The sequence below is a fragment of the Schistocerca gregaria genome, chromosome 2 (assembly GCF_023897955.1).
Source record: "Schistocerca gregaria isolate iqSchGreg1 chromosome 2, iqSchGreg1.2, whole genome shotgun sequence".
Taxonomy (NCBI): Eukaryota; Metazoa; Arthropoda; class Insecta; order Orthoptera; family Acrididae; genus Schistocerca; species Schistocerca gregaria.
In genome coordinates this window covers 753,659,896-753,948,253 of record NC_064921.1, presented here as the reverse complement: position 1 = coordinate 753,948,253, position 288,358 = coordinate 753,659,896, and the positions used below count along the sequence as shown (strand labels likewise).

Genomic DNA, 288,358 nt, shown 5'->3' with positions numbered 1-288,358 from the left:
CAAGAGAATTCTGTTATTTCTTGACATACACTCCTGGAAATGGAAAAGAGAACACATTGACACCGGTGTGTCAGACCCACCATACTTGCTCCGGACACTGCGAGAGGGCTGTACAAGCAATGATCACATGCACGGCACAGTGGACACACCAGGAACCGCGGTGTTGGCCGTCGAATGGCGCTAGCTGCACAGCATTTGTGCACCGCCGCCGTCAGTGTCAGCCAGTTTGCCGTGGCATACGGAGCTCCATCGCAGTCTTTAACACTGGTAGCATGCCGCGACAGCGTGGACGTGAACCGTATGTGCAGTTGACGGACTTTGAGAGAGGGCATATAGTGGGCATGCGGGACGCCGGGTGGACATACCACCGAATTGCTCAACACGTGGGGCGTGAGGTCTCCACAGTACATCGATGTTGTCGCCAGTGGTCGGCGGAAGGTGCACGTGCCCGTCGACCTGGGACCGGACCGCAGCGACACACGGATGCACGCCAAGACTGTAGGATCCTAGGCAGTGCTGTAGGGGACCGCACCGCCACTTCCCAGCAAATTAGGGACACTGTTGCTCCTGGGGTATCGGCGAGGACCATTCGCAACCGTCTCCATGAAGCTGGGCTACGGTCCCGCACACCGTTAGGCCGTCTTCCGCCCACGCCCCAACATCGTGCAGCCCGCCCCCAGTGGTGTCGCGACAGGCGTGAATGGAGGGACGAATGGAGACATGTCGTCTTCAGCGATGAGAGTCGCTTCTGCCTCGGTGTCAATGATGGTCGTATGCGTGTTTGGCGCCGTGCAGGTGTGCGCCACAATCAGGACTGCATACGACCGAGGCACACAGGGCCAGCACCCGGCATCATGGTGTGGGGAGCGATCTCCTACGCTGGCCGTACACCTCTGGTGATCGTCGAGGGGACACTGAATAGTGCACGGTACATCCAAACCGTCATCGAACCCATCGTTCTACCATTCCTAGACCGGCAAGGGAACTTGCTGTTCCAACAGGACAGTGCACGTCCGCATGTATCCCGTGTCACCCAACGTGCTCTAGAAGGTGTAAGTCAACTACCCTGGCCAGCAAGATCTCTGGATCTGTCCCCCATTGAGCATGTTTGGGACTGGATGAAGCGTCGTGTCACGCGGTCTGCACGTCCAGCACGAACGCTGGTCCAACTGAGGCGCCAGGTGGAAATGGCATGGCAAGCCGTTCCACAGGACTACATCCAGCATCTCTACGATCGTCTCCATGGGAGAATAGCAGCCTGCATTGCTGCGAAAGGTGGATATACACTGTACTAGTGCCGACATTGTGCATGCTCTGTTGCCTGTGTCTATGTGCCTGTGGTTCTGTCAGTGTGATCATGTGATGTATCTGACCCCAGGAATGTCTCAATAAAGTTTCCCCTTCCTGGGACAATGAATTCACGGTGTTCTTATTTCAGTTTCCAGGAGTGTATGTCGATAACAAGTTTTCTGCTGTGTTTACCACAATTCCTATTCTCTATGGCACTGAGAATGCATTTTGAACCTGAAATTATCAAAATCATTTCATCTTTCTAGGTTAAAGGGTTCTTCATGGCGTCCATGAATGCTTCTGCTTTTGTCTTATAAGAAGAAGCTGGTGAAGTAAGTTTATAAGTTCAAATTAATCCGTTCTTGGACATAAGGTAGCACACCTGACATACCTTCTGATGCAATTCCTGAAGCATCAATGTGTATCTGGCGAGCTTCGTCCCATTTTCCACGAGGATATGTGCTGATTATCACATTAAAGTTGCTGCCAATGTAGGCCCCTGTATGCTACACATTTTCAATAAAGCACTAGAGTGGAGGACATGCAGAGGCAAAAAGGCCTTCATACATGGAAGCCTTCTTGCTGTGATAATATTTTCATACATATGTTTCAAGTCTGAGAGCTGCTAAAGAAATCTAGAGGCCTTTCATATATACACTGCAACACCATCAATGACTATGTTCAGTGGCACCAGGGTATGACATGTGTATACTGAGGGGTTGTAGTGTTAGTGATTCATTTGTCACAGTCATTTGCAATCAGATGGTGCTGAGGAGGCTTATCTTCGCACCTTCCGATTTCACTCTGCAAGCACTAACTATGCCAAGTATGGAGATAAACAGTGTTCGCAGCATTCATTCCAGGGTACTACCATGCTTTGCCGATGGGTATGTACTCTTGTTGAACAGCTTCAGCCATTTGAAAAGGATCTCTCTGAGGGCCTAAGGGGAGCTCGGTGGATGTACCAATGGATTGCTGTACATGTTGCATACAGTATATCATAGGTGTATCGCTGCTATCAGCAGTAGTTTGTGGAATATTTCCACAGCTGTAGACTATGTTCTGTATGTCCACATAGTACAGATGCACATCAAGTTTGTCGAATTGTGCGATCAGTGGTCGCCAACTGAACATCATCCACGGGAGAAATTCAGGAACGTTTTGCATCTGCTGTGTAACTGAGAACCATTGGGAACAGCCTGCTTGCAGCAGGACTAACTGTATGTGTGCCAATGGCCAGGCTACCACAACATCACAACATTGCCAAGTCTAGCTACCCTGATGTCATGAAAGAGTCTACTGGAGTGTGGAATGGCACTTTGTTGTCTTTGGTGATTAGAGTTGGTTCTGTATGTATGCAAGTGACAGATGTACACATGTATGACACAGACCTGGTGAGCGGCCTATTTCAAAGTGCATTCACCCGTCACATGCAGGCCACTCCTCTGGCTTCATGGAGTGGTGGGCCATCAGTTACAACTTGTGGTCACATTTAGTGTTCCTATAGGGTAAGGCAACCAGTGCCTGCTACATTTCATAGGTTGTTCTGCTCGTGCTGTCGCCATTTCTTTGAGAGACGGATGATTTACTTCTTCAGCAGAAGGATGTACTTCTACTTATGACTGCTGCAATTCAACATGCTCTTTGTGGTGTACAAGTGCCTGGCCAGGATCATCAGATATCTTGCCAAACGAACATCTATGGATATTGTGAAGCTGAAACTTATATGTTCACCAGAGCCTGCAAGAGTCATTATCGAATTGCAACAAAAGGCGCAAGATGCTTGGGGCAGCCTATTACAAGATGCCATTCGGCACCTTTATCATCGCTTGTATGCGATAATACTCGCCTGTATTGCTGTTAGAGGGGCCTACACTGATGCCACAGTTCAGGCACCCTTTATTGTGACATGTGTTTTTATTTGTTCTAAATTTGTCTTCATATATTCCTACAGTGATGAAATACTTGTTAATGAAATGATATTTTCCATGAGGGTGTTGCATTTTTTCCAAAATTGTTTATATGCTGGCGAGCCATTGGTGCCTAAAATGAAGAGACATTTCCAGTGCTTCTACTAAGAGTGCAGTGGTATGGGTTGATCTCATTGTCCTAAAACAAGTCCAGGTACAGCTGTATTGTACAGTATCTAATTAATGTCATATATATGGTCAATAAAACATTGGGGTTTGTACCCTATCAAACTCTGGTAAAAGATCTGATGGTGTTCGTTATTGGCAGACAAGTACTAATAACTGACTTGTTGTGAGGAATCTAACTAGGTCTGGAACCAAACTACACTCTCAAGAATTTGTGTTATGTATAAAAGGAGATAAGAATTGCTGCCTGGAGTAATGATTTGGATAGAGCTATAGGTCCTATAAACTGTTGCTGATATTTTACATAAATCGTGCTCTTTGCGAGGAAAATACTAATGCCATAATCCCACTGATAGGAAGACCAGTTTGCTTCAACTTTTATACAGGATGGAGACGTTGACATTATAATCTGACGTCGTATCTAAGAGTAATGATGTTAAGAACTTCTTTTCTCGGAAAGCTGAGAGACTGTCACTGCACAAAACTATTGTATTGTACTACGTTCTGTGGCGATACCTGTAAGACACCGCTAGCCCACGCCTCTCGCGGTGTGCGTTTAACCCCATTTAAATGACGAGCCAAGCGCGCGCCCAGCGGCTGTACGATTAATTAAATAATCGGCGTGCTAATCACAGTTGAAATCTCTGGTCCAGAGGGACGTGAAGAGGCTGTGGTCCAGAGAGAGAGTAGAGTCAGTCGAGTCTTGTTCAGTCGTAAGAGTCAGTCGAGCTAGAAAGTGTCTTGTGAAACGATCATTCTGTGGATAATATTAGTGTGATGATTTCTTTTATATGTGTTGTGTTGTCTTCTTCGATGAGTAAAAAAAAAAAAATATAGGTAAAATAAATTTTTGTGATGTCCATCAATAAGTTCATTCCAGTAAAAATAGAACCACTTCCCTTCACCTTTATTCACCCTTTTTTCTTTCTTTCCTTTCAACAAGACAAAAAAAACAAAAAATTACCACCCTCCCTTTTTTTTTTTAATTCCGGACATCACAGTTCCTCTACCTTTAATAAAGCCAAATTTGGATCAAGGTTCTTATTCATTAGTTTTGTAGGTCCTCAGTCTGCCATAGGCCTACAATTAGCATCGCAGGACGCCTACACAACATCCAAGGCGGAAGCCGCCACAAATACGCGAGCGCCAGCCAGGGACAGCAGAATGAGGTGTATTTGGCTCCCTGATCCACCACAAGCCATGTACTGGAATTAAATAGAGGCATTCTTTACGGCCAATAGTGTTTCCACTGTCAACACCCAATTCATCTCAGCAAAGTTTGGGACCCAGCAATCAGCCATCTAAAATCAAAGTGTCGGCTGAGTGAGACTTCAGTGTGCAATGCGGGGAGTATTTAGGGACCAGAGTTTGCCCCCAGCATCTGGCGGCGCCATCCTACCCCCCCTCCCCTCCCTCACCGCCACCACTCCACCTTTGCACAACTGGCAGTAGAGAAAGGAGTGGAGGGGGTTGGGGTGGCAACAAGATTATAAATGAGGTGTAGTGTAGCAATTATGCTCATTCTGCAGGTCTCAGGTGGGACCTAATGGCTAGGTATGCTGCCAAAATATCGTTTTATGAAAACGACTACATATGTCTGGAGACCTGACAAAAGTACAAACAATGGTGATGTTGTTATTCAATTTCTTTTTTCAGTGTTTCTCTATTCGAAATTTCCAACCTGGCATTCTATTGTAATCCATTAAGAGCTATCTTGAGATGAGAAGGTGCTTCTATCTGGTTCTGGTCCATATTTTATTTCTTGAATAAAATTGAGGCAGCTGTACTGTAGATGTATATGTGCTCCATATTCTCTTTATCAGAAGTGGTTAACTGTGTTATAAAATTTAATATTCCAGACACTGGCTTTAAAATCATTTCTGTGTTCTTGTCTTCCTTTCCAAGAAGTTGACCAGATGTGTCTGAATGTTGGGGAACAACAATGTGAGTACACAGTGCATAAGGAATCTTTGTAATAGGCTAAGCAGGCAAATTAATATTACCAAAGAGAAGATGGGAGTCAGCATAGGCTTCATAGGTTTTTGGTCTGTTAGGGTGTATGATTGTCTTGAATCTGTGCTGTGTTCTGTGAGAGAGGAAATTATTCTCCCAATCCAATTTACTTGTACTGCGGTTCCCTGCAACTATAGCATACAGTCTGCAGTTTACATACTCTTCAACTTTCTTCAATAAGATGTTGGGCATAGGTAAAGTTTTTTAACCTCCTTCTGTTTCAGCTACATGAGACAAATTTTATCTCTCGATGTGTGATCTCATTTGCAATGAACCCAAGTGGTTTAGCTTGTTCAAAGTGATGCCACATGGTTACCACCATTTGTATTAGAATTGACCTCTTGTGGCAGGGCTGGGTTGGCGGGACTCGTTTTGCGATTTATTCAATGTCCATCTACCTCAATATAATGTCCATTTACCACCCATTGCTCTGCATTCAGCAGCGCCGAAGAAAACTACCATCCATACTTACGATTACAAAGTCTGCGTAACTCGAGTAACAAGATACATCTGTAAATCTCTATTAATAACCGGCAAAGTGTGTGCTTCCTCCCTTTATTGAAGATGTTTGCTTGTAGATACTGATGTGTGATTATGGTCCCACATTTACGTTGGTAGTACATCTACTACTAGTCCGTGCAGCTTTTATCACATGTAAGACAGCCAGAAATGTGCTGAGTCCAAGCCCGAAATATTATGAGATCCACATAGGCAACACACTGTTACAAAATGAGTTTATATGCGGTCCTTTTCAGTAGATTCTTCGAAAGAAGATGCTCGCCAACATGTTCTGTACATGCATACGGAACATGCCACGCAGAATATTCACAAAGTCCGATAGTTTCACATGCGGTTTATTCTGCAACCAACATTCCGAAACCTCTCAAAACTTCACTGAAATGTCCGTAATTGCATCTGCTAGCACGTCGATATAAACCGAGGGCGATTTAACTGTCATTTCTTCATCTCACAGATAATTTTTTCGGACACATTTAACATGACCTTCTCGTCCGACAGTGGGTCCACGACTGCCTGAATGCCGCCACTCACAGGGCATATAACTCATTCAATTACGCGGGAAAGACTTTTCTCTCATTGGTTGATCAAAATGATCGTCCAGTCAGATTAACCTTTCATGATCAATTTCGCGCGCAAACCGCTTTACTCCAATCAGCATTTGCAGATGCATCTACGTCTTTTCATACTGCAAAATTTCACAAAATGTTCCACAAAACGAAAATCAATGGAAAACTGTGCTTGAAATAAACTTAAGAACTAAGTATCCTCTTACTATCTTTCTGGTTGCTTTATTGCAAAAGCAAACGCTCCTAGACATACGTCATCCACCATTCATCGTTTTGAGGACATCCTGGTTACATAACACTTGCTAGTTACGGATGGTGTAATAAATTATAAAATTGATATTTGACGTATGTCCACACATACACACTCACATTCACTCACATCTACTCCCACCCTAACACAAAATATAAATATCAACTTTAAAACTATTATTTTCCTTACGAAAGCAAAATTATTAAAAGTTGAGAATTAAGATTCTTTAAAAATAGCTTGTGTGTACTGAGAGTGCTGTTAGTATTTTCAAATGACACAGAAACTTAAACTGTCGTGATTCCTATCTGAATTTACTAAGTGTCGATTATGTACTTTTTAATAGATTTTTTTATATTTTCAAAACTATTAAAGTTATCCCCATTAAAATTTTACGCTCTCTTGTAAATTATAAAAATTCCTATACCAGATTTGAAAACAAACAGATCATATTTATCATAGTTATTTAGGTTCTTAGGCGAGATGAATAAGTGATTTTAGAACACGTCACAGTGAGAATTCTCATGATCCGCTGTAGCAACAGGTGTGGCTATGATGCATACGGCAGGCCTCATGCCGGCCACCACCTAACGCTACTATACTGAAAGCTTCCAAAACAGCTTGCCATAACTTAACAAACTTACTGCAAAAATCTGCAGTTGCGTAATAGCTGCGACGCTACACTCTGTCTCACGTGCGTCGGCCATCATAATTTAATATATTATTAATGTTATTATTATTTTGATTGGGCCTTAATAAAAATTATATTTCATTCAATTTTGATTTACGATTAAATGCTTTTATGAAGTTCTCCTTTTCAACAATATTAATCTTAAATTATTTGTTACGTTAATGAATGTTAGACTCGCTGAATCTTAAAACATGAGCATATAAGTTGAACAATGGAATAAACTTTTCATATTAATCTCCTTGGCTAGTCAGTTCACTTTAAAGCAAAAAATCTTTAGTTGTTAATTAAAATTACAGCCCACACACACGCGAGATGTTTTTTTCTTACCTCCGTTAACCATTGTATTGTAGTCGGAATCCTGGCACTCGCTCTCGGCTATGGTACTGAAAATAAGAATCTTAAAGCTACATATTTTCTGCAACTTCGTGCGGCTGTGGAGAAAAATGAATATTATTGTAATAGCGGGCGAGTTTTTCGCTTACACTTTTTTTTTTAATCAGTTAATATCGCCACACAATGGCGCCGTTGGCTGTACCGGCCGCTGTGACTGTTGAACTGTAAATTACTTCAATGCAGGTTAATTCAAGGAAGGCGCACATGAAATCGGGATCACCTCTTACAAATTAATAGTGAACAATGATATTAAGTCAATATATTATCTGCTTAATTAGTACAAATATGCTTACATTTGCCAGCATTCGCAAGATGTCTGTCTACAAGCAATCAAGACAAGAGAAGAAGTGAAGATGACTAAAAAATTAACAAAAGAGCGTATCTTGTCGTCTCTTTAGATCATTTTGTTATATTTCTTTGCTCTCGAAACTTACACAGAGAAATTATTATAATACGGAGAAAAATGTATATTCGCCTGAGCGACTAGTGTCCACTTTTTTATTCAAATTTTAAATGTCTCTTGTTTATAAATACTGTTTCTTAAGTTTTTTCTTATTATTTCAATGGGGATGCTATATCTGACTGGCACTGATTACTTAAACAACTAAGCTGTAGACAATGGAAGCACTATTTGGCAAATGGAATGTATGGCTTAATTGTACATCGCATGCCATATATTGTAACACAATCCGGCAAAACCTATGATGAAAATGAGACAGCAAATGTTTGTCAAGGGACGTTGTTAAGTGTACACAAATGACTTACTCATTTGAACATCCAACGTATATGTGTTGCAGGTATTTTAGACTGAATAGCTTCCTTCAGATCTAGCTCTGACAGATCAGTATATACATTCCTTATAGCTTCCTGGCAGTGATTTATGTGATTTGGTATGTATGCTACCATCTGTTTGTGACCTAGAGGGTCGTCTTCTACAAATTTACTTTCAGCTACCCTTGTAGACAAATGAATTCAGATCCTATTCTTTCCAATGATATTGAGAATTGTGATTTTATTTTTATATTCACCGGCCAACCGGTAACAGCTGCAACTCTATAGTCAAGTACGTACACAAAGAGGGGTGTGGGGTGTCTGGGGAGTCTGGAACTCCCGCCCTGCACCCATATCACCTACATGAAATTACACATGACCTAGTAGTGAAACTGACAAATACAAGAGACGATCAATAAATTTACGTTTTAGTGCGTTGCTGCAGCATATATACAACTTAGTGCCATTCTGATACGAGTATATAAGCAATAAGCACCGACATGTGGGCAAGGAATTAATGTGGCATTCATGTCTTTCTGACATACTTGTGGTAGATGGGGAAACCTGAACTATGGCTAAGTTATTACCAAATGCGTCCAAATAGGACAAACATGCTATTATTCTTTTCTTGGCTGCCATATAAATACAAACATTGGTTGGAGAATGAATAACGTGTATAGTTGCTGCTTCGTGATAACACACATCCTCATACCACAAATGTCGCAATACAGAAGTTATGCCAACTGCACCACTCGCCCTCTAGTCATTATCTCTCCCCAAGCGATTAACATGTCGCCCCCTTTAAAAAACGGGGGGGGGGGGGGGAGGTCGATGGGTCGGCAATTCCCGTCGAACAAGGATGTGCAGCAGGCATTGCATACTTCTTCTTGCAGCAGGACACAGTGTTATACCAAATGGATGTCTTCAGTCTGGTGAGTCGGTTGGGTGATTGCCTCAGTGCTTACAGCGATTTTGATTGAGTGGAATATCCATTCTGGATGGTATGGCATGAAAATGGAAACGTTTTGATCGCCACTTATAGTTTGATTTTCAATTCTAAGATGAGAAAGTGATGTGCACTGTTTATAGTGAACAAGACTATCGTTAGATGTAGACACTAGATATATTGTAATCCATCAGTAATTCCCTATTCCTATTTTAGTCAAGACCAACTATTGTACTAAAGCCAACAATGTAAATTGTATGAGGAAAACAGCATATGCACTATCGATAGTCAACAAGGCCAGTGATAGATTTAAACTCTCGATATATCGGTAGTACTATTGACTATCAAGTGGCCCTATTTTCGTCAAGACCAACGATTGTACATTATTGGCTTTACTGGAGTTCAATTGTTTTGTTAACCAGATCACTTCGTACTTGCAGTTGAATTTACTGTAACCACTGCCCTTTATTGTTCTGTGCTTTGTGCTCTTCTGGTAGTTTCTAATCATGGATAAGTTTGCAACAATAAAGAAGAGGAAACCCGATTTTGATTCGTCCACTAGCATTATGGTAAGTTTGTAAATTTGTAGGCACTACTGTAATAGCCTAATTATGTGTCAATAGCAGGTTGATAGCATGTGAATCAGTATTTGGAGACAGGCAGAACTTTGGGTTTGCAATATCTGTGTAGACTGTAAGTGCTGCCATTTATTGATCTGCACTTTGTACTGTTCTGATAGTTTGTAATTTTGGATAAGTTTGTAACAAGACTATAGTAGCCTAAATACCTATCTATAGCAGTTTGATGTTAGCATATGAAGCTTTATTCTGACAGAGGTAGAACTTTGGGGTTCCAATATTTCAGTATTTCACAATGCAGCTGAGTGGTAAACATGATTACAAGTAACATTAAATTAGAATCAGTGCAAAAATACACTTCTATTTCCTTTGTACCCCAAAAATCGTGTTGATCAACAAAAATATCGCCAAAGCGCTGAAGGTTGTACTCCTTTTAAAAAATTGCTCTATCTATCTATTAGTCTATCATCATTAGTCCAATTGCAAAATATCGCCCAATCTGGTCACCCAGGCAGTACTCAATTATGAAAACCTATTCTGATACAGAACGATGGGAAAGGGTTTGTGGAGAGTGGAAGGAGTATATGTGATGATAGCACATTCTCTATCTCGCTCGTTTCTAAAAGATTTTTTCAGGAATCTGCTGGAATTCGTCTGAGCTGACTGTTGCCCCTTATCCCACTTGCTTTCGGCCAAAATCTATTTACGCTTTTGTAACACTTCAATAACTGAAGGCACGAATTCCCTGCACAATTAAATCTTAACATACGCTTGCATTAACATAATATCAGATGACGAAACATGTATGATTGAAGAAAAAATCATGCAATATCAAAATACCATATTTTATTGCGGCACATTTTATTTTGTTTGGAAACTGTGTACATCAACCAGTTTCTCCAGATTCTCCACCAAGTGGGGTAGATCTGCACGTTGATGTGCTGAGATAGGAAACCCTGGATTCAGGTGGCGAGATGTTTTGAGTCCATCCGCTCGCAACCTTGAAAATGGTTTTCTGTCGTTTCCAATTTTCAGTGTAGGCAATGATGAAATTCGACCCTTACTGTAGGTCACCGCTAATTCTTTCCAAATTCCTTTCTTTACTGACAGATTCAGCTCCCTTGAGGATGCAGCGTCTCTATTTGAATGAAAAGAGCTGCATCGAAGGCAAAACGAACATCACTTTGGAGACTTCAGATACAAAAAGCCATATTTACATTGGAAGGCAGCTAGCGATCGTCATTTTGTACTGTGTATCTGTGCATTAATATTGTTCACTTGCAAGACAGTGACATATCATGTCTCCAGGTTTTACAAGAATGATGTTCAACTGTGAGACGTCTTATTCCTAACATCCTTGGAACAGTGAGGCCGACCATCAAAACATTAATTTATTTGTCAATGAACATCATGTAAACAACAAATATGTTGTATTCTGTAGATAAGTTCGTTGGCATCAAAGGCAGTAAACCATATTATCATGGATAAATACAATCTCATTTATGAGGTCGCAAACATCAAAAGTCTAGTTGAAATTAATGAGTGAATCAATCTTTATATCCAAAAACTGTAGCTCATAGTGCTTATGTAATTCGTATTGTTTTATAAATAAATTTTGTTGCTATAGTTTCAAGTTGATCTTAAAACAAAAATTTAAAAAAAAGTTTTGATTGTTTTAGAAAACTGAATAATTTTAATGAAATGAAAGATGTGATACCTGAGCTTCTCCTGGCGTAAACTATGTTCAAAGTACTTACGGGCATTCAGCCAAGTTGAATTTTCGACAACTGCCGATATTTCGGCGGATGCACACTCCGCCATTTTCAAGGCTTAACTGCAACGACCAGACGAAGTGCAGAAAACACGAGAGCTCGGTTCTGCGAGTCTAACAGAAAAGATAACACACACCTAAACAAAAGCCACCAAAGATGAACGAAGTCAGAGCTATCGATAGTAAAAAACTATGGACTGGTAGTTGAGGAAACGTTAACTCTGTCCCTATGTTTTTTAACAAGTGAAAGAGCAGGATTCCAGGCCGAGTTTAAACAAAAGCCTCCATCCCTATTCACAAGGTTGCTAGCCAATTTAATTTCAACAGACTCCTTAATCACACTATCCCAATAGCCGGACGTGCATGCTAATTTCTCGGTATTATTATACCACATGGGGTGACCAGTGTCCAAACAATGTTCGGCAATAGCAGATTTGCTAGGCTGCTGTAGTCGCGTGTGCCGTTTATGTTCAATACACCGGTCCTCCACGGTCCTGATGGTCTGACCAATGTATGCCATGCCACAGCTACAAGGAATGCGATAAACACCTGCCTTACGTAAACCAAGATCATCCTTAACAGACCCCAAAAGCGCTTTAATCTTAGATGGAGGTCAGAAAACATAGCATTTTTTGTTTTGCATGTTGGTATTGCAGTTGCAGTGGTTTTATTTATCGATTGTCTTTTTGATTTGTTGTTCACTGTTGCTATCTGATTTTACATATTGTCATTTTGTCATTTGGAGATAGTGAGCGGAGCTGTGGACACTAGAAAGTGGAGATATCGAAACATTTCCGTCATATTCTTCTGTTTGAGTTCACTTGACAAGTGACAGCAGAAGAGGCTGTCAGAAACATTTCGCCGTATATGGGGATAATGCCATTGGACAGAACATAGCAAGAAAATTTAATTCTTCTTCCAAGATGGATCGTTTTGACATTAGTGATTTTCCACATTCAGGAAGACCAGCGTAGTTTGATGAGGAATGGTTAAACAAATTAATCTACAATGCAACGTGTCAGTAGACCTGACAACTGGCAGATGTGATGAACTGTGATCATTCTACCATCATGCGACATTTGTATACAATGAGGAATGTTCAAAAATCGGATGGATGGGTACTGCATGCTCTAAACCAGAATCACAACAGTCATCAGGTGGCCATATGTGCGTCTCTGCTTGTTCGACATAAAATTGGCTTGCGAGCAACACAGACCATTCCTGTTCTCTATCGCTGCTGGTGAGGCGAAACAGTGTCTTTATGCCAACATAAGAGAAAGAAAGGAATGGTTGAGTACAAAGCAGGCACTCCCCATACAAATATCTAAGAGGTTACACAAAAGGTAATGTTATGCATGTGGAACACGATGCTGTGGTGTGCTACGAATTGCTTCTCCGAGGTGTAACCATCACTGCTGACACTCATTGTCAACAACTGAGATGTCTTGTAGACTCAGTACAAGAACAATGACCAGGAACACTGTGTGAAGTGATGCTATTCCACGATAACGTGTGCTTGTATTCTTCTAGAATGACAAAATCACTATTCAGTAATTGGGTTGGGAAGCCGTTCTGCACCCACCTTATTCACCTGATCTTGAGCCCTCAGGTTTTCACCTTCACTGCTCTCTACCGGACAACCGTCAAGGAGCATCCTTTCCAGATGAAAATGCGTTATGAACAAGCCTCAATGAATGCTTCACCTCAGTCAACGTGTTTTCTACAGGAACAGAGGCTAAAAGTTACCCAGTGTTGGAAGAATGTTGTAAATAGTGAAAGAGAGTATATAACAGATGACTAAAGTCTCTGTTATTGCGTTTATTAAGCTTGTGGAAAAAGGCTATGTACTTACATGCAAACCTAAAACTTGAATAAAATTTGAGTCTGAATTGAGGAACAAGGGATGCTTTGGTGTGCTGATGAAATTATGACTTGGCTTCAGGCAAATCGTAAATTTAAATATAAGATTGCTGCAGGAGGAGTATAGATTTTGCCAAAAGAGATTTAAACCTGTTTAACTTTGTAATTTATTCATCCCAGCATCAAGATCTTTCTGCTTTGCCACAATGAACTTTATATTAGAAGACAGCTGCATTTCGCTAGCAAAGAGGTAATACATAACATTCGAATTTTAAGTCGTTTGTCAGTAGAGTACTTGGGTATTTCTTACATATATACAGGGTGTTTATTTTAACTGAAGACACTTAAATATCTCAAAAGCTACAGATCGGATTTAAAAAAAGTTATGATTCAATTTGTCTGCCTTGGAAAGGTACATGCAACAATAGCACACTCGACCATCCTCCCCCTCCCCCCCCCCCCAGACTCTCCCCATGATTGGATGTCGGAGGAGCAGATTTCAAAATCTTCAATGTTCACCCCCATTTTTTATTGCAGGTTGTGATTCTATTGCAAAGTCTACATTAGCTTGTCTGAAGCATTTTCTTCATTTCTCCACAGATGGCGTTGTAATTGGAGGAACAGAAATGGGTACACAACGGCACATGGGACCCCACCTCCAAGCTGCAAGTGGAGGACAGGCCAGTATTTGATAGCTTCTAATTGGAAACCCTATTTGCAACATTCTATTACTCTGACTTACCAAGCAGGAAACTACTCGATGCGCCACCATGGACATGTAGTGAACTACGACGTAACATAAAAGGCAGTGTACTGTGACCAGAGCTCACGTACTGTGCAGACATAGAACAGATAGTGGCCCTAAACATTACAATACTTGCACAGTGTTTATTGCCTGCACATCTACCTATTGTTTGGAGAGCAGACGTGAAAGTGGACAATGAACGCTGCAACCACAGAAGGTAAAGTTGAAATGATCCTGATTTAGGGAAAATATAGAAGAAGTGCTGAGGCTGCTGTTGTCTTGTATGCCAAGCGTTTTCCAGAGAACGCTCGCTCTGCTTCCTTCTTTTACCAGGTTGTGAACGCCTTTATGTCTGATGCAGCGTACAGTCCGGCAAAAGGAAGCGAAGCAAAAATGTTACAGCAGAAACTAATGAAATAGCTGTACTAGTGGCAGTGCACTACAACCCACGGATAAGTGTCTGGCAATTGCACTTAAATTCCAGTAAGTCCATTGGTAATATTGTCACAATACTGCATCGTCATAAATATTATCCATTCAAAATGTCACTGCATCGAGAACTTCATGGCGCCAATTTCCGTATTCATATAGCGTTTTGTGAATGGGCACGTCAACAAATGCGAATCCCCTCGTTCTTTGCTGATGTACTACGAGAGTTGGAAGTTACATAGTGGCAACTATTTATTCACAACCGTTACAAAAGAGTTACATGTTTGCACCTGTTACTGTCCTTCAAAGTAGTCACCAGCGTTGTGCAGAACCCGTTGCCAGCGATGTGGAAGACGTAGTACACCGTTAACAGAGCCTGTTCTGTTGATGGTGCGAATGGAGGGGTCTACTGCCTGTCGAATCTCTGGAACAGTTCTGAAGCGAATTCTACGAAGTGGTTCCTTCATCTTCGGAAACAAATCAAAGTCACAGGGATTTAAGTCGTGTTACTGTTCGTTTTTGGAGCGTCACCTGTGACCGGCTTTGTGAAAGAAGCAGCGACGCTTTCTACACAACCCATCCATCATTTTGCACGACAATGCGAGAGCTGTGGCTGCTCTGTTTGGTCGATGGGACTAGGAAGTACTGTACCATCCACCATACTCCCCAGACTTAAGTCCTTGTGACTTTGATTTGATTCCAAAGATGAATGAACTACTCTGTGGCATTAGCTTCAGAACTGTTCCAGAGATTCGACAGGCAGTACACCGCTCCATTCACACCATCAGCAGAACAGGCTCTGCTAATGGTATACTACGCCATCCACATCGATGGCAACGAGTTCCACATAACGCTGGTGACTACTTTGAAGGACAGTAACAGGTGCAAACATGTAACTCTTTTGTATCGGTTGTCAATAAATAGTTGCCACTATTTAAGTTCCAACCCTTGTATTTTCTGATGAGTCTACGTTCAAAAACCATGATAGCGTTAACTGGCATAACATGTATTACTGGAGTGTGGGCATTCCCACTGTTTACGGCAAGTTGACCATCAATGTCTTTGATAGATTAACGTATGGTGTTGCATCACGGGGAACAAATTCATTGGTCTGCATTTTATCGATGGCACGTTGAAAAACAGAACTATCGAACGCTTTGAACAGAAACTACTGGTACTACTGCAGGATGTTGTCTGGACATTAGGTAACGTATGTGGCTTGACCACGATGGTTGCCCAGCGCATTATGCAGTTGAAGCACAGAAGGTATTAAACAGTGTTTACACTTATCAGTGGATCGGTAAAGGTGGCGCTATTAATTGGCCCGCTAGGTCGCCGGATTTGACGTCGCCGGATTTCGTTTTAAGGAAATTTTTAAAAGATAAGGTGTACCAGCAAGTGTCAACAGGCCGTGAAGACATTATCGACCCTATCCCAAACACCTGTGCTGACGTGTGTACGTGTGTACATGTGTATGTTCATTTGAAGAGTGGATCACTAAGTGTATAGAAATTGGCGATACTACGTTTGAACACTTGGAAAAGTAGAGTAGTATTCGCTTTGAACCATGGCCACAGTGGCGCATCGAGTAGTCCCCTGTTCGATAAATTGGAGGAATACAATGTTACGGGATTTCCAATTAGAAGTTATCAAATAAGGGCCTGTACTGCTCTCCCAACATGGAGATGGGGCCCATGTGCCACTGGATATTCAAGGGCCATTGAGTAGCATGTCATAATTTACGATTGTGTACCCATTACTATTCCTATTACGGTGAAATGAAGAAAATGCTTTAGACATCATGTATGTAGATTTTGCCATAGAATCGTAATCTGCAGTAAAAAAGGATTTTAAGTTGGCCCCCGCCACCCACGCACAGAGTGGGGTGGGGGGTCGAGTGTGGTATCATTAGATATACCTCTCTGAGATAAACAAATCGTAATCATAAAGTTTTTTCATCCAATGAGTAGTTTTTGAGATATTTCAAGGTCTTCAATTAAATGGAACACCCTATATATATATACAGAATTTATGTCATAATTTCCTTACGACAAGCACTACTTGGTTAACTTTATGGACTGAATGTTATTTGTATGGAGACTTCATGAAAGTAAATTATGTTCAAAAATTAATAAATAACTGTGCGTTTTCAGCATAAAATGTGAAACATGAGCCATTTTAAGGTACTCATTAAGTCTTTAAGAAATTGGACCCCGCCCCCCCCTTTTGACAAAATCCTGGCTACATTGTTTTCACAGTCTCTTGGAGTCATTAAAGCATCAGTTTCAGACTACCAGCGTGTGTAGCTATGACCCTTATCGCAGCAGTTCAACATTTACTATGGTTAGGTGTACCATATTGTTCACAACTTCACAACACATTGAAATTTCATAACTTTAAAGTTGCTTGGTGCCTAACAACCTGGCAAACAACCACAAGGGCGAGCGAATGATGACACGCTTGGATCACTTAACGTGTTACTCTACAGAAGGCACGACTTTCTGAAAGGAATCGTCACTGGTGATGAGTCATGGGCCTACAACTACATGCCTGAAACCAAGCAGATTGCTATGGAGTGAAAACACGCTGGTTCCCCAGTACAAAAAAAAAGAAAAATATTAAAGTGCCCATTTCGTCAGGAAAGTGCTTATGACAGTGTTCTGGGATATGTATGGAGTGTTATTGGTAGACTTTGCTGAACGTGGGACCAGTGTGAATGTTGCAGCCTAAATTAAAAATCTGGTTACATTACGTCATTCCCTTCATGACAAGCGCCACAACATTAATGCTGATAGTGTCAAACTTCAACATAACTATGGTGGGCCCCATGGTACTGCTCCTGTTGGTGAGAAAATGGCGAAAATTCCTGTAGGAGGTCCTCTAGGATCAGTCATTCAGTACAGACCTTACACTGTCAGACTTTCATGTCAGAAGTATATATATATATGAGAGTTCTGGTGCAAAGGGCATATTGGGTTAAGAATTCCAGGATGTAAATCAATATTATAGTTTCACCTTATCCCCTGACCAAAAATTTATCTATACACAAAAAGCGGAATTTTCATTAAATTTTTTAAAATCTAATTGACATTTTCTTTACAAATAAGAGCCACCAAACCTCATCTACACACACAACCGAAATTGTAACTTAATTTAAAATTTTAAAAAATTTAAAAAAATGTTAGAAATGTGTTAAAATTTTCTTTACAAATAAGTGCCACTAAACCTTATTATTTATATTTAAATAAAAAATTAGAATTGTAATAAATTTTGCTCTTCATAAATAAGCGCTGTCACATCTTGTCTATCTATCATCCATAGTAATTTAAATTAAAAATCTCAAAGGTACATTTAAACTGTAAGTGTTTTAAATTTTGAAAAACTATTTTTTTCTCTATAAATAAAAGCAAGTATATATTTTCCATTAGTAAAGGAAAATATGGAGTAAATTATCCAGATTTAGAAAATAATTGTAAAGCAAATGGCTATTCAAATGTGACTAGACAAGACCTGTTAAAGTTTATTGATTATTTTAATAACAAAGAAGTGAAGGAAACAATGCAATATTTCAAAACTTGGAAAATAATGGCAAAGGAAAATAATAATTAAGTTAGAACCATTTAGAAAATTATTGTAAACAACATGGTTGTTCAAATGTATTTAGACAAGATCTGATGGAATTTATTACTTACTTCAATAAGAAAGAATAGAAGAAAGAAATGCTGAAGAGAGAAGTCAAATATAAAAATATAAAAGAACTTCAGTCAATTCGTAAACAAAACATTTAAAGAATTATTCTAAACTTGATAAAGAAGGATAACTCAATCTTATTTAAATCCTATTGTTAATATTCATAACATTGATAAAGATAACGAATTGAATAAAGAAGCTTTAAAGGATCTTCATAAAATCGGTAAAACGAAAAAATTAAAAATATTATAAACTTTATGAAAAGTCAGTTAATCGCTCTTATCGAAAGTCTGAAGGTAAAATTAACAATTACTATATTGATTTGAGTAAAAAATCTATAAATGATCTTCGTAAAATCTGTAAAATGAAAAATATTAAAAAATTATTCTAACCTTAATAAACAAAAATCAGTAAAGCTTATCAGCAGATCTGAGTAAAATGTTAATAGTAATGACAATCAGAATTATTTTCAAAAGATTCCAGTAGGTAGATATAAAGTATTTAAACAAAAATTTAGCAAAAAATTTTACTAGGTTTCAATTTTCTAGATTGAGATGAGTTTTTAATCACTCAAACGATTTTATGGGAAAGCTTCAGTTTTTAAATCAAGAACAATTACTTAATGATAAGATTTTGAACTGCAAGAATTTTTTAATCATATTGAAGAATATTTTAATGCAATGAAAGCAATTAAAGCTAACATTAAATATTATTGTAATTTTAAAAGGCAAATGGGAGATAAGTATATAATTTTAAAACGACTAATCAAATTTTATGAATAACAACCTATTTAGGAAATTATTATCAAGGAACTGAAATGGAAGAAATGTAAAGGAAAAAATCTAATTGATCTTTATTTTATATAGATAGTTTAGAATTAAGTGTTAATAGACACAATCCAATTTATATTCCTTTTATATCGATTTGCCAAAAGTAATTAAAGATAAAAAAGCTAGGAGTGTAAATACTGCCATTAAAAATGTTTCTTTATTCAATAAACTCAGCTTTATATCTAACAGATCGTAATAAAGATAGATTTAGTAAATATAAATATTTTATGTTAGACTTAGATGTAATTTTTAAAAAAGAGAAAATCGATGTTCCTGTTCAGTTAAGAGATATTACAAAATTTGCAAAGAAATCAAATATTTCAATAAATGTTTATGCACATGAAAGAAATGAAAAAGAAATAATTATTGTATATCCTCTTTACTATATAAAAAATAAACAAGAAAAACATGTTATCTTCTTTTCATTCAAGAAGAAAATAATTCTCATTATTTTTAGATAAAAATCTATCTAGATTAATTAGTTCACAAACAAGTGAACACAATGGAATAATTTATCTTTGTAATAGATGTTTAAGATATTTTCATGTACAAGAAAAATTAAACCTTTACTAAATCACTGCAAAGAACATAAGGAAGTAAAATAGGTATGCTTTTTAAATGCTAAAAAATTGAATTTGAAAAGTGTTGTCATTCATTAAGTGAACCTTTTGTAATTTATGCAGATTTCAAACGTTTATTAAAAGATGTTAAAACTTGATAACCACATCTTGACAAAATCTTATATTAATAAATATCAAATAATTCACTAAATTCATTTAGTTATTATAAATAATTTTATGGAGTTTATAAAAATCCTGTTACATACACTGGCAAAGATGTAACAAAATAAATTCGTTGAAATATTAAAAGAAGAATATAGAGAAATTCTTAATTGTATGGATGAAATATTCCAATTATAATGAACAAAAAAGAAAAATATATTTTTATATTCAAAAACTTGTTTTATTTGTGAAAAGACATTTACTAAAGGAGAAAAGAAAGTGAGAGATCATTGTAATTTAACAAGAAAATATCGAGGAGACTGTAATCTTAACTCTCAAAATCCAAAATTTATTCCCGAAATTAAAAAGTAGGAGACTGCAATGTGCTGGACATGTAGCTAGAAAAGAAAACATCTCAATCATCAAGAAAGCATTTAAAGGAACTCTCCAGTAAACAAGAACATTGGGCTGACCTCATACAAGGTGGAAAGATGACATAGAGAAGGACATCGCAGGATTAGGAATTTTCGCAGGGTGGAGAGAGACTACAAGAGATAGAAGGCAGTTGAAGCAGATAGTTGATGCAGCGTGTGGTATACAGGGATTCAGATCGCTGAGAAGAGAGAGAGAGAGATTCCAGTTTATATTCATAATATAACAAATTATGATGTTGATTTGCTTATCAAAGAATTGGCAACAGCTAATAAGGAATTTGATGCTATCCCAAATAGTATACAAAGATATATTTCTTTTACAAAATATATTAAACATAGCTTAATATTAAGATTTTTAGATACATTTACATTTATGGCATCAAGTAATGATACATTATCTTCTAATCTTAAGAAAGAAGAAAACAGTAAAATATTTTAAAGATGAACAATTTGATTTACTGATTTCAAAAGGAGTTTATCCTCATGAATATATGAGCTGTGAGACAAATTGCCTAAAAATGAATGTTTTTATTCGAGCCTTAATAAAGATAAAATTTATAATGTAGATTATAATAATGCAGAAACAGTTCGTAAAAAATTCAATATTCAAAATTTAGTTGAGTATACAAGACTTCATAATTAATCTGATGTTATAATTTCAGCTGTTATTTTGGTAAATTTTAGAGATAAATGCATTAAAACTCATAGACTCCATTAATCTTGGTATTTTACAGCTCCATGATTATCATCTTATGATTCTGCATTAAAAGTGACAAAAATTGAAATAGATTTATTAAACGTCTATATCATGGTTCCCTTTCTTGAGAAAGGCACTCGAGGTGGACTTACTCAAAGCATTACAAGACATTCGAAATCAATTAATAAAAACATGAAAAATTTGAGACAAAAAGCAATCAGAATTTATTGCATATTTCGACGCAAATAATTTATATTCTTTGATTTAACCATTAAAATATTTAAGCTGGTTTCAACGAAAATGTTTTAATTACGAAAAATGCTTATAATGTCACATCATAATATAAATATGGTTTATAAAATTAAAGATAAACGAATTTGTTGCAGGTGATTAGTTGAAAGATAATACTTACAGAATTACGCAAGTAAACAGGAGAGTATCCAGGAAAATGAAATAAAATTTGTGGAAAAATTATGTTAGAGCACTTTAGTTTAAATCGAAATTCTAAACTATTAAATTGACGACAAAGAGGTGAGAATATTGTAAAGGAGTTAATAAATCTGTATAAAAAAAACGAAACTTTTTATGGTTGTGGTTATGGTTATGGTTATAAAAGGTGTTTAGATAACAAAATAAAACCATATAGAATTTTAATTTAATTACATCATTTAAATATGAATGGTATATAGTGGAATAAAATTGTTTTAAGTTCAGATGATGATGAATGTGTTATGTTACAAGATGGCATTAATACAGTACCATATGGTCATTATAAACTTAAGTAAAATAGTAGTTGTTGACAATGATTGCTTATGGGAAATAAATAGTTCCACAGAAGATTAAATAATTTAAAAGTTATACAGTTTTTAATAATGTTTCATGATACGGTAATTTTAGAAACCAAGTTTCCACAAAGACATTTAGCTTTTTGATAATCACTTTCTCTTTGTTTTTGCGAATTTAGAGCTATTTCCTCTTCTTTAATTGATCATAGTCACAGTTATGAATGTGCTTAGAAGAATGTGTAATTTTTATTTACATTTTTCACAAATAAATATTTAATATGCCAGTTATTAACTAGTTCTTTTATAAGTTCATATGTATTTTCCCTAATTTTTATTTGTTTATTTTATACAATAAATACAATACGTTTTTGAATGCATATTCCTATTTATATAGTCTATTTCTTAATTAATTTCTTTTTCTTGATTGCAAAATGGACAAATCACTTATTTTTGCCTTTCATTTATAATGAAGAAATTAACTGAAATTATAAAAATTATAATCTATTTAATTTTATTATATATAAATGGAGTTGCTTGTAGATCTAAAAACAGCATACTTATGTATAACAATAACAAACAAGTTAAAACAATTATAGATGAAAAAGTAATCCTTGGTTTGAAGCTAAAAAGTTCGTAATATTCTTGAAAAAAAAAAAGCTAGAGCTTCACTTACTAAAACTATATACAGACATTTGAAAAATTAAAGGGCAATATTTCACAGCCTTTGCAAAGTCTACATCCAGTTAATTAATTCATTAATGAACATGGCTTATATTTTATAATACACTACTGGCCATTAAAATTGCTACACCACGAAGATGATGTGCTACAGACGCGAAATTTAACTGACAGGAAGAAGATGCTGTGATATGTAAATGATCAGCTTTTCATAGCATTCACATAAGGTTGGCGTCTGTGGCGACACCGGCAAGTGCTGACATAAGGAAAGTTTCCAACCGATTTCTCATACACAAACAGCAGTTCACCGCCGTTGCCTCGTGAAATGTTGTGCTGCCACGTGTAAGGAGGAGAAATGCGTAGAATCACGTTTCCGACTTTGATAAAGGTCAGACTGTAGCCTATCGAGATTGCGGTAAATCGTATCGCGACATTGCTGCTCGCGTTGGTCGAGATCCAATGACTGTTAGCAGAAAATGGAATAGGTGGATTCAGAAGGGTAATACGGAACGCCGAGCTGGATCCCAACGGCCTCGTATCACTAGCGGTCGAAATGACAGGCATCTTATCAACATGGCTGTAACGGATCATGGAGCCACGTCTCGATCCCTGAGTCAACTGATGGGGACGTTTGCAAGACAACAACCATCTGCACGAACAGTTCGACGACGTTTGCAGCAGCTAAGACTATCAGCTTGGAAACCATGACTGTGGTTACCCTTGACGCTGCATCACAGACAGGAGAGCCTGTGATGGTGTTCTCAACGACGAGCCTGTGTGCACGAATGGCAAAACGTCATTTTTTCGGATGAATCCAGGTTCTGTTTACAGCATCATGATGGTCGCATCCGTGTTTGTCGACGTCGCGAGGAACGTACATTGGAAGTGTGTAATCGTCATCGCCATACTGGCGTATCACCCGGCGTAATGGTATGGGGCAAGGTCCATAAAAAATTAAGGTTGAGCAATAAGCATTCTGTCCTGCCATTGGCTGAGGCTGTGACGTCACGAAGGAACCGCCGCTGCCTCAGCAACAGCGCTACAAGACGCAGTGCGCGCATTTAAGCGATATATTTGTGGAATGTTTCAGTTTTTACAGAAATAGTAAAATGTAAATTGTTGTTCTGCTATTTAAATAAAGTTACTGCTATATTCTGTAACTTGTCCAGCTTTTAAACAGACACTCCTGAGTGCTGACTTTAATTAAATGAAGCGACTATAGATCAAAATATACAAATGTAAGTGCAAAGTACAGTCTGCTTTGCAATTCTCTAGAAAGTAAACTTTGGAAATGAGCAATCAATTTTCGAACTTTGGCTCTGGGAAAAGTGTTAACTTGTAGACAAGCTCTACGTAAGGCTCAATTATATTCTGTTTACATCTTGTCTACAAAAACTTGATAATACACTCCTGGAAATGGAAAAAAGAACACATTGACACCGGTGTGTCAGACCCACCATACTTGCTCCGGACACTGCGAGAGGGCTGTACAAGCAATGATCACATGCACGGCACAGCGGACACACCAGGAACCGCGGTGTTGGCCGTCGAATGGCGCTAGCTGCACAGCATTTGTGCACCGCCGCCGTCAGTGTCAGCCAGTTTGCCGTGGCATACGGAGCTTTGAGCGAGGGCGTATAGTGGGCATGCGGGACGCCGGGTGGACATACCGCTGAATTGCTCAACACGTGGGGCGTGAGGTCTCCACAGTACATCGATGTTGTCGCCAGTGGTCGGCGGAAGGTGCACGTGCCCGTCGACCTGGGACCGGACCACAGCGACGCACGGATGCACGCCAAGACCGTAGGATCCTACGCAGTGCCGTAGGGGACCGCACCGCCACTTCCCAGCAAATTAGGGACACTGTTGCTCCTGGGCTACGGTCCCGCACACCGTTAGGCCGTCTTCCGCTCACGCCCCAACATCGTGCAGCCTGCCTACAGTGGTGCCGCGTCAGGCGTGAATGGAGGGACGAATGGAGACATGTCGTCTTCAGCGATGAGAGTCGCTTCTGCCTTGGTGCCAATGATGGTCGTATGCGTGTTTGGCGCCGTGCAGGTGAGCGCCACAATCAGGACTGCATACGACCGAGGCACACAGGGCCAACACCCGCCATCATGGTGTGGGGAGCGATCTCCTACACTGGCCGTACACCTCTGGTGATCGTCGAGGGGACACTGAATAGTGCACGGTACATCCAAACCGTCATCGAACCCATCGTTCTACCATTCCTAGACCGGCAGGGGAACTTGCTGTTCCAACAGGACAGTGCACGTCCGCATGTAACCCGTACCACCCAACGTGCTCTAGAAGGTGTAAGTCAACTACCCTGGCCAGCAAGATCTCCGGATCTGTCCCCCATTGAGCATGTTTGGGACTGGATGAAGCGTCGTCTCACGCGGTCTGCACGTCCAGCACGAACGCTGGTCCAACTGAGGCGCCAGGTGGAAATGGCATGGCAAGCCGTTCCACAGGACTACATCCAGCATCTCTAGGATCGTCTCCATGGGAGAATAGCAGCCTGCATTGCTGCGAAAGGTGGATATACACTGTACTAGTGCCGACATTGTGCATGCTCTGTTGCCTGTGTCTATGTGCCGGTGGTTCTGTCAGTGTGATCATGTGATGTATCTGACCCCAGGAATGTGTCAATAAAGTTTACCCTTCCTGGGACAATGAATTCACGGTGTTCTTATTTCAATTTCGAGGAGTGTAGATGGACACTGTCGTTTTTAGTCAAGAAATTATGCAATTGCCTAATTTGTAGGATGCATTTGAATTACCTAACAGAACTGTCACACACACTCACACACACACACACACAAACATTCTTAATTTTCTCACACCTCAAACCTTTGGCTTTTTTTAAAATCAAGGTTTCTGTATAATGTTGGCCCTAGTTGTTAGAATTCACTTATATAAAAGGGCATTGAATCAAAAAAAGTGCTGCAAAATACGATTTACAGGAAACAGTGGTAAATTAACTTACCGAGTCCGCCATTCAGCAAAGCTGGTATGTAGTGTGGAAAACAATAAGGCAATCCTTGACACTGTCTGTGTAGAGTCTTGCTAGTTGTGAAACAAACACAGTCAGAGGACCTTCACTTCTATCACTAAGTTTATATATTATTTAACTTTCACAAATATTGTTTATTTACATTCTAAAGCGATGATTAATACCACTTCCTTACTTTCTGATGCTGAGAAGCATCTGCTTAGTTTCATGAGACACAAGTTCCTTTTTATTAAATTCTTCTTTGTGCAGTGAGTCGTTTTATTGAGGACAGCTGATCTCTAAGATCTTTATTAAGTGCTCGCAATTTCATGCACATGTTCCTTAGATGAGCATTTCTCCTCTGTAGTGACGCTACAGAATTCTGTTAAGTGACTTTATGTGGTTCACTACAAAGAACTTCATCTGTAAATGTACACTTGTCAACATTCCTCTTCAGTGGTGACAGCTTCTTTAAAGTCTCTAGGTTTCTTCTACGAATTTTACGTTTGTTAAAACGTTCTTTCCTTTCTTGTGTTGCAATCGGTGTGTTATAACTGGAGCGACTACCTCCAGGCAAATTGCAAAACATATACGCATCACTCTTAAGGATTAGGTTCCGTGGTAAATTTAACAGTTCTGAATGTAAGTCCTGGATATAGTCTGTTTCTTTGAAATGGCGAGAGCATATTTTTGCGTTTCCTACGTTCACAGGATCTTTCCGAAAGCATTTTGAAAGCCAAACCTTTTGCAGACTTTCATCATGTGGCAAACAATGCAATGCTATTTCAGTCCCTTTTGTATTGCAATTTTGAGAATTACAGCCAACAACAGCACAACCTGGCATTGCTTCCACACACTCAAATACTCCGGAAAAACACTCACTGCACAAAGATAACCAAACGGAAACGACAACACGCACGAAACACAACACGCACGAGCCACCACAATACAAAGCTCAAACGTACACTTCGCGTGCGCCAAAAGCTGTTCCTCTGTGACATCAATGCGCTGAACATTAGAAATGGGTTTGCTTGTACGTAGTAGTTACTGCTTCGATGTGGTAAGGGGTGCCATTGGTTACACGTCTCGGTCACCTCTTGTTCGCATTGGGGGTACTTTGAATAGTGGACGTTAAATTTCAGATGTGTTACGACCTGTGGATCTACCCTTCATTCGATTCCTGCGAAACCCTACATTTCAGCAGGATAATGCACGACAACATGTTGCAGGTCCTTTTCTGGGTACAGAAAAAGTTAGACTGCTGAATGTTCTCCAGATCTGTCACCAACTGAAAACGTCTGGTCAATAGTGGACGAGTAACTGGCTCGTCACAATATGCCAGTCACTACTCTTGATGAACTGTGGTATCATGTTGAAGCTGCATGGGCAGGTGTATCTGTACATGAAATCCAAGCTGTGTTTGACTCTATTTCCAGGCGTATCAAGACCGTTATTACGGCCAGAGGTGGTTGTTCTGGGTACTCATTTCCCAGGATCTACACACCCAAATTACGTGAAAATGTAATCACATGTCAGTTCTAGTATGATATAACTGTCGAATGAATACCTGTTTATCATCTGAATTTCTTCTTGGTGTAGAAATTTTAATGGCCAGTAGGGTATTAATTATATTACTTTGAAAGATGCAGTAAATTTTCAAGATATGGTGTTTGAAGAAGTTTTATCACCAATTCGAAAACATGCTGAATATAAAATAAAGATTAATATAAAACAACTGTATGAAGAACAAATACATCATTTAATAGATCTGAAAAATTAAGAACAATTTTATAAAAATATCACGTGAAATACATTTTTGAACTGTAGGAATTTTATGTGGAAGAAATGAGGAAATAAATGGTTCATTACTACATATTGTGGTAAGTGATCGAAATTTAAGACCAACATCTGTTATTTTAACATTACATGATGTAATTATGAATATTATGGTGTTCAGATACAATTTAAAAATGCACAAAATCATATACATATTATCAGAAAAAGACATCTAAATCATGAAAAGTATTTAAAAATTAATTATGAATCAAGTTCAGCAAATCTATATGACTGAATGAAAGGACCTTCTTAATTATTTGCCACCGACCATATTTCAATACTTTGGATAATTATTCACATGAACAATTGTATAGTTATACAACCAATCTAGCAACTATTTAAGCAATCTGTGTCTAGCAATCGTTTCTTAGAATATAAAACTAAATTTCTTATTACTTTTTCTCTGATTAAATATTAAATAAAATCCATAACAATTTTTATACATACCAAGGAAACAAAATTTATCAAAACTAACTGATTTCAATACCTAAAGTTTTAAATAATTCCTAGATTAAATTGTTTTTGTTAACTATAATATGATTCTAATAATGAATAGTATATTCACTGCGAAACAAGCTTAAATTTTCAATAAGTAATGCCATTTACATACAAAATGTTTTTATTAAGATTTAAAATAACTACATTAGTTTTGTTTACACAACTATTGTGTGTATTATGAAATCCTAAATATTCGTATCATTAGTTCTTGCTCACAAACGTTTCCATTTATGAGTTCATCATTTAATTCTTTCAATGCGATTCGATTAGAAGGAATAACATTTTCAATTTCAAAAGTTTCTGTTGACCATTTGACAGTGTATCCTTTTTCAAAAAAATTCTTTTAATTTACTTGATCACTAATTTTATATTTAGCATTAGTATCTAACAAATTTGTTACATAAACAGTTTTCATTAAGATTTCTTCCTTTCTTTTGTTGACCACATTCGGCTTCATTTTTATAGTTGAATATTTTGTGTTATTATATTCCACAAACAAATTTCCAAAATAAGTCTCCCCATTTATAATTTCTATGAAGAGAAGGTTTTTCCTCATTTTTTATTTTAATATTCTATTAAAATATTCAATAAATGAGGCTTTTGTTGTCTGAATTTTGAATAATGATAAAAGTAGATTATTTTATTAAATCTTGAAATTTATAATTATTAAATTCTTTACCATTATCTGTTTGTAAATTTTATGTTGGTCCATTTTTAAATATATTTGAGAAAGAATCAATATATTTTGACCATTTTTATATTTAAATGGAATAGCACAAACAAATTTTGAAAAAATATCCATAGCAGTTAATAAATATCTAAATCTTTTATTTATTTTTGAAATTCCTTTCTGATTACCTAAATCATTTTGCGATAAATCATCTATTGCAACAGGAATTATATTTTTTCTTTGAAAATTTTTTCTCGAAGTTTTATATGATGATTAATAATTTCGTCACAAATATTAAGGCCTATGCCTACAAATTTTTTTAACGAATTTCCATTTTCAATTTTTTCATACTGCACAAAGCCCTTCAATCCTCTGTTTTTCAGTCTTCATTTTTAATTTGTGTGGATTATGTGTCTCAGTAAAGTTTTTACACCTCAAACAGTAAATGTGATTTTGATTCACCTTTAGTATGTAATAGAAATTTATTAATTAATTTACCTTTTCGTCTTCATTTGATTCTGATGGCAATTCACCAAATAAAACTTATATTACATCTACTGGCACAGTTTAAAAAGAATTTTTTTATCTAACACTCAGACAACTTTATTTAAGCACAATTTTTAATGATATAATGTTAGTAGTTACTCTATAAAATTGTCAAAAGCCTTAGTGTAATACCTAAACTTAAAATTTCATTTTTCATTTTTATTTTCGCCAATAACAAAAACATTATTAAGAATAAAATAGTACTCGAAATTGTGAATTTTTATTCACCACCAGTAACAAACGGTAATTCAATAATTTGTTAAGCATATATATTTTTTGTATTTTAATATTGTAAGCTGTTTAAATAATCGTTTGATATTAAATAATCTGATATTATTTTGTATTTCTTCTTTTGTTTCACATTTACTTAGTTCTTGTTTAACACTATAATTATTGAGCTGTATTACAATACTCCTGTATTCAAGTTTTGTCACTAGAGTTGATAACTCATTTTGTAAATATTGCATGTTTACTATATATTTTACATGTTGGAGCATTTACATTCACTGTTCTTATAGTTTTAAAACCAATATAGCCTCTAATTACTTTAAAAATGGCATTAATTTTTAACTGTTTTTGGGTTGAATGATGATTACATATTTATGATTAAAAATCATCAAATTTGAAAAGAGCGATGAAGAACCACTCTCACTCTTTACTTGTTGTTTGTACTGATGAAAATCTTTTATTTTTTCTAAATGGTTATTGAGTTTAGCATGTAACATTATTCCAAAAATTTGTGTTAATTAAATTAAAAATATCATTTAACTTATTATTCGTACATAACAGTTTTAAAACAAATAGACATAAATGTCAACATAATTTTTCATCAATATTCTGGACTCTTTCAGTAAAGAACACAAATCATATTTCCACAGTAATTTACTGGTTGTTTTGGTGTATTACCTCCATGTGTGTCAAAAACAAATTAAAAATTTTTCGATTTATAATTGCAAATCCAGTGAGTAACTACATGACAAAAGTGTCTAAATTTACTGCTCCACATTCTAAATTGTTTGATGCATTAGGTAATGCATCAATCATAAAATCGCCACAAAAATATTTAATTTTTATTGGTTTAACAAATTTTTTTGTTTCAAAGTTAGGTACAAAATTATTAAATTCTGTGATTATTTCTTTGAAATTCTTTTGCCCATCCACGTCGTTTGTTTTCTATTGTTAGATTACTTATTTTTCTTGTTCTTCTAACTCTTTATCAGCTTTTCTCTTATATAACTGCGTTAGCAATTGCTGTAGATCCACTAGCTAGTGAACCAAAAGCGGTTATGTATAGTAAGGCTGCCAATAGTAATGGTAAAAATGTATAGTAATGGTAAAAATTCAAGTTGTGTTAGTCCTTTATCTTCTTTTCTTGTCAGATAATCAGTAACCTTTTTTACAGCATGGAAAGCTCAAGCGACAAGACAATTTTTACTAGTTTTTTCTCTAACTTATCAGTTAAAAGTCGTTCAATACTATCTAATTGTTCATTACAGATTTTAAGTTAACTGAATTTGGTTTCGTTTTGCCACTAGGTAGCAAATATTATGAATTCTATTATTTTCATTTATAGAGATTAAAAATTAAGAAAGAATTTTTTATAAACCCCAGTTTGCAATAGCTGATACTCATTTCCGTTTTCTATACATTATTCCTCTAACTGCAGTTGCAGCCAATGTTTCTCGTAATGGAGCACTGCTTGCATGCATCCGCATTATGTATTTTTCTAAGTCCTTATTATTCCTGTATACAATACTGTGTTTTATACATTCTTAATCTCATTTATTTAATCCTGGATCACCACTTGCTAGTGTTTCTTCAAGCTTAGTAAATGGGCTGCAGTAATTATATCCTTGTAGGTGCATCTATGGCATTTGCAAATTATTTAAAGCGTAATTTACTAGATACTTCTAATGTTTTCACTTTTCCAAAGTGTAAGTCGAAATTGCTCGAAACTCCAGTCAAATATGTAATTACTTTGGGATTATTAATCATAATGTTACTAAATTTGCTTGTTAACATCTGTGTCATTCCAACATTTCCATTATGATAATTTTTATTTCCAGCTAATTCTTCTCCATAGATTACTGCTAATCTATCAGTTAATTGACATACATCATTTATCCAAATATATTCTTTCCATTTTTCATAATATTTTGTTACTAAACATTCACCAACTTTCTCTAATCGATCATGAAGATTTCTTTCTAAAAATCTAGGAAAAATACTACAACAATTAATTAAAAGAAAATATTATATACATTTCCTTTACTTGGTTTTACTTTATTTGGATTATTTTCATTTTATACACCATTGGAGTTGAATAAAATTGTAGATTAATTTCATAAATCAACAGAATCAAATTCTGTGCCTAAATCATCTATTGTAATTTGATTTATAGTTAAAAGATACATTAATACATCTATTCCTTCATATTCTTTTTTATCAAATTTAAAGTTCCTTCACTTATATTTTTTAACAACTTTGTCTTTCATTTTTTTTCTTTGTTTTCTATAATTGTGTTTCAAATTATTTATATCTGATTCACTAAATGTATAATATCTCTATGATATTATTTAGTTGATGGAATACGATTAAAGTCTTCAATATTATGGTGGTTATGAGGTACCATTCATCTATCAACTACTCTGTTTTCTTCGATTGCTTCCAAAACATTATCACCAAATGTTTTGATTCCTTGGTAAACTTGTTCAATTGCATCAATAATTGATTGATCTTCTAAATCCTAGTTTTCATCTTTGGTCCATGGCTGTTCTTTCAATTTTCTAAACTTTTCCTTTAATTGTCCTTTTCTCTTCTATTTGGCCTGTTTTTAACAACTTCAGGGTCATATTTTGTAATTATTTATTAAGGATGAAAATATAACAATCATTATTATTTTACATTCAATGTTTTCTTTCAACATTTATGTTCAATATATATGTTCAACGTTTACTTTCAATATATAAATTTAACATTTAGTATGTTCTTAATCTTTCCCCTATATTTACCACTATTAATTTTTCTTGTCATGTGTATCATAATAATGCCAACTTCATCTTTATTCTAATATTTACTACATCTTTCATTAAAATCATCACACATCAAATTTCTGCCAACACATTCATGCTAAATATGAGTAAAATTTGTATCAACTTGTCTGAAAATATTTACAAAATTAAAATTATCTCTAACTAACATTTTGGTATTTTTTAATTTGTTTGAGTTAAATATAAACAATCTATTGCTATATATCTACCGGTAGTAAAAATATTCCCCAACTATATTTTGATTTTCAAGAACAAAGTCATCGAAATCTGTAAGTGAATTATCTTCACATTCATCTAACAATACAATTTGATTTTTGTTTTCAATAAAAGCAGCAAATTTTTTCATTTATTTTATCTTCATTTTTTGACATATTTTTTTAATTTCTTGGTGTTTTGGTTGATCTAAACTTTTAGAACAATCATACAAATGATTAACTTTTTTCCATTATAAAAATCCTGGAGCTTGATTGATTATTAATATTGTGTTTCCAGAAACAGTTGGTCCTATGATTGCATGTTGAATAGAATTTGGTAAATGTTAACCATGTTATTTTTTAATTTCCTTTCCTGAATTCTTATTTTTGGTTCCAAATCTATTATTTGTTTAAATAACTTTTATTAATATTAATGAGTAGGTTATTCCAACTGAGTGATAATTCATCTGTTCTGAAAAAAGTTTAACTGTACCTATAGGAGACAGTTATACTAATGTCTCATTAATTTTTTTTCAACTTTATTAACTCCAAATATCACATCATCATATAATAGATTCTTTACTGACAGAATAACAATAGAAGTTCCTGTTGGTCAGTATATTGTGTGAAATCTTATCGGACTTAACTGCTGAGGTCATTAGTCCCTAAGATTATATATTACTTAACTTAAATTGTCCTAAGGACAAACACACACACACACCCATGCCCGAGGGAGGACTCGAACCTCCGCCGGGTCTAGCTGCACAGTCCATGACTGCAGCACCCTAAACTGCTTGGTGAATCCCACGTGGCTAGTCAGTACAGTTTGAAAAATTTAGAAATAATTATTAAATTGTAAAAACCTAATATAAGCATTAAAGAAGGCAAAATTTAAATAGTTTTGTTATTGAAAGTGATTTTAAATTATTTATACACAAAAAGATAGGATTGCCCAGGTATTAGGATTTAATAATGAAATTATTGTAGCTAATGAAATTATTGTAGCTAATAAAAAAATGTAGCTAACAATGTTCCCAAAATTATTTAGTTTGAATTAATACATTTTAATCTAGTTGATGGAATGTTTGTTAAACATAATGGTAATTTTCACAGAGAAATTTGGGGGACCAATTTTTTATGAAAGAAATCATCCTATAAATATTCCGATTTTTAATACTATTCAGATTGAGAAATAAGTATAGTTGCTGAAAATGATGATGTGGTTGACTTCGATGGTGCCTGTGTATTAGTAAAAATGAATTAATAAATTTTCCCTTAATAAATCATGAACAATATCGAGAGGTATCAATTTTACCCATTTCCTGTTAATGAGAAACCAAAACATAATTTAAAATTCTTCGTAAACAGACAGAAATTAATATTAATATTTTTGATTATTGGATTTATCCTAATTGTTCACAATTTCATATGATCTTTGATGTTATTCACAGGCATGGAACATATTTTTCAGTATGTGATGCTAAATCGAGTATTAAACTAATTGATAATTAAGTATTAAAATCGTTTGAAGTCATTACAATGGAAAAACGAAACAATACTTTAACTAGAATAGAACTTCCTCTAATTTTTTGCCGAACTCTTATTTGATTAACTTCATCTCTATTAAATGAATTGAATATAGAAGGACATATTCTTAACAATGGAAAAATATAAAAATTTTTTCTATATAAATAAAATCAAAACAAAATGTACAATATTTATAGCATTGTAAATCTAATAACTGAACTTAACAGTTATAGTAAGGATTCTTGAAAAACATTATTCATTCAATTATCGGTACAGAAAAATATAACTCTTACAATGTTTCAAAACCTGAAATTTTTGCAATTAAATGGTGTGAAAAGTTTTATTACTTTTGGATGACATGTTTAAAATTACTCTTCCAGATCATTATACTAAAATGTTTTCAGTGGATGAAAAATTAGAGAAAATTATGGGATTGAATTTTATACATCAAGGTAAAAAAAAATAAAGAGCGTTTGATTCATATTAATGAATTTGAATGAACATAGATTTTTTTTAAATAATTTTTGTGAATTAAATTTTAATTGAATAATTTACTTTTTAATTAAACGAAAATTCAGTCTTTTGGGTACACATACACTTTTGTTGGAGAGATATAGCAGAACTAGAATCTTGGTTCATATGCTGGAATTTTTAGCCTAATATGCTCTTTGCATGAGATCTTTCATTTATATACTATGCATCTGTTCGGTTCTATGAAGAAGTTCCTTAGTGGTCAATGGTTTGCGATAGATGCAGAAGTGAAACCAGCAATTCACAGCTATACTACAAAAAATGTACTTCTAATAACAGGGCATATTGACACTGCCACCATGATGTGAGAAATGTGTTGAGGACGTTGGTGACTATATACGTAGGTAGGGAAAAGATATAAATTCGTTTGCAATTTTTTAGTTTTGTTATCTATGAATCTTCTCGATAAATAATTATTGTGCATTATTTTGCCGTCTTCCGTCGAATATTATCTGGATTTATCGTAAATTAACTTTACTGTCGATTGTACTTAGAGACCATAACCTGCAAAATGTCAGAGGATCAGTAAAACCTGTACCAAGTTTGATGTTGTTGAAATACATATCTCGCTTTTCGCTATAAATTGCTTTGGTCTCAAAAGGCTACTGGTAATACTTGAACCAGACTCACAAATTAAAAATTGGTAAGATTACTATAAAGTTATTTGTTTACTATTCCATAAAATAATACACATGACAAATTATTTGTTTACTGGCTATAAAATATTGCACCAGGTGCAGCACAGCCCCACTGCATTTGTTGTTCTCAGGCAGGGGTGAGTTGCTATTTTTAAGCAGCTGGAAATTGCTGTTACTACTGTCAAGCCTTTCTTTTGGCAAGAAATACAAGACTCATCCACCTGATTGTGAGCAATGTGTCAGGAGTAGGTCTGGGCGTCATATACGGGGGCGACAGAGATCAAGGAGCACTCAGGATGCTGCATTCATCTGAGTAACAAACAATTTCGAGGTGCTGTTTTCCATCGAAGCTGAACCAGTGGGACTAGCTTTATATACTGGGAAACCTACTGTGTCATATACGTTAACACACCTTTACTCTTGCTCGATGTCCAATGTTGATGCATATTGAAACAAAGGTTATGTATGGAAATTTATATATATGGTAACTTACATATCGGTGTTGTATATGTTGTAGTATAAGTTGTGAGATGATGAGAACCAGTACCAGTCAAAGCTGGGAGCAGTCAGAGACAGGGCCCATTTAAGGGTACCACAGGCATGGAGGGATCTGAATTCGGGGGCCCTATCTTGAGCCTTGTAAATATTTGTTCTTAATAAAGTCTAGTTCCCTGTTGAAATAAAAAAATATTCTTTAACTTTAGAATGTTAACAGGTTTTATTCTCACTAGTCCCACTGTTGAGACATCTTCATTGGTTTTTTTCTTAAACTAGGCAGCTTTGATAAATGATGCAGCAGTCATTCTGCCAGTGAACCAATGAAAATAGGAATTTCCACTTCTGTTCCAATCAGTCGCTGACCTGTGTATATATACCAGAAACGTTTGATGTCACTAGCCAGAGTGCTTCGCCCTGCCTGCTGAACAAAGTTTGCCATGTAGGCCAAGAAGCGGTTTGGGATTTCCACTGACAGTTCGTGGAAGGGTTTGTTCAAGTAAAGGACTGTAGTGTTTCCGCTATCTTGATGGTGCAGCTCAGTTAGCTGTGAAGTACAAAAGCAGTCTGTGGTCTGTGTCTAGTGCTTTCAGAGCCTGTCACTTGTTTTATGGTAGATTGGATCATAAATATTCGTTAGGTGGCAAAAAAAAGAACAGGTAGATATGACATCCTAAAAGAGCAGTTGCGGCAAAAGGGGCCATTAAACAAATTTTTAAACCGAGTTGAGAGTGTTTCACTAAATGTACAGTGTGATGCGAAAGAGTGTAGTGTTATTAAAGCTTCATCAGTTGATAATGATGAAGAATAATACATTTTGTGCAAGCAGGAACTAGTGGCTGATGAAACTACTCCAACAGCAGAAATAGCTAATAACAGTGTTGCTGTGGAAGAAGCTGGAGTAGGCCAATATCTCCAAGACGAAATAAAATAATCTGAAGAAGATAACAACTTTCTAATTGTCAATGATCTTAGCAGTCTGGAAACCTGGATGGATATTATAAATGACAATTGTGGGACAGGAACAACTGAGGAAGGTCTGCAAGACATCAATGAAAAAAATGTCACATTTCCTATGGTCAGTGAGACAAGAAGTTGTTTTACCATTTTTCATTGCTTTCTGTCATCCTTCAAACGATAATAAAGTTAAGCAAAAGTGGATTGTATATTCTTGAAAAAAGATGCTGTATATTGATTTTATTGTAAGTTGATCAATTCGAGTGCTGGTGCTACCACAAGAAATGGTTTAAGATCCTGGTGAACTTGTCAAAAGTTCTCACTAATGATGAACAGTCTCACAATCATATTACTGAAATATGCAAGAGGAAAGAGGTATTGGAGAGAATTAAAAACTCATAATTAACTGACCAGGAAACTCAAGATCAAATTGATTGGGAAGAGCAGAGATGGAGATCGGTTTTGGTAAGGCTATTTTCCATAAGTTGTTTCCTCTCTAAGGAAATTTTCCATCAAGAGGCGACCATGAAATTTTGGGAAATCCAGTCAAAGCAAACTTTTTATGGCAAGTAGAATTAATGGCCAAGTTCAATCCTGCATTAAACAATCATTTTCACCATGTAGCTAAACCTGGGAGGTTGGTTACTTACTTAAATCAGGACATACAAAATAAAATCATTGTCATACTTTCTGATGAGATTATATCTATCATGATGGATATCATGCACAAAAATATAGCTGTGAAGTGCTGGGAAGCACTCAAGATTTACATAAACCTGAATGAAGCTGCTTTGTGATACAAGATGGGAGGCTGGGATTGAAAGTGTTCAGGCTGCAAGGTCTGAGCTTAATAACATAAGGCACACATTAACAGAGTTAAAGAACACATACATAATTGATGCAATGTGTTTCTGAAATACCTAGTCTTTTGAAACACATCTCATATTTTCTTTGTGTGCTGTAATTTGGTGTAATGTCCTTCGCCATACCAACAGAGTCAATAAATCAGTGAACACTGAAATGTGATGAACAAGGTGTGATATCACTAAGCTATGTAATTTATGTAACTTATGCACAACTTGTGAACATTTATTCCACTAATAAATAAGTAAATCAATTGAACAAGAAGGTATTCAATTAGACACTGCAGTAAAATTAATAAAACCAACACTTAGTGTTATTGAAAAATATAGAACCAACAGTTTTGAAAAGGCTAAGGAAAAAGCAAGGGACTTGGTTGTATTTTTAGGAAATGTTGCTGAGTTAACAGAATCCAGATCTGTAACAATTAAAAGGCATTTTTTTATGAGAGTGAGGATGAACCCATTCCTGCTTAAAGGCAAACTTCTTCCATGTCGTGGCCGACACCGCTATTATGTCTTTGAAGGAGAGATTTCAGCAGCTCAGTAACTGCTGTGATGTGTCCAATGGTATTTTTGACATTAAGATGTTGGCAACAAAGAAATAGGATCTCAAAAGAGGCTCTAGAAATCTTGCAGAAGCTTTGAGAGCCCTAAAATGCATCCAGGAGACATAAATTCGCTGGATCGTACAAATGATTTGGAGCTGTTTAGAAGTCCTTCAATGCATCTTCGAAAACTACTTGTAAGAGGTTTTCCCACATATAACATTGTGAAATTTCATACATTGTTATTGGCTGAAGTCCAGCAACTGTGCACTAACTTAATTACAGGATATATGTACAGCCACCTTGGCTGCAAAATTGTTGTCAAATTGACCATGGTTTCGACAGCTTTAAGGTGGTCTTCATCAGAATAAAAATCACATATAATGACATGGCTAAACAATACAATATACTTAATAGGTTTACCTCCTTAAACTGTACAAACAGTGTGCTTACATGTAACTACACCATAGGTGAAAAACATCTGAGCAAAAATGCTCTTGTCAGACTGAAATTATCACAGGAATAAAAATTAAACTGTGAAAATATAACATGTTTGTCAGTTGGAATAAAATGTTCCAATGAAATACAATGGCAGTCACGAGGTCACTTACAGCCAAGCAACTGCATCAAACTGCATCAAACTGCCATCACACTAGACGGGTAACAGGCCAAGGCAGCCAACAGATTCACACCATCTAGCAATAAGTGATCGAATTACAGACAAGAGCAACGAGGCACTGCATAGACAATTTATCATTACAGGTAACAACAGGAATCATGGCACAAATGATACAACATACTGTAACAGTCTTTTTTTATAAATGAAGTATAGTTCAAAATGTACATGGAAAATATAAAACTGTAAAGGAAAACGATATTTAAGAGTCTACATTGAGGAGAGTATTGCAGTTCAGCCCATTTTTAATTAGTGGCTCTATACCTTGAGAAACGTTTTTATTGTGTAATTGAAACTGTTTATTCAGAATGAGACTGTCCTTCAGAGATAAGTGTTTAGAAATATCTATCTCTTCTAAGATGTTAAGCCAAAAGCCTTTTGTTCTCCGAGTGCAAGATCTGGACGTATTATACATCCTTAGGATTATGTCTTATGATTAACAAATGGTCAGCGAAAGTTGAATCGTGAACATTGGTGCCTTTTTTTCGCTATCTTGCACTCGGAGAAAAAAGGCTCGTACATTTCTTTGTAGAATGGTGCCCTGACGGTTTAATATGAGGCATATAGACAGTTGACATTGAACCATAATCTGTCAAGTTGCATATCAGATCTTGAGCAATTTTGGTCTATAGCATACTGAATCCGAAACTATAAGTTAAGTAGTGGATTTCAGTTGGGGAATCCATGTAGGGAAACTTGAACAGGACTGCCAAGTACTATTTTTGATATCAATTTGAAGTTTAAGGTTGTTGAGTAAGCTTCGAGAGTCGAAATAGACTCGTAAAGTCTAGTAGTTATGTATTGTGTTAAATAAGTAGCCAGTAGTAGGGAAACAATTTGAGAGAGAATTATTTTGTGGCCAGTGTACAGTCGGAAAGTTTGCTACAGTGCACGGAAATTGCAGATTCAAGACCTGAACTTATAGTAGAAACGTTTTTGGACAATTATCGGCAATGGATTGATTCACTATACATTCTAGATAGTGACCCATTTCTATTGTGTTGGAATTGATATCAAGAAATATTCTGAGTGGTTAGTCCATTACTATGCGAGTGATTGCAGATTCTTTCGTGAAATCTGCATGCATTGAGGTAATAGAGCTGCTGCAGGATCTGTGTTAATTTATAATCGTGTGTGTGCAGCAAGCTCACTTTAGTGTAAGAAACGGATATCGATGGTTGTTAAATGGAAAGTAGTGAACCAGAATCATACAGCTCATTTAGCCTGAAGGACACGAAGATTGGTAAACACATCACAGGAACCATTCCAGTAAAGTTAAAACAAAAAGGGTCCATGCTGCTACTCCCTTGTGTTCATGTGATGAGCGACCTTTTATTTATTTATTTTTTTGCAGTTGGGAATTACAGTGGGTTCACAATACATGAGCAGCTGAAGAGGCAAAATTTTTGATTCATTTAAATTAACGATCGAAATGGTGGTGACTCTTAGGATTTTTGTTTCTTTTTTTTGTGGATACTTTACCGATATGTGTGGGTCTAATTTTGCATGCACTCGATCACTGTTGTTGAAGAAAAAAGGTTGCAATAAAACCAAGTTGAAAAAAAAATAAAAATTGAATCCTGCAGTTAATGATCACTGATCTCCAAAAACCCCAGTGACAGACCACGCCCACAATCTATGATAAAAACGAAAGAAGGCAAAATAACTACAAAACAATATAATGATATCAAAGACTTAAAATCAGTGAATGGTAATAAAGTTTGTAATCTAGAATTATGGAATGTGTGTTTTACAGTGGTAATATTCGTTAAATAACCCTTGAATTGTCACCTGTGGAGAGTGAAATGAGGCAGCCAGACGACAGTAGATTTCTTCAATTAGTTTCTTTGTTCCTGCCTTTGGCTGTAGTATATCAGAAACAGCTTCGTGGAGGCGTCCAGTTGCCTCTCGTGCGAAAAAACGGGCGTCTGGCGTTTCCGACAGTCTAAAGAGGATGGCCGAGCACAGCATCACTCAAATGTCGCTGTCAAAAACGTCTGTAGCTGCGACCATCATGACAGCGCGGCCATGAACTTCCTCCAGCGAGTGGGCGGCTCCCTCGTGCTTCAGGGCAGGGTGCCCTGTCTCGTGGTTGAACACCTTTGTTCTGCATTCCGGGAGATTCACTCTGGGTGTAACAGGCTCATGGTGTAGGTTGTGATAATGAGATGAGAATGATTTGGTACACGAATATCTGAGTACTTATACACGCCATGGCAAGTGAGGAAATACTTCCATCCTTACATTAGCGTATTGCAGATCTGTTTTAAAACGCCAGTCGGCCATGTTTTACTTTGCAACCCATAACACTCTCGCCCGCCTGCGGCTAGCTCTGTTGCAACTCACGCTCTGGCGTATTTTTTGACCGAATACGGTCAATGCGCTATATTGTCCTCTTTTTTTATCAAGACCCAATTCCTCGGGTCGGCCAAACTAGTTTATCCTTTATGCTAGAGTTCCCAGTTCCCAGCCCTTCTGGACATGTTTCATCTCTTAAAAATTATTCTAACAATTGATTCCCTTAACCCTATCGCTTAACCTTACACATTTCCGCAGCGTCCTTTGCCCTGTATTTTACCTCACACACCATGGAACTTCTTTCATTACTAGGCTTCTTGCACAATCATATCTAACTCTCATTCTTAATAATACCCCTTGTATGTTCAGGATCCTTCTGCTGTTTTTATGCTCAGGGTATCCAATCCACTGGAATCTGAATGACGGCTGGGCCAGAGCTGTTCGTGCATCGTCTTCTACATACCAAAAAGAAGGACTTTGCTCAGTAGAACAAGTGCCGCTGTGGTGGCTGATATGACACTAATCAATGTTGTCTCTTTCTGGTACTGTTTTTCACAGTGTGAATTTATGTGCTGCAAAAAGGTTTCCACAGAGACTCGTCCGTCCTGCTGGCTCAGAAGCATGTTTATAGAATGCATTAATTCTGGCCCTAGAGTTTCATTTAAACTGGTTAGATATGCGGAAGTAGCACTTTCATCGGCTCCTTAGGCCAATACGATCAAGGCTGCGAAATATTCAAGCGAGGTATCCCTGAAATCGTGGCAGGCAGACAGAAAGTACACCCCATTATTCGCACGCTGTTCCATTTAATAACAAACCACTCCCATTTAATTGTAACCTCTTTGCTGATGTAATCTCCCCCTGCTCGAAACGACTAACCACTACCATCTTATCAACCAATACACATCGATCTGTTGATAGTAGGATTCTGGCTCGATCACTTCTTTATTGCGTTCTCTTACCCCCTTTTGTCCCATTAGCAATTTCACTGCGCAAGAATCCTGGCCCTCTCCTATTATCACATCCGGATAGACCGTGATTTCTCCTCAGTGACACTTTTGTAACTTTGCTTCATATCTACACGTATTTTCCTGTCTTTGTAATTATTAGCAGTCACTACGTTTTTACTCTCACAAATTTCATCAATATCCCCCTCTTGACAGGATACGTATTAACGATGTAGCACTCGTAACGCCATCCCTGCTTCTGGTGTAGAAACGGAAATGTACACTATTGTTCATTCATTTCTCACCGATACTATGGCTACCCTGAGATAAAAAAGTAATTTTTGTTGTTGGGTTCTAAAACAAATCTCAACTCCGCCGGTAGTTCCTTCTGTACTTTTCTTACAAGGGAAATCCCCATCACATCCCTCTCAGATTTAGTGGTAAAATATCTCTGTGGGTAGCCTGTTAAAAACTGAACATAGATGAAACATGAAAAGAGGAAGAAGGTGTACTGAACTGTGAAAAAAGAAGCAAAATAGAAACAGTGAACAGTCGAAGTTCACATATGCAACATTGAGCTAATGCGACTGTCAAGAATTAGTGTCGGTGCTGTGTGGTTATGGTGTTGGACTCCGAAGCAGGAAATCCGTGTTCTCCCCCCCCCCCCCCCCCCCCTCTTTTTTTCACAAAATTATGAACCTTCCGTCTGGTCATTGATGCGTCTGTTCTCATTTGTAGTCATTCTATACAGTGGTTATACGACATGAGTACTGTGGTAAGATTATATTACTGTCACAAGAAATGTGATGAATATTGAGAGCTGTTGAGATGCCACATAGATCTCTCACAGAAATGAAAACAACAAAGAAACGGCCATCAACTATTTAACAACAAAGGAGTTCAAGAGTCAAAATTTCCAAAACGGAACATAAGAGCTGTTACTTGTGGTACTGGTGTAGAACAAATAGGAGCTATGTACGTGTGGAGGTTCTTTTTTACTCCTCGCTGTTGCAAATAGAGGTTAAACCACGACACAAACACAAATTTGAATACAGCGAACAGAAGCGCCAGTGGCCGGATGGATAATTCATGATTTTGTGGAAAAAAAGGGGGAACGAGAGAGATTTGAACACAGATCCCTATTACACAGTCCAATACCGTGACCACATAACCACAACGCCGGCGCTATGAAATTGCCCTCGATGTTGTACATATTGAGCTTGTGCCGTTCACTCTTTCGATTTTGCTTCTTTTGTCACACTTCAGTACATATTCTTCCTGTTTTCATGCGTCATTGGTGTTCAGTTTTTGACGGGCTATCCACTGGGTCACTTTACCACTAACTCTGAGGGAGGTGCGATGTGGAGTTTCCCTTGTTACAGCCTCCAAACACTGCGCAGGCGACAAGTTTACACCTAGCTGACCTCTTACAGCCTGTTGCATAACAGGTTCCTCGTTACGGTTTCGTTCACAACCTCTTCTTTACCTTCCGATAGCTTTCGCCTCAATCACTCTTTACGGTCCGCATCTGCTATCTCTGCAATAACTTCTGGAGAGCAACCGTCCAATATGCACAATTATCATCCTCGGCGGCAACTGAATCTTGACATTTACTGGCAACATAGTCTCTACCACTTGGTATGGCCCCTGATATTTTGCACATTTCTTTGTCTTTCCCTTCGGCATATACGAAGCTGGTCACCCACTGACCAATCTTGCACTGTGACACACTTGCCATTCAGCCCACTGCATCTTTCTGTTTGTCCAGTGCTCGTCTATTTGCCCTCCATACTCTATCCCAAATTTCTCTAATCACACTGACACATTCCTTAACAGGCTCTCCAGTCTTGCCTTTCTTCGCTTCCAACATGTTGAATGGTGATGGCGTTTTATGACCATATACTACTGCATATAGCGATTATCCTGTATTCGTACGCTGCTTTGAGTAGTAGGCATAGACAAAGTACTTCAGATAGATATGGTGATGTGAGTCAGTGTAGTGTCCAAGCATCTTCCATATTGTTCTGTGCACTCTTTCAGTACTTCCATTGACTTATTGATGGACAGGACTCGCCCTTAACCTCTTCACATTCAGTAACTCATTTGAACCGATCTGACATGAAGTTCGTCCGCTGGTCTGTTATTACTGTTTCAGGTACTCCAAACTTCAGTATCCAATTATTCACAAGCACTTGTCCCAATGTTGCTGCTCGCCTGTTAATTTGGCACTGCAACCATTCCTGCGTATTATGAAATATGATCTATGACTGTGAGTACATACTTATACCTTGCACGTGTTTTACTGAAGCATCAAACCCCATAAAGTCGAATCGTGCTAATGCTTCAGGTAGCCTCTGAATGGTACTCATGTTCGATGCACATCTGCTCTCGGTGCACACTGTATGCAATTCTAGTTATACTGGTTTATGTGTTGCAAGGTAAACAAGCACAAAGTTCGCATATGAGGTACAACCTATCCGCATACTGTGACGGGAAATGTTACAAGACAGCCAGAAGTGAATACATGGTGTTTTTTGATTGTTGATCACATTGTGAGACCATTTTTTCTCTCGGAAGAAACATTTACTTCTGACAATTACCATAGTATGCTGGAGCTGTTTATGTTACCACCACTGGCTGACTGGCAAGACATAATAGTTTTCTAACAAGACGGTGACCCGCTTAATTTGGCTCAGACTGTACGAGATGTTCTAGGCCAGGTGTTTCCAGATCGCTGGATTAGCAGGAGTGGTCCAATTCGCTGGCCTCCCAGGTCGCTTGATATTACACTGATGTACTTCTTTCTATGTGGGTATATCAAGGACAGAGTCTGCCAAACGCCTGGCAACAACATATGTGATTTAAAGAACTGAATCGTTGCCACCATTGCCACTCTTGACGCGAATTTGCTGCGTAGAGTGTGGGTAGAGCTTGGATATAGACTGGATGTCATAGTGCCACCAAAGGTGCACATGTTGATCTGACTGAATGGCATGAAAACTTTGTGAGATAATGTGTCATGTAAGTCAAACAAAGTGTCAATATCTTAATTAGTTTGGGTGCTATAACACATAACAGTGGTACCACAGCTTTTGAGACACCCTGTATTATACAAGGTGTCGCAGAAATGTTTTCACAAACTTGGCAGGGTTGTAGAGTGTGTCTTGAGGAACAAATGCGGTACAAGAATTGGTGTCTGGAAGCGTTGTCCAACGACACTACAGAGCGTCGAATTTATAGCCGCCGGCGCCTGCCAGTAGGCCACCCCTTCGGCAGCAAACGTGACTGTACGCTGACGGACCGTTGGCGGAATGTCTCGCATTGTTGTTTGTTATTCAGTAATGGTGACTGGTGGCCACAATTGCTAGTGGAGAAGATTGAGCTAGCTGCTGCGTAGAAAAGCCTTGTCCCCTATTAATACGATACTCTATTGTCTTTGTGAATTACTGTTCTGGACAAAGGTTTCCATCTGCAGTTTATTTTTCTCCTGTATGTCGAACAACATTGGAGATTTTAGATGGTTCCAGGAGAAAAATAACCTGCAGCAGGCAACCCATGTCCAAAACTGTCATCCAGAAAGGTAACAGAGCATCGCATTCATATGACAAAGGCTTTCTAACCCAGCAGTAGTTCCATCTTCTCCATTGGCGATCGTAACAATCATTCGCGATCACTGAATAACAGACAGCACTGAGCGACGTTCCGACTATTGTCCGTCACCGTACAAAGACACGTCTCTGCCGAGAGGGTGGCCTACTGAGAGGCGCTTATACCTATAACTTGGACGCTCTGTAGCGCCGTTGGATGAAGTTTCCAGACACGGGTTTCTATATTCAATTTGTTCCTCAAGACATCCTCTAAAGCCACTGGTATTTTGTTGGTGTATTTCTGTAGATATTAAAATTATAATGTTTATGTCTGTTCAGATATTCATTGGATTATCGAGCAAAAGTTTCGATCAAGTACTTTTAGAGACTTTTGGTAAGAAAGTTTTCCCTTTCTGTGTTAAGTATGTATTGTACACACTCTAAGACAAAAAAGGACACAAAACATGGATACTATCGGAATGGGATGGAAATCGGTAGATATGATGTACCGGGTGATCAAAAAATTAGTATAAATTTGAAAACTTAATAACCAAAATTGACACACATGCTTGAAATAACATAAGGATTTATTAGAAAAAAAAAACCTCATGAAAGATCATTTGCGCGCGTTGTTTGGTGATGATCGTGCGCTCAGCCGTCCCTTTATCATGCTTGGCCTCCCAGGTCCCTAGACCTCAGTCCGTTCGATTATTGGCTTTGGGGTTACCTGAAGCCGCAAGAGTATCGTGATTGACCGACTTTCTCTAGGGATGCTGAAAGACAACATCCTACGCCAATGCCTCATCATAACTCCGGACGTGCTTTACAGTGCTGTTTGACTACAGCTATTGTTGGGGAATGATGCTGGACATATTGAGCGTTTTCTGTAAAGAACATCATATTTGCTTTGTCTTAGTTTGTTATGCTAATTATTGCTATTCTGATCAGATGAAGCGCCATCTGTCAGACATTTTTTCAACGTTTGTACTTTTTTGGTTCTAGTAAAATCCCATGTCATTCCAAGCACGTGTGACAATTTGTACCTCTCTATCTACAGTAGTCCGTGATTTATTCAGTTTTCAAATTTATACTGACTTTTGGATCACCCGGTACACGTACAGACAAACAAAAGAGGACATCTAACAATTCTATCATTTAGTGCCAAGCCGAATAACTGCTTGCATAAGGGCCAGAGGTGGACCTACAAGTTAGTGACACGCTCAATTTATGAGGGTCTTTCTCTTGAATAAATCATAATTTATCTTGAATAAATCATAATTTATTCAAGAGAAAGAGCTTCACAAATTGAGCAAGTCAATAACTTGTAGGTCCACCTCTGGTCCTTATGCAAGCAGTTGTTCGGCTTGGCACTGATTGATAGAGTTGTTAGATGTCCTCCTGAGGGATATCGTGCTAAATTCTGTGCAATTGGCGCGTCAGATCGTCAAAACACCGAGCCGGTTGGAGGGCCCTGCCCATAATGCTCCAAAAATTCTCATTTCGGGAGCGACGCGGTGACCTTGCTGCCTATGGTAGGGTTTAGGACGCATGAAGACAAGCAGTGTAAAATCTCAGCGTTCGTGGGAGGGCATTACCTTGCTGAAACTTAAGCCCAGGATGGCTTGCCATGAAGGAAAACAAATCGGGACGTAGACTGTACTGCTATGCAGTAAAGGTGCCGCATATGACAACCAAATGGCTCCTGCTATGAAATGAAATGGCACCATAGGCGATCATCCTGATTGCCAGGCTGTACGGCGGGGAAAGTCAGTATGGCATCCCACCACTGTACAGGGCGGCTCCAGATACGTCTTCGCTGATAATCGGGGCTCAGTTCAAAGCGGGACTCACCCCCGAAGACCATCTATTGCACTTAATGAGATTCCAGGCCGAAAACGTATCTGGAGATACCCCGGATAGCGATGGGATACCAACCTGACTGTAGCAAGCCATGCAGCCGACCATGTAGGAGTGATGGTCTGACTTGCTGTTTCTTTCCATAACAGGATCCTTGTGGTTTTCATCCGTTGCACCCTTACAGTGCTATATGACTGCTCGTTGGCAGTATGCTGGTTCTTTACATATTTTTAATTTATATTGAACCTGTGTGACCATCTCCTCGCGTTACCTTAGAGAATTTTTCTCGACTTTGCGTCCTGGCTGCTAACATACCAGGCCCATAAGAAATGGTATCTATATTTTCACCCTTATTTGATTAATTTGGTATATAAATTAATTATTTTGGAAACGCGCGCAACAGAAACTGATGCGAGTTTCTCTAAGATAAAACGTTCTGGGGTGGTTGTTCTTAAAGCCGTCACTATAGCAGCTGGTAGCCTATCTAAATTCACATTGCAGATTTATTTCTGTCTTTCATTAACTTTAGGAAACCGAACTGAATAAGATACATCCTACCCATTTAATGTTTCAGGTGTCTGGAGGAATAGTTCTTAATTGAAATGCTGACTCTCATTTAATAGATTTATTTTCTATTTTGATGAAAACTTTGGAAGCTGACACATTACAATTTTTCTTTACTTACAAAGCTTATGTCTAAATCAGCGTTACCTCTCATGGGTAGGACAATGACAAAACGAAAACACTACACGAATAATTTCATATATGACACATAATTTCATAATAACACAAAAAATATATGACACATAATTTCATAATAACACAAAAAATATATGACACATAATTTCATAATAACACAAAAAATACATAAGTGGGCCACACCGTCTTTATCGGGATAATCGTCATTCATTCTTTAAGACTCAGTTATCGTCATGCATGAATTACACCACTAGAAATTTAAGGTAGGTCACTGCTGAAGGTAGATAACCTCTATCAAAGAAAAGATTCTGGGCAAAAATGATGTACAATTGGAGCCAAAATGAAGTGCGAACTGAAGTCACAAAGAAAGTACCAAAAATAATTAAATTTCGCTACAGAAATTTCTCGATCTACCATCCGATACGCAATCTGCACTCATTGAGCTAAAAGTGAAGCTTATAACTCGGGAAATAGCTACATGAACCGATGGTTCCTGTTGCATGCTCACTACCACAAAGCAAAATTTCACAAACACATTTCAGAGAAAACTATTGCAAATAAATTAAAACCGTAACGTGTACCGATGAAGGTATGTTGAATGAGTGCTATGAGCATAACCTGTCGTGAATTTTTAGCTATATTACCTCATTGCTATCTCACCAAATCTGCGAGCTGCTGTGCTCCCGCGTCCGGTCCCTCTCACGGCTGGGCTCACAGTGCTCTCCACGCGCCAAAATCCGACCAACGTTACTATTCAAACGCTATGGTGGGGAGACTCACCTCATCCCCGCACCAACTTTGTAACCTACCCTCGTGCCTGCTTTCATCTTTGCTTGCTGCTCTGGCCTACCTGCCGTTATTCTTGGCAATGACTGCTATTCCCTTAAAGTGTTCCCTTTGGTCCATGCTCCCGCTACATTTGACTTCCATTCATACCCATGCACACTCACACAGGATGGAACAAAGAGTAGACATATAAACGGCGTGTGACCTCTTTGTGAAATGATGAAAAGAAATAAACAAATGCGTCAAATATTCCTTTTACCTAGCGAAGTATTGGAGCTGCTAGCAATCAAAGAAAAACTTATATCTCGAGGTAGAAAACATAATTACTTCCTACTGTAACCTGAGACAAAACGAAAGTAACGCCTCATCAGCACATCAGTACGTCGACGATATCCCGCTCCCGGTTTGTAGCCCTTCACGGAAAGCCATTTCGGGCTTACATTTGAACAAGATAATGCCCGCCCACACATGGCGAGAGTTTCTATTGCTTGTCTTCGTGCTCTTCAAACCATACCTTGGCTAGAAAGGTCGTCAGAACTCTCCCTCGTTAAGAACGTTTGGAGCGTTACTGGGAGAGCACTCAAAACAGCTCGGGATTTTGACGATTTAACGCGTCAGTTGGACAGTATTTGGCACTGTATCACTCAGGAGGACATCCGACAACTCAGTTAATCAATGCTAAGCCGAGTAGCAGCTTCCAAAAGGGCCAGAGGTGGACCGACGCGTTATTGTGTTCTTCAATTCTTTCTCTTAAAGTAGCTATTCAATTTTCGTGAAATAGTAATCATTTGTTTGTACATGTAAGTTAACCTACCGATTTGCGTCCCATTCGGATAATTCAATGGTGGTGCCTCTTTTTTGTTTTAGAGAGCAGAGACGGCACTCCAAGAGGTACATAAAAACATGCACATATTGGAATGCAACGTTGTCTCAAAATTTCAAAACAATCGGCGATGATCTTTCGGAGATTTAAGACTTTGAACAAACAAAGATTCTTATTTCTGTTTATATAGATACGTTGTAAGTAAACAGTTGCCACTATCGAAGTTCCAACCCTCGTATAACGTCAGGCTATTTCATACCTAAGTTGTAGTTAATATTTTGCTTCCTGTGTTCTGTCGCTGATTATAATTCGAAAGAGTGCATTGAAGTCAATGCCAGGGGCTATATGACACTTATTTTACACGGAGGCGCCAAAGAAAATGATATAGCCATGCGTATTCAAATACAGAGATAGGTAAACAGGCAGAATACGGCGCTGCGGTCGACAACGCGTATATAATAAAACAAGGATCTGGCGCAGTCGCGAGATCAGTCACTGCTGGCAGGTTATCAACATTTAAGTGTGTTTGAACGTGGTGTTATAGTCGACGCACGTGCGACGGGACACAGCATCTCCGAGGTAGAGATGAAATGGAGATTTTGCCGTATGACCATTTCACTAGTGTACCGCGAATATCAGTAATCCGGTAAAACATCAAATCTCCAACATCGTTGCGGCCGAAAAAAGATCTTGCAAGAACAGGACCAACGGCGACTGGTGAGAATCGTTGAACTGAGGGAAAGGCCACCCTTCAGAAAATTGCTGAAGATTTCAATGTTGGACCATCAAAAAGTGTCAGCGTGCGAACCATACAACGGAACATCTTTCAGAGCCGAAGGCCCACTTGTGTACCCTTAACGACTGCTCATACAAAGCTTTACGCCTCGCCAGGGCCCATTGAAACGTCCCCTTAGAAAAATTAAGAATGACAGTGCTGGAAAAAGTCTTACGTTGTTTGATACAGAGACAGCTGAGTAAAACTGAACGTACTCATACAGCTTTATTTTAACTTACTGTGATCATCACTAAACTGACACACAATATTTTTAGCGCAACACAATCTGACTCTCAATAATCCCCAAAAAAGAAAGGCCCTGACTAACAATAACCAATACCTTTCAGGAATCACTTACCTCACAAAAATCTTCGTTACTCGAACTAATGCAATACAGCGAGCGCCAATACTGAAAGCTAAATAAAAGATTCTAACTACTGAAGGCACTAACTACTGATAGGCATAGTTAGCAAATGAAAGATTTTGACAGAGAACAAACTATGTATTTACCTTAATAGCCTTCAAAAGTAATATATATATATATATATATATATATATATATATATATATATATATATATATATATATATATATGTTGTTGCATCCAATTAAACAAATTTCGTTTTTCTGACGGACACACGTCCAGATCGTCCTCTCAAAACTCTGGCATCTCTCTCCCCACATCCACCACATGTGGCGGCTCACCTCCAACTGCCCAACGCTACGCCCTGTTCACGTCCAACTGCCCAACACAACAGTAGTGAATATTCCGACAATGAGTCCAACCAGCGACAGACTCCACACAGCGCAGTCAGCGATTTTCATACGGAGCACTACATGGCATTACCAACATAAAAACCTAAACAGCCTACTTACACCATCAACACCGACATTGGATTGTTGATGACTAGGAAATATGTTGCCTGGTCGGACGAGGATCGTTTCAGATTATATCGAGCGGATGTATGGTTATGGAGACAACCTCATGAATCCATGGACCCTGCATGTCAGCAGGGGACTGTTCAAGCTGGTGGAGGCTCTGTAGTGGAATGGGACGTGTGCAGTTGTAGTGATATGGGACCCCTGGTACGTCTAGATACGACTCTGATAGGTGACACGTATATAAGCACCCTGTCTGATCACCTGCATTCATTCATGTCCATTCTGCATTGCGAAGAATAATGTTCAAATGTGTGTGAAACGTTATGGGACTTAACTGCTAAGGTCATCAGTCCCTAAGCTTAAACACTACTTAACCTAAATTACCCTAAGGACAAACACACACACCCATGCCCGAGGGAGGACACGAACCTCCTCCGGGACCAGCCGCACAGTCCATGGTTGCAGCGCCCTAGACCTCTCGGCTAATCCCGCGCGGCGTGCATTCCTACGAGCTTGGGCAATTCCAACAGGACAATGCGACACCCCACACGTCCCAGAATTGCTACAAAGTGGTTCCAGGAACACTTTTCTGAGTTTAAACACTTCCTCTGGTCACCAGAATCCCCAGACATGAACATTATTGAGCATCCAGAATGAGATTTTCACTATGGAGCGGAGTGTGCGCTGATATGAAACTTCCTGGCACAGTAACTCTGTGTGTCGGACCGAGACTCGAACTCTGGACCTTTGCCTTTCGCGGGCAAGTGCTCTACTAACTAAGCTTTCCAAGCACGACTCACGTCCCGTCCTCACAGCTTTACTTCTGCCAGTACCTCGCCTCCTACCTTCCAAACTTAACAGACGCTCTCCAGCTAAGCCATGTCTCCGCAATATACTTTCTTTCAGGAGTGCTAGTTCTGCAAGGTTCGCAGGAGAGCTTCTGTAAAGTTTGGAAGGTAGGAGGCGAGGTACTGGCAGAAGTAAATCTGTGAGGACGGGGCATAAGTCTTGCTTGGGTAGCTCAGTTAGTAGAGCACTTGCCCGCGAAAGGCACAAGTCCCTACTTCGAGTCTCGGTCCGGCACACAGTTTTAATCTGCCAGGAAGTTTCATTATTGAGCATATCTGGGATGCCTTGCAACGTGCTGTTCAGAAGAGGTCTGCACCCCCTCGTACTCCTACTAATTTATGGAAAGCCCTGCAGGATTCATGGTGTCAATTCCCTCCAGCAGTTCTTCAGTCATTAGTCGAGTCCTTGCCACGTCGTGTTGCGGCACTTCAGGGTGCTCGTGGGGGCCCTTCACGATATTAGGCAGATGTACCAGTTTCTTTAGCTCCTCAGTGTTTTTAAGGCTCCAGAGAAGGCTACAATTTCGACGCAGAGTGAGCGCCTAGACGTAGGGGGAATATAGTAAACGGGCGTGTTTACGCGACGAGAACCAGTTCCATGGGTTTTTCGAGGCTAGCGGATGTGGCCGGGACGCGGCTGCGGCGGGAGGCGGGTTTTCGCAAGCGGCGGGTCCGCTAACGGTGCGCCGGCCGCCGGTGCCGGCCGCTGTCTCCGGCCGCCACGCACAGCCGCGAGTCAGCCGCCCGCGCCAGCGCCCGCCATGGTCCAGCGCGCCTTCTGCACGCCGCCGCCGCCGCTGCCGCTGCTGGCAGCTGTTGTAGTGGTGGTGGTGGTGGTGCTCCAACACGGCAGAGCTGCCACAGCGCTGTTCCCCACGTTTGCCGTCGACTCCAACACCCCTGACGCCAACGCCGCCCCCGATATCACGATAGTCGACGACGTGTTCGCCGACCCCGGCGACGACGTCTTCGCGACCGCCGTCGACCGATCTTCCACCACGCCAGACTCTAACACCACCGGCAATGTCGAGGCTGCTGTTCCATCTGCAATTGTCGCCGCCTCCAACAGGACGGACAGGGGTGAGTCGTGCTTCAGTCATTGCCATGATTATTCCACACAGTACAAGAGGAAGATTTTTTTGTTTTTCTTTTTCAAAGTCCAAGCGGGCGCGATATTAAAAGCACAGTGAAAATACGGCGAAGTTTTGCACATATCTGTTTCGGAGTGTCTCTAGTATGCCAGTCTATTCCGCCAAATCGCACTTTTCAGTTCTGAAGGTACGGTCCACACCTAACAATGTCTCCAATAGGACGAACAGGGGTGAGTCGTGCTTCATCTATTGGCATGATTATTCCACACAGTACAAGAGGAAGATTTTTGTTTTTCTTTTTCAAAGTCCAAGCGGTCGCTAAATTAAAACCACAGTGACAATACGGCGAAGTTCTGCACGTATATGTTTCGGAGTGTCTCTAGTATGACCGCCAAATCGCACTTTTCAGTTCTGAAGGCACAGTCCGCACCTAAGAATACCTACAACAATAGTGACTCCCTCAAGTGCGAAGTGCCTGTTGAGGGGCTGCTCCTCATTTCGTTTACCCTAGATAACGTAATTGTCGTGCGTTTCCTTCTCTGTGACAATTCGCGGCCGCACACTGCAGGTCCAACAAATACACTCCATCTACATTTATACTCCGCAAGCCACTTAATGGTGTGTGGCAGAGGGCACTTTACGTGCCACTGTCATTACCTCCCTTTCCTGTTCCAATCGCGTATGGTTCGCGGGAAGAACGACTGCCGGAAAGCCTACGTGCGCGCTCGAATCTCTCTAATTTCACATTCGTGATCTCCTCGGGAGCTGTAAGTAGGCGGAAGCAATATATTCGACGCCTCACCCAGAAACGCACCCTCTCGAAACCTGGACAGCAAGCTACACCGCGATGCAGAGTGCCTCACTTGCAGAGTCTGCCACTTGAGTTTGTTAAACATCACGCTTACCAACTAACCCTGTGACGAAACGCCCCGCTCTTCTTTGGATCTTCTCTATCTCCTCTGTCAACCCGACCTGGTACGGACACCACACTGATGAGCAATACTCAAGTATAGGTCGAACGAGTGTTTTGTAAGTCACCTCCTTTGTCGATGGACTCTCCCAATGAATCCCATCCTGACACGCGCCTTACCAACAATTAATATTATATGATCATTCCACTTCAAATAGTCCCGCACGCATACTCCCAGATATTTTACAGAAGTAACTGCTACCAGTGTTTGTTTCGCTATCATATAATCGTACAATAAAGGATCCTTCTTTCTATGTATTCACAATACATTACATTTGTCTATGTTAAGGGTCAGTTGCCACTTCCTGCACCAAGTGCCTATCCACTGCAGACTTTCCTGCATTGCGCTGCAATTTTCTAATGCTGCAACTTCTCTGTATACTACAGCATCATCCGCGAAAAGCCGCATGGAACTTCCGACACTATCTACTAGGTCATTTATATGTATTATGAAAATCAATCACCCCATAGCACTCCCCTGTGGCACGCCAGAGGTTACTTTAACGTCTGTAGATGTTTCTCCATTGAGAACAACATGCTGTTTGCTAAAAAGTCGTCAATCCAGCCACACAGCTGGTCTGATATTCCGTAGGCTCTTACTTTGTTCATCAGGCGACACAGCTGCAGCTGTTTCGGTAGGAGGTGTTCGATCACTCACTTCGCTTCTTCTGTCATTTCTTCCCTCTCATGAATCGCTGGCAATGAGGGCAGCATTTTGGCACGGACAACGAGCTGCAGTCCAGCGTAGGGAATTGGCAGATATCTCAGGCGACTGCCTTCTATGTCGAGGGTGTTGGAAAGTTGCTACCACGCTACGACTTATCTCTAAGTTGGAGCAGCGACTATATAGAGAAGTATGTGGAAGGTGTAGCTAAATTGTTACAAATAAAATCATTTTTACGTAATTCCAATATTGTGTTGGTATCAGGATGAGCAACTCAATATATCTGAAATTTATGAATTAAGGTTTCTGACAGATTTGCAAATAATATTTTTATGAGTGACTAGTTTCGAACTTTTCGTTCATTATCAAATCATTACCTATTCTAGAAGATACAATGTCACTAACAAAACATGAAACACAACATGAGAAACATTTTGTGTGCAGAGATTACAGCAATGCAATAAAGGTTTTGTGATATACGTGCATTTGTAATGTTTCACTGCGCATGATACATTTGTTTTTAGATCAGACCACTGTATCTGAATAACTAAAGACGCGTATCGAATTTTGAATCCATCAACAGAAACGCAATATAGTCAAGTAACATTATTGTTATACTGAGCTGATGTAAACCAAATGTATTCTGTACAGTGAAGCACTGCAAATGCAGTTACGTCACAAAAAAATTTATTGCACTAATGTAAACTGTGCGAGCATATGTTTGAAAATGTTATATGTGATGTTTTGTTTATAACATTGCAACTTCTATTCATAGGCCACGCGGGATTAGCCGAGCGGTCTTGAGCGCTGCAGTCACGGACTGTGCGGCTGGTCCCGGCGGAGGTTCGAGTCCTCCCTCGGGCATGGGTGTGTGTGTGTTTGTCCTTAGGATAATTTAGGTTAAGTAGTATGTAAGCTTAGGGACTGATGACTTTAGCAGTTAAGTCCCATAAGATTTCACACACACTTGGACATTTTTTTAATGATGGTTTGAGAATGAACGGAAGTTAGAAACCAGTCATTAATAAAAATATTATTTGCAACTCTGACGGAAGCCTTAATTTGTAAATTACAATAGATTTTTAATTTTCGCTGTGGTTTCCATTCCGCGCTAGATCGGAGGTTGAAAACAAAAAAATAAAGTCCTCGCAGTAGTAATACCTTGTGCTTAGGGCGACCAACATTTCATCATAGTTTTAACGGAGATGACCAACATCTGACCATGGTTTTAAGACAGTTTTAAGGGAGATTTAGCAGCAACAAATTTCAACTGCGAAACTACATCGGATTTTCGTCGAATGTGTGACAGTGGAGATATCAATATAAAATAAGCGATACTTGCCTACTTTTACTCTATCAGGTTACACGGTACCATATTTTGGGGTAACACTCAAATCGGGAGAAAGTTTTTAGGGTGAAAAAGCGTGTATAAAGATTCATTGCGGTGTAAGTTCAAGACCAGCATACCAACACCTATTGAAAGAATTGGCTATACTAAATGCTGCTTCTTGGCGTATTTATTCCTCCCAAGTAAACTGTCCCTTACTCACGGCTCCTCTATACGCGTTGTCTCTAAGCATCCTTTTGAAAAAAATCCGTGTTTTTTCCATAGAAGCACGAACAGAAAAGATCAGTCGGACAGGGAACCTGAACTATCAACAGTACTCCTTCAGAAATCTTCTACCTTCGTCTCTCATCGGCACGGGGTTGGCATGGTCATTAAGGGATTTTGCAGGTTTAGTTTAAGGGGTCCTTCCTGACGCCACCCCGGTAATCATCTGGGACGGAATGTGTGTACCCCAACCACAGAGTGCCCCAACTGTCTGCTCCTAGTGTTATTCATCTCAAAATGAGCGAAACATGTTACTGAGGCAGAACTTGGGTACCAGTCCAGTATTCACCTATCGGGTTGTGGGTAACCTCCTAAAAACCACATCCACAATTTTTTCCCTATCCGCGTGGGCCCGCTATTGACAATACTAAGCGGGATTAATGTTTGTCATAGTGATCACTGACCATGTATACAGGAGAAACAGGCAGTCAATGATGGAGCTGACAGGACAAAAAAATGCTGTGTTATGGGACATACTGACAAGGGGAGGTCACGACGTTTGGAACGCGGATTTACTTCAAACTTCGTACACTCGTAGTACTCCGTTAGGACAACAAAATGTGAAAGCAGTAGCGCGTACTTCTCAAGCGTTATCGAGAAAATCGCAAGATAATTTCGGTCGTCAAATATATACCTGTCTGTGCGTGGCCGTTTTTACCAGGAAGCTGTGGCAGCCGAGTGGGTATCGTTAAAGCCCCGCAATCGCTGGATCGAGTACCGTTCGTCAGTTTTTTTATGTTTAACACAGTCGTCTTCTTTGATGTAATGGGAAAAATACGTGTAATCGGATGAACTTTTATTAAATTTACAGTGTTATTTGGCAGTCTACAAATTTTTATTATCGCAAATAATATGATATTCATAACTATCGACTAGTAAACGACCAAACTCATAAAGTGATACTGAAAATGTATGCTTGTCCGTGATTTGAGAAATCCCTTATACCTGGAAGGAGCCCGAAACTACTTATAACCTCCAAGTTTTGACCGGTACAGACGGCTTTCGAAAGGTGTACAATTAATCGTCGCTATCGACATTACGAGTACAATGGCAGGATGGCATTTTTCGTAAAAAAACATAGAAAACAAAGTTAAACGGCACCAGCTACATTAAAGAAGTGCTGTTTCCGCATACGCAAGGTCTTCTGAGGTTTTCCGTGGGAAAACAAACCTCGTTAACATTTTCAAAAACCTCTCTTTCAGCCGATAATTTGGAAGCAAACCATGCATAACGCAGCATTTCCTCAAATATCGGCGCTGATAATTGATCATGCACTATCGAGTGTATTTTAATAGTGTCTTCAAGAGAAGCAATTTCTCGTTCTTTTTCGATTAAATACTAACAATTTTGAAGACACAGACAAGCAAACATTTTCAGTATCACTTTATGCGTTTGGTCGGTTACTAGTCGATAGTTATGAATATTATATTATTTGTGATAAGAAAAAATTGTAGACTGTCAACTAACATTGTAAATTTAATAAATGTTCATCCGATTACACATATTTTTCCCATTATGTCAATTGTAATATAAATAGTAAAGAAAATGAGCGTGTTAGAAATAAAAAAAAGACTGACGAACGGGACTCGATCCAGCGATTACGGGGCTTGAACGATAATCACTGGGCCGCCGCCGCTTAATGGCAAAACCGGCCACGCACAGGTATATATTTGACGATCGAAATTATTTTGCGATTTTCTCAGTAACGCTTGAGAAGTACGCGCGACTGCTTACACATTTAGTTGTCCTAACGGAGTACTACAAGTGTACGAAGTTTGAAGTAAATCGGCGTTCCAAACGTCGTGGCCTCTCCTTGTGAGACATACCGAGACATACGGATGAGTTGGTTACTATATGTGGTACCCATGCTCGCTGCAAGTATTTAAATGTGCTACGATTTCGGTGGTATGGATGACAAGATTGTCGATTGTTATGTTGATCAGCTTTTCTGTTGGTTCCACTAGCGTAGGTGTCGGGCCTGGCGCTCAAGAGGGTAAAGCGCATCCCTGAAAACCGAGAGACAGCGGGGAAAATTCAGTTTGCCTTTAATCTAGCCTTCACCTATCAGTGATGTGAGGAGTCGCCAGGATACATGCTTAACTTTAAATACTTAAAACGTCAACTCGTTTTTAAAGTAATCAGACGTTTGAAGATGTTTTGCACATGGGAATTAGTTTCTTTAAAGAATCAGGGGTTTAGTGTTTAATACTACGCTGGATACATCCTGTTATAGGCCTACGCACAATATAAATGAGTAAGATATTCTACAGGCGTCGAAGCCAGGACCATCGCGCTAAGCAACTAACAACACAAACCTCTAAATCACGGAGACAGTCAGTGTGGTGGTAGCTCAAAAGGCGTACACCGTGGTAACAGGCACAAGAAATGTCTCATTATAGATAGCAAAGAATTAGGATTTATCACAATAACTCACAACTTTTTCTATATATAACATCCATCTACTTTTGTGTTATCCGACAAGACCAACTGAAATCTTATGGGTAGCGCTGGCGTATGTCAACGCCATACAAAGACAGACCGATAGAGAGAGATACGGAATAATACTGAACACACTAGTTTTATTCCAAGTGGAGCACTGTCAGGCTTTTAAAAGTTTCGTTCGGCAACGTCCCTCCCACCAGAGGTGAGCAAAACTATCATTGTCAGCTGGCAGGTATGACAAATAACGTTAATTTTCCGATATCAGTTATTTTTGCGATATCTTCAGTTACCTGTGCAGCTGTTGGAAGGCAGCCAAAACACCGATAGTACACTATCTTTAGTTGATCTAACTTTCTGCTCCATGATTCATACGTTCATTCACCACACATTATAACAAATTTCAAGATTCATACCTCGCATACATGCTGCGTTTACCACCTTCCACACTCGGACAGCATAACAAACGAAAATAATTATATCAAACAACTGAAAATAGCCATTGAACCTAATGTATCCTAAATAGATGTTTTTGAACTGTATCTAGCGTCCAACGAAAGAAGAACTATTTCTAGTTTTCGCCGTACTCACGATGTTTCAAAAATGCGTGGTTTTATGTATGATTTCTTAAAATAAAACGATGGAAAACGGTATGTTGGTATGCATAACTGTTAGCATTCTTGTGAGTAACGTCAGAGGTTGACCAGGGACAGTAAAGTTGTGTACAGAAAATCCGCAATAACAGGAAATTATAGTAAAATACGTCAAGACCTGAGGCGGATCAACCTTTGGTGCAGGGACTGGCGTTATTGGAATTTATTCATGGTGTTCCCTATGTGAATCTACATTTCTTCTAAGTTAAGCACTAACATATTCATTTAGGAAGTTTATTCCTTAGAAAAATGCAAAATCTAGAACATACTCTTAGCAACTAGGTTTTTGCCTTTAAACTTCATCATTTTTTTAATTTTCACCTTTAACTCTGAAAGCCTAGGAAAAAAAAAATTCTGAAAGATGTTTGTCATGAGTTAATTTTGACGTACTATGCCAATAGAGATGTATTGTGACTCACTATTCCGTTCGGTAACATTGACAGCGATCTGAACAGGGTAACAATATACCGAAATCGGTAATAACATTGTGTGCCGGTGCAATCAAGATTGACAGAAAACATTTTTATTTGTTAACCTCGGAGTCCAGGTTCGAGTGTTATAAAGTGTGAAATTTTTGTAGATTCAGTACCTCCTTGTGTTTCTAATAGCATTTCACAAGTTCTTGCATAGTAGATCCACGTATGGTATCAATGGTACCCGTATTGTACTTTGTTTCTTCTTACTTGGGGCAGATATCCGAGTTTCCGTCCCCTAGGCAACGAGTCTCTGCCTCGGTGAGTTGCACACCACTGACTTAACACTTTTTTTTGCTATCGTCTTCATCGCCTGTAATGTCACACTTCTCTTCCGAACGCCAGTAGACTGAATGATGTCAATAACAAGCAACGCGCCTTTCAGCAATGACTTTCTATACTAGTTCCCATGCTTACAGTCACACGTAGAACAAAAATCACGCGCTACTTGAAACTGAAAGGTACGTCTTCGAACGTCCGTGTTATTTCCTACGCTTTCACCTAAACAACTTACTTCAATTTGTTAAAGATATATGTAATCTGTTTTTCAGAGAAATAATGACCAGGGGCACATGAAACAAGAAGATCAACTGTTCTACAACATCATTAATAACAGAGATAGAGGCATAAACTTAGTTCTTTTTAGTAGAGCAAGGCGTATTTTTGTACCGGAGTAGTAGATCTGTATGACACAAATTCAGTTACATAACTCTTTCGTAAGTGTGGCAAAATATTACAGGATAAAAACACATTGAGTACGAGGGATTTTCGTGCTATTGTTACCTCTTCATGGAGACTACCCATACAAGGAAAGCGATACATGATGATTACACCTATCTCGATGGAAAAATGGAAAGCGTTCGGTTTTACAACTCCCTTTAGGACTTACGTGCTCTCTTCCGCGATATATTGGATTCACCCAAGCTTTAAATTAGTAGCAGACAAAGTACTGATTATCAAATGATCATTGTAAATGTCACAACAGTGGTAGCCGATACCTACAGGTGTCTTGAGGATCAATGTCCACTGATGCTGAGCTTACAGCTACATATACATATATACACTCTAAGAAAAAAAAGACACACCACGAAGGAATTATTCAAATGGGAAAAGTGATGCGATGTACATGTGCATACAAAGAAATGATTTCAAATTCAGAAAAAATTGATGATTTATTCAAGAGAAAGAGCTTCACAAAGTGGGCAGGTCAATAACGCTTGGTCCACCTATGGCCCTCATGCAGGCAGTTATTCGGCTTGACATTGACTGACTGAGTTGTTGGATGTCCTCCTTATGGATATCGTATCAAATTATGTCCAATTGGAGCATTATATCGTCAGAATCCCGAGCTGCTTGTAGAGCCGTGCCCATGTTGTTGTTGTGGCCTTCAGTCCTGAGACTGGTTTGATGCAGCTCTCCATGCTACTCTATCCTGTGCCAGCTTCTTCATCTCCCAGAACCCACTGCAACCCACATCCTTCTGAATCTGCTTAGTGTAGTCATCTCTTGGTCTCCCTCTACGATTTTTACCCTCTACGCTGCCCTACAATACTAAATTGGTGATCCCTTGATGCCTCAGAACATGTCCTACCAACCGATACCTTCTTCTGGTCAAGTTGTGCCACAAACTTCTCTTCTCCCCAATCCTATTCAATACTTCCTCATTAGTTATGTGATCTACCCATCTAATCTTCAGCATTCTTCTGTAGCACCACATGTCGAAAGCTTCTATTCTCTTCTTGTCCAAACTATTTATCGTCCATGTTTCACTTCCATACATGGCTACACTCCATACAAATACTTTCAGAAATTAGTTCCTGATACTTAAGTCTATACTCGATGTAAACTAATTTCTCTTCTTCAAAAACGCTTTCCTTGCCATTGCCAGTCTACATTTTATATCCTCTCTACTTCGTCCATCATCAGTTATTTTGCTCCCCAAATAGGAAAACTCCTTTACTACTTTAAGTGTCTCATTTCCTAATCTAATTCCCTCAGCATCACCTGACGTAATTCGACTACATTCCATTATCCTCGTTTTGCTTTTGTTGATGTTCATCTTATATCCTCCTTTCAAGACACTATCCATTGCATTCAACTACTCTTCCAAGTCCTTTGCTGTCTCTGACAGAATTACGATGTCATCGGCGAACCTCAAAGTTTTTATTTCTTCTCCATGGATTTTAATACCTACTCCAAATTTTTCTTTTGTTTCCTTTACTGCTTGCTCAATATACAGATTGAATAACATCGGGGAGAGACTACAACCCTGTCTCACTCCCTTCCCAACCACTGCTTCCCTTTCATGTCCCTCGACTCTTATAACTGCCATCTGGTTTCTGTACAAATTGTAAATAGCCTTTCGCTCCTTATATTTTACCCCTGCCACATTCAGAATTTGAAAGAGAGTATTCCAGTCAACATTGTCAAAAGCTTTCTCTAAGTCTACAAATGCTAGAAACGTAGGTTTGCCCTTCCTTAATCTAGCTTCTAAGATAAGTCGTAGGGTCTGTATTGCCTCACGCGTTCCAGCATTTCTACGGAATCCAAACTGATCTTCCCCGAGGTCGGCTTCTACTAGTTTTTCCAATCGTCTGTAAAGAATTCGCGTTAGTATTTTACAGCTGTGACTTATTAAACTGATAATTTGATAAATTTCACATCTGTCAACACCTGCTTTCTTTGGGATTGGAATTCTTGTTGAAGTCTGAGAGTATGACATCTGTCTCATACATCTTGCTCACCAGATGGAAGAGTTTTGTCAGGACTGGCTCTCCCAAGGCCGTCAGTAGTTCCAGTGGAATGTTGTCTACTCCGGGGGTCTTGTTTCGACTCAGGTCTTTCAGTGCTCTGTCAAACTCTTCACGCAGTATCATATCTTCCATTTCATCTTCATCTACATCCTCTTCCATTTCCATAATATTGTCCTCAAGTACATCACCCTTGTATAGACCCTCTATATACTCCTTCCACCTTTCTGCTTTCCCTCTTTTGCTTAGAATTGGGTTTCCATCTGAGCTCTTGATGTTCATACAAGTGGTTCTCTTTTCTCCAAAGGTCTCTTTAATTTTCCTGTAGGCAGTATCCATCTTACCCCTAGTGAGATAAGCCTCTACATCCTTACATTTGTCCTCTAGCCATCCCTGCTTAGCCATTTTGCACTTCCTGCCGATCTCATTTTTGAGACGTCTGTATTCGTTTTTGCCTGCTTCATTTACTGCATTTTTATATTTTCTCCTTTCATCAATTAAATTCAATATTTCTTCTGTTACCCAAGGATTTCTGCTAGCCCTCGTCTTTTTACCTACATGATCCTCTGCTGCCTTCACTACTTCATCCCTCAAAGCTACCCATTCTTCTTCTACCGTATTTCTTTCCCCCATTCCCGTCAATTGCTCCCTTATGGTCTCCCTGAAACTCTGTACAACCTCTGGTTCTTTTAGTTTATCCATGTCCCATCTCCTTAAATTCCCGCCTTTTTGCAGTTTCTTCAGTTTTAATCTACAGGTCATAACCAATAGATTGTAGTCAGAGTCCACATCTGCCCCTGGAAATGTCTTACAATTTAAAACCTGGTTCCTAAATCTCTGTCTTACCATTAAAGAATCTATCTGATACCTTTTAGTATCTCCAGGCTTCTTCCATGTATACAGCCTTCTTTTATGATTCTTGAACCAAGTGTTACCTATGATTAAGTTGTGCTCTGTGCAAAATTCTACCAGGCGGGTTCCTCTTTCATTTCTTTGCCCCAGTCCATATTCACCTACTACGTTTCCTTCTCTCCCTTTTCCTACTACCGAATTCCAGTCACCCATGACTATTAAATTTTCATCTCCCTTCACTATCTGAATAATTTCTTTTATCTGAGCATACATTTCTTCAATTTCTTCCTCATCTGCAGAGCTAGTTGGCATATAAACTTGCACTACTGTAGTAGGTGTGGGCTTCGTATCTAACTTGGCCACAATAATGCGTTCACTATACTGTTTGTAGTAGCTTACCCGCATTCCTAATTTCCTATTCATCATTAAACCTACTCCTGCATTACCCCTATTTGATTTTGTGTTTATAACCCTGTAGTCACCTGACCAGAAGTCTTGTTCCTCCTGCCACCGAACTTCACTAATTCCCACTATATCTAACTTTAACCTATCCATTTCCCTTTTTAGATTTTCTAACCTACCTGCCCGATTAAGGGATCTGACATTCCACGCTCCGATCCGTAGAACGCCAGTTTTCTTTCTCCTGATAACGACATCCTCTTGAGTAGTCCCCGCCCGGAGATCCGAATGGGGGACTATTTTACCTCCGGAATATTTTACCCAAGAGGACGCCATCATCATTTAATCATACAGTAAAGCTGCATGCCCTCGGGAAAAATTACGGCCGTAGTTTCCCCTTGCTTTCAGCCGTTCGCAGTACCAGCACAGCAAGGCCGTTTTGGTTAGTGTTACAAGGCCAGATCAGTCAATCATCCAGACTGTTGCCCCTGCAACTACTGAAAAGGCTGCTGCCCCTCTTCAGGAACCACACGTTTGTCTAGCCTCTCAACAGATACCCCTCCGTTGTGGTTGCACCTACGGTACGGCTATCTGTATCGCTGAGGCACGCAAGCCTCCCCACCAACGGCAAGGTCCATGGTTCATGGGTGCCCATAAGGATCCAAATATTCTCAATTGGGGAGAGATCTGGCGACCTTGCTGGCCAACGTAGGGTTTGGCAATCACGAAGACAAGCAGCAGAATTCTCGCCGTATAGGGGCTGGCATTATCCTGTTGAAATGGATGGCTTCCCATGAAGGGTAACGAAACAGGGCGTAAAATATCATTCTGTGAAAAGCACCACGGGCGATCACTTTTGGTTCTCAAGCCATACGGCGGGCGACAGTCAGATTGGTATCCCATTGGTGTCGAAGGCGTCCCCAGACACGTTTTGCCGGCCTGACTGGAGTATAACTGAGAAATGTCTTGAGCGATGATTACCAGCAAAGACGTGTCTAGAGACGCCCCGGACAGCGGTTTAATAGCCATCTGACTGTCGCCCGACATATGGTCCGACAACCAGCAGTACGTCGACGACATTCTACGCCCCGTTTTTTTGCCCTTCATGGGAAGCCATCCTAGGCTTACATTTAGGCAAGATAATGCTCGCGCGCACGGGGCGAGGGTTTCTACGGCTTGCCTTCGTACTTGCCACAACCTACCTTGGCCAGCAAGATCACCGGATCCCTCCTCAGCCGACAACGTTTCCAGCATTACGGGCAGAGCCCTCCAACCAGCTCGGGATTTTCACGATGTAACCCGCCAATCGGAAAGAATTTGGTACGATATCCCTCGCATCGATACGCGTGGTGAACCAACGAGTTATTGACTTGCTCAATTTGTGAAGCTCTTGAATAAATCATCCAATTTTTATGAAATTGTAATCATTTATTTGCTATATATATATATATATATATATATATATATATATATATATATATATATATATATATATATATATATATATATATATATATATATATCACATCTACCGATTTCAGCCCCATTCAGATAATTCCTTCGCGGTGAGTCTTTTCTGTGTTAGAATGAACTTCGCAAGTTACTGTTCGGTGCTTCCGCTCCACCATTAGACATTTTTTGTCGTGTTCCATGCACGTGTCCTAATATCGCTTATCTTACCCTCGGGGTCTCTGCGCCGTTTATATGAAGGGAGCAGCAGAATTATCACGTAATATTCGCCACGTACAGGTTGTCTAAATTTATCCAACAAGGTTTCATGAGACTAACGCCGCCTTCCTTCCAAAGATTCCTTTTGAAGTACCTTACTACTCGTTTTACGTTTTCATCCCATTTTCTACCGCTTCTTCGCATTACTCCTAAATGTTTCAGCGATGTCGTGCTTCAGGGTGTCCATCCCAAATTTTGTAATAGGATACTGTCAGATTTTTCTCTTTGTTATGGACAGTACCTTGCATTTATTTACATTTAAAAACAGCTGCTATTCGTTATACGAGGGAACTTCGAACAGGAAGTCACATTTTATTGTGGCAATCCAAGTAACTTTTGTTGACTACTGCGCTACACTTCGCCGGCCGCTGTGGTCTAGCGGTTCTAGGCGCTTCAGTCCGGAACTGCGCTGCTGCTATGGTCGCAGGTTCGAATCCTGCCTCGGGCATGGGTATGTGTGATGTCTTTAGGTTAGTTAGGTTTAAGTGGTTCTAAGTCTAGGTGACTGATGACCTGAGATGTTAAGTCCCATAGTGCACTACACTTCAAACCGACGCAGTAACACTATTTATCAACATAGTCAGCAAGTTTTTGTAAACAAAGATCGTAAAATTCTAGTAACTGTTCAGTTTCGGGACTCCTTGGTCATGAAGCATTCGAGAACGGCTGTGTCACCGTCCTCATCGTTGGAAGATCAACCCCCGCCCCACCTTCCTCAAGTATTCTTTCTGGTTGCCGTAAACATACAGATTGTACGGTGCAAGGTCTGGACGTCCTGAAAAGCATCACCGACGTCTAGACGACTTTGGTCACATTGTTCGCACCATTTGACTATGGTTGGACGCCACACTGCATTTGGCATATATACCACCTGACTTTCACGATGAATCTGTGTGCATTTTAGACGTTTCGTCCACAAGAAGAGTTCTTCCCCACATACTTCCACTTTAAAGTACGTTTCCAGCTATCGAGTCATTTCGCTAGGACACTGATCTACCTATTAACAGCACCGCAGCAGAACTGTGTCAGCAGGAAATCCAGAACACGTATTCTCTTCTGACAAAACGACACTCTTGTTGTGCAATGGTCTTACTGCGGGATGACAGGTGCTTTTCCTTTCCGAAGTCCCTGTGTAATTGAAGCAAAGTTGTTGATATCTGGCTAAATACAAAGATCGAATGAAAATTAAAAAGACGGTGTTGGAAAAGTCCCTGGATGGTTTTAGAACGTCATTCAAGTGTGAATGTAGACTTTCCTGGCGTAAATATTTACACTAATGGAGAGGCTACGGGCGGCTGTGTACGGTCCGGCCGGTGGAAGGGGAGGCGTTGGGTCTGCAGTGGTGACGGTAGCGGGTACTCCGCATCTCTGTGTGGGCGTTCCGGCCGCGTCTTGGGAGTTGAACCGTGCCGATCTGTCTCTCGTCCTACTCCCGCTAACTCCGTGTTCCATTCCGCACGTAATTGGTATCCTTCGTCTCTGTCGACAAGATTGTTGTGAATCCGTCTCCTTGATGACACTGGCCCAATAGCCGGTTGCTTGCAAAGCACCTTGATGTTCTGTAAATCATTGTCGGCTACCTTGTTGCTATCTCCCGCTGTCGCTGATTTCTCTGTCTGTCCTAAGTCGCACACGCCTGATGTGCTCCTCGCAGCGTTTCGAAAAACAGCGCTGCGTTTGCCAGTCACATGCGCAGGCGATGCTGTGTGTTCTCGGTACGCTTCCGTAGAGCCAAGCCACTCTTTCGTGTTCGGCGGTAGTTCGAAGACGGTATTTATGTTGGATTTTCCGATTAGCCTCGCAGTTTTGACTGAGAACTGTCCCGGAAACGGGAAGAAACAGAGTTTCTGTCTTCTTCTTCCTCGTCTCGTCTCATGCACCGACATGTTTGGGTTCTGTTGATGGAAGCAACAGCTGCAAACAGGACTTCGGCTATATCCTTCGTGGTATGTGGAAGCGGACACTCGATATTGAGACTCTACAGACGATTATGCAGAGTCGTTTTCTTTCCAAGGAGCTCCAATGCTCCACTAATATTCCTCCATCTAAGACATCTACATAACCTACGGTAACATGTGTAAATTCCTTGGTCTATGGTGACGGTACACATGCGAGAGTCTCCTGTCTGGAATCTTTGGCTCCCATTCTTCTATGAAAAGTACTCTGGATCGTCCCTTCAGAAGTTCTCGTTGATCCAGTACTAGTGACTTTCCTTCTGTTGGTCTTCTCTGATACCGATTTGAAATGTACGAAAATGTTACAATATTTACTTAGTTTTATTTATTCATTGATTTATTTATCCTGATAAGATTAGGGCCCTCAGGTCCTCCGTTACGTCTAAGCCGGTCTACATCTTGTACAATAGGTTCACATAATGCCACAGATGATACAAAAATTCTTACACGTAATGCGAGGTATAACACCTAGAACTCACTATAACGTAAACTGTGGAAACTATAAATCTCTAGTGAAAACAATGCAGGGTTTATGTTGAGAATGAAATATAAGAGCTACGACACCTCAACCCGCGAACAGATTTCTTGTCTTACTGCAGGTACAGTGCAGCGATTCGTTTGCCGGCACTAGGAGGGGGAGGGTGGTATCGCCCCAGCCGCCTTTTACTCCACGCCAAAATCTCCGGTACTCAGTTTGATAGAATGTTACTGTGAATGGATCTGGTGCAATCCTGGAAGGAATGGAACGAAGGGAAGTCCCCACACCTAACTGGGACTGAACCTGGGATGTTCAAAGCTGAAGTCTAGTGTTCTACCCGCTAGATAACCACTGCCAGAGTTGGTAGTAATTCATGGAAAGCTGAGGAACAAAGATGGTTTATAACCAGATAAACAGATTGCTGGAAGGAATCATTTTATTCCGGTATTAAAGACAGTCACTTAGTGGCGTTTGCCTCTGCACGCTGGAGCTCAGGCTGCTTATGTGCCGGTTGTATGATGTTTTATATCACTCAAAGAGGTAGCCGGCTGATCACCTAAATGTCTGCCGGAGGCAAAGTATTCCTCACCACGACGCAGTTCTGAAGACTTTTACACATAGAATATTAGCATAACATCAGTGCACCGTCAGTTGCGACAGTAAGCCCCTGACGATGGGGGAAGTTATCTAAGACTTATGGTATCGTTTAAAAACAAACACTGGAACTGTTTTTTTACGCACCAAATATGATCCCTTGCGGCTGCATCTTTCTGGGTAGGTACTCATTATTTCATTATCAGAATTTTTCACAAAAATTATTTATAAGACAAAGACGTAATCATAATATAAGTTATTATCAAAAGCCTCTAGAAATCCTTGGATAACACACAAGACATTAATTTAATCGCCAAAAGGACAAATTACAAACAAGGCAGCAAATGAGGCAGAGGAACGGAATACGAACGTCTAAAAATTGTGACTGGGAGTAACTGCAAATGGACGAAGCAGGAGTAACGAGAGGATAAATGCAAAGCTGTTGAATCATGTATGACGACGAGAAACATAGATGCCGCCTATAGGAAAATTTAAAAAACCTTGGAGAAAAGGGTAACAGATGTGTGACTACTAAAAACTTAGATTACAATTCAGTACTAATTAAAGAAGGGCAAGCTGAAAGGTGAAAAGAATATATAGAAGGCCCGTATGAGGAAAACGAATTTGAAGGCAATATTATAGAAATGAAACAGGAAGCAGAGGAAGATGATAAGAGAGACGTAAGTCGAAACAAAGCCCCTGCAGTAGACCATATTCCGTCAAAATTGTTAAGACCCTTGTGAGAACCAACCACGGCAAAACATAAGATCTACTCAATAAACAACCAGAAAAGTTTTATAAAAATTCGAAACTTCAAAGATGGCTTCGAGCACTATGGGACTTAATATCTGAGGTCATCAGTCCCCTAGAACTTAGAACTACTTAAACCTAACTAAGCTACACCACACCGCACACATCCATGCCCGAGGCAGGATTCGAACCTGCGACCGTAGCGGTCGCGCGGTTCCAGACTGAAGCATCTAGAACCGCTCGGCCACACCGGCCGGCTACGAAACTTCAACAAAGTTTGTGCTTCTTTGTTATTTGGTGGTGTTGTAGGTCATCAGATGGGGCTGGCACGCCTGCCGCGAGAACGGGATTCTGGGAACCGTTGAAACCTGATGGCGGCAACCTTGCAGGTTTGCACCAACGTGGGCGACGGACTGTCATTAGATTTCTTTTAGCTGAAGGGTTGAAACCAATCCACAGAATCACCGTCAGACGGCAGTGCAATATGGTGAAAGTTGTTTAAGTCAAACAAGAGTGTACGAGGGGCAGGTAAGCCCAAATGATGTGTAACAAGTGTAGAAGATTCTCCACGCCCAGGACGCTCAGTTTGTGCGGTCATGGAGAACATCATGGCGAGAGTTGATCAGTTGACACAGGAAAACTGGCGTGTTACGTTGAGTGACATTGCAACAACTATGAACATTAGTGTCTGATCAGCACACCATATTGTTCATGAGGTAGTGGTGTTCAAGAATGTATTTGCAAGGTTGGTTCCAAAACATTAGACATCAGAAATGAGAGAAAGGCTGATTGAAATGTGCCGGGACGCCTGAAATTGGTCTGCTCGCACCAACCCACTTATTCCCTTGATCTGGCGCCTTCGGATTATCACATTCTTAACCCCTTGAAAGAAGTTCTTAGTGGCTCAGGATTCGACGATGATTCGTAAGTCCCGGCGGCACTGCATAACTGGTTACGCGCACACGTTAGTAATGATACACAGCAGTGCGGATAAGTTTACTGATGAAGTGGTGTCCGATATGCGCCTCGTTTGTGGTGTTATTGAACGCAGTGGCTTTGCGGCAGAACGACACTATCTGATCTGTTCCTGTAGCGACGGCGACCACATCACAGTAGCTTTGCTTTTGAGGTCTGTTGCATTACCTTTTCTTTTGTAGTGAACACATAGTGTGTTGTGGGGCGATCACTCTGTTGTAGAAATAATCCAAAGGCCAAGATCGCTTAAATACTATTTACTTGATGACCGCTTTCAACACACTAAAGGTGCCACCATCGGATCTGATTGTAGCTTAACATTTATAAACCATTTGGATATAACGATACATGAGGCAGACCAGCTGATATAAAATCATCGTCACAGACATAAAAAATAAAAACAACTGCTCTCACGGCCATTGTAGTCCATCAAATATATAAAACCGAAGTCACAAGATAAAACTATTTGGTACATGACCGCTGCTCGACTAACAATGGCCGGCAGCTATGGCGGAGCGGTTCTAGGCGCTTCAGTCTGAAACCACGCTGCTGTTATGATCGTAGGTTCGAATCCTGCCTCGGGCATGGATGTGTGTGATGTCCTTAGGTTAGTTAGGTTTAAGTAGTTCTAGGTCTAGGGGACTGATGACCTCAGATGTTAAGTCCCATCGTGCTTAGAACCATTTAAACCCTTTTTTTGACTAACAACGGTCGGGATCACGCTGCCCTAATCCGCACCGGTTTACCTGCTGCCATTCTAGAATTCAAACTGAATGAATCATCATTATTCCGTTACGAGCCGCCGCCGGCGACCGTGAGATACTTATTCTCAAATACTCAGAAAAAGCGTGTATGCATTTGTGTGTTAGTAAAAGCACCTCTCCATGGATGTCACAAAAAGCTGATATCATGGCACAAAGATAATATTACAAACAGCAAATTTCCCTTGCTTTTTAAATGATGTAACTAGAAAGTGGAAACTCAGAGGAAACTCAGGAATTAGAATGAAAGAACATGCATAAATACAATCTGTTTTCTGATGATCAGGCTACTATTCAACAAACTGAGGATGACTCCAGAGATTTCTACAGCTCTGCTCCGGGCAAAACATGAACTGCTCTACACAAAGGACCAAGACAATGATTTCTATAGGCAAATATGGAGTCCGAAACGAATAAAAAATGGTTCAAATGGCTCTGAGCACTATGGGACTTAACATCTGCGGTATTCAGTCCCCTAGACTTAGAAGTACTTAAACCTAACTAACCTAAGCACAACACACACATCCATGTCCGAGACAGGGACCGAGGGAGGTGGCGCAGTGGTTAGCACACTGGACTCGCATTCGGGAGGACGACGGTTCAATCCCGTCTCCGGCCATCCTGATTTAGGTTTTCCGTGATTTCCCTAAATCGCTTCAGGCAAATGTCAGGATGGTTCCTTTGAAAGGGCACGGCCGATTTCTTTCCCAATCCTTCCCTAACCCGAGCTTGCGCTCCGTCTCTAATGACCTCGTTGTCGACGGGACGTTAAACACTAACCACCACCACCACCACCGAGACAGGGTTCGAACCTGCGACCGTAGCAGCAGCGCAGTTCCGGACTGAAACGCCTAGAACCGCTCGGACACAACGGCCGGCCCCGAAAGGACTAGCACTAAACAAATGACCTATTGAGCAAGTGTCTCAGTTTCAGTAACTTGGCTATAATATAACTTGTGGCACTGAGCTTGATATCGATCACAAACCGAACGAGTACCAGGGTATATGCGGAATAATCCAGAAACTATTATCTAAGAAAATGATAAAAGAAATAGGAACGGAATTTTATAAAGTGATCGCTGTGCCTGTTTTTGTTTACAGGTCAGGTGTTGTTTAAAGCACTAGAAGATAGAACCATCGAAAGTAAAGAAAACTGCTTGTCACGCCTGAATTGAATGCGAGAAGCAAGAATATTAAAAATTTAATAATGCAGACCGAATGGTGTAGATACGTAGTCAGACCATGGATACGTTGGTGACAGTTTCCTCTGTAACCGGAAAAACGGAATCAGCTAGCCCTTGAAAGAAGCAAAGGAACAGGCTTTCTGCAAGTAACAACATTTACGTCGAATAGCAACACGAAGAAAGTCAGTAGCCGACTTTAAGGGTCATGGTTAGTGGTAAGTTTCGAGAGTGTAATCTTTTTGGATTGGCTTACATCCCTAGAATTATTTGTCTCTGTTGGTGTTTGAACATCTAATAGTAGACTGTCCACAGACCACAGACCGCAAGGAGAAACACTGTAATGACTTGTAACTAGGTGGGCGGAAGCCGGCGCACGTGGCTAGGGCCAAGTTAGTGGGAGGCCGGCATCTGGGAGGCTACAGCAATACCCCCCCTCCCCCCCTACCCACACACACATACACACACACACACACACGCGCGCGAGCGCGCGCGCGCCCGCACACACACACACACATGCACACACCTGAGCCTGCAGACAGGAGACGGTCGCGTTGCCCTAGTAACGACGTAACGGGCCACCGGACGCAAAAACGGCAGGATGCAAGACGTAGCGGTATGCGCAGAAATCCGCGGAAAACGTGAAAGTTCACACGCAGCTCACGGATGTCTCCTCCACATGCTGCGCCAGCAAAGTAATGCGCAGACATAACACTGCGAGTATACGAAGGTAGAAATAGAATTTTGATTATCACCTCAAAAAAAGTAAAGTTACGTCATTAATTTTTACTTGTTTTCAGGTACATGTCTAGAGCGATAATTTCGTCTTAATGGCTCTCCCTTGTACGATTTTTCCACTTTGCTGTGAGAATCAATAGACAACGTGTTACGAATACTTGGAGTCGAAAGTGCTCAGAAGGTATAGGGCGCTAAACCGACTACTGTATTTTGGAATGAAGAATCAATGTACGGAAACGAATATTTGAGGTGGTAAGAAGTCCTGAATGACTAATGCGTATGCGGCACGTGCCTGTAAATTGCTACTCCCTCTGAACGGCGTCTGTTACCTGGCGATGACTCGAGTTGAACCACCACACTTTCGGAAACTGTACCTTTTATTTTCGGAACGAATCTTTCACTATGTAGCAGAATTTGAAATGTTCTAGAAGGTTAAAACATTGTACCGGACTGGGGCTCGAACCAGGCCTTGTCTTTCGCGGGGAACGCTCTTACCATATTAGCTATCCTGTCACGATTCACCAGCAGCTGACGGCTTCACATCAAAACACTTCTCGTTATTACCGCATGAGTAAATCCCCGATAATGTTACTTCTACTACAGGAATGAAAAGTTGACCGCGATCGAGATCTAACGGAAATTAATCAGACAACATTTTGTCACCAGAAAGAATATTTATGGACTAGGAACAGTCGTTACGATAGCGGGGACCGACCCTGTGTTATTCAAGCTGTAAAGTAAAACTAGTTGCGCAAATGAAAAACAGATGCCGTCCTAATGAGGCAAAGTGATTCCAATAAATATACTGTTAATCAAGAAAACTAACTGCTGTATGATTTTACTTGAAACTGAAATCTGTTTTGGAAATTGGGCTCGAAACAAGAGCAGAATCTAGCGAGTATTTGTAATGCAGCTATTCATGAGCAATATAGATAAAAGTTTAAAGTGTCTTGGCAACAAACTCCCTCCCACTAACATACACTGTCTGTTTCGAAGCAAGAAAGAGATTGTTCATCGCACAGCACCACTTAATAAAGGAGGAGCGCAGGTAATTTAGACCTGAAATTGCTTTAACACAATTTCGGAGACCTAAAGACACGACAAGTGCGAAAATTATCGCACAATTAGCGCAACAACTCGTGTACCCAGGTTCATGACAAGAACAGTATACAGAAGAATGGAAAAGAAAATGGAGGTGCTGTCAGATGAAGATCAGTTTGGCTTTAGGAAAGTAAAGGCACCAGAGAAGCATTTCTGACGTTGTGGTTGATAAGGGAAGCAAGAAAAATTAAGACACTTTCATAGAATTTTGTCGACCTACAAAAAACTTTCCACAGTGTCGAATGGTGCAAGATGTTAGAAATTCTGAGGAAAATAGAGGTAAGCTATAGGGAAAGACGGATAATTTGTAATATATACAAGAACAAAGAGGAAACTATAAGAGTGTCTGAAGTGCTCGGTATAAAAAGGATGTAATACAGGGATCTGGCCTCTCGCCGCCACTGTTCAATCTATACAAAGAAGAGGCAATGACTATAATAAAAGAAAGGTTCAAGAGTGGAATCAAAATTCAAGATGAAAGGATATCAATGATAAGATCCGCTTATGACATTGCTATCCTCAGTGAAAGTGAAGGAGAATTACGGGATTTGCTTAATGGAACGAGCAGTGTAATGAGTACAGAATATGCACTGGGAATACATCGAAGAAAGACGAAAGTAATGAGAAGTAGCAGAAACGAGAACAATGAGAACCTTAACATCAGGATTGGCGATCAAGAAGTACATGAAGGTAAGGAATTCTGCTACATAGGCAGCAAAATAATCCGTGCCGGATGGAGAAAGGGGGACACAGAAAGCAGAGTGGTACTGGCAAAAAGGGTATTCCTGCCCAAGAGAATTCTACTAGTATCAAACATAGGTCTTAATTTGAGGAATAAATATCTGAGAATGTTCCTTTGTAGCTCAGCATTTATTGCTAGTGAAACAAGGAAGGTGGGAAAGCCGGAACACGAGAGAATCGAAACGTTTGAGATGTGTTGCTACAGAAGACTGTTCAATATTAGGTGGTCTGATGAGGTAGGGAGTAAGGAGGTTCTCCAGAGGATCGTCGAGAAAAGGTATATACGGCAAACACTAACAAGAAGAAGGAATAGGATAATAGACGTCTGTTAGTACATCACGGAATAACTTCCACAGTACTAGAGAGCCGAGCGGTCTAAAGGCGGTGCAGTCATGGACGGTGGGCCTGGTCCCGGCGGAGGTTCGAGTCCTCCCTTGGGCATGGGTGTGTGTGTTTGTCCTTAGGATAATTTAGATTAAGTAGTGTGTAAGCTTAGGGACTGATGACCTTAGCAGTTAGGTTCAAAAAATGGTTCAAATGGCTCTGAGAACTATGGGACTCAACTGCTGTGGTCATTAGTCCCCTAGAACTTAGAACTACTTAAACCTAACTAACCTAAGGACATCACACACATCCGTGCCCGAGGCAGGATTCGAACCTGCGACCGTAGCGGTCACGCCGTTCCAGACTGAAGCGCCTAGAACCGCTCGGCCACACCGGGCGCAGGCAGCCATGGTTCCGGAATTTGTATCATCCATCCTATTCACACGTTTACGCGGAGTGGTATCTTCAGCTCTCATAACAGTCATCTGTGGGATAGTACGCAGAAGCCCCATGGTATGGAGACAGAAAATCATCAGCATCGGTGCAGCCGGAATGTGTGGGCCGGGATAACTGGCGACCGTACTTTGGGACCAGTCGCCTTCCATGTCGCCTAGCATGCCGGAACTATCGGCGTTTCTTGCGGGTCACTTTGCCTCCCCTGTTGGAAGAAGCGCCATTGATGATTCGGTTTATGTGGCTGCTGCATGATGGTGCTCCAGCCCACTTCGCTATTAACGTCCGGACGCGTCTCAGTCGTACCTTCCCTGGTCGATGGATCGGACGACGGGGTCTAGTTGCATGGTCTACTCGTTCACCGATCTCAACCCGTGCGATTTCTCGCTATGGTGCCACCTCAAAAGCATCGTTTGTGCAGAGCCCTTTCCGGATATGGAGACGCAGGAGCAGCGTATTCATGCTGCCTTTGACACTGCTCGGATGCAGCCTGGCCGATGTGAACGTGAGACAGTACATGCTACGGCGCTTACATGCTTGCGTTGAGGAACATGGAAATCATGTTCAACACATAATTTTGGCTGCCTGGCACAGTGCATATTAGACCGCAGTCTCTGTAACAGTGTATGATTGAATAAATGGCCTCTGGCATGGAAACCATGCATTTCCGGACATAAGTTCATTAGACCTTTTCTGTTCCGTATCTTCTCCTCGATCAATCCGTATAGTTTGTACACGGTGGAAAAAAATCACCCTGTATAGAACATAAGTGAAACATAGGGACCCTTAATCCGTTATGGTTTGAATAAGCTGTTGCTAGTTATATTAACATATTTATATTTATTGCACTTCATAAACACTTGACAGCCGCGGTGGTCTAGCGGTTCTAGGCGCTCAGTCCGGAACCGCGGGAGTGCTACGGTCGCAGGTTCGAATCCTGCCTCGGGCATGGATGTGAGTGATGTCCTTAGGTTAGTTAGGTTTAAGTAGTTCTAAGTAGTAGGGGACTGATGACCTAAGATGTTTAGTCCCACAGTGCTCAGAGCCATTTGAACCATAAACACTTTCACTGTGAGAACTACTGAACAACTGGCTCAACATTTGAACATTTGGTAGGGGGGCGGGGTATGGGGGGGGGGGGGGGGAGTACGTCCAGAAATTGTTCCACCAACTGAGCGAGTTCAGGACAACCTCTTCAACGAACAAGGATACACACATAAACTAAATTATATGAATGCAAGCTCTATTACAAATCTGCAAGGTAAATAATAACTGTGTAGGCCTTTAAATTGTAATGACCTGTAATTGCTTCTCCAAATCACAACCGTTTTCCATCACTTTTAGTACTGAGCAAAAATGTTAATAAGAATGAAAATTAAATAGTCATTTTGCCTTTGTCTTAGATCTCATTCTTTTGAAATCCTTAACTCTTCACTTTCCTGATTACGTGGAGCATTTTATAAGAAAGTCTAATTAACACTTCAGAAAATTATTACTCCACAAAGTTAATAAACAGTTTTGCAATAGTAATGATTTTGTTGTTCAATAGAAACAGAGACACTCGGAATATTTCATCACTAGGAAGTGGAAACTGTCTAGGTAAATTACTGAGGATAAATCATTCTCAACACATAGTTGAAGTTAAAGCACTATTATTTGAACATCAAGTAACTTGTTGATCCATGCACATAAATACTACACTAAACTTTATTTGGCAAGGTGGTGGTTGCGGTGATCTTCTGTGGCAAAAGTATTAAGTCATCATACATTATTTTGGCTCTTGATGTAGAATTGGTAGGCAAATTATCTTCTTCACATCGGAATTTTGCGATTCAGAGCCAGTCAATAAAGGGAATGATCTCATTCCAAATATACTCCCGTACCAGAGGCGTAATTAATCCAATCTTACGGCTATTCTTGCCTCATTTAGGACACAAGATGTTAACTTGATGGATTCTACGTATGGATATATGTACCACAAAGCCCTCTTGCAGTATTTCGAGCCAGACCACTTTTTACAATTCCGCATACACTTTTTCGTAACTGAGGTACTTCCCTCCAGGTTTTGCATCTGTATAGACTTACGTAGCGTATGCATGAACCAGTTTTGCACACACCATTTCAGCATATTATCATTATAAAAGAACATGTCGGAAAGAACAGACACCACACACATACTTGTACAGATACGCCTCGGCGGGCATTCGACTATTTCAGTGCGGATGCGTAACATCGTTCGTCCCCTTGTAGTGAGGCTGCGAGTAAAAGGGGAAAATACAGGGGGCGATAAAATCAGAGGAGGGGAGCAGCTAGGAATGAGAGGCATATCTGATGGCCACGGCGGTCAACGTGACCATTCTAGAGAAACGCAGAATCCATGTTCGAGTCCGGTCCGGTCAGGAATTTTCAAGTGGAGTTGTTGAATCACTTCAACACCCAAAGGAGCCAAGTCATACAAATTTCCTTTCATTTATGAATATTAAGGGTGCGTAAGAGAATAGATGGTGTCTGTTTTTTCGGACATGTCCGAATCTGCGCGTTACTAATACATAAGGCGTCACAACAAATAACAGGAAGACGAAGTTCAACATTAGTACCGGAAACGACAAGAGCAATGTGCTAAAACGTGTATGTGATAGCACAAGTAGTAGATAGAAAATTTAACTTGGAGAAGCAAAAACGGAACTACGAGTAGTTCTTCAGTAAGAAATTAGTTACTGTCGAAACATTATATACATGGTGCTTCACAGTTCGTATTACAGATTCCTAGGTGCTACAGTGGAGACTTCATAGATAAAGTATTGATAAGAAACCAATATCCGTTTGGATGTAAAATAACTTTGAGGATCAGATGACTTCCTAATCCCCACTTTAACGTATGCACACAGTGAAGACAATGAGCTCTGACCTCTGCGCCGTTCAGGAGGTAAAAGCACAGGCGCTGTTTGCAGTGCTCGTCGTCGTGTTCTCTTCTATGTCAGGAAATTGCTCTTCAAAGTCGAGAGTGCGGAGCGTAGTGGGCCGTCACAGCCAACCCTCCTATCTGTAGTTGCGAATCTATCAGTTTCTCGCAGACGTCGTGGTAGGGGACGAAAGTGGTATGTGGTGCAATTACAGTGGGGACTGACGACAGCGGCGGCCGGGGTGGTCGAGCGGTTCTAGGGGCTACCGTCTGGAACCGCGCGATCGCTACGGTCGCATGTTCGAATCCTGCCTCGGGCATGGATATGTGTGACGTCCTTAGGTTAGTTAGGTTTAAATAGTTCTAAGTTTTAAGGGACTGATGACCTCACTCAGATGTTAAGTCCCATATTGCTTAGAGCCATTTGAACCATTTTTGACGACGGCGCGCACTGTTCACTTCATGTGCATACTATTACATCGAAACGATATATTCCCAGACATGGGATCTTTATCAAAATTATTTTATTGACCTAAGTCCCCTCTACAGTTTCTAGTATCGTGTGATAGGAATTGTGAACAACCCTGTATATTACAGGTAAGATTCTCGAGCTCCATATTTTTAATATTGACACTATGAGTAAGAAGCATACATATACCCAAAATAGAAAAGAACGAATCCAACAATTGTGTAATGACACAGAAGGATCTTAAAGGCCAATTCAAGGAAAAGTAGAATATAAAACCAATCATGAAATCAAGAGTGATCTTAAAGAAAATGAAAATGAAGCATATAATACAGTAATTGCCCCAACGCTGTTATAAGGCAGACTAACACTGAGCCTCACCAAGAGAGACAGAGGAAAACTGATGGTGTTTGAGAGAAAGATCACGAGATAGATTTTTGAGCCTGCGGAGGAAGAAACACGGTAGAGGGAACCGAAAAATGAAGAAATATACGCTATGGTAATCAGCCCGATATTGCACAAAAAGCAAAGGTTAAGCGACTGCAATGGACAGGACATTTTGCTAGGACGATAGATGATGCTATTTAAAAAGTAATGTTTATAGGAAGCCACAGGGACAACACCCCGAGAAAGACCAAGAAAAGAAGACTATGGGACATCCTGCAGCTACTAGGAGTCTCAGCAAACTGGAGACTGCTGGAGGCAGTTTATAAAGTCGGCAGATGATATGCAGGATTCCTCCCTGATCGCTGGTTAAAGTAAAAAAGATAGGTATAAAAGTTACAGCCACAGAAATTTATCCCTCCACCGTGTATGTATGCACATGTACGTGAATACAGGTGATGAGAATTCGTTATAGGAAAGGGAATTAATACACTGTCCAGTCACATTAATGTGACCTCCGCCTATGTTCGATGTCATTGTGCAATAACCATTCACATATGGCAGGTGGCAAGACTATCAGTGGAGGGTATACAAACCGTGTTGGAGGGGGGGGGGGGGGGGATGCAGAAAACAGCGCAGTCCTTGTCGTAATGCGGAAATGGAACAGTTTATCGGACGCCCAAAAGGACGTGATCATTAGCTTTCGGACCAACAGTGGATACCTTTCCAAAAGGACTAAGTCTGAGAATTGTCTGCGTGCCGCCGTGGTTCAAGTACACTTTACATGGCAAAATGTTGCTATCCACAACCGCTGCCTAGCCAACTTTCCTGCACTATGGGCAGTAGATGACAGGGGTGAACAACGGCTGCGGAGATGTGTATGGCCGAATAGACGTGCAACTGTTGAGCAACGGAGCACCCAGATGAATCAAGGGGTTACCAGCAGCGTCTTCCCAACGACAGTTTAGCGAATGTTGTTGCATAGGGGCCTCCACATCAGGCGCCTGGTTTATACACCCATGCTGACTGCCGTTAATCAGTGACGAGGAGTGACATTTTCACCCCAATACCGCAACTGGACGTTCACTGCATGGCGACATGTGGCCTTTTCAGATGAATCACGTTTTATGTCCGATCGGGCAGAAATGTCTGAAAGTAGCCACCCTGCAACAATCGTTGGAATAATCCAGGAGGGAGGAGGAAACATTATTGTCTGGAGAGCGTCTCCGTGGCATTCTCTGGGCGATCTAATTAGTCTAGAAGACACAATGGATCAAAACAAGTATGCATCTGTCCTTGGGGACAGTGTTCACCTCTACATGCAGTTTGTCTTTTCACGGCATAATGGTATCTACTAGCAGGATAATGCAACTTGTCACACTGCTCGCAGTGTACGTAACGTGGTCTGGAGAGCATCGGGATGAGTTTACCGGTATCCCCTGACCACCAAAGTCCTCAGATTAAAGCCATTCGAGAATCTGTATGACACCCTCGATAGAGCTGTCTGCGCCATGGATACTCGACCAGTAAACCAAATGCGGGCGACCACAGCACTAGAGTCGGTATGGTTCCTAGTCTCTGTCGGCACATTTCAGAACCTCAGTGACTCTCTTCCTAAATGTCTCGCAGTGGCCCACGCTGCAAAAGGTGGTTATTCAGGCTTTTGACACCTGTTAATATTAAGAAGACTAGACAGTGTTGTTCTGCAGCAGTGTTCCAACCGAGTTCAGGAAGCAAATGACATAAACAACCACACAGTCTGTCTGATGTCAAACATGTAAGCGAGAGTATGTAATATAATAACCAATCTAAATTTTGAAGTTCGTTGTTGAAAAGTGTGGCAGCTAAAGAAGAGTGGGAGGAGCATGAGCAACAACAGTGGCCCGACAGTAAATATCATTAGTTGGTTTTACGTGGGTGTGTCTGACCTTTATCAAAGTCGGAAACGTGATGGTACGAATTTCTCCTCCCTACACGAGGCATCACAACAACGTTTGACCAGGCAACGCCGGTCAACTGGTGTTTGTGCATGAGAAATCGGTTGGAAACTTTCCTGATGTCAGCACGTTGTAGGTGTCGCCCCCGGCGCCAACCTTATGTGAATGCTCGCTAGCCTCGGCCTGCCGTAACTCGTGTCACCTGGCAGTGGGCGCCCCTGACCTCGACACTGGTCCGCCGCAGTGGGCTGCAGCAGGGCGGCAACAGCGACCGCCGTTCGCGGCTGGCAGCGCGTGCTCCGTGCAGTCCGAGCGACACAGTGAGAACACCCGAGACAGAAACATGCCAGCCCTTCTTTATCTACCAAGGATGACTCTCTAAAAAATGAAAATCTTATCAGGTGATCAGCCGAGTGGTGGCGTCGTCTTGTCGCAACATTTTGATGAATTTTGTACACATCATCTTCGCCTGAAGATGATGCTTAATGGAAACTTTGAGGTAAGACGACACCATCACTTGGCTGATCAACCGAGAAGATTTTATTATAAGTGGTGTTATTTTGTCAGGGAATAAGCCATCTCCCAGTCGCACATATCGAGTTAAGTAAAGTAATTAAAACAGTATGTGGAATAGTCATGAGGGCTTAATTATCACTTAGAAAATATAAACCAACGTAATCGATTTTTTCTGTATTTTCATGTACATTTATGGACCCTAGGTACACAACGTTTCTAGAATTTGTAGACTTAGAGAAAGCTTTTGACAGTGTTAACTGGAATACTCTCTTCCAAATTCTAAAGGTGGCAGGGTAAAATACAGGGAGCGAAATGTTGTTTACAATTTATACAGAAAGCAGATGGCAGTTATAAGAGTCGAAGGACATGAAAGGGAAGCAGTGGTTGGGAAGGGACTGAGACACGGTTGTACCCTATCCCCGATGTTATTGAGCAAGAAGTGAAGGAAACAAAAGAAAAATTCAGAGTGGGTATTAAAATCCATGGAGAAGAAATAAAAACTTTAAGGTTCGCCGATGACATTGTAATTCTGTCAGAGACAGCAAAGGACTAGCAAGAGCAGTTGAAAGGAATGGACAATGTCTTGAAAGGAGGATATAAGATGAACATCGACAAAAGCAAAACGAGGATAATGGAATGTTGTCGAATTAAGTCGGGTGATGCTGAGGGAATTAGATTAGGGTAGTAAAGGAGTTTTGCTATTTGGGGAGCAAAATAACTGATGATGGACGAAGTAGAGAGGATATAAAATGTAGACTGGCAATGGCAAAGAAAGCGTTTCTGAAGAAGAGAAATTTGTTAACATTGAGTATAGATTTAAGTGTCAGGAAGTTGTTTCTGAAAGTATTTGTATGGAGCGTAGCCATGTATGGAAGTGAAACATGGACGATAAATAGTTTAGACAAGAAAAGAATAGAAGCTTTTGAAATGTGATGTGGTGCTACAGAAGAATGCCGAAGATTAGATGGGTAGATCACATAACTAATGAGGAGGTATTGAATAGAATTGGGGAGAAGAGAAGTTTGTGGCACAACTTGACTAGAAGAAGGGATTGGTTGGTAGGACATGTTCTGAGGCATCAAGGGATCACCAATTTAGTATTGAAGGGCAGCATGGAGGTAAAAATTATAGAGGGAGACCAAGAGATGAATACACTAAGCATATTCAGAAGGAAGTATACTGCAGTACGTACTGGGAGATGAAGCAGTTTGCACAGGATAGAGCAGCACGGAGAGCTGCATCAAACAAGTCTCAGGACTGAAGACCCCAACAACAACAGATACACACCGAAATCATCACGCCACGGTATCGTAACACACCGCTGCAGGAGCCACTGCAATGTGATGTGTACTATTTACAAAATTGAAAATCCGGTGGTAATTCATTTCCTGCATTTTGAAGGACACAGCGCTCCTATGAGTTGTTTAAAGTGTACAACAAAAATGCACCATCATATAACCTAGTGGTTAGGTGACGCAGCTGCTTCCAGTATGGTCAAATACGTATGAATCATGAAAAAGGAAGAATCAGACCGTTTCTTGGCGAAGACACAGGAATCAAAGGAAGAAGACCTCATGGTCGGTGACCAGCTTATCGCAATAGAGATGATAGTGGAAAAAATGAAAATCAGATGTGGCTCAGTTTTCAACCTCTTGTACGACCTTTGAATATCACAGAAGTCCCCAACGGCTAGGTCCGCGACTGATCACACCCATTCGAAACGACCGCTTAATCCAAACAAAAGCGGAGATGTCGAAGCTGTGTCAGGGCAGCCCAGGTGACTGACCTCTGTGGCCTCCTAATCACTACGGAAGAGCGTTGGATGTGTCACTATTACTCAGTGATTGATGATGAGGTGCGTACTCCGAGGAACGTAGTGCAACGATGCGGGAGACCCGCACCGCCGACTAGGCAAGGTCCTAGCGGAGGTGGGTTGCCATTGTCTTCCTCCGACCGTAATGGGGATGAATGATGATGAAGGCGACACAACAACGTCCAGTCATCTCGAGGCAGGGGAAATCCCTGACCCCGCCCAGAATCGAACGCAGGACCCCGTGCGCCGGAAGCGAGAACGCTACCGCAAGACCACGAGCTGCGGACACTCAGTGATTAAGAACCAACGAAAGCAGTGAAAGAGTGCGAAGACCTAACCATCACTGGGTAAGGTGACGCTGAGTGTGTCTTAGGGCTGCCAAGGAGTGACGCTAGCAGATGATGCTCATAAGAGGCGACCGTCACAGGAGCACAATACTGACGTCTTATGGTAAGATGTGAGGGTACAGCTGAGCTTTCGGCACACCCTTGTGGATGTCAGGATGATCCGCGTTGGCTAGACTGGCCGATAGATCTCTCACCATGGAATCATGTGGTTTAACAACAGGTGTTGTGTAATGGATAACTAATAAGACAGGGGAGGCCGTAATAACCGTGAGACAAGGAAGTTGCACTTCACTAAAAGTAACAAACAGGGGTCATCTATCTATGAAACGAAACAACGGTCCACATTACCCCCTGTTTATAATAAAGTTCCCTGCTAACATACCGGGTGTTAAGGGTTGGGGGACGGGGGGGGGGGGGGGTCCGACTCGTCCACCTGTCAGTGGGTGGCTTAAACCACTGCCCCAGGCCTCTCTGCTGACCCTGACTTACCATGATCCCAGCTGAACTACAGAAATTATCACATGCAAAACAGCCACAAGGACAGAAATGGAATTAACATAAAATATATTTCTTAATCGTAGCAGTCAGTGAAGTTATTTATTCCAGCGTTAAAATGTATTATTATTTGACACAGATAAAACTAAGATCGTAATTCATTTAAGTAGGTTATAAATGACACATGAGACGTGCCAGCCCGGCAATGGATTGATGCGTACTGAAAGTTACATGGTACTGTCAAGACGAAGTGTTGTGGCTGTTAAAAGAGGTGTTTTCGCTCCACAATAATGTCCTGGCTGATTCTACAAAGTTCACAGTCACACATGTTGTTTCGTTAAAGCATCAAATTTCACCTGATCCTCCATATTTTCCCGTGATGCCATTTAGTTACGTCTAGCTTTGTTCTGGGATGAAGAAACTACTGTGTAGTAGGCATCTCCAGAATAACAACTACGTGGTTTTGAAGATGGAACGTTCTCTGAATAGCCAAAATCCAGACTTCTACAACCAAGGTCTCCGCCAAGCCATCGATTGTTGTGAAAAGGTGTCGCGTTGAAGGGCGGATATGTAGAGGACTAATACTGTCACCAGGTTTCATGCTCGCATCTTGATCATTTCAGAGTGATGATTAAAACTTTATGATAACTGCTCTTACATGCAGATGTAGAGGTACTAATATCAGGAGACACTGATGCTGTCTGTTGGCCTGGGGTCTATTCAGTCCACAAGAAAACTATATTGAGTAGCGGAACCAAGGAGGAGAAATGCGTACCATCACGTTTCCGACTTTGGTAAAGGTCTGATTGTAGCCTATCGCGATTGTGGTTTATCGTATCGCGACATAGCTGCTCGCGTTGGTCGAGATCGAATGACTGTTAGCAGAACATGGAATCGGTGGGTTCAGGAGGGTAATACGGAATGCCGTGCTGGATCCCAACTACCTCGTATCACTAGCAGTCGAGATGACAGGCATCTTATCCGCGTGGCTGTAATGCATCGTGCAGCCACGTCTCGATCCCTGAGTCAACAGATGGGGTCGTTTGCAAGACAACAACCATCTGCATGAACAGTTCGACGACGTTTGCAGCAGCAAGGACTATCACCTCGGAGACAATGGCTGCAGTTACCCCTGACGCTGCATCACAGACAGGACCTCCTGCGATGGAGTACTCAACGACGAACCAGGCTGCACGAATGGCAAAACGTCATTTTTTTTCGGATGAATCCAGGTTCTGTTTGCAGCATCATGATGGTCGCTTCCGTGTTTGGCGACATCGCGGTGAACGCACATTAGAACCGTGTATTCGTCATCGCCATACTGGCGTATCGCCCTGCGTGGTGGTATGGGATGTCATTGGTTACACGTCTCGGTCACCTCTTGTTCGCATTGACGGCACTTTGAACAGTGGACGTTACATTTCAGATGTGTTACGACCCGTGGCTCTCCCTTTAATTCGATCCTTGCGAAACCCTACATTGACTTCCATGCAGTGGGCCCGGGTTCGATTCCCGGCCAGGTTGGAGATTTTTCTCCGTTGGTGGACTGGTCGTTGTGTTGTCCTCATCATCGGCCGCGAGTCGCCCAATGTGGCTCCAACTAAAATAAGACTTGCACTTGGCAGCCGAATCCGAATGGGACCTCCCTGCCAACAATGCCATACGATCATTTCATTCCATTACCCCTACGTGTTGCGGCATTGACCTCTACATGTCACGAGACACGGACTCGCCAGTACAATAGGAGGCGGGAAATGTTGTGTTGTCGGTAGAGAAGCAGTAACGGAACGGGGCGGTCAGGAGAGCTCAGTAAATTCGAACGTGGACTAGTCGTTGGATGTAACCTGAGTAACACATCAATCAAGAACAGTTCAACTCTTATGTAAGTCTGCAGGCTTTCGTGGCCGTTGTCACTGAAGTTAAAATCTTCTGGGTTATTAGGCCGCGTCATATTTCTTCTAAAATGAATGACGTTTCGACCCCTCTGCTGGGATCTTTCTCAGGATCTTCCGGTGTCCACTACTGCTAGAACACTGCCAGAGACGAGTGTCGCATCCTCTTATACAGAGGAGTTTCTCGCGTTCGTGCTGAAGTGATAGTATTGGTTAAATTCATATGGCTACCATTGGTGGGCCATAGTCACAGGCTAATATTCCCGCTCTGATGCAGAAGAAGGAGCGTTGTTGGCTAATCTCCTGTGGATACCGAATGAATAAGTACGCCGAATTAGTTCCAGACCGCAGAATCGAACATTATTACGTTCTCTGGTTTCTACTCTTAAGAAAATTTGAGCTACGTATCCCCCACAGAAATTCAGACACCACACTGAAAGCCGACCACTGTGGTCGAGCGGTTCCAGGTGCTTCAGTCCGGAACCGCTCTGCTGCTACGGTCGCAGGTTCAAATCCTGCCCTGGGCATGGATGTGTGTGAAGTCCTTAGGTTAGTTAGGTTTAAGTAGTTTTAAGTTCTAGGGGACTGATGACCTCAGCAGTTAAGTCCCATAGTGCTTCGAGCCATGTGAACACCTCATTGAAATCATCCCTGGCAAAGTTCACTCATTCATAAAGGCGAAACCTAGACATACCTCATGTTAATGTCCGCTTATTGGTTTCCACAGCCGGCCGGGGTGACCGAGCGGTTCTAGGCGCTACAGTCTGGAACCGCGTGACCGCTACGCTCGCAGGTTCAAATCCTGCTTCGGGCATGGTTGTGTGTGATGTCCTTAGGTTAGTGAGGTTTAAGTTGTTTTAAGTTCTAGGGGACTGATGACCTCAGCAGTTAAGTCCCATAGTGCTCAGAGGCATTTGAACCATTTTTGGTTTCCACATATTTTTGATCAGATAGTGCACACATTTTCAGCATCAGTTCAGAACGTCGCAAGCAATTTACTGTTATGCCACCGTGGAGGTTACCTAAATATTCAAAAACATTTTAATGTCTTTGATATATTTGGTTCCACAAAGTCAGTCAAAATTATGTAGTCGCGACTGATGGCACGATTTAAATTGCTGTATAAACGTCAGCACGTATTAGCTACAGTTTTAATATATACGAGAGCGTGCTGAAAAGTAATGCCTCCCAATTTTTTATGTGAACACTCTTACAGCTTTTTAAATAAAACGAACGTTATTAACATTCTACTTATTTATTATCCATGTATATATATTCATTTCTCAACATAGTCACCCTGGCGACGAACACATTTTTCCCAAAGGGAGACCGGTTTGTTGATACTGTCACTGTAGAAAGTTTGTCTCTGTTGACGGAGTCAGAACCTCACTTCTGTTTGCACCGCTTCATTGCTATCAAAGTGAAGTCCTCGAAGGCGTTCTTTAAGTTTTGGAAGCAGATGAAAATTGGATGGGGCCGTCTCGGGACTGTATGGAGGATGATCGATGACAGTGAATCCGCTGGTCGGATTGTTGTAGATGTCGCAGCGCTCGTGTGTGTTCCGGCATTATCATGCTAAAGGGGAGGGTGCTACATGTGTGAACGAACTCTTCGAATTCGAAACTCAATTACAGCATGCTGTTTCTCACGCACCGAAATAGTTACATAACACATTGCCATGTTATACGCTACAGTTCGAAACTCTCAGGCGGCAGAGAGGTGCAAACAAGGAGGTACGAAGAACAAATGTCTAGAATTTCATTAACGTATTTTTTATTTAAAAAGCTTTCATAAAAAATCGAAGGCAATACCTTTCAGCATTCGCACGTAATCGCTGTGGATGCATAAAAGCAATGTGAATATCATATCTAACCTGAGCAGACACGTCTGCAGCAGACGCATTTGCAGTACAATCCATTATGTAGCAGCAATTACTACAGTAAACCTATAAAAAGTTTATTAATCGTGTTATTATAGAAGACCTACGACTACAGTGATACCTGTGTCTAAACTTGCAGGGTATCCCAGCAGGAATTGCCAACAGTTAGAGGTACTACAGGAACGCTTTGCTGAAGCAAAAAATTTAGATATGGAGATATGTCCTGTTCCGGATGCCTCTTTGTCCTTTTATTCTAGCCCAATCTACCTCATCGCTTCCAACCTCTTTGCTCTCTTTCTGCAATTGAAGTAGCCCATTGACTTCGCAATAGTCCATGGTATGTTGTGAGTGAAACCGTGCGAGGGATTCAGAGTGTATCAAAGAGCAGCATCGGCTAATTGTGTTTGTACAGCCGCCGGCTAAAAGACGCACATCTACACTAATGAAGGATAAGTAGGCATGGTGCATGTTTACGGCTTCAGCAATGATAGTGCTGCTACTGCTGTCGCAGAATACCGTCGGCGCTTTCCGATTCGGCGAATTCCTGATCGTAGAATGTTTACCAGCGATTTCGGCACATTACGTGGAAAAGGTGTTCTTCCAATTTAGAACTGCAATGTGCCTCCAGCACGATGGAGACCCTCCACATCTTACCAGATGTGTGAGGGAACATCTAAACCTCACTTACACTAATCGCTGGATTGGTCCTAGTACAGTCAACTTGACAACAACATCGCTAGACCTTACACCATTAGACTTCTGTTTATGGGGTCCGATGAAGTCTGAGGTGTACAAACGAAAGGTGAATACGGAAGATGAATGTTTGGTAGCATCATCTACATCTACATCTACACTCTGCAAATCACATTTAAGTGCCTGGCAGAGGGTTCATCGAACCACCTTCACAATTCTCTATTTTTCCAGTCTCGCATAGCACGCGGAAAGAATGAACACCTATATCTTTCCGTACGAGTTCTGATTTCCCTTATTTTATCTTGGTGATCGTTCCTCCCTATGTAGGTCGGTGTCAACAAAATATTTTCCCAATCGGAGGAGAAAGTTGGTGATTGGAATTTAGTGAGAAGTTTCCGTCGCAAGGAAAAACGCCTTTCTTTTTATGATGTCCAGCCCAAATCCTGTATTATTTCTCTGACACTCTCTTCCATATTTCGCGATAATACAAAACTTGCTGCCTTTCTTTGAACTTTTTCGGTGTATTCCGTCAGTCCTATCTGGTAAGGATCGCATACCGCGCAAGAGTATTCTAAAAGAGGACGGGCAAATCTAGTGTAGGCAGTCTCCTTAGTAGGTCTGTTACATTTTCTAAAAGTCCTGCCAATAAAACGCAGTCTTTGGTTAGCCTTCCCTACAACATTATCTGTGTTCCTTCCAATTTAAATTTCTTCGTAACTGTAATACCTAGGTGTTTAGTTGAATGTAGGGCTTTTAGGTTAGACTGATTTACCGTGTAACCGAAGTTTAACGAATTCCTTTTAGCACTCATGTGGATGACCTCACACTTTTCGTTATTTAGGGTCAACTGCCAGTTTTTACACCATTCAAATATCTTTTCTAAATCGTTTTGGAGTTTGTTTTGATCTTCTGATGACTTTATTAGTCGACAAACGACAGCGTCATCTGCAAACAACGGATGACGGCTGCTCAGATTGTCTCTCAAATCGTTTATATATATAAGGAATATCAAAGGGCCTATAACACTACGTTGGGGAACGCCAGAAATCACTTCTGTTTTACTCGATGAGTTTCCGTCAGTTACTACGAACTGTGACCTCTCTGGCAGGAAATCACAAATCCAGTCACATAACTGAGACGATATTCCATAAGCACGCAATTTCACAACGAGCCGCTTATGTGGTACGGTGTTAAAAGCCTTCCGGAAATCCAGAAATAACGGAATCGATCTGTTGCTGCCTTAATTAGGGAACGACGAGAGACACAAGCAACGCACCATTCCTCCCAAGCGTGCAAAAATACAGGGAAGTTGATGGTGGGATATTCGAACATTTACTGTGAACTGTACAACAGCGGTAATGTGACATGTATGATATTGCTTGGATGTAAATGTATTAATAACACGTATTGGTCGATTAATTCTTTGAAAAACGCACGTTGTAATGTTTGCTAACTGTTGTACGTGTACAAATCTGACAATGTATGGAATAATACAGAAAATACACTGTGCAGCCCCTTTAATGTCACCACCAGCCAAAAGCCTGAATAGCCACCTTTTGCAACGCTAACCGTTGTGAAAGTGCGGAAAGAGTGTCAGTGAGTTTCTGGAAGGTACCGACGGGGATGTGGAGCCATGCTGATTCCAGTACCGTGGTCAGATACGCTAGGTTTTTCCGTTGGGGATCCAAGGTGCTTACAGCCCGAAAAAGGTGCTCCCACAGATGCTCGACTGGGTTTTAATACAAGGAATCTGATGACCAGGGGACAGTGCTAGACTCAGCCTGGTGCTCTTCAAATCAGGCACTGCGAGCTGTGTGACACGTTGCGTTGTCCTGCTGGTAGATGCCACCGTGCTGAGGAGAAACAAACTTCTTCTCGATGGACACGCTCACCACGGATTAATGCATAGTTATGTTGATCCATTGTGCGTTCCAGAATAACGAGACCATCCAGGAAATGACACGAAAACATTCCCCAGACCGTAACACATGCAGGGTGTTTGCTTTTAGACGTTTCAGGACATACACGACAGCGGCTATCTGGCCAACGGAGAATGAAACCTGATTCATTTAAAAAGGCCAGCTGTCTCTACTCAGTGGAGGTCCAGTTGCGGAAATGGTGTGCAAATTCCGGGTCAATTCTAGTTTCCGATACCACCCGTCGGCTTTGACCAATGATTGTTGTCGATGAACGTTAAATGATTTCTCTGGATTTCCTCATTACGCGCGAATATTAAAAATTCGATGTAGATTGTTTTGCTTTTGTCTTGTAATTTGTTTTCGGCATATTTTGTTAATGAAAGTAGTCGTGATTTATAAGTAGTCGTGATTTATAACGTCTTGATTTCTCATGCTGTTCGTTATGGAGGAATCAGTTGTTTTTACTGCGAAAGTACTGCTTCAGAAAATGAGTGACCGTAAATCAACTATAAAATTTTTGCAATCATTAGGCGTCATTGCTGAATTTTGCAAGTGCAGTGTATGTGGAAATTATATGATTTTGGGCTCATCACGATCTTCCGACGAATACATGTGGAGGTGCAGAAAAAATAACATATGGTGATCCATACGCAGGGGGACGTGGTCCGAAAGATCGAGGCTGAGTGAAGTAATTGTCTTGCAGATCTGTTATGCACGAAGCAGGGGTTTCGTGTGGCACTGTAGTTATTGGTTCTCGTTTTGTAGAGAAGTCTGCGGGGAATTTATAATGTATAGAGGGTCATTGGGGGAGGGGGGGGGGCAGGGGTTATAGTTCAAGTAGCAAGTAGATGAGTCACATTTTGGAAAGACAAAGTACGAAAGGGGGCACGAGGTTGTTGGGCTTTCGGTTTTGGAGTAGTAGTTTCTGGAGGAGATTGTGCTGATGTTCTATTTAGGGCTGTAATCGGACAAAGGAAGTCTTGACATCTTTATTAGAAGAATATGTGGAAGAAGGTTCTGTAGTCATGTCGGATGGGTTTGCTTCGTACAAGGGGTTGGGTGAAAGGGGTTGTCATCATTTGGTCGTGAATCACAATATTCAGTTTAAAGACTAGGGGGCATGTACTAATACTATCGAGGGGTTTTGGGGGGCTGTAAAATCTGTTGTCGGGAGGGTAAAGAGAAGTATTTCAGTGTTGCAAGGCCATTTAGATGAATACTGTTGGAGGAAGAGTATTCCTAAAGGTTATTGTTTATTTCTTGCCTTTATGGAAGTAGTCAGCAAAATGTACAAGCCTCGTTATGTTAGTTAGGTATTGGTGGGTCTGATACTTTTTTCTTGTTTTACGTTGCGTTTTTTTTTATGTTACTGTATCGTGCGAGTGCTACTTTTCTGATTTCTCTGGAGGGAGGTTTTTCTGTCATTTTAATATTTTCTGGTTACAATGGTGGGCGGAGGGGTATTTCTGTGTATCTGCCGGAGGGTTTACGTGATTGACTCTTGGTTTCATTTTTTTTATTGTTTTAAAATTTTGCGTCTGATTGAGGGCGGGTGGTAGGGAAGGACTAATTTGGGTGGTACCTCATTTGTGCCTGGCAGTTTGTGTTTCTTATTATTTTCTTTCATTAGTTATTCTGGATTTTGCTTCTTTCGTTTCAGTTTGACCTTCTAACATTATTATTTCTTGTTATGTCCTTACTTCGTTCTCGTCAGCCTCGATCTTTGACTCCTTTGGAAGTTCATGTGCAGTAAGTTTCTTTTTATGTAGCCACTTTTATGTTTTCCTTTACGATGTTTTTGCTATGCTGTTCTTAATTTTACTTTCATTCCTAATGTATTAGTTTTAGTGAGTGTTATTTTGGAGTTACTGTACTTGGTGTGACTTCCGTGTAGTATAGTTATCGGTTCCAGGGTTTGGTCATTTTTGCGTTTATTTCTTTGCGTGTGCAGTAATGTGTGTAAAGATTTTAATTTTTGAAAGTCTAGTCGTATTCTGTAGTACACTAAGAAGATCATTTTTAAGCACGTTTCTGATATGTTATAAGATTTTTGCGCAATAAACAGTAATATTGGAATCGGTAACTAGAAATGACCTCCTACATAGGCTGCTTCTAGTTACCGATTCCAACTATTCGACGACTCATTATTTAGATCGTTATTGCAGTACGTGTGGAAAATATAATATAAAATATGCACTCGTAATTGCTCTCGTATTCTTATTTATTTCAGTCATGTTCAACTCGTTTAAATGAAATTCGCAAATAAATAATAGTTGCGTCAAATGTATTATTTTGTGGCATGCTACATTCGTTTGTATACGAGTATGATCCGTTCCATTCATAGATTGTCCATTGCAGCATCTTTGCCTCACGTATGACGTCATTGGTCAAAGCCGACGGGTGGTATCGGACACAAGAATTTATCCCTTCGAGCTCATGTCGCCGATGAATTTTAGTCAGATTTTGTTCAGGAACCAGGCGCCTGCAACTGAGCGGTCGTTGAGGAGACACTGTTGGTAGTCCGTTGGTTTACCGGGGCGGTCAGTTGACCAACAGTTGCGCATGTATTTGCTGTACACGTCACCGCAACCGTACATCACCACTGTTACTATAGTTTCCTCGACGCAGATTTTGGACAGCACCATTTTGCCGTGTTCGGTGTACTGTAACAACGGCTGAACTCCAGCAGTCTACAAACGTAGCCGTTTCGGAAATGCTTCCACACTTGGCCTGAAAGAGAATGAACAAGCTGTTTTGAACGTCAGATAAATCGCTCCGTTCCCGCATTACGCATTCCGTATGCTACCACCTGCCGCCTGTAAGTAATCTACTGGCCATTAAAATTGCTACACCAAGAAGAAATGCAAATGAAAAATGGCTATTCATTGGACAAATATATTGTACTACAACAGACATGTGATTACATTTTCACGCAATTTGGGTGCCTAGATCCTGAGAAATCAGTACCCAGAACAACCACCTCTGGCAGTAATAACGGCTTTGATACGCCTGGGCATTGAGTCAAAGCTCGGATAGCGTGTACAGGTACAGCTGCCCATGCGGCTTCAACACGATACCACAGACCACCAACAGTAGTGACTGGCGAACTGTGACGAGCCAGTTGCTCGGCCACCGTTGACCAGATGTTTTCAGTTGGTGAGGGATCTTGAGAATATGCTGGCCAGGGCAGCAGTCGAACATTTTCTGTATCCAGAAAGGCCCGTACGGGACCGGCAACATGCGGTCGTGCATTATCCTGCTGAAATGTAGGGTTTCGCAGGGATAGAATGAAGGGTAGAACCACGGGTCGCAACACATCTGAAATGAAACGTCCACTGTTCAAAGTGCCGTGAATGTGAACAAGAGGTAACCGAGTCGTGTAACCAATTGCACCCCATACCATCTCGCCGGGTGATACGCCAGTATGACGATGACGAATACACACTTCCAATGTGCGTTCAGCGTGATGTCGTCAACACGGATGCGACAATCATGATGCTGTAAACAGAACCTGGATTCATTCGAAAAAATAACCTTTTGCCATTCGTGCACCCAGGTTCGTCGTTGAGTACACCATCGCAGGCGCTCCTGTCTGTGATGCAGCGTCAAGAGTAGCCGTAGCCATGGTCTCCGAGCTGATAGTCCATGCTACTGCAAACGTCGTCGAACTGTTCGTGCAGATGTTCGTTGTCTTGTAAACGTACCCATCTGTTGACTCAGGAATCGGGACGTGGCTGCACGATCTGTTACAGCCATACGGATAAGATGCCTGTCATCTCGACTGCTAGTGATACGAGGCCGTTGAGATCTAGCACGGCGTTCCGTATTACCCTTTGAACCTACCTATTCCATATTCTGCTAACAGTCATTGGATCTCGACCAACGCGAGCAGCAATGTCGCGATACGATAAACCGCAATCGCGATAGGCTACAATCCGACCTTTATCAAAGTCGGAGACGTGATGGTACGCATTTCTCCTCCTTACACGAGGCATCACAACATCATTTCACCAACTGCTGTTAGTGTATGAGAAATCGGTTGGAAACTTTCCTCATGTCAACACATTGTAGGTGTCGCCACCGGCGCCAGCCTTTTGTGAATGCTCTGAGAAGCTAATCATTTGCATATCACAGCATCTTCTTCCTATCGGTTAAATTTCACGTCTGTAGCACGTCATTTTCGTGGTGTAGCAATTTTAATAGCCAGTTGTGTAGTTACAGCACGCTAATCTCGAACATTTGCGGTGATCACAGTAATGTGATCTGACTGTGTATTTTTATTTGGTTCTTAAACTGTAATACTATGACATGTCCGACATTGTAAATGTGTTCCACGGAAGAATGTAATTGCTGCTGCTGCTACTGCTAAAATGTGTCATTTCCTAGAAGTTCGCGCGCAGTGCTGGAATTTCCGCGGCTGCTCTGGTAGCTGCCTGGAGCCAATATGTGGCGCAGGTGGAACGTCTGCTCCGGCAGAAGCTGGCTAACGGGAGAGCCTAGCTCAGGCGCGTTCCTCTCCTCTGCCGATACTCTGAACTCAGCTTGCGACACGTTGCGTCCTCTCTGCCGCCATCGTGAAGAAGCCGTTAGTATGCTGAAATATCCCGGTCGTTTGCATGAAAATGTGAGCACGACGGAACCCGTTATTCCTTCCACTCCTTTTCGTTGCATTCCGCGTGCTAACGTTCAGTGCAGCTTAGATGATCAAATTGTGGTCTACTTTCCGAAGGTATACAAGGAAGGGCTTCCTTTACATCCTATAGTGAGCAATATCGGCACCTTGACATATCGTGCAGCCGAGCACCTTGCTTCTCTGTTAAGCTAGCAAATTGGGCGGTGTGAACATCATATCAGGAACTCAGCTGATTTCTTACGTCGTTTGGAGGGAATGCGGTTGAATGACTCTGATATTTTAGTAAGTTTTGATGTGGTCTCTCTTTCTTCACTCGTGTTCCTCCGTCTGATTCGTTGCGATTAACTGAGGTTAGGTGTGGTGTTGAACTAACTAATCTCTTTCGACATTGACATCCTCTTATTTTTTGTTCAATGACCAGTATTACGAGCAGACAGATGGAGTTGCGATGGGTAGCCCGTTGTCTCCTGTGAACGCAAATTTGTTTATGGAAGACTTCAAGGAACGTGCATAGGAGTCGGCGCCTTTGAAACCCTCCTGTTTCTTCACATATAATGATGATATTTTTGTTGTTTGCCCCATGGCAGTGAGAATTTGAATGCCTTTTTAGAACATCTGAACTCGATCCACACGAACATTTGTTTTATGATGGGGGTGGAAGAAGATGGTTGCCTTCCCTTTCATGGCTTTTTGGTTATGAGGAATGTTGATAGACCATTGGGAAACGCAGTTTACGGAAACGTACTCACACTGACTTGTATTTACAGGCTGATAGTTGTCACCTTCCGGATCAGCTTGAAGGGGTACTTCGTACTTTGGTACACAGGCACATGTCATTTCCGACACTGAGAATTTGCCAGCTGAGCTGGCCCATCTTGAAGCTCGTTTCGTCAGAATGATTATAGTGAAGCACACATTGAGCGTGCGTTGCGCTATCGACCAACTGTGCATCGGGTGATTGATGATAATACTGAGTCGACACCTACTACGTCCACTACTGCCCTTTCGCCTTACGCAGGAAGCACTTTCAACAAGATTGGTCGTATTTTACATTAATAACGATATGAAATGTGTTTTTCGACCTCAATCTAAAATTAAAGGACTTTTGGGTTCTGTTAAGGATGATCTTGGTTTGCGTAATGCATGCGTATGTCATATTCCTTGTCGCTTGGCGTACATTGGTTAGACTATCAGGACCGTGGAGGACCGACGTACTGAGCATAAACGGCACACACGATTACTGCAGCCAAGTAAATCTGCTATTGCCGATCATTTTTGGATACTGGTCACCCTATGTTGTATAACAATATCGAGATATTGGCATGCACGACCAGCTATTTGGGCAGTATTATTAAAGATGAGATTAGATTAGCGAGCAACCTTGTAAACAGGGATTGAGGTTTTTGTTTAAACTCTGCTTCGAATCCTGCTCTCTACCTTATCAAAAAACAGAGGGACAGAGGCAATGTTATCTCATCTGCTAGTTCGTAGTCTTTCACTATCGATACCTCTGCCTTTGGTCATCTTTGGTGACACTAGTGTTCAGTGTGTATGTGTGTTATCTTTCCTGAATTACTCTAAGAACCGAGGTTATAAATTTGTTTGTACATCGCCTCTCCTTCGCAGTTTGTGCATGAAAATGGCGGGGTGTACTCCCGCCGAAGTATCGGCGGTCGCTGTAAATGTTACCTGGCTGAATTCCCTTAAGTTGTTTGAAAAAATGTAAACCAGTGTTCAAGTCTTACTCTACAATGTTTTGAAGAAAAAAAAAAAGTGTGAAAAAATTTGCCCCGATACTTTGACTAACGAACAAAAACAATAACGCAGAGACGCCTGCTGTGACGTGATTGAAATGCAAAACGCGGACTACTTTTTTTTTGGAAAAAATCATCGCGGGTGCTGAGTCTTGGTGTTACTGATACGAACGTAGGCTTAATACAAAACGAGAAAGTGTAAACTGGGTCTCTGATGGTTCGCCGACCGAAGAAAGTGCGAATGTGACGTGCGAATGGAACAAAATCCCAAAACAGGACTTTTCTGACAGTTTCAAATTATTATATGAACGTACTGCTCCTTATACTCAAGTAGGATGTGTCTGTGCGCAAGACCTGAAGCATTAAAAACACCATTTAACTTTTCTCGATTTTCTGTTAACCCAGTCTCGAAACTTTTTGCAGTGACAGGGTAGACTTCTCCGGCGGGGAGCGAGTATACGAGATGCATGCAAGCTCTCGACAGCGCACGACAAAGACCTTTAGTAGGTACCTCTTCAATTACATGTTGATTTCTGACTTCTCATGGGCCCTACATGGAGCCGAGCTTTGGTGAAGTGTGGCGGACAAGCCGACTAGTTAAACGTCACAAATTCGTTGCAGGGCCCGTATTTCTCGTGGGCCACGATCACACTTTGAACGTCTTGCCACGGTATTCAAGATAACAACTAGAAAGCCATCTGCAGGTGAGTTTTACACCGGAAGTTGGTTGTGAACGTCGTCTGGTTTACGAAACTCTGATGCAGTGGTGCATGTGTATAGGTTTCGGCAGTATGACGCTCTGTGTGGTGTTTAGAGACCTATGTTGAATATTGCTCCATATGAGGTGCACAAGCACACTCTCTGACAAATGAAATTCAGTGGTCCAAATAGTACAGTTAATTGCTGATAGACACTGATCAGCCAGAACATTAAGAGCACCGAGACAGTATCGATATAAACCCGTCTAGCCGACAGCAGCTTCACCTGCCGAGGAATGACTGCTAGTCAGACACACACATAGGGCATTTAGTGTCAGTAGTCATGCTGTTCATGTGTAGAATGGGCATGGCACGCAATCTGAGTGCAGATTGTGACACCCTCGAGACTCGACACAAGCATTTCGGAAACTGCACGACTTGCCAAATGGCTCTAAGGTCCATGGGACTCAACATCTGAGGTCATCAGTCCCCTAGACTTAGAACTACTTAAACCTAACTAACCTAAGGACATGACACACATCTATGCCCGAGGCAGGATTCGAACCTGCGACCGTAGCAGCAGTGCGATTCCTATCTGAAGCGCCTAGAAGCGCTCGGCCACAACGGTCGGTGCACGACTTGTCGGGTAGTTGAGAAGTGCTGTGGTGAGTGTCTTCAACATGTGACGAAACCAAGATGAAACCACATCCAGACGTCATGGGATTGGGCGGCCACTACTCATTACAGATGTTGGACGTGGTAGGCTGGGCAGACTGGAAAAACACGACAGGCGGCGAACTGTGGCGGAACTAACATCAGACTTTAATGCTGGGGAGAGTACAGGTGTTTCTGAACATACAGTGCACCGAACACTCCTAAATATGGACCTCCGCAGCCGACGACCCAAGCATGGGCCAATGTTAACACCACGACATCGATCACTAAAATAGAAATGGGCACGTGACCATCTGCACTGGACGTTGGCGCAGTGGCATAGTGGTGCATGGTGTAATGAATCCCGATACCTTCTTCATCAGGACGATGGGCGGGCGCGAATTTGTCGTCTTCCAGGGGAAAAGCTCCTTGATGGCCGGAGACAAGCTGACGGCGGCTCCATTAGGCTCTGTGCAAGGCACCATGACAGTCACTGAGTATCGTCCACTATTTGCAGGCCATGTACACCCCTTCATTACGATCATGTTTCCCGACGGCAGTGGCATTTTTCCATTAGATAATGCGCCGTGTCGCAAGACCAGGAGTGGGATGGAGTGGTTCGAAGAACACAGCGACGAATGCCAGTTGATGAACTCTCCCCACAACTAGCGAGATCTGATCCCGATCGGACAGATCTGGGATGTGAGTGAATGTGGCGTCAGACCCCATAGCCCATCGCCTCCATCCCCAGAATTTACGGGAATTAGATGAAGCGGTGCCAACTCCCTCTAGCGACTTACCAAGCGCTCATTGATTCCATGTCATGACGCGTCGCCGCTATTATCCGTGCTAAAGGTCGGCATACCGGGTGTTAGGTAGGTGGTCATAGTGTTCTGCCTGATGAGTGTACGTGGCGTTAGATGGAAAATTGTGTCTTCTGAATAAATTAAATAAATAATCGGGTCCCACGGCTTAGCATGACCTGGCGATGATGAAACAAGTACATCGGATACAACTGCGTAGACTTCCACGGCCAGAGTCAGTTGATTGGGTTGATTTGTTTGAGGGAGAAGACCAGACAGCGAGGTCATCGGTCTCATCGGATTAGGGTAGGACGGGAAGGAAGTCGGCTGTGCCCTTTCAAAGGAACCATCCCGGCATTTGGCTGGAGCGATTTAGGGAAATCACAGAAAACCTGAATCAAGATGGCCGGACGCGGGACAGTCAGTTGATATAAAAGTTTTCTGAATATCGTACCGCGTCATAATGTAAAAAAATATAAAAAAAAGATGTTCTGGAGAAACCAACGTTTTGCCCACGATTACAGTGGCGTCAGTGGCCTTCTTCTGACGCCACGCGGTACAATGAATATTCAGAAAAGTTTAATGTGAAGTACACCGAGTCTTTCCAGGCGGACGCACCTGTCATGTAGCATCGCTATCCTTCCCACAACTATATACTATCTTCGCCAGGTGAGAACATCAAGCTGGTTTGTGTTTGGAGGAGCAGCTATTGCCTACGTCCCGAAACTTGAGCTGTGATTGGCTGTCCACAGGTCAGTCTAGTCGTGCAGTTGTTTTTCAGGGTGTGTCTCACTTACGCGGTTCCTCGAACGTATCTACATTCATACCTGGCAAACCACTGTGAAGTGCTTGGCAGAGGGTACTTCCTATTGCATCACATTACACACAATCCAGTGACATTTATATGACTACCGTCTACGTTCGACATCAACGTGCAATAAAGAGTTACAGAGAGCAGATGGCAGCACTAGCAGTGGAGGTTACATAAAGCGTGTCGGGAAGACGCACAAGACGCTGCAGTCGCTGGCATAATACGGAAACAGAGTGATTTATTTGACATCCAAAAGGACATGCCGGCTGAAGTGGCCGAGTGGTTCTAGGCGCTTCAGTCTGGAACCGAGCGACCGCTACGATCGCAGGTTCGATTCTTGCCTCGGGCATGGACGTTTGTGGTGTCCTTAGGTTAGTTAGGTTTAACTAGTTCTAAGTTCTAGGGGACTAATGACCTCAGAAGTTGAGTCCCATAGTGCTCAGAGCCATTTGAACCAATCGTCTGAAAACAAACAAGAATTGGCCTTAAGTCCCTAACTGATCCTGTCACTGTTGAAGGCACAAAGGAGCAACATAAGTGCGGATCTATCCTCAGGGCCCAGGCAGTTTGTTTTCCCTCGGGAGGGTGGCATCTACCAGTACGACAATGCAACTTGTCGTACTACTCACAGTGTACTTGGTTCGGAAAGCACCAGGACGAGTATAACTTAAATCCCTGGGCGCCAAACTCCCTGCATTTAAATCCAATCGGGAATACCGAGGAACCTAGAGCCTCTTTCCACGGCAGTGGAGTCAGCATTGCTCAAAAATGTTCAAATGAGTGTGAAATCTTATGGGACTTAACTGCTAAGGTCATCAGTCCCTAAGCCTACACACTACTTAACCAAAATTATCCTAAGGACAAACACACATGCCCATGCCCGAGAGAGGACACGAACCTCCGCCGGGACCAGATGCACAGTCCACGACTGCAGCGCCTAAGACCGCTCGGCTAATCCCGCGCGGCTCAGCATTGCTCCACATCCCTGTAGCTACCTTCCAGAACATCATGAGTCCTGCTCGTCTCGCAGCGGTCCACACTGTAAAAGGTTGTCATTCAGGCTTTTGAGAAGTGGTGACATTTATGTGACCGGACAGTGTACTTTATAGGTTGACTCTTACACAGAAGATTACAGCAACCAGTACGTTTCTGCAGCAGCGATACGTAGAAAGCCATTTTACCTGTATGTCCTTAGATTCTAGTTCTTGAAACTTTGTTAAGTAGGCTTTCGCGGGATAGCTGGCATCTGTCGTCAGGCGTCTGCCAGTTGAGGTTTGTCAACATTTCCGTGAGGTTCATCCACGGGTCAAATAAACCTGTGACCATCATTGTTGCCCTCCTTTGGGTCAAATGGCTCTGAGCACTATGGTGGGACTTAACATCTGAGGTCATCAGTCCCCTAGAACTTAGAACTACTTACACCTAACTAACCTAAGGACATCACACACATCCATACCAGAGGCAGGATTCGCACCTGCGGACTGAAGCGCCTAGAACCGCTCGGCCACCAGCGGCCGGCTGCCCTTCTTTGTTTGTGTTCAATATCCGCTGAAGGTCTTATTTGGAATGCAGCACACGCACTTGAACAATATTTTAGAATGAGTCTCACAATTGTTTCGGAAGCGTCAGAGTAAGTTTCTGTTTTCTGCAGCTGTCAGGCCGTAAGCTCAGCTACTGTGGTGGGACCTCATATGAGCAACTGCAAAATAAATTTTGTTCGACATAGAATTTCTAGAATTCCTTGACTCTTAGTATTCACGCTGTTTTATTTTCCTAACATTAGCAGAGAAATTTGGAAATTGGTATATCTAAATATATAAAAGATTTCACTAAAATATTTTTATGGACTCATTCCCCTCCTCCCTCCTCCCGTCCCACCTCCGTGCATCAGCGTCCGCTTAGATGGTTGCCTGGTTGTTGGGTCGGCCTAAATATCTTGAATAACTTGTCTCATGGAATACTCATTATACTCACAACGGTAATGATGTTATTCATTGTCCAGTTCGAATCTTTCCCTCTGCAGCAGAGTGTTCGCTGTTGTGGTACTTCCAAACAGATTAAAACTCTGTTCAACACAGGCAGCCGTAAAAATATCATTAACTGGCTGAACACGAGCGTAATTCTGTGACACGCTAGAATCGCGAGTCAGCGCCGCTGACGTTCTTGACTGATGCGGCCATCCGATCTCAGGCCTGTTGCTTTCCACTATTGTGCAGGGCCCGCCCGTCGGACATATTCTCTCGTATCTGCCCAGAGGCTACTTGTCGTAAATGGGCGGATTTTCTACATTTACATCTACATCCATACTCCGCAAGCCACCTAACGGTGTGTGGCAGAGGGTTCCTTGAGTACCTGTATCAGTTCTCCTTTCTATTCCAGTCTCGTATTGTCCGTGCAAAGAAAGATTGTCGGTATGCCTCTGTGTGGGCTCTAATCTCTCTGATTTTGCAAAAACAGACATAATGTCTTATGGGACAACAGCAATCAGTGAAATTATAATGTTACTTAAAAACCGTCTTGATTGCAAATATTTTTATTCATATGACCGGTTTCGGTTCATTCAGAACCATCTTCAGATCTGATATTTCAGTTACAGGAGTAACCCGTCCATATGTGACGTAGCATGTGAAAACTGCTGGATTTGGACGGGTTACTCCTGTAACTGAAATATCAGATCTGAAGATGGTTCTGAATGAACCGAAACCGGTCATATGAATAAAAATCTTTGCAATCAAGACGGTTTTTAAGTAACATTATACTCTCTGATTTTATCCTCATGGTCCCTTCGCGAGATATACGTAGGAGGGAGCAATATACTGCTTGACTCCTCAGAGAAGGTATGTTCTCGAAACTTCAACAAAAGCCGGTACCGAGCTACTGAGCGTCTCTCTTGCAGAGTCTTCCACTGGTGTTTATCTATCATCTCCGTAACGTTTCGCGTTTACTAAATGATCCTGTAACGAAGCGCGCTGCTCTTCGTTGGATCTTCTCTCTCTCTTGTATCAACCCTATCTGGAACGGATCCCACACCGGTGAGCAGTATTCAAGCAGTGGGCGAACAAGTGTACTGTAACCTACTTCCTTTGTTTTCGGACTGCATTTCCTTAGGCTTCTTCTAATGAATCTCAGTCTGGCTACTGCTTTACCGACGATTAATTTTATATGGTCATTTCATTTTAAATCACTCCTAATGCCTAGTCCCAGATAAGGTATGGAATTAAATGCTTCCAGTTGCTGACCTGCTATATTGTAACTAAACGATAAAGGATCTTTCTTTCTATGTATTCGCAGCACATTACACTTCTCTACATTGAGAGTCAACTGCCATTCCCTGCACCATGCGTCAATTCGTTGCAGATCGTCATGCATATCAGTACAATTTTCCTTTGTTACAACCTCTCGATACACCACAGCATCATCTGCAAAAAGCCTCAGTCATCCTATGATGTTATCCACAAGGTCATATATATATATATATATATATATATATATATATATATATATATATATATATATATATATAATGAATAGCAACGGTCCTACGACACACCTGAAATCATTTTCGTCATTTATCCGCGGACCCAGGTTTGCGAGGCATGCTCGACAGGTCAGAGGTCACAGGCGACGGACTTCAGTAGTTGCGAATGTATCTCACCAAAAGTACGTTGTACAGCGTGACGTTTTCAGACATTATTTCATTATAGTATATTATTGGATTTTACAGCGTCGACGGAAAGTTAGTATGCGTGATGGGAGGAAGAAAATTATGACAGTCGCCGGTGATTTGTATGCTAAGTCGTCACATATATCTCGAAATAAATATCGCACAAAAAGGGTCAAAATTGATTGCCGAAAGGTAACATTACAGAGAGAGGGATGTGGTTGAGAATCGTGGCGTTCCTCTGAGAATAGTAAAGGTTCGGTGCACGAGAAAGAGAGCAATATTGATCCTTTGGAAAGCACAGTAATTCGTAATTCTTGTAAAATAATGGACGTAATAAAGTTATAGATAATACAATGCTGAACTTAATACAAGCTACTTTTATTTGGCACTCACCTCGCCCTCCCTTTTTTCCTCTCGCGTCTGATACATGCACCTTCTTGAGCTCTTTTCAAAAAACTTGATTTCAAATTTTGTAGCTCAGATTTGAATATACTTTGCTCCACAGATGGAGCACCGCCTAGCAATACTTCAAACATCCCTTTGTATGTGTTACGTTTTTTTAAGGGACCGAAGGCATGGTAATCGCATGGGGGAGACATCAGCACCACAGGGTGGGTGCTCGGGTGTCTCTCACTTGAGTTGACGTAACTTCTGCACTACGACATTCTCGATATAGGGACGTGCCTGATCAAGAAGCAGCGCGGAACTTGGTGCATCATTTCACAACAGTGGTTTTCGACAGAGATGCTCCCATGGAGGACTAATGGTGTTTGTCCTTCGGCAGTCAAGACAAGAAAGTGTCATTAATGGATATCTTCATAGTCAGCTCCAGGCAATCACCGCGGGACACGAAGATATTGAGCATCTTTGCTTGGAATTTGAAGGTATTGTCCACCACGTGCTAGAGAACTATGAGCCTAGCAAAAATATAGGGGACGGAAAGGATTCGTCTTGGTTAACAAATATATTAGGAAGTTGCTGAGAAAGTAGAGAATTTCGCACAGTCGTTGCAAACGTAGTCACTGCCCCGATGACAAACAGAAATTATGCAAAATGAAAGCAGCTGTCGAAAGCTCAATGAGACATTCTTTTAACGTATTTGAAAGGAATATTTTATCTGCACAGTCTAAAAATAACCCCAAAAAATGTTTGGTCGTACGTAAAATCTATGAACACTACAAATAATTCATTACCCTCTCTTCCTGACAGTACGGGTAATGTAACGGGTGATGATAAACAGAAGGCCGAAATTCTAAACCTAGATTTCAAAAACTCGTTTACGGTATGGGACTGCAGCACCATCCGCCTTTCAATTATCAAACAACGAATGGATGGCTGACATAGTGTTTAGTGTATCTGGGTTTGTAAAACAGTTAAGATCCTTTGACGCCAGGAAGGCATCTGGCCCAGACGGTATCCCCGTAAGATTATATGTTGACTATGCTACAAATATAGGACCATTTTTATCCATCATTTATCAGAGATGAGTGCCTCAAATGGTTCATATGACTCTGTGCACTATGGGACTTAACATCTGAGGTCATCAGTTCCCCAGATTTAGAACTACTTAAACCTAAATAATCTAAGGACATCACACAAATCCATGCCCGAGGCAGATTCGAACCTGGCTCCATAGAAGCAGCGCGGTTCCGGACTGAAGCGCCTAGAACCGCTCGGCCTCAACAGCCGGCAGAGACCAGGGGAACAGCGGAAAGTTCCACGGGACTGGGAGAAGGCCCAGGTCATAGCAGTCTATAAAAAGGGTAGAAAATCGGATGCACATAATTACCGGCCAATTTCACTGACGTCACCTTGTTGTAGAATCATGGAACATATTTTGTGTTCAGACATAATGACCTTTCCAGACTCTGGGAAGCTCATCTGCAGAAACCAGCGCGGTTTTAGGAAACATCGGTCATGCGAGACACAGCTGGCCCTCTTTGTGCATGATTTAGAACAGGCTTTAGATACCGGCTCCCAGGTTGATGCCATATTCCTTGGCTTTCGTAAGGCGTTCGACTCAGTTCCGAATTGCCGCTTGTTCCAAAAAGTGCGCACTTACGGTGTATCCGATGACATTTGCGGTTGGATAGAAAGTTTTCTAACAGACAGAGAGCAGTATGTTGTGCTGAACGGGGTGACTTCAACAGAAACAAGCCTAACTTCAGGAGTGCCCCAGGGCAGTGTAATAGGTCCGCTGCTTTTTTCGATTTACATTAACGATCTGGTTGATGGTATTGACAGCAGCATTAGACTGTTTGCCGATGATGCTGTAGTCTACAGGAAAGTAGAATTACACGAAAGTTATGAACAAATCAATGAGGATTTGTAGAAAATATATGCGTGGTGTAATGACTGGTAGTTATCTCTCAATATTTGTAAGTGTAACATACTGCGTTTAACAAGACGAAAATCCCCATTAATGCACGAGTACAAAATAAATGCCTAGTATTTGGAAGTAGCAACATCCGTCAAGTATCTGGGTGTGACTATTCGAAATGATCTCAATTGGAATGATCAGACTACACAAGTAACGGGCAAGGCGAACTCTAGATTGCGGTTATTGGTAGAATCCTGAAGCGATGCAGTCCTTCGACAAACTAAATTGCCCACAATACGTTAGTTCGTCCAGTCTTAGAGTACTGTTCGCCTGTATGGGACGCTTATCAGTTGGGTCTCATTCAAGAGATTGAAAAGGTCCAAAGAAGAGCGGCAAGATTCGTGGCCGGTACATTTGGCCATCGCGAGAGCGTTACAAATCTCATAGAAAGTTTGAAGTGGGATACACTTGCTGATAGACGACGGGCTAAACGGAAGGGGCTGCTCACTAAATTGCGAAATCTGATCTTCGACAAGGATGTAGAGCATATATTATTACCACCAACTTTCAGATCGCGCAACGATCACCATTCAAATATAAGGGAAATTAGAGCTCGTACTTAGGCGTTCAGACAGTCGTTTTTCCCTCGCGCGATCCGCGAGTGGAACAGAGGTGGAGAAATATGACTTTGGCGCGAATTGTGCCCTCCACCACACACCGCTTGGTGGCTAGCGGAGTATATATGTAGATGTACGTTGCTCCTGTTTGGGCACATTTTGTAATAACGCCTCCATAGTTCACGTTTCCACATTTATCGCAAGCACGTCGGAAACAAACGAACTGAACACTAAACTCTTGCCTAGATGTCGGTGCTTGTATACCCACATTGGAGCTGCACTACGTTGCACGTACGCTGCAGCAGCGTCCTCAAACGGAGACTTTTTGATCGCCCGTTATACTTGCAGCAACTAAAACTTTTTGTCGACTGAAAACCACAGGATAATTCGGTGGCTCTCTGAACGTGGCCCGCCGCAGAAAACCGCTCGCGTACGCCCCGCTGGGGCGGAGGGATCGCCGGTTCCGAGAACTGAAGGTAATGGAATGCAGGTCGCGCTTCCACTAACAGGCGACGCCTGCCTGTTTTTGTAGAATCCATTGGAAATATCCGTGGCCTGTCGTTAGAATCAACTCGGTATGCCCAGCTATTGCCTGACAGTGCGCGCGCGCACAAACGTTCCTGCCATTCTAAAGAGAGGACGGCGATATGTGTTCGTTGCACATTTTCATTTCCCTCCACCTTTAGCCTTATGGGCGATCCAAAAAATAATGTAAGTACACTACTGGCCATTAAAATTGCTACACCGCGAAGATGACGTGCTGCAGACGCGAAATTTAACCGACAGGAAGAAGATGCTGTGATATGCAAATGATTAGCTTTTCAGAGCATTCACACAAGGTTGGCACCGGTGGCGACACCTACAACTTGCTAACATGAGGAAGGTTTCCAACCGATTTCTCATACAGAAACAGCAGTTGACCGGCGTTACCTGGTGAAACGTAGTTGTGATGCCTCGTGTAAGGAGGAGAAATGCGTATCACCACGTTTCCGACTTTGATAAAGGTCGGATTGTAGCCTATCACGATTGCGGTTTATCGTATCGCGCCATTGCTGCTCACGTTGATTGAGATCCAATGACTGTTAGCAGAATGAAATCCGTAAGTTCAGGAGGGTAATACAGAACGCCGTGCTGGAGCCCAACGGCCTCGTATCACTAGCAGTCGAGATGACAGGCATCTTATCCGCGTAGCTGTAACGAATCGTGCAGCCACGTCTCGATTGCTGAGTCATCAAATGAGGACGTTCGCAAGACAACTATCATCTGCACATACAGTTCGACGAAGTCTGCAGCAACATGGACTATCAGCTCGGAGACCATGGCTACGGTTACCCTTGACGCTGCATCACAGACAGGAGCGTCTGCGATGGTGTACTCAAGGGCGAACCTGGGTGCACGAATGGCAAAATGTTATTTTTTCGGATGAATCCAGGTTCTGTTTACAGCATCATGATGGTCGCATCCGTGTTTGGAGACATCGCGGTGAACGCACATTGGAAGCGTGTATTCGTCATCGCCATACTGGCGTATCACCCGGCGTGATGGTATTGGGTGCCATTAGTTACACGTCTCGCTCACCTCTTGTTTGCATTGACGGCACTTTGAACAGTGTACGTTAAATTTCGGATGTGTTACGACCTGTGGCTCTACCCTTCACTCGAAGCCTGCGAAACCCTAGATTTCAGCAGGATAATGCACGACCGCGTGTTGCAGGTTCTGTACGGGCCTTTCTGGATACAGAAAATGTTGGACTGCTGCCCTGGCCAGCTCATTCTACAGATCTCAGCAATTGAAAACGTCTGGTCAATGGTGGCCGCGCAACTGGCTCGTCACAATACGCCAGTCACTACTCTTGATAAACCGTGGTGTCGTGTTGAAGCTGCCTTGGCAGCTGTACCTGTACATTCCATCCAAGTTCTGTTTGACTCAATGCCCAGGCGTGTCAAGGCCGTTGTTACGGCCAGAGGTGGTTGTTCTGGGAACTGAATTCTCAGGATCTATCCACCCAAATTGCGTGAAAATGTAATCACGTGTCAGTTCTAGTATAATATATTTGCCCAATGAATACACGTTTGTCATCTGCGTTTCTTCTTGGTGTAGCAATTTTAATGGCCAGTAGTGTACTTCCTGTGCAATCGTTGTCTTCTTTTTGTCGGCGATCAGCACCTGTAAGTTACGACTTCTTCTAGTCCTGTCAGCTACATTGCAAGCTCGAAACTCCTTCCCATACCGGAATCTCAGTCAGCACACTTCGGGTCGATCGCCAGTACGTCATCCCGGTTCAACGCACTCGGCCGGTACTTCCCCGCTCGCGCAGAACTTGGCGCTTGCGGTATATTTGCCACTAGACCCCTTCATCGCTTCCTCTGCTTACTACCTATTCATCAGACCAGCCGCATCACGTCTTTAATAAACCGTTACGGAAATTCACGGTATCTTGGTGCACGGATTGGTGTATATGCTTGTCTGTGCGGAAGTACGGAACGAGCGTTTGTAAGAATACTTTTCCGTAATCGTTCTCGAATGACAGGGGAAAAAAGGACAACAGTTGCCCTAGGTCGATCATGGACCATCGTGGACAATTTTGTTTTGGTATTATCAGTCTTCTGACTGGTCTGATGCAGTCCGACACCATTTCCTATTCTGTTGAGATAACTTCTTCTCATAACAAGAAGATGTGTAAGATATAGCATGTACCTGTCACGTCAACTACATAGCACCATAGCATAATGGTATGCTTTCCATCGGAAGATAACTTGATAAAAAAATATAACTAGCTCATCTCATTGTGATTCGACGTCTTTCATCGATAACTTTCACTTAGTGGAAGTTGTGGATGTTGTTATTTCTGTGGGGCGGAGCGCAAGCACGTCTCGGCAATGATATGTGATGGATACGGTTGCCGCCCACTTTGAAGAAACATAAACTCATTTTCTTTGAGGATTTATGGAGACACTTCCGAACGGCTTGCGTCTTTACAATCACCGAATATTTCTTTTGAAGTGATTAAGGCTTATGAATTCTACACACCTGATACTCCTTTTGTGTTTTTATTTGTATTTATTTTCTTCAATACCATAAAACATAGATTACTGCCTTAATGGCAGCTTCCAACAATCTCCTCTCCATCCGACATAGAACATCTTGTGTGTGTGTGTGTGTGTGTGTGTGTGTGTGTGTGTGTGTGTGTGAGAGAGAGAGAGAGAGAGAGAGAGAGAGAGAGAGAGAACGCATACCTCAATACGAAAAGCCCGCATCTCGTGGTCGTGCGGTAGCGTTCTCGCTTCCCACGCCAGGGTTCCCGGATTCGATTCCCGGCGGGGTCAGGGATTTTCTCTGCCTCGTGATGGCTGGGTGTTGTGTGATGTCCTTAGGTTAGTTAGGTTTAAGTAGTTCTAAGTTCTAGGGGATTGATGACCATAGATGTTAAGTCCCATAGTGCTCAGAGCCATTTGAACCATTTTTCAACCAATACCAAAACAAAACACGCAAAATGAAGAGACGACAACGCACGAAAGTGTCAAAGTGCAGTGAAATCTCTCTGTGCAAATGCAAATACTCAACGTATACACGTGGAAGTCGAGGAAGAATGGCATAAACAACAAAACAACCGTGAGTAACGAAATGAATAAATACTGGTTCAAGTAAAAAGTAAACTATGCGAACTGATAATGAGCAAACCAAACAAAAGTGTAAGAGAAAAAATCATGTTGGTACAGTGGCCACTGAAGATGCTTTCAAATAAAGTGAAACGCATCTGGTCTTAACAAGACTTTTATTACAGTTGCTAAAGACGACAATTAACCTATAAAACCTGTGCCATGAGTTTGATGCACTGAATGTAAGAACCGCTCCACCGTCTGAAGTGTGTGAACCGTGGGAGTCCTTCCACTGTCTACCATTTGGTGTGCCTGAGAGTCTTGGCTCCTACTACGCTGGAAAAGTCGGCCGAATAACTTATCAGGTGATACTCATCCATGTAGATTTTTTCAGCGCAGAGGGAACGAACTAATGGGTTCTTTCCCTTGCAAAACCACCCGCCCTATCATGCGTGGAGTTTCTATTGCTGTCCACTGGTGGAAAAGAGAAAAATACCAGTTAACATAAAAGTGAAGTCATTTACGTATGTCGGTAAGACACCCCCATACATATCCAGAGTTACGTATAGTTTACTGTGCGATGGTATATAATGATACGAATGAAACTATGCTACGACACAATTCGAACCACCCAAGCGACTGCAGATTATGAAATGCTCAGACTGAAGTGTACTCAGTTAGACGTCAGATCGCTATGTTGATCCTGTAGGACATGTGCCAGTGCAGTGATTGTACTTGTATCTGCAAGCAAAAGTCTTTCAGTCCTCCCTGTGAACATGCATTCAGATTTCAAAAAGTATGCATCCACTTGTTGGACTTGTTCTTGTTTCGATAAGTCTTACCACCCCTGAAAATATTCGATTCTCTCCTGGCAAACTGTATTAAACAGAGTAGGATAGGGATCCATTGTCTGTAGTAAACGCGTGAAGGACATTTACTATTGTAACTATACAGTACATTACTATACAATAAGAACGAGCCTGTGTGTTGACCTGGGATTGAATCAATGAAGAATTATTGAGGTTTAACGCCCCGTGGACGGCGAGATCATCAGTGGTGGAGGACAAGCTTGGACAGGACGAAGATAGCGTGGACATTGCGATCACTCAACATGTGTCGCTGTACGCGGCGCTGTTACACCCTACCAGGCTAGGTAATAACACTAAACGCGAAGAACAGTACCGCACTCTGGTGGCCTTTTTAATTTTCACAGAGAATTGCAACTCCAAATCCCTTACATATCCGCCGTTGGTGTGTACGTGTACGATATGACACTGACATCCGAACATGTCTTTAGAATGTCTCACTTCTTTAGTCAAACAGTGTAACTTCCAACGTGACAGCAAGTGTGTTCTGATGCTGAATGGTTCAAATGGCTCTAAGCACTATGGGACTTAACATCTGAGGTCATCAGTTCCCTAGAACATAGAACTACTTAAAACTAACTAATCTAAGGACATCACACACATCCATGTCCGAGGCAGGATTCAAACCTGCGACCGTAGCGGTCGCGCGATTCCGCACTGATGTTCTGATGATGACCGATATAGGTAAGATATAAATGCACACTAGCAACAGTAAGAAAAGCATTTCCCGAAAAGTGGGATTTGTTAAGGCAGAATGTTTAGGATGTCTTTTCAGACGGTATTTGTGTCTCGTTGTCTTATACGTAAGTGAAACTTGAACGATAAACAGTTCTGAGAAGAAGAGAATGGCAGCTTTTTAAATATGATGCTATAGAAGAATGCTGAAGATTTGATAGGTAGATTGAATTGCAGATGAGGAGATACTGAATCGAATAAGGGGAAAAAATTATGGCTCAAGTTGACTAAGAGAAGGGCTCTGTTGCCAGGAAACATCCTGAAGTATCAGTTTGGTAATGAAGAGAAACGTGGGCGTAAATATTGTAGAGGGAGACAAAGGCTTCGGTATAAGATGCACAGTCAGAAGGATGTAGGTTGCGGTAGTTATGCAGAGTTGAATGCGCTTGCACGTGTACCAACGGCGATTTCCAACTTCAAATGTGTATGAAATCTAATGGGACTTAACTGCTAAGGTCATCAGTCCCTAAGCTTACCGACAACTTAACGTAATTTATCCTAAAGACAAACACACACGCCCATTCCCGAGGGAGGACTCGAACCTCCGCCGGGACCAGTCGCGCACGGCGATTTCCCATTTCTTATTGTGTTACCAGTAGGATTTTTATAACATACTATCCTCTGTGTACCCTGTGTTATATTTTCGTCTTGTTTAGTAGTTTCAGTATACTGTGAATGCATAATTTGTTTTATGTCGCAGTCTTTTCTTTGTTAAGCCAACGTAACCCCGTGCCAGGATACGACTTAAATTAATGGATACTCTGAATTGTCTAAAGACCGCTACGGTCGCAGGTTCGAATCCTGCCTAGGGCATGGATGTGCGTGATGTCCTTAGGTTAGTTAGATTTAAGTAGTTCCAAGTTGTAGGGGACTGATGACCTTAGACGTTAAGTCCCATAGTGCTCAGAGCCATTTGAACCATAAACACTTTCACTGTGAGAACTACTGAACAACTGGCTCAACATTTGAACATTTGGTAGGGGGCGGGGTATGGGGGGGGGGGGGGGAGTACGTCCAGAAGTTGTTCCACCAACTGAGCGAGTTCAGGACAACCTCTTCAACGAACAAGGATACACACATAAACTACATTATATGAATGCAAGCTCTATTACAAATCTGCAAGGAAATAATAACTGTGTAGGCCCTTAAATTGTAATGACCATTCCCGGTGCTGAGGTGGCTATATGGGCACGTCCGAAAGATTATAATTTACAAAAAGAAAAAAAAAATGCTTGCACCGCATAGACTGGCATGGAGAGCCGCATAAAACCAGTCTTCTGACTCAAGGCCACAGTAACAACAACAAGACAGCAACATTCTTATTAAGCGAGAACAAGTATTGTTTATTTATACGTCTGCAATAAGCTACACGGGAAGGTCTTCTTTGTACTACGTAATGCCACACCATAAACACAACAACTCTACATAAACAACTATGAGGAAATAAACTTTGTACCTGAAAGAGTATACACATTTCTGGCCAATGGAGATGCGTCTTATTAAACATGAAATTGTATGTATTCAGATATACACAGACGCTAGCCACAAAATCGTCTATATATATTTACATATGCCTGTGAAGTCATGAATGACAACATTCATTATCGAGAAACAGTTGTGGTGAACGAGGAACGCCGGGTTCTTGGGTCACGCGAAGCGGTACTCACTTCCGAAGTCTGTTGCATGTGATGCAACAGGTGGAGTCGGCCACCGCTGCCGCCATCTGGGCCTCGGGGTCAACGGGAACCAGGCGTCTGGGGCCAGCAGCGTCCTGGCACAACAGACAGGAAGTTCTGCAGTGTCTGCACGTTAATTATGCCCCTTATCCGCTGTAACATCTAGTCTTGGGAATTTAAAGAACGGGCGTGGAAATGCGTTTCAGTATCGGAAAATATGCACAATTATTGGCGGTTTATGTTGGTACAATATACGACCAGCCGCTTTTTGAATTTGACACGTATTTATTGTGCCGTTGATTAGTTTCCGAGCCTCTGCAACCTCACCATCATATGGAGGTGTTACACGAACGTTACATCTTGGACCAAGTGCGGCTAGGCGCTAGAGTCGTGGTGCTGGCGAGTGTAACGGAAATGTTTACGAAAAGAAAAGATTGTTTTTTATAGGACGCTGAGATTCCCGCTGTGATCGTTCACACGAGATGCATTAAATTACGGAATCAAATGGACGTAAGTGAACATTACAAGCTACTGGTGTATTCAACTTTGAAAGTATACAAGTAATATGAATAGAAAAGTTATAAATAATTAAACAGATTGAGATTTTTATAAGTCATCAGTCTTCTGACTGGCCACCATGAATTACTCTCCTCTCTCATATCAGAATAGCACTTTGCAACGTAGGTCCTCAATTATTTGCTGCATATATTCCAATCTTCGTTTCCTTCTATAGTTTCTGCCCTCTACAGATCCCTCTAGTACCGTGGAAGCTATTACCTGATGTCTTAATAGTTGTCCCATCATCCTCTCCCTTCTTCTCGTCAGTGTTTTCCATACGTTCCTTTCCTCGTCGATTCTGCGGAGAACCTCGTTCCTTACCTTATCAGTCCACCTCGTTTTCAACAATTTTCTGCAGCACTACATCTCAGAGGCTTCGATTCTCATCTATTCCGGTTTCCCCAAAGTCCATGTTTCACTGCCTCACAATATTGAGCCGGCCGCGGTTGTCTAGCGGTTCAGGCGCTCAGACCGGAACCGCGCGACTGCTACGGTCGCAGGTTCGAATCCTGCCTCGGGCATCGATGTGTGTGATGTCCTTAGGTTAGTTAGGTTTAAGTAGTTCTAAGTTCTAGGGGACTGATGACCACAGATGTTAAGTCCCATAGTGCTCGGAACCACTTGAACCACAATATTGAGCTCCAAACGTACATTCCCAGAAATTTCTTCCTCAAATTGAAACCTATGTTTGATACTAGTGACTTCTCTTGGAAAGGAATGTCCTTTTTGCCAGCGCTAGTCCGCTTTTTATGTCCTCCTTGTTCCGTCGATAATGGATTATTCTGCCACCTATGTAGCAGCATTACTTAACTCCCTCTACTTGTGATCCTAAATTCTGACGTTAGGTTTCTTCCTGTTCTCATTTCTGCTACTTTCCATTACTTTCGTCTTTCTTCAATTTACTCTCAATCAATATTCTGTACTCATTAGACATGGTTCTACTCGAAACATCCTGTAGGTCTTCGTTTTCACTGAGGACAGTATGTTCATCGGCGTATCTTAATATTAACACCCTCCCATCCTGAATTTTAATTCAACTTCTGAAACTTTCTTTTGTTTCGCGTCATTGATTCTTAGGCGTATGGACTGAACAACAGAGGCAACAAACATAGCCGGCCTGTGTGACCGAGCGTTTCTAAGCGCTTCAGTCTGGAACCGCGCGACCGCTACGGTCGCAGGTTCGAATCCTGCCTCGGGCATGGATGTGTGTGATGTCCTTAGGTTAGTTAGGTTTAATTAGTTCTAAGTTCTAGGGGACTGATGACCACAGATGTTAAGTCCCATAGTGCTCAGAGCCATTTGAAGCAACAATCATATCTTTTTCGATTTCTTCACGTTTTTCATGCAGCCATTTTGCCTTAGCTTCCCCGTACTTGTTATTTATTTCTTTCCTAAGTTACTTGTACTTACGTATTCCTGAATATCCCTTAATATTTTTGTACTTCCTTCTTTCGTCGATCACCCGAAATATTTCTTTGTTACCCATGGTTTCTTCGCTGTTACCTTCCTTGTACCTATGTCTTTCTTTCCAGCTTCTGCGATTGCTCTTTTTAGAGATTCCTGAGCTATTCATTATCGCAGTGTCCGTAGCCTGAGAGAACTTAAGGCGTGTCTCTTCATTCTTTAGTACTTCCTCATCCCACTTCCTTGAGCACTAATTCTCCCTGACTAGTATCTTAAGCTTCAGCCTACTCTTAATCATTGCTAAAGTGTGATCTGAGTGCACATCTGTCCCTGTACGCCGAACAGTCCAGTATCTAATTTCTGTGTCCGTGCCTTCCTATGATGTAATCTGATATTTCCCAATATCCAATTACTCCTCCTCCTCTTGTGAGTCTTGAACAGAGTATTCGTTATTATTAACTTAAATTTATAGTGGAACTCAATCAATCTTTCTCTTCTCTCATTCCTACTGTCAAGCCCATATTTTTAGTAATCCTGTTTTCTACTTGTTCCTCTACATCCGCAGTCCTGTCTCCCATGACTATTAGATTTGCATCTCTCTTTACGTAGTGAGTTACTCGTTCAATATCCTCGTCTAATGTCTCTGCTTCTTCACTTTCAGCTTCCGACGAGGGCATTTGTGCCTGGCCTGTTGTTTTCGGTGTTGGTTTGCCGCCGATTTTCATGAAAAAAAGAAACCCATCACTGAACTGTTCACAGTAACTCTCTTTCAGCCTTACCTTTTTATTCACAACGAATCCTACCCTCGTTATACTATTTTCTACTGCTATTGATATTGCCTAACCAGAAATCCTTGCCTTCTTTCTATTTCACTTCACTGCCCCCCCCCCCCCCCCCCCCCCCCCCTCCGCTGTATCCAGATTGAGCCTTGGCATTTTCCTTTTCAGGTTTTATAGCTTCTTTACCACGTTCAGACTTCTGGCATTCCACACCCCGACTTGCACAACGTTATCTTTTCGTTGGTTGTTCAATCTTTTTGTTATGGTCACCTACGCCTAGGCAGTCCTCTCCCGAAGATCCAAATGGGGGACTAGTTGGAAATCTTTTTTCAATTACGGGCCACGTGTCCTGTGCGTACGCCCAATTTACCTTCTGCATCCTCATGTCGTCGATCACTGCTGATTCTTCCGCCTTTTGGGGGCAGTTTCCCACCCCATGGACAAGAGAGTGCCCTGAATCTCTGTTCCATTTGACAAGACCGTTGGCAGAAACAGGGTGGCTTCTTATCCGGAAGTCATCGGCCGCCATTGATGTTGATTTTTATTGAAAATTTAAGCACTGGCGAAGTTAAAACCCGCGACCGATGACGATTTGATTAATAGTCAAAGGCGCTAGCCCTGGACCACGGGTCTATTACGGTAGCTAAGTAGTTAAACAGGGTGACTGGCATGGATGACAATGCATCTTACGTAAATTGTCCAACTAATTAAGATATGGTGTATATTGATACCTTGAATTGGCCACACATATTAACCTGTAGGAGTGTGTGTAATAATAATTCACTCTATCTATTATGTTGATGACATGTACGCTAGTTTTCATAAGTAGTATCTTTCACAGTTTAATACACTATTCACGTAATAGATGATGGTAACTTTGCTTACAGAAACCAGTCATGGAAAACAAAGGTTTTACAAATGCCATCTTGGCTGAGAAGTTGTCTTTCGTAAAGTTGAATACGAGTATTTACGAAAATGGTTCAAATGGCTCTGAGCACTATGGGACTTAACTTCTGAGGTCATAGGTCCCCTAGGTTAGTTAGGTTTAAGAAGTTCTAAGGACATCACACATATCCATGCCCAAGGCAGGATTCGAACCTGCGACTGTAGCGGTCACGCGGTTCCAGACTGACGCGCCTAGAACCGCACGTCCACACCGGCCGGCCGAGTATTTACAGATAGCCCCTTAATACTCAGCGTGAGCAAGTTAACCATTATTCTGAGCTCTACATTTAAGTATGTTTATTTCATTACGTGCACCTGCTTCACTGATGGAGATGCGGAGCATACGGTTCATAGCTGACGTGAAGAAAGCGATTTTTTATTGGTTCGGCTGGTATGAGGTACTGTTAATGGCAGCAACAGAGGTAGTGGATTTTCTATGTATATGGAAGGCATGCTTACTATCTTGACTTGAAAAGTTATAATTTGCCTCCCACAATGGACGTAATGAATTAACAACAACTATGTTTATAATTTGTTGTCCAGCATCTTATTAAGTTAGAGACGGCATCCGTGGTTCCTACACCCACAACTGTTCTTTGCACCTTACTGAAACGTCGATGAATATCACAGTTACTCCAGTACTACGTGATGTCTCCTTTACATCCACAAACTGGTCATCTGCCGAAGGATTCGACATACGATGACCACCGTTAAAAAATAAGTGTTTCCTAGCCAGGAAAAAAGGTTGCCCGATGACGTGTTATCTCACACCTTGTCTCCATAACTGGTATGACATATGTCCTATAGTGATACCAGTTGGTCAGTGTGCCTCTGTGTAAACCAGTTGTTTAAGCCAAGACATTATCGAGGCACAACCTCCTAGTCATTTTGTAAATATTTCTAATGACTGTCTTTCGTCATGTCACGAAAATGACACTCGCTGAGGTGCTGTTCATGGCGCTATTTTTAGTCATCTCGAGCTTACTAGAATATTTCAAAACTCACTCTTCATTCTCAGCGTACCTTCAGAGCAAATGACATAACTACTGTCTTCTACTCTCGGAAACTACTCTGGAAATGTAATTCATACACAGAAGTTGTGGCTAGGAAAACACTTTTAAGACTTGATGGAACAGGAAGTGGGTGGGCTGCCGATTCATAGTGTCCAAAGGGCACAACATTTCAGCGATCAGACTTCACTGACGAATCCACCTACTGGGGGCGCACAGCCGACTTGAATCCCCTTCCCCAACGAGAATTTCTCTACGCTGTGCTCACGACAACGCGGCCAACGAGGCGAACTGTGACGGCGTCTGTGGCCACCGATGCCTCGCGGATCGTCCTGGATATCACAGCGCTCATCTAGTTACTTCACTACTGCCCATTAAAATTGCTACACCGTGCACACGACGTGCTACAGACGTTAAATTTAACAGGCAGGAAGAAGATGCTGTGATATACAAATGATTAGCTTTTCAGAGCATTCACACAAGGTTGGCGCCGGTGGCGACACCTACAACGTGCTGACATGAGGAAAAAATGGTTCAAATGGCTCTGAGCACTATGGGACTCAACTGCTATGGTCATCAGTCCTCTAGAACTTAGAACTACTTAAACCTAACTAACCTAAGGACATCATACACATCCATGCCCGAGGCAGGATTCGAACCTGCGACCGTAGCAGTCTCACGGTTCCGGACTGCGCGCCTAGAACCGCGAGACCACCGCGGCCGGCTGTCATGATAAAAGTTTCCAACCGATTTCTCATACAAAAACAGCAGTTGACCGGCGTTGCCTGGTGAAACGTTGCTGTGATGCCTCGTGTAAGGAGGAGAAATGCGTACCGTCACGTTTCCGACTTTGATAAAGGTCGGACTGCAGCCGGTCGCGATTGCGGTTTATCGTATTGCGATATTGCTGCTCGCATTGGTCGAGATCCAATGACTGTTAGCAGAATATGCAATAGGTGGGTTCAGGAGGGTAATACGGAGCGCCGTGCTGGATCCCGACGGCCTCATATCACTAGCAGTGGAAATGACAAGCATCTTATCTGCATGGCTGTAACGGACCGTGCAGCCACGTCTCGATCCCTGAGTCAACAGATGGGGACATTTGTGAGACAACAACCATCTGCACGAACAGTTCTACGACGTTTGCAGTAGCTTGGACTATCAGCTCGGAGACCATTGCTGCGGTTACCCTTGACGCTGCATCACAGCCAGGAGCGCCTGCGATGGTGTACTCAACGACGAACCTGGGTGCACGAATGGCAAAACGTCATTTTTTCGGATGAATCCAGGTTCTGTTTACAGCATCATGACGGTCGCATCCGTGTTTAGCGACAACGCGGTGAACGCACAGTGGAAGCTTATATTCGTCATCGCCATACTGGCGTATTACCCAGTGTGATGGTATGTGGTGCCATTGGTTACACGTTCGGTCACCTGTTGTTCGCATTGACGGCACGTTGAACAGTGGACGTTACATTTCAGATGTGTTACGACCCGTGGTTCTACCCTTCATTCGATCCCTGCGAAACCCTACATTTTAGCAGGATAATTCACGACCGTATGTTTCAGGTCCTGGAAGGGCCTTTCTGGATACAGAAAATGTTGGACTGCTGCCCTGGCCAGCACATTCTCCAGATCTCTCACCAATTGGAAACGTCTGCACAATGGTGGCCGAGCAACTGGCTCGTCACAATACGCCAGTCACTACTCTTGATGAAATGTGGTATCGTGTCGAAGCTGCATGGGGAGCTGTACCTGTCCACGCCATACAAGCTCCGTTTGACTCAATGCCCAGGCGTACCGTGGCCGTTATTACGGCCAGAGGTGATTGTTCTGGGTACCGATTTATCAGGATCTATGCACCCAAATTGCGCGGAAATGTAATCACATGTCAGTTCTAGTATAATATATTCGTCCAATGAATATCAGTTTATCATCTGCATTTCTTCTTGGTGTAGCAATTTTAATGGCCACTAGTGTGCGTCCACCCTTGTTGCCAGAACGTTGTGTTTTCTGGGTATCTTCTAAATCAATCCAGTGCTGGTCCCCAAGCCTTTCTGAGATTTTCCCTGATGCGTATTTCGATGGCCTTTAATCGTGGGGCCGCCGGCCACAGATGCCGACGCCATTCGCAGCCACGGCGACATGTGGTATGGCTCGCGGGCCGCGTAGAGAACGGCTCTAGGGGGAGGGGGTAGAAGTCGACCGTTCGTTTCAAGAGGTCAATTCTTCAGTGCAGTTGACGATGGTGACAAATCTGTTCGCCGAAGTTTTGTGCCCGTTGTACTCTCTGAAGCGGCAACACACCAGTCGGCTAATCGATCAACAAATATGTCGGGGAAAACTGGAAAATCATACTTGTAAGACTTAGTCTAGAGTATTGTGGAATTAAAAAGAGAGATGGATAATATCCAATACAGAGCGCCAAGTTTCGTCATGAGATTTTTTTATAAAGTGCGCGAGCGTTTCACATGTGCCCAACGGACTTCAGTGGCATACGCTACAAGAGAGGTGTTTTGTGTCTCGGACAGGTTTGCCGTTGAAATTCTGGGAGCGTACGCACAAACAAGTACCGGGCAATGTATCAGTTTCTACCATATATCTCTGGCGAGACGACCACCGAGAGGAAATCAGGTAAATTAGACCTGGCACCAAGATTTACCAAGTTATTCGTCACACGCATCGTTTTCGAATGGAACAGGGGAGGGGTAAGTAATAGTAGTATCAGAAGTACCCTCCGCCACATACACTGTGTGATCAAAAGTATCCGGACACCCCTAAAAACGCACGTTTTTCATATTAGGTGCATTGTGGTGCCACCTACTGCCAGGTACTCCATATCAGCGACCTCAGTAGGCATTAGACAAAGTGAGAGAGCAGAATAGGGCGCTCCGCGGAAGTCACGGACTTCGAACGTGGTCAGGTGATTGGGTGTCACTTGTGTCACACGTCTGTATGTGAGATTACCACACCCCTAAAAATCCCTAGCTCCACTGTTTCCGATTTGAAAGTAAAGTGGAAACGTGAAGGGACACGTACAGCACAAAAGCTGACTGGCAGAGACCGCCGACAGTTGAAGAGGGTCATAGTGTGTAATAGGCAGGCAGTTGAAGAGGGTCGTAGTGTGTAATAGGCAGACATCTATCCAGCCCCATCAAACAGGACTTCCAAACTGCATCAAGATCCAATGCAAGTATTATGACAGTTAGGCGGGAGGTGAGAAAACTTGGATTTCATGGATTGAACGGCTGCTCATAAGCCAGACATCACGCCGGTAAATGCCAAACGACGCCTCGCTTGGTGTAAGAACCGTAAACATTGGACGATTGAATAGTGGGAAAACGCTGTGTGGAGTGACGAATCACGGTACACAATGTGGCGATCCGATGGCAGGGTGAGGGTATGGCGAATGCCCGGTGAAGGTCATCTGCCAGCGTGTGTCGTGCCAACAGTAAAATTCCGAGGCGGAGGTGTTATGGTGTGGCCATGTTTGTCATGGAAGGGGATTGAACCCCTGGTTGTTTTGCGTGCCACTATCACAGAACAGGTCTACAATTGTGTTTCGGGGATGGCGATTGCATCTTTCAACACGATCGCGCACTTGTTCATAATGCACGGCCTGTGGCGGAGTGGTTACACGACAGTTACATCCCTGTAGTGGACTGGCCTGCACAGAGTCCTGATCTGAATCTTAGAGAACACGTTTGGGACATTTTGGACGCCGACTTCGTGCCAGGCCTCACCGACCGACATCGATACCTCTCCTCTATGCAGCACTCCGTGAAGAATAGGCTGTCTTTCCCCAAGAAACCTTCCAGCGCCTGATTGAATGTATGCCTGCGAGAGTGGAAGCTGTCACTAAGGATAAGGATGGACCAACACCTTATTGAGTTCCAGCATTACCGATGGAGGGCGCCACGAACTTGTAAATCTTTTTCAGCCAGGTGTCCGGATACTTTTGATCACATAGTGTATCTTAAAGTGGCTTGTGAAGTGTAGATGTAAATGCAGAGTTAGAAAATAGAAAAATAGCAGATTTTTGCCGGAAGGCACAAGTATGAGTGACTTTTTTTTGCCTGCTAAACAGGAATTTCTGCTCTAGGTTACTGCGGGTTGTGGTTGTTACTGACTTGCTAGAGAGAAACCAATTTCACAACAATCATTCACACTTCAATTTCGATTCACATATATCACTGCTATACAAATACACTCCTGGAAATTGAAATAAGAACACCGTGAATTCATTGTCCCAGGAAGGGGAAACTTTATTGACACATTCCTGGGGTCAGATACATCACATGATCACATTGACAGAACTACAGGCACATAGACACAGGCAACAGAGCATGCACAATGTCGGCACTAGTACAGGGTATATACACCTTTCGCAGCAATGCAGGCTGCTATTCTCCCATGGAGACGATCGTAGAGATGCTGGATGTAGTCCTGTGGAACGGCTTGCCATGCCATTTCCACCTGGCGCCTCAGTTGGACCAGCGTTCGTGCTGGACGTGCAGACCGCGTGAGACGACGCTTCATCCAGTCCCAAACATGCTCAATGGGGGACAGATCCGGAGATCTTGCTGGCCAGGGTAGTTGACTTACACCTTCTAGAGCACGTTGGGTGGCACAGGATACATGCGGACGTGCATTGTCCTGTTGGAACAGCAAGTTCCCTTGCCGGCCTAGGAATGGTAGAACGATGGGTTCGATGACGGTTTGGATGTACCGTGCACTATTCAGTGTCCCCTCGACGATCACCAGAGGTGTACGGCCAGTGTAGGAGATCGCTCCCCACACCATGATGCCGGGTGTTGGCCCTGTGTGCCTCAGTCGTATGCAGTCCTGATTGTGGCGCTCACCTGCACAGTGCCAAACACGCATACGACCATCAGTGGCACCAAGGCAGAAGCGACTCTAATCGCTGAAGACGACACGTCTTCATTCGTCCCTCCATTCACGCCTGTCGCGACACCACTGGAGCCGGGCTGCACGATGTTGGGGCGAGAGCGGAAGACGGCCTAACGGTGTGCGGGACAGTAGCCCAGCTTCATGGAGACGGTTGCGAATGGTCCTCGCCGATACCCCAGGAGCAACAGTGTCCCTAATTTGCTGGGAAGTGGCGGTGCGGTCCCCTACGGCACTGCGTACGATCCTACGGTCTTGGCGTGCATCCGTGCGTCGCTGCGGTCCGGTCCCAGGTCGACGGGCACGTGCACCTTCCGCCGACCACTGGCGACAACATCGATGTACTGTGGAGACCTCACGCCCCACGTGTTGAGCAATTCGGCGGTACGTCCACCCGGCCTCCCGCATGCCCACTATACGCCCTCGCTCAAAGTCCGTCAACTGCACATACGGTTCACGTCCACGCTGTCGCGGCATGCTACCAGTGTTAAAGACTGCGATGGAGCTCCGTATGCCACGGCAAACTGGCTGACACTGACGGCGGCGGTGCACAAATGCTGCGTAGCTAGAGCCATTCGACGGCCAACACCGCGGTTCCTGGTGTGTTCGCTGTGCCGTGCGTGTGATCATTGCTTGTACAGTCCTCTCGCAGTGTCCGGAGCAAGTATGGTGGGTCTGACACACCGGTGTCAATGTGTTCTTTTTTCCATTTCCAGGAGTGTATATAATCATCTCACGCTAGAGCTGTGGTAAGATTTCCGAAGTTTTATTTGCAGCCCTCTTCCTTAGATAATCAAGCCTCCACTCAGCTAAACAACTGAGGGAATCTCTTAAATTATGATAGAGATATTCCACAGTCGCCGGCCGCTGTGACCGAGCGGTTCTAGGCGCTTCAGTCCGGAAACACGCTGCTGCTATGGTTGCATGTTCGAACGTTGCGTCGGGCATGGATGTGTGTGATGTCCTTAGGATAGTTAGGTTTAAGTAGTTCTAAGTCTAGGGAAGTGATGACCTCATATGTTAAGTCCCATAGTGCTCAGAGCCATTTGAGCCATTCCACAGTCCTTCAATGAAGACACCCTAGTGGACGTGGAACAACATTAATGAGCTTGGGTATGTGATACATGACGCAGAGTTCTTTTGGTAAGGTCCTAGAGGACACTGTATGACTTTGCCTTCTTCCTAACCGTAGTGATGTGTCAGATGTGAAAATGTTTCTTGTGAATCGTTGTTGTGAGTGCTTCTGCAGTGTAGATTGGTGCCTGTGTTCTAATGGGTGAGTGTACCGAAATCCAGAGACAAAATTTTGGAGGATGTCCAGGAATATTTTCGATGTAAGGACCACATGGTGTTTGGTGGCTCCTTACGGTGCAATAATGTAATTACGATTGATTCGGTCTGTTACACAAATAGCTTTTGTTTCTGTGAAATACTGCTACAACAGTACCACAGCTTACAACATGAAACGCAGAGTAATTCAACAATTGTCAGAAGTAAAGGCACTGTTATGTGGCTGACACTGCTGCAAAAACAGTTCAGCGTAGTGCCGTTGTGCTGGTCTTCTATTGCGTTCGGTGAACCCGCTCACAACGCGGAATCCAGCCATCTCTTCACCAGTAAATCTATCCATAGTGTTGTATAATAGTGTTAACGTTGAACTAACGATGGTGGAAAAATAAACCACTGACAGAAGCGAGCAATAATGAACACAGGCGGTGCGTTACTGTTGTCAACAGCGAGTGCCGTGAGGGAATGGGGCAAGTTTGTTTCCAAACGAGAGTCACAGAGGAATTGTTGACATTTGAATTCTTGCCCAGGTATTTTCGGTCTAATACCAATGCAAAAAAGAAGAGCGGATAAGAAGTAAAACAAAATGCAATTACTCTGTAACGAGCCACCGGATAACAGTGTGTGTGTGTGTGAGAGAGAGAGAGAGAGAGAGAGAGAGAGACAGAGAGAGAGAGAGAGAGAATGTGTATGTGTGTGTGTGTTGGGGCTTACGGGCGTCGAGGTCATCAGCACCCTGACACACATTAAAAGAAATGAATGTGGACAAACTTAGTAAAATGGAAGCGTACTAGAAAAGAAAGCGGGAAGAGATGAAAAATGATGTATAAGAAAATAAAACTTAAGGAAAACGAGAAAGGAGCGTCAAAGATGCCACGGGAAATTGTCACTGGCTGGCTACTTACGTAAAATATAGGCGAGCCAGTCACCCTGTAATCAAATTAAGACCGTCTCCCTAAAATCTTGGTAAAAACATTGGACAAGTTACAGAACTTTAAACTTTTAACCACGTTCGTTTGAGGATTTCCTAAAAAAGATGGAAGATCCGCCGGCAAGTCAGCCACGGCACTCTGGACAGAAAAAAAACGCAATTCAATAAAACGTGGCGCTCAGTTACCTGGACGCCACGAGAACCACACATTGAAGGATCCTCCCGCTGGAGCAGGAAGCCATGCGTCATAGGGCTGTGGCCTATCCGAAGCCGAGTGAGGAGAACCTCGTCCCGCCTAGGTACACCACACACGCGTTGTGGTTTTGACTAAAAGGAGCTTATTGTCAGTCATTTCCAGCTACTCATCCTTCCACCGACGCAAGACTCGTGAGCTCAACAGCGAGGTGAGTGCGTGCAGCGGGATGGCACACTGAGACACGCATCCTTGACTGCGAGATCTGCCCTTTCGTTCCCAGCAATGCCCACGTGCCCTGGAATCCAGCAGAAAGCCACCTCCTTCCCCAGTCGTTGTAGTTGGAGGAGGCCATCCTGGATGGTCCGGACTATTTTATCTGCTGGATACAAAGGTTGCAATGACTGAAACGCACTCAGTGAATCGGAACAGAGAAGAAATTTATGACGGGAAGAGCGTCTCATCTGCGTCAGTGCCCGCAAGATCGTAGACAACTCTGCATCAAAGACAGTAAACGCTTGAGGCCGTCGGACCTTGAGGACACGACCGAGAAAAACAACAGAGCAACCAACGGAATCCCTCTTTTTCGACCCATCCGCAACACGGGTCCCCAATACCAAAACACACAGAACAACGTCCGAAAGATTGTCGGTGGAGTTCTGGTTCACCCTGTCGAATGAAAGGAACGGGTAGGGTGAGATCTACAGCCGAGAAGTAAAGTGTTTGTTTACAATAACACACAGAGATAACACAAACGCTGCTCTTCCCGAAGAGCATCTAGACTCTAGCGATCCATTTGTAAAGCTGACGAATCATCATTAAAATTTCACTTGCTCTTTTTTCTTTTGACACAGTGGAGAGGCTGTAACAAAACGGGAGTGGTCAAACTAAAACAAGTGGTTTTCTTGGAATTTATTGTAATTGTAATTGTTGGTCAGACAAGTAATTCCACGTATAAAACAGCAAAAAAAAAAAAAAGAAATTAATTTAATGTCCAAATCAAATACATGGAATTTTATTCATGTTCTGTGCTCTTACTCAAAGAATCAAAGCAGTTGGTCCCCACTGAAAATAGAGAAGTAACAAAATTTCATTAATATTATTCAGTGGCTTTAACTTCAGTTGCTCGTAGACACGAATCAGAAATACTGATCGAAAATGTTTTTCATGAATTCACGTACAAAGGAAGATTGAATTGGTAGACACCATCATGCTCGCATAAAAATGTTACAACAATAACCAAACACATGTTCGAGAGTTGTCTAAGTTGAATACAGTGTTTGCTGCAGCTTTCGGCCAAAAATAACAGTTTACAGCGTATCATACGCTACCATTCGTAACTTATCATGCCAGAAATGAATTTTACTCACTTCGAAATTGGAAATATTAATGGTATGCGAAATCGCAACCTGGAGTGTTTACAATCTGCATTGAATGAGAATGTGTGTGGTGTTACAGAAATTGCCATCGAATTGTAGGAAGCACTTTTGTGAAAACGCAGCCTTGTGAGCGCCAGTTTTGCGTCATTATTGTATCTCTCCTTGCCGTTCAGATACTAGTGATGATAATTTTTTTCAGCAAGTGGTCCGAGCTGCTTACTTCCGAGTAGCGTGCCATCTGATTGCCCTGCATCAGTTGTATGTGGTGCAGAGGCAGCTCATTACCTTACGCGTATTTCTAAACTTGGCTATGTTTCATCTGTTGTATACTTTTCTTGCATAGTTTCATAGTTGATCTGCCTGCCTTAATTTGCGACTGACGGCCACTTCCGTTATGTCCGCAGTGCTCAACTTCTTTCCGGTGCCCGTAGACGACGAATGCCTCTCGGACGACGGACGCCGCTCAGGTGAGTCCACTGTTGTCACATCGCTGCCTTCGTAACGCCCATCACCATAGCCCTCGTCATCATAATTACCATTGTCATGGTCATCACTAATAGCAGAGGAGTACTGCACTGCGACAGAAGCCAGGATGCTGACACTGACATCGATAAGACAGTGGCTTTCCTCGTGGCAAAGAAGCTGCTCTCAAAGAATTGACACGGATTCGACCCAAGCGAAACACAACTTGCTTCGTTCATACACGACATATTACAAACGACATATACAGGGCGGTCCATTGATCGTGACCGGGCCAAATATCTCTCGAAATAAGCGCCAAACGAAAAAACTACAAAGAACGAAACTTGTCTGGGTTGAAGGGGGAAACCAGATGGCGCTATGGTTGGCCCGCTAGATGGCGCTGCCGTAGGTCAAACGGTATCAACTGCGTTTTTCTAATTAGGAACCCCCATTTTTTATCACATATTCGTGTAATACGTAAAGAAATGTTTTAGTCGGACCACTTTTTTTGCTTTGTGATAGATGGCGCTGTAATTGTCACAAACATATAGCTTACAATTTTAGACGAACAGTTGGTAACAGGTAGGTTTTTTAAATTAAAATACAGAACGTAGGTACGTTTGAACATTTTTTTCGGTTGTTCCAATGTGATACATGTACATTTGTGAAATTATCATTTCTGAGAACACATGCTGTCGCAGCACGATTACCTGTAAATACTACAATAATGCAATAAATGCTCATAACTATGTCCGTCAACCTCAATGCATTTCGCAATACGTGTAACGACATTCCTCTCAACAGCGAGTAGTTCGCCCTCCGTAATGTTCGCACACGCGTTGACAATGTGCTGACGCATGTTGTCAGGCGTTGTCTGTGGATCACGATAGCAAAAATCCTTCAACTTTCCCCACAAAAAGAAATCCGGGGACGTCAGATCCGGTGAACGTGAGGGTCCTGGTATGGTGCTTCGACGACCAATCCACCTGTCATGAAATATGCTATTCAATACCGCTTCAACCGCACGCGAGCTATGTGCCGGCCATCCATCATGTTGAAAGTACATCGCCATTCTGTCATGCAGTGAAACACCTTGTAGTAACATCGGTAGAACATTACATTGGAAATCAGCATGCATTGCACCATTTAGATTGCCATCGATAAAATGGGGGCCAATTATCCTCAGGTCGCTGATGTTCCACTTGTCGCAGCCATCGTGGATTTTCCGTTGCCCACTAGTGCATATTGTGCCGGTTTACGTTACCGCTGTTGGTGAATGACGCTTCGTAGCTAAATAGAGCGCGTGCAAAAAATCTGTAATCGTCCCGTAATTTCTCTCGTGCTCAGTGGCTGAACTGTGCACGACGTTCAAAGTCGTCGCCATGCAATTCCTAGTGCATAGAAATATGGTACGGGTGCAGTCGATGTTGATGTAGCATTCTCAACACCGACGTTTTTGAGATTCCCGATTCTCGCGCAATTTGTCTGCTACTGATGTGCGGATTACCCGCGACAGCAGCTAAAACATCTACTTGAGCATCATAATTTGTTGCAAGTCGTGGTTGACGTTTCAAATGCGGCTGAACACTTCCTGTTTCCTGAAATAACGTAACTATCCGGCGAACCGTCCGGACACTTGCATGGGCATTTTGATCACAATAGCCATACATCAACACAATATCGACCTTTTCAGCAATTGGTAAACGGTCCATTTTAACACGGGTAATGTATCACGAAGCAAATACCGTCCGACTGGCGGAATGTTACGTGATACCACGTATTTATACGTTTGTGACTATTACAGCGCCATCTATCAGAAAGAGAAGAAAGTGGGCCAACTTAAACATTCATATTTCTTTACGTACTACAAGAACATGTAATTAAAAATGGGGATTCCTATTTTTGATATCCGCCATCTAGCGGGCCAACCATAGCGTAATCTGGTTTTCCCCTTCAAACTAGACGAGTTTCGTTCTTTGTAATTTTTTCGTTTGGCGCTTATTTCGTGAAATATCTGGCCCGGTCACTATCAATAGACCACCCTGTATAGGTGAAGAAGCAGGTACTGTTTTCCTAGATTTCCGATAGGCGTTCGGCACTATTCCACATCGTCGTCTACTGACCAAGGTATAATCACACAGAGTGTCTTCAAAAGCATATGCGATTGTTTCTACGAATATTTGACTATCAGAATACAGTACGTCATGCTCGCCTGTTAGTGTTCTGCGGAAACGAAAGGAACGTCTGAACGTTGGAACGTTGGAAGCGTAAGAGGATCTCTAATGTTCTCAGTATACACAGACGGTTAATCATATGGGATCAGCGACACTATCCGACTGCTCACTGACAGTGCTGTTGTTTACAGGATAGTATCGATGTTGGTCGATGGTGAGGAATTGGGGAAAAACTTGTACATAATTTCCTTGGTGTAACGAACGTCAGCTCCCTTTGAATGCGGATAAATGTGAGATAACAGCTGTAGCAAAAAGAAAGATCGGTATTGTATCTGATTACAAGATCAGTGATGAGGATCTTCAACATCACAGCATACAGGTATTGAAGAGTGACGTTAATAAGCGACATGAAATGGTACGATCATGAGAAATTGGTATTAGCGACACGAATGGAAGGCTTCGATTTGTTCGAAGCTTTCTGCGAAAATGTAACGCACCTGTGAAGGAAATATCATGCAAGACTTTAGTGCGTCCGATTCTAGAGTGTTGTTGCAGTGTTGTAGTCCTTGTCAAGCAGGCGTGACAACAGACACTGAATGAATTGGTTAGTTAAATTCAGAGATAGCAGACTTTGTAGTCAGGACAGCTACAGCCTGGATGTATCGCGTTGAGAAGATAAGGCAGCCTTAGCTGTAAGTCCTTTATTTTCGCAAGATTTTAGCTGCATTATCAGGTGCAATCTGTTCAGAATGATTGACAAAGACTCACATAAGGCAAGAGAACATAACTAAAGTGAAAGGTATATACAGGATGAACATACTCAAAAAATTAAGTCATATTCCGATCGAGAAAAGATAATGGGATGACCCAGCATTCATAGCCAGAAATTATTTGCTAAGTAGCGGACGTCGGACGTAAAATAACATCGAACGCTTCCGTGACACCTAGAAAGGGTGAAGGCTAATAGAAAGAAATTGCTAATAAAAGAGCATCAGATAGATAAAGTACTAAAATTTCCACTCACGATGAGTAACAGCGCCTGGTGAGCTAACAGGGTCTCCATGTAACGAAATAGTGATGAAACCACAGACCGTGTATGATCATCTACGGGAAATATAAAATTTCAGCAGCTCACAGTCCCTCATTTACCTAAAATGAATTGAAAATTCTAGTTATTCAATCTGAAATTATAGTTCATTCTCCCCCCCCCCCCCCAAACTGAAAGCTTATCATGAAAATGGCTTTTAGTAGCTCTAATTATGAATTATCTTTGTATGTCATATTTTAGAACTTTTAGTAGCTGCTGTCTTGAATCCAAGTTGCAACCATTAAACTACTGCTTTTCGATGGACAACATTTTCACTACTGATAGTTTTTTCCAATTTATGTGTATTCTAATACATTTTAAGGAATTACCCAGCGCCGGCCGGAGTGGCCGCAGGTTCGAATCCTGCCTCGGGGATGGATGTGTGTGATGTCCTTAGGTTAGGTAGGTTTAACTAGTTCTAAGTTCTAGGGGACTGATGACCACAGCAGTTAAGTCCCATAGTGCTCAGAGCCATTTGATTTGAATTAGCCAGCCTTCCCATCAGCTCAGCTAGACATTCTATTTGTATAGTTATCGGCGGATTGGCATGCACGCTCCACATGACCCCTCTCTCCATTTTGCTACCTGGCGTTTCCGCTGTTGCGTCTTAACACACCACCTGTTAGTACGCTATCCAGTGCTCGCTCTTGCTGTGTGTGAGTACAGTCTCGTGCCATCCGGCTTCGCAGTGCGTTGCTTTCTGCCGATTTAATTGTTTCGGTACGACACGATATTTAACCCCGTTTCACTTCATATCAGTTCCGTGCTAAGCCTTAAAAGGATACAAACAGTGATGGACATGTCATGAAATATGGACGAAGTTTATGGCTGGACCCATGGCCTATTTACGAAATGTGTGAAAACGCAATGAGACAGGCCTAATTAGAGGATATGCATGTATTAAACGTAGCAATAAGACACCTGGTTAGGCACAGTCATCCAAGAGGCTCTACCATACATTTTCCTGTCACGGAGAAATTTGATCGTATTCAGCTCAGTGTCAACAACCTGCCTACAAGTACGAAGGAACTGCAGACTGTACTTGACGTCTTCTTGAAGAGGAGGCAGAAGACACCTGATATTGAACATCTGTACAGGAAATTACTGATGACACAGAGCCAAAATGTATATGATCACAGGTTACACTGGCCCCATAGCTATGTGCTCGCTAGTTCCCGTAGCACTCACTTATAATAAAATCACACCCCAAGGCGAATGGAACAGAGCCAAGGACTAAGATCTGGCAGATAAATGCGATGCGTAATGCCATGGCCATGCGAGAACTCGGGAAAGTGTCAGAGGAGATTGTGTATACAGGTACCACATTCCAGATACGAGGCTTTACCCCGCTTACCAGTTACAGCACACATCATAATATCAGGTCAACGTCCAATGGCCGCGATTGTGGTGCCAGGTAGAGACATAACACTGACAAAGGTACATCAACACTGTGGCAATAGAAATAATGAGTTTCTTAGGAAAATTTTACACAACCAAACAATATTTTCAATACAGTCAGGAAGTACAACCACGCTTAGAAAACTTAAAAACAGCAGGAATTCTGGGTCGACACGACAGAAACATTTTCGTAATGGACGCAAAAGCGGAATCAGTATTGTGGTATAGAAGACTAATGGACGAAAGAGGACTCTACCTTCGGGACTCTACACAAGAGCTTGGCCTTCATCTCATGAATAGGCCATTCAGCGCACCTGCTTTCCAAAATCGCGTACGTGTGACAGCAGATATAGACACCACCCTCGCAAAATCGAAAGTCAGTGACCACATTGCGAACTGGAAGGTCTGTGATAGACTTAGAACAAGTGACCATAAACTCTTTTGCTTCATAATTACAAACACAGATAATGACTTAGACACTAACATCCAGCCCGAGCGACTATACAGTCTACGCTGAGAGAATTGGGAAATTTTAAAGGCAGAATTCAAGATACAGCCACCGCAAGGAACCGCACTGATGTTGATGGCGAAGCGGACGAATTTTTGCCAGCGCTGCAGATGGCGATCCTAACAGTAGTTGGGAAGTCCAAAGGTCTTAAAATTCCCTCGACTCCCGCCCTACAGTCCTTGTGACATAGATCAAGGGAGAGGAGGGGATACTACCAAAGACCCTCAGGGGAAACAGAACGACAAAGAAAGCTGATTTTGTACCGAACAGTCAAACAACAATGTAACGAACTACTACACCAAACAAGAGTAAAAAACTGGGAGGCGTACATTAAGGACCATACGGTAACGGATGTTTGGGGTTTTCTATACAAACTTGCAACAAATAAGGTTCTATCACCCAGTGAGAAGGTTCGACGGACGATGACGACGGCAAACATCAGCGCAGTACCTACTCAGAACTATGTAGCCAAACGATGGAAGACAGAGAGTTCCATCAGCATTTTCGCTCTGAATCACCAGAGCAGCATGTGAATAACAATGTTGTGATTCCATTTGTCCGGGAGGAAGTGAGACAGGCAATAATGAAGCTAAAGAAGAAGAAAGCACCAGGTCCTGACAGAATACTGGCAGAACTGTTGTGCCAGCTGGCGGGCCAAATTGTGCCATATATAACAGTGTTATTAAACGAATGTCTTTTACAGGGTCTGGTTCTCAGAATTTTGAAAATCTCGGATATCATTACACTGAAAAAGGGGAAGACAAAGACCCAAGAGAGCCGAAATCTTGCAGGTCGATTTGTTTGGTAATGCTCTAGCCCCAATACAGGAAAAGCTACTGTGTCGCCTCCTGAGGGACCACAGACAGTTAATAGGCACGAGCCCCGTGCAGCACTGTTTTAGGAAAGGGAAATCCACCAGGATGCGATAAATCATGCAGTGAATATCTCAGACAACAAGTATGTTATAGACATAAAGAGATTGCTGGGGCGTTTGATAATTTGTGGTAGCCTGCCCTGTTAAAAATACTGAAACAGACAGACTGTCCAAGGTGTCTCTATAAAAGTCCACGAGATTACTGCACAGACAAGCAGGTGCAATTAGAATGTACCGGGGAAAAAATTGTGAAAGACATCATCGAAGGCTGTTTGTGGTCCAGGCTTCAGGGGTGTTGGTAAAGAGCTAACACTGAACAGCTTCAGAGTGTAACAAACACTAGAGACTGCATCGCCTATTCACACGGTCTGCTAATTACAGTATCTGCTAACACAAGGGCTAAATTAAAGTGTCCAAGTGTGTGTGAAATCTTATGGGACTTAACTGCGAAGATTATCAGTCCCTAAGCTTACACACTACTTAACCTAAATTATCCTGAGGACAAACACACACACCCATGCCCGAGGGAGGACTCGAACCTCCGCCGGGACTGGTCGCACAGTCCATGACTGCAGCGCCTCAGACCGCTCGGCTAATCCCACGTGGCGCTAAATTAAACAGTAAGGTAGTTCTTGAAAGACTAAGTATCTCGTGCGTAGAAAACTAACTAACAATAGCAGCGCTCAAACGGTCTATATGTTACTAAAAGGAACACTACCAAGAACGAGAAACCCCACAGCCAGAATAAATGGCGAAACTGTGAAAATAAATATATAGTTAGCTTGGAATTAATATCGACGAAAAGCAAAACTGTCATGCACATGTAGAAATAGCCTGCCAGAGAGATATTAAAATCCTAAATAAAATAGCTACAATTGTCCAGAGAAGTTTTCAGCTGCCACTAAGTGCAATAAGAACGTACCACAACGCAATCTTACTCGCTGTTGTGGGCTGTGGGTCGAGTGTGTGGACTGATACAACCAGAAAGGTAAGGATAGCACAGGCTCGACAGCGAGCGCAGAGAAGTGTACTCCTGCGCCCGACAAGCGCGTATAGATATTGTTTGGTTTGTGGATCGCTCAATTGCGCGATTATCCCAATCTGTACACAGTCCAATCTCGCCACGTTCACTAATGATGATGAAATGATGACAACACAAATACCCAGTCCTCGCGCAGAGAAAATCCCCAACCCGCTCGGGAATCCAACCCGGGACCTAGTGATCAAGAGGCAGCAGCGCTAGCCACTAGACCACGAACTGCGGACGGCGCGTACAGAACTACACCGGCTGAGGCGCTGCTGGTGATATTAGGCTTGCTACCTCTACATCTAGCTGTAAGAAAGAGATGCGCACAATATTGGCTCAAAAAGCGCAAATATGAAAAGGTAAAGGAGATACTGGACATAAGAGCCGTGTCGAATAAGGAAATAAAAGCATGCATTGATAGAGAATGGCAAGAAATCTGGGATAGGGCAGGGACACGGAGAAGGACCTGCCTCTTCCTTCCAAACATAAAAGAAAGAACAAGAATGACATACTTCCTTTCAACCAAGGTAGTGTCGGGACATGGTCCGTATCCCAACTAATTACTAAAAATACGACAGCGCACTACAGCCACTTGTGAACGTGGAGCAATATGTACACCGAATCACTTCGTCTGGGAGTGTCCTGCTAGACAAGATGTTACGGACCACAACAGAAATGCATTTGGAAATGTAACAGTCTATCCTATAATAAGGAATGGAGAATTGTGACATAAACTGAACTCGCATTCAGCTAAGATATAGTTTATGAAATGCAAGCCTACAAGGCTGAGAGACAACCAAGAAGAGGCCTTACATCATGATAACAAGACATGCCACAGCAGATCACCCACCTACAACAACCGTCTGGAAGCAGTGATGGATGAGACGAGCCTCGGGGAGGACCAAATAAGACTTCCTGAGATCCTGACAGCCATCTCCCAGTCTCTACAACTTGGCTGACACAGCAGCACAGGTCTGTGAATCCTGAGTTGCACCTCAGTGCACAGGGGACTAACCATCCAAACCAGCGAGAGATCCAGCTTGGTTTCTAATACCAAGTGCAGTAATGTTGTACAGTGTAGTTTTGTGTGGTAGTAGTGTAGTCCAAAATTATAAATTACAAAATTAATGATCTAGCAATGCGACATAATGTATAGACTGTGCCTTCTGGATTCCAGATCAACAGATATCTTTACTTACGATCTTTCTGGGTGATCTGTGGCACTGTCTTTCAGTGGTCACAGGCTGCTTTCCGAATCGTGTTTGCGTTATACGCACTTTCTCTATAGCTTATCGAACTCCTCTCCCAAGTATTCCCAGATATAAATTCACTGCCTCACTCTCAGCTCGTCGGTATTTATCTGAAAAGAATAGAGCTCGTCCTAAGAAAGGAAAAAAGTAGTCCATCTTCCTGGCAGTCAACCGGCGGTCATACCGGTTGTTAAAATAATGTTAGTAGGAACAGTTTGGTGTAACGGTGTCATGAACAACGGCTAGCGCTGTTTAAAAGCTAGTGTGCTTGGCAGATTAACTGAAATGAGTGAGATGTATCATAAGCAGCAGAATGGGGGGAATTTCGACGGTGAACTACAGAGTGGCGACGAAGTTATTGTGTTGACGGTGTACGCAGTGGCTGCGGCTGACGGTAGTAATAAGTTTTGAATATGCTTCAGCGTTCCATAGAAGACTCTGCTGCTGCTAAACATTAGCTTCTTTAAATAATGTTTTTATGTTTGAAACCAAGGGCGAATATAATTCGCTCCTGGAATGCCCATCGCAGAGGGGCCTTTTTCACAGGCCCAAGCTTTCACGTGTCGTCAACTACACTTCCAACTCATACTTCGCATTCGGAAGGAGCAGTATTCAAATCCCCATCTGGCCATCATAATTACGGTTCCATATGTTTTTTTTTCTAAATCACTCTAGAGGAACTTCAAGAAACATACGTTCCCGGTATGTCTTATCTTGCACCTATCACTTCTCTCACTTCTAGTAATATTTATTAATATGAAAAATGCCGAGCTGTAACTTGTTTCGTAGTCTCCGTTAAACGGTAGCTCCCGTATAACTTGCCGGGTAATTCATTCAAAGGTCGAGGAAGGACCATACCTAACACAGCACAGTGGTGTTCAGGACAAAATTCGAATTCATGACAATTTTACAATTTTAGCTCGGCCTATAGTATGGAGCCACAATACAAAAAAATGATTGACAGCAACAAATGACATTTTTTATCAATTCTGGACTCCGCGTTTCGAGATTTAAACTCTCGTTTTCAAGTTGTTTTTGTTCAACTTCATATTTAGTGCATATGCGGTGATATTACTGTAGCAGCATGCTCTATGTTACATTATTAGATACGTCCGAGCACATAATTTGATAAGAATATCAATCCGATGTTGTATACCACATTCAAGACCAGAGCTTCCTGAGGATGAGAATTTGAACCTCGAAACACGAAGAACCGAATTAATCAAACATCATTTCTGACTGGAAGACGACAGTTGGGCATGTGTTGCCACTGTTAACGAAATCAACCAGTTTTTCGTCTAACATGCAAACGTACAAGAAATATTTTTTTCCTGCGCTTTCCAGATGACGAGCTATAAAGTTACCGTCAACGGATACCTTGAAGAGTGTCTCCGTCACCATCATCACCATTATCGTCATGTCACATCATAAGAGAAGTTCATTTTTCATTTTCCGCTAGTGTATAGTATTTACTTTGTACGTAGTGTATTTGTGTTGTTTTTGACTTCTGTTGAAGTGCTTTGTTGAGTGTATGATTTACGAGAGGTGATTTGCTAGAGGCGGGTACGAGTGGCTTCGGCGTGCTGTTTTGCAGGGGTGTGCCTCAACACGTACGAATGCCGCATCCAGGGCGGCGCCTCCCACGGCCCATGTGCTCTCGGCTTTGGCGTCTGCTGTGTCTGTAAGTATCTAAGCACACCGTAAGTACCGGGCGCACAGTGCAATACAGCCAACGCTTGCGATTGCTTAAGGCTACTCCTCTGACAACAGTACAGTGCGAAAAAATTTGTCACCACCGGGAAATTTCACGCTAATATCGGGTAACACTGGCTCTTGTCTTGAAAATTGCCTAAACTGGTTGATAAAGAGAGACCACGATTTGTTACAGGATTGCCATATCCGGCAGGGCCGCTCATTGGTGATTAGATCCCAGAAATTACGGGAATGTTGATTGTTGCGTGTCACCCTCTGTTCCATACAGCCCAAGAGATTTTCAATAGGATTCAGAGGACCAGTCAAAGAGCAGTAGGGTATCTGAGTGTCCACATTTATTAAAATACTAGCTTCGCCCACATACGTCTATTTCACATATACTGCACTCATCTCTTCCTGCTCCTCTCTCTGCCCATATCCTCCTTCCCTCCCCTGTCTATCCGTTCGCACCTCCCCCTCTCTCTGTCTAGCGCCTCCTCTCCTTTATCTCTGTCCAGCGCCTCCTCTCCCCTCTCTCTGTCCAGCGCCTCCTCTTTCCTCGCTCTGTCCATCTTCTCTTGTTCCCTTTCTCTGTCCATCTCCAACTATTTCCTCTCTCTGTCCGTCTTCTCCCCTTTCTGTTCATTTTCGCCACCCCTTATCTCTGTCCATCTCCTTCTTCCCCTTACCTGTGTCGATCCCTTTCTTTCTCCCATGTGTCTGCCCACCTTCTCATACTCCTTTCCCTCTCTACGTTGTCACCCACCCCTACTCCAATATACAGTTTCTGGTTCTTACCCTCACGGTATCTCTTTCCAGATAGTAAGTAACACTCGTATGTGTATCATGTTTGGCTGAAATCGATACAGAGATTTAGGATGAACTTTTTACCCGTCACTTTGGCCGCTTACACATAGATCACAAACATTTAAATAATTTCTCACAGATTTGTGTGCATAGTTCACCTTTTTATACAAACCGAATTTCGACCCGCAGTTTCGTTTTCACGCAGATCAATGTTTATGACGTCATATCGCCTGAACAATGTGTCGTACAATGATATAATTCTGTAGGCACTTCCTGTGGTATATGTGAATACTGGCTGTATACTGAATGTGTCGCGAATACAGTTATCAGTAAAGAAGTAATAATTTAAAGCGTCATGCCCAATGCGGCAGTTTTACTGCATTAACAGCAAAGATGTAGTAAGCGCCAAACGTTTTTCCTTGCATCGTATTGTGTGGATTGTCATCAAGGGACTGTGCGGCTGGTCCCGCCGGAGGTTCGAGTCCTCCCTCGGACATGGGTGTGCGTGTTTGTCCTTAGGATAATTTAGGTTAAGTAGTGTGTAAGCTTAGGGACTGATGACCTTAGCAGTTAAGTCCCATAAGATTTCACGCACATTTGAACATTTTTTGTCAACAAGGAAATTTTTTGTTAAGCTTTGAAATCACATGTAAAGTCTGTTGCAAGCCATTAAGTGCTCTCATTCTCAAATACTGATTGAGTAAAGTCTGGGCACTCGCGTGCTGTGGCTACACTCCATTTTCACCCCCACACCTTTGACAGTTTCTTTGAAGCTCGCTCATATTTTATGTAAGTGGCTAGCCAACGACAATTTACTGTGGCATTCTTGTTGCTACGCTTTCCCTTTCTTTACGTTCTACTTTCTTATGTAGCATTTTCCTTCTTTTCCTGATTTCTTTGCGTGTGTGCTTCAATTTTATTAGGTTTGCCCACATTCGGTACCTTTTATGCGTGTCAGGGCGCTGATGACCTCGACGTTCAGCGCCCATAAGTCCCAACACACACACACACACACACACACACACACACACACGCACACACGAAACTTTATTTCGCTGACGACACCGACGATACAATGAAAGGAAAAAAAAAAAGTTTATCGCTTCCTACATCTTGGCCGTACATGTAGTAAGACTGCCGCATCAGGCATGACTCTTTAATTTATTACTTCTTTACTACCAACTCTATTCACAACACGTTTCGTAGACAGTTGCCATATGTAACACCGGACGTACCTGCAAAATTACATCATTGTGCAGCACATAGTTCAGGAGGTACGTAATGAACAATGGGCTGCGTAAAAATAAGGTTCGCGAAAACTGATAACGACCGGGAGAGCTGTGTGCTAACCATATGCTCCTCCATATCCGCATCCAATGGCGCCTATGGCCTGAGGATGACACGGTGATCGGTCGGTCACGTTGCGCCTTCCAAAGCCTGTTCGGGTGGAAAGTTTGCTTGAATATCAAATTGCAGGGCGAAATTCGCCTACATGCAGGTGAAATATGTGTACAAATACGTATGAAATACGTTTAAAATATATAAAATATATTTCACTTGTGAGTATGAGTGGACATAAGTCATGGATGAAAAGCTCATCCTAAACCCCTGGAACTATTTAAATCATATTTGGTACAAATATTATTTACAATCTGGAAAGAAATACTGCAGGGATAAGAGCCACCAGCGTCCTATTCGGGTGTTTGTGATAACATGGAGAGAAAAAGGGGAGGAAGAAATAGACTGATGGCGAGGGGCAGCGAGGAGATGGGCACAGATAGGAGAAGGAGGAGATGGACAAATATAGGGGAGAGGGATATGGACAGAGAGAGGGGAGAGGGTGAGATGGACAGAGACAGGTGGAGGAAGAGATGGGCAAACAGAGGGGAAGAAGGAAATGGACAGAGAAAGGGCAGAAGAAGGACAGAGAGAGAAAGAGATGGACACTGAAACACCCACAGCCCCCCCCCCCCCCCCATTAAATTCTTTTACTGGATTTTGTGTAATTTATCAAAGGCCGCCAAACAGTTAATTATTGTGATTATATGACCGTGTGCCTAATAGATGAAAGGCTATCGGTTTTTCTGCTGTGGTTTCGGGGATATTTCAACCGAGTGCGGCTGTTTTGCAACTGAATAGTGGAATGATTGAAAGTTTGTCTATTATTAAGGACCACAAAGGTTGCGATCTACAAACTGATATAACACACCAATTCTGAGGCAGTTGCTACCTTTGCCTTACACGTCTAATCACAGTTATATTTCTTATTGTTTGCTGATTTTCGGTATTTCGTCACACGCAATGATGATGGTTAACATCCACAACAATCCTCACTGCAATCCATGGTTCTTGCTGGCCGACGCGGTTGACGCGAAACACGTAATTCGGCACTTCATATCACTCGCGAATCGGTATTGGTGAGTGTCAACCCCGCGACGATCAGGGGGCCGTGCTCACTAGTCATACTCCGGTGAATTTTACCGTTCACAACTCACTCGACCACCATTCTTACCCACCTGCACCTCTTGTCACTCGACACTCTCTATTACTACTGCTGACTCGACACTAGTCTCACTGCCTACTGCAGCGCTCGACAATCGACTCCTGTCTACTATCGACCTGGGCGTCGGATACTAGCATATATACTTGTGGGGCCACGGATCCCTTACAACACAGAAAGAAAAAAGAGAAGATGAACTGGGAGAAGGGGAGGAGGAGATGGACAGAGAAAGGGAAGGAAGATATTGACGAAGAGAGGGTAGGAGGACAGAGTTGGAGAGGGAGAGGAGGAAATGGACATAGGGAGAAGGGTCAAATGGACAGAGTGGGGAGGATCAAATGGATAGAGGGGAGTGGAGCAGAACGACAGAGAGAGAGGGGGGGAGGAGCAGATTTACAGAGAGAGGGGGCAGGAGGAGGTGGACAGATACAGTGGCAGAAGAAGATCAGAGAGCAGGGAGTGGGTGAAGTGGGCAGACAGGGTTTTGAGAACATGGACAGAGAAGGAGATAAACAGAGAGAGGGTAAAGGAGGACATGGGCTAATCAAAGACTGAAATAAATACATACCGGGCAACGCTGGGCACTCATCTAGTTTTCATAATATGTATGGATGTAGAAGTAGGTTCCAGGATGTTATGTTGTGGTCCAGTGAATTTCTTGTTGAAACCCAGCGTTTTCATCCCATTTCTGGAGAAGGCACGATGCACACCCTGGTTTCCTTCTGACTGAAGGAAAATTACCTTTTTTGAGTGCTACTGGGCAGAGGTGTGATGTCACATGTTCGGAAAACTCGAGCGCAGTTGGCCGTTGTTGACTGCTGTCGTCCGCAGTTGCTGTCATCCAGTGGTGGAGGACGTGTACACATCTTCTGAAGCCCTGTAATCTAGGTGCCATTCAATTTTACAACCCCCTCCTTCGGATTAAAATCATTGGGGAGTTTAATAATCTCTGCTATCTCTTCACATAGTTTTTAATAGTATCCAACTGTGGCTACCAGTACGTAAGTCTTATCAAATCTAATCCTGATGTCTCCAGTATGCAAAATAACTGATTGTTTCTCCAATTCTACAGTTGCCATTCTGTTACAATCGTTCTTCGACTGCTCTTTTAATACACACTTGCATGTCTGTATAACTACACTGAATCTTGGAGTTCCTAATTTTTGCAGTGGACTGCGAGCATCCTTGGTCGACTTTAGGTTCAAACGGCTCTAAGCACTATGAGACTTAACATCTGAAGTCATCAGTCCCCTAGACTTAGAACTACTTAAACCTAACTAACCTAAGGACACCGCACACATCCAAGCCCGAGGCAGGATTCGAACCTTCGACCGTAGTAGCCGTGTGGTTCCGGACTGAAGCGCCTAGAACCACTCGGTCACAGAGGCTGGACTGACTTTAGGTGCCCCATATCTTTCGGGTCGGTTTGTAAATCACAACGATATTTCGTTTCCACAAGACCTTTCCTAATGGTAATTACCGTCTTTAATGAACTGCAGGAAGACACTGGATTTTGCGGACTGTTAGGACGGCTGTAGTGGCCAGGGCGGGTAAAGCGGACGCTTCGTTATTTTGCAGTTTGCTGTAGCCTAATGGGGAACATTTGAAAGTGCTGAAAGAGACTTCTTTGGTTTTTTCAGCAAGTTCCGTGGGGGTAAGGCAAGGGAGACATTCATTTTGTGACAGTTAATTGCTTCAACGCTGGTAAAACGTTGTATTTTAGCCTTAGAAACCAGCTGTTTATGAATTACCTAGGGTATGTAATTTCATAATCAAGCAACATCTAGCGCAACGGTGCCCAGTCGGGCATAGTGGCCAGGCTCCTCTGACGGGGCAATGTGGCCACATGCCGTATATTCTGTAATGTGTTTACCTTGTTTCAAGACAAGGGAACTCATTATAGGACAAGAGTACTTCATAAAACAGGTGTACGTAGGTATTAGTGTCTTAACAACTTGGCTGAAAGCTACGTTCTCCTATTACGGGTGTATGCCAAGAGGCCATCAATTTATTTCAGATCACTACAAAAATCTTGGGATTCTAATGCTATCCAACAGGCATTGGATGCTGTAAAAGAAAAGAAAAGATACCGTTTGCTACAGCAGCCAAACTATTCAGTGTCTCAAGTAAAACACTTAAAAGGAGAGTTCTTGTAAAATAATTGTGACGCTGTTGCAGACGAGTAGATTCTTGGTAATTGAGAAGTGTATTCAACAATGAGTAAGAGGAAGAACGCTTAACCATATTTTTGACATTGAAGTAAGATATTATGGCTGATCAGTAATTAATTTGTGCCACTAGGCATTTCAGACCGCGCATAATTAGCCGAGCGGTCTGAGGCGGTGCAGTCAAGGACTGTGCGACTGGTCCCGGCGGAAGTTCGAGTCCTCCCTCGGGCATGGGTGTGTGTGTGTTTGTCCTTAGGATAATTTAAGGCCGGCCGGAGTGGCCGTGCGGTTCTAGACGCTACAGTCTGAAGCCGAGCGACTGCTACGGTCGCAGGTTCGAATCCTGCCTCGGGCATGGATGTGTGTGATGTCCTTAGCTCTAGGCGACTGATGACCTCAGAAGTTAAGTCGCTTAGTGCTCAGAGACATTTGAACAATTTTTGATAATTTAGGTTAAGTAGTGTGTAATCTTAGGGACTAATGACCTTAGCACTTAATTACCATAAGATTTCACACACAAGTGAACTTTTTTTGGCATTTCAGCTTTCTGAGCGGAATGATCTACCATACATACTCAACAAGGAAAAAAAAGGATTGGGCGGCACACTTTAGGAAGAGACATCCAAACATAAGGCTTAGAAAACCAGATTTCGCTTCATCTGAGTCTTAGTTTCCCTTTTCTCTGTCTGCGGCCACCTTTACTTTCCTAACCAACAGAGTGACCATTTTGCAGACTTACAAAATGGTTCAAATGACTCTGAGCACTATGGGACTTAACATCTGAGGTCATCAGTCCCCTAGAACTACTTAAACCTAACTAACCTAAGGACATCACACACATCCATTCCCGAGGCAGGATTCGAACCCGCGACCGTAGCAGCAGCGCGGTTCTGGACTGAAGCACCTAGAACCGCACGGTCACATCGGCCGACTGCAGACTTTCACTGAAGCTCATTTTTCTACTACAAAAGGAGGATTTGAATAATAATGCGACTATTTCGTAGTTAAAGAATATATACAACATAAACAGATAGATATCGTATGCTTACCTATGACACGGTGTCAGAGGAAAACAACATAACAACTTGCGCTTTACAATAAAATGAAAAATACGTATTTCTAACACATTCATTTCTAAGCACTATCGTACACGTGACATTACACTTGTCATACAGTTAACAATAAATGTTCAAATATTCCACCGTCATTTTTAATCCATTTGTGTACTCTTGCTTGTTTGGTTGGTTTGGGATATAAAGGGATCAAACTACAGGCCCATCAGTCCCTTTTTCCTCATGCAAACAAGTTTGAAGGTAAAACAGTTTCCAAAAGGAGTTGGGGAAAGTAAAAGGGCGTAAAACTAATGGAGTACCACATCAAAAGAGAAAATGAAAACAGCGAACCAAAAGGGGAAAACGTACACCAAAAGGAAAAGTAGAGGAAGGTATTAAAATCATAGAGCAGATGTCCTACGCTGGGCGATCATAAGAGTAGCGAAGAACATGTTATGTTGTTTGTCTTAGAGCCTCAGCACGTTCCCCAATGAGGGCAGCGGCCTCCATAATGAGACCAAGCAGTTCATCTCTCAAATTCATCCTTCGTTTGTACATCTCAGATTTGATCCAACCTCATAATCAAAAATCTAATGGAGTAAGGTGCAGCAATCTCGGTGGCAAGTTAACTGTACTACCACGACCAATCCATCAGTTAGGTTAAGTACGGGTGAGATGTTCCCTCACAAGAATGGTAAAATGTGGAGGGGATCCGTGATGCAGGAGTTCGCTGCAGTCCGCCTGGCCGAAAGAACGTTCTTAGACTGTTCAACAAAACGAATTTTCCAAAAAATGCAAGTAATTATGTCTCGTCATTTGCTCTTCTAAACTGACTGTACCTTACCGCACCAAACATTGATCGAAAAGCGAACTTGGAAATTGGTTTCCACTGTGGCGACTGGATTTTTCTGCGACCATCGGTGATTATTACGGTGTTGTTGATTCCATTCCGTGTAAACATGGCTTCATCAGTGAGTAGTACTCACGGAAGTAAGTGATAAAATTCAAGTCTTATGGCATTGCCGCCAGCGTGAAGATTGTGGGCGTATTCTATATTAAACGGGTACAACTGTCCCGCACTGTATATTAAACGGGTACAGCAGTTCCGCGTGTAATGATCGTCATACACCTATTCGTGGGACACCGATAGGTGCAGAAAGTCGCAGTGTGCTGGTAGTAGCACTACTCTACACCATTTAAACACCGTGTTGCTGTTCCTGCACAGGTCGTTGAGCTGAACGTTCAGAAGAAAAGTGTGTACTTAGGAAAAGTACCAGTTTCACGGGGGGAGCGTGACAAAGGTTCAGTGGTAAAAAATGATCGTTACAGCAATCTAGTTGATTATGAGATAAATAATTATTGCATAAGTTTCTCGGTTAGTAGGCTGTGTGCCAAATGTCCTGAATTAAAACTGAAATTTTTAATAGGATCTAGTCGAGTAGGCATTTGTGACGCAGTAGGTGTTTATGTGACTGTAGAAGGAGACTTTAAGTTGGATTGCACCGTTAATAACATTTGACAGAAGTGCCCTACGTGCTGGCACTGAGTTTCACTCTCTTCCGCCTTATTACTTCTGCAACAATCCCCAATGAAACACTGCATATGCACTCACTATACTAACTCAAAAGATACAGATACCGCCGGCCGCTGTGGTAGAGCGGTTTTAGGTGCTTCAGTTTGGAACCGCGCGACCGCTACGGTCGCAGGTTTGAATCCTGCCTCGGGCATGGATGTGTGTGATGTCCTTAGGTTAGTTAGGTTTGAGTAGTTCTAAGTTCTAGGGTTCTGATGTCCTCAGGTGTTAAGTCCCATAGTGCTCAGAGCCATTTGAACCATTTTTTGATACAGATACCCATTCGCCGATAACGGTGAACCTGCCCCATCTTCACCATTTCACCTAGACAGCCTATTGGATCCCACGTATATTTGCAATACTTAATATTAGTAAAAGTTATTACAGTCAATTGGTCATTTAACTGCGTCGGCGCCTAAACCGGTTTCTGCTTATAAGTTAATTGGAACAGCCCGTGTATAAATCTTGGAGTAAGACTGACTCAGAATACACTACGGGTCACTATTTACGTGAGGCTCCTACCATACTAGAACACTGAGTAATCTGGTTGGAGTCTTACGTAAATCACATTCTGACGTAGACGCAAAGATGTAGCCTTGGGCCAAAAACGACGTAGGCATAAACCGATTTAGTGATTGAAAAATTTACATGGGTATTTCAGAGGAAAAAAACTTTATTGTTGGAAATAATATACTAACTACTGCTCTTCGCCAATAGTGTGGCAATTATGAAAAATGCTGAGTATTAAGGATTTGGTCATTATTTTGGGTATTAATAACTCTGTATACCCCGACGCAAGTCCGTGACAAAAAGTTATAAATCGATGTTTGTGGAATTTACATTAATTATAAACGTGGACATGGATTTTGGGGAAACAGGAACAGAAGAGAATGGAAATATTTGAGACGTGGTGCTACAGAAAAATGTTGAAAATTAGTTGGACTGATAAGGTAAGGAATGAGGAGGTTCTCCGCAGAATCGGCGAGGAAAGGAATATATGCAAAATACTGACAAAAAGGGGCAGGATGATAGGACACTTGTTAAGAGATCAGGGAATAAGTCCATGATACTAGAAGGAGCTGTAGAGAGTAAAAACTCATAATGGAAGCAGAGATTTGAATACATCCAACAAATAATTGCTGTTCTGAGCTGAAGAGGTTTGCACGGGAGAGGAATTCGTGGCGGCCGTAACAAAGCAGAAGGCTAAAGATAAAAAAAGAGGCGTTTTGTGGAGCAGGTATTATCTGCCGTATTCTGCTGACATGTTTCACATCCATGAGGGTTTGCACAGTATTGCTCTATGGAATTAACGGTGAATCTAACGTATTTTAAATTGGTATCAAGTTGAATCTACCGTCTTACGCGTAGTTCTGTATGCACACGTCGCTGACTTCACAGACGTACAGTCTGCAACGCAACGCTTACTGCGTGGCGGGCTGCAGCTGGACTGATTTTCACAAGCCGCCAGACCGACGCAGCCTGTCGCTTTCCCCTCCCTCTCGGGGCCTGCCTTGTTGCATGTGCGGCCTGTTCGCAGTGCACTGACCGCTGGGAGCCGCAACAGGTTAACGACTAACACTCGATCGCTGGCTCTACGTCACGAGGCCGCGCGTTCACCGGCACCTGCCACCAAGGGCTCCGCGCCGGCGGGCAGGCGCCGAACTGCATTCGGGTGCGGCGCCCAGTCACACTCACATCCTGCTGCCTCTTTACTTTATAATTATAATTTTGACAAATCTTTGTGTATTCATTTTATGGCTGCAAATAAATTCTCAGAAAGAGGGCTTAGTGGTTCACCTCCACGTTGGTGGGGCACGGGCAGAGTATGGTCGTATCGCTCTGTGTGTCGGCTAAGAGACCAGCCCATAGACTGGAAAGGACCCGTCCTATGTATAAAGATGGCTAGTTATCACAAAGAGTTGCAGCAGTGAAAAAAATGTGTCTCTTTGAAACATCACAGCGCACGCTGGGGCTCGACATGAGTGTCAACGGTCGGCACTGCGATTCTCATTTCGATCTTCAGATCCTTTACTTGAGCCCATGACACGCGACATTTACACTGTCACGACTTGACCTGCATCCGACTGCCAGAAAGGTTTAGCCCTATCATAGGCAATGTTTGTGTGCACTGCCGAAGTACGCTCCTGGTCATTAAAATTGGAACATACTGACGGCAGCATGCAACAAACAGGAAATTGCAGTATCTTGTACGGTATGCTCGGATATGCAAATGATCAGCATTTCAACGAACCCGCACAAATGAGGAATGTGCAATGCCATCTAGTGTAGATGGTGTTACACATTTCTGATTTGTGCGGCTTCGTTGGAATGCTAATCATTAGTTTCTCGTACGGTACCACCATGAGTGGTGTAGTGGTTCGGAGGAGAATCAAGGTTGCCAGGTTGCCTTCTACATCTCCATACATATTCTGCAAGCCACAGTACGGTACGTGGAGGAGGGTACTTTGTAACACTACTAGGCATTTCCTTTCCCGTTCCACTCGCAAATAGAGTGTGGGATAAACGATTGCTTATATGCCTCTGTACGAGCCGCAATTTCTCTTATATTCGTGTGTGAAATCTTATGGGTCTTAACTACTAAGGTCACACACACACACACACATGCCCAAGGGAGAACTCGAACCTCCGCCGGGACCAGCCGCACAGTCCATGCTTATATTCGTGATCCATCCGCGAAATGTACGTTGGTAGCAGGACAATCGTTCTCCGCGCAACTTCAAATGCTGGTTCCCTAAATTTTCTCAGTAGCGTTCCTCGAAAAAACGTCGCTTTCCTTCCAGGGATTCGGTTTTGAATTCCCGAAGCATCTCCGTAAGATTTACGTGTTGTTAGAAACTACTGGACCAAATACAGCATCCCGATTCTGAATTGCTTCGATGTATTCCTTTAATCCGGCGTGGTGCTCATCCCAAGCACTTTATTAGTACTCAAGAATGGGTCGTACTAGTGTCCTGTATGCAGTCTCCTTTACGAATGAACTACACTTTTCTCCCAATAAAACAAAGTTGACTATTCGCCTTCCCCTCTACATGCCCGTTCCATTTCATGCTGATTTGCAAATATACCCCTAGATATTTAATGTATGTGACTCCGTCAGGCAGCATACCACTACTGCCGTATTCTAACACTACGGGGTTGTTTTTTCTGATCATCTGTATTAAATTACATTACTCTATATTTAGACCAAGCTGCCATCCATCACACCAACTACAACTCTTCTCGAAGCCATCTTGTATCCTCTTAGTCACTCTACGACGACACCTTCCCGAATAGCACAGCATTACCAACAAAAAGCAGTGAACTGCTGCTCACCCTGTCCGCCAGATCGTTTATATACACAGACGGAAAAAATCGGAACACCAAGAAGGAGTTGTGCGACATAAACGGAAGTTGGTAAGCTTGTTTCTCCATCTGATAGATGACGCCTATTCTGATTTCTCGGGATGCAACTCTGGTTCGACTTAAATAAAAGCTTTATCGGTCGTGAATGCTAATTACCTTTTAGATTGAAGTGGTGAGTTTATGTTAGTCACGAAAGTCTTCAACACGATAAAGGCTTCATTGTAACCACCTCACTGAATCTGAACGTGGTCGTGTAATTGGGCTAGGAGAAGCGGAATGTTCCTTCAGCGATACTGCAGAAAGACTTAGCAGAAATATAGATATTGCACATGATTGCTAGCAGCGGCGGTCACGAAAATGTACGATCGCAAGAAGACCGGTCTCTTGACAGCTACGTGGCCCTACCGAGAATGGAGACTGGCGTGTTCGGCGTATGGCTCTGGGGTATCGTACTGCACCTGCAGCAGCAATTTGAGCAGCAGTACGCACCACAACGACACAATGAACTGTTACTAAACGGTTACTTCAAGGAGCTCCGAGCCAGTCGCACTGTAGCGTGCATTCCAATGATCCCAAACCACCGCCATTTGTGACCTCAGTGATGTCAAGCGAGAGCTCATTGCGGGGCAGGATGGGGTTCTGTTGTGTTTTCTGATGAGTAATGGTACTACCATGTGTGATGCCCATGTGTTGCTTACAAGGAGCCTAGCTGAGGATCTGCAAGCAACCTGTCTGCGTGCCATACCCACTGCACCTATACCTGGAGTTATCGCATCTAGGATGCGATTTCGTATGGCAGCAGGAGCACCCTCGTGGATATCCAGCTCAACCTGACTGCAAATTTGTACGTCAATCTGATGATTCTACCTGCCGGCCGCGGTGGTCTCGCGGTTCTAGGCGCGCAGTCCGGAACCGTGCGATTGCTACGGTCGCAGGTTCGAATCCTGCCTCGGGCATGGATGTGTGTGATGTCCTTAGGTTAGTTAGGTTTAAGTAGTTCTAAGTTCTAGGGGACTGATGACCACAGCAGTTTAGTCCCATAGTGCTCAGAGCCATTTGAACCATTTTTTTTATGATTCTACCTGTTGTGATCCCACTCATTAACAGCGTTCCGGGGAATGTTTCCTACAGGATAACTCTCACCCACATACCGCTGTTGTAACCCAACCTGCTCTACAGAGAGTGTCGAGTTGTCGCCTTAGCCTTCTCGCTCACCAGATCTTTCTCCAATCGAGCACATATAGGACATCATCGGACGACGAATCAAGCGTCAGCTACAAGCAACGTTAAACGTCCCTGTATTGACCTACCACGTACAACAGGCATGAATTCCCATCTCACAAACTGACATCCGGCACCTGCACAACACAGTGCATGCACGTTTGCATGCTTGCATTCAACATTCTGGCGATTACACCGGTTATTATTGTACCAGCATTTCACATTTGCAATGGATTATATCGCGCTTACTGTATCCTGTGATCTTGCAATATTAATAAATTAAATATTCAGGAAATTTCATTACCTTAAGAAGTCGTTGAGACACATATGTGGGAACATGTTGCGTACCCTTGTACCTTCGTTATCAGGCCGCACAGGGGCACCGCGTCAAATGCGTTTCGAAAATCTAGGACTATGGAACCTGCTTGTTGCCCTTCATCCAGGATATCATGTGAAAAGAGGGCAAGCTGAGTTTCACATGGGCGATGCGTAGTCATACTTACCTAGCTGCCGGAACAATCACTGACGTCTACTTTTTGGCTGCGAGCGCCGGCTGCTCATGCGATCTGGGTAAACTACGTAATTTTGAATTGATAACGGTTATGATAGCCAAAACCGGCCGGCGTGAGTAGATACAAAAGAAACTGCAATTTAAACTGTTGCTATTTATTCCCATATGTGGTAAAAATCGCTAGACTTTCAAAACGTCTTTGCAGACATGTTGCGAGGTTATGTGAGCATTAGTTAACAGTGTAAGACTTCCATTCGATTTTATAGCGCTGTTTTTTATTGGGCAACGAAAACTGCATATAAACGGAAAATGGAAGTATTCAAGTTGAGGTATTATACATATGTGTTACCGAATTCTAACAATGGGGACACTGCAAGGGGACTTACCTTTTCTGAGAAGAGGAAGCCTGGCTTTGATTGATGGATGAACAACAAGACCAAAATTAGAAGTAAACAGCAGCTCTTTTGACAGTGAATGATGTGCAGTATGAAAGGTTTGGACACTGGCCAGAATATGGGCGCAAAGCGAAGCCCTCAGGGATAGTCGAGTGTAAAATGCAGAATTGTTCTGTGTTTTGTTGCAAAAAAGATTTCTTTTGAGACGCTTCACATGCAATAGTGCAGCATGCACCAATTATTTCAGCCACACGAACAACATTGTAATATTATTATTGTAGCATGCGCCTTTTATGGCAGTTATACTTGCGGGTAATATATTGTAGCTTGAAGCAATGAATGTATAATTATTCACATGACCATACACGTCTAATTTAAGTAACTTAATACTTTTTGTTCAAATATTCCTCTGGTTGCCACCAAAAGGTTAAAGGACAAAATTAAATCATAATTGCTTCGAAAAAGAAGGGGTTTACACAAAATTTCCTAAAGTAGTTTCCTTTCCATACTTTGTGAAACAAATTCTTTCATGACAAGAATAAGTTTCCGAGTCCTATCATTATGAACCCAAAGAAGGTGTAGATGAGTTAGTCTGGACTGTGATGTAAGTTGTCGCAATGCGTTGAATGATCTCCGAGAGGATGCTGATGATACTGGAACTGTCATTAAAGGAATAATCAGGCGAACATTTTCCTGAAATGTTCTTCAGTCCTGTCCCGGTCAGCAATAAGTTATCCTGGCTTGGTTGTGCACCAGTGGTAACTGTTTGCAGCATTTCGAACATTGCATGAAGCCTGTCCCCATTAAAGTTATGTGTGTGTACTGCAAACAACTCCTCCAATGGTCGTGTAGATGGAGGATCGGGAGAACGTAACAAGTATCTCTTCGATGAGGGACAGTCGTTTCAGATGCTCGTAGTTGAATCGTCGTTGACTTTCATTCAGAAAGAGATCTAAAATTTCAAATATATCTTCCTTAAATCTTCGTTCACTTCATAATTCTTAAGGATAGGACGGTGAGTGTATGTTTCAACGTCGCTAGTATTTGTCGTGTCATTGAGATATTCGGGTCTTTCAGATTTAGGTTATTAGAATAATATTTGGCTTTGCAACAGTATATTAAACGCTTCTGCAGTCCTGAGTTTCGCAAGAGCTGCTTTTAAAATGTCTGCATATCGTTTCACTCCGGACGCATTAAAATTTGAATTCTATTCAGATCTGGTCAGTTCTTCGAATAAACCAAAGATTTCAATAGTGCCTGTCACGTAAAATAACTTTTCGAGCCGCTTCGCGCAGCCCTCCAGAACTGAAGGTTTTTGTCTGTAATTGAGCTGGATACGTTCAATACTTCGGCAACTTTTTTCTGGATTAGCTTGCAGTATTCTCTGAAATGTGTCTAAGATTTTACTCTCACAGCTCATCAGGTCGGACACACCGGCATCAGCTGCTGAACTTACGGATTTGGATTCGTTTTGTCACCAGATGTTAGCATAACATCTGCACACACATTTCTCTTTTTTGCGGATTCCGGGATTATATTTGAAACGTCATTCATAGTTACCAAGACACCGCACAAGGGATCAGGCCTTTTGAAACTTCCTTTGGGGGAAGATCCAAACAATGATTACTGGAGTGTACGCAAAAGCTCTTTGGCTGGTATCGAAGAAAGATTTCTTCACACCTTTGTTCCGCCCATTCATATTAGTTGCGCCATCCAAACAATGGGCGCGAAAAAACTCATTCCTACTGAGATTCTTAGAAGGATGTATTTAGCGGTCGTCGCCTGCGATTGTGGCTTGGACACCATAAACGTTGAAAAAGTTCTTTTACTTCAAGCGACTGAAGGCAAGCCGGCCGTGGTGGCCGAGCGGTTCTTGGCGCTACAGTCTGGAACCACGCGACCGCTACGGTCTCAGGTTCGAATCCTGCCTCAGGAATGGATGTGTGTGATGTCCTTAGGTTAGTTAGGTTTAAGTAGTTCTAAGTTCTAGGGGACCGATGACCTCAAAAGTTAAGTCCTACAGCGGTCAGAGACAGTTTTGACTAAAGGCAACATCCACAAACAGTAAGCAGGCCCTGGCCAGCCACATCCGTCGTTGAATCTGCTGCAGTTCCGTAAAATGAAGAAAATTTTATTTGCTGCAGTCTCTCATGTGAGCATCAATTTCCACTACTTAATTTCGTATCACTGATGACAACCAAGTTTAGCTAGCCAGTCACATCCGTCATTGGATCTGCCATAGTTCCGCAAAATGAAGAAATTTTCATATGCTGCACAGCGTCTCATGTGAGCATCAGTTTCAAGTATTTTGTTTTCTATCACTGACGACAACCAAGGTCTGGTACACTTGAGTGGCCAGTAAAGCTGTTCTAGCTTTCTCATAATCGGTTAGCTGACGTCTCACGCTTTCGCCGCCCTCGGGTGTGCTATTTTCACGTTACTGAATAACGGCGACGGACTCTCGATGAAAGAAACTTTTCCCGTGTGTTTCTAACTTTTCTGTGTCTTTTTCGAGTTACAGAAACCTTTTTAAAGAAAAGCTGTTTTTCTTTGATCTTCTATTGTTTACTATGTAAATAGACCTAGTACAGCCATAGCAGAGCACAACGTCACTCGCTTCTTCGTAATGCAGTCACGGATAAGGCTCAGATCATTCCAATTTTATGAGATATTTGCACCCTCCGCGAAAACGTATGACAGGGCGGGACAGAATGCAGTTGGAGGTACACAGTCCTGTCACATTAAGGTGACCACCACGTCAACGTCCACCACCCACTCAGTAATGGAAGACGGCAGCACCAGCAGTGGATGGTCTATAAAGTGTGCCGGGAGGGACGCAGGCAACAGTGCAGTCCTAGTGGTATGCCGAAGAGGGGCGATTTTCCTGACGTCCAAAAGGCACGATCATTAACTTTCTGGCCAACGGTGGAAGCATTTCCGAAACGGCTAAGTTTGTAAACCGTCCGTGTGCCGACTTGGTTAACGCACACTGTGCATGGCAAAAAGGCGTTATCCAAACCCGGCGCCGAGACAACGGTGCTGCACCATGGGTCATCGATATCAGGGGCGAACGACGGCTGCGGGGAAGTGTCGGCCGAGTAGACGTGCAACTGTTCAGCAGCTGGCCTCCCAGACGAACCAACGGACTACTAACAACGTCTCCTCAACCACCGTTCATTGAACGTTTCTGCGTATGGGCCCCGCAGCAGGCGCCTGGATTGTGCACACATGCTGGCGATGATGGATGGAATTCGCACGCCATTACCGCAACTCGACGTCCACTAAGTGTCGAACAAGTAACCTTTTCAGATGACACGTGGCCGCTGACGTGTACGGCGTGAAACGCCTGAAAGCAAACGCCCTGCAAAATCGACGGAAGGATCCAGGCTGGAGTAGGGATCGTTATGGTCTGGGGAAGATTTTCGTGTCATTTTCTGGCTGATCTCGTCATTATGGATGGCGTAATGGATCAACATAAGTATGCATATGTCATTGGGGACAATACCCACCCTTACATACAGTTTGTTTGTTCGTCGGCACGATGGCATCTACCAGCAAGACAATGCAACGTATCAAACAGCTCGTTGTATACATGCGTGGTTCTAAGAGCACTAGGATGAGTTTTCCGTACTTCCATTGCCGCTAGACTCCTCGGTTTTAGACTGAGTCGCGAAACCGTGGGACCGCACCGATCGGGCTATTCGCACCATGGGTGCTCAATCGAGAACCCCAGCGCAGCTGATCACGACCCTGGAGTCGGTATTGCTCCATATCTCTGTCGGTACCCTCCAGAAGCTCACTCACTCTCTTGCTGCACGTCCACGTTGCAACAAGTGGTTATTTTGCCAGCTGTTTGCATTAATATCCTGGGCCGTGTACAAGACGGTTACACGGTCTGTCAACTACACTACTGGCCATTAAAATTGCTACACCAAGAAGAAATGCAGATGATAAACGAATGTTCATTGGACAAATATATTATACTAGAACTGACATGTGATTACATTTTCACGCAATTTGGGTGCATAGATCCTGAGAAATCAGTACCCAGAACAACCCCGTCTGGCCGTAATAACGGCCTTGATACGCCTGGGCATTGAGTCAAAGAGAGCTTGGATGGCGTGTACAGGTACAGCTGGCCATGCAGCTTCAACACGATACCGCAGTTCATCAAGAGTAGTGACTGGCGTATTGTGACGATCCAGTTTCTCGGCCACCATTGACCAGACATTTTCAATTGGTGAGAGATCTGGACAATGTGCTGGCCAGGGCAGCAGTCGAACATTTCCTGTATCCAGAAAGGCCCATACAGGACCTGCAACATGCGGTCGTTCATTATCCTGCTGAAATCTAGGGTTTCGCAGGGATCGAATGAAGGGTAGAGCCACGGGTCGTAACACATCTGAAATGAAACGTCCACTGTCCAAAGTGCCGTCAATGCGAACAAGAGGTGACCGAGACGTGTAACCAATGACACCCCATACCACCACGCAGGGCGATACGCCAGTATGGCGATGACGAATACACGATTCCAATGTGCGTTCACCGCGATGTCGCCAAACACGGATGCGACCATCATGCTGCTGTAAACAGAACCTGGATTCATTACAACAACGTTTCACCAGGCAACGCCGTTTATGTATGAGAAATCGGTTGGTAACTTTCCCCGTGTCAGCACACTTTAGGTGTCGCCACCGTCGCCAACCTTGTGTGAATGCTCTGAAAAGCTAATCATTTGCATATCGCAGCATCTTCTTGCTGTCGGTTAAATTTCATGTCTGTAGCACTTCATCTTCGTGGTGTAGCAAATTTAATGGCCAGTAATGTAGTTTCTTCAAGGATTCAACAGTTTCATGTAGTTATAAGCAAAAATAGCTGAAACCAAAATGCTAACAGCATATTTGGTGACGTACGAGAAAGATTCTGAGACTTTTTAGAACAGTGTGGGTCTAAAAACAAATGAAATTTGTTTTTTTATTTGGTAGATACTTCTTAATGTTTTGCTAGTTGCCTGCAGTGAAGTTTGTTCAATCTACTTTAACAGTTTGTTAATTATCATTATTTAAAGATTTTGGTTCAACCGAAAAATGAGTTTGGCTAGAGAACATTTTAGGACTATATTTTTTTTTATTTTAAGTCGTCGCTAATGCCTAAACACTGTAAAGATCGGGTTTGAATGAGATCGTATGTTTCTTAGTGATGAATTCCTTGAAGTATGCCCAAGAACTGCTGTTACTGATGAAAATGTTGTCGCTCTTGGATCAATGCTTGAAGAAGATCGACGGACATCTTATGAATTTATGTGGGTGACACTGGGCATTAGTACGAGTCAAATTCAAAATGTTTTGCGACAACAGTCAGACTTGAGAAAACTTTGTTGTCATTGGATTCCAAATAGACTTACTTCCGAACAAAACAACATACTGATTGGAGCAGAAAAACTCTGGAAAAACTCCAAGGTCGCACTTCAAATTTTGTTTGGAATACCGTTAGTGGTGGTGAATCTTGGACTCATTGTTATGATTCTGAAAACTATCGGCTCAAGGGTCTTTCGGACAGATCTTAAGCCTAAAAATGTCCGACGAATTCACAATGCTGGTAAGAAGACGCTTACTTATTTTTTTCTAATACGGGGTTTATTTTCACCATAGCACTAAAAGATAGACGTACTATACTGCCGGATAGTACGCAAAAGTCTGTTTGCCCCAAATTTTTGAACAAGTTCGAGATAAAAATTTCCATCATTCCAACGCATTATCGCATTCAGCAATTTATTAGATGGATGCCCTAAAGCTCAGCACCATGGACCCCCAAACATTACAGCTCTGACGTAGCACATTCCAATATGTTCCCCTTTGAGATCAATACATTTTCACATCCGTTAAAGCAGTGGTCGTATCGGATGTGAAAATGTATTGATGCCAAAGGGGAATATATTGCAAACCAAAACAATTTTTTTTAAAGTAGCACTTGTTTGATTTTCTAAAAATGTTCAATGCCGCCCTTATTTTCAGTGTCGCTATTACTGTGGATCACGTAAATATCTAAAGGAATTTGGGAAGCAGAAACCGTATCTGCTCCCACCCCTACCCCTTCCCTCCATCTCCGCTTTCGGTTGATACGCTGCTAGGAATGATAGGGTAGAAAATACGGCCGCGCTCTTCGAAGAATCCATTCCAACACTCGCCTTACACGATTTAGGGAAATCTCGGAAAACCTAAATCAGGGTTCTCGGGCGGACAGATGAGTCTCTGTCCTTCCGAATACGAGTCCAATGCATCGTCACAGCGTCACCTTGCTCGTGTCTTGTGCTTGGTGGCCTTCCTCAGCTTCGCTGTGCTGAATGTCGAATATAGTTACACCTTATTTTTCTGAGGCAGCATCGGCTAAAAAATCTTGCGTACCAATGTCCTCTTTTTCTCTAAATATATCGTAGAAATTTAGACTTTTTTTTAGCTCAAACTCTTGTCCGACGTGCTGACCACTGTGGACGAGCAGTTCTAGGCGCTTCAGTCCGGAACCGCGCTGCTGCCGCGGTCGCAGGTTTGAATCCTGCCTCGGGCATGGATGTATGTGATGTCGTTAGGTTTAAGTAGTTCTAAGTCTAGGGAACTGATGACCTCAGATGTTAAGTCCCATAGTTCTCAGAGCCATTGGTATTTTGTTGTCTGACGTCATTACCTGTGTCTAAAGAATTGCACCTCTACAGCAATTCTGCAAGAATTAAATTCCTTATATGCAACCTCAATCAGCTCAAGGACCCCACTGCATATCTTTGCAGCAGGATGAGTAACCAACGAACGAGTTCTCCGTGCCGCATTGGATTCGGAATTAATTTTCACGGACGATAACTTCCATCTCCACAAAACTGCCCGGTTTGTTGACATACTGAAGAATGAGAACTTATATTGAATGCAAGCGGCTGCAGACTCGCAGGTCTTGAATCCCGTAGAAATAAATGTGTGTCACACTCGAGTATCTTTCGGGACCCACAAATTGTGTCAAGTCAAAGATGGGACAAGCAGCGCTGAAGCTATACTAAAGAGGTGCATTGCTGCCTAATGAGCATATTTCCTACTGGTTTGGCATTCGTATGTTAATGACAGTTCTTATCAATGTAACACATTGCTCCAAGTGTGGCAGTTGGTCTTTGCTGTCCTTCTAACTTTCGTGTTAATAATGTCTATACACATTGTACCAAAAAAAAAAAAAAAAAAAAAAAAACACGATGCACCACGAAGGAATTCTCCGAATGATACGGAAAGCGGTAGATGTGATGTACATGTACAGAGAAACAATTGATCACAATTTCAGAAAAACTGGATAATTTATTCAAGTGAAAGGACAAGTTGAGCAAGTCAATAACGCATTGTTACACCTCTGGCCCTTATGCAAGCAGTTATTCAGCTTGACATTGAATGACAGAGTTGTTGGAAGTCCTCGAGAGGACTGTTGTACCAAATTCTGTCGAACTGGCACGCTACATCGCCTGAATTCCTTGCCGGTTGGAGGGCCTTGCTCAAATGCTCCAAACGTTCTCATTTGAGGAGAGATCCAGCTACCGTGCCGCCCAACGTAGAGTTTGCAAGCACGAATATAAGCAGTAGAAACGGTCACCGTTGAGGGCCGGCATCATCTTGCTGAAATGTGAGCCCAGGATGGCTTGTCATGAAGGGCAACAAAGGGTGCGTAGAATATTGTTGACTTACCACTGTGATGTAACGGTGCCGAGGATGACAAACTAGCAGGTCCTGCTATGAAATGAAATGGAGCCACAGTGTATCACTTCTCGTCGACGAGTCGCGTAGCGCCTCCAGACACGTTCGAAGCAGGACTCACCTCTGAAGACAATTCTACTCCAGTCAGAGAGATTCCAGACATTATCTCTGAAACTGTAAGCATTTGTTTGTCTGCATGTAACGCCGGAAATGCATGTCCTCCTATTTCCATCTATTGTACTATAAATTTTTTCCTTATTTTGTTAACTGAAGATATGACATTTCTGTGTCTTTATATATTGTACTTGTTTTACAATTTGTATATCTATATTTATTCATTTATGTCGATGTATAATTGGTTTGTTTTGTAAATATTATTTGTATTGTTCCGCTGGGTCTTGCCTAGGGAAAACAATGCTATCGAACGATTACTTCGATAGGTCGTGTGGAGAACCAAAGTGTTTAGGATCTTTGGTAGTGTTAACTCTGCCGCGTGGAGCGTGTGCTGAGTGACGCTCCCGCGAGTTGCCGCGCTTTCGGGGTTCTGCAGCATGTAATTGCGCTCGACTTTCTATGATAGTTTCTGGCACGGTGTCGCGGGCGGGAAACATTAGCTGGCACACGTCACGAGCCCATTTCGCCTGGTGGCCGTGTCGAGAAGAAGGCGCGCCAACATCCAGCTTCTGCAACAGCGACGGCCGACAATAAGTGATTGTTGCCACCTTCTCGATCGACGACTTCAAACCTTCAATCAACCAACAAGGAAGACTGAAAGCACTTAAAGTTTTAGAACTGTATGGCAGAACTCAGCTTTTCAAACTGTTCCATTTGCATCACTAAAATACAGTGACTTAGAATGAACCTTTCTTGCCCATTCTCACAATTGCATTACCAAGCAGGTTCCCTTCCTTCTCCGAAATGAAGCCGAGTGTCGTTGAAATTCAGACTCCAGCATTAAAGTAAAATCATTCCATTTCACTGCTTTAATTTCAAAGTTCAGTTAAGGTATTCATAGCTGCCTACACTATATAGATTACACAAGCACAAATTGAGAGTGCGAGTTTTGTTAGCATATTTTAGCTTACCTGTGACTGCAGCTCAGCTTGGTACGTACTAAATTTTACTATTGTTAATTGTTCAGAATCATTTAATTCAAGTTCAAAGTTAAATCTCTTATTTCTAAATTGCGTAGATTCAAGTAGCTTTTGAAATGATTGTTGAGGTAGCCCAAGATTAACCTTATTTTCTTGAATTTCGTAGTGCTTCAGAAACAAAGTTTACTATTAATTTCAGTCACTAAATTAACTTTCAATTTTCCGGTTTTATTAATTCTTTTGCTAAATTAAGTCAGAGTGAGCGGAATTTATTACTTCTGATAAATTTTCAGTTTTCACACTACACATGTCAACCTTCAGTTGCCACGCTTCTAGTACTAATTATATGTGTAATAACTTTTCTTTTTCAGTTACTATAGTAATTGTCCATAGGACTGGCGACCGTAATTTCCCCCAAATTTCAAATATCTAATTACGTCTAGTTAATTGTTAACGGCCGCACATTTACTTTCTTTATTAACTTTACCCCTTTTCAAAATTAATTTCCACCAGTTTCTTTTGCATTTTTCCTTTCATTTAGATGTAACCCTTTCCTCCCTCTTTACCGACAGATTAACTTCGGTGACGATTGCTTTACCCAAATTTCCATTAGGTACATGCGGTTTAATTTTTCACTGTCATTAAGGTCGATAAGTGAGGGGGAGGTTACAAACTTTACCCTTTTTCAAAATTAATTTCCACCAACTTCATTTGCAATTTTCATTTCCTCCCCCTTTACCTACAGATTAACTACGGTGATGATTGCTTTTCCCAAATTTCCATTAGGTACACACGGTTTAATTTTTCACTGTCATTAAGGTCGATAAGTGACGAGGAGGTTACATGCACATGTACATCACATCTACAGATTTTCGTCCCATTCGGATAATTCGTTCGTGGTGCGACATTTTTTATCTTAGAGTGTATTTTATAAACTTTTGTTTTGTATTTTGGTACCCTGTTACTCAATAGCCTACGTGATTGTTCCTCACCAGATTGCAAGCAGTGTAATTGCATGTGTTGCAGTCACGGCGACTTGCGGCCAGGAGATTTTCAACAACGTGACGTACTTCGTGAACCCGCACTTCCCAGGCCTGTCGACGTCTTCTTCCACGTGTACAATCACCATCAAGAAGGTGGTACCCAACGTCAGTCAGCTGCGGCTCGACTTCGTACACTTCAGCATGGTTAGTAACCTGTCCAGTTCGTTCTTGTCACGTATTACAAACGGCCACACATTAGCTGTTGCCTTTATTAATGTTGTGCGTGGACGATGGCGGCAAAGAAAAACAGATTAAGAGAAGGACAAAAAATGGGGCTTACCAGTGAAGATATCGGCACCACGACTTCAAAACTAGGATCAGTTGGCTGCGCCATTTTGTTTTGCAAACATCAAGTGCCGTGCTAAGGTACTGTGGCGATGGGATTTTAATGTGTACTTGGCTGCAGACATGCGCCACGTGGGTATAATTCAAGTGCAGCTACCCACGGAGGTCCAGTGTGGGTTGTAATTATCCCTTAGCATTGAAACTTGGTAGATGTGCTAATTTGTTAATGCAGAAAAAATTAGTTCCAGATTTGGCCACCAGGTGCATGTATGGCGCTGTTCAGCATTTCTTAGACATCTTTGGAGCTCACACCGAACAAATTATGTAAGCGACTGTTAATAATAAAATAAACATTATGTCTTTCTCATTTTTTGGGGCTTTTCTACTCACATCATGTTCCTAAACCATGACATATGTAAACATTTCTGTACGTCTGTCTTTCGTTCACAGCACCAGATTTGCACATGGTAGCTAAAATTGGAACTAACTTCAATGCAGCGTGAACAGAAGCCACGTTAATGCATTTGAGTATCGAGCAAATTTGGCTACAATACGAAAATTACAGCCCACACTTCTTCTCTGTGAGCAGCGGCACTTTAATTAAAATGACCTGGTACAAAATATGAATTGCGTGATTTTGTTTTTTGAAGAAATAACTAAAACTTTTTGATTTCACAGCTTGTTTATCGGTGGAATATGTAAATAAACATTCATTTTGACTCATTAAACAATTGAAATAAGAGACGCACCATAAAATCAGGTGTCAATAGTAAATGCAAAATCAAAAGTATACATTCCAGTCTCTAACCGTAAAACAAGGTTGTTAGTACACGTGGAGTCACAGCAGTTTTAGAAAATTGTTATTGTCCAAATTTTGCAATACAGTCGCAAACGAAACTTCCTGGCAGATTAAAACTGTGTGCCGGACCGAGACTCGAGCTCGGGACCTTAGCCTTTCGCGGGCAAGTGCTCTACCAACTGAGCTACCCAAGCACGACTCACGCCCCGTCTTCACAGCTTTATTTCCGCCAGTACCTCGTCTCCTACCTTCCAAACTTTACAGAAGCTCTCCTACGAACCTTGCAGAACTAGCACTTCTGAAAGAAAGGATATTGCGGAGACATGGCTTAGCAACAGCCTGGGTGTTGTTTCTAGAATGAAATTTTCACTCTACAGGGGAGTGCGCGCTGATATGAAACTTCCTGACAGATTAAAACTGTGTGCCGGATCGACTCGAACTTGGGACCTTTGCCTTTCGCGGGCAAGTGTTCTACCGAGTGAGCTACCCAAGCACGACTCATTCTAGAAACAACCCCCAGGCTGTTGCTAAGCCATGTCTCCGCAATATCCTTTCTTTCAGGAGTGCAAGTTCTGCAAGGTTCGCAGGAGAGCTTCTGTAAAGTTTGAAAGGTAGGAGACGAGGTACTGGCAGAAATAAAGCTGTGAGGACGGGCGTGAGTCGTGCTTGGGTAGTTCAGTTGGTAGAGCACTTGCCCGCAAAAGGCAAAGGTCCCGTGTTCGAGTCTCGGTCCGGCAAACAGTTTTAATCTTCCAGGATGTTTCATATCAGCGCACACTCCGCTGTAGAGTGAAAATTTCATTCTAGATACAGTCGCAAACGTTTCGCATTGCACTGAATGATATGTCCCTTCATTATCCTGCACAGTAAAAAAAAAAAAAAAAAAAAAAAAAACAAAAAAGAAAAAAAACGTGATTCTGGAATGAAAATGAAATAGAATCTTACGCATTATTGTACATTTTGAGAACCCAGCTGATAAATGTGTTTCGCACAAAGAAAACAAGTGTTTAGAAAATACAGTCAGTTTGCGCTGTTACTGTTCCAGGAATAAAAAAAATGGTATATTAAAAAAATTAAGTGCATACTGGAACTTACGTGGGCGTGCTGAAAAGTAATCGTACCGAATGTTTTTTATATGGAAACACGTAGAGTTTTTTAAACTAAAACAGACGTTATTAACATTCTACATCTTTATTCTTCATGGCTACATATTTATTTCTCGACATAGACACGCTGGCGACGAACACGTTGCTCACGACGAGAAACTATTTTGTTGATACCGTCACCGTATAATGTATGACTTCGTTGACGGAGCCCCAGCCTCTCTTCTGCTTGCACCGATTTACCAGTATTAGAGTAAAGGTTCTTCATCCTCATGCAGAAGGAGAGGATGCTCAATTTGTGACGAACTATTCGCATTCGAAACTAGAGTACAGCACGCTGTTTCTCAAGCGCCGATATACACTCCCGGAAATTGAAATAAGAACACCGTGAATTCATTGTCCCAGGAAGGGGAATCTTTATTGACACATTCCTGGGGTCAGATACATCACATGATCACACTGACAGAACCACAGGCTCATAGACACAGGCAACAGAGCATGCACAATGTCGGCACTAGTACAGTGTATATCCACCTTTCGCAGCAATTGCAGGGTGCTATTCTCCCATGGAGACGATCGTATAGATGCTGGATGTAGTCCTGTGTAACGGCTTGCCATGTCATTTCCACCTGGCGCCTCAGTTGGACCAGCGTTCGTGCTGGACGTGCAGACCGCGTGAGACGACGCTTCATCCAGTCCAAAACATGCTCAATGGGGGACAGATCCGGAGATCTTGCTGGCCAGGGTAGTAGACTTACACCTTCTAGAGCACGTTGGGTGGCACGGGATACATGCGGACGTGCATTGTCCTGTTGGAATAGCAAGTTCCCTTGCCGGTCTAGGAATGGTAGAACGATGGGTTCGATGACGGTTTGGATGTACCGTGCACTATTCAGTGTCCCCTCGACGATCGCCAGAGGTGTACGGCCAGTGTAGGAGATCGCTCCCCACACCATGATGCCGGGTGTTGGCCCTGTGTGCCTCGGTCGTATGCAGTCCTGATTGTGGCGCTCACCTGCACGGCGCCAAACACGCATACGACCATCATTGGCACCAAGGCAGAAGCGACTCTCATCGCTGAAGACGACACGTCTCCATTCGTCCCTCCATTCACGCCTGTCGCGACACCACTGGAGGCGGGCTGCACGATGTTGGGGCGTGAGCGGAAGACGGTGTGCGGGACCGTAGCCCAGCTTCATGGAGACGATTGCGAATGGTCCTCGCCGATACCCCAGGAGCAACAGTGTCCCTAATTTGCTGGGAAGTGGCGGTGCGGTCCCCTACGGCACTGCGTAGGATCCTACGGTCTTGGCGTGCATCCGTGCATCGCTGCGGTCCGGTCCCAGGTCGACGGGCACGTGCACCTTCCGCCGACCACTGGCGACAACATCGATGTACTGTGGAGACCTCACGCCCCACGTGTTGAGCAATTCGGCGGTACGTCCACCCGGCCTCCGGCATGCCCACTATACGCCCTCGCTCAAAGTCCGTCAACTGCACATACGGTTCACGTCCACGCTGTCGCGGCATGCTACAAGTGTTAGAGACTGCGATGGAGCTCCGTATGCCACGACAAACTGGCTGACACTGACGGCGGCGGTGCACAAAAGCTGCGCAGCCAGCGCCATTCGACGGCCAACACCGCGGTTCCTGGTGTGTCCGCTGTGCCGTGCGTGTGATCATTGCTTGTACAGCCCTCTCGCAGTGTCCGGAGCAAGTATGGTGGGTCTGACACATCGGTGTCAATGTGTTCTTTTTTCCATTTCCAGGAGTGTAGTTGCGTTCCACACCGCCATGTTACATGCTACAATTCGGAGCCCTAAAATAGCCTCAGAAATCTGTAAATAAGTAAATATGAAGAATAAAATGTAGAGTGTTAATAACGTTTGTTTCATTTAAAGATCTTTAAGGGCTTCCACGTATAACTAAGAAATGAGAGCAACAAGTTAGTTGGAGTATATGGAACAGGGTAAAGCTTAATCACAACACATTTGGCATGCAATTGCGTCTGAAACATGGAGTTACAGCGATCTTGAAACTGTGAACACATAATAAAAAAGGAAACAAAGGTGAAAGTCTTTTCCCCATCTGTACTCAAGAAGCCATGTCACGGTGCATGGCGGAAGATACTTCTGGTGTCATTACCTTGTTGCATTCACGAACGGTGGGTGGGGAATATGATTGCAGGTAAACTTCTACATGCACGCTATTTTATCTAAATTTCTCTGTGTAGTCATTTCGCGAGAAGTCTGTGCGAGGAAGTATGTGTAGCCCGACTCTTCCTGTAACTTATAGTCGCTCATTTTCAACAGCAAACCTTCCAGTGATACACAACGCGCCTCTTGTAGCGTCTCCCACTAGTGTTTGTTGTGCATCTGTGTAACGCTCTCGTACCAACCAAACGTATCCGTGAAGAAACGCCCCACTCTTCATTGGATCTTCTCCACCTCTTCTTTTAATTCAGCTCGGGGAGGACCTGGGACTGAAGCGTAATACTGCTTCGGGCGAGCACGTGTTTGGAGCCTCTACGATTCTTCCTGAAGCCCCTTACGTCGTCTGGCGTTGTTGCAGTCCTGTAAACAACCACGTCGTCCGCAAACAGCCCCATTGATATTGTACAGGGTGATTCAAAAAGAATACCACAACTTTAGGAATTTAAAACTCTGCAACGACAAAAGGCAGAGCTAAGCACTATCTGTCGGCGAATTAAGGGAGCTATAAAGTTTCATTTAGTTGTACATTTGTTCGCTTGAGGCGCTGTTGACTAGGCGTCAGCGTCAGTTGATGCTAAGATGGCGACCGCTCAACAGAAAGCTTTTTGTGTTATTGAGTACGGCAGAAGTGAATCGACGACAGTTGTTCAACGTGCATTTCGAACGAAGTATGGTGTTGAACCTCCTGATAGGTGGTGTATTGAACGTTGGTATAAACAGTTTACTGAGAATTGGTGTTTGTGCAAAGGTAAAAGTTCTGGACGGCCGAGAACGAGTGATGAAAATGTAGCATGCATTCAGCAAGCATTTGTTCGCAGCCCAGGAAAATCGACTCGCAGAGCTAGCAGAGAGCTGCAAATTCCACAATCAGCTGTATGGAGAGTCCTACAAAAAAGGTTAGTTATGAAACCTTATCGTCTGAAATTGGTTCAAGCACTGTCTGCAGCTGATAAGATTAAAAGAGTCGATTTCTGTGATTTTATCCTTGCTCAAATGGAAACAGATGAATCTTTCGTTTCAAAGATTGTGTTTAGTGATGAAGCAACTTTCCACACTAACAGGGAAAGTCAACCGTCACAATGTCTGTATATGGGGCACCGAGAATCCACGGGAAACAACTCAGTATGAACGTGACTCGCCTAAGGTGAACGTTTTCTGTGCCATTTCAGCCAATAAAGTTTTTGCTCCCTTTTTCTTCGAAGGTGCTACTGTAACTGGCGTGCAGTATCTGGAGATGTTAGAGAATTGGCTGTTCGCTCAGCTCGAACAAGAAGCACAACAATTCACATTTCAGCAGGATGGAGCGCCACCACATTGGCACTTATCTGTCCGTAACTACCTGAACGTCAACTACCCGAGGCGATGGATCGGCCGCCAGGCAGCCCGTGACAGAGCACTTCATCACTGGCCTCCAAGAAGCCCTGATCTTACCCCCTGCGATTTTTTCTTATGCGGGTATGTTAAGGATATGGTGTTTCAGCCACCTCTCCCAGCCACCATTGATGTTTTGAAACGAGAAATAACAGCAGCTATCCAAACTGTTACACCTGATATGCTACAGAGAGTGTGGAGTGAGTTGGAGTATCGGGTTGATATTGCTCAAGTGTCTGGAGGGGGCCATATTGAACATCTCTGAACTTGTTTCTGAGTGAAAAAAAAATCCTTTTTAAATACTCTTTGTAATGATGTATAACAGAAGGTTATATTATGTTTCTTTCATTAAATACACATTTTTAAAGTTGTGGTATTCTTTTTGAATCACCCTGTATATACGTGACGTATTTGTGAGAAGACTGTTAGACGCAGATATACTCATTCATTCATTCATATCATTTTTGCCGTTATGGACAATGTTTCAACTCAAATATCTCATGATGACACAATTTTCACTTTATCCTTTCTTCCTTTTCTCTTCCCAAAATCTCTTCATCCTTTGACTATGCTCTTGTTTCCTTTGTTCCGTCCATAATGCTCCCGTCTCCCTCTTCTCATTTACGATGAATTTTGCGTTCCTAATTTTGTTTCTGGATCGCTTTATGTCTTTTATCGTTTGTTTATTGATCCCCAGCTGTCTTGTGTCTTCCTCTATTTCATGATACCAATTTGTTTTAAGGTTTGAATGTTTTACTACATCAAAGATTCTCTTTCTAAGTTTGGTGCTGTCCATTCTCCCTTTGCGTCGGTAGAAATTTAGTCTGCGTTTCCTGATCATGTCTGTGAGTCTGTCAGTGTGTTGGTATAACTCATTGGTAGGTCTTTTCATGCATATGCAATCTTTGTTATTGGTCCGAATATTTTCCTGAGAATTTTGCGTTCTATTTTTTCTGTCTCTGTAATGTCTGATGCTCCAATTGTGGTCGTTTCTGACGCATATACTGCTCCGATAGTACAACTGTTTTGTAATGTCTGATTTTGGCCTGTCTTTGTATGATTTTCTTATTTAAATGTGACCATGTGAGTTTGTATGCTGTTCGTTCTATGTTGGATGCCTTGTTTGATCCTTCTGTTTGTATGTATTCCCCTAAATATTTAAATTTTTCGACACTTTTTGCGGATCCATACATCGTTTGCATGATGTGTACATTGTTGGTTTGTCATTCCATGTACTGAGCCTTCTCATACGATATCAGTAGACATGTTTTGGCAGCTATTTCATGCAGGTGTTCCAGTGCTTCCTTTGTCTCCTGTGTGCCATTACAAAGTATTGCTACGTCATCTGCAAATGCCAGACATTTTATGATTGTTCTTGTTTCACGTGTTCTTCCTAGCTGTATTCCTTTAACTTGTTCTTCCCATTGTTTGGCAGTTTTGCCTAAGACTATGTAAAACAGGATTGGTGAAAGCCCATCTCCTTGTCGGAAAGCTGTGTGTATCTGGAAGGGTTCCGAAATTTCTCCCATGAACTTAATCTTCGAGGTGGTGTCTGTGAGCGTTTGTTACATAATTGCCCTGATTTTTCTGTCGATGCCATATTCTTTCAGTATGTCAAAGAGCGTTTGTCGGTCTATGGAGTTGTATGCTTTTTTAAATTATTTTTTAAAGTCAATATATATATATATATATATATATATATATATATATATATATATATATATATAAGTTTTCTCCACGGTCGTAACTGCGCCAGTAAGTGGACTACATCTGTCAGTATAGATTGAGCGTCTTGTGTCCACTTCTCTGCACTTCATCACTTGACCAGCTGGCTAGAGGAAAATAAGCACTACTAGCTTGCTCTTGTCACATGTACTTGGAGGCACTTACCAACCTAAAAACATAGTACTCCTAACGGCTATAATTATTAGTCTGCAAATGAAGTAAAAACTGATGTAATGTTGTTAAGTACACTGTCCCCAAATGGTTCAAATGGCTCTGGTACTATGCGACTTAACTGCTGAGGTCATCAGTCGCCTAGAATTTAGAACTAATTAAACGTAACTAACCTAAGGAAATCACACACATCCATGCCCGAGGCAGGATTCGAACCTGCGATCGTAGCGGTCGCTCGGTTGCAGGCTGTAGCGCCTAGAACCGCACGGCCACTCCGGCCAGCCACTGTCCTCAGTCATCAAAGAAAATATCTGCACTTATATCCTTAATACCCTGTATACGGGGTGTGCCAAGAAACGTTACGGACAGGTTGCTTATACAGAAATAAGTAAAAGCTGTCAATGGAACAGGGAGTCTAAAATGCTCACCTTAAGAGATACGAGCACTCTTTCATCTTCGATAGTATGAAACATCTCTTCTACTGCAAGGTCTTTGCTTTCCATGTTTTGGGAAGAGAAAGTGTTGACCAAAATAAGAAAAAATGTCTAGTAAACAAGGAGCCCAAAACGCATACTTTAAGAGCTATGAGCAGTTTTTCATCTGCGTTAGTGTGAAACACATCTCTTCTGCTTAGAAAAGTGATCAAAGTTCTTAAGGTATGCATTTTAGAGCCCATGTTTAATAGACTGTTTTTATTGTTTAGGCCCATACTACCTCCACCAAAAATATGAAAAGCAAAGCGCTTGCAATCGAAGAGCTGTGTTTCATGGTATCGAAGAAGAACAGCTACTCATATCTCTTAAGGTACGTGCTTTGGAGCACTTGTTTTCTAGAATTTTTTTCTTGTTTTGAAGAAAGGAACCAATTCGTTAAGCATGTGTTTCCTTTTGGAACCCCCCATCCCCCCCCCCCCCCCCCGTATATGAAATGTGGATATGGCATTGTTTGCCGTGAGTCCCTTCTGGGGTGTTCAGCCACCTGTGGCTTTGACTTGCGGGTCGATGGAGACGAAGACACACATCCAGTAGTGAGTGGAGTACATGCCCGCTCCGACCGGGAATCGAACCTGGGGCCCCAAGTCAGCAACGCTAACCACAACACAACGACCTGTGAAATATAAAAGTGCCAGTCAAATGAAGACAAGACAGATTATATAACGGGCATGGCGCGGACGATGATAACGCAAATAGATAGGTGTGTGTCTAGGGGAGGATGGAACAGCGCGAACGCTCACCTCTGTGCCATTTGTCAGTTAGACGTGCTCGACGTGAGGTTAGGGAGTCATATGTGCGTCAGACTTTACTATGGAGGTCGGGAAAGAGGAACAGCGAGGTCTAGTGCTCTTTCTGACTGCAGAAGGAGTGCCACGAATGAAATTCATGCCCAGTTTCTACTGTGTATGGCGAACAGAGTATGTCACATGTGCGTGTGTTTGTTTGGAATAAACGATTTCGTGAAGGTCGGGGGTCATTGACAGACAGCAGTCAGCTCGGACAGGCTCATCTGCCGTCATTGTTGCGGCGGATGCTGCTGTCAGACGGGGCAGGGTGGAAGACATTCGGCTCTTTTTGGGTATCTGGCTCGGTAAGGCTTTCACCGTTGTGACAGAGCACCTGAAATTCACGAAAACCTGTGTCAAGTGGGTTCGCCACAGCCTCACGGAGAAACACCTGAAGCGGTATGATGTTGACTAATATAATTTCCTCTAAATGTATTCGCAGTTGCGAATATGTACAACATCGGTCACATAATGGAATGACGACAATGAAAATTTGTGCCGGACCGGGACTCGAACCCGGATTTTCCGCTTATGGAGAACGGTCGCCTTAACATTAGGCTATCCGATCACGACTCGTGGGCAGACACAAACTTCAATAAGTCGTCAACCATGTGCCTACAACCATTCATGAACAAAGGAGCATTGCGTCGTAATTCGGAATAACACAGACACAGCAATATCGTAAATATCGTCGCTGGGGATGAAACATGGTGTTATCATTTTGAGCCAGAGAGCAAGCTTCAGAGCTAAAAACGGAAACACATGGATTCAACCCCACCGAAAAAATCCAAAGCCGTGAGCGCCAGCTCCGAGAAAATCATGATGACCTTTTTCTTTGACTGAAAGACCCGCTGCTCATTGACTTTCTGGAACAAGCCGCCACAGTTAACACACGGCGTTAGGCGGATACTCTGCAAAAATTCATAGCGTTAGGCGGACACTCTGCAAAACTTCATAGAGTCCAAACGCCCTTGAATGTTGACGGGCGTCGTCATTCTGTTGCAGTATAATACCTATCCACATGTCGTCCATGTTGTTTCGACTACGCATCAAAAGTTCCATTGAGAAGCCCTTAGACATCTTCCATACAGTCCCTATCTCTCCCAATGCGATTTCCATTATTTGGAGCCACGAGGAAAGACGTTCGCGGCCGTCAGTTTGATTCGAACGAAGAGGTACGCCCCTGGATACAATTATGGTTCCGCAGGCAGTAGGAAACACTGTTTACTTTTTTTGCCCTTTGTATCGTTTTCATTCGTCTACTCCTTATATACCAGGGCGTGTTGGAAAGTAATACCTCCGAATTCCTTATGTGAAAACTCTTAAAACAAACGTTATTAGCATTCTGCATCTTTATTCTTCTTTATTTCTCAACATAATCACCCTGGTGACGAACACATTTCTCTCAGCGATGAAACATTTTGTTGCTACTGCCTCGCTGTAAAATGTCTGACTTTGTTGACGGAGTCTTTTCTCAGAGAGCCAGGTGCACTCGGATGCGCGATTTCCCTCGCAGCTCAGAGGGCTGTACTGTCACACTCCACTCTACCATTCAGCACGCTGGCTTCGTACACATGACCCTACCACCAACAAACTGGACTGCTTGTATGATACAGTGGGAAAATTTCAAGATACTCCTAACACTTTTTCTTCAGACGGTTGTAAGACAAGATTCGATGAGTAAACTAGATTTCACCTGTGAAGACCGCATTCATCCATTTGTTCGCGGTTCATGTCAATCTTACTGACTCTACAGTAAAAGTAGTGATCTCGGACAGCATTGGGTAAGACCCAGCCTATCGGACACATGGCCTACATCCTTTGATATACAGTTTGTCGGGAAACTGTAATCCCTGAAGCATCTGCCGCTGTGCAGACAATTGTCTCGCAAGCTCCACTGCACTTAACCGTGCTGTTAAGCTTACGTATCATTATTATTGCGGAGTAACTACTTTTGGTCGACCTTATTCCGACGTACGTTGAATATTTTCTGTGTCTAAAAACTGTTGTCAAATTCTTGTAATCTCACTCTGAGGAACATAGAGCGCTACTGCGAATACGGTAGCTATCGGAAGCAGTTCTAGGCAGCTGAGGAGTTTGCTCTGTGAAACAAGGTTCAAAGCAGTCCGAACCCCTATGGTTAGTTTGAACAAAGTAGTATTTTGGTAACTAGACACATTCCGTTCTTCCTTCGACTTTTCAACTGACGTTCTGTCAGTAACAGGGGAACATACAGCTTGGCGTGGGCCCATTTCGATAAAAGAATCGTTGAAATAATCTGTGGAACATGTAACTAACTATCTCACATACTGATGTTTATGATAATAAACCTGATTCTTATAATGAACACTTATTTCCATTGCAGATAGATGATCCTCCTTTCATTAATACGTCTATGTGCGTGGCATGGCACCCATATTTCCTGTTAATTGTCATTTTAGTAAGACGTATCCGCTTGCACAATATTATCATTTCCTTTAAATTAATTTGAGTGATCATACGGCGTGCTCCCCTTCTCTGTGGGTCATCAGAGATCAGACTACAGCATCCAGGACTAAGCTAAACAACACAACCTATGGGGCAGAAACACTAGAGAAATGGTCTGAATTGGTTGAATCAACTCTCTTAAGTGTGAATTGCAGAGCAGTCATGCATATATAGATGTGAAAGCGATGTGACAGAAATAGTCAGAGGACCAACTGAGGATTGAACTCCAAGCCCGTCGAATCGTAATCTGACATATATCCCCATTCTCGCTATCCACCTACTCACGGAACCACATAACGTAATTTCGGTTTCATCGACGATATTCTGTGCTCGCAATGGACAGTGAAAATACGGCTGAGAGTTCTTATCTTATAACCACTCGCATATTCGAAGCAGGGAGTACTCATTTCCTACTCTTTTCGGGTTGCATTTTTCATTTCGACTTATCCATTATGCTGTCCCTTTGTTCTAGTTCTCAGTTGTATCATTAGAACACGTGGTGATTGATATCTGTCACTGGGTTAACCGTCTGTAAATTCGAGTGATTTGCAAACAGATACTCTCACTCGCAAGATTATTTTTTTTATGTGCTTTCTTGCCATGATGTTTGGAGGGGATGTCTACTGTTCTAATTCCATGTTTATTCCAAACGGTAGTGGATGGTTTTGCTTAGCATACTGGTTTACGCACCATATCGGATTTTTCATATAACTGGACTTCGAGAATTCATTACATCACTTTGTTTCTTTGCTCACAAATTCTACCAAGTGCACTTTACTTCCATGAATGAATACAGAGTGGTCATAATTAAACTTTCGCTACTTGAGAGGATCCCCATTAAAAAACGAATGATCGTGGGACACAGACTTTATGGAAACATTTGTAAGGGCATGCGGAAGAGAAATAATGAATAAGGCATTGAAAGAACACATTTTAATTTCCACATGAGAGGATAATATTTGTTAATTGTGTATCAGATTTACCTTCTAGGTTGCAAATTTTGCTGAATGCGAATACCATCTGCATCTACAACAGCTGGGATACCATCTGACGATTGTTCGCATCACTTTTCGAACGGTGGACCATGGAATATTCACTTGTCGTGACACTGCTCTGTCCACTGCTTGATGGTCGCAAACTGCGTCCAGCATACACAGCCGTGCCAACTGAAACTTCTTCAGGAATTTGTGACGTGACTGGTACCGTAGCAGTACCGGCACCTGACGGAAGCCGTGACACTGACAATACTAACGACGCAGATCCTGCACCGCACAGTCTGAACATCGTTCCTATAAAGTTAGCTGCCCACAAGGTGAATACACTATGTGATCTTAAGTATCCGGACACCCCCAAAACATACGTTTTTCACATTAGGTGCGTTGTACTGCCACCTAATGCCAGGTACTCCATATCAGCGACCTCGGTAGTCATTGACGTCGTGAGAGAGCAGAATGGAATGCTCCCCGGAACTCACGGACCTCGAACGTGATCATGTGATTGGGTGTCACTTGTGTCATAAGTCTGTACGAGAGACTTCTACATTCCTAAACATCCCTAGGACCACTGTTTTCGATGTGACAGTGAAGTGGAAACGTGAAGGCACACGTATAGTACAAAAGAGTTCAGGACGACCTCGTCTGTTGGCTGACAGAGACCGCCGACAGACGAAGAGGTTCGTAATGTGAAATAGGCAGAATCTATCCACACCATCGCAAAGAATTTCTAAACTGCATCAGGATCCACTGCAAGTACTATGACAGTTAGGCGGGAGGCGAGAAAACTTGGATTTCATGGTCAAGCGGCTGCTCATAAGCCACACATCACACCGATAAATGCCAAACGACGCCTCGCTTGGTGTAAGAAGCGTGAACATTGGACGATTCAACAGTGGAAAAACGTTGTGTGGAGTGACGAATCACGGTGCACAATGTGGCGATCCGATGGCAGGGTGTGAGTATGCCGAATGCCCGGTGAAGGTCATCTGCCAACGTGTGTCTTGCCAACAGTAAAATTCGGAGGCGGTGGTGTTATGGTGTGGTCGTGTTTTTCATGGAGAGGGCTTGCACTCCTTGTTGTTTTGCGGTGGCACTATCACAGCACAGGCCTAGGTTGATGTTTAAAGCATCTGCTTGCTTCCCACTGTTGAAGAGCAATTCGGGGATGGCGATTGCATCTTTCAACACGATCGAGCTCCTGTTCATAATGCACGGCCTGTGACGGAGTGGTTACACGACAATAACATCCCTGTAATGGACTGGCCTGCACAGAATCCTGACCTGAATCGTATACAACACTTTTGGGACGTTTCGGAACGCCGACTTCGTGCCAGGCCTCACCGACCGACATCGATACCTCTCCTCAGTGCAGCACTCCGTGAAGAACGGGCTGCCGTTCCCCAAGAAACCTTCGAGCACTTGACTGAACGTATACCTGGCAGAGTGGAAGTTGACATCAAGGCTAAGTGTGGACCAACATCATACTGAATTCCAGCATTACCAATGGAGGGTGTGACGAACTTTTAAGTCTTTTTCAGCCAGGTGTCTGGATACTTTTGATCACATAGTGTACATTTCCGTCTACTATTCCAGCCACATGACTTAATCTAATCTACAGGGTGAAGAAAACATTGTGCACTCGGACTTGGCAGCGTAATACCTCACATACTAGCAATACAAAAATGTCTCTCACCTAATCTCGTCCTGCATATATTTGCGGCAGTAGATGGAAGTTAAAGATAGGCAATCTGGCAACACTAATAACCTGTACGGTAACTATCTCGGTCAGGAAGCCACCGCAGTGCTGCGCAGCTGGTGCAATGGGTAGCGTTTAGGGTGAGAGTGAAGGTGGGTTTGATTCTGGCTTGAGGCGTATTTATTTTTATTTTCTAAATGTAACCCGTGTGTTGCAATACCTGGCATCTCAATCGTCATTTCCAAATCTGGTTCTGTGAATGCAAGAAAGACGTATGGAAATGTTACTATAAGCAATGGATTGAGAACGGGACGTGGGCAGGAAAGGTAAAACAAATGAGAAAGGCAAAATGCCGACTTTTCTACTAACCGCCACTTATACGGGTTATTCAGTGTGAGCACCAGAGACATCGAGGAGATGCTGTAGAGCGCCGGACGTGCACTTGGCGGCAAAAGTTGGAACTAATTTTTTTCCAGCGTAAATCGGTTCCATATTGACGCGTTAACATATCTACCAAGTTTCTCTGCCGTACGATGATTACAACACACACTGGACCTCCGGGAATAGCTGCAACGACCCAGTATTTACTGTTTTTAAGGAGTTATACATATGATGGAAAGACGTATTTCTATAGTTGCCTTCTCAGCGCACATTTTGTAAGTATCCCTAATGTGTGAATTGGATCGAACAATCGACCAGTGTGATAAATGTGTATGATTGCAGGGCCAGCCAAACAGGCGCACTGGAGTGTGTGACTCCGACATGTTCCTCATATCCGCAGGACCAGCGAGGCAGCTCACGCTATGCGGTCAGAACAGTGGACAACACAGTAAGCCTTTAAACCCTTTCGATATTTAGTTTTTATGCTTTTGAAAGAAATGATTCATATATTCGTTCGTTTATACATGGTTTTCTGTGTACCTCATCATTAAGGATAATGTTCCGGGATGTGGAAAGAGTCAGCTTATGTATTGAAAGACAGAAGCAACCACTGCAAGCAAATTTTCTGAAGTACAGTAACTACAAATTATGACTAGCGCTAATTTACTCACACTGATAAATATGAGAGTCACTTTTAGATTACTTTATTTGTTTATTGGGAGAAAAATAGCTACTTTGAAGATAAGCATTGTTCCTCTTACGCAGCTCAGCTGCACATTAGCTTGCTTGCATTCAACATTCCGGGTCAATGATTTCAGAAATCACTACAGCTGTCTCTGTACCAGTACTGGAAAAGTTAAAAAAACATTTTTAATATGAACATTAGTTTAAGGTGGAATTTCCATCCCCGAGTCCTAACGATCTGATATAAGGAACGTACGGCTAATAATATACCATTTTACTTTGTTTTTGAGTACATAGTGATTCCAGTTTCCTGCTTATTTCTACCAACAACGTGTTACAGGCTTTTGCAGCAGATTATAAAACTCCATTCTGGACGCACGACATGGGCACATAGTCTACATGGAAATTAAATGAAGAGGCGCTCCATTTGCTTAATTGGAACTTTTTAAAGACCACGCACGAGTGGTTTCGGCCTTTTCATTAGGCCTTTGTCAAGTATATCTGAAACTTCCGGATATATTATGATGGGTACATAAACTGCGGGGAAAAATCACATCACAAAAGAAAATAATTAACGTAGAGTAATGAAATTTCGGAAATACATTTGTCTAAGTAACATGTTTAAGTGATTCCCATCGCAAGGTCACAGCGCGAGATTATCCACTGAAAATCTGAAATTCTGATGCATTAATAACCGGTGCAACCCCCGGAATGTTGAATGCAAGCAAGTTAATGTGCAGCTGCTAATGTGAGGCAGCCGGATGTCAGTTTGTGGGGTGAACTTCCATGCCTGTTGCACTTGGTCGGTCAATATAGGGACGCTTAACGCTGTTTCTGGATGACTCTGCGGTTGTGGTCCGATGGTGCCCAACATGTGCTCGATTGGAGACAGATGTAGCGATCGAGCAGTCCAAGGCGACATGTCGGCACTCTCTAGAGCATGTTGGGCTACGACAGCGGTATGTGGGTGAGCGTTATCCTGTTGGAAACAACCGACTGGAATGCTGTTCATGAATGGCATCACAACAGGTCGAATCACCAGACTGACGCACAGATTTGAAGTCTGGGTATGTAAGATAACCATGAGGGTGCCCCTGCTGTCATACGAAATCGCATCCCAGACAACAACTCCAGGTGTAGGTACAGTGCATCTATCACGCAGACAAGTTGTTTGCAGTCACTTTACTACTCTTCTTCTAACCAACACACGGTCATCACTGGCACCCAGGCAAAACTAGCTTTCATTAGAAAGCACAAAGGAGCTCCACCCTGCGTCTAATGAGCTCTCATTTGACACAACTGAAATCGCAAATTGCGATAGTTTGGGGTGAGTGGAATGCATCCTACAGGGCACCTTTGATATGTCCCTGAAGTAACCTGTTTACAACAGTTCGTTGTGACACTGTGGTGCCAATTGCTGTTCAAATTCCTGCTGCAGATGCAGTACGATGCGCCAGAGCCATACGCCGAACACGATGGAATTCCCTCTCAGTAGTGCCACGTGGCCGACTGGAGCCCGGTCTTATTGCGACCGTGTATAATCGTGACGTCCGTTTCCAGCAATCGATGTACGGTGGCTGCATTCCTGCCAAGTCTTTGTGCTGTATCGCGGAAGGAACATCCGGCTTCTCGTAGCCCTACTACACGATCTCGTTCAAACACAGTGAGGTGTTGGTAATGGCGTCTTTGTCGCCTTAAAGGCATTCTTGAATGTCAGTTCACCACGTGAAATATCGAACGTAACCAACGCCCACGACCGTCACAGCGAGTATTTTAAAGCAAAGCTGATTTGCATCCTCATAGTGGAGCTACTAGCGACTGACACGAAATCTGAATAGACTTCACGTTTCAGATGTAGAAACACGCCAGCCAATTTCGTTTACGTCGCACAACTCCTTCTTGCTTTGCTACTTTTTCCGTCAGTGTAGATATTCCTTTATGTAGCAGTAGAAGAGAGACAATGCTTTGTACTTGTAGAGTATAAGTGGAGAAGGGATATACAACTTAACGCGTTATGCTGTAGAGAAGCACAGTCAAACGATAAAAACAGTAGAAGCCGAGTGGATTTAAAAAAAAATCGCCCGTAATAACGTCATGAGAAAAACCGGCGTGTTGTAATTATAAAACTGTACAATACGATAAATTAAAATTGTTAACATGCTTTAGCTTGCTGATGTGTTTCAGAATGAAGCTGCATGTGTATCATATTAAATGCTAAAAGTAATTACGTGGGATTAATTAAACTGTAAAATAGTTGCTACCAACGGAGCGTCCTCGTCTCTGTAACGAGTAAAATTTACACTCGACATAGACGCCTCGTCCATTGCAACTAGTCGTACTTTACACTTGTAATTCTGAAACACGTCAGAAAATAACTCTTTTAAGCTTAAGCATGTTAACAAGTTTAATATATCCGATTGTGCCGTTTTTATAATTATGACACGCCCATTTTTCTCATGACGTCACTGGGCACGAAACTTTTTAACTCTAATTGACTGTTCCAGTTTTGTCGTTTACTGTTATGATTTAAACTGAAAAACATGTAATGTAATTTTGAAACATGTCAAATATTCCTTTTTAAGCCGGCCGCAGTGGCCGAGCGGTTCTAGGCGCTTCAGTCTGGAACCGCGCGACGGTCGCAGGTTCGAATCCTGCCTCGGGCATGGATGTGTGCGATGTCCTTAGGTTAGTTAGGTTTAAGTAGTTCTAAGTTCTAGGGGACTGATGACCTCAGATGTTAAGTCCCACAGTGCTCAGAGCCTTTTGAAACATTCCTTTTTACCTAAACCACTGGAACAGTCTGAAGATATTGGATTGTACAGCTTTTTATAATTACATCAAGTCCATTTTTCTAATGAAATCACCGGGCGCGATTTTTTTTAAATCCACTTGACTTTTTATCATTTGACGCTGCTTGTTTACAGCATAACGTAAATTGTATACTCTCCCTGTACTTGTACCCTACTATATAAGCATTGCCTCTTATCTATTATTATTTACAAGAATATCTATATATCATTATATTATATTTGGCAGTTTCAGATAAACTTGATAATGATTTAATATAAAGGCCCAACCAGGCCGCGTGTGCACTTAATAAAGTACCAGTTAACCAACCGAAGCGGATTTTTGTTAACTGAACAATAGTTGCGTAGTCAGCATGTCCGCCCCGATAGCTGAGTGGTCACCATGACGGAACGCCGCGCCAGGTGGCCCGGGTTCGATTCCCGGCTGGGTCTGGGGTTTTTCTCCGCTCAGGGACTGGGTGTTGAATTGTCCTCGTCCTCGTCATCGCGTTGTGTTGTCTTCTTCATCTTCTCATCCAACGAGGTGGTGACAGGAAGGGCATCCGGTCACCCTCCAAATAACCTTGCCAAATCAGACGACATCCATGCCGACCCTGCCGAGTGCGGAAAACAGGCACAAGGAGAGAGAGAGAGAGAGTTGCGTAGTTAGCATCATCCAAATTTGGAGAAACTAATATATGTAAATTATTTTTACTTCTGTTTTTGTGTTTGGAAATTTGGCAATTAATCCTAAATTCGCTCTTGTAATCAAACACAGATACCTGATAATCCAAAAATCCATGAAGAGACTCCCGAAAGTTTTGCTTTTATAATATTCTTATTCAACGGTTCACCGAGCGAGGTGACACAATAGTTAGCACACTGGACTCGCATTCGGGAGGACGACGTTTCAAACTCGTGCCCGGCCATCCTGATTTAGGTTTTCCCTGATTTTCCGAAATTCAGGCAAATGCTGGGATGGTTCCTTTGAAAGGGCACGGCACACCTCGTTCCGCGTCCTTCCCTAAATCGAGGGGACTGATGACGTCGCTGTTTGTTCCCCTCTCCCAAATCAAGCAGCCAACCAACCGTTGAACGGTTCCAAAGAGTAATTAATCCTAGCCGTGTAAGAAACATCGTAACCATGTTCAACATCGTGACAACTGTTACCGAATAATCTGTAGCTGGCAGTATTGAGTTATAATAAAAACAATATATTAAAGGCTGCTTCGAGGTAAAGACACAACATTGACTTTCTGAGTCACAAAAATTCTTTCGACGACTGATTACTGCTATATGACTTTTAGAAGCGAAGAAATCAGTGTTTTCTAGAAATTTCCATTCGCTAATGAGTTACAGAATCATTTTTTGATCCAGCTTGATTTACAAGGAGAACATCTTCAGGATACAATGACACGATATGAGAACAAATAGTTCAAATGGCTCTAAGCACTATGGGACTTACCATCTGAGCTCATCACTCCCCTAGACTTAGAACTGCTTGAACCTAACTAACATAAGGACATCACACACATCCATGCCTGAGGCAGGATTCGAACCTGCGACCGTAGCAGCAGCGCGGTTCCGGACTGAAGCGCCTAGAGCCGCTCGGTCACAGCGGCCGGCGATATGAGAACATCATCTGCTAACATCAGTTATAGAACACCTTCAGAGACCTCCTCGAAAAATTTTGTGTTTTGATAACTATCTCACAACACATTCATTAAAGTCCTTTATCATGTCTAACAATTCTTTAAAAAAAGAGGAAATCATGAATATAACAGTAGGTCTTCAGGAAATTCTACAAAAGTTTCAAGGATTTACTCCGGTAGCTACTTGGGATCACATGTATTCAACAACCTGCCACATCATATCAAATCTATTGTGAGTAACATAGTAGAGTTTAACAATGAATTAAAGGACTTTCTGATAAGCAGCTCCTTATACATGTTCATAAATGGAGCCCTTTTACAACCTACCCAGTACATATAGGAGGTGTACCAAAAATGGAAACACATTGCCATGCCTAATACGCTGTAGGAATACCGGTAGCATTCAAAACAGCTTCCAGTCGTCTCGGAGTGGATAAATACAGCCCCTGTATGGTTTTAAAGAGAATCTTAGACCTTTCTTCTCGCAAAATAGTCCAGGTACTGATGATGAAGGTGGATAGCGATAACGCAACCTTCTCTCCAAAGTAGGCCACAAAGAGCCAGTAACGTTGCGAGGGGAGATGCGATAATTCATCATCGTGCTCACAGAACTTGCCTTGGACGATGCGAGCTGTATGAGCAGTGGTCCTGTCGCTTTGGAACACAGCGTCACCTTTGGGGAGCAAATAATGTACCATGGAATGAACCTGATGAGCCAGGGTGGTCAAATAATCCCTGGCAGAGCAGCCATGGGTCCCATGGAATACCGCAATATGGCTGTCCAAACCATCACCGAATTACTGCAATGTTTCGTTCTTGGGACGTAAACCCATCCAGAAGTTCGGAACAGTGTAAAACAAGACTCATCCGACCAAATGACTTCTTTCAGTATTCCGTAGTCCAGTTTTCATGGCTTCGATACCACGTTTCCCATTACGGGTATTTGCATCACTGACGAGTGATTTTGGAATTTCAATTGCTCTTTCATTCCCTGCTTATGAAGCTCCCCTCTTGTTCCTTTGGTGGTGGCAGGGTTTGCTAGTGAGACTTCAGTTCTACAATGATTTTTGCACCTGTCGCCCCCTTATCTTTCGCCACCGTTCTGTTAAATGACCGCCTGTCTCGATCACTCGAAACACACTTTTTCCACGTGGTGACTTAGCAGATGTTGTTTTTCCACTTTCCTTGTAAGCGGCATAAATCTTCGGTAGGCGCCTCTTGAAGCACAAAACACTTCAGCTACCATGGTTTCGGAAGCACCCACCAAATGAACACTAAGAATTTGGCCACATTCTCATTCATTTAGCTCCGACCCAAAACTACACAAAACACTGTTATGTCCATCAATGACACGTGCAAAGTATTGAGGACACTGCACAGATGCCGTTCGTGGTCAGATACAACAGCCTATTCTGCAAGATTTGCTGGCGTCTGCATTTATGTCCAAGTTCGAATTTGTTCCCTATGACATCGATAAAGTACAAAGAAGAGCAGCTCGCTTTGTATCATCGCTAAATAGGGGAGATAGTGTCACAGACATGATATGTGAATTGGAGTGGCAGTCATTAAAACAAAGGCGTTTTTCGTTGCGACGGGATCTACTCATGACATTTCTATCATCAGTTTTCACCTCCGATTGCGAAAAAACATTCTGTTGGCACCCACCTACATAGGGAGAAATGATCATCACGATAAAATAAGAGAAATCAGGGCTCGCACAGAAAAATTTAAGTGCTCGTTTTTCCTGCGTGCCGTTCGAGAGTGGAACGGTAGAGAGACAGACGGTTCATTGAACCCTCTGCCAGGCACTTTATTGTGAATAACAGAGTAATCACGTAGATGTAGATGTGTAGTTTTCATATTTCTGTCCAGCCCGTGTAAGTTGAACCATCACAGGATATTTTCTTTCTTACGACCTGGACATGCCATTTTTACTGTCTTCTCGCGGTATTGCCAGTATTGAGAACCGTAAGCGAATAACTTCCCGGACGTTTATTTTACTAGCAACCAGGAAACTTCCCATGATTTGAAATTTCCCTTTCATGTAACTTTTATAATGTGGTAATTTTTAGACACATGTGAAATACAGGAAGATCCAAATAACTATAAACGGCTAAACTTTAATGTAATAATGTACTGTGCTGACTTATAACCCAATATTTGGAATTAACCAGCCACTATGCGACCTCTCAGAATCTCCTCCATATAATTTCAGTGGGGAGTTTAGGCAGCATACTACATTTTAAAACGCCATTTCACCTTATAGGCTATACATTATGTATGAATAACCCAAAGAAAAGAAAATTCTATGCCCATTGTTTCAGTGGGTACAACTATATTCAGTTCAGTGAAGTTGAGAGTTTATGCATCGAGGCGAAATGCACGACATAGATTTGCAAACTTGATGGGCCATTGCCACCTGCAAGGGAAGTACTGTATTATGTAAACAGGCTCCATCCACACAATTCCGGTACAAATAGCGCAAAAACCTAGGAACATGGATTTAAATGTATAGCAGCTTTATGGCTCATAGGACTAATTATTTCCATATCTTTATGTTCAGGGATCATCATGCTTGATTTTTGTTTTCAGTGTACTTTGACGTGGACAGCGTGAGAGACCCAATTAGCATTACTATGAATTTGAGCAGAAGCGACCTAAACCGAATATGGGAAATTAAGGTTTGTATGCCATGCTATGAATTACCATAGAATGGTCCTCCTTTGTTGCAATTGTTACTTTTAGTTCATAACACTTTGTGATCTTTTCTTCTCAAAAATGATACGGCAACAGTTGTAGCTGATGGATTTGTAATTACTTGGAAACCTTATATGCAGAGGTTCTATTCATGTAACATTTTCATTCCAGCTTTGTGTCTCGACAACCTTTTCTACAAGGGCACTAAAACACATATTTTTCCGCTGCTTTACACTCGCACTCAGTTTCTTACAACATTTCACTTTCAGCTGACGTAACCCAGCCATGCCAGTAGGCGCTGACATAGTGTGTCATTTTTGCTTGTTCTGGAAATATGCAGGGAAGAAGCTACTCATGGATATTAGCTTAATGCTGTCGTGTTTGTAATATAATGTCTCTTGGACCGTGACAAATTGCACGCATGTGGATATTAATTACACATAAATCAAATACTCGTTACATTGCAGCTTTGTAGTACCTTGTGTACACAAATGGATAACCAAAATTTAAGAAAAATGCAGGATGCCTAAGACAACGTCCCTCAAGTAAAATAAAAATTAAGTCTCATCCTTTTTTGTGATTATGATGCGTTTGCGGTTTGCTAGGCATGGCCGAAACCCACAACTATTTTCATTAGCCAAATACAGCTGAAACCTCTGTCTTGAACTGCTGCAGCTCAAAAATTTCTAGAAAAACAACATATGTTGAAACATTCTTACAAAACAATTTACTGGGGATAGTTTTGTGAACTTTCTTTAGGAAACCATATGAAGGATAATTTTGTGAGAAGGCAATTTTTTTCTATTGATGAAGTTCTGGTGTGCACTTTTCAAGGAGGAATTACCAAGAGGGTTCAGAACGAAGTCACTACTTTATTGTTTCACTACTTGAAAAAAAAAAGCAATACGTGGAAAGAGATTCAGTTTTGATTTCAGATGGAAGCGCTAGCCAGAGAAAAGTGTTCCGTAATGTGCTTTCTTTACATATACTGATTAAAAATCTGAAAATGTTTTACCTGATAACTTATCTCTTTCCCGTGAGAAACCATTGTTTTTGAGCAACGATCTGGATTAGGTCATAATTTAGAGTATGGATTAGAATACGGAGAAGAATCAAGTCATCGAAGTACTATGTGACTACGATAGTTATTCCTTCTTGTTGACGACATTCAGCACCCTTCAACATTTTCAAGGTGTACTAGTCGTTGATACTCATAATGAAAGACTTTCTGGAAAGAAAACTGATGAACTAGTTCTAAGAATGTACGAAATTGCGATATTCATTTTCGTCTAGGACATTTACACAGCTCTTTGCATACTGTTGCGCACTGAAGCGTTTGAGATACGACGTAAATTTTTTTAAAAAATCGACTAATGAAAAAAAAAATTCATTTCGTAGCACACATCTTTCTGAAGAGTGTGATATGTTAAACATGCATGTTCGAGGAAATGTAAGACATGTTATTAGGTCTTATGTATGCCAAAGCGCACTGCCCACAGCATTATTTATCGCTTGTCACTGTATTTCAACGTATATGTTTTGTAATGGAAGCTACCAAGCCTATATTGAGGACATAGGAAATTAAAATGGCCTGTGGTGCCTCTCCCGCTCCCAGTCGGCCGGTTAAATTAGTAACGTTGCTTCATTGGAAAAGAACACATGTTGGAAAAACATAAGGTCGTTTCTTAGTTGCTGAAGGACAAACCGACAAAATTCTGTAAGATGTTAGAAATCACGGTCACCGAGTGCTTGATGTAGCGACAGATGACAGAGATGGAAATTACGTTGATGCAGGATGCGAATGAGACTCGTCTGGATGATTAAATGCTTTAACCGATTTTCTTACCATTGCCTCTATCATAGTATATTATCCATTCATTTAATAAAACTACCAATGAATTTCCGACGTCTTTTATGTAGTTTTGCACAAACAAAATGAATCACTGCGTGTATTTCAGTCTCGGCAGGATTTTCAGTGAACTGATTCGCTTTGTCTAAGCATAGAGAACAATAAACATGAAAGAAACAACATCGCCTTGGATGGCTTTGGACGAATGCTTCTGTTACAGCGTCTGTGGCTAGCAGTAGATTTCAGGTACTTAACTCGTGTGTGGGGAATGAATACCAACTCAAGCACAACAACCATTTTTTAAAACGGTATTGATTTTTAAAAATGCCTCATACATGATAATTCGACTGTTTATAGTTTATTGTAGATATTCTAGCCTTTGACACAAAAAGATAAAATTACGTTTGAAGGGCAGTGGTCTTCAAAACCAAACTTTCACTGTTGGCTGTTAATACGAATAGTACCCATGACTGGTGTGGTTTCTAGTTTTGATTACGTTTATTTTGTAACTGTTAGATAAACCGAAATAGGCCCTTCTAATAATGCAGCAAATATATCACACGACAAAGACGCGAGATGCTTTTGGCACAAATGATCATTTTTAAATACCTCATTTACATAAATAGTACGACAAAACATAATTCACGAACTACCAATATCAAATGCCTGTTAGGCCTACTACAAGCAAAAAGTTATATGATAGGAAATAGTTTCACATTTCATTCATACGCTCCGGTCTCTCAAGCATAAGATCGAAAAGTAGTAGTACGAAATTTTTATATAAATTTGGAATCGTCATATTCTTTCGTATTATTTGTCTGATATCCCCGTTTATTTTTCTTCGTCGTTCTAACAAACACTCTTGTCATCACTAACTCTGTAACTATTCCTACCATTGTGAAAACTTATTCTCCGGTAACATCACGAACCCTGCCAGAATGACAGATTCAGTTATCCCGCGTTTATTCGCCGGTTAGGCGTTACTACGTGTTCATAAACGCATTTTCGCGCTATTCCCAGAATAGACCATAAAGCGGCTAGTAATCGGGTAATGTACGACGGGTAGTGTAGCGATCTGGCAAACATTATTTTCTGTCAAAATTTCATTTTCTTGCATACAAGGAGAAGATAATATGTAATCTTTCCTATTTGTTATTCATGTTATTAGGTAATTTGCACTCTGAAACTATGGATTATAACAACGCTGATCATTCGCATACCCAATCAACCACATGAACAAACAGCGATTGGCATTCCCCGGTTCGGTTTTATTCAGTTAAGCTCGTATAGCTCAGTCCCTTGCGTCTGCGGGAATTTTTTTTAATATCTGTTTGCGACCGGAATTCCCCTGGCAAAGATCATCACCTACACTATGCATGCATTCAAAAACCAGCTTACGATTTGTTCAGAAATCAACTTAGAATGTGTTCAAAAATGTTGAAAATCCAAATGGGATGCGTTTCGAAATCATATGAATAATCGATAGGCCAGCGTGTGCTGGATTCTAGGTGCTTTCTGAATGTGATTTTGTGACTGTACGAGATAGCATCAAGAATCAAGAATTTTATTCACCATAGATCATTTTACAATGATATTGGCTTCGTCATACAGGATTTACCATTACATACGGAATAATAAAATAAACAAGTGTCAGTACATTATAGAATACATTTCAAGCAATGCAGTGTACCAAATTACACCAGGGTAGCTTCTAAAAGTTAATGCAGTAAGCTATACTATAATCCAATATAATATACTGTTGTATTATTTATTGTATACACTATGTAATTACACACGATTAACGACAGCACACAGTAATATGTTCAACTACAGACAACTTTTAAATGCTAATATCCTCCTCAGGCATCTCAAAGAATTCTTTAATGTCGTAGAATGGATGATCTCACAGCCAGCTGTACCACTTAACATGAATTGGCATTTTATTGAACATTTTGAGAGGGTTAACTTTGTGGTAATTTCCTGTTCTTGCTAATCTGTGGTGCAGATGGTGTTGTGTTCATGTATTTCCCCTCTGGCAATTAATTCTGAAATATTATTTTTAATATAGAGTACAGATGCATAGATGTATAAATTTATAATTTACATATTTTACATACTATGCGTAAGACTTGTATTACATCTAGTTTTAACTTAAAGGGGAGTAGCCCTATATATTATTTACATTTATCGTAAATTAACCTTGTCCTCGAGCATATTAATCTTGAAAAGTTATGGGAAACAAATAAATTTTACCACAAGTTTTTCTGTTGACTTAATAGAAATCTCACTTTGTGTATTTACTTTAGTTCATATTGGGAATTAGCAACTTTTTTGTTCAACAGATTAAAAGATTGATTGATCTTAATTTAAAGTTATTTATTCACTACCCCATAATACATTGCACTAGTTAAAATGCAGCGGCATTGTGAATGCTGTTCTTGAACACGGTATGAGCTAGTAGACAAGGAGCTGGAAATTGCCCTGACTACTGTCAAATGATTGGCAGCTGCTGAAGGTTGTTGTGTTGTAAGAGCTCCCAAGAGTCATGTAACCGTGGTAGCAGTACCATAAGTACCTCAATTACTATCCACTCCTGTGGGTCCCATCTTCTCTGCAGAACATATGGAATCTGTTATTACTCATCCACTTGACTGTGAGTGGTATTTCAATGGTAGAGCTAGGCTTCCTGCACTGGGTGGATGGGAACCATGGAGGACTCTGGGTGTTGCACCAATCTCCCTAACCAATAACTTTGAGGTGCTGTCTTTCACAGAAACCGAAACTGAGCCAATAGGACTCACTACACCTATTTTGGGGGAATCTGTTTTGTCCAATGTCAAGAGGAGGCAAACGCAAAAGGGTAGGGATCTATTAATTGTCGTCAATTCAACCATGCGGTGAATGATGGTACCCCTTAGGGAAATGACAGAAAGGGATAGGAAAGGTCACCAGGTGCATTCAGTGCGTATGACTGGAGGCCCTCATTTAACATGTTGAAGAGGCTACTTCGGCAAACATTGAGGGAACAGCATGCAACCAAATGCAGATTGTGAAACACGTTGGAGCAAATGATGCTGTGTCGTTGGGCCCCAGAGGTCATACTTGGATCATTCTGCTGACTGGCAGAGAAGGTTGAGAAGAATAGCCTGGCACATAGAGTTTCAACGAATCGCACAATTATCAGCAATATCCCCAGAATAACTGTGGCTCTATGGTTCTGAGTCCAGTGGAAGGACGAAACCACAGACTTTGAAGGTTCTATGGCAAGCTAGGCTGTGACTTCCTGAATTTGTGCCATAGGTATGAGAACTGTAGGAACCCCTAAATGGGTCGGGTGTGCACTACACACCAGAAGCTGCTACTCACATAGCTGACTGTGCGTGGGATCTGTGTGCAGGTTTTTTAGATTAGGCAACTCACCATCCAATCCAGATAATGGCAGCTGAAGGAAATCCAGCAAAAGAAATGCCTCCAACAGGTGAGAGTATTAAAATCCTAATGGTTAACTGCCGATGCATTCGCAACAAAGTGGGAGAGTTTGAAACACTCCTGAAAAGCAATGAAGCTCGTTTAATACTGGGCACAGAAAGCTGGTTGAAACCTGAAATTGATAGTAGTGAGAACTTTTGAGGAAATTTAAGTGTATAACAAAAAGATAGGCAAATGGGAAACAGAGGTAGTGTATTTACCGCAGTAGACAAGAAAGTCAAATCCACAGAGATAGAAATTGAAGCTGTGTGTGAGATTGTTTGGGCAAGACTCAGTGTGGTGGGCAGTTATAGGATGATAATTGGACTCATCTCCTGATGTAACTAAAAGCTTTAGAGAAGACTTCAGGTAATTTGGTAACAGATCAATTTCAGAATCAAAATTCAAAGTCAGACTTAATTTTATAAAATTAAAATAGCTCTGCATTACACATCATTCTAACACTTTGTGGGGGTATGAAGTGAAATGATGTCATAGGCTCAGTTATGGATAAAGCAGTTGGCAGACTTCAGTTTATTTGTAGAAAGCTGGGGAAGTGCAGTCAGTCTACAGAGGATCTTGGTCACAGAACACTCTCATGACCAGTTCTAGAACATTTCTCAAATGGGTTGGACCCATACCAGATTGGATTAACAGGGGGTAATGAACATATACAGAGAAGGACAGCATGAATGGCCACAGTTTTGTTTGATCCATGGTAGAGTGTTATCGAGGTGCTGCAGAAACTGAGCTGGTGGACTCATGAAGATATGAGTAAACTAATTCGAGAAAGTCTTCTAAAAAAGTTTAAAGAAATGGCAATAAATGGCAACTTGAGGAATATCACTTACACAGTTATTGTGAGGACAAGATCAGAATAATTGCAGCATGTACAGAGACACCGAAACAATCATTCTCTCTGTGCTCCATATGTGAATGGAATGGGAACAATAGTAATTGATACATAATAATTGGTGCAGTGGGATGTACCCTCTACCATGCACTTCATGATGATTTTGCAGATTATAGATGTAGATGTAGATTCAATAACACATGTAAAATTGTTGGAGCTATCTGTAAGGCTATAGAGCAGCATTATTGACATCATATCATTGTTTATTTCAACATCCATTGCTTGTAACTTATGCACAGCATCGAGGAATTTAGTAAGATGTGTCAGGTCATCACTAGATTGGATTTTGGGAAGTGTGGGGCTTTTGCACACTACTGCTTTGTGAGCAGGTCTTTGTCCGCCTCCGGTATCTGAGTGGTCAGTGCGACAGAATGTCAATCCTTAGGACCCGGGTTCGATTCCCGGCTTATAAAGCTTATTGTAATTTGGAGAATCCCTTCTTGGTGTCATTCAAATGAATATGTGATAGTAGTCATCCACATCTATTTAGGGCCATGAGTGAACTTATATAATTGTGTCTTAACACTTCATGGCAAGATCAACAGTCATAGTAACTATGAGGTTGTTTTATTCTGATGAAAGAATTTATTGGTTGAAAAACTAACATTTAGTCTTTGGTTAGAGGTTAAGTGGTTTGGTTTTTGAGTGGCATATGAGTTAGTTTGAAACACTAAATCTTCAATCAAATTACCAGAGAAAATCACTGAAAAGAAATTATGTGGTGCCATGCGTTACCTTCATCTTTCAATTTGCGCTTTACACCAACATACTCATTGAAGTCAAGGCACTTTATATCACCACTAAAAATTTAACTCCATGTGTTAGTGGCAAGAGAAGATAAAGGCACATCGTAATCACTACTAAAACTATCATCATCAATGTCATCAAAATCACTTTCACTCTCAGAAATTATTAGGACTCCCATGGATTTAAATGGGGGGGCTTTTTAATGCCACTTTCTTCAACAATAACGTACAGAACAGAATCAGGATTGACATCAAGGTCACTTTCATCACTTTCTAATTCAGGTTCAGATGTAACTTCATCCAAAAATTTTAATATTCCTATCTCATACAGCATTTTGCTAGACATTGTGTTCTGGGGAGGAAAATATATAGGTTAGATCTGGACACACATAGTCAAGCAGAGTGGCCTCAAATGAAGCCACACAAGTATTGCACATATTGTGCTAGACCATTCCTTGTATATGCACAAGAAATGTTTGCTTGGGTGAATTGAACAGCAGGCAACATAACTTAAGTAAATACCAGCATTAGAAACTGTCTTATGCCAATGAAGCAGGCTCTGGTCCTATTTACAAAAATTCCTGCAATGACAGCGCTATGTAGGTTTGAGAGCAGGTGGATTTAGTTGAAGCAACAATGCCACTTGACTGAGAAAAAAATAAAAGGCTAGGTGGACGAAACAGAGCCACTATGCCTCAGAGAGTTAAGTGACTTATTAATTTCCAATCTTTTAAGCTTATGGATGTAAATTTTCATCTAATTGAGAAATGTTTTTGCTCATCACATTACCTGGGCCCATAACCTGTTGATAAGTGGTTTGACCATACAGGCATGACATATAAGCACAGAAAAACCTCATTCGCAACTAAATATTCAGAGAATAACACAAAACTACTAACAGTTGATTTGGAAACATACGCATAGTGACATCTGTAGAATCGATATGTATTACATATTGGTAACATTTGAATTTCAACAAAATGGGTTAGACTGTTAAGAGTGAGAAAAAATTACTTCCAATTGAGTGGGAATGATACAAGATATTGGGAATGATACAAAGTAAAGATGATTAGAAAGTGACAAGAGACTATTATCATGTTTAAAAGAAATGAAAATAAAGATATCTTCTCATCTCTCTCTTGGCGTGAAGCTACTTTTCTTTCCCTGCAGATTCTTATATACTATTTTTGTGTTCCCCAACCTCAGTTTCATGGAGAAATTTGTAGTTAAAACTAAGATTCAAGTGTATTTTAAATGTTTCAGCCCTGTTCCAGCTGATCCTGTTTTGGCAGCTGATCACTATTCTCCTCAGATACTAATAGTTTTCAGTTTTCAGTTTCCTTTTGAAAAATACATTAAAAATTATATGTTGTGCTGGAAAGAACTAAAATGAATTGTTAAATAATTTTGCCATTGAACTGAGATAGTAAGGGAAAAACTAAGTCACAGAAAAGTAGTGTGTTTTTGTACTGTTTGTTATAATATTTGTGAGTTTCTTATAATACATATAAATAGAAGAGCAAATTATTAAACAATTCTATAAAATGCAACTTCAATTGGAAGAATAGCAGTAGAAGTGATAGTAAATGAATTGTTTGATAGTGCAGGTGTCCCAGATTGTTTTCAACCAGAGGGCTCCAGCTGGATGTTTACAGTACCACCAGGGAGAAACTGGTAAGGTTTCATCACAAGCATCTACATACTTGCATATTTTTAACTATTTCCCACGAGTTAAGCCATAGAGAAATGTGTGTTACTAAATTCTCTACAGTTCTGCTGGTGCCAGTATTCAGAATTTGTCAAATGGAGTGCAGTGTCAAAGCTTCTTGTTGTAGACCAATTCTGTTACAGGTGGTAGTGGATGAATGATTATATTACTATTTAGGTCCGTTTCTAGCCTTTGTACAGAGTCAGTGTAATGGAACAGAGAACTGAGTCGTAGCAGTAATTTCAGACTATTGTTTTCAGTTTAAAGGCATGGAATATATATTGCAACTTACAGTTCAACTGAAGGCCTTGCAAATTTGATCAAATCAAATGTTGTTTTAGTGTTTTCTAACACATTATTTCTAACAATATTAGATACAATAAATCAACAGTAACTGACATTTCATGGTACTCTGTCTATAATATCTGCTGTGCATATCCATTAACCATATTAATTTCACCATTATACATCAACCAGAAAAATTCTTTTTTTTTTAAAAAAAAAGAATAACATCTTGCATTGAGTATGGCATCATTCATTTTTCAAAATTTTTTTTTTTTTTTTTGTGAATATCTGTAATACAAGGTGAGAGTGAAGTGGAAAAAGGTGTGAAGAACAATGTGCAAAAATACAACCTTCAAACCACACACAGGATGCACAAAGAGACTTAAAATGGGACAAACACATAGAACAAATTAATGCCAAGCTGAGCACAGGCTGTTATCTTTTCAGGGTTCTCAAACGATGCATAAATGAACAGGCAATATTGTGTGCCTATTATGCGTACTTCAATGCCCATCTCAAGTATGGACTCATATTCTGGGGAAATTCCCCTGCAGCTCAAGGGACTTTCAGAATACAAAAAAGAGCCATTAGGATTATGATAGGGAGTGGTGCTCGACAGTCCTGCAAACCAATATTTAAAGCACTGAATATACTACCTCTACCGTGTATGTTTGTTGTTGACACACTAATGTACGTAAAAAAGTATATGATTGGAAATGGTGATAATACTTTAAAAAACAAAGATATACATGATTATAATACTCGAATAAAATACAACTTGCATGTACCCCCAGCCAGTACCAGTTTGTATCAGAAAGGTACATACTATCTGGGTATTATACTCTATAATAGACTATCAAATAATATAAAATGCTTACAAAATATTAGTGCTTTTGAAAGATCTGTCAGAGAATATCTACAGTACCACTGTTTCTACTCAGTAAAGGAATACTTGGACCAGAATAACTGTTAAGAACTAAAGCTACTGTAATTTGTAACATTGTATCACTGTAAGAACTACAACTATTGAAATTGGTAGCATGTTGAAAAATGATTATTTAAATATGTATCATTTTGAACTTAGTAATAAGTCCAATATCGTCCTGTACATTGTACTACATATGATCAAAGGACTCAATAAGTAAATAAATAAAAAAATAAATAAAAACATGTTGCAAAATATAGCTATAAAGCATGTTCTACTTCACACTCAGGAAAAGTGTTAAAAACAGTGGCCGTTTGATAAAAGGAGGATATTTTTTGACTACTTTGCAGACAGCATCCTGCCAGCTCATAAAATGCATAAAAGCAGGCCAACCTGTACATTATAATATTTAGAATTAATCCAGTTTAAGTGAGAAATCACATCAAAGTGAAATACGTGTTACAGATTTTAGGCCTAAAACAGAAAACTTACTGAAAGTTTGAATAATATTTTATAGGATTAAAATGAGACCATTGATGATGATTAGAGGTGGAGTAATTAAAAACAATATTTAATTTGCAAACATGGTAAACAGTAACAAGGCTTCTAATCTAAGGAAATGTCAGTCAATTATTGCACAAGTAATGTGTGGTTGTCCCTAGTAATACTGCACATATGGACACTCCAAAGGTAGTAAATTCCATTTTTCTTAAAATTGTGTATGCTCCCAAGAGCCTCATAAACATGCTCTATGTTACTTAGGGTGTGAGGTTGACCTGACCACTTTGTATTCTGATTTGTTTGCTGAAAGGTATTCATCAACATGTGAAGTTCCAAGCACTGTCGTTGATATTTTTTAGGATCAATTCACCACTCATTGGACCAGCATAAAGAGGATTTCACCTCTTATGCAGGCTGATTCAGAGAAATGGGAAATTGAAAAAAATTAAATATTTTTTTGAAAAAATGTGTTAAGTAAGGAAATTGAAAAAAATTAAATATTTTTTTGAAAAAATGTGTTAAGTAAATTTATTTGTGTTATATAATAGTCGAAAAGTCCACCTGCTTAGCTGAGTGGTAACATGCTTGCCTCCCATGCAGTGGACATGGGTTCGATTCCTGGATGGGTTGGAGATTTTTTTCCGATTGTGGACTGGTTGTTGTGAAGTTATAATCATAATATTATAGTCATCACTCTCACACAAGTCACCCAGTATGGCGTCAACTGAAATAAGACTTGCACTAGGCGGCCGAACTTCCCTGGATGGGGCCACCCGGCTAACAATGACACATGATCATTTCATTTCATAGTCAAAAACATGCAATTTAAGACTACATTAAGTGAATTTATTTTTTGAAGATGACATCTTGCAGGTGAGCTCCACTTTTGTGAAAACATTCCAGCAGTCTCTTGGATAAATTGTACATTTCAACAGGAATTTTGGCAATTGCTTCTTGGATCTTAGCTTTCAATTATTCTGTTGTAGCAGGTCAGTTATGATACAGTTTGTATTTAAGGTGACCTCAAAAGAAAAAAAAATTCATGCTGATAGATCTGGAGATCCAGGAGACCATGGAATGTCATCATCTCTTGAAATTATATGGTTTCCAAATAACTGGCTTACAACAGCCATCAGTATTTGTGCTGTGCGACAGTGATCCATCTTGCTGAAACCAGCCATTGTCAGTAATATGTGGAAATAACTGTAGATTTTGAGCATGACAATATACTGATCCAATGTGGTTGTATTCGCAAGGCCATTTTTGTCCTAAAAAACTGGAAAAGAATGTCCTATTGATGTCATATGGTGTCACAGCACCTCATACGATAACTTCATTGTTGTGTAGTGGTTGTTGGTGCAGTTGAGGAGGATACTTTTGTGCCTAGTAATGAAAATGTTGTTTTTTAACAAATTCTCAGATGAAGATTGGTTTCATCTGACATCCACAGGTTGTTAACAAACTAATTATCATTGTTTATCTTTTCAATCGTTAGTTCTCAGAATTGTCTGTATTAGGTGGATCATTGCATTTCAGTTCCTGGACAACTATCACCTTGAATGGATGGTAATGAAAGTCTTGTACCAATATTCTTCGAACACTTGAACTATACAACTGTAAAGATGATGCCTTTTGATGAAGTGAAAAGTGTGGACCTCTTATGACAGTATCTCAGATGGCTTTGATATTGTCTGTGGTGTATGAACAGTTTACACCCAGTCCAAAGGTTTCTTTTTTGTTGTTGAACATGTGTCCTCAAAATTATGTATCCACAAGTTTATTGCATGTGCTGATGGAACGTGATTAGGGCTTCTTAAATTGTAATGATGGCAAATTCTCTACATGCAGCCTCCACATTGTTACTGTTTTTGAGGGGGCAAAAAAGAGACTGGTGGCAAATGCACCTTGTGCAGCATGGCTGGTTTCTATATATTACACAGCATTAAGGGCAGAAACTGGTTAATCTACCAAAAACATACAATAGGGACATATGTGTAGAAGATATCACCAGATACGGCAGCAAAATTGAAAGTACTATTGGTTAAAAATTCATTGACAGAGCAAAATATGGCTTTAAATCTGAGGTATTGGATACCGGTTTCTCTGACCATCAAGCAATTAAATTGACTTTAAGGAAATCTCATGAGAAAAGTGACAACAGGAGGTATATTGAGGGAAGATTAATTAATGATAACAGCATTAGGGTCTTTCATATCATGTTAAAAAATGTAAATTGGAACATAGAAACCAATAGTTCAGTAGATATAAAATTCAACAAGTTCTTGTCAAATTATAAATACTGCTATGATATTTCATTCCCACTGAAGGGAATGAAAATAAACAAAAAATCAAATTCATGGATAACAAGTGAAATCAGAGTCATCAGAAAGTCTTAGGCAAACATGAAAATGCAAGTAATAAAATCACCATAAAACACAGAAATGAAATTCTCGATAATCCACTTCTAATAGCTAATATGTTTAATGATCATTATATTAATGTAGGCCAGAACATAATCACAACTAAATATAATCATAGGCAAAGGTTATAACTCCAATAAATGAAAGGAAAATGTACCTGTATCCCGTAACATCCAAAGAAGTACAAACGACCATCAGTAAACTAAAGAGTAAAATGACCTGCGGATTTGATGGTATCCCTGACAAAGTTATTAAATATAGTACTGATAATTTTGTCTCTCAACTTGTGGACATAATCAATGACTCCTTTGAAACTGGTTTGTTTCCAAGTAAACTTAAGCAGTCAACAGTAATACCAGTTTATAAAAGTGGTGACAAGTTTGACATTAAAAATTTCAGACCACTATCATTATTATCTGTGGTTTTGAAAATAATTGAAAGAAAAATGTATGACAGATTGCTAGATGCAAATCTACACAAACAGCCCTCTTCAGTTTCCTAAAACTTGTTTACAAAGTTATTGAGGACAAGGAACTCACCTGTGGGTTGTTTTTGGACCATTCTAAAGCGTTTTCTCTTATACATCATGATCTTTTACTGTTAAAACTATGTAATTATGGTGTCTGTGGTATTTGCTACGAGTGGTTCAACTCATATTTAATTGATAGGAAAAAAAGAGTGCAAATTTCTCAGGATGGGAATGTGTTCCATTCTGAACACAAAAGAGTTAATTAGGAGATGCCCCAGGCCTCAGTATTTAGACCATTGTTATTATTGGTTTTTATTAATGACCTACCACAACAGTTTTCAACAGCTGATACTATATTACTTGCTGATAGTACCAGCTTCATTATAAAAGGAAAGAATAATTATGAGATGCAGAAAAAACTCGACAGAACAGCAGAAGTGGCAGAAAAATGGTTTAAAGATAACTGTCTAGTTGTCAATGACAACAGAACTATATGGATGAGCTTCAGCTGTATAATGAACAAAAACAGAATCAATGTAAAATTCACTTTATCTCATAGCCAAATTCAGCAAAAGAATCACACAAAATTTTTAGGATTATGGGTGGATGAGTATCTAAGATGGGAAAATCATTTAGAAATGCTTAACAAAAAATTAAGCAAGAACTATTACATATTAAGAATGCTTAAAGATTGCTGCAATACCGAAACAGGGTTAAGTACTTTTTATGCGTACATGCATAGTCTACTTCGATATGGTATAGTATTGTCAGGAAATACCTCTTTTGCCAAACAGTCTTTTAAGCTTCAAAAGAAATCTGTAAGATTAATAAGTGACTTTGCTTACAGAGCATCACATAGAGATATCTTCAAGTAATTAAAAATCGTGACCTAACCATTTTTATATATATTTGAAAGTACTGCTTCAAGTATCAGCTTAGAATAGTGAGATCCACAATTATCAAATGAGGGACAGGGGTGACTATCATAGGGATGTTCATATAAAATCAATATATCAGGGACAATGCTGTTTACAAACTAAAAATTCTTTACATTGCATTGCTAGATAACATCAAAAAAATACAAAACATTAATACAAAAAGGGAACTAAAAAATCTACTAATAATCAACAACTTCTACACCATTAATGAATACCTGGAATTTTGCTCAAATCTGTAGGTCTACTTCATAACTCCCTAAACAAAAATTTATAATTATCAAACCATTCCTAGATAAAACTAAACTTATTTTATCCCCGTATGTATCTAATTATGCACCTAACTTTTGTGCCATATGTTACTATGCCTATTTAACTAAAGTATTGGTATTTAATAGTTTTAGTAAAATCAACCAAGGTGTCTCACTAGCTTTTATTTTATCTGTGTGTACAGATGTAATTTTATAACCTAATGGGAACAGGATTCAAGTAGCAGTATATGGAAAAACTGTCCTCACTAATATCTGCACATACATATATTTTGATGATTATCAAACACGAGCACACAGTACAAGGTATAAGAACAGACTGAATTAACATGGTGGCTCAGATGAGCAACCTTAGTCCCAAAGATTAATGTTAGTTTATGGGCGCTGTGACCTATCGACGTCACTATACGAATGATAAGATTTTGTACATAATACAAATATGTAATATTTTATACTGTTTTGTACTTCGACAAGTCCAATATCATGACTGTGATAATACGGGTGCTACATAAATAAATAAATAAACAATTGTCCAGGGCTACCAACACAATTTTAAAAATTTCCCTTTTTTCTAACTCCTGTCTGTATACTTGTCAGTCACAATTTGATGCTGAATCTCGTAGAGTTATGTGCATTTGCCTGTTGTTGTTGTTGTTGTTGTTGTTGTCTTCAGTCCTGAGACTGGTTTGATGCAGCTCTCCATGCTACTCTATCCTGTGCAAGCTTCTTGATCTCCCAGTACCTACAGCAACCCACATCCTTCTGAATCTGCTTAGTGTATTCATCTCTTGGTCTCCCTCTACAATTTTTACCCTCCACACTGCCCTCCAATGCTAAGTTTGTGATCCCTTGATGCCTCAAAACATGTCCTACCAACCAATCCCTTGTTCTAGTCAAGTTGTGCCACAAACGTCTCTTCTCCCCAATCCTATTCAATACCTCCTCATTAGTTACATGATCTATCCACCTTATCTTCAGCATTCTTCTGTAGCACCACATTTCGAAAGCTTCTATTCTCTTCTTGTCTAAAGTATTTATTGTCCATGTTTCACTTCTATACACGGCTACACTCCAAACAAATACTTTCAGAAACGACTTCCTGATACATAAATCTATATTCGATGTTAACAACGTTCTCTTCTTCAGAAACGCTTTCCTTGCCATTGCCAGTCTACATTTTATATCCTCTCTACTTTGACCATCATCAGTTATTTTACATCCTAAATAGCAAAACTCCTTTACTATTTTAAGTGTCTCATTTCCTGATCTAATTCCCTCAGCATCACCTGATTTAATTTGAGTGCATTCCATTATCCTCGTTTTGCTTTTGTTGATGTTCATCTTATATCCTCCTTTCAAGACACTGTCCATTCTGTTCAACTGCTCTTCCAAGTCCTTTGCCGTCTCTGACAGAATTACAATGTCATCGGCGAACCTCAAAGTTTTTACTTCTTCTCCATGAATTTTAATACCTACTCCAAATTTTTCTTTTGTTTCCTTTACTGCTTGCTCAATATACAGATTGAATAACACCGGGGAGAGGCTACATCCCTGTCTCACTCCTTTTCCAACCACTGCTTCCCTTTCATGCCCCTCGACTCTTATGACTGCCATCTGGTTTCTGTACAAATTGTAAATAGCCTTCCTGTCCCTGTATTTTACCCCTGCCCCTTCAGAATTTGAGAGAGAGTATTCCAGTCAACATTGTCAAAAGCTTTCTCTAAGTCTACAAATGCTAGAAACATAGGTTTGCCTTTTCTTAATCTTTCTTCTAAGATAAGTCGTAAGGTCAGTATCGCCTCACGTGTTCCAACATTTCTATGGAATCCAAACTGATCCTCCCCAAGGTCCCCATCTACCAGTTTTTCCATTCGTCTGCGTTAGTATTTTGCAGCTGTGACTTATTAAACTGATAGTTCAGTAATTTTCACATCTGTCAGCACCTGCTTTATTTGGGGTTGGAATTATTATATTCTTCTTGAAGTCTGAGGGTATTTCGCCTGTCTCATACATCTTGCTCACGAGCTGGTAGAGTTTTGTCATGATTGGCTCTCCCAAGGCCATCAGTAGTTCTAATGGAATGTTGTCTACTCCGGGGTCCTTGTTTCGACTCAGGTCTTTCAGTGCTCTGTCAAACTCTTCACGCAGTATCTTATCTCCCATTTTGTCTTCATCTACATCCTCTTCCATTTCCATAATATTGTCCTCAAGTACATCGCCCTTGTATAAACCTTCTATATACTCTTTCCACCTTTATGCCTTCCCTTCTTTGCTTAGAACTGGGTTGCCATCTGCCTAAAGTTCCATTTTCTCAACATAGTCACTGTCCAGGAAATTTGATAGCAGGCATACATTACATGGAAGTCTGATCAATAACTGTACCTTACAAGGAAGTCTGATGAATAACCAAAATCTGACTTCTCACTGAATTGAAACTTGTCTATTACTACTTTACAAGATAGACCTTGACTAGTCAATTTCATAATCCATGAAGAGAATGGTCTTTCACTGACCTGCAGGTCAGTGTACATTCCAAGGAACTCACCCAAAATACTTCATCCTGTGATGAGTGATATACTGTGTAAAACTCTAAACCTCTAACATAAGATTTTTTAAGGGACCACGAATTCTGAACACTGTATGGAAGAAGACACTATAAGGAGGAAGACCTCCAGTTGATAATTATAGAAGTTGAGTCAAATTTTACTGAGGATATACTACAGAAAAACCAGTGAATGGTAAAAATTAAAAAAGAATTAGCTGCAAACAATTACTTTAATAATGAACGTGTTAAACACTATTTCAGTCAAACAATAGCTAAAAACTGTGAATTGGTGCAACTAGAATATCACATACTTAGGACTTTTTGAAGAAGTTAAGCAAACTTATTTGCTTCAGGTTTCTTCTAGAGTGTATCAGAACCATTTCTTACTCCAAATGAGAAAGTTGTGTTATTGTTGTATCCTCAAGTTTATGGGCCATCATAAACCTCCTGAATGTTTCAAATCCTTCAGCTGCCTTTGTATACGAGGTCTCAGGTTCATCTTCCAACTAACTATCACTTTTATTTTCACTTCCATTTTTAATTCAAATAAAGGACTTCACAAAAAAAAGGCTCATTCCCCTTCCATTTTCAAATGTTATTCCATCTAGTTTGCATGCATAGATTTGCGCCAGGAATATCCCATGTATATCATGTAATCGGCCGATGTGAACCAATCTACACTCCAAAAATATACACTTGAGGTGCATCTCGGATGTATCGTGTAATAGGGGCACAGTATTAAACACACTGTACAGATCTTCACCATTTTCTTATGCGGGGAAAAGAAAAAGCAAAGTAGCACCAACGAGACAAGTGACAAGTACAATGTGGTCACATCTCTTGTGACTCACTTGTTGACACTGATGTGTGACTCATGCCGAGCACAGACTTTCAGAGCCGTACAGATCTACAGAATGGAAAATGAAGTATCTACACCAGTGTCTTAAATGCTATGAAGAGGGAAATAATTGATTAGGGTTCCAGAAATATGAATGTTACATTGAGGAAATCATTATATAGAAGAAACATACTAGAGGAAACTTTAGCGTTGTGCATATGGGCTTCTGGCTGTGACCGGAAAAGGTGGATATAAGATAGAGGAAAATTGTATATGTATTACCTACTTAAAGCAATATGTGAAAAATAAATAATATATACTCCTGGTAGCTATAGAAGAATCATACTTAGAATAGAGTTGCAGTCCTATTCTTTTGACTGAATAGTAGAAAATTTTGCTCACTGATGGATGTTGTAACTCTCAGTTGAATCATAAATAAGCAGAACTTGTCGTTACACATTATTATCAGACCGTCTCTTCAAATCTACTAACAATAAGTTCAACTGCCAGATGATGCTGTGGCTCTGTAAGACCAAGTCAGCTGCCTGAGCTATTTCATTCTTACCCACTACCACTAATGGCTGGTCTACTTTCAAACATATCATGTATGGATGAATCAAGCAGATTGCAGTGCTACCAGCATGCATGTATATTGTATTTGGTGCAACACTGGCTTCATAACAACCTAATGAATTTTGGTGGTGACTGACTTATGTTATTTCAGGCTATTCCTGTATTTGAAAAACCTCTGTACATTGTAAAAAAAAGTAATGTAATTTTTTATTTTCCTCTGGCTTTTTGTTAATCTTTTATTCTTTTGACCATCACCAAGTTATCCTAGAATTCATCCACTTGGACACTTGTCCTGATTTTCTTCTGATTATTATTACTGGTATTATATCTTGTGAATCTTTCATTTACAGGTATTATACGAACAATGAACTTTGCTGAGAATGGAAGACATTTAGCCAATCAGGATTACCTGATTTGTGTCAGGCAGGAATCAGGTACGGTACAATTATTCTCGTCATCATTTCAAAAGCAAGATCTGAGGATTGATTGTTTATGCAGTGGCATTTTATTTGGCAGGTATGTGCTCCATAGCCTATGAGCCATGTGATGAGAACTCATTCAGGATTGGGCCACCAGAAAACCAGGCAGGTAATTTATTTATCACAAGATAGTAATAATAAACAGAATTGAAGTGTTCTTTTCATCATTTTCTTTTGTTCTTTTTTTATTTTCATTCTGAATGAGGAACATTTTTCTGTCTGGCTCTTAAATCCTGCACCAAGTAGCAGAACCATATACATACGTATGTTTCAAGTAAATGAATAGAAATTTTGTCAACAGTACAAATGATTAGATAGAGAATAAAACACCCTGTTTACTTGAGTCTCATCAGATCTGAAGCCAGAGTCACAGCTGATTGGAGGCAAATCAGCATAATTAAATTGTACAATATTGTCACAGAAAATCACATTGTTTAATCTGACATCATCCTCTCACCAATTCCTCATACACTTCATCCATATTTAAAAGTGCCATTCTTAATGGCAGCACATAGGTGGACAGTAGATTATTGGCTTTTGAAACTATTGCTTCTGTAGGTATTTAAACTAAAGAGCTTGCAGAGGCTCTCTTAATTTCTTGTTAATAATTCACCATGCAGACAGGTCAGATGTTCATTTAAGTTAGTGCAAACTGTGGCACCCTTGGCACTGTAACTATTTCACAAAAATGTAGACTTGGGGCAGATGATCGGAACTATAGTGATCCTGCATCACTGAAAATGATTTTTTATTAACCAAGAATCAGAAATAATAGAAAATAATGACATTTTTCGAGAATGAAGATATACTCTAAGAAAATCAACATAGACTCTGCAAGCACCTTCTGTCCATGAGAATCAGAATGCAGTAGACAACTGCATTCAGGTTGAATCCATTTTCTTGACTTCCAGGGGGCATTTGATACTTTTCCATACTGTTAAACAGTGAACAAAACATGAGCTTAGAAATGTAAAGGTAATTTTTTGGAGTACCCCAAGGGAGTGTTGCAGAACTGTTACTGTTTGCAGTGTACACAAATGATCTAGTGAATAATGTCAGAAGCATCATGAGGCTATGTGCAGATGATACTGTTGCATCAAATTTCGGTGGAAAAATGCAAGAATATATGTGAAGGATTGTTAATTAGTGCAGTGACCGGCAGTGGACCTTGAATGTAAATAAATGTAATGTGTTTCAGTAAGACAAGAGGTCCATTACTGTCCAATTATCCCATTGGCAATAAACCATTGGAAACAGTATGACTCATAAAATACCTCTGAGTACTAAGCCAGAATGAACTAAAATGGAAAGGACACAAATAAATAACTATGAAAAGTGCAGATTCCAACCTGAGATTCATTGGAAGAATGTTAAAACGAAATTCATCTGTGAAAAAAGTAGCTTGAAGAACACTTTTTGGAATGATTCTTGAGTAATACAATCACTCTGGTGCTCTCAGGAAGCTGAATTAAAAGAAGATCTAGAAGAGAACCATCAAAACATTTTTGCACATTTTGTCGTGGAATGTTTTAGTACAGGAATGGCCAACATTTCGGCTCATGAGCCATGCCCAGGGAATGAATGCCAAGGCCCTCAGCCTCAGTTCACATTTCCCCCATCACAATGCCATGCTATCTTACTACAAGGAGGTGGAACAGGGGGAAACTGTGAATGTGCCACATTTAAATTGCAGTGTAAGCACACAGCCTACTACTTGATTCTGAATTTCACATTTCTCACAAACAAAACACATTTTTAATTTTCATCTACTTTTTGCACACTGAAGACATGAAATAATTTTTATCTGCCACAAACTGCTGGCATACAGACAGACACAGACAATTTCACAGAGTTTTGTACTCAAGTTGCCCATAATCATAACTTACTTAGTTTCATTATCAAAAAAGGCCTTTATCACAAATATGCCAATTGAAATATTGCAGCACTTTTGCAACCTTATTACAGAGACTTGAATTCTACCTGAGGAAAGCAATGTTGTTGTTCTGAGCAGTTTTCATGCAAAAAGATTTGTCATTAAAACTGAAACTACCTTGCAGGTCAGTCAGCTACATCTGCACATGCACAGATGCTGTTTGAACTGAAATGGCATATGGCATCCAAAAAAGCTCAGGAGCAGATGTAAGGTTGATAGTGTCCTCAAAACCTTTATAAAACTATCCTTGTAATTGTTTCAAGGCCACAGTGAATTCTTCAAACCTTGTGTTCTCTCCAAGCAAGTCAGCATAGGGAACCGGACTGTCTTTATCAAAATGTGTGCCTTCTACAATGTGATTTTCTTTTTAAATGCATCCCCCATCAATCAGAGAGAAGGTATCTTGCAGTTTCTTACGGTGGGCAGCATGCAGTCCATTTAAAATGTGAAGTCTGCATTTCATTCTGGATGTTCTAATTTTCATTCCTGCACTCCTTTTTCCTTCATAAATTCAACAGTAGTGAGTTTTAAATAAAAAAATCATCCCTTGCGTACCTCTTGACTTAACCAAAATACTTTGTATTAATATATGAAGTCTCCAACTCTTCGTTGAGTTCAGTTGAAACCTGTTCCAACTCTCAATGGAATAATGTGTGCACTAATTCGTATCACCAATTTCTTCACATGCTCCAGGCCTGCAAATTTACCACAAAGTGCTTTTTAATGTACAAAACACTGAATACTGTCTATCAATCATTGTAATTTTTTGCTATTTCGTTGTCAACTAAATCTTTAAATTCTTTCTATATGGTAAGATAATGCCATTTCATAGCAAATATGTAATGCCAGTTACTTATGCAAATTGGGAACTCTCACCCCTCTCTCCTTTCATTTTCACTTATTTTAAAAGATTGTGCTGATAGATTGGTGGACTGCCTCTTTTTGCACAAATGGTCACTGGACCTATGACTGTCCCTCATACCATAAACAAATATTGAAGATTAAATGGTGCTAACAGAACTGTTCTGCTGAACTCCAAGAGTTGTGACAATCAAAGAATGCTGCACTGCAATGCTAAATGAAATGTCACACTGTTCCAGGTACTTCCAAGAAGGACTGAGCAAAGCCCTATGACTGTTTGGGCCTTGGCTCACCCATGGCCTGCACATGCTGCATACGTGAAGTTTGGCATGCCATGGTCAACCCTGATTTATTAAGTGTGATGGTGTTATGGAGATGCTCAAAAATACCAATGGCATATGCTACAAGAGAGACATTATGCATCATGAAATGGTTTACTGTTGAAACTGCGAAAGTATATGTTCTGAGAACAGTCAGGCAACATAATGCTTCCTCTCACATCTATATCCATACTCTGGAAATCACTGTGGAGGGCATGGCACCGGGTACCCAATTTATGGAGTGTGGCAAGAATGACTTTAAATGTTTCTGTGTGTGCTGTAACTTATCTAATCTAGTTCTCATGATTGTACATGAGTGCTATAAAGGGAGTGGTAATATATTCCTAGATTCATGATCTAAGGCTAGAAATTAAACATTTTCTAAGCATGCTTTCTTGGTTTGTGTATTTCTTCAAATATCTGCCACTTCAGTTTCTTCAGCATCTTCATGACACTCTCCTATGGGCCGAAGAAACCTGTGATCATTCCTGCTATATATGTTCAATAGCCTCTGTTAGTCCTATTTGGTATGAATCGTGCACACTTGAGCAGTATTTTAAACTGATTTATAAGCAATCTCCTAAGCAGACTGATTGCATTTCCCCAGCATTCTACCAATGAACTGAGATCTGTCACCTGCTTTACCTATGCCTGGTCCTGTGTGAGCATTCAATTTTCTGTCTCTGCAAACCTTTGCACAAAGGTATGAGTTTACCAATTTGATTTGTAGCTTCTTGATACTGTAGTCATAGGACATTAAATTTTTACATTTTGTGAAGCACACAGTTTTAAATTTCTGAACATTTAAAGCAAGATTCTAATCTTTACATCACTTTGACAACTTAAAAATATATGACTGAATATTTGTGCAACTTTTTTCAGACAAAACTTCACTATAGATAACAACATCGGCCGTGAAAAATCTGAGGTTGCTATTTATATCATCTACAAGGGCATTAATGTACAACATGAGTAGCAAAGGTGTCAACAGACATCCCTGGGACATACTTGAATTTACTTCCAAATCTGTTGATGTATCTCCATCAAAGATAAGGTTCTGTGTCCTCTCTATCTAGAAATCATCTATTTAGTCACAAATTTTGCTTGATACTCCAAGCAACCATACTTCTTTTAATAAGCATATGTGCAGCATTGAGTCAAAACCTTTTCGCAAATTCAGAAATGTTGTGCCTACCTGACTGTCTTGATCCATGGCTTTCAGGATGTGATGTGAGAAACGTGAGGGTGGGGTTTCATGTGACCGATGTTTTCAGAATTCATTTTGGTTGGTTTGGAGAAGGTCATTCTGTTGGAGAGACTTCATTATGTTCGAGCTCAGAATATGTTCTAAGATTCTACAGGAAATGGATGTTGGATGGTAGTTTTGTGAATGACATAATAACATCTGTACCACTCATCCTTCCAGTTGTGCAAGAATTAAACTGTGGCAATACACCAGGATTTTCATTTGTAAAGGAACATTTGAAAATCAAGTTCAGTGTTTTTGCTTTTGCTTTGCTACCCTTGGTTTCAGTGCCTATCTCATCCATTAGTTTCTAGATACTTGCTTTGGTATCACAAATAGCCTTTACATTTGACCAGAATTTCTTTGGGTTTTGTGAGAGATCTTTCAATAATATTCTACAACAGTGGTCACTGAGGGCATCAAGCATTGCCTTCTTGACAGCCAAATGAATTTCATTCAGCATCTCTCTATGATTTGTTTTGAACCAAATGTGCAGTAGTCTCTATTTCTTTAGAAGTTTTTTTTTTTATAGTGACTGTATACCAAAGAGAGCCCCTCCTACCTGCAACATATCAGTCAAGTTCATCACCAACTACTCTTCTGAACTTGAGCCACAGTTCTTCTAACTGCTCTTTTCCAGAGCTAAATGTTTCAGGTTCCCTATTAAGATGAGATACTGCTGCCTCTTTTTCTTTATCTACATCTTGCAAAATGACCATTACATGCAAATTAAATAAATTAGAGCTCATACTGAGGTTTACTGATATTGACATTCATTCTTCCCATCCCCAGTTTGTAATGGAACTGGGAAGGTAGTGGTACCCTCCCACGTTCCATTAGGAGGCTTGCTGAGTAAAGATGTAGAAAATTAAACTTATCATAATCTTCTGTACACTATTAGGGTGACCACATGTACAGAAATGTCACAAGTAATAAATATAATGTTATAGGAGTATTGCATACAAGGATGTATCCAGGATTTGATCAAAAAAGAGGAAAAAGGGGGGGTGGGGTCTGATTTGTTAAAGAGGGCCTTAAAAAATCTCATTTTCTTGATTTATTCTGAAAAATTCCATAAAGTGTGAGAAACCATTTTATTCGACAATGGTATTGGAGTTTTCACCAAGGGGAGATATGATCTCATTACTTAGGACAGCTATGTTTGGCAAACCACTAACAAGCATTCAAACTCCAATCTTCCTTCACCCTCCCAGGTCATGTTACACTTTTCTTCATTCAGTCTGGATTTGAGTTGAGGAAGTTATCAGAAATGTTTGAGTGCAAATATTTTCCAACACCATGATTTTTACCAACAGGGCTTTTGGAATAAAGAGAGGCGATCTAGAACAATTTTTGGTAGCAAAAATCCAAAGGATTTTGAGTTATTCAACCTTACATTTTCCCAAATTTCCTCATTTAAGTATGCATCTCTCACTTCTTGCAGTGTACAAAAGATCGTTTTCTGCATTAAAGAATATCACAACATACAAACATGTGTGGCTAAATGAGGAGAATCTGGATTATTATTTATTTATTATATGGCTTTTAGTGCCAGGAGTCTCTGAAGAGATGCTCGGCTTACCTTCGATGCAGCACTTTACATTTAAGCAGAGGGATTGGATACTTAAGGGAACTGAAATCTGTTGAGAAAGAAAGGTATTTGGAAGGAACTGGTTGAGGCCTACAGTAAGTGACCAACCATAGCATTTGCCTAAACTGAAAACCATTTTAAATCCACTTCACCTCCTGAATCCAAAGGTAGCTCAGTGGTTCAACATGCAGAGTTACCCCAAGTCAGTGGAGAATTTGGAAAAACTGGCTGTTGTACATTATTTCAAAATAAAATAAAATGCACCACAACAAAAGATTGAATTCTGACATTGCATGTTCTTCCTTTAATTGAGCATGTTTAGTTATTTGGTAGGGCATGAATGCATGCATATTTTAAGATTTAATTGTGCATGGACTTTCTGGCTCCAATTATTATAGTGTTACAATAGTGTATGTTGATTATGGATGAAAGGGGGAGAGATGAATGCAGGGCACAGTCAGCTTGGATGTATTCAATCAGCCCTCTGAAAAAATCTTTTAGAAATGAATGAACTATATAATTTACTACCATCAAATACTCCTTTCCATCTCCACAAACCCATCCTTATCACTCTGTATCGGAACTATTTTTCATAATTGAGTACCACCTAGATAATCAGACTGGGTGATGTCTTGTCATTTGGGCTACTAATGATAGAATATTGAGTCAATATTTTAAAGAAATACACCCATCACTTTTTGTGTGATATTTTTGTTGATAAATGTGATTTTTGGGCAACACAGACAAATCCAAGTGTATTTGTATGCACTAATTTTAATATAATGTTATTTGTAATGATATTTACCACTTCAGTACCTTGTGAAATACTGAAATATTGCAATCCCAAAGTTCTTCCAGTCTCCAAATAACAATGCCAGTGCTGCTGTAGATACATAGATAGACAGCTATGTAATTAAGTTCTTATAGTGGTGTGTACACATTTTTAACATACCATAACACTAGCAGGTGAATCAAAATCTGTTTTCCTTTTCTTTCTTGTTGCAAGCCTATCCATAATTAGAAACTACCACAACAGCACAAAAACAATAAATGATAGCACTTACTTTAAATTTAATAGCAAATAAGAACTGAACTGATTAACAAAACAACAACTGAGCTCAAGCAAGGCCAACAATTGTCTTTGCTAAAATAAGAATGGGTGATGGCCAGCAGTGCTACAGATGTATGGACAGTTTAAATCTACCATTGGCCTTGCTGACTATTGATAGTGCATATCCCATTTTTGCTGTATGATTGAAAATCAAAATATCTTTCAATTTCATTCCACAGCAACTCGGTCATGTGTAATTTCATTTAGATGATTTTTGGTGGGGGGGATTCCAGATCTCTGGACTTACTTTGTTACTTATAGTAGCCACAAGACTGAACAATACTCAGCATATGGTTTCCTGATAAAGAAAGCGTAACTGTTTTCTGTCTGTGATAGTGTGACTTGCAAGTTAATCCATTGTGTTAATATTTATTTTATTTCCTTGTAACTGCTTTAATTCCTTCTAGTTGCTTTCAAACATGGCTTTAATCCATCTGTCCTGAAACCTAATTTAGAAGCAGAGACAGACACAGAAGATTCAAACCAGTGTATGGGATATCAGGGTACACTGACATATTTCATCTCTTCATCCATCATTACATAATGAAATAATGAGCAGGCAGCCATTAACATATAGGAGGGAGGCAACCTACTAACTCATAAATAAATTTTTAACACATTTTGTCAAATTTTCTGTGCTTGTGGGTTATATGAAAAGAGACCGACTTGTGCCAGTGGTTGTACTGGCACATTTAAGGTGCACAACTGTGGAATTAAAAGTTCTATTAATGAGTAACATGAGTTTGCAACTGAAGAGAAGCCTGTTTATAACAAGAGTATCACATTAATTTTTAATTTGTAGAGACATACCCTCTGGATGTAGTTTTTTGAATTATCTGTCTCCTGACTGGTTTGATTTGGCCCACCACAAACTCCTCTACAATACCAAGCTCTTCATTTTAGGACAGCACTTGCATCCTATATCCTTAATTATTTGCTAGATATATTCCAATCTCTGTCTTCCCTTACAGCTCTTACCTTCTTCACTTCCCTTAGTAACATAGAGTTTGATCCCTGATGCCTCAACACATATCCTATTGTCATGTCCCTTCTTCTTGTCAGTACTTTCCATATGTTTCTTGCTTTGGCTGTTCTGTGCAGAACCTCCTAATTCCTTATCTCAGTAGTCCATCTGATATTCAACACTCTTTTCCTGTAGCACCATCTCTCAAACACTTGAATTCTCTACATTTCTAGTTTTCCTGCTGTCCATGATACACTACCATACAATGCTATATTCCAAATGCACATTCTCAGAAATTTCACTCTCAAATTAAGGCGTATCCTTTTTATCAGTAGAATCCTCTTGGCCTGGAATGCCACCTTTTCCTGTTTTAGTGTGATTTTTATATTCTTGCTTCATCTATCATGGGTTGTTTTTCTTCCATGGTACCAGAATTCTTTAACTACACCTTCTTTGTGACCACCAGATTTGATATTCCGTATTGCACTATTTCTGCTATGTCTCATTACTTTTGTCTTTTTCTGGTGTGCTCTCAATCCATATTCATTACCCAGGTAATTCCACTCAACAGTTTGTGTAATTCTTATTTACTTTCTCTGAGAATAGCGATGTCATCAGCGAATCTGATCACTGATATTCTTTCACCCTGAATTTCAATCTCATTCTTGAACCTTTCTTTTATTTCAATTATTTCTTCTTCTGTATATAGATTAAACAATAAAAGATTCCATCAGTGCCTTACATCATTTTTAATCCTAGCCCTTCATTCTCTGTCTTATGATCTTGTTGGTCCCTCTTGGCTCTTGTACACATTATGTACTTCCCATCTTTCACTGTAATTACTCCTATTTTTCTCAGAATTTTGAACATCTTGCACCACATTTCACATTGTTAAGCACTTTTGCCTGACTGAGAAATTATATGAATGTATCTTGACTTTTCTTCAGTCTTGCATCCATTATCAAGTGTAAAGTAAGAATTACCTGTCTGGTGCTACCTTTTCTAAGGCCAAACTGTTCATCATCTAACAGATCCTCAATTTTCTTTTCTGTTCTTATGTATATTATTCTTATCAGCAGCTTGAATGTGTGAGATGTTAAGCTTACTGTGGGATAGTTTTTGCACCTATCTGCCCTCCTGATATCTTCAGAATTTTGTGGATGATATTTTTGTGGAAGTCTGATGGTATGTCACCAACCTCATAAATTATACAAACACTTGAATAGGCCATTACCTCAATTATTTAAGAAATTCTGATGGAATGTTATCTATCCCTTCTGCTTTATTTGATCTCAAGTCTTCTAGAACTCTTTTAAGTTCTAACTGGATCTCTTATGTCTTCCTTATTGACTCAGTTCCTTCTTCTATTAAGTCATCAGACAAGCCCTCCCCTTCATAGGGACTTCAATGATCTCTTTCCACCTATCTGCTCTTTCCTCTGTGTTCAATAGTGGAATTTCCATTGCACTCTTAATGTTACCAGCCTTGCTTTTCATTTCATTGAAGAATTTTGTATATTCTGTGTAAGTCCTTCAATCAGTCATTTGTTTTTTGATTTCTTCCCACTTTTGTTGCAGCCATTTCACCTTGGCTCTCCTGCATTTCCTATGTATTTCATTCCTGAGTAATTTATATTGCTGTAATCATGTATTTCCGTGGACATTTTTGGATGTCCTCCTTTCATTAATCAAGTGTTGAAAACACCCAGTCATTCCAATATATACAAAAGGTGAGACAGATAATTTAAATAAATAGCTACAGACCCATCATAATTTCCTCCTGCATTTCAAGTATTTTAGAAAAAGTTACATATGACAAACTTATGAAATTTCTAAATAAAAACAATAACCTATATAATGAACAATGTGGATTCACTAATTAGTGATCAGCAATAACTGCTATTTATATTTAGTGCAGCAACTGCATATTAAGCCTGATGTACAGGAGACTGGAACCAATAGGAGTATTTATTGATATGTCAAAAGCTTTTGACATGATGGACCGTAAGATTCTGCTATCAAAACTTGAATAATATGGTTTTCGAAATCTGTAGATACAGTTCCTTCCCAAGCATTTGTAAGCAGGCAGTGTGCGTCAGGCCCACAAATATCCACCTAAAAACTATATCTGAACACTTATCAGACTATAAACAAATTAGATATGGTGCACCCCAAGCATCAGTAAGGGGACCCCTTCTGTTCCTTCTGTATATAAAGGATCTCAGCTTAAATGTAGATACACAGAAAACAGTCATATTTGTGTGTGACATCACAATTTTACTAAAAGGAGACAGCAGTGAATGGCGACAGCAATCATTAAACATTTTCACAAAACAGATTAGCAGCTGGGCAGAGAATAATCAGCTTGCAATAAATAGTAAAAGAACCATTGTACTAAAATTCCACATTGGAGGACATTTTTATCCCCTTGGTCTCTATCAACAATGAACTGGTCAGTGATGGTACTGAAACCAAATTCTTAGGTCCTTGGCTGCCTGAACATTGTAAAATGGAATAAGCATAAGGAATACCTAAACGCAGAGCTATGTAAGACATGTCACCTCCTTCGCTAACCAAAATCATGCTGTAGTGGCAAAACAGTAGTGAATGCGTACCATGCCAGCTTCCATTCTTACCTTAAGTATGGAGTCACTTTCTGAGAAAACTCTAAAACAGCTAATAGCACTTTCAAACTACAAAAAAGGGTCATTAGAAACTTGTTTGGATGCAAACCTAGAGACTCTTAAAAAATACCTGGCACTCCCCCATTACCACGTGTATACATTATGGAAACCATTATATTCTTTAAAATAGATGTAATAGGTAAGGCTGCAAACTGCAAAACAATTGTGATATACACAGTCACTTTACCAGACAAAACAAAAATTTACATGTAACCCAAATCAACACATCTCTGTCCCAAAAAGGTACTTTCTACATGGAAGTTGAACTTTATGACAAATTTCCTGAAAACATAAAAGCTATTACTGAGATAAAAACCTTTGGAAAATCTCAAAAGTCATATTTACAGCATCATGCTTGAATTCCATTGATGAATATTTAAATTTATGAAGAGTGTTTTCTAAATACTTTATGTATAAAGTGTATTATTGTAACCTGAAATAAATATGCCTAGAAATGACTTTCATAAGTGTACTATTAACTTGGCTTGTCCAGTGGCTTATACAAAAGATGCTTTTGTAGACAAGAGGGAACAATAAGTACAATAAAACTGAAGTATTTCTTCTGCTATGCTAGGTTTTTTCAAAGTTGCCTTCCTTGTACCTATGTGTGACTGTCCAACATCTGTGACTGCCATATTTAAAGATGTCCATTCCTCTTCAACTGAACTGCCTACTGTGATACTCCTTACCGCAGTATCCACATCCTTAGTGAACTTAAAACATATCTCATCATTCTTCAGTACTTCAGTAACCCACTTTCTTCCACACTGATTCTTCTGTACAATTCTTTTAAAGTTTAGGCTACTCTTCATCAGTACAAATTATGATCTGAGTCTGTATCTACTCTTGGGTATGCCTTACAGTCCAGTGTCTGATTTCAGAATCTCTGTCTGACCTTGATGTATCCAGCTATAATCTTCCTGTATTTCCAGATCTTTTTGAAGTATACCACCTCCTCTAGTGATTCTTGAACAGAGTATTTGCTGTTATCATCTAAAATTAAATGCAAAACTCAATTTGTCCTTATCCTCTTTTGTTCGTATTATCCAGCCCATATTCTCCCATAACCCTTTCTTCTATTCCTCCCCTACTGCATTCTGTTCCCCATGACATAAGACTTTCATCTACCATTACATACTGAATAACCTGTTCAGTATCTCATATACTGTACTTTCTCTATCTCTTCATCTTCTGTTTGTGATGATGGAATGTATACCTGAACTATCATTGTTTGTGTTGGTTTTTTTGTCGAACCCAATGAGGAGAACCGCAACACTGAATGGTTTACAGTAGCTTGCTCTTGGAACAATGTTATCCCTGAACTTTTCAGAAAACGTTATTCCCTGGCCTACTTTTCTATAATGATTCCTACTCTCGTTGTACTATTTTCTGCTACTGTTGATGTTTCCCTAAATTTGTCTGACCACAGAACATAATCTTCTCTCCATTTCACTTTACTGACCCCGACTTCACCCAGATTGAGCCTCTGAATTTCCCTTGTCAGAGTTTTTAGCCATCCTACCACGTTCAACCTTAAGATATTCCTTGCTCTTATTCGTAGAATGTTATTCCTTTGTTGATTATTCCATTTCTTTCTCATGGTCACTCCCCCTTGGCAGTACACTCCCAGAGACCTGAATGGAGGTCTAACATGGAATCTTTTGCCAATGAAGAGATCATCACAAAACTTTTTCAATTACGGGCTACATATCCTGTGGATACATATTATCTATTGTTTTCCATTGCCTTTTACATCCTCATGCTGTTTATCATTGCTGATTCTTCTGCCTTTTTGTTGCAGTTTCTGACCCCAGTGGCGAGAGAGTGCCCTGAAACTCTGTCCACTCCTCTGCCCTCTTTGACAAGGCTATTGGCAGACTGATGGTGACCACCTATGCCAGATGCCTTTGGCCACCATTACTGATGATTGTTATTCAAAATTTTAGCAGCAGCTGGGTTCAAACTTGGGATTCAAGACATTTGGTTACTAGTCAAAGACACTACCCCTAGACAATGAGTGTATATTATTTGACTAATGCATAACTGCCTGCAGACTATATGAAAATACTTTTGTCATACTGTACTATGAAATTTTTCTGCTAATTTGCCAAAAGAAAATTATCAGCCATGAAAATAATGTCCTTTTTTCATCTAAATTCATAACTTTTTCAGATGAAGGCTCTGGAGGTGGGGATACAAGAGAATGTGATGATCGCATTGTGATGCCATGTGATTCAGAAGACTTCATTATGGTGAGTCTTATTTCAAACATTTCATAAATTTATCATAATTTTATTCTTCACTGTCAACTTGGCTGAAAATTTTGGAACTAGATTGTTATATCTTGTATTAGATTCCTGATCTTGTGATTCAGTTGAAACTGATTTTTGTTCAGCTTTATTGTAATATAGAAAATTTGGATGTTCCATGGAAAATGGAAATAAAATATCAAAATACTTTAAATTTACATATTATCTCAAAGGCACAGCCCTAGTATGCAATAGCTGAAAATCACATGGATCACATCTCGTATTATATTTAGTTATGTGGTTGATTAGCACTAGAATGTGTACAACAGCACTGCTTCAGAGAAGTCTTGTGCTTTAGTACTGCTTTGTTGAATTGCAGGTCCCTTTGCTGCCTATACTCAGGATTTAAAAAAAATGAACTCAGTGGCTACTTTTACACTTCATGACCATTACACAATGTTTGAATTGTGTAACTTACACTTGATTTTACTGACATGAAAGTTAATAAATGTGTAGTTTGCCCACTGTACCTGCACAAATAACATTCAGATGATAGGTGAATTCATTCTACACATTATAATTCATCTTTTTGCTCTCACACTTCTACCACAACGATAACTGATTTCACTCAATTGCAGGATATCTTTGGATTAATAGTGGTCACAGGGCAATGAGTTAGTTTCAGTTGCTGTACATAGAACCCATAAGTCACTAATGCAAGTGGATGTGATATGAAGCCTGACAGATGCATGAAGATTGGAGAAGAAAGATCTTTGTTGGATTCCAAGAGATAACACTATGCAACAAAATATTTTTTTCACTGCTACTGGATTGAATATATATGTTCCTTATAGTAATTCATATGTACTGAATACAGAACTGCAGTCAGATTTGCTATGGAATATCAGGAAAAAATATTACATACATGTATAGGTTATCAAGGATAATGCTATTAACTAAGTTGAACTGCAAATGTGAGAAAAATTAGGGAAATTAATGCGTGTGCTTTGGGATGAAAACACTCAATATTATAATTAAGAAGTGAATTATAAATGTTTATTCCACTCTGAAAGCAGTCAGAGACCCTTAGTTACACTAAGATTGATAATTGATTGGTTTAAAAGTGTGTAGAACTTCTTGGTTTCTGCCTGTGAACATCTTCTGTTCCTCACTGTAATAGCCAACAGTAATTCCCCATCATGTTTGGATTTAAGTGGCCTTAATATCTTGCTTCTGTTGTGACATCTCCTGGTGTAATCTTTCACTGTGCTCGTCACTCATGGCTGCAATATTTGATGGAAAGAAGGTGAGATGTGAATCCGAGAAATGCATCTTTAGTGACATTCAGTAACTGATGTGCTGGAAGGCTGTTAGCAAGTTGTCCACAATTTCTACATAGTTGTCTGCTCTGTGGTTCCCATGAAAGTTGTATATGACAAGGACAAATGTGTCCCAAGCTGCTACTTCTCATTCCGTGAGTTCCAATCTGAATTGTGGATCTTGAATCAACTGTCATATTTCTGGTCCAACAAAGATTCCTGCTTTCAATTTTATGTCAGTTTTCATCTTTCCAGACTTGCCTTTTAGGTATTGAAAACCACGATTTGTGTTATCTATCACTGCAACAAACTTTTTCATAAGTCTCAGTTCGTTGTGGAGTGGAGGTAGGTAAATATTATTATGATCCACAAGAGTTACATGTTGCACGTTGTGCTGTCCAGCTACAGGTAAATTTCAGGGTTGCCAGTATTTCACTATGTAGTGAGTCTTGTCATCGCGACTATTACACAGGCAAAGAAAGCACATGTACTTTGTACACCCAGTCCGCATTCCTAACAGAAGAACTACAATCTTCAAATCACTGCTAACATTTCAGTTGAGCTCAGATTACTTAATCAGTATCAAGAGAGTGTTCATTGTTTTGTAGGTTTCCTTCATTCCCATGACATGAGCAATAGGAATTGATGGTTTCTGGTTGCCATTGTGTAGTAGTGCAGCTTTGAGAGTGCTTGAGCCAGAGTCAATATAAAGTCTCCACTCTTCTGCTAGGTGTTATCTAGTCCCTTTATGAGTCCTGTCAGGTCATGACAGAAAGAACCACCATGTTCAACAACATAGTATGCTGCAAATTTCATGTGGCAATCTCTAAAATATATAACAGTAGTTCCCTCTCAAGTAAGTTCCACGCCTTCAGTCTGAAAACTAGCAATTCAGACTTTTCTTTGAACAGGGACAAATTGTGAACCAGGTCATCCAGTTCAATTTGGCTGATCAAATGTCACTTTTTAATGATATTGTTGGGATCATTAATTATTCCATAGCTTCAGCATCACTGTCATTACCCTCAGTATCACTTTCTTCATTGTCAATTGCATCAGATGAAGCAGAAATTGGCACTGGTTAATCTGTACCATGTGTGGCAGGCTTTAGAACAGATTGACAATCTGGATACATGATTTTTGACTTTTTCATCTTGCTGCACTCAGATATGTTGGTCAAGCAGAAATAGCAATCAGAGTGGTGTTCTCTCTGCTCCCGCCAAAACATAGGAACAGTAAAAGGCATTCAATTTCACTTGCTGTTTAACCACTGGATTAGCCAAGAGTAACAGACTTTGCAACAGGGATGGGGAGCCTAGCATTTTGTTTGATCTTTGACTTCACATTTGAAGTAATGTTTGTAAGCTGCATGTAGCTTTCTGAACGGATTCTTGCCCTGGTTGGATGTTGTTTTGTCACAAATGTAGCAAAAGGAGTCAGGACAATTCAAACAACTGCACCTATTCAATTTTTGTTTATTGAATCACCACACACTGAATTATGGAATGTCTTATATGAACTCACTTAAATACATTTGACTGTAACTGTTGATTAACAAAACATGGGACCATACTAGCATGAACTATTCTCTAGTCAACTCCAAATCAGGCTGATGGACAAACAAGAGAAATTGTATGGGAGCTAACCTCATAAAACTAAATGAAACCTGTGTGCATGCTGTAGCTTGCAGACAAGTTAGAAATTGTCTTGGACTAATTAGATTGCCCAAGAATGCCTGTTTGTTTGTACCACTGCACAAGTATCTTTGCAGTGAAACATAAAGTCCAGTAACCCTGTGTATATACGCACATACACAAACTCACTCACACAAGTGTACATCAAACATGACTCGTTGATACAGCTACATATTAACCCATGTACAGGCTTTTAATATCATATGTCTTTCAGCTAAAAAAAATAATTCTGATTGCAAAATCAGACTCAGTGCACCCTATTACATAACAATCACATTATTTTCACCCAGTAGCAAATTCATTGTTGCATAGTGTAAGAAAGGACTAAGATGATGATCTGCCATATTCGGCCTTAAGATTATTGATAAAAGAAATTGAACCTCTGAAATTGTTCAAGCCAGCCATTTTAGATGGTTCTAGTGTCCATGTTTGCAGATGCCAATAGTGAATTGTAGATCCATATGACCTTGCTCTATCAAATTGAGATATTAATGATCCTTTATGATTTGTAATTGTGTCTGTCTGTTTCTCCTGAAATGAGCTTCTGCTTACCTATTGCTAGACAAATAATTTAGAATTAATCTGCAGTTTGATTTACTTATAAGGCATGTACAGCACCTTGGTAATTTGCTACAGGAACCAAAGCCATGATTGTAATAGTCTTCATAAATGTTTTCTAGTACACTCTCATCAGTCTCTTCTAATACCCTGGTCCTCGACTTTTTGGGTGGCAATAGTCCATACTCACTTTGATTGGACTGTTCCTGTTACTCTGGAGATGAATGTCATGTACTGATTGAACACGTGCCTTCAGACTCAGGTTCTTCCTGTTCTTCAAAATCGGTATATATATATATATATATATATATAAACAAAGATTCCAAGACTTACCAAGCGGGAAAGCGCCGGCAGACAGGCACATGAACAAAACACACAAACACACACACAGAATTACGAGCTTTCGCAACTGGCAGTTGCTTCGTCAGGAAGGAAGGAAGGAGAGGGAAAAATGAAAGGATGTGGGTTTTAAGGGAGAGGGTAAGGAGTCATTCCAATCCCGGGAGCGGAAAGACTTCCCTTAGGGGAAAAAAAGGACAGGTGTACACTCGCACACACACACACACACACACACACACACATATCCATCCGCACATACACAGACACAAGATGTCTGCTTGTGTCTGCGTGTGTGTGTGTGTGTGCGAGTGTACACCTGTCCTTTTTTTCCCCTAAGGGAAGTCTTTCCGCTCCCGGGATTGGAATGACTCCTTACCCTCTCCCTTAAAACCCACATCCTTTCATTTTTCCCTCTCCTTCCTTCCTTCCTGACGAAGCAACTGCCAGTTGCGAAAGCTCGTAATTCTGTGTGTGTGTTTGTGTGTTTTGTTCATGTGCCTGTCTGCCGGCGCTTTCCCGCTTGGTAAGTCTTGGAATCTTTGTTTTTAATATATTTTTCCCATGTGGAAGTTTCTTTCTGTTTTATTTACATCATTATATATATATATATATAAAACAGAAAGAAACTTCCACATGGGAAAAATATATTAAAAACAAAGATTCCAAGACTTACCAAGCGGGAAAGCGCCGGCAGACAGGCACATGAACAAAACACACAAACACACACACAGAATTACGAGCTTTCGCAACTGGCAGTTGCTTCGTCAGGAAAGAGGGAAGGAGAGGGAAAAATGAAAGGATGTGGGTTTTAAGGGAGAGGGTAAGGAGTCATTCCAATCCCGGGAGCGGAAAGACTTCCCTTAGGGGAAAAAAAGGACAGGTGTACACTCGCACACACACACACATATCCATCCGCACATACACAGACACAAGCAGACATATTTAAAGGCAAAGAGTTAAGGGCAGAGATGTCAGTCGAGGCGGAAGTACAGAGGCAAAGAAGTTGTTGAAAGACAGGTGAGGTATGAGCGGCGGCAACTTGAAATTAGCGGAGGTTGAGGCCTGGCGGATATCGAGAAGAGAGGATATACTGAAGGGCGAGTTCCCATCTCCGGAGTTCGGATAGGTTGGTGTTGGTGGGAAGTATCCAGATAACTCGGACGGTGTAACACTGTGCCAAGATGTGCTGGCCGTGCATCAAGGCATGTTTAGCCACAGGGTGATCCTCATTACCAACAAACACTGTCTGCCTGTGTCCATTCATGCGAATGGACAGTTTGTTGCTGGTCATTCCCACATAGAAAGCATCACAGTGCAGGCAGGTCAGTTGGTAAATCACGTGGGTGCTTTCACATGTGGCTCTCCCTTTGATCGTGTACACCTTCCGGGTTACAGGACTGGAGTAGGTGGTGGTGGGAGGGTGCATAGGACAGGTTTTACACCGGGGGCGGTTGCAAGGGTAGGAGCCAGAGGGTAGGGGAGGTGGTTTGGGGATTTCATAGGGATGAACCAAGAGGTTACGAAGGTTAGGTGGACGGCGGAAAGACACTCTTGGTGGAGTGGGGAGGATTTCATGAAGGATGGATCTCATTTCGGGGCAGGATTTTAGGAAGTCGTATCCCTGCTGGAGAGCCACATTCAAGGTCTGATCCAGTCCCGGGAAGTATTCTGTTACAAGTGGGGCACTTTTGGGGTTCTTCTGTGAGAGGTTCTGGGTTTGAGGGGATGAGGAAGTGGCTCTGGTTATCTGCTTCTGTACCAGGTTGGGAGGGTAGTTGCGGGATGCGAAAGCTGTTTTCAGGTTGTTGGTGTAATGGTCGAGGGATTCAGGACTGGAGCAGATTCGTTTGCCACGAAGGCCTAGGCTGTAGGGAAGGGACCGTTTGATATGGAATGGGTGGCAGCTGTCATAATGGAGGTACTGTTGCTTGTTGGTGGGTTTGATGTGGACGGATGTGTGCAGCTGGCCATTGGACAGATGGAGGTCAACATCTAGGAAAGTGGCATGGGATTTGGAGTAGGACCAGGTGAATCTGATGGAACCAAAGGAGTTGAGGTTGGAGAGGAAATTCTGGAGTTGTTCTTCACTGTGAGTCCAGATCATGAAGATGTCATCAATAAATCTGTACCAAACTTTGGGTTGGCAGGCTTGGGTAACCAAAAAGGCTTCCTCTAAGCGACCCATAAATAGGTTGGCATACGAGGGGGCCATCCTGGTACCCATGGCTGTTCCCTTTAATTGTTGGTATGTCTGGCCTTCAAAAGTGAAGAAGTTGTGGGTCAGGATGAAGCTGGCTAAGGTGACGAGGAAAGAGGTTTTAGGTAGGGTGGCAGGTGATCGGCGTGAAAGGAAGTGCTCCATTGCAGCGAGGCCCTGGACATGCGGGATATTTGTGTATAGGGAAGTGGCATCAATGGTTACCAGGATGGTTTCTGGGGGTAACAGACTGGGTACGGATTCCAGGCGTTCGAGAAAGTGGTTGGTGTCTTTGATGAAGGATGGGAGACTGCATGTAATGGGTTGAAGGTGTTGATCTACGTAGGCAGAGATACGTTCTGTGGGGGCTTGGTAACCAGCTACAATGGGGCGGCCAGGATGTTTGGGTTTGTGAATTTTAGGAAGTAGGTAGAAGGTAGGAGTGCGAGGTGACGGTGGGGTGAGGAGTTTGATGGAGTCAGGTGAAAGGTTTTGTAGGGGGCCTAAGGTTCTGAGGATTCCTTGAAGCTCCGCCTGGACATCAGGAATGGGATTACTTCGGCAAACTTTGTATGTAGAGTTGTCTGAAAGCTGACGCAGTCCCTCAGCCACATACTCCCGACGATCAAGTACCACAGTCGTGGAACCCTTGTCAGCCGGAAGAATGATGATGGATCGGTCAGCTTTCAGATCACGGATAGCCTGGGATTCGGCTGTGGTGATGTTGGGAGTAGGATTAAGGTTTTTCAAGAAAGATTGAGAGGCAAGGCTGGAAGTGAGAAATTCCTGACCCTCTGGCTCCTACCCTTGCAACCGCCCCCGGTGTAAAACCTGTCCTATGCACCCTCCCACCACCACCTACTCCAGTCCTGTAACCCGGAAGGTGTACACGATCAAAGGGAGAGCCACATGTGAAAGCACCCACGTGATTTACCAACTGACCTGCCTGCACTGTGATGCTTTCTATGTGGGAATGACCAGCAACAAACTGTCCATTCGCATGAATGGACACAGGCAGACAGTGTTTGTTGGTAATGAGGATCACCCTGTGGCTAAACATGCCTTGATGCACGGCCAGCACATCTTGGCACAGTGTTACACCGTCCGAGTTATCTGGATACTTCCCACCAACACCAACCTATCCGAACTCCGGAGATGGGAACTCGCCCTTCAGTATATCCTCTCTTCTCGATATCCGCCAGGCCTCAACCTCCGCTAATTTCAAGTTGCCGCCGCTCATACCTCACCTGTCTTTCAACAACTTCTTTGCCTCTGTACTTCCGCCTCGACTGACATCTCTGCCCTTAACTCTTTGCCTTTAAATATGTCTGCTTGTGTCTGTGTATGTGCGGATGGATATGTGTGTGTGTGTGCGAGTGTACACCTGTCCTTTTTTTCCCCTAAGGGAAGTCTTTCCGCTCCCGGGATTGGAATGACTCCTTACCCTCTCCCTTAAAACCCACATCCTTTCATTTTTCCCTCTCCTTCCCTCTTTCCTGACGAAGCAACTGCCAGTTGCGAAAGCTCGTAATTCTGTGTGTGTGTTTGTGTGTTTTGTTCATGTGCCTGTCTGCCGGCGCTTTCCCGCTTGGTAAGTCTTGGAATCTTTGTTTATATATATATATATATATATATATATATATATATATATATATATATATATATATATATATATATATATATATTAAAAACAAAGATTCCAAGACTTACCAAGCGGGAAAGCGCCGGCAGACAGGCACATTAACAAAACACACAAACACACACACAGAATTGCTAGCTTTCGCAACCGATGGTTGCTTCTTCAGGAAGGAGAGGGAAAGACGAAAGGATGTGGGTTTTAAGGGAGAGGGTAAGGAGTCATTCCAATCCCGGGAGCGGAAAGACTTCCCGTAGGGGAAAAAAAAGGACAGGTGTACACTCGCACACACATACACACACATATCCATCCGCACATACACAGACACAAGCAGACATATTTAAAGGCAAAGAGTCTTTGCAACCATCGGTTGCGAAAGCTAGCAATTCTGTGTGTGGGTTTGTGTGTTTTGTTAATGTGCCTGTCTGCCGGCGCTTTCCCGCTTGGTAAGTCTTGGAATCTTTGTTTTTAATATATTTTTCCCATGTGGAAGTTTCTTTCTATTTTATTTATATATATATACAGCATTACATAATATATTTATGTATTATCCCCATTATATTTCTGAATACAAATCGCTTGTTAGTGGCCATGCCCACACAGAATGCTGCATATTGGTTTCAGCAACAGAGTAGATCACACGACTGTGTTCAGAAGTAGCCCTGCCTATGATGAGATAGAAGGCGCCCATGACAGGCCTGGAGTAGGTGATACTGGGAAAATGTATGGGGCAGAGCTTACATTTACTGTAGGTATGTTGCAGGGGTATCAGCCATGGAATAAGGAATTGGGAGCAGGGGTGGAACATGGGTGGATAGGAAATTGTGTAGGTTGGGTGGGTTGCAGAATACCACTGTGGGAGGGGAGGAAGGATAATAATTCCGCATTTCAGGGTGTGGCAAGAGGTAGTTAAAATACTAGCAGAGAATGTGGTTCAGTTGCTCCAATCTGGGTAATATTGAGTTATATATTAAAACAAAGATTCCAAGACTTACCAAGCGGAAAAGCACCGGTAGACAGGCACAATAAAATAACACACAGACACACACACAAAATTTCTAACTTTTGCAACCAATGATTGCTTCTTCAGGAAAGAGGGAAGGAGAGGGAAAGACGAAAGGATGTGGGTTTTAAGGGAGAGGGTAAGGAGTCATTCCAATCCCAGGAGCGGAAAGACTTACCTTAGGGGGAAAAAAGAATAGGTATATACTAGCGCGCGCGCGCACACACACACACACACACACACACACACACACACATATCCATCCATACATGTACAGACACAAGCAGACATATTTAAAGGCAAAGTTTTTGCGCAAGTATATACCTATCCTTTTTTCCCCCTAAGGTAAGTCTTTCCACTCCCGGGATTGGAATGACTCCTTACCCTCTCCCTTAAAACCCACATCCTTTCATCTTTCCCTCTCCTTCCCTCTTTCCTGAAGAAGCAATCGTTGGTTGCAAAAGTTAGAAATTTTGTGTGTGTGTTTGTGTGTTATTTTATTGTGCCTGTCTACCGGCGCTTTCCCGCTTGGTAAGTCTTGGAATCTTTGTTTTAATATATTTTTCCCATGTGGAAGTTTCTTTCTATTTTATTTACATTAATATTGAGTTATGAAATAGGAATTCTTGTATGGACAGACAGTGGGTATATGGGGCATGGTTGATGACTGGGGAGACAAGGCATGGGAGATCTGTTTTTGGACAAGAAGTGGAAGGTAATTTTGTTCTGTGATGACCTTGCATACATAAAGAAAGACTGTTAGACTGTTAGTGACTACAGCTACAATGACCATGGTAACGTATGACCTCCTTCCTTTGTCACAACATCCAACTATATTGTCACTCAGAATTGCTTCTCCTTTCAAGGCATTGACTACAGAAATCCATGGTGCAGCAGTGGGCACTCATATGACACCAGCCTTTGCCAACCTATTTGGGGGTCCTATAGAGGAATCCTTCCTAAGCAACCAGAATTCAAAACGCTTAATCTGGTTCAGATTTATCATTGACAACTTAATGATTAAGACTGAAAAGCAATGCCAAACTGCAGACAGCTGGTCCACCTAGTTGCTGAGCATGCCATGAAGAACTATGTGTTTGATTTCAATGACTGCTTCACAGATTGTGCCATCTGCATTTCTTCCAGCAACACAAGATTTTCTGAATTTCACAGATGAGAACTCTAACTGCAACATATTCTTCCCTTCCTGTAACCCCACTGGCCTCAACCTTTGCTAGTCCTTATCCCCCCCCCCCCCCCCCCCCCACCTTTCTCCCCTGCATCTACTCCTACACATCATGCCTTCTGTCCCAAAAGAATACCTACAGTCCTTTCCCTTTACTGTTCCTCTCCTTTTCCCATCCAACCTCCCACCTCCGTACATTTCTGTACAACCACTACCTGCCCTAGCAAAGATCGGTCAGGTCATAGTGCTTTGGGACGACATTGGCCATGTGTGTGTGTGTGTGTGTGTGTGTGTGTGTGTGTGTGTGTGTGTGTGAGTGAGTGAGTGAGTGTGTGTGTGTGTGTGTGTGTGTGTGTGTGTGTGTGTGTGTGTGAGTTATGAATGTGTGAAGATTTGAATATTTATGTTTTGTTTAATATCTAACAACCTTTTTTCAATGTGCCTGCCCACCATTTGACACCATATCGGTGTGGTGAGTAGCAGTTTATTCCTTCCGTATTGTTGTAATTCATATTCATATTTATTTATCAACCATTGACCATGTACATATAATGGTTTTTGTCAGGTATGTACATGTAACAGATATATATAGTTTGATACATTCTTAAGTGACAAACATACATTATATAAAACACAGTAAACAATATTAATAAATGGGTTAACAGAATGAAAATATATGTCACTATGTACTACATATAAGAGTATACTCTTTACCACTGAAATACTTAAACTTTCCATTAGCCATTAATTCCAGTACATTAAAAAAGAAATAAATTTGCAAAAAAATTATACATGATACTTAAACAGTGCATAAGTGTCAGCTGTTGGCAGCTACTTTCTTGCAGATCCGACACTAGTATGGTGCCTGATATTTTCATTGGGAAAACGAGTGCTCCAAAAAGAATATAAAACAGTTTTAATACTCATCTTCACTCATTGATAACTATAGAATGGCTTTATTGTCTAAGAGTGGTGGTTTTTTTAATTTCATGAATGAGAACATTGATTGTTGTATACTAGTGACTTGTCAGTACATTAATTTTTCACATTGTTGTAAACTGCTATCTTAGTTGCATTTCATTTAAATAATCTTTCATTGTAAAATCTCTTTTGTAAGAAGATATGCTTCAATAGTTTTTAAAGCAGTCTTGAGGCAATTTATGATCCAGTTTTAATCCCTAGATATTCAATATTGTTTTGAGTTCTCACTTTGTGTTTTCTTTCTAGGTGTAGGCATTTACTAGCTTTTGTGTTGTGTTTATGTATAGAGCTGTTTGTGGCATAGTGATACATATTTTTTCCTGAATTACTCTAATGTTTGGAAAATACATTCACAAGTGACAGTCAAGATACCTAGCTCACTAAAAAATTCACGGCAGTGAATCCACTTATTCTTTTTCATTATTACACTACGAGTTCTCTTTTGTAATTTGAAAATTTTTCATAGGTTCTGTCTGCTAGGGTCCCAGAAAATTATATCATAACTTTTGACTGAGTGAACATATGCATATGAAGTTATTTTCAAGCCATTACTATTACACACTGATGCTAATACCCTTAAATTGTAGCATGCAGATGATATTCTTTTTGCTGTATTTGTGATATGTTCTCTCCACTTCATTTGCTTCACTATATACAGCTCTAAAAATTTTATGTTAATTACACAGATTATGGAGCCACTTTTAAATTAATTTGATATTGTTATTATTTTTGTTTATATAGAAATACATGCTGTTTGGTTTCTTTACATTAAGGGTTACTCCATTCTCCTCTGACCATTTGTGTACATCTGTTAGCATACCATGATCTTTGCACAGTAGTAGCCCTGCTGTTTTTAGCAAACAGAATTTCATCTCCCTGCAATCATTAATATTGATGTGTAATAGAATTTGATACAATACACTCTCCTGTGGAGCTCTGATGTTGGCAATGTTGTTATGTTTAGAATCAGAAAGAGGTTTTAATGTACAATTAAGATTTCTTCTGGTATGTTAAATTTGTGCTATGTGTACTCTTTCCATGAGATATAAATGGAACTACCTGTTTACTACTCTTCTTATTCCTGTAATCTTTAATTTTTGGAGTAATACTTTGTGATCTACTGTGTTGAATGCTTTGGGCAGACCTAAAAAAGGTTATGCTACACAATCATCTCCATCCAGGTCCTCAATTATGATTTTGGAAAATTCTGCTACTGCTGCTTCTGTATCACTACCCTGCATGAACCCAAACTGTGATTTAGTAGAAAGTTATATTTATTAAAGTAGCAGGCAAGTCTGTGTTTCATCATGATTTCTATTATTGTCGAATACAAACTGTCCAAATTGCATTGATTTTATTGTCAAAATTGCATGGGACATTGTCATTCTTGGATTTATTTGCTGATAGCAATGCTTTCGTGTATATTCTTTAGTATTTTTGATTGCAATTGGAACCTCTAGGTCTTTTTATTTGGAGGATTTCATAATGTCCTTGGCGACCAATTGTTATTTTCTTTTTAAACTTCAATGAAACATAAGAATAACTCAACAGAACTAAATCATAATAGTTATAATTACAATGACTATTATATGTATATGTCATTATTTTGAATCTACAGACTATTATTACTAAACTAAAATTTAGCTCTTGTTTTTAAAACACCTCTAAAATTAAAGTTTTTGTAAGTTGCTGTGTTCTAGGCAAGGAGGGCTTTGCTATTGTTCACAATCATTGCAATAATAGAGAACAGTTTTTATAGGTGTTGGACACAGAATCCATCACATGCACGTAATAACTTCTTTTGTTTTAACATTTTATAGCTTTTCAGGGGTTGTTGATTGGTACCTTCTTTTACACTTCTGTTCACTTTATACTGTTGGTCCTGTACTAAGAAAGATGATGCAGTAAGTTTACAATATGAATGCTAATAGCCCTTTCGATGTGTTACTTTTTTCTAGCCAAAAGAAAATGGTGGAGGAATGGGTGGAGTGTGTGACTTGCTTCATTGTGGCAGCTCCTTCTGCAGCCCTGGAGAGGTACCATGCAGAGTAGAGAGTAAGTCCACTGATAATATATATGACACTATTAGCTCAGAGGACTGTGTCAATCAATACCTTCTGTAATTCTGTGTGTGTGTTTGTGTGTTTTGTTCATGTGCCTGTCTGCCGCCACTTTCCCGCTTGGTAAGTCTTGGAATCTTTGTTTTTAATATAATACCTTCTGTCAGTTTGAAATGTCTATGCAGTGGATCATGTCATACTCTTTAAGTTATGTTATTATCCTCTGCATTTTTTACTACATTTTGCCCTGAGATGGTGCTGAGCAGCAGACTGTGCTGAAACATAATCCAGTATGGCACTAGAGAATATTTGGTGGCAGTAGTTTATTGTGGAGGAAAGTCAGTTATTTCTCGCACCAACGTCTAATGCAGAGCAGTGTTTATGCTGCACCTTTGGCTATTATAAAAATTGCCTCTTATGAACCATGAGATGCCCACAACAAAGCTATAGACTGTTGAGTTATAGTAAGTTCAAGGAATAGGTGTCATAGAGAGGTTATTAGCAAGCCTAGGACCAAAGATGAGTATAGGAGTTAGGAATTGTTTAAAGTATGTTAATTAAGTAGGGTATTATATGTAGTACCAGACTGATGGCATGTCATATTTTGTGTGCATAATATTTCATTGGAGTGTTCCTCTGTTTCCCCTCTTACTACAAAGGTCCCCCCATAATGCCTCATCTGCTTCTCTACACTGACCTTTTCCCCTCTCATGATAATGTGTTCACTTCCTGTTGTGCAACTTGACTGGGTTTGTTTTCATGCCTCATCATTTGACTCCCCTTTTATATAACTGGACATTGCTCTTACTTTTATCTATCACACTAAACTATTTCTACAATTTAATTCAATTCTGCTCTAGCCTTTAATTATTGTTTATCACTTGTGTAGCCTTTAATTATTGTTTACCATTTGTTTTGTTCTCTCTGTATGTCTGCTTCCCCCTGTCTGGTGACTTATCTGCCTCTTCCTTTCAATCCTTTTATTGTGACTCGCCAATCTTTCAAAGTGCTGCCTGGCAATTACGCGTGTCCGCAGCAGCCCCACCTAAAGCGGTCAGCCAGCCAGCAGCCGCTAAACTTGGACTCAGTAATGATTTGACTGTTTAAGTGGACACACGTCTTACTCTGTTTACATGATCTGTGACTTTCATGTATTGTGTCGTCCTTGAAATATATTTGTTCAACTTGAAGTTGACGACGAGGATGGGATTTTTCTTTTTCATCGTTGACCCACATGTTTCCATGGCTATGTTAGAGCAACTATTGCAAGGTCTCATAGAACAGCAAACACTTCGCACAAATGCGATTCGTGATTTCATCGCGACATCTAATGCGGGGTGTCTCTCGTCGTTGTCTCTACCTCCTTTTCCTTCATACGAGGAGACGGCGGAAGACAGATCTGATTACGAAAAACGCCTTTGATAGCACTTCTTGGAGTTTCATGTTGCGGACGACCAAACATGTAAGTCTCTGTTCCTTTCATGGATTTCACCTCAAATGTATTGGTTGTTGTTGCAATTGGCTCCTTTGAAAGATCCTGCATCTTTGTCCTTTGCGGAAATGTGCTCACTTCTGTCTGTCTATTTTCAAAAGCATACACATGTGGTAGCCTCTCGTGTTGCCTTTTATTGTTGTCAAAAACAACCGAATCAATCCTATTGTGCTTGGGCTGCTGAACTTCATGGCCTCAGTAGAAAGTGTCAATTTGTTACTGAAGTTCACAAAGAAGCCTACACCGATTCCATGGTACGGGATGCTATTATCCGATCAGTGCCCGACAAAGAAGTTAGGCAACATGCTCTTCAGTTGGCAAATCCGACTCTAGATGAAGTCCTATCAATCGCTCAGTCTTTTGAAATTTCTCATGCCGCTAGAGCACAAATAGAGGCATTGGGTGACATTGGGGAAATACAACCTCTGTGCGCTGTTGATGAAGTGCGTGGCATGTCCTCACCGGCCGATGTGGCAGCAGTACGCTCCCAAGCGCAGCCTTGGCCTAACCATAAACAAACTTTTAAGAAACTGCAGCAAACCCCACAGCAACTTGCTTTATGTACGCAGTGTTTTATGAAACATTCATGAGAGGATTGTCCGCAACATTGAGCCGTGTCTCACAAATGCAAAAAAAAAGGGTCATGTGTCATTCGTTTGGAAATCTGGCCACATACATGAGGTTCATGAACATGACACTGATTCTAATTCTGTATTGTCTGTCAATTGCACTTCTTCCCTTTCAGGGAAGTTATTCCTCACTGTCCAAATACTTGGTCGAGATGTTCACATGCAGGTGGATACTGGTTCTGCTGCCACTATCATCAATTCTCTGACATATCTTCAAGTGGGTTCTCCAATTCTGTCACCTGTCACTAGGCAATTAAAGACTTACAAGAAACAGAAGATTTCTCTCTTGGGACAATTTGATGCTGAGATATCTTACAAATCTGTCATTCGCACTGTTCCCATATTTGTGGTCGATCATAGTAATGCAGAGAATCTTTTTGGTTTAGATGCCTTTCATGTTTTTGGGTTCTCCATAGATGACCCCATCAATATCGTCTCTGATGCTATCCCTTATGCTCAGTTGGATTCCTTGTCATCTACATTTTCATCTCTTTTTTTCTCCTCGGTTAGGCCATGCAAACGACTTTGAAGCTCATATCACATTCAAACCCACTGCTCGGCCAAATTTTTTTCGGGCTCGGCCCATTCCTGTGGCCCTTCGTGATCAGGTAAAACGGGAGCTGGATCGTCTCACTGCTTCGGGGGTATTGCTTCCTGTCACTTCCAGTGAGTGGTCCTCTCCTGTCATTGTCGTTACTAAGCCAAATGGTGATTTTCATCTCTGCGGCGATTTCAAAGCCACTGTAAATGCTCAATGCCTTATTGACACTTACCCTATGCCTCAATTTGAAGAATTGTTCACTAAACTTGCTGGAGGCCAATATTTTTCTAAACCTAACCCGTCAGAAGCTTATCATCAACTTCCTCTTGACGCTGCTTTCTGGCAGTTTTTGGTCCTCAACACGCCTTTCGGCCTCTATCAATACCAACGATTGCCATTCAGGGTTGCCAGCGCCCCTGCTCTCTTTCAGCAATTCTTGCAACAATTATTGCTCACTGTCCCTGGGTGTATAAATTACATGGACAACATTGTTGTCACTGGCTCCACCACTGAAGAACATCTTCAAAATCTCTGCACATTTCTTCATGTCTTACAGATTGCCGGTCGTAAGTATAATCTTCAAAAATCAAAATTTTTTCAGGCATCTATCATGTACTTGGGGTTTCAACTCTCTTGGGATGGTATTTGTCCGCTTCAGGAAACTTTTGCTGCAATCGATGCCCTTTCTCGCCCTACATCTGTTAAGGAAGTGCAGGCCTTTTTGGGGAAAATAGCATACTACCGCAGGGTTTTACCATCTGCTGCTTCGGTGGCTCAGCCGTTGCATCACCTGTTGCATAAAAACATGCCTTTTCACTGGTCCGCGTCATGCGATGCGGCTTTCCAGCAATTGAAGACTATGCTGAAACAGGCCCCGTGCCTGGCTACTTATTGACCTGGCCAAAATCTTGTTCTTGCCATGGACACCTCTCAATATGGGGTCGGTGCAGTCCTTGCACACTGTTTTTCTGCAGTTCTGAACAACACATTGCTTATGCCTCCAAAACGCTCATGGATGCCCAGCGAAAGTATTCTCAAATTGAAAAAGAAGCTTTGGCCATTATTTATGCTCTTCATAAGTTTGGTGTTTTTCTCTTTGGATCCAAATTTCATCTTGTTATGGATCACAAACCACTTGTTTCCTTGTTTCATCCATCAACATCACTTCCCGACAGGGCTGCACACCGCCTCCAGTGTTGGGCTCTTTACTTGTCTCGGTTCAATTATGAGATTCATTTCCGGCCGACGGCTCAACATGCGAATGCTGATGCATTGTCTTGCCTTCCCATGGGTTCTGATCTGGCATTCGATAGGGATGAACTTTTGTGTTTCCACCTGGATGTTACCGAGCAGCGAGTTGTGGACAGGTTCCCCATCACCAAGGACTGGCTGGCAGCTGCCATGGGTTCTGACCCTACCCTCTCCCGGGTTTTACACTGTTATCAGAAGGGTTGGCCAGATCGTCTGTCTGCTAAGACTTCTGATCCGTTGCAGAACTACTACGCTTTGCGTTACCGCCTCACGGCTAGGGATGGTGCTATCCTCCTTTCCACCGAAAATACTTTGCCATGTGTTGTGGTACCTGTGTCTTTGAGGGCTTTGGTCTTGCGCCTCCTTTACCAAGGGCACTGGGGTGTCTCTCGCACAAAATCTCTGGCGTGTCGTCATGTGTACTGGCCCAGCATCGACTTGGAAATTGCACACATGGTCGCTGCCTGCGGCCCTTGTGCGTCACAGGCCACTGCCCTGAAGTCATTTTTGTCACTGTGGTCTTTGCCTGAGACGCCCTGGGAGTGTGTTCATGCTGACTTTGCGGGACCTTTTTTAGGTACTTATTGGCTTCTCGTTATTGATGCCTACTCTGATTTCCTTTCATTGTCCATTGCACGTCGGTTGCCTACCACCGCAGCAACTACCAATGCTCTAGCTTGAATTTTCTCTTTGGAAGGCCTTCCCTCTACTCTTGTTACTGACAATAGTCCACAATTTGCCTTTTCCAATTTTGGGGATTTTTGTGCCCGTCACAGTGTCATGCATGTCACAGCCCCTCCGATCCATCCACAGTCAAACGGTGAGGCTGAACGACTGGTCCGCACATTTAAGGCTGAGATGAGGAAACTCTTGACTTCTGCTGCTGATGATGCACTTCTCCAATTTCTGGCTTCCTACCGTTTCACCCTCATGGGCGACCACAGTCCGGCTGAGCTCTTACCTGACTGACAGCCCCACACGCTACCTCATCTTCTGCGGCCTTCCACCTCACAACTGCGGGTGCCTTCGCTTGGCCGGTTCACCGCCGATGACCTCATATGGGTACGAGGATATGACAGGCAGCCAAAATGGGGTCCTGGCCGCATCTTACGACACTGTCGCTGACACCTGTATGAAATACAGATGGACATAGGTGTTAAAGTGCGTCATTTGGACCAGCTTCAGCCTCGTGTGCCGGCAACTTCTGTTCCGGATGCTGCTATACCACCTTCGGCTCTACCTGATGCTCGGGATACTGGGGTCTCTCATTACTCACAACACAGTCCTCTCACCATCATATCGGTGCAAGCACAAGAACTGATGCCACCAGGAGACGTGCCCATGCAGGAACCAGATGACCATCATCTGTCAGAACAATTCTACTCGCCTCCTTCTCCTACAGACGCCGACACATCGCCCAAGTCTCCTGTTACAACAACTGGACTTGCCGCAACAGGCACATTGGGGCACGGGGCACCAGCAGATTCGACCCCCACGTCTCCTGTCATCTTGACCCATTATCATTGGGGACACTTCTGTCCATACGGGGAGCCTCCTCCTTGAGACTTTGCGGCCACTCCAACAACACCTATGGATGTTAGCAATCTACAGGCCACCTCCATAAAGACCTGTGCAAAAAATTAAAAGGGGGGAAAAGTGTTGTTACTTGTGGATGTTTCAAAGTGTTGCCGCACAGTTACGCACGTCCTCTACATGCGGCACTGTCTTCCAGCCATGCAGCAGCAGCGCCACCTAAGCGGTCAGCCAGTCAGCAGCCGCTAGACTTGGACTCAGTAATGATTTGACTGTTTAAGTGTACACACGTCTTACTCTGTTTACATGATCTGTGACTTTCATGTATTGCGTCGTCCTTGAATTATATTTGTTCAACTTGGAGTTATAACACCTTTGTCAGCTAATAAAATCTTCACAATGAGTGCAGAAGAACTTCCGGTGAAGAGTAAAATTTGGTATCAGAAGAATCTTAGTTTTACCATTTGTACTTGTTCATTTTGTATGAGTTTAGATCAATAATTTTAATGTAGAAGCTTGCACACAAATAATGTTGTATGGCACATTTTGCAATTTTTAGGAAATTGACAAAAACTGTTAATTACAGAGAGTTGTTGCAAAATAATAATGTAATAGCAGATATGTATTGTCTGTGCACACAGACTGTTGAAAATACTTGGTTGTACTTTTTAAAATTGCACTAAGCATCATTCTTTTGAAAATAAGTATGTATTAAAATGGAAAAATACTGTTTAGCAATGGATATACAACATTATTCCAGATCATTCTGTACTCTGCTGTAGTGATAAGTTTGTCTAGAAGCCAAAAGTTGTGGGTAAGAAAATTATAACAAGATACAAAACAATATTTATTGTAATCTGATTACTTTGATATTCAAAAAAGTAATAGAGCAAGAGTTTGTTATCAAGTTGAGACACAAATCTGGTACACTAAACTCAGGTGTCAAAATGCAGGTTTTTGTAGAAATCCCTGCATTTTGGCCCCTTGTATTTCATTGTGCTCAATAGACTCCTTTTCTTCTCCTTAAAATTTCAGTGCCCCTCTGTAGAGCAGCTGAAAACCAGAAGGCATTGTAAAATTTGTACTTGATGTTCACAACCAATTTTTACAATGCAGTGCTTTCCCATGAGTGAAGCATGTTTTGATTACGACATTTGCTTTTTCCTCAAGGACTGTGACTACTCAGCTTTGGCCAGAGTACACCAGTAATTTTTAGAGCATGTGACTTCTTGAAAACCAACTCAATGGATCCTACATCCTTGATATCTTCCATTATCATTGTCTCCTGAATGGTCAGCTTTGAAAGTTTGACAAAGGTTTCAGCAATGACATGCTTCCATCTCAAGGAACCATAACTTCTAATACTTTCTTTCATCTGGATAATTGCAAAGTCCCCGTCACAAGGTAGGAAACTATGACCAGAACATGAAAACTTTTGATTTATTTCTGTAAAGCCCTGGCAGCTGACCAGATAGAAATAAAACACTAAACTCTCCAGTTATAGTTCTGACCAACACAGTGGTCGAACCGTACAGCTGTTTTGTGTTCCATACCTTCTTCAAGCATGTTGTAATTGTTCATCACAAATTTAAGCAGATAGGTAGTTATTTTGAGTGAATCTCTCCTTGTACTGGAATCATCCTACAAATTTATTGTGACATTTCTGGTACATGTCATGAAGCCTGGAATTGTATGATGAAAACTGTCACTGGTAGAATACCATGGAATCCATCAGTGTAGGACAAAGTAAAACCTGTTGTAGGTGAACACACAAACATGTATATTGGTGTTCCTTTTAGCCATTTCTGTATTGTTTTTTAGCACTTTGTGTGCTTGGTCTGCTTTTGCATGATGCAACTCACTCAATTTCTATGTTGCGTAATTCTATTTCATCTGAAGCTATGATAATTTTGTTAAACAACAAATCACACTGTCTGCAAGTATCTGATCTAGGTGTTCCTAAATGCCACTTAAAATCTGTTTGAAACACACTATGATAATATGACCTGGTTATTGATTTACCAAGAAAATTTTCAGTTAACAATCATTACATTCTGCCGAGGTTGAGATTGAGGTGCAGACATTCCTTAGACAATTTATTCCTGGTGTAATGGTTCATCTACCTTGAGAAGCGCAGAATGTGTTGCTGAATCAGAGCCCTGTTGTCATGTGATATGGCATGTGGCCTACTGTAATGTTTTCTTTGACCATTTCTAGGAGTGGTCATTCCACCATTTAGTTTATGTTGAAGAGTCTGTATTCATTATTGAGTGATGCAGAGTATGTCAAGTAATGTTTTTTGGCACACTTCTTTCGACTGTACTGGATAATAGCTTGTTTCCATGAAGTATTGTCTGTTGTACCTTTCTTTTTTTAGTCCAGCTGCAATGCCTATATCCACACATTTAACAAGTAAATGAAGTGCTTGTCATATGTCAAGGCATTATATTCTTTACACAACTTTAATTAATGTCCAGGCTTATGTCCTTGCATCCTTCTTTTGAACACACTTCTGCATTGCATAAACAGTCCTGAATGATGCAAACAATCAATATTACTATCTAGAATTCAACTGGGTTGTCATATTTCACATTCTCTTTTAATAATATGACAGTGCTCAGGTTGTGCATTATATTTTGTTGTTGATGGTAACTACAGAACTATAGTTAATTTTGTTCATGTTACATTCTTTTTACTGTACTGTTTTCAGAAGGTGCACATAATGTACATTGTTAGAGTAATGTACTCTACAGGGCCCATATGCCACTGTACAGGACTTACATATTTTTATAAAATCGATACAGCATTATTCCACTCACCTGTGTTGGAAGCTATTTTGTGGGGACTTCCTTTCCTTTTCATAATTTTTGTTCAAATCCTGCATCACAAAGCCTTTACCTCTCAATATTCTGCCAATTGCTGATGTTAATTTCTCTTCTCTGTGCATTATTTGCACATTTCAAACCAACTTGCATTGAATGTCACCTTGACACACTCTGCTATTCTTGTGACATACAACATTGTTTGTGCAGAGGTGCAAAAACTGTGTGATGTCCTTGCTGTTTAATGCTGTCCTTGATGGTAAATTGGTCAACTATTACAGCAGACAACATTTTCCACAAAATCTTACAAAATGTCAAAATGTGCCATACAGTGTTATTTGTGCACACACTTCAGTTATTCATCTTTAGTTGAAAATATTTTCATGAGGGGCCCATGTCATATTCATTTGGATAAACTGAATTGGAATGACAAATGAGCTAGGTTTTGGTAGCAATAATTATGTTTCTTACTGCTCACTGTATTTCAGTTGTGATTACATTGGTAATGACTGCTATGTTTTCTGATTATTTCTATAATTTCTGCAACTCTTAAAAATGGAGATTAAAATGAAAATATCTTACTGTGACATTATTAAATGCATGTGAGATACGGGAACTTAACTTGAACAAATCAGTAAGAATAGTTCTTAATGGAAAAAGAGGCTGCTTTTAGAACAATGTTTTCATTGTAGGTGCCTATTATCCTATTTATGGAAACATATTTGTAAAAGCTACTTAATTCTCATTTGCCTTATTCCAGTAATTGTCATGCATACACATGGGAATAATTTAATGACTGTCCCTACTGAAGTTAGTAAGGGTTGAAACATTCTCATCTATTGTTCTGTTGGCACAAAGTGTAAGCAGCTGAACCTAAGTTGATGCTAAGTTTCTTGATTTTTCAAGTAGCTTGTGATTCAGATCTTCACTGTTGTCTAGAGCATGAAAAAGTGCTATGTCTCTTTAAATTGAAAATTTCATAGAAAAACAGACCAAGTCACAATGTTCCTTATAGATAGGCACTGACAAGTGAATGTAGCATGTACAGGGTGTTCCACAATTTATATTACAAACTTATAGAGGTTGTAGAGGGGACTTAATAGATGAAGTTTTTAAATAGGAACCCATGTCCAGAAGTGGTTTGTTTCCATGTTACAAGGAAAACAAGATATACAGATTTCACTCCTATTTTCTATTATATTACGACAGCTGTTTGATATAATTACCAAGTTCAATGCACATAGTGTATCAGTGCACTAAGTTGGTATAAACTCTGTCCAACATGTGTGGTATATGGTTAATCCCTTCTGCCACAGCCAAGATCCGTGTATCCAGATCTTTCTTTGACTCCCCACGGGTCTCATTAACAAGACTCTTCATGTATACCTAGAAGAACAAGTAAAAAGGGGGTTAAATCTGGGGTTGAGGTGGGGCCAAGTATGTGCCCCATCTTGACCAATCCAACTGTCCCTTTAGACTATGTTCAGATGGGTTTGGACATGAACTATGATACTGCTGCAACTTCATGCTGGAACCATAATTCATGCTGAATATCCAATGGCACATCTGCCAAAAACTCTGCCAGCAATTGTTGCAGAAATATCAAGTATCTGAAACTGAGAGAGTTTCAGTGGAGAGGAAAGAGGCATGGCTCATTATCACGACCATCACAGATACCTGCCCAGATGTTGAGGTCGACTGTGTGCTGAAATCTTCATGTACATGCTGTTTTGGGGTTTTCTCGATTCCAGATGTGGCTACTTTGAGTGTTCAGAACATCTTACCTGTTGAAATATGTTGCACGAAATCTGCCAGGAGCATGGCATGTACTTTCTGAGGGTGGTACCTATGGAGGTACTGTTCATGCGGATCACATTAGACAGATGAGAGATGCACATGCAATAGCTCGGGTACTTGTCAATGGGTTCTCTTCAACTTGATGAAGCACTTCCTCTTCCAATAAAACAGTTACCACCTTCTTGGGGCTATACAGTTTGCTCAGTCACTTGTGAATTTCCAACTTTCCCGCAACTGTTGTTCTGCTCTGGCAAACATGACATCATTTGGAAAGTACTCGTGGTACATACATGAAACATCACTTCCACTAAGGCAAGCTTCATAATATACTGCGTACTCTGTGAACACATATTCAGGCATCCTGTTACTGCAAATACTAATCACTCTAAAGTCAACTGATGCACCACCAGGAAGCATGAAGACAAGGCAGATGGAAACAGAGGACATCACATCATCGTATCATTCATGAATGTGGATAGCATGCCATAACAGGCGAACTTCTTAAGAAACATCTAATGCACAGTTGAACAGCTCTTGTTTTCCTTGCAATCTGGGAATGAACTATTTCTGGACAGAGGTTTCTATGTAAAACTTAGTCTACTAAGTTCCCTCCACAACTTCTAGAAGTGTGTAACATGAATTGCGAAATGCCCTGTATAATACTTTAAGGACATCTGATAAGGACCGTTACCAATATTGATGAACTAGCAGGTAATGTTCATAGTTCTATAAAACTATATGTAGATGATGCATCAATGTAGAGGGATGTGACACTGTTAGAAATTTGTTACAGAATACAGGAAGACTTGTAGATGATCAGAACTTGCGGCAAAGGTTGGCAGCTGAACTTCGAAATAAATAAATGTGAACATAATTTGGGCAAATAGGTGAAAAAGTCTGATATTTGTGAATATGTATTAGCATTATAAAATCGCTCACATTGATCAAATATATAGAAGTATCTGTTTGGAGTGATTGTAAGTAGTATGACCACATATAAAACTGGTCATGAGGAAGGCTTGTGCCTCGCTGAGAGTGTTGTTGAAGTGTAATTCATCCACAAACAAGGAATGGAATTTCTCCTTTAATATTCTTCCTGTGATTATTTGATGTGATGAACAGTTATTGAATAAATGTACATATCACTGTAGAATTCACATTTTCATTCTCTTCCTATTTATTGGCACTAAATGCGCTTTTCATGATTGGCTTGATTGTAATGTATTAACATCAGTTTTGTAACTAAGATCAGTACGCTTCACAGGCTCTGATTAGTTTCGCACTGCACACACAATTTAATAAGTGGCAAAGACTGACGATCGTGGAGATTCACATTTTGTCTACTGGGCACTGATTGTGGAACATTACACATTGGATATGCATTGCACACTAATAATTATATGATGAAAATCAAATACTGAACATAAGATGTATGCTTGATGACTAGTTACCAACATAGAACTGACTTAAAAGTTTGCTAGTTCACTGCTGGACTCTAACTGACTTTTGCTTGGTGCATAATGACTTTAAACTATCTCCATTTAGGCAGACCTCAGAAGACCCAACAATACTGACTGACCATTGTGTCATCCCTAGTTGACGGAGGGTATGGAGGGCATGTGGTCATTACAACATTCTCCAGGCCATTGTAAGTTTTTGTGGCCAGAACTGCTATTTCTCAGTCATCTAGCTCCTCAATTTGCCTCACAATGGCTGAGTGCGCACCACTTGCCAACAGCACTTAACAGACCTGGACGATCAGCCATTCCAAGTACTAGACGCTTATATAAGTACAAATGTCAAAAATATAAAATACAGAGCTATTACATTTTAGTCATAAACATGAAAGACAAGGACAGTGAAACATACAAAAACAATTTAGTCAGTCAATTTATCTTGATTAACTATGAGCTGTAGAATATGTAGAATCAGTAAGTGGTAAAACTATAGGTACTATTCTATGATGTTGAGGTTCTAAAATATGCTGGGATTTTCAGTGTCAGCCAGAATATTCTAAAAAATTACATAGTATAATTTGGATATTTCATAAATTAATGTATTATTTTAGGAGAGTTATGCATTTTTGGGAACAGAAAATTTGGGCTATGCAGTCATAACAGTGGAATTTAAGACTGAAATGTTCTGGAATATGAAACTTTGAATAAGATAACTTTTGAAACATTAAGTTTTCATAAAAAGTAAAACATTTGCTTGAAAGAGGAGAATGAGGGCTTTCAAACAATGTATGTTAATTTTAAAACAAACCCTTTTTAGTGGAGCTGAATATTAATGTGCACATAAATTGTTTCTACGTGAACTATTTACAGCAATTTCATCAACAGACTGTAAATTATCACACAAATAATAAAATTTAATGAAATACTTGAATGAATAAAAATTTTGCAATTTTATGTACACATATGTATATTATGGAAGAGGGAGGGGGGTTGTGGGAATTATTTAAAGAGTACAGTTCTAGTAGTAGGAGCTACTACATCTTGCTATGTGTCAAGGTGCTTACAGGCATTATGTTTGACCAATTTTTGAGTATTGTTCATGGATCTGGGTCATTTACTCTATATAGATTAATGATAAAGGTAGGAAAGATTTATAGCAGAATGACACAATTTGGTGTTAATGTATTTGGTCAACATGAGCATATCACCAAAATATTCAACAAACTTTGGTGGAGGATGCTACAACTAAGTACTATTGTAGCAGGGAGAACAATTTGAAGATCCCACAAGAGAAGAAACATATTAATTCATCTGATTTACATCTTGTGTAATGAACATGAAAGTAAAATCAGAGAAATTTGACTACATAGTTAGGGTAATCAATAGTGTTTCTTATTGCATACTGTGATCAGAACAAGAAGTGGTAAAATAGTCTGATATGCTATATGTCCTCGCTCAAACTCATAGTAGATTGTAGATCTAGATTTGTGGGAAGCATCAGATTACCCCCAAATATCTGTGGCTCATATGGAAAAATGGTTGTATTTTGTAAGAGGGCCTGCAGAGCTGGTACATACTATTATAAAACTGGATGTATTTCAAGTGATAGTGGTTTGGAATATTTGTAAGACATTTCACATCATACTTCCTCCAATAATCACTGCAATAATTCATTTGTGGCTACACTGTGAAGGATAAAAGTGCCTTTTTGACAGTTGGTTAAAGATTGATGCCTGGTTAACTAGAACATTCAGCAATTGTGATAGTAGATCTTTCTTTAAAGTGAAAGAGGCAAAGAGTGGTTCAGTGTTGCATAGTGGATCATAAATCAGTCAGTCAAGCACATTCTCTCATATTACTGATTTTGCAACATCAGAATCTCTCACCTTAATTTAATACTTGAAAGCATCACATTCTATCCTGAATCTGAAGATGACATTTTTTCTTGAGATGAGTTGCTCTACTGTTTTACAGAGTGATTCTGAGTTGAGTGTGCCTGATAATTTAATTCAGTCTGTTGGCATGGAACTCAAACTTGGAAAACTTTGGAAATTTGTGGTAAGGTCTTACAGGACCAAAACTGCTGAGGTCATCAATCCTTAAGCTTACACACTACTTAATCTAACTTAAACTAACTTATGCTAAGGACAACCACACACCCATGCCCGAGGGAGGACTCGGACCTTCGATGGAGGGGAGCTACGTGGACCATCACAAGGCACCTCAGACCGCGCGGCTATCCCACACAGCTCAAACTTGGATGCCTGCCTTTCATACCCAGTGCACTATCAGTATGCTTTTTTGTTGCTTGTTTCATCAACTAACTTAGTTGTAAGGGGTGGTGAGAAGCTTTTTGGAAGCTGTCACTTTGAAGCTGTCCATGAGATGTACTTGGAAGCTAAAATTTGCATTATCTTAATTTTACTGGCTGAAAACATTATGTTTTCAAGTGCTACATGTTTTTAGTAATTGGAGACAGTGTTCTTTGTATGTATTGACAAAATAAGCTCTCAAATTCTAAAACAATCTGTAGAAATTCTTGTAAATTGGAAATTCATCTCAAATATAGGTTACTTGGCAACATTGGTTTGTGATAAAATACATGGACATTATGGTTTTCATAGGTAGCACAACACCATTCACCATCCGTGTGCAGTTTGGTCCTGGAAAAGAGAATGAGTCCCCCGATGACAACATTGGGATGTGCCTGAGATATGAGCAGCTTCCTTGTACGTCATAATCCATATGGCACTTGCTAGTCAGCTTTGTGTACGCAATACAACCGTTTGGTGAGTATGTCTCGCAATTCTGTATATTCAGCATTAATAATTAATCAAAAGCAATTAAATACTGAAAGGAACACTCGGCATAACAAACAAAAATACAGTTATAAGCATAATATGGGGATGGTCTTCATAATACAGCACACAGAGTAAACTTGACTTGTAAGGGTAGGAATACACCATTTCCATGTGAGACATTAATGTGATAGTTCACTACTCTTGATAAAACCATTCAAGAATGTAGTAAAGTCAAAGACATAAAAATGTTACTCTAGTGAAGATATTACAAATAATAAAAATTATAGCAAACTGTGCCTGCAATTGCAGATTACAACAGTGTGTTGGGGAAGGACTTGAACCTGGTACCTTTACCTCTTACAGGCAAGTACCAGGTGAACTATCCAAGCACAAGGGCACCCTTGCTCCGGTGAAAGTGGGATCTGGGCCACTTACCTCCACCCTTAGTTCACAGTGAAAGGAAAAATATAGTGTAGTCAGGTGTTTCTATTTGAAGAAAATGATTTAAAGGTTATTATGCTGGTTTTTAACAGCTTGGAAACTGGAAACTTTTTTATGACTACTACATACCCCAGGTCTAGCACCCCCACTCCTGTTCAACCATGACTCACAGTGTGTACTCACAGCTTTACTTCCACCAGTACCTCATCTCTTACATTCCAAACTTCACAACAGAAGTTCTCCTGCTTACCTTGCAGGTATGGAATGAAGGAGATGAGGTACTGCTGGAAATAAAGCTGTGAGGATGGGTTGTGAACTGTCCTGGGATAGCTCAGTCAGTAGAGCACTTGCCTGCAAAAGGTGATGGTCACAGGTTCAAGTCATGGTCTGGTACACAGTTCTGCCAGGAAGTTTCAGATCAGTATGCACTCCACTACATAGTAATAATTCATTCTGGAAACCATCCCCCACACTGTGACTAAGCCATGTCTCTGCAATATCCCTTAATTCAGGAGGGCTACACCCACAAGGTATGCATAAGAACTTATGTGACATTTGAAAGGTAAGAGGTGAGGTTCTGGCAGAAGTAAAGCTGTAAGGCCAGGTTGTGAGTTGTGCTTGGATAGCTCAGTCAGTAGAACACTTATCCACGAAAGGCAAAGGTCTCAAGTTTGTGTCCTGGTCTGCCACAAAGTTTTAATCTGCTGGGAAGTTTGAAACTGGTGGTGTACTGTTGGTTATTAGATACTTTTTGTAGTCATTTTAAGAGTAAATTAAGTTTTACAAGTATCTTTTGTAAATATCATAAGCCACTTCATTAATTATGGCTACAAATTTATTGTACAGAAGCAATATATTGTAGCTGCACATCTGTTGTAATGTATAGTTTAACTCATTTCGAATTTCCTTATGATGGAGTCTATGGAGCACTGTCTGTGAATGAATGAAAGACAGACCCAGCTTCTACAACTGCATTTCTCAGTCTGTGGTCTTGTGTGTATTAATAACTTTCAGGTTGCTTAATTTTGTATTTTATATTATTGTACCTGCTCAACAACAAAAATAATGTACTAACTGTGGTAGTCATATCCAACAACAGTATCTTCTCTGATTTTTCTGTTGCTGGTTGCTTGTTCATAGTTTTTTTCATTTTTTATGTACTAATAACGTCAACAGCTTTTTTGTACTATTTGATCCAGGAGAAGAGTGACTGCTTAATAACAACAAAATTGAGAATTAGTGTAGTGCAGGTTTTGGACAGTTATATTTAAAGAGAGAGAGAGAAAAAGAGAGATTTTAGAATCTTGCCTTTTCAAATTTTGGAATAACTTCTCTGTCAGGATATAGAAAGCCAAGAAAATTTAAGCTATGTGGATGGTGACAAAGGAATATAGAATGTATTAATGAAGACCAAAGAGAAAGGAAGGAAATTGGGTGAAACATTTAAGTTTTGAAAACCTGAGAGACAACAATACATTTAAAAATACCACACCACTCCATTCCCAAAGTCTATGGCACTGAGCAACCCTGGTAATGTTATAGAGAGAATTCAGTAATGGTTGCAATAAAGATAGAGTTATTACTTCTTCATTTGCAATGCATTTCACATGTACACAAAATAGGGCCTATTTATGTATCATATATGTACAACATAATAACAGATGTAAACAGGCCCTAGTTTGTGTTTAAGGGGCATTGTCTCCATATGATTATCTGAAGATGCCTTTCAATACAGGCAAAACATGCCACAAATGAAGAACTAATAAACGTATCTTTATTGCAACCACAACTTAATATTCTCTACTAAAAAAAAACATTTCGTCCCCACCGTGTTCCACTCATTTTTGATCTATTGAGTCACAGTTAGGTGCTCCACATCTGCCTCACATATTGTTAGAATTGAAGGAAGACTTCTATGTTTTCTGCTTTTGTAAATAATTTGCTGAAATTAAATTTAAAAAAGAGTTAACTTCAGGTACCATGAATAGCAGTTTCTTTCTGTAGACCGTGTGCTATATGGACATTTAAAACATTCTTTTTTCAGTTTCAGGTTGCAGATAGAGTGTTATATGGATCATCAATGTGCTTCCACCAGAGGAATTTCCATAACTTTTGAAGGATAATTTTTAAAGCACTACTCACTTGTTTTGACTATTAGTAAGTTATTCCTGAAATTTGTGATATGCTGAGGATGCTGTGTAATAGAGAAAGGTGAAACCTATTGAACACACATACTGTTTTGTTGCTTTTAATGTAAGTGAGATTACTTTAAGATCATCTTGTATATGTTTCAACATTCAGCTGAGGTGTGTGTGTGTGTGTGTGTGTGTGTGTGTGTGTGTGTGTGTGTGTGAAGTATTTTTTCTATGTATTTGTGTGTATTTATTGAATCATTTGCTGCTTGACTGTGTGACTCTGTTGCTACGGTATTGTGCCAAATTTAATATATTTCTCAAAAGAACTCTCATTTGTTTTCAAAACAGGAAGTTTCAACACCCAAATGTATACTAACTTACTGTGCAACAAACCTAAGCAGACTATTACATTTGCTTTGTATGTTTCTCATATTTGTCACTCGAAAGCCATATCACTTTCAGAAATGAGCCATTTTTTTGTATTCCATCCTAGAATTTCAACTGTTGAAAATCGAGGTTAAATGCAATATTACTCTCAGTTTTTCCATGTGATTATTTTGTTGTTGGTTGCAAAATATTTATGGAGTTGTTATTGAAAACTAGTTATTGTTTCTTTGGCCACAACTATCATTATTTTTCTGAGATATGTTAGTTTAGAACACAAGAGTTTTTGCTGAATATTCTGTGCTGTTTATAATTTTGTCATTTGTACTTTCAGCTGTGTATTTATTTCTTGTAGATGTCTGTGATGATAAGCTGTTTGAAACTTGTGCTGTAGGTGCTTCTCATAAATATTTTTCCTCCTTTCCAAGGCTGATGCATCAAGTGTTATAAATGCAGTTGTCCTTTTTGGTATGAGTAAGTTACTTCTGTCTGTCTTCCTGCACAACTGACACTGACTGCTCACAATTGAGAAAGTCTGTTAAAAGAGAGTTAAAAGAGAGTAATAGTTTGTGACACATAATTTTGTAAATTTCTATTGGTTCTGCACCCATCACTTATGACAACATAAGATAATTTGTATGTTTTCCGTATATGTGGTTGGAGAGAAAAGAAATCTCAATGAACATGCTGTCCAAAACTTACAATGTTATTTGCATAGAAATGTGCTACCTTAAAAACAATGAACTGAGTAATTGATGTTTCTGTTGTTCTTTCTGAAAAATTTCTTTTAATTTTATTGACTGATGAAACTTAGGAAAAATCACTTCTTTGGTGACTGTGACAGGTGTAATTAATGTAGACTTATTTATAGGATATAACTTAGCGAAAACCTGTTCCTGACATTTTGAAAACAAATTTTCATGCAATAATTGCTATCTTTTGTCGGTAGATAGACAAATCATAATTTTCAGCATTTCGATGGCACTGTCACATAAGTTCAACCAAATGTTACTGCTCATACTCCCCTTATTTGTATATATACACAATATGTCTGTGCATTCTGTGTAGGTCTAATAGTGTCAACATTCTCATGCAATTCGTACCAGCAGTTTTTCAAATTCATTTAAGTTTCATTTTCTTCAGACTGTTAGTTACTTGCATTCTGCATAGGTGCCTAATGCTTTAATTAATTAATATATTTATGAATTACTCATTAAAGTTGTGAAGTCTATTACATGATTAATGTTTAGTAGAAATAAAAATAAACACAAGATGTGTGCCATGGGAGACAGTCACTTTTGTCAGTCTGTTAGTGAAGAAAATTAACTTTCTCTGTACTGATCATAATATTAATTTGTTTTTACAGTGTTGTATACCTAGTCTGCCACTGTTACTCATGACAGTAAAATTTTCCTTTTCAGCCCTCTGATAATCAGTGACAAACAAACATTAATTTTTCTCTTAATTAATTTTTCTTGACAACTATTTATTAAAACACATTTTAGTGTCTTGTTTCCTCTCAAGATGTGCAAACAAGTAGTCTCAGTCAGCAAGTGACTACATTAACCTCCTACACACTGGTATCTGATGTTGTGACACTTATAGCCAATCTGTGAGACAATCTCCAATGGCCCAGTAGTAGCATTTCCATAAGACTGTGTGCCAGGCATAAGTCCAAACTGATACTTCCATCTGCTAGAGAACTACAATCTCCATATTTGTGCTGACTTGTCTACAAATACTGTGAACAACATCTATTTTAGGAATGCAGTTTATAGTTTTTAACTGATTTAATTCCTACTGTGTGCTGCCAATTTAGTGTGTCCATCTGTACAGGTAGTATATTGAGGTGCATTCATCTAGCTCCACAACAATATTTTCCTAGCACTAATGTGTCAACTCAGTGGTCCCATGATAAATGTATTTTCTGGAAACTTCTAGTATCCAGGACAAATGGATCAGGAGAATGTTGAGGATAACCTGTACCTCTTTGTATATGCACTTTATAGGCAGTTCTTCAGGTACTTTTCTAGTCTGTAGGAATGTTACTGTTTATTTAATGTCACAGTATTTATTCATTGTACAGTTTTGTCTGACAATTTCTGAATGTTATGAATTATTGTAGTGTAAAAATACATTTGTAACAACACAAAAAATAAACTTAATTTGAATATCAAATTCACTTAGAAAGTCCAAGATTATTTCACCTTTTACTTATACTTAATAAGAATAATTTCATTTACATACTGCCATCCACTATTAATTTTGATCAACACAGAAATGGCAAAAAAGTGAAGTAAGGAGAAACAATCATTTAAACCTCATTAATATTTTATCAGTATTATTATGTCCTCATTAGTTGATCCACAGGCAGCATTAGGCAATATCTAATTCAAATAGGTGGAACAATTACAAAAGAAGGTGAATTGGTACCTTTGACAGATGAAGTAGTGAGGACAGCTGAGGAACAACTAACATATTATGAATAACATAGGAGCTTGTTAAGTTTAATTGATGAAAGGGGAAAATATATAAATGTGGCATGCAAAGCAGGAAAAATGGAATACGTATGTCTAAAAATGATATTGACCGGAGGTGCAAAGCTTGCAAATACAACTGTTTGGCTTCAGCAAGACATGATGTTGCACACCACATTAATTACCACCTTTGTCTAATATATTTACCTCTTTATAATTAATGGAAAATCTCACATAAAGATGTGAAACAAATACTAACAAAGAGATAGAGGGGCTGGCCAGTACTTACCTCAGCTCAGTACATCCGACAGATACACAAAAAACAACCAAAAATTTACGTTCCTAGCTTTCGGAATAAATGTTGCTTCATCAGGGAGGAGAGAGGGGAAAGAAAGGGAAGAAGGGAAAGTGGATTTAGTTACTCACAACCCTGGTTATGAAGCAACAGGGAAAGGAAAATTTTCGGTTGTTTTTTGTGTATCTATTGGCTGTACTGAGCTGAGGTAAATTCTGGCCAGCCCCTCTATCTTTTTGTTAATATTTACCTCTTTGTCAACTTTCTTCTGTGAATACCCCTGTGCAGCCTCTTCCTGATGATACAGCAAGATCTACCACTTGTCCTCCTCTTCACAATAGGCATCTTTCAGGTGCCTCTGAAATTTATCTCAATCATCATACATGTCCTGATTTGAGAAGTGGACAACAGATTGAACCCTTCATTGACAATATTCATGTAAAGCTATTCCCTTGATATATTATTAGGAGTAACAACATTTTCCTTAGTCTGTCATGTATACTGTACAAGTAATGTAAATGTTAAGTCCAGGAACAAGAGGTGTCTTCTGTGACCTTTCTCTGGAGCAGTGGCACTCATTCTCTGGGTATTTTGAATTATAAGGTGTGCAGAGTCAATAACTAATCTGGACATTTTGTTCAGAGGTTCATTTTCCCTATTTGTTCACATAGCACAATTTCTTTTATTGTGTTTATAAGAGCAACAGAAACAAACTTATTTGACATATAAAATGTATTAAAAATATTGAAAAAGTGATAGCAATTGAAGTTCAGTCCTGAGTGTGTGTAATTTAGTCATTGTTCTTATGTGGTTAGTTTTCTGATGCAGTGGTGTATATTTTTGGGTTCTTATGTTACTAGGCCCATGATTGTTTGACATTTTTGGTTGGGGAATGATGGTGTATTCAAAAAATCTTTAAAAATCTCTGTCTTTCATTTCTGGCTGATTTCCTGTTGCACTTTATTCTACAAATATAAATAAGTTTGAGTACATCAGTTGGTAAATTGTGTGGTAAGCTCTATGTCTATTTTCTTTAAAACTGTCTTTTGTAATTGGATGGACTGCAAATTACTTCCCTTCTTCTTCTTCCATTATCTTCTTCATTAGATGTTTTCAGTAATTGTGGCTGTGCAGATTTCTTGGCAGCAATAAAAATTTCTAAAAACAAAATTCAATGTGGTACACATGCTAATTAGGCAAGGTGGTTTTAAATAATTTGCTTATAATTATTGAATTAAAATGTATATCTAAATACATATTCTAACAAATTGACTGCTGCATGCTTAGTGATAAATGTTTCACTTCCTGGAAAGGCCAGGCACATTAAACTAACTGGAATCTGAAACGTCCCAGAGATGCTGAATGACTAGCTGATGGTGTTGACAATGAGTTGCTGAAAAACACCAAAGACAACAGCAACAGTGGGTGAAGAACCAGACAACATGATAGAATGACAAGTCCAGAGTGTAAACCGAAGCATGAGCCTAGACATAGCAATATGTGAAAGCAAGCAACATTTTGTACATGGAAAGATAAGTAAATGTGATTGGAACATGACTGAAGTTCAGACAACTGCCTTGCTAGCTTTATAGCATGGCCATGGGTGCCAAAAGGCTGGCATATGTGGTACAGCCCACTCGTAGTGCTGAGGTAGTGACAGCAGTGCTCACATGTATGGGGTGTGCTGCCTAGGAGCTGTCATCTGGGTCTTTGCAGTCTGGCAGGCTTTCAAACTGATGCATTGGGCTTGAAGCACCCAGGATTGTGGTTTGTAAAGGTGAACTGGTTGCATGGTTGGGTGTCCCGAGAGAGGAGAAGGAATGTGGGATGTTGGGCAATTCACCGGGAAATGGTGGCATGGGAAATGGGCAGATGCTATGGTGAGGGCTCAGCATCCATACCCACATCCATGGGAACCACCAATAGTTCCCTGGAACCTGAATTATACCTGTATGGTTGAGGGATTTGCAAGGATGGGCACACTCTGAGGGATCCCCAATGGTGGCACAGTCAGTAGGTGGGGAAGGAGTTGGCTGGAGTGCTGACACTCCAGTTCCTTCAGACTGTCAGTTGTCAGAAAGATCCACCCATAGGGGGCCACCATTGTGGTTGGCATTCACAAAGGATACGTGGGGGGGGGGGGGGGTGGTACTGTCCAGCATGTCAGATCCAGGGTTTCAAGAGCTGTGGTACCAGAAGGTGAGGAGAGTATGTGGCTGTCGTTCAAGGAGAGTCTCTGTAAGACTGTGATCATGGACATGGGTGGTCCAGTAGGTGCTCAGGAGCATTGTGAGTGTTGCTACAATGGTAGAAGTGCCCACTGCTTTCAAATTTTGTTGTTTAAATATACCTACCATTCGCTCCACTTCACCATTGGATGATGGATGAAAAGGTGGGCAAAATAGGTGTTTAATGCCATTGTCTTTGCAGAACTGTTCAAAAGCTCTCACCTTGAATTAGGGCCTGTTGTCAGACATGAGTGTTCATGAAGCCCTTCGATTGGGAGAATCTGGGTAAGGGAATTGGGCATGGTTGCTGTAGGGGTGGACGCCATGCTAACCACATATGGGTATTTAGAATGAGCATCAACGACATTTGAGCCACATAAAGCCCAGAATGAGACCTGCAAAGTCCAGATGAATGTGGTCTCAGGGGCAAGAGGGAGTGGGCCAGGAGGCAAAAGACTAATGGAGTCGCCTGATGTTGGGGATGTGCAGAACAGCTAAGCATTCTGGCCACTAAGTCTTTGTTCAGTCCTGGCCAGTAGGCATATCACCTGGGAAGGGCTTCCATCTGTAACACAATGGAGGAGTTCCAAGACGTGAGATGTAAGATAGTTAGAATGACAACGCTGTGAGAATCTGCTTCCACATTCAGCAGGGGAACATCAGAGACAACAGACAAAAGATGAGAAAGGCGAGCCACTGCCCAGAGTTCTTGATCAGCTGATTTGGAAAAATAAGTGGGCCACCCAAGTAGCACATGGTGTGTGACATGCAATAAGATAGGGTTACTGCACATGTCTGCAGTGATGTGAGTAGTGGTAATGGGAACCCACTCACAGTGGACTGCCATTCGATGTCAGTGTGGAAACAGGAAATCTCCTGTTGGTAAATGTCAGGTCTGGTCCTGAGGGTAGACAAGAAAGCACATGTGCATTTGTGTGTTGCACTGTAGGCTTTTACTTAATGGTGTAACTGTAAGAATTAAGGAAAAACAAGCTGCTCTGGAAACTGTGAATATGCCCCAGAGAGTAATACCAATGTTTTGTGGTCAGTAATGAGGACAAACTTAGTTCCAAAGAGGTAGGCCTATACATGGACTTTCTTAACAGCAAAGACTACTACCAAAGTATCTTTCCTGATCTGTGAGTAGTTTTTGTGAGCAGGCATCAGTGTGTTTAACACATAGGAGATGGGTTGCTCAGTACCAGCAAGTTGTGTGAGTAATCTAGAATAATAATTCACTTTACCCCAAAAACCCTGCAGTTCTTGTTGGTTTTGGGGACATGGGAGAGAGTCAACAGTTGCAAATTTGCAGTCAGTGTGTTGAATCCCATCTTTGTTGAGCAAGTGACCAAGGTACTCCACTTGCTCCTGAAAAAACTGGCATTTGTGGAGGTAGCACTTGAGCTCTGCATCATGCACTGTAGTAAAGAGGCTACGTAGGTGGTCTTGGCATATAGCACAAGTAACTATTTAGTCATCTAAGTAACTGTAATGGACATGATAACTGTTCTGTGTATCTCTGGAAGACTGCCAGAGTGGAAGAGATCACAAAGATCCCCCTCATGCAGTGGGATCTGTAAATAAGAATCAGCAAGGTCTGTCTTAGAAAAATATTTACCGCCAACAAGCTTAGTGAGAAAGCCCTTCAGATGTGATATTGGGGAGGTTTCCATGTGTGCCTAGGCACTGTCTGTTGACCCTCCACAGAGTGGCCTAAGCACTAATTTTGACAGGTTCAATTGCCCCAGCTTCATGAAGGTGATCAAATGTAGCTTAACCACATCCATAGGAAGACTTAGCGGACAGGTCTGACAGAAATGGGGCACTGCATCTGGACGTAGAGAAATATATACCTTGAAATTGGTTCAATCAGAGACACAAAGGTCATCAAGTTCCTGTGGTGGAACTGTGTCCAAGATGATATGACCTTTGTCCATGATGAAAAATGCAAACAATGAGAAAACATCCAGGACAGAAATGTTGCCAGCTGAGTGACTATTGACAACACACAGTGTTGTAGGTCATGTAACCTTATATGCTGCCATAGTTGTGAATTGACCTCTGACGGGAATTGAGGTATCACTGTATGAAGCCAACTTGTAGACAGACGGGGCCAGTGCTGGGGTAACACAGCCGGGCATGTCAAGATGGCGTCGAAGGTAAAAGTTCGAAATGTGTCTCTCCACAAAAACGTAAATTTTGCGACAAAAAAGAAATCGTGTGAAAACTGAAAGAGCGAAGTTAAATGAACGAATTAGTAGCCTACAGTTCGTAATCAATGCTCTGAAAATGGATATTACTAAAATTCAAGAAAGAAAAACCGAAGTGAACACGCCACGTTTTTTGCAAGATAGTTCGACAGATTCCGAAAAGTGGACAAAGGTGAAGTGCAGCGGCCGCAAACAAAAAGTACAAGATCAAGAGAATTGTGAAATTAATGTAAGCTTCGTTCACGACAACTTATTTCAAGTACTTTCCACAACAGATTGTGGAAGTGCAGTGTTTAGTGATAGTGCTCATGAACCATGTGAAAAGCAAAAGGATCTTGTAAATAAGCCAGAACAAAAGAATTCGTTGACGTAGAAAAATAAGAAATCCGACGTAAATTTAGTAACCAAACATCTGCCGACCTTATGTAGTTCCCATGGATTATCAGCTTGTGTGAAAAAGAAAGAGGAAATAAACAGCGCAGTTAGGCCTACATTTTGTAGCTCCAAAACAATTACAAAAATCGAAATATATTCAGACAGCCAAGGGCGAAACACAGCTACTGACTTTCGTAATAAAAGCAATGTGAACTTAACTGCCATGGTGAAACCAGGTGCGAAATTCTGCACAGCAACTGCAATAAGCCACGAAAAAATTCGCACATTAAGCAACAAAGACTTTGCCGTTTTCCTGGCGGGAACAAACGACGTCGCAAGATCTGCTGCTTTCACTAAAAAGGCCACTGTATGAACTGAAGCTGTACTAACGTCATTGTATTTTCAGTACCACATCGTCATGACCTAGCGGAATGGTCCTGCGTTAACAAAGAAGTGGAAAGTGCAAATAGTGAGATGAACAAATATGCAGACGATTTGAAAATGTGACTTTCATTGATATAAGCAATCTAGGAAGGAGATTCCATACTAGACATGGTTTCCACTTAAATAGATTAGGAAAAAAATTCTGAATTGCAAAAATAATGGAAATAGTAAATGCCAAAACGAAAGTAAGTTGTGACACTTCAAACGTAATTCCCCCCAAGGACAAAACCCACAAACTACTTGGTGAATCTGAAAATGAAGCATCACCGATACAAGACAAGTGTGATGTCCTGACATCGAAAGAGTACACGCCAAGCCCTAGCAGCTCACAAGGAAGCATACCAATAACAACAGAACAAACACCCGAAGTATCAGAAACAGCTACACCATCATAATCGTCATCATCATCATCATCATCATCATCATTAATAACAGCAACAACAACAACAACAACAGAAATGACAGCATCAATGACACTGGGAGCTACACCACCAGCAGCAGCAAGCAACTCACCATATCCCAGTGAACGACCTACAAGGTGCAGAAAACCTGCCCTTCTGAAGGATTTTTGGTACCTCGCCAGGGCAAGGAACGGAGTATGACACCACAAAATGCAAATACAAATGTAACCAGTTCGCATCCTCATCACCTGCAGATTCTAGGCTTGAACATTCAGTGTCTTACAAATAAATCATTAGAACTTGAGGTAGCTATGAACACTGCAAATATTGACTGTATGTGCATTGTGGAGCATTGGTGCAGACGTTTTGAACTAAGTAGCATTAATATTCATCCGTTTAAGTTGGCAAGCCAATATTGCAGAAAAAAATACCAAAAATGGGGGTGTATGTATATTTACCAAACCAAGTATCAGCTATAAAAGAAGGTGTGAAGCTGAATCATTGAATGTGGAAAATCATTTCGAAGCAGCAGCTGTGCAGTTGAATGAAATACAGGGAAAAGTCATAGTCATAGCAATATACAGACCACCTACTGGTGATGCAGACATATTCTTTAACCGATTAGAAATACTGCTTAACACTCTGTTCACTGATAGAGACACTGTAGTTGTGTGCGGGGACTTCAATATTAATCTTATGAGTGAAAGTAGGCTAAATGACCAGTTCCTAAATCTGTTATGTAGTTTCAATCTACTTCCACACATACACACACCCACAGGAATAACATATAATACAGTCAGTCTCATTGATAATATATTTTCAAATGTAGGACGCACAGAAGTTGAAGTAAAAAATACTGATTTGGTATTATCAGACCACAATGCTCTTGTCCTCAAAATTCCTTCAAGGCTACTGAAAGAGAAAAAAACGCACTTCATGTATAAAAGAAATTTTTCTACAGAAAACTGTGTAGAATTCATAAATGTGCTAATTAATGAGGCTTGGGCAGAAGTACTATCCCTAACAAATACAAATGATGCATATAACACATTTTCTTCCATTTTCATGGGATATTCTGAAATGTGTTTTCAAAAAAATCTGTCAATAATCAGGTCACATGGCAATACAAAGCCAAGTTCTTGGATCACAGCTGGCATCAAAACTTCCTGTGGAACTCTAAAGAGACTAATTTCTAAAATGAAGACATCGACAGACTCACAGTTCATAGAATATGTCAGGAATTACAAGATGGCATACAGAAAAGTAATTGCTAAAGCAAAATTCATGAGTAATGATAGTTTTATAAGACAGTCTGAAAACAAATCAAAAGCTATATGGGGTATTGTGAAGACTGAAACAGGGAAGAGTTGTGAAAACCAGGACATTAGCCTCAAAAATTTAAAAAATCTCAAAATTAATAAACAAGATTTGCCAACTTGTATTAACAATTATTTCATAAATGCAACAACTTCATTATCATAAATGCAACAACTTCATTAAGCTTAAAATTTACAAATGAAGAAAAACCTTAATATCCAAAAACAGCTTGTAGGATGAGGGTAGAGCCAGCAAATGAGGGTGAAGTGTTGAAAGTGATACAAAGCTTGAAACCCAAAATGTTGGCTGGCATAGATGAGGTGCCTGTGTCAGTCATAACAAGGACGGCACCACAAATCGCAAAGCCCTTTGTACACATAGCCAATTTATCATTCAGTGAAGGAGCTTTTCCAGAAAGGCTGAAAATTTCAAAAGCGAAGCCATTATTTAAAAACGGTGACAAGTATATGGTTGAGAACTATCGCCTAATATCTCTCCTCCCAGCATTTTCAAAAATATTAGAAAAACTGATGAAGCACCGAATCAACAAATATCTAAATGACGATAATTTACTGAATAGAAATCAGCATGGCTTCCAAGCACGTAAAAATACTGAAACAGCAGTAATGTGCTACACTGAAGAAATAATCAAAAATCTATAAAAAGATTATAGTGTAGTAGGAGTAAATGTAGACCTCTCAAAAGCTTTTGACACTGCGAACCAGGACATTCTTTTAGAAAAATTGGAAGTGTTGGGTATACATGGGATAGGAAAAAAATGGTTTGAATCATACCTAAAAAACAAAACACAGATTGTAGGGCTGACATCAACTTACTCCAACCAAAAAATAAATTCAGTAGCAGTGGCAAAAATTGTAGAAATAGTAGTACCACAAGGCAGCATCCTAGGGCCCATATTGTTTCTTGTCTATATACATGATTTTCACACCTCAGATGATGCAGCCAAAGCAATAATATTTGCAGATGATACTAGTGTGATAATAAGTGCACCAAAGCAATTGCTACCAACAACTGCTGATAAAGTACTAAATTACATCCACTCTTGGCTCAATGCAAACAGGTTGACATTGAATGTAAATAAAACAAATTATATTCAGTTTGGGAAAAGATGTCAAAATGTAAATCTCGATCTGGTGTGGGGTGACAAAGCCTTAGAATGAATCCACAAAATTGCTGGGGATTCATGTGGATGAAAACTTGAATTTTAATGACCACATAATAAAACTTGCACAGAAACTTAATTTAGCCTGTTTTGCCCTCAGGATCGTTGCAAATGTTTGTACCTCAGAGGGTGCCAGAATGGCATATTTCGCCTATTTTCAATCTCTTGCCACATACGGAATAATATTTTGGGGTTCCACAATAGGGCGCCTAAAACAAATTTTGTTGTTGCAGAAGAGGGCCATCCGAATAATAAGTCACGGTCATCCACAGACACACTGCAAACCCATATTCAAAAAGCTTAGAATAGTTACTATACCATCATTATACATATACAAATGTGTATTGTATGTCAGGACCCACATTGCAGATTTTCTGACAAATGCCAACTTTCATAACTACAATACCCGTAATAGCGCAGCACTCCATACTCAGCGAACAAAAAGAACGAATACACAAAGGCATGTGAGCCATATCGGTGCAAAACTGTACAACGCACTGCCAGTCAACATCAAGCCATTAGAAAATGGTAACAAATTTAAAACAGAATTTAAAAAATTTTTAGTAGAACAATGTTTTTATTCTGTAAATGACTATGTAGGTCAATACATTTTTTCTGATGATATTTATAAAGGCAAAATGGAAAATAATCTATCTGTACATAATCATTCATTACATTTACATACTTATAGGACAGCTGTTATGTGATGTAAATATATACTTAAGCAGTGTTGTGTATATAAGGCCTTGCCGTTTAGGGAGGACAATACTAAAGCCTTATGAAAAACAGACTATGCATTTAAAATGACAAGCAGCGATGTATATAGGCTATATTAATTTCATTGTAATATTATTTTGTTTTGTACTTTTTTACGTATATATGGTTTGTGACCCATTTCTTTGAAATGGCTTACATGTACCCTTGACAACATCCATATAATATTTATTGTCAACGGATGGATAAATAAATAAATAAATATTAGGAGGTTCACCAGGGAAACGATTGCTCCTGTGTCTACTTGGACATGAACATCCTGATGTTAGCCATGAAATTAGTAAGCAATTTGGTAGCAGGATTGCTCTTAGGAACAGTGGCCTGGAATTCATGCACCATCGCCTGTGCCAGTTGGGAGTGGGGTTTGACTGTCCCAGTACTTGATGGTAAACAGTTCAAAGATGACCATCCTTTCCACAATGGGTGCAAAGTGCACACCGATCTGGACACAATGGTGCATTGCAAAACAGTCAGAGTAAGATGGGAAACTCAACTGCTTATGCCAATATGGCGTGACGGGCTGCTCACTGATATGTCCAAAGTGATGAGTCATGATGCCACTGTCAGGAAAAGGACTTACCAGAATTCTGACCCCTTGGTGGCAGTTGAACTACTGCTATCTGGAGACGTGCCATAAGGTGTTCATCTGCTGCCATCACAATCTCGAAAGAGTGCATGATTTTCAAAATATTGTCCAAGGCTGCCATGTATACTTCTGGATTAGGAGCCAATTTGATCACCATATCTTGAATCCACGAATCCATATATGAAATTTTGCAAGATCGGTTTGCACAAGTGAAATCACAACTTCTACTCAGCATTGAAAATTCCTAACCCATGAGCAATATGACTGACCCAGTAACCTGTGGTATTGATGGAACTCAAGGCATGATGTGACCACACGGAATTGCGAATAATAATTTGACAGCAATGGACACATCTCCTTGAATGTGAGCACAGCCAGATTTGAGAGGGAAGCCAGCGTCTTTAGTAAGAAAAATGTCTCTGGGGAAGCCCAAGATAGAAAGATCGACTTTCGAGAGGATAATCAGAAACTCAAAAAGTGGCAAAGTGCTGATTGAGCAATTGCAAGTAAGTATTCCAATCTTCTCTGGTGTTGTTAAACATGCAAACATGGGTGGGTGAGACTCTGTCTGGGAAGCAATCACAGAACACTTGAAAGTGCAGGGTTCAGAACCCATTCAGGGTTGTCAACCCTGCATCTGCAAGCATTCTGACAAAAGCTGAATTTCATGATGTAACAAGTTGGTTTGTTCTTGCAATTGTTGTTGGAACCGCTCTTGTGATTATTTCTACAGGAGTAGCTGCTGCTGTTGCTGTTCCACAAGTTGCACAAGTTTTGCACCCATAAGACAATGTTAACCTTTTCCCTAGCTGTCAATTAGAGGAACCAAAACATGAAATGACCGGGAGATGCTGACTGAACAGCTGAGGATCTATGGATTCAGATGGGCTTTTGATCTCATCAGACTTAGATACCAGACACACAGCATTAGGCATGACACTGTGCTGTGGTCACAGGTGCCTGCAAACTGTCAGGCAAGTTGGCCTCTTGTGGTGATCAACATGTTAAAGAACCTTCAGCATGATCTGAATTGCTTTCATTTTCATAGACTCAGCCTTGATCTAAACTATATGAACAAAATAGGCTATGCAAATCACTCAACAGCTGTTATGTTATTGATCTAGCATACGACAATTTAAAGTGCACTCTGTTACATATGTTTCCTCCTGTGACTTCTGGAGTTTCCACTTCAAATGAGGATTTCAGTACAGCAATTGTATGGTGTCTGTATAATGAATGGATATTACTTACCATCTCAGCTGCAACAGTTTGTAACCACTAAGTCCCACATAAAGGTTACCAATACTTCAAAAAATGAATAAGCCTCAAATAAACAAACTGAAATCTGACTAATCTCAATTATTGTTCTACAGACACCATACTTATGTATCACAATGTAATATTTTGCTTAATATCTGTAATAATTTAGTATTGCCTATTGATTAATGTTTTCATTTCTGTATCCCATTTGTTTCTCTTAAAACATTTAATATTTGCCTAATAATCAAGACAGAAAATCAAGTTTATACTTTCATATATGAAGTTGTTATATTTCATTCAAATGGCATAGCAACACCACAGCATCACAAATCCAATAAACAAAATGTCAAGTAGCACTTATTATCCGTAATTATTTCCACTTAGACATTGTGCTATGCCTCATGCTTTCTTGCGTCTACTTTATGATAAAACTGGCACTTCAGTTAATTCAGTTTGTGGAAGGTTCAGATCTGAAACAAAATTATGAGACCTGCATTAACTTTGTAATTATTATTGTGTTTCAAAATTACTGAAGTCTTACGCAGTTAAAACTGATCAATACTACTCAAAATACCTACTGCTTTTATCCCAGTCATACAAGTACTAGTTTGTTAAAATAATTTGAAAAAGCATGGGAAATGTAAAACCTATTTGTTGAATGAGATATTGGCTTGCTAAACCTGGTCATGAAACAGACACAACACATAAAAAAATGATGTACACCTTTCCAACGTAGCTCGCCAGGTCATAAAAGTAAAGGAACACATTACTTTGTGTGGCAGAATAAGTGCATAGAGAGTAGTTGTAGCTGCTTATTACAGTCGGTTTGTCAATACAGGTTCATTGATGCTTTAATGTATGGCTCCATCTCTCATGCTCAGTATATGTTAATGGACAAAACACCTACCCTCCATAGCAGACCAAACAGAATAGACTGAAGCAGAGTGCTTTATTTTCCTTCAAAGCAAGCAAGCCACATGTGGTGACCATGCCCTCATTAGGCATTGGCCAAAGCCACACATGCCTCAAAGACATTGGTAGATACAATATGTAGCTGAAGCAGCTGTGAATATATGGAAATTGATCATTGTACCACAGATATGATAGCGATAAACATTCATGAGACAAAGCTACACACAAACAGAGTATCAGGAAGATGACCAATCATGAAGGACACTCTTTAGAGTTATGATCTGTCAGGTTTTGTTGGTGTGATTGAGTAATTGTGTACTTCCAGGTGTTCAGCTGAGTTGTTTCCATTTTGTGCACAAAATTAATCTAATGATGTTATAAGTAAAGTCAGTATATATTTGCCATACGTTAGTATTCTGGTAACACTGGTGTAATGACATGAGCCACAGTCGCAGCCAAGTACCAGAAGTAAGACATTTATAACAGTCTCTGCCAGCTGCACTGACCTGCCAATGCAACACCCAGCAGGAGCGAGGCACTTCCATGGTTCTATCCACCATGGTGTTGCGACAGCCAAGACTAGGTCATTGACCCCTGTTTGAGATTCTTCCAACTTCATGGGACTACGATGCTGGGGTTAAGCCATTTCTGCATCTGCCGAGGTTCGAATGAAGATCTCCTTTTTCTATGCCACTGGGTTGAGACACAATCTGCCATATTTGCGGTGACAGCAGCCAATGCCAGGCCATCCAACTACAGGCTGGTAACACAAGACTTGCTCTGACACAGTGAGCAAGATGGGCACACATGGTCTGCATTTCCACTGAGGGGACGAGCTGAGAGGTTAACACGCTGAGAGATGCTGTGTCTGTGTATTTGCTGTGCTTGCCAGGGACCAAAAATGGTGGCAATGAAGACTGAACAACGTAAATGAACAGTAATACTTACTTGTATCCATGAGCTGCCTTCTTCCACTGCATCCAATCCACCTCCAGTAGAGTATCACTGCTGACAATAAGCTATCCTAGACACGCTGTAGGCTACTATTTGGTGTCAGAAAAACCACTGAAACTTTAGATAGATGACAACCAGAAGCCAGCAGACAGTTCCATGTTTGTGCAGCATAATGATATGAATAAGCATCGATTTTAGAGGTTTTTGAGCCTTTATGGTTGTTTTCCTATTCTTCCTTGTTTTTGGGTATTCTATGTACTCGTGGTTGTAGCACACCGCGACAACAGCACCCCAAGCGGTGGAGAAGCTACGCTGCTGAATACGGTATTCAGTAAATGTAAACAGTATCGTTTATATTCATTTTTAAGATGGTTTTTACGAAAGGCAGCGTATGTAGCGCAATCAATTGCAGTAATGATAGGAAGAAGACACCACATTTGTCATTATTCAGGTTTCCTAAGGACCCTGAGAGGTATGAAACATCGCATAAGAGCGCTCTTTATTTACGACTTTTTGCTGAACTATATTGAATTATTGTATTTGTTTTTCTTTTTTAGGAGCAAGAAATGGTTAATAAATAGTAGAAGACAGGACATGCTGCAACAGATGTCCTTTATTTGCACAATAACGTGAAGTTTTGTGCGTTACATTTCGAGTCAAACCAGTTCATGAGCGCGGAAAAGAAGACATTGTTATGAAATGCAGTTCCTACGTCATTTGACGTACCGAATAAGCCACAACTAGTGAGGATGAAGACAAAATTGCTATACAAACGTGAAAATGTTACTGCAAAAACAATAAAACTGTCTTCTGACACAGAAGAATACCACATATGTTATTACACGAGGGACACAATAAAATCACTAACAACGGAATCTGCAACACAGACATCATTTGAAGATGAACTGGTTAGATTACGTGAAATTATTCGCGTGTTGGAAAATCGTGTGAAATGTAAAAACGTGCAAATCATTAGACTTCGTACAAAATTACTACGTGATAAGGAAAGTGCCCATCGTAAGAATAAACTGCAACCACAACGTCACAGGTCACAAGTACAAAAGGACAAGCTCATTTTGAAAAGTACTGGTTCCAAGTACTTGAAAAAAGATGCTCTCGATTTATTGATAAGCCAAATCAGTATACCATTGAATGGAAAACGTGGTGCGAGATGGAAAGATGAAACTAAATTATTTGCACTTAATATGTTGTATTATGGTACTCAGGCATACAGTTTTTTATCACACTGTTTTAGCCTTCCGTCAGTACGTACCTTACAAAGGTATGTGGAAGATATACAATTGAATTGCGGGATAAATAATAACATATTTCATCTTTAAAGCAGAAAGTACAGCAGTTACCAGAAACTGATATAATTGTTAATTTGTCTATGGATGAGATGTCACTAATGGAAAATTTGATATATGACAGCTCTAGGGATCGTGATATTGGATTTGAAGACATGGGTTTCATATGTACATCTGTGGTTGCCAATACTGCATTAGTTATAATGATTAACGGCATCTTCTCAAATTTTGAACAGCCATTGATATATCATTTCTCCCAAGGACCAGTAGGAGCCACCCATATGACGCGCATATTTTTTGTAGTTGTCAAAAAACTCACTGAGATTGGTTTGGTTGTAAAAACATGTGTGACTGACCAAGGCTCGAATTTTGCGGAGTGGAGGCACAGACTAGGTATCACACCAGTTAATCCATGCTTAGTACACGAAGGGAGTAAGATCTACTTTTTTATGATACACTCGTTAAAAAGCATCCTAATAATTTATTCAGGTATAACATTATCCGCACAACAGATGAAGGAGGGATTGGCACTGCTTCATGGAAGGACATTTGTCAGTTATATTAAAGTGATTGTGAAAGGAAGTACAAGTTGATAAGCACTGCAGTTCGTGTGTTGAGTCATACAGTAGCAGCAGGCATTGAGACACTTGTTACTTGTGGAACTATATCATCATCTGCTACCGCTACTGCAGATTTTTGCCAAAAGTAAACGATATTTTTACATATTTAATGCATGTAGTGTTAAAAGGCCTATATCGTTAATGAACTGCATTACAATTGTCTCAAGACATTTGGAAATATTAAAGACACTGAAACCATGGATACAGTAATGGAAATTTGCAGATATTGACAGGAAAGATTCTTCATCTAGGATTAAGTGTGTTAAAGGACTTCTGGGTAACATAAGCGCTTTGAACATGTCTGTTGATGATGTTTTGGATGGAACCAAGTTATATTTATTAAAATGCAAAATTAATCAAGATCCACTGGAAAACTTTTTCTCAGTGATAAGGCATAAAGGTGGTTTTTGTAGCATCCCATCACCACTACAGTTTTGTGCTGCATTCAACAACTGTGCTTTAAGCAAATTAATGAACACACACAGTGTAGCTACCTCCAGTTATGAGGGGATCAACTGGGGTCAGACAATAGTGGATATGAAAGCAGCGCCCAAATTACTTGTTTCACCACTGTTGGACATCAGCGACACGAGTTCAGTGCTCAGACTACCAAATGTGCAAGTCCAAACAGACCTTGAAGAGGCAAACAGCATGAGGCTGTATTAAAGAAACTGCTTACAATTCATGTCTGTTATAAATCTAGGACAGTACTTGTAGATGGCAGCCAAGACTTAGACACAAATGAGAAAGTTTATTGTCATTTTAAAAGTTACGAAGGCATCTTTGGAAGCCTATTTATTTGTACAGAAGATGCCAAAGAATTTTTAACTCATTGTGAGAGTAAGATGACTTCTACTTTTGATAAATATGCTCACATAAGTAATATGGACATCCACAATTTTCCACCTGGGTGCTGTACGGAAACCAAGCTGCTATTAATAAGACTGTTTGTGAAAGTGAGGCTCTTTTACATTATTAAATTCAGGAATCAAGAATTAGTCTGTAGGAGCAAGAGAAGAAATAAAAAAGTGATGAAGCTGGCTCATTTGGGTTGCTAAAGTGTTAGGACTGACTCATTCATTTAATTTTATTTTCGTTAAATGTATCAATGGGATAAATAAAGTTTTAAAACAGTCATGCTTTTTATTGAGATAACCAGATACCACATAGAATAAGATGGAAATTGTATTTTTGGAAGAAGGCTTCCTGCAAAACAGAACGTAATGAAAAGTGATGTGTCGCTTCATTTCTACACAAGGAAGAGCATCTACATACTTCATATGTGGGATATACAGTGTATATTCTCTTACTTTAAGTGGAATAAGTGCGATTGTATGCTACTTCTTAATTATTTCTTCAAGAATATGTTGCAACTTATGTCACTGCATTCGTGCTCTGTTTACTTATATTTCATGATCATTCATGTGTCTCGCTGTTCTCTTAACACTTGTGACGCAAAAATATACTAATTATTTTGTAAATTACGTACAAAACGAATTAAAAACAAACATTATTTTTACGTCGCATCTGTCATCAGAGGAAGGCGAGCTTTGTGGCCGCTATGGGCGCTAGTGTCACTCGAATTGTCAAATGGTAACAACTTTCACAGTAGTAAGTGTCGCAACTGTATATATTAGACTGTGGTTGTAGTAAATAAGCAGTATGTCTAAGCATGTTCCAACTCAGGATGGAATTCAGCGTCTGCTGGGTCAGTTAGCTCAGTTGCAGGCAGAAATAGGAACACTGAAGGAGAAGAGGTAGGAATAGTCACAGCGCAGTGCACCTGTTCTTGATACTAACAGTGCTTTATTGGTAACCTCATTTTCTGGTAAATCAGGGAAATATATCTTTACAATTGTTGATAATTTGGAACTGCTACGCTGGAAAATTGGAATAATGAGCATTTGTTTAGTGTATCTAGACTGAAATTAGCAGATGACACTAAGTCTCATGTAATGCTTCATGAGAAACTAAGAAATGCACAGTCATTTGACAACTCGAGAGAAGGATTAGCAGAAATATATAGGAGAAAAAATTCATTGAGGTACTACTGTGAGCAGTTCAATTGGATATTTCAGAAACACAGAGAATCAGTAGAGAGTCTTGTAGACTGCATTCAGAAAATTAATATTAACACATATGAGATGACCAGAGGCTGTTTCACAGGAAGCCAAAAAGGAGAGCACTTCATGCATTTTTGTAGAGTCTGTCACTGGAAACGTCGTGTATGGTATACATGGAATTCCCAAAGACTTTGAACGAAGTACTACACAATTTGGCATATAGGTTTTGTTGTAGCTACAGTTATTCAAACTAAAATACAGTCAAAGCTGATAACACTACGTCAGATGTAATAGTGACCTTAGATAATGTAGGTCAGTATCATTATTTCAGAACTATTGACTTATGAAATAGAAACAATGAACTAAATGAAACACTGGAATGTCCTCCTAAAACTGCTTTTATGACTCTGTCCAGTCATTATCAGTATCATCGTATGCCATCTGGTCTGGAAAATGCCTCAGTAACTTCCCAAGACCTGTTAGATGGAGTTTTATGGTGATTAAAACAAAGCAATGCATGGTTTATTTACATACATAATCGTGTTCTCCAAGGATATACAGGAACATATACTGCATTTATGTGGAGTCTTTCATCATTTACATACAGTACAACTGGTACAACTCATCCTGGAAAAGAACCATTTTATATTACAGGAAAACTGTTACTTGGGCCATATTACTGGTCAGGATGGTTTATACACCAATCCAGACACCCACTACACAAAAGAAATAGCAGTCACATCTAAGCTTAGATGATTTCTATACAAAATTTATTAAAAACGTGCTGAAATTGCAAGGCCCCTAACACCCTTATTTAAAAAAGCAGTAAAAACTCAGTGGAATTCTGATTTCAAAAAAGCATTTGTAAGACCGACAATTTATCGACCACAACTAAAGTTCCAACTTTTTCAGACTACCAGAAGTGACGCCAGCAACTTTGCCTTGGGTTACATTTTAAGCTAGGAGGTAAATGGATAAGAGCAGTTGCCACATTTATTAAAAACTGCCATAAATTCAAGAACATTGACATTAATAAATTCTGTTTAGAGCAACATCTAGAAGCATGTGCAACAGAAGTAGAGTTCCATAACAGAGCCTATATAATAGTAACTATTCACTGAGCACCTGCAGAAAATTATAATCTATTCATAAATCATCTAGGAGCTCTTTTAGGTTATTTAACAGGAAGAAACAAAGAAAGTTTGATTGATGGTGACTTTAATACAGAATTTCTAACTTAATCTTCCAGTAAACATTTATTGCTGTTAGTAATGTTGTCTTTCAATCTAACTCACACTGTAAACTTTCCAACTAGGATCACTAAATCCTGAAGGACAGCCGTTGATAACATTTTTATAGACAAATCAAAGGAACAAAATCATATCATAAAACCTGTAATAAATGGACTATCAGATCATGACATGCAGCTCCTTGTTTTAGATGTAAATTCTAAGCAGATTATCAAGACTGCTAAGTCTGAGTACAGGAGAGTATTCAATCAACCAAAAATTGAGTGTTTTAGAAAACTGCTCAAAGATATGAACTGGAAAGATGTATATAGTGCTCATGACATGAATGAAAAATATAACACATTCATGAACAATGTCAGTACCATGTTTGAAAACTGTTTTCCACTAAAAGTTACTCAAATTAAACAGAAGTCTATAATAAAACCATGGATCACACAAGGAATAAAGATTTCCTGTAAGACAAAAAGGAAAATGTATCTGTCGACCAAGAATAGCTCCAATGTTGATGATTTAGCTAAATACAAGGAATACACTAAAATATTAAAAAAAGTAATTCAGACATCTAAACAAATGGACTACGAGAAGAAGATAGCAGTGCCAGGGAACAAAATGAAAGCAATATGGGATATAGTGAAATAGGAGATTGGTAGAACCAGAAAGGAACAGGAGCAAATAGCACTAAGGGTAGACGACACATTAGTAACCGATGGGCATAGTGTGGCAAATCTATTTAACAAGTACATTATATCCATTACTGATGGAATGGGATTGTCAGGGTCAGAAATTAATGCCCTTGAATATCTGAAACTTTACAGATAGCTTCAGGTAAATGAATATGTCACTCACTTCACCAAAAGAAATAACTTCCATAATAAAATCTTTAAAAACAAAGCATTCTAGTGGTTACGATGAAATATCAGCAAAGTTAACTAAGGCATGTTCTTGTGAGTTTAGTAAAATTCTAAGTTACTTGTGTAACCAATCAATTATAACTGGGACATTTCCTGACTGGCCGAAATATGCAGATGTTAAGCCTCTATTCAAGAAAGTGGATAAAGAGATACCATTTAACTACAGACCGATTTCACTTTTGCCAACATTCTCAAACATTTTAGAAAAAGTAATGTACAGGCAGCTTCTCAACCATCTGACCACAAATAACATATAATCAAGAACACAGTTTAGATTTCTGAAGGGTTCTGATATCGAAAAAGCTATTTACACCTACAGTGAAAATGTACTTAATTCATTAAATAACAAGTTACAAGCAGCAGGTATATTCTGTGATTTGTCAAAGGCATTCGATTGTGTAAATCACAACATCCTTTTAAATAAATTAGAATCCTATCGTGTCACGGGCAGTGCTTCAAAATGGTTCAAGTCATACCTCCTAACAGGAAACAAAGAGTGTCAGTGCAAGGGACTAGTGAATTAAGTCATCAGTCATCATCAGAATGGGAAGAAATTGCATGTGGTGTCCCACAAGGATCCATCTTAGGGCCATTGCTTTTTCTTGTGTACATTAATGATCTCTCATCAGTTACACTGCCAGAAGCAGAGTTCGTTTTGTTTGCAGATGACACAAGTATTGCAATAAATAGTATATCGAGTGTAGTTCTAGAAAGATCTGCTAATGATATTTTCATGGATATTAATAAATGGTTTAAAGCCAACTCACTGACATTAAACTTCGAAAAGAATCACTATATGCAATTCGGAACCTGTAAGAGGTTTCCACCCAGCATATGCATAAAGTACAAAGAAGAGCAGATAGAAGAGGTTGACAGTCTTAAATTCCTGGGATTGCAACTTCATAATAAATTCAGTTGGGAGGAGCACATCACGGAACTACAGAAACGCCTCAACAAATGTGTATTTGCAATGCGAGTGTTAGCAGACATAGGCGACATAAAAGTGAAAAAGCTTGCATACTTTGCCTACTTTCATTCCATAATATCATATGGTATAATATTTTGGGGTAACTCTTCAACTCAAACAAAAGCGTGTAATACGTATTATTTGTGGAGTAAAGTCACGGACGTCTTGTAGAAATCTCTTCAAAGTACTGGGTATACTAACTACTGCCTCTTAGTATATTTACTCCTTAATGAAATTTGTCCCAAATAATATATCTCTTTTTCCAACAAACACATACAATAACAGGAACTAAATAATCTGCACAAGGACTTAAAAGCACTTACTTTAGTTCAAAAAGGGGTACACTACTCAGGAACACTCATCTTCAATAATTTGCCAACAAACATAAAAAATTTAGTTACAAATAGAGATCAGTTTAAAAGGAGCCTGAAAGACTTACTAGTGGCCAACTCCTTCTACTCCATTGCCGAATTTTTTAATAGAAACAAATGATGTGTTGTACATATTCATACTGTTAGTATTGTTATTTCAGCTTTAAAAAAAGTAACATGTTCCACATCCACGAGGATCTCCTCAACACGGATCTATGGAACGAAAAACTAATCTAATCTAATCCAAGCCCATAGCATATGCATGAAGGTTAACTCAATAAGGCAGAAAAAAATTGGTTCAAATGGCTCTGAGCACTAAGGGACTTAACATCTGTGGTCATCAGTCCCCTAGAACTTAGAACTACTTAAACCTAACTAGCCTAAGGACATCACACACATCCATGCCCTAGGCAGGATTCGAACCTGCGACCGTAGCGGTCACGCGGTTCCAGACTGAGGCGCCTAGAACCGCACAGCCACACCGGCCGGCTCAGAAAAAAATATTTGACTACTGAGAAGGATATGCTAGCACTAATATGAGGGTTGGAACTTAAATAGTGGAAACTATTTATTCACAACAGATACAAAATAGTTACATGTTTTCACCTGTTACTGTCCTTCAAAGTAGTCACCAGCATCGTGTAGAGCCCGTTGCCAGCAATGTGGAAGGCTTAGTATACTGTTAGCAGAGTCTGTTCTGTTGATGGTCGGATGGAGCTGTCTACTCCTGTCGAACCTCTGCAAGAGCTATGAAGCGAATGCCACGAAGTGGTTCCTTCATCTTCGGAAACAAATCAAAATCACAAGGGCTTAAGTCCGGGGAGTATGGTGGATGGCACAGTACTTCGCAGTCCCATCGACCAAGCAGAGCAGCCACAGCTTGAACTGTATGCGCCTGTGCATTGTCGTGCAAAATGATGGGTGGGTTGCACAGGAAGTATCGTCGCTTCTTTCGCAAAGCTGGTCGCGGGTGATACTCCAAAAACGAACAGTAATACTGTGAACTGACAGTCTGCCGTGAAGGAATGTAATGCGTTAGGATAACACCATCACAGTCGTACACGAGAATGACCATAACTTTCACCATACTGGGGCTCTGACTTTCGCAGCGACCCACAATGACACCATTCGTTGGATTGGCGTTTTAGTTTTGGCTCGTATGATATGGCTCATGTCTCATCAAGTGTTACGATACGGCGTAAGAAAGCCTCTTCTTCGTGCTCCAAGTGCGTCTGAGCAGTGTCGTAATGCATCCATTTCTGCATGTAGACGAGATGTGGCTCAAATTCAAAGATATAGTAGCAACAGCAATTGAGATATTCATACCTCATAAATTGGTAAGAGATGGAACGGATCCCCCGTGGTACACAAAAAAGGTCCGAACGCTGTTGCAGAGGCAACGGAAAAAGCATGCGAAGTTCAGAAGAACGCGAAATCCTGAAGATGGGCTAAAATTTACAGACGCGCGAAATTTGGCACGTACTTCGATGCGAGATGCCTTTAATAGGTTCCACAACGAAACATTGTCTCGAAATTTGGTAGAAAATCCGAAGAAATTCTGGTCGTATGTAAAGTACACAAGCGGCAAGACGCAGTCAATACCTTCGCTGCGCAGTGCCGATGGTACTGTTATCGACGACTGTGCCGCTAAAGCGGAGTTATTGAACGCAGTTTTCCGAAATTCCTTCACCAGGGAAGACGAATGGAATATTCCAGAATTTGAAACACGAACATCTGCTAGCATGAGTTTCTTAGAAGTAGATACCTGAGGGGTTGCCAAGCAACTCAAATCGCTTGATACGGGCAAGTCTTCAGGTCCAGATTGTATACCGATTAGGTTCCTTTCAGATTACGCTGATACTATAGCTCCCTACTTAGCACTCATATACAACCGCTCGCTCACCGATAGATCTGTACCTACAGATTGGAAAATTGCGCAGGTCGCACCAGTGTTCAAGAAGGGTAGTAGGAGTAATCCACTTAACTACAGACCTATATCATTGACGTCGGTTTGCAGTAGGGTTTTGGAGCATATACTGTATTCAAACATTATGAATCACCTCGAAGGGAACGATCTATTGACACGTAATCAGCATGGCTTCAGAAAACATCGCTCTTGTGCAACGCAGCTAGCTCTATATTCGCACGTAGTAATGGCCGCTATCGACAGGGGATCTCAAGTTGATTCCGTATTTCTAGATTTCCGGAAAGCTTTTGACACCGTTCCTCACAAGAGACTTCTAATCAAGCTGCGGAGCTATGGGGTATCGTCTCAGTTGTGCGACTGGATTCGTGATTTCCTGTCAGGAAGGTCGCAGTTCGTAGTAATAGACGGCAAATCATCGAGTAAAACTGAAGTGATATCAGGTGTTCCCCAGGGAAGCGTCCTGGGACCTCTACTGTTCCTGATCTATATAAATGACCTGGGTGACAATCTGAGCAGTTCTCTTAGACTGTTCGCAGATGATGCTGTAATTTACCGTCTAGTAAGGTCATCCGAAGACCAGTATCAGCTGCAAAGCGATTTAGAAAAGATTGATGTATGGTGTGTCAGGTGGCAGTTGACGCTAAATAACGAAAAGTGTGAGATGATCCACATGAGTTCCAAAAGAAATCCGTTGGAATTCGATTACTCGATAAATAGTACAATTCTCAAGGCTGTCAATTCAACTAAGTACCTGGGTGTTAAAATTACGAACAACTTCAGTTGGAAGGACCACATAGATAATATTGTCGGGAAGGCGAGCCAAAGGTTGCGTTTCATTGGCAGGACACTTAGAAGATGCAACAAGTCCACTAAAGAGACAGCTTACACTACACTCGTTCGTCCTCTGTTAGAATATTGCTGCGCGGTGTGGGATCCTTACCAGGTGGGATTGACGGAGGACATCGAGAGGGTGCAAAGAAGGGCAGCTCGTTTTGTATTATCGCGTTATAGGGGAGAGAGTGTGGCAGATATGATACACGAGTTGGGATGGAAGTCATTACAGCATAGACGTTTTTCGTCGCGGCGAGACCTTTTTACGAAATTTCAGTCACCAACTTTCTCTTCCGAATGCGAAAATATTTTGTTGAGCCCAACCTACATAGGTAGGAATGATCATCAAAATAAAATAAGAGAAATCAGAGCTCGAACAGAAAGGTTTAGGTGTTCGTTTTTCCCGCTCGCTGTTCGGGAGTGGAATAGTAGAGAGATAGTATGATGTGGTTCGATGAACCCTCTGCCAAGCACTTAAATGTGAATTGCAGAGTAGTCATGTAGATGTAGATGTAGATGTAGATGTCCATGCGTTCCTTCACGATGCAAAGCACAGTCGTATACACTAATCCGGTTTTGTGGGTGAGCTCACAAATCGTATGGCGTTGATCACTGTCCACTAACCTTGGCAAGAGCATGCACTTCTTCAGAGACGCTAGGACAACCTGCCCTATGAATGTCTGACACAGTTTATCGACTTTCATTGAAGGCTTTTTACCCAACGTGCCACTGTTGTGTACGGCAATGCCAATTCCTCCCACGCCTCGTAAGACCTTTATGACACTGTCGTGCTGTACGACCTCTGGCACATTCAATTTTGTTCCTGTTTCGAAAACATAGTGACACCATTACGTTAGACCGCTCGCTCACAATTGACTGTGTTTCCCTCTATTGTACTGTGGCGTTTGCTGTGTTATTCCGTGGTTTGGTATTAAACTAATTTGTAAATGAAAATGATAATCCTATTTTATTACATTGAGTAATTACTAAATAATTTTTCTCCCGGCTAAAGATTTGGTCAAGTTGCTAAAGAACTCCAAGTTAACGTTGTGTTAAAGTGTTGTCTGTAAGTTGTGTAAGTGTCACTAAATCACAGTTCATACAACAGATTCTATACAACTATGGATTATGATGGAAACAGTTATCTTCAGCAAAATGACCATTAAAACCACCGAATATCAGCTGCGCACAACACTGGCGTATGTTACCTGAAACAATATTCTTCGCAACTCGTGCGTAATTAATTTCGGCTCCATACATCAGTTAGAAAAGTTTCTTATAAGGATCCTGCTATGAGCATTGTTTTTAAAGAAACAATCTGATTCGAATCATTTTCATTAAAATGAATTCGGGACCACCGGTGCACATTTATTTTCACACATTTGTATTACCTTCGGCATTTATTTAGCAGAGTTGCGTAATTTAAATTTGAATTTGCTGCTGAGATAATTGTTAAGATGGCGGCAGACAATTGATAAAGACTTTCTATTGTTGGAGCAAATAAGTAAATATTTAAAATGCTTATTAAACTCTATAAAATCTACTTTCGTATTGTGCACTATTTAGACTTCATCAAGCAAACATTTGATTTGTTTGTAAGGAAAACACAGACAAAAACGCGATAATAAAAATGGCTCTGAGCACTATGGTCATCAGTCCCCTAGAACTTAGAACTACTTAAACCTAACTAACCTAAGGACAACACACAACACCCAGCCATCACGAGGCAGAGAAAATCCCTGACCCCGCCGAGAATCGAAACCGGGAACCCGGGCGCGGGAAGCGAGAACGCTACCGCACGACCACGAGATGCGGGCAAACGCGATACAAACCGCTATCATCAATGGCTGCGCTGCTTGCAGAGGAAAGAAATAATTAACACAGATAATGCTTACTGAGAGAGGAATTAAAGTTACAAATAATTATTCCCTCATATTTATAATAATAATGAACTCTATTTTTAAGTAATAATTAACAAATAATTACAATTTATTAACAGACCTCAGTTCGCTATGAGTCCGCAACCTACAAAAGCCAACCAACAAAAGGTAAAAACAAAGAAAGATAAACGCAGATCATAAAAGGAATTTACAATTATCATTGTCTTTGTATGATACACATCGATATGTCCAATTACATCATAGAATATTATATAAATAATTAATATTTATCATCGTTTCCATTAGTTTTCACTGTTTTTTCATATGTCGAATAGATAATGTTTATAACTGTTAGAGGCATAATTTTCTCTCGTCGCACTGTAGCTAAAATTTATCTCGTGGATGTTGCAGTACGCATACTGGTAACATGGGACAGGTGAGTCCATTTGCTTGGAATGTAATGTAGGTATGTCGACAACGTGTGCTATCAGCGATAATAGTAGATTCCATTGCATAGCGTCTTCACAGCAGTGTTGCCACTACTTACGTTCCAACCTACATATATAGAGTATCTTGTTTCAGTTGTTATTTGCATGGTCCACTTCAAAGTAATAACTGATTACATAGCACTGAAACGTCTAATGAGACTTAAAGATTTGGCAAGTCATCTAACTAGACGGGCATTATGACTGAGTGAATTCGATTTCGAAGTTGTATATTAGCTGGGAAAAACATATAGAAGTACAGAGAGACATAGTTGCAAAATATGTGCTGTGGAACGCACCAGGGTAGACACAGAAGAATGTCAAGAAGCACAAAATACCCACCAAGACTGTGAGCAGTTTGCAAAGCAACCGCAATTCAGCATGGAAGACAGGGTGTGATAAAAGTATACTGGCACCAGCAAAAATACAAACAAGGTGTTGAGTCAGGCTCATGACTCAATTTTAGCCACACATGCAGTGGCTAACAAGCTATGGAATACAGAGTTGCACAAAATTAATGGTGGATGACACCCAAACAAGATGTTGACTTTTACATAAAAAAAACTGTATCCAATTTGTGCAAATAGTGGAACACTTGTCAAAACATTATATGACAGAGGTACCAAAGGCACATAAGCCGTTTCATATAGTTGATATGGACATACTCAACGATTTTCTCAAAATACCTGCAGGAAACCATAATGTGGTACAATAATACATCATGTCCATGATTGCTGTACCTAACCAGTAGACAGAAACAGTGACAGAGGCAGAGGTTAATCAATTGATACGAAAGTTTGGAATATCTGAGACAGTGATAACGGACCAATGAACGAATTTTATGATATATTTAATAAAGTAGTTACAGTGATCACTACACATTAAGAAACTTGGAACTAGAACATTACATCCGCTGGCAAACTGATGAAATGAAAGACAACAGGAAAAATGTTGAGTTACTATCTTAACAGTCATGATAACTAGGACGCCATAGTTCCATATGTAGTAGCGGCATATGATACAGAACTCCACAAGAATTGCATAATTTTCGGTGAATTTTCGATGTACAGCAGCTGCTGGTACAGAGATGCTCTAAAGCCACAATGCTGGTTGGGGGACGGTATCCCACCCGAGGAGGCTGGTCTGCCTGGACTAGTTCTGAACACTCGAACAAAGAAGACATCACGTGACTCTCCGGCGACATAAGATCTTTCCGTAGATACCTTATTCTGCCAGGTCTTGTTCGAACTATTCTGTAGAAACTCCTATTCCCCCCACAAATGACGTCTTGTGACTCTCTGGCGTCATAGAACTTCCTGTGAATGGAGCATTCTGACTGGTTCATACTAAATTTACTCTCCAAATTGCTGCTGCTAGTATGGGAGCACTGTGCGCCACATTCTACAGACAGACAAATTACGAGAACTTCAGCGGCAAACTATTTTGTACAAACCGAAAACATACAGCAGTCATTCTGCACTGGCAGTTAAACCGTGCAAAAGTGGTCTACAGATCGTGAAATACGGAAATTATCGCCGAAGACACTTCATTAGTTACCCTGCTCTGCTACTGTAGAGGAAAGCTTGAATTTTTCGGCGTGAAACCGAACTCCAACCAGGCTATATAACCACAAAAGATTGTACCAGAATACCATATCATTGTAGTAAACACAGTTCGAATCCTGCACCACACAAATCATCACTTGTGCACCCTGCATGTAACTATCGATCACTAGACACTCATAAATATACCTAGAAGGCGTAGAGTCCAGAAACATAACCATATGCACAATATTTAGTCGCAGCACTAGATGTTTCCCATGAGGTCAGTTGGTCATCCACCAAGGCGCGTTGTCACAAGATGTGCTGGCCTGGTGCGCGATGAGGGCGCCGTCAACGGTCAGTAGTCACTCTACAAACTGGTGTACAAAGGCTGGGCTGGTTCCGCTGGCACGAAGGTGTCCTCCAATAGTACTGACCAAATGAGGTGGCACAGTGGTTAGCACACTGGACTCACATCAGCCATCCAGATTCAGATTTTTAATGATTTCTCTAAGTTGCTCTAGGCAAATGTCGGTGTAGTTCCTTTGAAAGGACACAGCTGATTTCCTTCCCCATCCTTCCCTAATCCATTGGGACTCATGGGACCGATGATAACAACAATACTGTTTCTGGACTGGGCTGCCTGCTGTGAGTACCGGGCGTGAGTCGTGCTTCGGTGGCTCAGATGGTAGAGCACTTGCCCGCGAAAGGCAAAGGTCCCGAATTCGAGTCTCGGTTGGGCACACAGTTTTAATCTGCCAGGAAGTTTCGATGTTCAAATGGTTCAAATGGCTCTGAGCACTATGGAACTTAACATTTGAGGTCATCAGTCCCCTATAACTTAGAACTAATAAAACCTAACCAACCTAAGGACATCACACACATCCATGCCCGAGACAGGATCCGAAACTGCGACCGTAGCGGTCGCGCGGTTCCAGACTGAAGCGCCTAGAACCGCTCGGTCACAACAGCCGGCTGGTCGATGTTCACTAACACAAATAAAGACGGAGAAATTTGCAGAATGTCAGTACAAGCAGTCAACCGGTCAATTTACATGGGTAGAATAATTGCCCAGTGGCAATCAAATCAAATCATCAATAGCCGTAAGCGGGATGAAAGATTTTATGTGAAAAATTATGCCCAGTCAGAAGAATTATATAGATTTACATGAGAAATTGATATTTTAAGAGCCGCAGTCGTCAGTAGGAGGTATTTCCGATACTTGATCGTAAAGACTGCCCAACAGATTCTGAGTATTAGTTCGCCATTTACCTGTCCAAAGGGCGACATCATTAGGTCAGCTAATAGCTTGCACCCCAATTGTCCAGTATGGGCGGCTCAGCGGTGGCTCGTGCCTTAAGCCAGAAATGTCTGTTCGTTCTGGTTACTGGCTACCTACACCACACACCCGCTAGCCAGGCACAGTCGTCATAGGAAACCAGTCACATATTTATAAGTGTAATTATAATTAAATATTACTACTGTAGCGCCAAGTATCGGAAATACCTCCTACTGACGACTGCGGCTCTTAAAATATCAACTTCTCATGTAAATCTATGTACTTCTTCTGACTGGACATAATTTTTCACATAAAATAATTCATTCCGCTTACGGCTATTGATGATTTGAAATCGCAATTTCCCACGTCAAATCTATACCTACCTTACGAACAGCCATTTTCTCTGAACTTGCCAGAATACTGACTAGAGTAACGTTACGTTTCAACAGCATAACATTCCTGACGAGGAGAGTGATTATCGTTTATAAGAGTACAGCGTCCGAAACATTGTGGTTTGTCCACACTCACACCATCTGAGAGTCATTTCACACAGCCTTCCATAGCTTCCCAGAAGCATAACTCACCTTCCACATCGTCGTTATCATATATTTGTTGAGGAATAAAGGGTGTAATTACAATAAATCCCTCTCACTTCGTTTATTGATGTTACGTGCATTCTCCTACGACAGCCGGCGTTGGTCAGAGCAAGTAGAAATGGCGATAGGTTCAGAGCATGGTCTGGGTGGCCCCCTACGTGAAACCAGTGCAGGCACATATACTTACAGTAAAGTAGTGCAGTTGCGCTAGGTGTTGACAATTGTATTGCATTTATAAGCAATTTTAGAATACATGGCGAGAAGTGATGTTATGATCACATTAACAGAAGTGACATAAAATCGGAAAATAAGTATAAATTGAGGACAAATTCGCTAAAATTTGAGGAAATTGAGAGAGAATGAGGGATTACTTACATCCTGCTTGGTTCACATAAATTGTTGTTCATGAGAACGTGTATGTGACTGCAAGAGGAATACAAGGAAAAGTTGACATGGAAGCACCGGGAACCAGAGAAACAGTCAATTTTCGTGGATAGCCATAAGACGGATGGAATAGATAGTTTTACGTGCATGTTCATCAAATGTAGAGTAATAATTTTATATATGTCGGATCTCAAGCCCAGATGTGACGACAAAGTCATTGGCAACCACTCTATAGATCTTTATAAAGTGTCCTTTGCCGAAGAGCATTGTATTACCAGTCTGGGGGCTGCAATATACAACTACAGAATGTTCTGCGTTCAGTGTGTGACTTAGAACACTATCTACCTGCGATCGTTAACAGCGAACTTGTCTATCAAACTGGTGGAAAACCTATTTCGGCACCCTCCTCTAGACGAACGAAGACGTATGCGAAGTTTTCCATTCCACTGCGGCATGTTGGACATGAATAGGCTCTTCAGTTTCATAACTGCTGAGATTCTAAGCTAGTGACAGGGGTTTGTGAGGACCTGCAATCCTCATGTATACATTTTCTTGACGGTGTTGTGTGTGGAAGAGACCGTGTTCTGTTCATGGTGTCCGAACAGCATAGTGTGTAATTTCACTTGTCAAACACCGCTGCTATGCGTTTGTCTGTTTCCTCATAAGAAGCTGTTCATGCATTTTCCGTTGCTGATGACCATTTTATGGGACTGATACGAGCACCCATAATTTCCGAACAGTGGGAGCTATATGCCCCCAGCAAGTTATATGGTGCGTGGATCAACTTAAAGTTTGTCGCCATAGTGAGTGGGATAGAAAACTTGCAGGGAGAGTGTATGTCATGTGTTGGAAATATATTTCCTGCACTCGAGTATGAACAGCATGTACATCCACCTGACTAATACATCGGGAATTACAATCCTTTAACGTTATAGCACGCAGAAGTGCAGAACCATGTAGCCTTAGGAGTGTGCGTTTATGTTCTACGATCATTTCTCTCTTCCCAGTGCCTTCTTGGTAGGGAATCCAAATTCTACAACGATTCTATGGAATTTATAGCACAAGCGATTTACGTAAAATGTTTCACACTTCCTCCGTCTGGAGCTCCATTATGTTGTTCTTCTTCTTAATCCTCTGTTATATCACTACAACACTCTCAAACGTATGAGGCTCGTATCTACTACACACCAAGAAGGAGTGCAAGCATGCAAGCATGCAGAGAGATGGTGTGTAACTGAACAGGTAATGTGAGTAAAATTGGCACGGATCAGTCTTCACGGAATGGCACAGTATTGGAATGAGAATACCGGTCTGTATCAGTCATGTCGGCCAGTACAAGCTTGGTACACATGTTATTTGTGAAAGCAGACTATCGAAGTGTACGAGTATTGATCATGTGGAACTCAGCTTGTTCTGTTCCTTCACGAGACATTGCATGTATTGGGTATACTACTCTCCTACTTACGATCAGTTCTAAATTAAATCAGAGACAGTGTTGCAGAGAGGGTTGGTTAAAGACAGAAGAAGAGCTACGAGATGCATTGAGAGACCATATAGAGTTATGTTCAGGATCCACAAATGCAAGAATACTTTGTGACTCCCATCCACATGGGAGGACATAACGAATCGTAATAAATTATTACCAAATTTATAAAGAGTTTCGGCTAAGAAGCGTATTTTTTGCACCGTCTCTCTGCTGATGATTATTTGCTGCACTAAGAAACAATATTTGCGTCGTGTGATGTAGGCAGTATAACAGGGATCGCCATATGTCCACATGTATATGACCCTCGCAACGTAATGGAGGGGGTGGTTTAGCAATGGCACAGAAACTGAGAACCGTGCTGCAATGTCATTGGCTGATAGCATCACGAGATCGACGCGATGAGATGTTTTGTTGACTTGACTATTTGTGGGGAGTGGTGGTTTGGACCTCGAGTAATTGAGTAGAATGTGTTGAAATTACGGAAAATCCGGAAAATTGCGAAAATTGATTGAAAATACGTAAAACTAATGAAAAAATGACAAAAAAATGTGGAGGGGTGAAGGTATTTAAATGTTCACATGAGTGTATGAAAATCATTCCATTCTTTCACTGGTGGAATTGACAGCAGATGGTGCGTACTATGCGTGCTCTATGAGTTTAAGTCCTCTGGAGAATCCATTATTCCACATGCTGTTGTACATTATCAGTCATAAAAATGAGAGACACAGTGTCCAGAGATTTCGGGTGCTGGGGTGACTACCACCTAGGACACCGAACCTGCACTCATACACCTGGGTGCAATATGCACCTCCAACATGAAGAATCAATGCTCTGGGTCTCTTCGAAAACGTAACGCTGAGACGTCTGCTTCCCCATCGCTTTGAGAGTCAATGGACCGAAACGTGTTAATGTCGGTTCAGTACCTAACACAGACCTCAGAGTCATGGTTGAAAAAGAAAAATGTATGTTTGTGTACACAGCTGAACTCATAGACTGCTTCGATGTGTTACAGCAAAAAACAACCTATCAGACTGCTTTTGGAACAACAACACAATAACCCTCTATTGTGATTGATAGTTTGTGGGATATGTTCTTCATCCAGTACAGGCCACAAAACTTTACACAGGTCTGTGGAAGAGACTTCGGTCACTGGCAGCCTGTTCCAGTGGACTAATACCTGTATATTTAATATGATCACTACATGTGGTCGATGTCAACGTGCGGACGGTATGTGTTTACGATATATTGGAGGAGAAAGGCACGATATGATTAAACTGACGTTAGCGAAATTTTTATAGTTCATATTTTTACTCTGTTGGATATCGCAGAAATAACCAGTAGGAAGAAAGAGACTGTGTTGTCAACCCCGACTGTGACACAATTACGCTGTTGTATTTCTAACGTAGTATTCATAGCAATATGATAAAGGTGATTAGGACCTATACAGAGGTGTATTTGTAAACTGCCGCCGGCCGGAGTGGAAATCCGGAACCGCGCGACTGCTACAGTCACAGGTTCGAATCCTGCCTCGGGCATAGATGTGTGTGATGTCCTTAGGTTAGTTAGGTTTAAGTAGTTCTAAGTTCTAGGGGACTGATGACCTCAGAAGCTGAGTCCCATAGTGCTCAGAGCCATTTGAACCATTTCTTTGTAAACTGCCCATTTCTTATCAATGAACTGTAACCGTTATGCTTAAGAATTTCTTTGTGTAGTCCGCGTACACTCTGCATGGCTGCGAATTTTCTCCTGTCACCGTGCAGTGTAGCCACGTGGTCTAATGGAGCCTTTTCATGGTTGGCGTGGCTCCCCCCATCGAAGGTTCGAGTCCTCCCTCTGGCGTGGGTGTGTGTGTTGTCCTTTGCGTACGGTAGTTTAAGTTAGATCAAGTAGTGTGTAAGCTTAGGGATCGATGAACTAACCAGTTTGGTCCCATAGGACCTTACCACAAATTTCCAAGTTTCTCCTCTAAGTTAGAGTGCTATTTTATCGTTGTGGTAGCTTCCTACATAGTCAGTGACAGCTGGAAGACTAGACAGCCTTTAACTATGGAACATTGCTATTGGAACGTCATAGGATTTCAAGAGAATTAGCAGGGATCTGTGACTTGGCTGAGCTATCAGATCCACCTGCTCTGAAAAAGCCAGCTGTCGTACAAGAACGTACGTAATATAAATAAAAGATGCGACTGCATTTTAATTGTAATTACGCCATTTAGTCCTAAAAAAATGCTATAACCACGATGTGGCAGGAGGGTTTTGCTACAGAGAAGATATGGTAGACCGTGCAAAACGACACCCAGCTGGTGTGAGTGTTGAAATATTACAATTTTTGGGACACTATACATCTATAAATGACAATCACGGTCCTTTTTAGGAACGTTATGCTGTTGGAAAATACCATTACTGTGGTCAGTGTTCCGGAATGTGCAGAGCAAATCACTAAGTCCGTTTGTAAGAGAGATATAGATTTGACGTGGGAAATTGCTATTTCAACACACTGATAGCTGTAAGGGGGATGAAAGATTTTACATGATAAATTATCTCCAGTCATAAGAAGGATGTAGATTTTCATGGGAAATTGATGTTTTCAGGGCTTCTGTCTTCAGGAGGAGGTATTTCCGATACTTGGCGCTACAATAGTAATATTTATTTATAATTACACTTATAAATATGTGACTGGTTTCCGAGGAAGATAGTGCCTGGCGTAGGTAGCCGGTGACTGGAACGAATGGACATCTCTGGCTTAAGGTACGAGGGATTGTTGGGCGCCCGAACTGGACAGGTGGGGTACAAGCTTGCAGCAGACCTAACGATGTCGCCCTCTGGACAGGTGAATAGCGAAATAATACTCAGTATGTGTTGGGCACTTTTTATGCAGGCGTATGCGTTGCGTATTCTCCATTTTTTCTGTGGAAATTTGAAAAAACTCAACGTGGCGAGTGTTTGCGCTGGACAATTATGCCACCCATGTAAATTGACCGGTTGACTGCCTGTACTGACATTCTGCACATTTTCTTGTCTTTATTTGTATGAGAGAACGTCGACTGTGGTACGTTCTTAGCATCTAGATGGTGAAAAACAGGTGGAAGAGACATTTGCTGGTTCTCTAGGCATGAGAAATACATTCGATTATGGATATTGAAACCTTAGTTGACTTCGTAAAGTACAACGTGATCTGGTATCTGCTATATCATTGACATCGGTATATGGTAAAAAATATGAGTGGAACTATTAGGTTCCTCTATTTTCGAATTTTCATGCAAAAATCTTCGCAGACGAGATAATTTTTCAGTTACTCGATGGTTTGCAGCATGTCGCACATAGTGATCAGTCGCGTAAATAGTATGGTACTGTGGCAAACCGTGTCAAAATACAGGAAATTTTCGTATCCTACACGATGATTTCAGCGTAAAAGTGTCACAAATATATCGTTTTTTATTTTATTTTATTTATGTATTTTTTGGGGTGTAACGCCGGCCGCTGTGGCCGAGCGGTTCTAGGCGCGGCAGTCTGGAACCGCGTGACCGCTACGGTCGCAGGTTCGAATCCTGCCTCGGGCATGGATGTGTGTGATGTCGTTAGGTTAGTTAGGTTTAAGTAGTTCTAAGTTCTAGGGGACTGATGACCTAAGATGTTAAGTCCCATAGTGCTCTGAGCCATTTGAACCATTTTTTGCGATGTGTAACATCGGATATTGCAGCTGATTTAGGTTTCGAGTTCAGTAAATTAATATGCGCTTGAGGAAGCATTTCTTAACGGCAGATCTCAGAAAGTAAATGTTGTTTTAATCCCAGAGTATGGAGGTGATCGCAACTCGTTGCAGAAATCACAGCTGTAAGCAGGCCTGACCAGAAACTTTACTGCTGGTGGGCACCTTTGTACCAGGGGAACCAACCGAGCATTTGTACACCAGTCCAGAGAGTGACTGCTGTCTGCAGGGCGCACTCTCATTGACCACTAGAACAGCGTGTGTTTGGGGCAGTTCCCTCATGACAGTTGGCTGCGGTGGACGATTGACCAACTTTATGGGAAATATCTTTTTCTGCGACTGTATATGGTGCATGTGCTTATGTTTTTGGGATCTATGTGTCTTCTCGTTATATTTATGAGTGTCTGGAGGTCGACAGTTACATGCAGAATGCAGAAGTGATGATTTTGTGTGGTGCAGGATACAAAGTGGGTTTACTAAAACAATATGGTATGCTTGTACAATTGTTTGTGATGATATAGCCTGGCTGGAGATCAGTTTCACGCCGAAAATTTCAAGTTCTCCTCGACAGTAGAAGAGCAGTGGAACTGACGAATTGTCTTTGGTGTTAGTTTCCGTATTTCACGATCTGTAGACCACTTTTGCAAGATTTATTTGTCAATGCAGTACGACTGCTGTATGTTTTTCGGTCTGCACAAAATAGTTGCCGCCGAAATTCTCGTAATTTGTCTGCCTGTAGAAAGTGGCGGATAGTGCTCCCACACCAGCAGCAGCAATTTGGTGAGAAACTTCCGCAAGAACCAGTCCGAATGCTCCATTCACAGGAAGTTCCATGACATCAGTGAGCCACAAGACATTCTTTGTGGGGCGCATAGGAGTCTCTACAGCAGAATTCGTACAAGACAGGGCAGAATAAGGTGTCTACGGAAAGATCTTATGTCGCCGGAGAGTCACGTGATGTCTTCTTTGTTCGAGTGTTCAGAACTAGTCCAGGCAGACCAGCCTCCTCGGGTGGGATACCGTCCCCCAACCAGCATTGTGGCTTTAGAGCACCTCTGTACCAGCAGCTGTTGTACATCGAAAATTCACCGAAAATTATGCAACTCTTGTGGAGTTCTGCATCATATGCCGCTACTACATATGGAACTACGGCGTCCTAGTTATCATGACTGTTAAGATAGTAACTCAACATTTTTCCTGTTGTCTGTCGTTGCATCAGTTTGCCAGCGGATGTAATGTTCTAATTCCAAGTTTCTTAATGTGTAGTGATCACTGTAACTGCTTTACTAAATATAGCATAAAATTTGTTCGTTGGTCCGTTATCACTGTCCCAGATATTCCAAACTTTCGTATCAATTCTTTAAGCTCTGCCTCTGTCACTGTTTCTGCCTGCTGGTTAGGTACAGCCATCATGGACATGATGTATTATTGTACCACATTATGGTTTCCTGCTGGTATTTTGAGAAAATCGTTGAGTATGTCCATATCAATTATATGAAACGGCTTATGTGCCTTTGGTACCTCTGTAATACAATGTTTTGACAAGTGTTCCACTATTTGCACAAATTGGATACAGTTTTTGTTATGTAAAAGTCAACATCTTGTTTGGATGTCGTCCACCATTAATTTTGTGCAACTCTGTATTCCATAGCTTGTTAGCCACTGCATGTGTGGCTAAAATTGAGTCATGAGCCTGACTCAACACCTTGTTTCTAATTTTGCTGCTGCCAGTATACTTTTATCACACCTTGTCTTCCATGCTGAATTGCGGTTGCTTTGGAAACTGCTCACAGTCTTGGTTGGTATTTTGTGCTTCTTGCCATTCTTCTGTGTCTACCCTGGTGCGTACCACAGCACATATTTTGCAACTATGTCTCTCTGTGTTTCTGTATGTTTTTCCCAGCTAATATACTACCAGAACAGCCTCCTCTTATTCTGACAGGTGGGATACTGTCCCCCACCCACCACTGTGGCTTTACAGCATCTTCATACCAGCGGCAGTAGGACATCGAAAATTGACCGAAAATTCCAGCCATTTTTCCCGTCTGTAGGACAGTGCTTCGAATTCTAAGAGAATCTTCTAGACATCCGATCTGCTCTATGTCTGTGTTTTTTTCTTTATTTCTATTTTCTTTTTTTAACGATTTGTTGCAGATTTTGCAATATGTCACAAACTTTTTCGATAAGTAATTGTTCTGGATTTCCCGTCTGTGCTTAGATACCAGTGTGCTTCGAAAAGTTAGAAAAATAAAAATAAGAGCCTGAACATCCCTGAATCCAGCAGCAAATATAAAGTAAGTCCACTCAGCGTTTCAGAAAAGTGTTGAACACCACAGTAGCTGTAGGACTCAGAAATTTTTCTCTTGCGACAGTGCCTTCAAACAAGCATCTAAAACTCGAAAAGTGGTGAGTGTCCTATTTAGAGTTACAAAGATATTTATTTGTTTATTTCGGCTTGTAGGTAAAGAGGCGCTCTATGTAGCATTTGAGTCTGCATGCTACTCGTTTTGAGTGGTACTGTAAAGGTTTTTTTTACACCAGTTGTGTGACTTCGTCAGTTTCAAGCTGTTCAAAATGGTTCAAACGGCTCTGAGCACTATGGGACTTAACATCTATGGTCATCAGTCCCCTAGAACTTAGAACTACTTAAACCTAACTAACCTAAGGACATCACACAACACCCAGCCATCACGAGGCAGAGAAAATCTCTGACCCCGCCGGGAATCGGGCCCGGGAACCCAGGCGTGTGAAGCGTGAACGCTACCGCACGACCACGAGCTGCGGGCTTTCAAGCTGTATTTTCACCCTTAGAAATAAATAAATAAACTGTGTGAAATCCATCCCTACAAACTGGTTAAAGAAACAGTATTTCTCACTCCCAACGCCTTAAATTGTTTAACACAATGTGATTGGCAATATATTTAGCCTACTGTCGTGAGATCTTCCCAGTCCAAAACAGACAGAGCGATTTTTGGCACCATGGGTGGGATGTCCTCTGGTAGTGACATTCTTACTTGTTTATATAAATAAATAAACAAAGAGCCCAAAATTATCTAAATAAACACTGTATTGGTGATCCCAGGCCGGTGGCTCAACACAGACTGAGCAAGTTTGCTACCATTTCCAGTAGTGTAGGGGACGGTGTGAGGGGCGGGGAGGTGAGGGGGGAGGGGGAAGGGATTGGCGAGGGGTTGTGATTTCCCAGAGAGGTGGTCGGGGAAAGGTCACATGTACCGGCTGTGGAAACCCATGACATCATCAGGGGATGGGGGTATTTAATTGATCAATTAATTAATTTTCATAATTCATTTGAGATCAGTTTGTGCAAGAATCCCTTGTACCCTACTACTAACGCCCATGTACAGATACTAACACAATTCTCATAATCGTTTCGATGCCACTCTTGATGGAGAGAGATTTGATAGGGATGGAACCTATGTCGATGGAGAATGGGTAGGCCATTTGTGTGACTCGTGCTACTTTCTTGTGCGATTGCGAAGAGCTACCGTGCGGACCAACAGCAACGGCACCAAGAACATTAATTTCCCCTTCTTCCGTCGTCACTTTTTTCCTTCTGTTACGCTGTCTAGGTACTACACTACCACTTTCACCCAACTGGGCGAAGAGGCTGAAATAATTGCCGAGATGGTTGAAGTCCATTGGGATATCTTGCTGTATACACTATACAAGAACGAAAGGCATTCCTCCTACACTCTCCATACAACTTGAGCATGATGGCTTTCTCTGCATTAGTAAATGCCATTGTCCACTAACGCCCGACTGCTTTGACTGTCAGACACTACCTGACTAGCAAGTCGCAAAGCACTCAAAGAACACACAAGCACACTGTAAGCAAACATAAAAAAAATGGTTCAAATGGCTCTGAGCACTATGGGACTTAACTACTACGGGCATCAGTCCCCTAGAACTTAGAACTACTTAAACCTAACTAACCTAAGGACATCACACACATCCATGCCCGAGGCAGGATTCGAACCTGCGACCGTAGCAGTCGTAAGCAAACATAACTACGCAGGTTAAACGACACAAACAAATGCGGTTTGGGAACTTTTCAGAACATGATATCAGTAAACGACTCGCACTGGGCTACTGCAACAAACACCACTAACATTCTAATTTACGCTACTTTTAGTTTATTAATGTCGATAGGCTTTGTCCTATTTAAAAAAGATGATTTTTGCACAAAATATACATTTTATAAGTATTGTTACAATTTGTTTAATGGTCAACAATATGAGCCGCTAACAACCAAGAAATTCTGCTAAAGCCGCACATCTGTAGCACTTCCCATTTCGGCAATATTCGCGGTGCAAGTTTTAGGTGATTCACACTGTATATATAATGAAAGCGAGACGACCAATGATCTCTTCAGTGCAGGCTCGAACTCTTACGGGAATCGATGAAATGCCGCAAGTAATGAGGTTAAAGGGCAGGGGGCCCTACATTAGTAGGTTGTAGATAAGTTGAGAATTTGGGTCTGACGGGAGACGTGCTAGGGAAGTCCGTGCAGTTGCAATGAACACCGTGCCCGGATGGCACTATGGTCAGTACACCTGTCTAGTAAGCAGGAGACCCTGGTTCGAAACCCAAGCTAGCACAAATTATATACTTTCCCCACTGATTTTAATTAATGCCCGCTCACAGCCGATGTCTGTAATTCCTTTGTGTCTTAATATTAAACAGCTGTGCTCTTTGGCTGCAATGCTCAGGTGCCACATTTGGGTATATGCAGACACAAGTGATCCACTGTTCACTACTTGGGCACACCCAGAGACATTTTGGATAACAGAGGCACACAGCTGTCTGCAAAGCTTCTTCACATCCACTAAGATAGTTTTACCGAAGCATGTATAGAAGCCATAGAACTGCAGGAAGCACTGTTACGCGGGCAGGGGTCGTTTAACATCGATATTCCTACTCCCAGATCAGTTGCCAGAAGGGTTACGTAATATTCAAGCAGAATTACCCGCGGTCAGATCTCTTCAAATTATGGGATGAGAGCTTGCGAGTGGCGTACTGTGGCACGACACAGTTTTTGAAAATTTATGGTAAGGACTGTGGGACGAAACTGCTGAGGTCATCGGTCCCTAGGCTTAAGCACTGCTTAATCTAACTTAAATTGACTTACACTAAGGACAACATAGTTTTCGGATTTAATGACTGTGGACAGGGACTTTCCTGAAGTATGCAAGGCAACATTAGGGTATGTACCACGAGCGCGAACAGAAACTGTTGCTGACCGTGCAGCGGAAGTGTCATACATGTGAGACAGTGCTTCCTTCGTCTAGTGCACCCGTGACGTATCAAGGGGAGCCCTAGAAATCACCACCCGATAACGCAGGTCTAGAAATCACAAAGTCGACGAAGCCTTTTCTTGGGACCCTTCACTCAGTTCCAAACCAAGGGACCCCGATCAACTCCGGGAACAATGCTGCACATTGTGATCTCTGCTTGCACCCCACGCGTGAGTCTAGCAGTCTTCAACATCTCCGCCAACTGAGGATGATCTTAGAA

At 41.1% G+C, this 288,358-nt stretch overlaps 1 protein-coding gene across 3 annotated transcripts; it reads left to right on the top strand.

Moving 5' to 3' along the window:
• The first annotated feature begins 53,008 nt into the window (after positions 1–53,008).
• LOC126334936 (uncharacterized) lies at positions 53,009–247,979 on the top strand. 3 transcript variants are annotated; one of them, XR_007564790.1, is made up of 14 exons: positions 53,009–53,354; positions 127,828–127,890; positions 137,798–137,884; positions 161,324–161,484; positions 176,188–176,293; positions 183,560–183,648; positions 192,248–192,314; positions 202,459–202,542; positions 202,625–202,696; positions 215,469–215,548; positions 228,417–228,513; positions 242,665–242,829; positions 245,327–245,493; positions 247,223–247,973. XR_007564790.1 is itself a non-coding variant. In XM_049997677.1 (13 exons), exons 1-12 carry the CDS (start codon positions 53,036–53,038, stop codon positions 242,778–242,780), a joined length of 1,341 nt encoding a protein of 446 aa, XP_049853634.1. In that variant the 5' UTR covers positions 53,009–53,035; the 3' UTR covers positions 242,781–242,829; positions 245,327–247,979. The 3 variants fall into 3 exon arrangements, 2 of the variants coding, with proteins under 2 accessions (XP_049853634.1, XP_049853635.1); XM_049997677.1 differs by having other exon boundaries at positions 245,327–247,979; XM_049997678.1 differs by having other exon boundaries at positions 245,333–247,973.
• The last annotated feature ends 40,379 nt before the right edge of the window (positions 247,980–288,358 follow it).

Coding starts and splice junctions, on each gene's coding strand:
- LOC126334936 (XM_049997677.1), top strand. CDS start 53,036: ATGGTCCAGCGCGCCTTCTGCACGCCGCCGCCGCCGCTGCCGCTGCTG. Junction 53,355..127,827: donor CTCCAACAGGACGGACAGGG/GTGAGTCGTGCT, acceptor TTATGTCCGCAG/TGCTCAACTTCTTTCCGGTG. Junction 161,485..176,187: donor ACTTCGTACACTTCAGCATG/GTTAGTAACCTG, acceptor GTATGATTGCAG/GGCCAGCCAAACAGGCGCAC.